The 288,358-nt window shown below is 44.2% G+C and overlaps 2 protein-coding genes across 2 annotated transcripts in view; one reads left to right on the forward strand and one right to left on the reverse strand.

Moving 5' to 3' along the window:
- Nucleotides 1-1,349: 1,349 nt before the first annotated feature.
- LOC114664076 (collagen alpha-1(VI) chain-like) lies at nt 1,350-147,634 on the reverse strand. The gene is made up of 34 exons (XM_051936114.1): nt 147,513-147,634; nt 142,658-142,787; nt 135,864-136,064; nt 120,938-121,097; nt 117,056-117,179; nt 116,943-116,956; nt 112,299-112,319; nt 108,176-108,220; nt 101,561-101,605; nt 99,749-99,775; nt 98,100-98,126; nt 96,896-96,940; nt 96,024-96,077; nt 93,445-93,507; nt 86,137-86,199; nt 74,004-74,057; nt 72,896-72,931; nt 71,049-71,111; nt 70,117-70,179; nt 69,955-70,017; nt 57,923-57,985; nt 55,659-55,709; nt 54,254-54,289; nt 50,627-50,689; nt 47,340-47,405; nt 47,209-47,244; nt 39,889-39,925; nt 39,674-39,705; nt 37,576-37,773; nt 33,637-33,740; nt 30,648-30,831; nt 24,319-24,490; nt 14,501-14,530; nt 1,350-3,259 (listed from the first exon to the last, which is right to left on the reverse strand). The coding sequence occupies exons 1-34, from the start codon at nt 147,580-147,582 to the stop codon at nt 2,649-2,651; spliced, it is 3,051 nt and encodes a 1,016-aa protein (XP_051792074.1). The 5' UTR covers nt 147,583-147,634; the 3' UTR covers nt 1,350-2,648.
- Nucleotides 147,635-238,548: 90,914 nt separating this feature from the next.
- LOC114664078 (collagen alpha-6(VI) chain-like) overlaps nt 238,549-288,358 on the forward strand; it is a 353,886-nt gene continuing 304,076 nt past the window's right edge. The window contains exon 1 of the mRNA XM_051936115.1: nt 238,549-238,688. The gene's annotated coding sequence lies outside the window, so the exon portion shown is untranslated. The remainder of the gene's footprint in view (nt 238,689-288,358) is intronic.

Below are 288,358 nucleotides of genomic sequence, written 5' to 3' on the forward strand. Positions count from 1 at the left end.
CCAACCCGTACACTGCTGTACAATTACTCATTTAATTTTGCAGCAAGGAATCAATATATACGGGTGGCCGCCCCAACCCTTTTTGTGGCTTTTGTCGAGTTTGTGACAGCTGTCTTCAGAGAATAGTCTGGTGAATGAAAATGACCTGTGCTCAAACGTGAACGAGCATTTGAGTTGTAGACTCGTCCTGAACTGTGGAGAGCAGAGACAAACGATTTGGGAGGCAGTCGGCTTACCCAGGTAAACCAGGTAAAAAATGGCCATTAAACCAGTGCTGCTGCTGCTACTGATGATCATCATCATGTATATAAACTTACATGTTTTATATTGTCATTCCATGCTGTCACTCACGTCCCATCTTGCGAACACGCTTCACTGTAGCCTACTGTATTAACATCTGTGTGAACGGGCAGTGGTTTAAAACAAAAGGGAGCCCATTACACAAAGATACATCAAAACAGTAACAGCAATTTGAAAATTACACAGAAACCCCAACGGGTAGAGCAATGGTTTATGGGTAGTCTGAACACACACAGCGTGCAGTGGTCTGCCGCTAGTCTAGTCGAAGCCAAGGTCAGATGAACATGGACGCTGTGCTGGGGAGGTGAACAATGTGCTGTAGTGAGATCTCTTTGGGCCGAGGGAGTGAAACCTGACGAATTTCATCAAATGGTGTTGGCTTGTGTGCCAATCTTGTGTACCTCTATCTTGTGCACCCCAAGTCATCATGCACTGTAGCGCGTGCAGATCCACAGCTGATATCCAAATGAGTGGCAATAGGGGACAATGCGCCGTATTGAGAGTTCAAGAGCAGAGGCAGTGAAACCTGCTTAAACTCACCAAAGGATGCTGGCTCAGGTGTAGAAGTGAGGACAGCAGGACTTGACGAAACGTTTATGAGCGGGACAAACAAGTTCAACTGAGGAAACTCGATCTGGTTGACATCACGTACACAAGTCCACGGCAAACACCTTCATCAGGGAAGAGCAACAGATGATGCTGCTGCACAGTTGGATATCAGCTATGGATCTGCACGTGCTACAGTGCACGATGACTTGGGGTGGTACCCTAACAGCGGACTCATCTGCACACAAGCCAACGTACTTCGGTGAATTTCAGCAGGGTGCACTCCCTCCTGTCCCGACTCGGCAGGAAAACAGACAACTAATTTCAGGAGTAAACTGGGAGAAGTGGGGAAAAGAAAAGAAAATGAAAATAAACCAAAGCGACCGAAACCCAGACGAGGGGCAAAAGTCAAGGTGGAAAACCAGGCAAGACAAGAAGAGTAATCATATAATAAGTCAAAATGAATATTTATAAAGTTATTATTTAGTAAAATTTACTGGTGGAGAAAGAGGAGCAAACTCGGAGAGACTGAGGAAGAGGGGCCATCACACTGAAGGAGCTGCCCGCCAGGGTGGAGACTCTGGTGTGTGGGACAGTAAGGAGACCCAAGATAGCGACGAGGAGTGTAAGGAGCGGAGTGACGTAGAGGCGGGCAAAGGTCATATAAGGCTGTGATGAGGGAGAAGCAGACTCTTGAATTTGGATGGAAGTGGTAACCAGTGCAGTTGGGAGAGAACATGGGAGACGTGAGCAGAATGCTTTGTGTGGCTGCGGAAAATTACGATTATATCTGCAGATTGGATAAAGCTCAGAGCAAAAGGTGGACCTTTTATGCTGTCTGCAAGATCACGACCCCTGAGACCACACCCCTAGAAACGTGACCTTGACAACAGTACACAATATGGCTTCTCTAAACTACAAAGCTTCAATATTCAAACTAAACCATGAACATCCTGCACAGGGAAATCTCACAACGGGATATTGTTCAACGATAGTGCAGTTCCGCAGTGGAGCATCCATGTTCATTTGAGCTTTGCTTCAACTATGCTAACGGCAGACCGCTGCATGCCGTGCATGTTCAGACTACCCATAAGGCATTGCAAACGTGTTGTATTGTGTCAGCTCCTATGTGTTGAGGTGGCCGCGTAATTTTCAAATCGCCTGTACTTTTTGATAATTACAACTAAAATATGTCATCCAGGCATTGAAATGCTGACGACTGATCTACGTTACTGCCACAGGAGATAAGTTACATCCCGCTGGTGACGCGTTTATCAACTCCGCAATAGAAATTATTCACTCAGTGATGAATGCTGGGGACTCCAACCAGGGGAACGTTAGCAGGAGCCAACGTCTGTGAGCGAGTTCTGTTTGTGGACGTAACCAGGTGGCTCTGCCCTGTCCCAATGTCACAAGTGGGTAGGGCTGAGCCCATCTTACTGTCACCTACAGACCTGTTAGCAGCTCTCTTATTGTCCAAGGCAGGCGTTCTCGGGTACGTTTATTGAGTTTTGGTTTGTTATCATATTTCTGTTTTTCTCAAGCTTCTGGTAAAGTGTTAATCTAAGTTCTACCTGTCTATAGCGCCTTTCATATAAATCTAGTATTGATCAATTCTCTAATTTCTCTTATTAACATGAACTGTACACCTGTGTAAAGCACTTCATATTGGTGTACATGGTGAAGGGAACTATAGAAGAAATTTCGAATCATTTTTTTTTTTTCCATCCTACAGCTCACTGCAGAGGATGAGACAGAAGGCTGTGACAGTGAAGGACTGGCAGGACAGAGGTGGGTACACGTTAGGCCTCTGCCAGCCTTTTAATGAAGTTCTCCATCACTACAGCTTTAGTCAAATCAGGGTATTGTGAAAGTCGAAACACCCGTTCCTCGACTTTCGTATAGTTGAAGTTACCGGCTTGTCCCGTAACCAGCTGGCTGATTCCCCTTTCTTCAAAATCGCTACCAAAGGTCACGGCAAAGAATTCAAGGTTCTCCTTTAAGGCAGCGGCTGCTCTCTCAGGGATCTGAGCTTGGACCGCAGAGGTAGACCGGCCATCCGAGAAGAACACCACCTTCTTCCTCGCATTGGGCCGACCCTCCCTTCTCATCAGTTCCTGCAGGAAAGTCAAGGCAGCAGGGAGATCGGTGGCTTGGTCAAGATACCCCATTGCCTTTACCCCAAGGTGCACATCTCTGAGCTGGCTGGTAAACGGCACTTCCACCTTTTGCTGTTGTGTGCCACTGAACTGGACAACAGATAGTCTGAGGAACCAACCCTGGCCGGAGTGCTCAGGAAGAACTTTTTCTGCTACCTTCTCCACGAAGTGTCTTGTCATTTCAAAGTTCTTCTTTCCCACACTGGCTGACCCATCCATCACCATTATGATGTCCGTCGGCTCCTTAAATCGAGCTGAGATAAGAATAAAGAAGAGGCTTTTAACGTTTGCATTCAGGACAACGAGCACACTGAGTCGCTTTGTAGATGTGAGTGCGCCGTCATTTCCACCAACACAACTTCAAGCTGAATTTGAGTTGGGCCACCAGATGGCACCATACGGTTGGGTATTTGACATTTACAGTGGATTCAGAAAGTACTGAGACCCCCTTTGCATCAGAGCGAGGTGAAGCAACTCACGGACTTTATACTTTTGATTGACTACTGCAATGCGGTTTTCACTGGATATTCAAACTGTTCTTTATACAGCCTCCAGTTAATCCACAATGCCGCTGCAAGAACTATTACAAGAACAAGAAAATACGTTACACTGGCTCCCGGTTAAGTTTAGGGCAGATTTCAAAATCCTTCTTTTAACATATAAAGCCTTAAATGGCCGAGGTCCGGCTTACTTGTCTGAACTTATCGTGACTTACAAACCTGAGCACACAACAAGATCTCAAGATGGTGGTCTGCTTATGATTCCAAGGAATAAAATAGCAGTGGGAGGTTGAGCTTTTAGTTCCAGGACCCCCCTAAACTGTGGAGTGGTCTGCCTGCTACTATAAGAGATGTCCCTTTGGTCTCAGTTTTAAAATTCCAGCTGAAGACTCACAACTTCAGTTTAGCACACCGACTAGAGCTGCTGATTAACTGTGCAGACTGCATCTCTGTTGTTAGTCATTGGCACTAAAACATAAGTTACATGATCGTTAGAATTTGTTACTAACCCTCACCTATTCTGTTTCTCTTCTCGGTACTCAAATGTGGCACTTGGTGCCACGGCCCACCTGCCAAGTTGTTCTGCCTGCCTAAGGTAAAGTCATCCCTGATGGAGGATTGCAGGAATCATTGGGTAGAGGGGTCTTTTCATTGGATTGGCTGGCCCAGCGCTGTCTCAGCTGTGGCCAATAGGGGGAGGCAGCTTGATGGCTGAGGTCTCCAGGACTCTGAACAAATCCAAATCCTATTATGGGATATCATCTACTGTTGAATTCTGCTCTGTATTTGTAATATTTCTATTGTATTGAGGATTACTTGTGTTCTGTTCTGTGTATTGTGTTGTATTGACCCCCTTTTTGACACCCACTGCATGCCCAACAAACCTGGAAAGGGGTCTCTCTTTCAACTGTCTTTCCCAAGGATTCTTCCATTTTTTTCCTGCAAGGATTTTTTTTTCTTGCCTTCTTAGAGAGTCAAGGCTGGGGGGCTGTGAAGAGGCAGGGTCTGTTAAAGCCCATTGCAGCACTTCTTGTGTGATTTTGGGCTACAGTATATAAAAATAAACTGTATTTTATTGTATTGTATTGTCAGGTTTGTGTTTAGACTGCCCGATTAAACAGCAGCATTTGGCCTCCACACCCAGCTTTAAATGTCAAGTGGATTCATAAAGTCTTTGGACCCCTTCGGTTTCTGCACACATTACTGTGTTGTTGTTTAAATTTAAAACTGATAAACACTCAATAACACTTAATATAGTGTGAATTTCCCCTTGGGATTAATAAATTATCTATCTATCTATCTATCTATCTATCTATCTATCTATCTATCTATCTATCTATCTATCTATCTATCTATCTATCTATCTATCTATCTATCTATCTATCTATCTATCTATCTAGATAGATAGATAGATAGATAGATAGATAGATAGATAGATAGATAGATAGATAGATAGATAGATAGATAGATAGATAGATAGATAGATACTTTATTAATCCCAATGGGAAATTCACATTCTTCAGCAGCAGCATACTGATACAATAAATAATATTAAATTAAAGAATGATAACAATGCAGGTGAAAAACAGACAATAACTATGTATAATGTTAAATATTAACGTTTACCCCCCCTGGTGGAATTAAAGAGTCGCATAGTTTGGGGGAGGAACAATCTCCTCAATCTGTCTGTGGAGCAGGACAGTGACAGCAGTCTGTCGCTGAAGCTGCTCTTCTGTCTGGAGATGACATTATTTAGTGGATGCAGTGGATTCTCCATAATTGATAGGAGCCTGCTGAGCGCCCTTCGCTCTGCCACAGATGTTAAACTGTCCAGCTCCATGCCAACAATAGAGCCTGCCTTCCTCACCAGTTTGTCCAGGCGTGAGGCGTCTTTTCCTCTTAATGCTGCCTCCCCAGCACACCACTGCGTAGAAGAGGGCACTCGCCACAACTGTTTGATAGAACATCTGCAGCATCTTATTGCAGATGTTGAAGGAAGCCAGCCTTCTAAGGAAGTATAACCGGCTTTGTCCTTTCTTGCACAACGCATCAGTATTGGCAGTCCAGTCTAATTTATCATCCAGCTGCACTCCCAGATATTTATAGGTCTGCACCATCTGCACACAGTCACCTTTGATGATCACTGGGTCTATGAGGGGTCTGGGCCTCCTAAAATCCACCACCAGCTCCTTGGTTTTGCTGGTGTTCAGGTGTAGGTGGTTTGAGTCGGACCATTTAACAAAGTCATTGATTAGGTCCCTATACTCCTCCTCCAGCCCATTCCTGATACAGCCCACGATAGCAGTGTCATCAGCGAACTTTTGCACATGGCAGGACTCCGAGTTGTATTGGAAGTCCGATGTATATAGGCTGAACAGGACCGGAGAAAGTACAGTCCCTATCTATCTATCTATCTATCTATCTATCTATCTATCTATCTATCTATCTATCTATCTATCTATCTATCTATCTATCTATCTATCTATCTATCTATCTATCTATCTATCTATCTATCTATCTATCTAATAACCCGTAATGACAAAGTGAGAACCTGTCTTCAGATAGGTCTGCCAATTTATTTAAAACCAAAACCTGAAAATTTCTCATTCCTAGAAGTATTGAGACCCTTAATTCAGTACTTTCCAGAAGCTCCTTTGGCAGCCACTCCAGCTTTAAATCTTCTTGGTAAAACTTGACAAGCTTGGCACACCCGGATTTGGTAAGATGATCCCATTCTTCCTGGGAGAGCCTCTCAAGCTCCGTTAAATTTGGATGGGAAGCGTCTGTGAACAGCCATCTTCAGGTCTCTCTACAACCCAGACTTGTCCCGAAGCCACTTCAGTGTTGTCTTGGGACATATACTTCGGGTCATTGATCTGTCAGCCCCAGTTTGAGGTGGCATGCAATCTGGAGCAGGTCTTCTTCAAGGTTCTCTCTGGGTTTGGCTGTATTCATCCTTTACTCAGTTCTGACCAGTCTCCTTGTTCCTGCACTCCCACAGCATGATGCTGTCACCACTGTGCTTCACCATAGGGTTGGTATTAAGCAGATGAAGAGTAGTGCCTGGTCTTCATCAAACATATTGCTTGGAGTTCTGCTCAAACAGTTCAATTGTTGACCATCAGATCAGAGGACCTTTATCGTGATGCTCTCAGACTCCTTTAAACTGTCATCTGCCTTTTACTCAAGAGTGGCTTCCATCTAGCCACCCCACCATAAACATGGACTGCTGCTGAGGTGGACGTCCTTCTGACAGGTTCTCCCATCTCAGCTGAGGACTTCTGAAGTCAGCTCTGTTAGAGTGACCATTAGATTCTTGGTCACCTCCCTGACCCTTCTTGCCCAGTTATTCAGTTTGGCTCTAGGAAGACTACCGGTGGTCACGGTGATCCTGAGACCACTCAAAGCTTTACAGATGGTTTGATCCCTTTGTCCTGATCTCTTTGCCTTACCACAATTTGATCTCTGAGGTCTACAGAGAGTTCCTTGGACTTCATGGCTTGGCTTTTCTCCTGCCGTGCAGTGCGAATTGTGGGGCCTTCCCTACACAGGTCCACGTGTGCCGTTCTCACTGATGTCCAGTCAATTCAGTTTGCCACAGGTGGACTCCAATCAAGTTCTAGAAACATTTCAAGGAGAATGAAAGCAAACAGAAGGCACCTGAGCACAATTTGGAGTCCCACAGCAAAGGGTCTGAAAACATCTAGGAAGGAGAAATCTTGATTTCTAATCAATTTGAAAATACAGGGCGAGTCAAAATGATGTGAACATTTGAAGGGCGGAAACGATTTATTCACAACCTTTTCGCCATCAGGTTCAACACACAAAAACCAACGAGCAACAGTACCATTTAAAGGCCAGACACACATTTTGAGGAAAATAGATGATACCACAGTCCATATTCTGTCCTCCAGGTCATTAATATCACAAACTTTCCTGCTATACACCCGCTCCTTCACCATACCCCCTAAACAGAAATCACAGGGTGTCAAATCATGGCAATGGTCCACCACGGCCTATCCATCGACCTGGAAAGGTGTGGTCGAGATAAGTACGAACAGTACGGGCAAAATGCAGCTGTGCGCCATCACGTTGGAAATACCCCACCAATCGGATTTCTCACGGGAGTTCACTAATGGCATACTGCTTCACCATCTGTAAGTAGACATCTGACATCACTGTTGGGGTGTCAAAAGAGTAGGGCCCAATAACGCCAGCAGTGGTCACGTTTACCTTTGGGGAATCACATTCAGGCTCCCAAATGACGCATGGATTTTCAGTACCCCAGAAGATGGTGTTATGTCAGTTAACATAAAAATAATCCATTAGTGTTAACATAATTTTGACTCACCCTGTATGTTGTCACTTTGTCATTATGGGTTATTGGGTGTAGATTGATGGGTGCAAATGGCAAATTTCTCCATTTAAAATTAAATCTATAGCGCAATAAATTGTGCAGAAAGTGAAAGGGTCTGAATTTTCACTAAATTCACCGTATAAGACTAGCTGGCCCAATCCACTGTAAATCATGGACTCTTGATCCAGTGTGTTAATCTCAGTGCTGAAGCTTCTTCTAATTCAAATGAATTCAACAGAGTGGACCTGCAGTCCAAAAGACCAACGGCATCCCCGACCATGCACTCGCTCAGGGGTCTCATTCTTAACAAGGCCCATTCCATGGCATTTGTCACATGCGCTATTATTACAATGATTTGCATTTTTAATTCCAACACATGGTGTACGCAACCAGCAGTATAACCTAAAAAGAGAAATTTACATATAAAAAAGTTATAGGAATTTAAAAAGCGCTAATCCTATTGAAACCCATTGGACTAAAGAATATAGTTGAGGGTCTGTCCATGGGGGTCTCAAACTCCTGGGAGACCAGAGTGCCCTCTTTATACCTGTTCATTGAATTTGTTATTTATTTAAATGACTCTCATTTTGCTACATTAATGAGTACCAATCACAAGACCTTGAATTGGACTCAAATGACATTAGTGCCCCCCTCTGTCATTCTTGTTTTATTTCCTATTTAAATGTGTCTTTATTATAATGTCATTTTGTCTGATGTCTCATTTATACAGAATTCGCTCTAGGATTCTCAATAACAGTGCCAATATTTGTGATCCACCACCTGTTAGAATTAATTTTATTACCTTATGCGTTACAAAGTGCATTCCAACAGATGGTGCATCGCAAATGTTAGCACTAAATATGCCCACTAGAGTGGAACCGCTAGATGGATAATATGAGCCACATGCTTATATACATTTGTGGTGCGGGTTTACTGTAGTTCAGTCAGGGAGGTTATTAAATGAAATGGAGTTCTGAATTTTAATATGTTCTTATTATCATGGCTCCAGTGAGTGGCAATGTGTTTCTTGTTGGTTGAACATCCAGGTAAGAATTTAACTGAACTCTGTACATGTAACAATATGGCTACAACCCCTAATACAACACTGTTAAGGCTAGTGGCAGAGCAAGGCATTTGAACTTTCGGGGGGCAAGTGCTTTAGTGGGCCCACTCAGAGACCAGCACCCTATCCCAGCGTACAACACACATAATTCCAAGGATTCAGCACATCATCAATATGATTTATTCCAACGTCAAGTTGAGCACCATGGAGTTGCTGAATGTGGGCGCTAAGTTAGCAGGTCAGCACTTTGACAGTGGTGATGGGCCTCTGTCGTTTCATCGCTTGCTGCAGGCCTGCTCCTCTTTTGTTATTATAGTTGTCAACTGTGACATTTTCTGTGTTGTTTGTGCAGTCAATTTCTTCATTGGGTGATTCATCTCTCCTCCCCCTCATCACTTTGCTCTTCATTGGATCATGCATTGCTCCTCCCCCTTGTCAATTTGCTCTTTATTGGATGATTCATTGCTCCTCTCCCTCATGACTTTGCTCTTCATCGAACAATCCATTGCTCCTCCCTATTTGTCACTTTGCTCTTCATTGGGCAATGCATTGCTCCTCCCCTCATCAATTTGCTCTTCATTGGATGATGCATTGCTCCTCCCTATCATGACTTTGATCCCCATTGGACAATCCATTGCTCCTCCCCTCATCAATTTGCTCTTCATTGGATGATCCATCACTCCTCCCCCTCATCACTTTGCTCTTCTTCATGCATTCTGTCATTGCATATTTGACCAGGTACAAATGTCGATTGTCTTGAAGGAACTAAGAGTCTGAGTTTAATTAAAGGTGACGTACAGAGAGCTCCCTCTGGTGGTTTTTGACGTGTGCTTATTATGCATTTTCTAACAGGGTACGGTTGCATTCAACCCCCATTGCAATTTAGGTTTATTGGCAAAATGCACAGACACTTATCTGTTTGCAATAAACCAATCAAGAACAATTTAAATAGCTCAACACAGCTAATATTAAAAGTAGTTTCTCCACACTCAACACAAAAAGCCACTTTTAATGACTACTGCAGTCTCCAAATCATTCAACCCCTGTATGACAATCACCTTTAGTCCTTAGTGGAGCACCCTTCGGCTGTTCTCACCTGCTGATAACGTGTTGCACAGCCAGACCCCAGCTTCTGACCGTGGCCTTGAGGAATCTTAGCCCATTCCCCATCATTAATGGCCTCCAGCTCACTAACATTCTTGGGTTTTCATGCCTTCTCCAACTCCCACCAGAGATTTTCTATCGGGTTCAAGTCAGGCAACTCTGATGGCCACTCTAGAATCTTCCAGGCCTTTTTTTCAGAAACCAAGCCTTGGTGGACTTTAAGGTTTGCTTAGAATCAACTGACTTGTTGGAAGGTCCAGTGACGCTCGAGCTTCAGCTTCCTCACAGACGGTATGACAGTTTCTCCTAGGATTTCTCGATACTCCAGTGAATCCATCTTGCCCTCCACACGCTTCAGGTTACCAGTGCCAGAAGAACTAAAGCAGCCCCACAGCATCGCCGAGCTACTGCCGTGCTCCACTGTAGGCAGGGTGTTCTTTTCAGCTTATGTTTCATTCTTCCTCCTCCAGACATACTGCTGATCCAGAGGCCTGAAAAGTTCCAGTTTTGTTTCATCGCTCCACAGAATGGAATCCCAGCACCTCTGTGGCTTATTTATATGGTTTTGAGCAGGTTGGAGATGGCTGTTCCTGTGCTGTTGGGTCAGTAGTGGTGTACATCTTGGAATTCTGGCATGGAGACCTTCTGTGTTTAGCATGTGCCTTACTGTGGAAGTTGAATCTTCAGTGCAGGTCTGCTGCAAGTCTTTGGCAGTCACTCGAGGGTCTTTGGCCACCTCAGAAGTCTGGTAGTATCTATTGATAGCTTCCTCTTTCTGCCACGTCCGGGTAGCGTAGCCAGTGTTCCTTTAACTCTGAACTTGCAAACTGTGCCTCCAATGGTCTCTCGAGGAACAATCAATGCCTTTGTTATCTTTTTGTATCCTTTTCCTTGTGTGTGCAAGGCAGTAATCTCTCTGAACGTTTTGGACACCTCTCTTGACTTGTCCATATTTGTGACGTGATCAAACGGCACAGTGAACACAACACCCCTGGCCAGTCCGGGTATTCGATGTCTTCGATCTCCAGCACACCTGATGAGGCAACTAATGAGACCCTTCAGACACCCCCTGATTTGCAAATGTGTGCTCTTATGGAGGCTTCTATTCAGGGGGTTGAATAATTTTGAGACTGCAGTGGTCATTAAAAGGGGCATTTTGTGTCGATTGTGGAGAAACCCCTTGTAGTATTAATTGTGTTGAGCTATTTCAGTTGTTCATGTTTGATTTGTTTCTTGAAAACAGCTGAAATGTTGTAAATGTTGTCAATAAACCTGATTTGAATAATTCTGAGTGCAGCTGTAGCATGTGGGGTGTTGGAGTCTCACGGCGACGCACTCAGCACATGTCCTTTATAAACTCAAGAGCTGCCTTCTGCAGTATTTACGCGGGTGCTGCTGAAAGTAATGCCCTTATGCCATTTCCTCGGAAACTGTTTACTCAAATGTAAGGCGTTTACAACACCAGTTAGTGGAGAAACTCTTAATGCATGACTGACATCATCATTTCTGTAGTTCTAGGTGTCGCAGAACCATGGAGATGAAGCAGAAAGAAAGAGCAAAGGAGGATGTGCTGCTGCTGACATCCACTAGACACTCAGAAATGTGAGGCGACAACTGATGAGAGCAACGAGTGAAGATGGGAAAAAACGTTTAAAGAAGGAGAAACCAGCGCTTAAGATAAACCACATAGTGGGTGAGCGCTGACCCATGTACCACTGTCCGAGAGATTGTTGAGGTACCCAGTGCTGTGGACACAGTGCTGTTGAGCAGATTATCCACAGCCTTGGGTACAGGAAAGGGTCTGCCAAATGGGTTCTTCACAAATTAAGAGCTAATTTGAAAGAGAAGAGAAGCCCACCAGGACACCTTTTTACGAGAATGTTTGCACTGGTGACGAAACCTGGGCATACCAGTATGACCCAGAGACCAAATGGGGTAGTCAGAGTTTCCACATCTGCCTTACGGCCCTGATCTGACAACCTGAGACTTCCACTTGTTGGGTCAGATGAAGTGTGGCGTTTCGATGATACAGGGACGTCTATCAGATGCCGAACCTGGGGAACCCAAAAGAGCTTTTCCAAAGTGGATTTGGCAAGTGGGCTCAAAGGTGGTGCAAATGCATCGCCACTGATGAGACGACTTTGAACAACAGCGTGTTGTAAACAAGGAGTTCCTCTACACGTGGATGTAGTTATAAATACATAAAGGAGTTACGACCTGACTGTCATTACAACTGTTTATATAGGCCTTTATGTTAGGATGTACCAGAATGTTGCTAAACAGACTTGCTTGTGTCACATTTGGGGGGCCAGCAGAATGCCCCTCTAAGCTGGTTTGGCCACTGCTTAAGGCCAATTCATAGTCTCTGTGACTGCGTATTCATTTACTCCCTTTTGTAATATCTTCTTCTTCTTCTGCATCATCACAAATTACATTTGGTCTGCTCGGTGTTTTCTCCCAAAATGCAGTGACCTGCCCTAAGACTGGCACTTGAGAAGAATTCAGAAAACTGGGCACTATGAAAAATCCAGCACTGTTGAACTGCAGCAGGAATATGACCTGGAATTGCAGCAAGTGGGAATTAGGTACAAGCTGTGCTACCCACCTAAGACGCGTTGAAATCTAAACAGTCAATGGACACCTCAGCGTTAATGTTTGCAGTGCACCACGCAGTGCCTCTGTCTCTGTTATAAGCACATTGGTAAAAGCGGAGTTAATATTTGTGATGTGCCATCTGTTGGAATGACAAATGCAATGCACTGCTACAAAGGTTTGTGATGTGCCATCTGTTGGAACATAGTAACCAGACAGATACAGACACTTATGCTGTTATCAAGGTGGAGAGCAGCAAGAAATAATGAAAAGGTTGAAGTTATTATGACAATGACAGAATACAGTGAAGTTCTTACATGCAACATGTCATCAGAAATGTCATTCGTGGGGAGGACGGCCTGGCTTCGAAATGTTCAGCTTACCTGAAAAATCTCAGAACTGATTCAGTATCTACTGTGTATTTATAGAAACTGTGCAAAAAGTTAATTTTTCTTTATTCTTTTCCCTACATTTACCATAGGAATGCATCAAACAAGTATATGATGGGATCCCAATGTTGGCCACTTTCTCTGGGCGTGCGTGTGGTTCAGCGTCTCACGGGCAATGAAGTTGCTCAGGACATTTGCGTCTACTGAAATGATTTTGTGTTTGCTTGCACATATTTGTGAATCCACTGCAGCACAACAGAGAACAAGATGTGATGACTAATTAAATACGAGGCTGTGTGGTGTGCAGCAAATACTAATCAATACTTTTATTGGTTTTGCAAATGTATTGATTATTTTTTTGCCATTTCTCCACATTGAAAAACTGACTCTGTGTGTGTTTGGAGATGCCATTTTAATGCTACTGTGAAAGTCAAGTATGATTTTCACAAATTGATCATATATTGATTATATTGAATGACTTCTGTCCTTGTTAACTGTTAGCTTTTGCCTCTAGCGTTCTAAGAAAGCATTTCAATTAAAGCCTCTTGATCTGTGACCCAGTCCTGCTGCTACTTTAGCACAAGGACAAGTCTGGATAAGAGGCCAAGTATAATCGAGTGGGGCAGAATTCTGACTCCGAGGGTCCAATTTATCAGTAACTAGCAAGGACATGAGAAATGAAACTAATCACGCACTTGTGTAACTGACAAGCGTATTGAAGAAGTGTTACCACCATCTGTAGGTCAGTCATATCTTTCCATAATAATAATAATAATAATAATTCTTTGCATTTATATAGCGCTTTTTTCACTACTCAAAACGCTCAGCAATTGCAGGTTAAGGGCCTTCCTTGCTCAAGGGCCCAACAGAGCAGAGTCCCTTTTGGCATTTACGGGATTCAAACCGGCAACCTTTCCGATTGCCAGTGCAGATCCCTAACCTCAGAGCCACCACTCTGCCATGTGCAGAGTGACTCCATGTATGTATCAATAAAGAGATTCTTCTCATCCTGAACTGGCTTAGTGATTTAACTTTGACATTACCTTCTGCTCAGGACCCCACATTTTCTGATGGTTTTCAGGGACACATCATTTTGCAGATCCATGACCCCAGAGAAGCAACCCACCAGGAAAGCAATCCCTACACAAAAGTGTAATAAAACAAGTTGCTGTGTACGACCTCTGAGGCTGGACAGCCCCAGCTATGTTCATAACAATGCATCCTCACCTGCAGAATGTGTAGTGATAAAGGGAAAGTAGCAGAAGATTTGTAAAATGAAGAATCAGAAAAACATCAGATAGCAGTTAGTGTAAAGAAAGAATAGTAATAATAATAATAATACATTTTATTTATATAGCGCCTTTCCCATGCTCAAGACGCTTAAGAAAGAAACATAAACCCGTCATCAGCCCTAACATGTCAGGGAAGCCATGCTGGGAGTACAGCTTAAGCAAAACTGAGCTTTAATGTCAAGTAATTACATTACTTACCTGGACAGGAATATGTTGGACACGTCAGCTCTGAAATTAAATCACAAAAAAATAGAAAATGAATGTAACAATGGAGATTACAGGAAAGCAATAATCTCACATCTCTGTGTTATATTTCACCTTTCCTATTTAAGTATTACAGTATATAACATCATTCATATCTACTGTAGATAGCATGTTGAATCGTCTTAAAAGTCTTCCTAATTTTCTGCATGACGAAAGATTTGGACACATATTTATCCATCCATCCATTATCCAACCCGCTATATCCTAACTACAGACTAATGGGGGTCTGCTGCAGCCAATCCCAGCCAACACAGGGTGCAAGGCAGGAAACAAACCCCGGGCAGGGCACACACACACACAAACTTGGGACAATTTAGGATCGCCAATGCATCTAACCTGTGTGTCTTTGGACTGTGGGAGGAAACCCACGCAGACACGGGGAGAACATGCAAGCTCCAGGCAGGGAGGACCCGGGAAGCGAACCCAGGTCTCCTAACTGCGAGGCAACAGCGCTACCCACTGCGCCACCGTGCCGCCCCACATATTTATTTATTCAGTACATTTTTTTTTATATAACTTTATTGATTTTATTGAAATCACACAACATTCCATACAAATGGATCAATTTTACAAGAATAGGATTGAATGTGAATGTGTAACTATTCATTTCCATTTTCTGTAGATATTTAACTGAAGAGGAAAAACTCCAAAGTGCTTTGGAAGCTCCAGGTTTACACAAATGACACAAAAGGGATGGTCAATTGACAGTAATAATTACTGTAAGCATAATGAGGTACTACTTGGGAGTCCTTTCTGTCTCTCTGGATGTAAAAAGCCCAACTTTTGTAAGGCCACAGTCTTTGTGGGACAATCACTGCAACAATGAAGACAAAGGAGCATCTGCTGATGTGAGAAACAAAGTCGTTGAAATGCACAAGGCAGGAAATGACGAAAGAAAATATCAAAGACTTTGAATGTCCCATCAAGCACTGCTGGATCCATCATCAGAAAGTGGAGGATCATCACAGCATCCGGACTCTAACTAGACGTTCCTCCAAACTAAACATCAGAACAGGATGTCAAGTAAAAATCCCACTATCACTCTCCATAGTCTGCAGTTCTTTTTTGCTGAAATTGGAGTGAAGGTGCAGGGGTCCACAATTTCAAGAGCTCTGCATAAAACAGGCCTCTAAGGGAGGGGAGGCAAAAAAGAAGCCATTCCTTAAGAAGGTCCACATAAAAGCACAAATGGCATTTGCTACAAAGCATGAGAGAGACCCAAGTAAGATGTCGGAGAAGGTCAGATGAGACCAAAACAGAACTTTTTGGCCCGACTTCAAAGAAGTTTGTATGGCGTAAAACTAACACTGGGCAGGCCTCAAGAAACACTAGACCTTCAATGACATATCGTGGTGGTGCCATCATACTGTGGGGTTGCTGTGCATGTGCCAGGAATGGGAATCTTGTCAGAGTTAAAGGGACAATGGATGGACTCAAACACCACACAATACTGCAGGAGGACTTGTACCAGTCGACCAGTGTCAATGACACTAAGCAGAAGGCCAAAGTGACACTGGAGTGGCTCAGAAACAGAAAGGTGAGCGTTTTGGAATGGCTGAGTCAAAGCCCTGATCTTCACCTGACTGAGAATCTGCAACACTCTTTGAAAACTGCTGTCCAGAGGTGCCAGGCCACCAACCAGGAGGGTCTTGATAAATTCTGACAAGAAGAATGGGGAAGAATCACAATGTGCAGAACTGGGACAAACTCACATACCCAACAGAATGGAGGCTGTCAGTGCAGCAAAAGGGGTCTGGAATGTGGTGGGCTTGAACACTTAGGGAAAACGCCAACTTTGGAGTTTTTGTTCTTCAGTTCAATACCAACAGACAATGGTTGATTTGGACTTTGGAAATGTGTTGTTACAGCACAATAAAATACTGAATGGATCGATATGAGGACAAATCTTTTGTCGTGCAGAAAATTGGGATGACTTTCAAGGGGATTGAATACTTTTGCACTCCACTGTAGCTCCTTTCACATCCACAGTGGATTCAGAAAGTCTTCAGACCCCCTCACTTTCTGCACACTGTGGTGGGTGTGAGTCTGTTTTTAGATCAGAAGAAAAGCTTTGACTGTCATGATTTTGGGTTAAGGTTTGGAAAATTTTCCATTGTGGAATATTGGGGAATACAGCCCCTTAAACCCGAGACACAAGTCCAAAGGCACATGCTTTACTTTCCTTTTCCTTGCACAACACAACACTCTATAGATCACAACTACTGCTCAGTCCCTTCCCTTCTTCTCTCTTTTCTTTTCCCCTCTCTCTCTCTTTCTTTTTTCCTTCTTTCTCCTCTGCCTCCTCTACTCCTCTCCCAGCAAGCGGCCTCTTTTATACTGCGCCCAGAAGTGCTCCAGGTGATCCAACAGCACTTCCTGGTGTGGTGGAAGTGCTACAGTCCATGGCTCCGGGACTGGCCGGGCGCACTCTGGTGGCGGCCACAGGCACCAGCAGGGTTGAGCTTCCAAGCCCCGATGCAATCCAGGAGGGCTGCCCTCTCTTGTTCCGGGAGAGGTATTGTGCCTCTCCTGGTCCTTACATAGTGAAGGCGTTCTGGCCGGGCATGGGCCTTAGCCGTCCACCACACCATGCATTATTTTTACACTGGCTTTGCTTTATAATTATGAAAATGTTTACTGTTATGTTTATGACGTTACCACGCAGCCATTTTGTTTGTCAGAGCTGGTCAATCCATTAGGTGACATAGGCACAGACTAAGGGGAGCCTTTTATGAAAGTTAAGAGGAACTCCCCCATTGTGATATGGACATTGAGGGGTGCTGTTTTGGTACACCCACTCTGGACACCAAGGGGGAACACCTAGAGCTCCTAATGGGCTTCGACCGGCACTGCATGCAATTCAGGCATTTTATATTTCTCCTTGCAGACACGCAGTCATTTCGTGCTACCACATGATCACTGGATGCCAAGAGGAACAACATCACGATGGTGTGACAATTCAAAATGGCAGAGAACTATAAGACCCAAAAATTGCCCTGAATCGATCAATAGTGCGCAAGTAGGGTGTAGTTATCAGATGTGCCACAAGGAGTCGCATGCCCACTGTCTTTTTAATCAGTCTGCCAAGTGGCACTGCGCGGGGCTGATTGAGATGCATATCTCTGATATTTACTCTTCAATCAAGCAGGTGATTTTAATGATTTTTTTTTGTATTCCAAAAAGAACCAACAGGTCAGGTCATATCGAAAATCGAAACAACGATGACAGCACTTTTCGACATTAATGGATTTGTTAGCAAACAGTTGACTGCTGAAGCGTCTGCAGGTAAACATCAAGAAAAAAAAAACATTGGCACAAGCAAAACTGCACACCAGCACACACCGCTGCACCATGATGGCGCACTCACCGCGTTACCAAAGAATTAATTTTTTTTACCAAAAAAAATGTGGTTGTTACTTCGCACCTCCCGTATTTGCCATTTTTTGTCTCCACAATTAACATTGAGACTGAAGGGAAGACCATTTGCTACCATAGAGGAAATTGAGGAAAAGAAAAATGCAGAAGGCTTCAGACACGGAAACAGAAGAGGAGTATGGGAAGTTGAAGAAGTGCTCGGACAAGCGGATTGCATCCCGGGGGAGAATTTTAACGATGACTAAAAAGGAATTGCTGTAAGTTGTATAACAACATTGTTTTTTTTTAACAATTCTAGGAATTGTTGGGTTCCGCCTCATACAGCTTGTCCAAGACAGTGGCAACATTAGGGGGTGACTTCCATTCCGTGCTGAGTTCTGATATCCATGGACAATTGCACGAAAACTTCACACGTGGGATCCTCTTCCAGTTTTGAAACTAACACATACAGTTAGGTCCATAAATATTTGGACAGAGACAACTTTTTTCTCATTTTGGTTCTGTACATTACCACAATGAATTTTAAATGAAACAACTCCGATGCAGTTGAAGTGCAGACTTTCAGCTTTAATTCAGTGGGGTGAACAAAACGATTGCATAAAAATGTGAGGCAACTAAAGCATTTTTTGAACACAATCCCTACCTGTATGTAACATATACAATAAGAGCAACATCAGAGTGGGCAGCGGCTAAGCCCCTAATAAGTGCTAAAGCTAACAAAGCCCCAGTCTGAGATTCTGGATACCGTAGCACTTGTGCTTTCCGAAAATCCTTTGCCTTTTGACCTCCCAGTTTCAGAATTCTTGCTCTGTTTTCTGATTTTCAAGTTCTGGTCAGTGTTTTTAATTTTGTTGAAAGATCTGTCTGATTTATGGTTCTCACTTTGACTTTTTGCTTAGTATGTGTATCTCCTAGTCAACTCTCTCTAACTTTCTGTCTCCTTCGAGTCTGTAGTGGTTGATTTTGCTGTTTATTAGTGTTTTTTGAATTATCTGCCCTGTCTCCTGTATGTAGAGCCCAAGGAGGTAGGGCCACCAATGAAGCAGCTGACGGCCCCAGTAAGGGTTTAAGGAGAAGCAGAAGCTCTCCCTGCAGTTTGGGCTTTGTTTCTTTTTGATTCCCGACTTCAACTTGCAATTCTTACATCTTCTGGATTTACTGGCTTCCACTCCTACTTTTTCATATTAGATTCTGTTTTTGGACTTCTACTTTGCCTTCATGTTATATTATTCTTTTTTTTTTCTTTAAATATATTTTTAGAAATATTCAGAGAACTTTTTTGTTTGTTTGACCATTGGCTTTTATAGGTTTTTCCTCTCTAATCTTGACTTTTTGAAATTCTTAACCCCAATTTGGGCCTGTTCAGGGGCTGGGCCTTTCCTGTAGGCTCAGCACAGACTTAAGAGGCAGGTCTGGCCTTTTGGAGGTTCGCTTCACTTTTTGAGCCTTTGTGTGACAAGAGCACAAACGCAAGGATAAATATAAGAAATATATTTGTGACCGGTGTCGCCACAGTGATGTCACCCTTGTGCGCTTCAGTAGTTCCCCTGCTCCGTTTCTCCTCCCGCATAGCACCGCCAGCAGCACGCTCTTACGCTCATAACTGTGAGCTGTCTCTCTCTGTTAAACAGTAAAGCTATGGCAGAGAAACACAGCTGCCCTTCAGAAACTCCCTCTTAAACAGGATTTCAATGAGAAATAAAAGCACTCTTATGTGTCCCCTTTGCAGGATCATCTGCTGGCTTGAAGGTTTATGGCACAACATGCTTCTTGCATGAGGTTTAGAACATTTAGAATGCCAAGCGCTGGCCTACCTAACAGACCCCTCTCATGTCCCCTCTCCCTCAGACTCCGTCTGCTCCAGTCGCTGTTTCCGAGCCACTGAACCTGCTTCATGAAGAAGAAGACTTTTGAAGTGTTCTTTTGACCTGGAGAGGGGACCTGGACCACCACATTTGACAGCTGCAACCTGTGTGCTATTTCTGCTGTTGGCAAACCCCTTGAATAAGGTCTTATGTTTGCACCTGCTGGGTCAGCAGTAAAGGTTTTGCGCCTGATCCCTTTTCCAGTCTCCATTGCAACTCTGTGATCCAAGTTTGACAATATACGAGGGAGTACCCAAAAATAACCGGAATTGAAAAAAAAATCGTTTCAATAATAATAATTTAATCTACTCTCTCTCTATACAAAATCCTACGCTTAAAAAAAAGTACAATGATTTTATGTGATGTTTTTATGTCACTTTTTTGTCACGCTTTAAATTGGACTTATTTTAAAACCTACATATATATGTTTGGTATCATTCTTTGCAGAATTTACCGAACTTTAATGTGATGTTGTTAGATTTTCAGATTCTTATTCTGTTTTAAAATTATAAACTAAAAAAATATCAAGAACTCACGTCCCGCGAGACGAGACTTTGTGCCAAGAGATTTAACCACACCCGGGGCCGGAAATAAAAGACAAAGGGTAGGACGGCTGCTGTACAGGAATTTAAATGTTTGAAGTGCCGCACGAGATGCAGATCACGTGGCATGGCAGCAGCAGCAAGCCAGCAGCTGATCGAGCAAAGAGGAGGTAAAAAAAAAAATATTTGTTTCCCAATGTATCATCATTTAAGAGGGGGTTTTGGAGGAGCCAACGCATCTCCTTGGGGTGTGTTCAGCCTCCCTGTTCACAATATGAGCAGCAGAGCGCAGGCCGGGGTGTTGGCGAGTGAAGCGAGCAGGGGACGAACCCCCTAGTAATAATAATAATAATAATTTAATGCAGACCTGTTGTTCTTTGTGACGGGTGATCATAAAGAACAGTGAATCTGTGTTAAATTTTGTTTCCTCATAGGGAAAACAGTTGCTGAAACTGCAGTTATGCTTGAAACTGCTTTAAAAGAGGAAGCTTTAAGTAAAACTCAGGTCTACTAGCAATTTTCACATTTCAAATGAGGGGAAATTTCACTTGAAGACCAACCGAGATCTGGCCGACCTTCCACAATTAGGAATGACAAAAATCTTGAAAATGTTAGCAATGCAATTTACGAAGTTCATCGTTATTGGACTATTGAACAGATTTCTGAATTGACTTGTGTGTATTGGACTTCTTGCCACCTTCCCTACTCGCCTGATCTTTGCTCCGTGTGACTATTTCTTGTTCCTGCATATGAAAAAAGAACTCAAAGAAAAGCATTTTTGTACCGTGGAGGAAGTCAAAGAAAAATCACTGCAGGCCTTGGACAACACTCCTCTTCAACGCTTCCAAAAATGTTTCCACCAGTGGGTAAACCATCGGGACAAGTGCATTCCTTCACATGGTGAGGACTTTGAAGAAGACTAAATTTTCAATAAGTAAAAATTATTACATTTTTTTTTATAATTCTGGTTATTTTGGGGTATCCTCTTGTATATACACACACACACACATATATATATATATATATATATATATATATATATATATATATATATATATATATATGTATATATATATATATATATATATACACATATACATACAGTGCACCCGGAAAGTATTCCCAGTGCATCACTTTTTCCACATTTTGTTATGTTACAGCCTTATTCCAAAATGGATTAAATTCATTTTTTTCCTCAGAATTCTACACACAACACCCCATAATGACAACGTGAAAAAAAGTTTACTTGAGATTTTTGCAAATTTATTAAAAATAAAAAAATTGAGAAATCCCATGTACATAAGTATTCACAGCTTTGCCATGAACCTCGAAATTGAGCTCAGGTTCATCCTGTTTCCCCTGATCATCCTTGAGATGTTTCTGCAGCTTCATTGGAGTCCACCTGTGGTAAATTCAGTTGACTGGACATGATTTGGAAAGGCACACACCTGTCTATAGAAGGTCCCACAGCTGACAGTTCATGTCAGAGCACAAACCAAGCATGAAGTCAAAGGAATTGTCTGTAGACCTCCGAGACAGGATTGTCTCGAGGCACAAATCTGGGGAAGGTTACAGAAAAATTTCTGCTGCTTTGAAGGTCCCAATGAGCACAGTGGCCTCCATCATCTATAAGTGGAAGAAGTTCAAAACCACCAGGACTCTTTCTAGAGCTGGCCGGCCATCTAAACTGAGCGATCAGGAGAGAAGGGCCTTAGTCAGGGAGGTGACCAAGAACCCGATGGTCACTCTGTCAGAGCTCCAGAGGTCCTCTGTGGAGAGAAGAGAACCTTCAAGAAGGACAACCATCTCTGCAGCAATCCACCAATCAGGCCTGTATGGTAGAGTGGCCAGACGGAAGCCACTCCTTAGTAAAAGGCACATGGCAGCCCGCCTGGAGTTTGCCAAAAGGCACCTGAAGGACTCTCAGACCATGAGAAACAAAATTCTCTGGTCTGATGAGACAAAGATTGAACTCTTTGGTGTGAATGCCAGACGTCACGTTTGGAGGAAACCAGGCACCGCTCATCACCAGGCCAATACCATCCCTACAGTGAAGCATGGTGGTGGCAGCATCATGCTGTGGGGAACTGGGAGACTAGTCAGGATAAAGGGAAAGATGACTGCAGCAATGTACAGAGACATCCTGGATGAAAACCTGCTCCAGAGCGCTCTTGACCTCAGACTGGGGCGAAGGTTCATCTTTCAGCAGGACAACGACCCTAAGCACACAGCCAAGATATCAAAGGAGTGGCTTCAGGACAACTCTGTGAATGTCCTTGAGTGGCCCAGCCAGACTTGAATCCGATTGATTGATCTCTGGAGAGATCTTAAAATGGCTCTGCACCGACGCTTCCCATCCAACCTGATGGAGCTTGAGAGGTGCTGCAAAGAGGAATGGGCCAAACTGGCCAAGGATAGGTGTGCCAAGCTTGTGGCATCATATTCAACAAGACTTGAGGCTGGAATTGCTGCCAAAGGTGCATCGACAAAGTATTGAGCAAAGGCTGTGAATACTTATGGACATGGGATTTCTCAGCTTCTTTATTTTTAATAAATTTGCAAAAATCTCAAGTAAACTTTTTTCACGTTGTCATTATGGGGTGTTTTGTGTAGAATTCTGAGGAAAAAAATGAATTTAATCCATTTTGGAATAAGGCTGTAACATAACAAAATGTGGAAAAAGTGATGTGCTGTGAATACTTTCCGGATGTACTGTATATACATATATACAAATACAGATATATATATATATATACAAGTTCTCATAGTAGGAAAAATCAAGGAATGATCAAGGAGCGACACAGGAACTAAGCAGTGAAGGAGGAGAATGGGCATCCTGTATGAGACAGAGAAGAACCCATTACCTTTATGAGGCCTTTATGACAATGCAGACAGATTGGTTGGCAGAATAAATAAATAACTTTGTACCCGGCAGGTGTAAGTTAATGGAGGGACCAGCAGAAGCCACGAGTCGGGAGTGGTTCCATCCTCCAAAAGCCAGGTGGCAGTGGTCCTCGTATGGGAACCCAGACTGGACACCCGCTGGGGTGCTTGGGAGATGGAGTCTGTACTGTAAGTGCAGATCTGTCAGGGTCCCTGGGGAATGAGAGAGGGCACTTTTGGAGGGAGGATCAGAGGTGCCACCCGGAAGATATGACATGGCACTGGAAGCATTCCTGGGTCTGGCAAAAAAAGGAGCCCGCTGCCTAATGTAGTGGACTCAGAGTTGGGAGGCAGCAGGCAACCCTCAACTGGAGGACAGAAGGAGGACGCATTGTCAGTTTATTGTATTTTGTGGCACATTGCTGGAAGGAGGTCTGTAAAGGTGCATTCTGGAATAAAAATCCTTTATTTTATTCTGTTAACGTCTGGTGTATTTCTGGGTCTGTGGTTTGGGACTCTCTGGTGCCCCCTTGTGGTCACTACAGTCTTTCATGTCTGCCTTTAGAACAGATGAACACAAAAAGACCTGCTGACATCACATCCAAGCAGAACAACCACAACTTTGCCTCTTCTGGCCACACAGCCATGTAAACCTGAACTTGACTGGACGTCGGTGTTCAGTTGTAGAAAAGCTAAAACTGAACCCAGCAAAGATCAGCCTGCATTGCTTTTCTGTGGTGCTTTGCACTTCTATTTTTTTTCCTGGATAATCAACAGGGCTACCTTCAGGACCCCAACTCTTTATCATCTCTCTTTCGATTTTCTTTACACTTCTTAAGTAGTTTTTTTGACATTTTCTTTGAATGGCATTTTAAAAATGAATTACAGTTACCTAACTTTGATTTTATACAGCACCTTTCTATCAGAACAGCCCTTCAAGGTCCTTTACAAGTAAAGTTCTTAAGCTTTTATTTTTTTAGGTGATGCACTCCTTATTACCCAGCGATTCAGTGACTTTGTTACCTTAACACTAGCGGGCCACACAATTGCAGGCCAAAACAAGATGAAGGGAGCTTTCCTTACTTACCCTGACAGACAAACCTCGTGACATTCTGTAGTAAGGCTTCCTCCAGAAGTTCGGCGTAGTCGGCGACATTCACGTACATCCCAGGGCTTGCAGTGGTTTTGCAGCTGATTTCCTGGAGTGCACGATGATCTGACGTTTTTCTAAATATGTCCTCTACTCCAATGGCAAACACCTAAAGGGAAGAAAGTGCTTGAAATGATTACAATGTCATTTTAGTGATTTTTACAAAAAGATGTCACGGCTGAACATTTCTATTCCGATTTCTTAATTTAATATGACTGCTGTATACTGTACTAAAGTAAAAAATGGTTCTGCAACCCGATCTGCCCAGCTCAGAAAGGTGTAAAACTAGGCCACAAGGCTCCAATGAGACCGAGAATCAAGAATCAGCCTGACCCCAAACTCAAGAGGCAGGCTTGACAATCTGTATGATTAGCAAGCAGCGGGGCAACGTCCCACTGGATAATGGAGAGTTTAATGAATGCTGGCAGATTCAGAACGCGTTGCCAAAGAAAATTCGAAAGGAACAAGCAGGAAGTCGAAAGCCAGAGAGACAGAGGAAAGCTGTGCAGCTGGAACAAAAAAAAAAGGGAAACCGAGAGCCGTAATCCGATAAACAAAAAGGGAGTCAAGAAACCAACCTAACTGCCTGATTGTTGAAACTAAAGGTTTGTTTTATGCATTGAGGGATAACACACATCGCCAGCACGGTAATATTTAATCCAGGGGTCACTTGCTTAACCCCCCCCGTCAAGCAACAGATTCCACCAGCTGGAGAGAATGAAGCACGAAGGCACCAATGTAACCACAAGTTAAAGATGGATCATGTGATGCATTGGTTGTGGTTCTGTGCATTTCATGGTCACATGCTTCAAAAAACAAAAATTACATGACAAAACCTTGCGAATCATAAAACCTGATAAGGTTACATAGGCTGAGGGGACAAATCTGGTGAGTCTTCGTTCTGCTCGTTGCCCCAACATTGTGCAGAGATTTCGAGTACATGCAGAATTTATTCAGATGCTGGAGGTGAAGGCTACATTTGGAGGACCCCACTCATTAGGCTTCCAAGTTTTCAATGTTGCTGTGACAATGGAGGCTGTGATGCGCCATTTCTAGCGGGAAGCTCATTGCTTTTAAATGACAGCCGCTACCTCAGGAGAAGGAGAATCGCAGGGAGGCAGAACAAGAAGGCAAATTAGCCAAACTGAGACGAACTTCATCCAGGGACATCCGCTATTTGAGGTGGCCACCCAGGAGATGGTTGAGTGGACGGATGCTCATAGATTAAACCAGCTGGGCTTCTACACAAGCCTCGGTTTTTCATGGGATGACCCCATTTGGTGAGTTGAACTGGTTTTTATGTGTATTGGGACAGCAGTATATTTGCAGGCCATTGTCCAATTTCAAAACCTCTGAATTGGACAATCCACCCTCTTATCAGCAAATGGCAGTCAGTAGAATTGTTCATGTCCACCTAAACATTAGAATATTAGAACAATCTGGACGAGAACAGACCATTCAGCCCAACTCCAATCCCATCCACTTAATTCTTCCAAAATAACATCAAGTTGAGTTTTGAAGGTCCCTAAAGTCTTACTGTCCACCACACTACTTGGTCACTCATTCACGCAGCGTGTCTGTGGTTCTCTGAGTGAAGAAAAAGTTTGTAATGTTTGTGCAAAATTTCCCCCTCACTAGTTTCCAACTGTGTCCCCGTGTTCTTGATGAACTCATTCTAAAATAACAGTCTTGATCCACTGGACTAATTCCCTTCATCATTTTAAACACTTCAGTCAGGTCTCCTCTTCATCTCCTGTAAAGGCTCAGCTCTTTTAATCTTTCCTCATCACTCATCCCCTGTAGCCCCCTGTAATCAGCCTAGTTGCTCTTCTCTGGACTTTCTCTAGTACTGCTATGTCTGGTGGGCCCAGAACTTCACCCAGGACTCCAGATGAGGCCTCACCAGTGTGTTATAAAGCTTGAGCAGAACCTCCTGTGACTTGTACTCCACACATCAAGGCGCTATATAACCTGACATTCTGTTAGCCTTCTTAATGGCTTCTGGACACTGTCTGGAAGTCGATAGCTTAGAGTCCTCTATGACTCCTAAATCTTTCTCATAAGGTGGACTCTCAATTTCCCGACCACCCATTGTGTTCAAACCTCACATTGTTACTTCGTATGTGTAATTCTTTATATTTACTGACACTAAATTTAATCTGCCACAAATCTGCCCAAGCCTGTATGCTATCCACGTCCTTATGTAATGATATAATGGATTTCAAATTATCTGCCAATCCACCTATCTTGGTATCATCTCCAAACTTAACCAGATGGTTACTTAGATTCCTATCTAAACCATTTATATATATTAAAAATATCAGCTGCCTCACACTGCCCCCTGCTGAGATAGACAGAGATATAGATAGATAGAGAGATAGATACTTTATTAATCCCCAAGGGGAAATTCACATACTCCAGCAGCAGCATACTGATAAGAAACAATACTAAATTAAAGAGTGATAACAATGCAGGTATAACAGACAGACAATAACTTTGTATAATGTTAACGTTTACCCCCCCCGGGTGGAATTGAAGAGTCGCATAGTTTGGGGGAGGAACGATCTCCTCAGTCTGTCAGTGAAGCAGGATGGTGACAGCAGTCTGTCGCTGAAGCTGCTCCTCTGTCTGGAGATGATCCTGTTCAGTGGATGCAGTGGATTCTCCATGATTGACAGGAGTCTGCTCAGTGCCCATCGCTCTGCCACAGATGTCAAACTGTCCAGCTCCATGCCAACAATAGAGCCTGCCTTCCTCACCAGTTTGTCCAGGCGTGAGGCGTCACTCTTCTTTATGCTGCCTCCCCAGCACACCACTGCGTAAAAGGGGGCGCTCGCCACAACCATCTGATAGAACATCTGCAGCATCTTATTGCAGATGCTGAAGGACGCCAGCCTTCTAAGAAAGTATAGTCGGCTGTGTACTTATTTGCAGATAGCACCAGTATTGGCAGTCCAGTCCAATTTATCATCCAGCTGCACTCCCAGGTATTTATAGGTCTGCACCCTCTGCACACAGTCACCTCTGATGACCATGAAGTCCATGAGGGGCCTGGGCCTCCTAAAATCCACCACAAGTTCCTTGGTTTGCTGGTGTTCAGTTGTAGGTGGAGTCGCACCATTTAACAAAGTCCGTGATGAGGTTCCTATGCTCCTCCTCCTGCCCACTCCTGATGCAGCCCACGATAGCAGTGTCGTCAGCGAACTTTTGCACGTGGCAGGACTCCGAGTTGTGTTGGAAATCCGATGTATATAGGCTGAACAGGACCGGAGAAAGCACAGTCCCCTGTGGCGCTCCTGACCACAATGTTAGACCTGCAGTTCCCGAGACGCACATACTGAGGTCTGTCTGTAAGATAGTCCCGGTCACCACTCTTAACATCACCCAGTTCTGATGAGGTTCCTCACAACATCACCCTCTGCTTCCCAAATCTGAGCCAATTCTGCACCCACTTACACACCACACACTGAACTGACACTTCTTTTAGTTTGATGCCCATCCTCTCATGTGGCACCTTATCAAATGCTTTCTGAAAGTCCAAGATAAATAATCTCATTTGCTCCACTATGATTGTATCCTTTTGTTGCTTCCTCATAGAATTCCAGCCTGTTAGTAAAACGCGACCTTCCTCTTCTGACCTCATGCTGACTGTTCCTAATAACTTCTGTCCTTGCCAGGTGCTGCTCTGTCTTAACCCTAATAATTCCTTCCATTCATTTTCCTGTGATACATGTTAAGCTTACTGGGCTGTAGTTGCTCAGATCTTCCTGGTCCTTCTTTTAATATAATGGGATGACATTTGTTATTTTCCAGTCCTTCAGAATCTCCCCAGTGCCCAGTGACTTCCTATAAATATGTGTCAAGGGTTTATTTCTGTACTCGCTAGCCTCCTTAAGAACTTGAGGGTAAATATTAGCTGGTCCTGGTGATTTGTTTGATTTCATCTTATTTAATCTCAACAGCTCTTCTCTCTTTCGCTACAATTTCTAAATCCCTCAGTACTTCCTTAGTAGTCCCTGTTACTACCAGGGGTTACCCACTTACTCACATGTGAAGACCTCAGAAAAATGCAAGTTTAGAGCATCTCTAGCTGACCTCGAAGCTTCTGTCCTCCTTATGTGAAAAATCTCAGAGCAGACTTTTCAGATCAGTCGCTATCTGCCATTGGAAGGCATTCCTCAATCTAATGTTTACTTGTCTTGAACCTTAGGGGGTCTCAAAAGTGAAAGCCTTTTTGAAAATTCCATTTCCAGGTAACTACATAAACTGGAATGTGGGAATTCCTATTTATGTGCCTAGACTTTGTTTGAGGAAATGAATTGGTTTTGGCAAAGCCTCCCAGTGTTGCAGTTTCCTCCCAGAGCTTGTGCACATTGGGTTAAACTATGAGTGAGCGGGCTCTGCCATGGACTGTTGGTACACACCTTGTGTCTTCTGAATTGGGTTGGTCGGCTTTGAGAATTACGGATTTTGTTACTTAAAGTCATTAATCGGTTTGCTGGCTCCAACATCAGACGTCGTCATTAATTAGTATCATATAATGACTGAGAGTGCTAACCAGCGCCCCCTGCAGTGTAAGTCCCTGCCTTACACCTGTTACAGATGGCTCTGTCTCAAACATTTGATTAGATTAACTTGTTCACAAAGACATACTAAGAAAACCATGGAGAATGCACAACAAGCAGTGGCACCTTCTGGCCACAAGGAGGCACCAAATCAGCAGGTTTAGACATTCCTGCCATGTGAGCACATAATACACTTGAGCTGCAGTGTTGAACTTTATGGTAGATTGAGCTGTCAACTCCATCTGGTTGAAGAGAATTTGAGACTTGACTGCATAAAACAGTCCTTCTGAAAATAACGCTGTGGCAGTTCTGTCCAGGGTGACATACCAGGCAACACAAAAACGCTTCCTGGTGCGCAGATCTCAAGCTGGGTCAGTATGAACTTTTAGAAGCAGCTGCCCATCTGTCCTTCAGGGTATATGAAATGAAAAGTTTTATCTTCTTCTTCTTCTTTCGGCTGCTCCTGTTAGGGGTTGCCACAGCGGATCATCTTGTTCCATCTCTTCCTGTCCTCGTCATCTTGCTTTGTCACCCCCATCACCTGCATGTCCTCTCTCACCACATCCATAAATCTTCTCTTAGTCCTTCCTCTTTTTCTCTTGCCTGGCAGCTCTATCCTTAGCATCCTTCTCCCAATACACTTAGCATCTTTCCTCTGCACATGTCCAAACCAACGCAATCTCACCTCTCTGACTTTGTCTCCCAACCGTCCAACTTGAGCTGACCCTCTAATGTCCTCATTTCTAATCCTGTCCATCCTCGTCACACCCAATGCAAATCTTAACATCTTTAACTCTGCCACCTCCAGCTCTGTCTCCTGTGCCACCGACTCCAGCTCATATAACATAGCTGGTCTCACTACCGTCCTGTAGACCTTCCCTTTCACTCTTGCTGATACCCGTCTGTTACAAATCACTCCTGACACTCTTCTCCACCCTTTCCACTCTGCCTGCACTCTCTTTTTCACTTCTCATCTGCAATCCCCATTACTCTGTATTGTTGATCCCAAGTATTTACACTCCTCCACCTTCTTCAACTTTACTCCCTTCATCCTCACCATTCCACTGACCTCCATCTCATTTACACACATGCATTCTGTCTTAGTGGTCCTACTGACCTTCATTCCTCTCCTCTCCAGAGCAAACCTCCAACTCTCCAGGGTCTCCTCAACCTGCTCCCTACTATCGCTACAGATCACAATGTCATCAGCAAACATCACAGTCAACGGGGACTCCTGTCTAATCTCGTCTCGTTTTATCTAACCTTCCATTTTCTCTGACTATTTTCTCCTCTTCAGGGTCTCAGTAGAACAAGAATACAAGTCAGAAACCAACCATGAATGGGGTACCAGTGCATTACTGGGCACACTGACGTGCATAGAAATACTCAATCATATAATGCTGGTTTAGCGTGAGCAGTTAATGTAACCAGCAAGTCTTAATGGGAGAAAAGGACATGCAGACATGGAGAGAACATGTGGACTCCATACAGACAATGCCCGGGCTGGAACTTAAATCGAGTCCACTGGAGCTGTGTTGGCAGCAGTGGCAACCACTGTGCCAGTGGAAATTAACATTTACAGCACTTAAACTGGGAGAGCAACAAAAAATTAAATAGATATGAAAGGCACTATATAGATAGATAGATAGATAGAATGTCGTAAGTGTTGAACATGGACTCCTAATTGAATACTTTACTTACTCTCATGCCGGCCACCTTGCAGAGGGCTGAGATCGGTTTGGGGTCTCTGGAGTCGGACCTGCCGTCAGTGAGGACTACAGCCACTTTGTTCGATGAGGACGATTTGGCAAAGGATTGGGCAGCGAAATCCAGGGCTTCACCAGTGAAGGTCCCTCCAGCAATCCAAGGCATGTTCTTGATGGCTCTAAATGTTAATGATAATGAAAGCCATAATTCACTGAGTTTTTGTGGACTTGTGTCACATTCTCAAGTGCTCATCTCCGGCCCTGCAGATAGGGGGCGCCCATTCGTTTGTTTCATGCAGTAGCCCAGCACAGGAGTTGCTTGTCATATTTATGTAAAAGAACATTCAAACCTAAACACAAAGTGTACAAACCCGTCTTGTTATCACACTATGACATCGAGACCCCGCTCTCTGACACTGAGCCACTGCAGCTATTGCTGAGGACACAGAGTATGGTGCCTTTCCGTTGTCTGCCATATGGCGCGCATTATTGGGTAGGGATAACAAAAAAGAATGAAGATCTGGAGCACCTCACCTACAGGCGGAGGTCTCAAAGCAGGGTCCGCTCACTCGTTGTGGCATTGCCTTCTCTATACGCAGATCCATATGGTTTATTTGGGAGGGCTCTCTCAGTGAATTGCACTGTCTGATACGAGGTCACCCATCACTGTCTACTCTTGTTGCAGGTCTTCAGAGTGCCCTTGCCTCACACCCCCAGTGCCCTGGGTCCGACACCTGACTGTGCACCGTGGCCTTTCTCATGTCCCTCCCCCATGTCTCTTTGGGTTTTCTCATATTATAAAGATGGGTACTTCGGTTTAATCTAAGGCGATCCCAGTGTTGGTGTGTGAGTCACTGACGATTGGAATGATGTGCGTTACATCAAAGGCTGGTCCTAATGTCACCAGAATAGACCCCCATCCTGATATTGGGCTATGAGTTCAGCCTTAGAATTAGGATTAGAAAATGGCGTCACTGCTACACTGAGAAAAAAGACAGGAGCAGGGAGCCACTCTCCTATAAAAATACATTGTATTATTATTACTGTTATTAATATTATTACCAGCTGGGTACCCAAAGTCTACAGGCACAAAGTCTAAATTGTCTGGCGTCTGATGGGCTGCCACATCCCAAAAGTCTTTCAGGCACCCACTTTATTTTCATCTGGATTATGACTCCCTGACCAAGGGGTAGCAGATTGACAGAGCACAACATAAAATTCCAAAATCCGCTTCATCCAGATGAGGGTTGCAGGGGGCTGCAGCCTCTCCCTGCAGCACTGGACATGAGGCAGGAACTGACCCCATATTGATTAGCACATCAAGTAGGAATTTTGCTGGACTCCACGCCTGACAATAAGGAACCGATAAACTGATAAACTCTGGACAGCCTGGCCAGAGTTCAATTCTACCACCAGGGGGGGCTTGTTCAAAGAACTTACTCAAATTCAAACTAATTAACTATGGAGGACTAAGTCCATGCTAAAATTAATTTTTGCACAATCTTTTCATGTCATTGCAATGGAGGGCAAAACATTGGTAATATGTAGCATACAGTATATAGTGATGTCATGTCAATTTCTAGCTCGCTTCACACAGACCAGGGTCTCTTTGGCGGGCTGGTGCCTATCCCAGCTAGCACAGGGTACAAGGCAGGAACAAACCCTGGACAGGGTGCAATACCATTGCAGGGTGAACACACACACATACACACCAAACGCACACAGGGGCCAATTCAGCATCACCAGTTCACTTAACATGCATGACTTTGAAACTGGAACAACTCTGAGGACACAGAGAGAACATGCAAACTGCACAAAGGGAGGACTCAGGTCTCCTTAGTGCGAGGCAGCACGCAGTCCACTTGTATATATAGTGTGTCACATGCGTGCACATGGGGGGCAGCTTAAGGACTCAGGTAATGGTAATAACCTGCCGACCCAGGGATTGGCAGTGTGGTTTTATGCCCTCTCTCTTCCTCCCGCTGCAGAATGTTAGCCTAACTGTCACTCCAGTGCTGATGTCACTTCCGTTGTCCATCCTCCTGGACCCTCCCCTTCCTGTCCAAGATCTACATACATAATGATGATGGCTACCAACCTACTTCAGTTCTGACTTGAACTGGCGTCTAAAAACACGTCCGTGCATGTTGCATGCTGTCCAGTTATATATGGGGGTTCACCCGGGGTGCTGCTCCCCAACTCTTTAACTTGGTCTTGTCTCCTGATTACAATTGATAAATCATTAGTCATTGGGAACTACACACCCACTGGTGCAAGAGGTGTTAACTGGCCCATTTGAAATTGGTATAAATGAGGCCTGCAGACGCACGTGGGATCACTCTGTCTGTCTGTCTTGCTGCTGCCCTACACAGAGGCCATGCTGTCTGTTTCTACTATTCCATCCAAAAGCCGTTCTAGACCACAGACCAATCAGACAGGCAGCCTCCTGGTAGTCTGTTATCACTGAAACATAACACTCTCAGGCCAATTTGTCCGAGTTTGGGGCCCCAGGAGGCTGACGCCTGTTCAGGCAGCACTGAGCACAAGGCAGGAAGAAACCCAATGGAGGGCCCACTCAAAATGAGCAACCAATCTGGGCTGAAAACCGGAGTGTCCAGAGGAAAAGCCATGGGATCACAGGCAGACGCCACACAGACAAGTGTGTGATTTGCACCCAGGACACTGGAGCCACGACATTTACATTTATTTACTTTGCCCTTTAGAACATCTGAGATACAGTTTGCTGCATTTCATTTTACCAGTCGGAGCACAGGCAGCTGAAGTGACCTGCTCAGGGTCACACAGTGTCAGTAGCAGAATGTGAACCCACAACATCAGGGTTTGAGGTCCAAAGCCTTTACTATGCCACACTGACAATATGTGCCAAGAAGCAGCACCCTCAAAACAATTCCTCCCGGCAAATTTTGGAAACCCACTGAACGTTGCTTATTTCCGATATGTCACTTTGGCTGAAGGAGCCTCACCTTTTCAGCTCGGCCACAGATTTCCGGGGGCCGCTCAGGTCAACGAGTTGCCGAGTGCCATGATGGCTGTACTGGATCACTTGAAAAGTGGACTTTTGTGAAATCTGGAAAGAAGAAACAAAATGATTTGTTGAGCACCACAGTTTTTAAATATTAATATCTACTCGACCTCATCTCATTTTTGGAAACCACTTTTGCCAGTGAAGGGTTGCGGCGGCAGCAGACCAAGCGGGTGGGTCAGCTCAGAGTTCTCTATCTCTGACTACACATCCCAGGCATTCCCAAGCTGGCCCAGAGATATAACCCCCTCCAGCGTGTCCCAAGTATGGTGCAAGAGGGGTCTGCCCAGTGGGATGTGCCAGGGGGGAGCCGCATGCCCAATCCACCTCAGCTGGCTCTTCTTGATCCAGTGGACTCTACTCTGAGGCTCTCCTGAACCGCTGGGCTTGTCAACAATCCTCAGAGTCGATGCTCTCATCATTTTGCTTTCAAATCTGCTAAACGCTGTGCTGATGGCCACTCTGCTGTCTTGCTCTTTGGTGCCCCCTACTGGCAGATTCTTTTCTAGCTCTGTGTATCATTATTATTAGTAGTAGTATTGTCAAGTAAACATTAAAATTCTTCCTTGTCTGTTCAAATAACACACAACATGTGGCCACATTCTAGCTCCTTGATAAACAAGAATATTACAAACCCCATCATTAAAATTAAACACAAATGAGCTTACGTGACGGAATCTTTCGCCCTTATTATTCTTACCAGTTACATCTACAGATGTCTGACCAATATGCAACACATGTCATCATAGACTAAAGTGCTCCACCCAACATTCATTTATGACACCCTTTGAATTCCTTATATTAATTACAGAGCTGTGTTAGCACTGCACCAAGGATGACTCTGCTATGATGTCGTGTGGCGCCCTCTATCTGCAACTGTATCTCTCTGTCAAGTTCCCATTTTTAGACGTGACGCCTTTCTCCTTTTCTCTTGCATTTTTAATCAACTAGATTACTCTTTTCATTCCTTCTATTGCACTTTGTAGTGTGCTCTGCTGCTCTCTGTCTCCCCCTACTGGTTGTGTTTGTGACGCTTAAGCCATCCCCACTCATCCCCCCATTTCCTTGTACAGCCTTACATTAAGTAAGTAATATTGCACTCTTCCATGTCATGTGTTGGTAATGTCTGCTGTGCTGCCTGCCCACTTCAGTATACATTAGGTGGTTAAGTTAATTGATGTAGTGCCTTTCATATCTTTCTATGTATCTTATAATGCCTTTCATATCCATCTCGCTCCCTCTGTTTCACATGGCACATTCCATACCTGTCTGGCTAATTCACGTAATGCCACTCACATCTCCAACTGTCTATCCCTTCATATCTCCATGATTGCTGTATATCCCATATTGATTTTGTGACTTGTGACATCTATTAATTATGTACTGCCATTCATAGCTATCTACAGTGCATCCAAAAAGTATTCACAGCGCGTCACTTTTTCCACATTTTGTTATGTTACAGCCTTATTCCAAAATGGATTAAATTCATTTTTTCCCCAGAATTCTATACACAACACCCCATAATGACAACGTGAAAAAAGTTTACTTGAGATTTTTGCAAATTTATTAAACATAAAAAAATTGAGAAAGCACATGTAGATAAATATTCACAGCCTTTGCCATGAAGGTCAAAATTGAGCTCAGGTGCCTCCTGTCTCCCCTGATCATCCTTGAGATGTTTCTGCAGCTTCATTGGTGTCCACCTGTGGTAAATTCAGTTGACTGGACCTGATTTGGAAAGGCACACACCTGTCTATATAAGGTCCCACAGTTAACAGTTCATGTCAGAGCACAAACCAAGCATGAAGTCAAAGGAATTGTCTGTAGACCTCCGAGACAGGATTGTCTTGAGGCACAAATCTGGAGAAGGTTACAGAAAAATTTCTGCTGCTTTGAAGGTCCCAATCAGCACATCATCCGTAAGTGGAAGAAGTTCGAAACCACCAGGACTCTTCCTAGAGCTGGCCGGCCATCTAAACTGAGCGACATGGGGAGAAGGGCCTTAGTCAGGGAGGTGACCAAGAACCCTATGGTCACTCTGTCAGAGCTCCAGAGGTCCTCTGTGGAGAGAGGAGAACCTTCCAGAAGGACAACCATCTCTGCAGCAATCCACCAATCAGGCCTGTATGGTAGAGTGGCCAGACGGAAGCCACTCCTTAGTAAAAGGCACATGGCAGCCCACCTGGAGTTTGCCAAAAGGCACCTGAAGGACTCTCAGACCATGAGAAACAAAATTCTCTGGTCTGATGAAACAAAGATTGAACTCTTTGGTGTGAATGCCAGGCGTCATGTTTGGAGGAAACCTGGCACCGTCCCTACAGTGAAGCATGGTGGTGGCAGCATCATGCTGTGGGGATGTTTTTCAGCGGCAGGGACTGGGAGACTAGTCCGGATAAAGGGAAAGATGACTGCAGCAATGTACAGAGACATCCTGGATGAAAACCTGCTTCAGAGCGCTCTTGACCTCAGACTGGGGCGACGGTTCATCTTTCAGCAGGACAACGACCCTAAGCACACAGCCAAGATATCAAAGGAGTGGCTTCAGGACAACTCTGTGAATGTCCTTGAGTGGCCCAGCCAGAGCCCAGACTTGAATCTGATTGAACATCTCTGGAGAGATCTTAAAATGGCTGTACACCGACGCTTCCCATCCAACCTGATGGAGCTTGAGAGGTGCTGCAAAGAGGAATGGGCCAAACTGGCCAAGGATAGGTGTGCCAAGCTTGTGGCATCATATTCAACAAGACTTGAGGGTGGAATTGCTGCCAAAGGTGCATCGACAAAGTATTGAGCAAAGGCTGTGAATACTTATGGACATGGGATTTCTCTGTTTTTTTATTTTTAATAAATTTGCAAAAACCTCAAGTAAACTTTTTTCACATTGTCATTATGGGGTGTTGTGTGTAGAATTCTGAGGAAAAAAATGAATTTAATCCATTTTGGAATAAGGCTGGAACATAACAAAATGTGGCAAAAGTGATGCGCTGGGAATACTTTCCGGATACACTGTATATTTTCATATCCATTTTACTCTCTTTATTTCATATGGCACATTCCATACCTGTCTAGCTAATTTTTATAGTGCCCCCTATCTATCTATTCATTACAATCTGCCTTTCATATCTATCTGTCTATCATATAGAGCCTTTCATATCCATATTCTATGTTCATTTCATATGGCACATTCCATAGCTGTCTAGCTAATTTATATAGTGCCTGCATATCTATCTATCTATCTATCTATCTATCTATCTATCTATCTATCTATCTATCTATCTATCTATCTATCTATCTATCTATCTATCTATCTATCTATCTATCTATCTATCTATCTATCTATCTATCTATCTATCTAGGTATTCATTATATTCTGCCTGTCATATCTATCTATCTGTCCATCATATAGAGCCTTTCATATCCCTTTTCTCTGTCCATTTCATTAGGCATATTCCATAGCTGTCTAGCTAATTCATGAAGTGCCTTTCACATCTCCATTTCACTGTCTATCCCCTCATATCTTCACCATTGCTGTGTATCCCATATGAAGTGTGAGACATCTTCTGACTGCACAGCATTGCACTGCACTCTTTTCCATGTCCTATGCTGGTCCTGTCTCTGCTGTGCTGCCTGCCCACTCCAGTGCACATCAAGTGGTCACAAGTGGGCATCAGATGCCCTTATTAAGTTATGGCATTTGGCTTAAAGGCAGTGAGTCAGCAGGACCATGGAGCCCTCAGCTATGGTACATGTATTCAGGTCCCATAAACCCACTTGGCTTTTGGGTGCTTGTCATTTTTCTCCTTATTTGCCAGCTTTGTTACTATAATAACATATAAAAGTTATGAGATGATGGATGAAGGCTCAAAATGTCAGCAACCACCTTGCTCTTCCCGTTCTGTGTGATCTTACTGATGACCCGGATGACAAACTCCTTCTCCAAGGTGAAGTTCTGCAGGCCGATGCTCTCGGAGCTGTCCAGCACAAACAGCAGGTCCACCGGGCCGCAGTCACACTCTGCAGGAATCAGAGGGACAGCACAAGTGTCAGGCGTTAACCGACTGAAGGGATCACACTGCGGCTATTTAGGGAAATGACACTCACCGCAGCAGGCTGGTCACATAAAAGAGAAAAGGGGAAAGAAGAATCATTAGACAATCCAACACGCTGCCCGTCTCCTTTCATTTTCTGTATTATTTTGTTCTAGTTATTGTTTTTAATTGCCATGTATGCTTTTCTGTGAAAGCCGCTATACAACATAAAGGCTGACTTGGACTTGTTGTTTTACACTGTGGGTTGTCCACCTCAGTGTGTCTCCATAGAGAGATGCCCAGCCAGAAGGCTGGCATTCACCCGAGTTAGGGAGGTGTGTGTCAGTCCAGGCAGGAAATGGTGACCCCCGTGATCCCAGGCAGTGACATGCACTCATCTTTTGGTGGGCAGTGGCTCAACAGGCTTTGTTACATTTTAATCATTTCACACAAATCAGTGTCCACTAATGATGAGTGAGAATTTCCAAAACAGTTGTGCAAAACTGACCGTAAAAATTAATTTTGCAGGCTATTGTTCCAGTTGTGAAATGCAAAACTCAAGAAAATGCAGTTTTTGGGGAGTTATAATGTTTTTGGGGTGGAAAACTAGGAATACTACCCCCTAAAGCTTTGTTCCCATTTCAGCGTTTTACTGTATTCTGCTCTGCAGGTGCATAACGCAGGTCATCGCCCGCACACCAACAAAGATCACTTTAATTTATGCCTCCCATTCAAAATTCAACAGAGACTGAAAAACGTGATAGGAAGGCAAACGAAAATACACAATTGAGCGCAATACAGTAAAACTCGCTATATTCAAAGCCCCCCACCACATATCCCCTGCTGTTACATAGCAACTGCAATTTTCTGTTTCGTGCTTCCTGCAGATGACGGCTCACACATTCCATGTACCGATGCATGTTTAGGACAGTCAGATTGGCATCATAACTGGCAAAGCAGGCATCCAATGACCAGGACAAACACAACATACCAGTGCTTAAAGTGGAAGCAAATTTCTCTTTTTATCACGATACAGTGACATTCAAACTCTGGGATACGTCAACACTCAATACATTCAGTGCTCAACAGTATGCTAACAACGGATGCTGGGATTTTTCGATTGACCGTGAAAGTCGATTAAAGAGGGGTGTCCCCCTTAATGATTCTCAAAGAGGTGCTGGTGCTCACCAGTATGTGAAAAACAGATATCAGTACAGTGAAAATTTGATTGATCGTTGTGCGATAGTGAAAGTCATTTGAAGAGGAGGGGACCCCTTTGAAGATTCTTCAAAACATGCCAGTATTCACCATTATGCTAAAAACAGGTGCCAGTACAGTGAAATGTCAATAGACGGTAAAAGCCGAATGAAGATGCCCCTTGAAGATTCATGAAAAGGTACCCTGTATTAAAACTGGAAAAGGTGCTGGTGGGCACTGGTCCACTTCAAGCACCACAATATACAATGTCTACAGGAGATCTGCAATTTTTCTTTTTTATTGATTGTGGGAGGACCAACTTGTTTGATTGGATTAGGGTGGGCACATGGTCCTCCCACACTTGGCTCTTAAATGGGCAGCAGTGAGTCCACATTGCCCAATGTGCTTTATAGAATGAGCAGCTGAATGGCTACAATGGAGACTATAAAACTGCAGGGATACCAGGGTCCACTAGAGGGCACTCATTCTAATCTGGTGTCACTTTCAGGACGTGTATTGTGAGCAAACGCACAACCAGGATATGATCCAGGAAACAAATGATGTAGTCAGAAATGGGCAAATGTCACCAATGGGCAAAGCAAAAATCAAAGATTAGGAAACAGAGGAGAAGTCAAAAAACTGAAATGAAACTGAATGCTACGGCCTGCTTGGAAAACAAAAATGAACAAAGTTGATAGGAATAACCAATGAGGAATCCCAAAGATGCCAAGTGCTGCTATATTTACTGGGTACCAGAACTACTGGTGACACCACAAATTCAACATCTGGTGATAATATGAAAGGGAACACAACAAGGTGTTAACAGCGTGGTGTCAAATAAATAATGGCAAAGGAAAACGACCCTCGGAAAACGAAAACGTGAAACCAAGGAGATGAGGTGCCACAAGGGCGCCCTCTACTGTTACAATGTATGACTTAAACAGCAAAGAGAAGAGGGCTTTACTTACAACAGAGATTCTTGATGATTTCCAGCATTTCACATTCCTGATAAAAAGAACATGAACTGTCATCAGGACTTGTTCTTCAGAATTCTTTCTAAATTCTGCCCCAATGCCACATAACGTTAAGCTCAAGAAAGGCAATAAAAGGAGGGAGAAACTGAGAAGTGGTCTGACACACTAGCACCCCTCATGGTCAGACTTGGTAGCTGTGGTGTGGCTCTCATACTAGCAGGGTGGCCACCGAACCATACAGGAAAAAGTCAAAATCCTGATGTGTGGACACCAAGTGGGACGTGGGATGGCCCCTCATACTGCTGCTCTTTAAACCTGTTGTGCTGTCTACTGTGTGATTTTCTTGACATTGAGGTTGGAGTCCTCTGTAGCTCACAATGTAGCTCACTGCTGTTGACTGTGGCCTTTTTGACTCACATCTACAGTGATCCCTCACTATATCGCGCTTCGTCTTTCACGGCTTCACTCCATCGCGGATTTTAAATGTAAGCATATGTGAATATATATCGCGGATTTTTCACTGCTTCGCGGATGTCTGCGGTCTACAGTACGTGTGCTTCCTCAGTTGATTTGCCCATTTGAATTCAAACAAGGGACACATTTGAATTAAAACAAGGGACGCTATTGGCGGATGGCTGAGAAGCTACCCAATCAGAGCACGCAGTTAAGTTCCTGTGTGCTGCTGATTGGCTCAGCAACGGAGTGCTGCATTAACCAGGAAGTCTCATCTCACTCATTCAGCATTAACGCACGTTACTGCTAATGCTTCAGGATTGCAGAAAAGGTAAAAGTTTTGGATATGTTGAAGGAAGGAAACAGCTACACCGCTGCAGGACACAATTACAGCATCAATGAGTCCACGATTCTTTTTATTTAAAAAGGAGGAAAAGCATATAAGATCTACGGCCGCAGTGTCCTTTAATCAGGGCGCAAAACGAGTTGCAAGTGGACGTGATAAGGCAGTAGTCTGGATGGAATCTGCTTTAGGGATTTGGATTGAAGAGTGCTAGAAGAAGAACAACGGCAGTGCTAAACAGTCACCTGAAGAGGCTCCTTTAGAAGAGCTGTAACGCTATCCTTTGTTGTGCAGTAAAATTAAACTCATCGTTTTCGGACAAGTCGTCGCGTCATTGTTGGTGAGTAACCATAATTAATTATTTACGTACAGTACTTATTACATGTACATAGTTTAGTGTCGCTGTACACACATTTTACTGTATACAATTTTTCTTGCATTGTACGTATTTATTGCTGGTGGCCTGTCTGTTGTAATGGCTGTAACGTATGTGATATCGGAGACGCTTGATATCTTTAAAATAATATTTAGGTTTTACTGTATGTAAACTGTGTTTACATACATAATTTCAACGAATCTTACCTAATATCTAAGAGAATACAAAGGGTTTATTCTGTATAACTGTGCGTGAAATGTTTATAATAGTGTGGGAGAGTTTATAAGGGCTTAAAATATATAAAAATAACCATATAAACATATGGTTTCTACTTCGCGGATTTTCTTATTTCGCGGGTGGCTCTGGAACGCAACCCCCGCGATGGAGGAGGGATTACTGTATTTACTTTGCACACGGTCATAAATGTAATGAGTGGACTGGCATTCCAACTAGGGATGGAGGGTACTCACTTACCCGGCCAGGAGGCCATTATGGAAGGACAGCCTGGATGGTTCTGGCATCGATTTGCCAGCAGGGGGATTTACAAAGAGTCATCAAATGGACTGCATGGAAATCCAGTGGAAAAGTGGAAAAGTTCTTAGATTTTAGGAGCTCCTACGGTCACCGTCATGTCTGTCTGTCTGTTTGTCTGTCTACATGAAACAACTTGATTTCCAAGCGCACTATTTTTGTGGAGATTTGGAATACTTATTCTTTAAGGAAATTTGTCCAAAAATTTAAATATTTGTTGAAATGTCTTGAATAGAGAATGCCGTACAATGTTTTGATTTTTTTAAATCTTGAATTAACATCGTTGGTGTTAACCCCAAGACTGAATCGTGTTTTCGCATTCTATTTTCTGTCTAAGTGACAGCTGTTAGGTATTTGTAAATCTGAGAATTGTTATTCACTTAAATTTAGTTTTGAGCTCTTCACTTATGGAAATCAATTCTGTTCCCTTGTTCCATAACACCATAACTTTACACCGGGTATTACAGACTCAAGTCAAATTTTTGTTTCTTACATATAAACGTCTACACATGGAACTGTGTCTGTTTGTCTGTCTGGCCCGGAAGTGCGAAGCTACAGCGTGAAGCACAAAGAAAGCGACCCTGTCACCAAAGCGAAACCGCCACCGCTGATACACAAGCAAGTCAAGCACATCGGCAAAACGAAAGCTCCGAGGGGAGAAAAACTCGCTTAGCTGATGATAGACAATGGAGGTGAGCATGTTGGCAAAATGAAACCGACAAGGAGCCGCAAATACACAACCGATGCAACTGAGTGATTAAAGTGCCAGAAGCCATGATTTCAAGGAGCCTGAAAGCACAGGCTTTTACAGCTAGTTATTATATAATAGTAATAATAATAATAATAGCAGCTCACTACTCAAAGATGTAAATGCGGGGAGGATCCAGGATTGAACCTACAACCTCTGATTATGTGACAGCAGTTCTTACTTCTGCACAAGCCAAGCAGACATGTCTGCTTCCTATTGACTGATATTTGGGCTTTGGTTTTTACACATTGATCACAACATGTAAATTGTACAATTTCTTATTCTTCGGTTATATTCTTGAATAAAAGCACATTTGTTTTGTTATACCTTTTGTTAAAGTGTTATTGTGGGGTACAAAATCTATAAATTTTGTTCAGTATTTTCATTATATTTTGCTCAAAACAACAACAGATGAACTACATTCAGGACAAATCAAAGCATATCCTCTTCCTATTTGTACCACACTTTTAAAACAGCTGTTCCAACAAAGAAAGGAAGACATGCTGGTGCCTAAGGCTATCGATTAGTTTATAACCTGGGCATCTGGGGCAAAAGTAGCTAAATTATTTTACAGCCTGGGAAAGGAAGACATGCCGATACTTCAGGCAACATCAAAAAAGTTTTATTGTTTGGGAAAACGGACAGTATTGACAGCCAGCCAATCAGAATATCTAAAACTCTTGCAAATAGCCCCCTAAGGTAGAATTTCATAATAAACCAATAACGGCACACTGCACGATACAATAGAATAAAATAAAAATAAAAAGAGGAATAACCTTGGAGGTCAATCATCACCCCGAAAAGCGAATAGTAGACATCACGTAGTATATGTGTACCAAACTTCAGGCCAATAAGTCAAATGGTTTGCAAGCTACAGGTGATTTAAAATCCTGGACGGACAAATTGACAGCCACGGTAGCGTATTATATATAAAGATATGCCTCATCTGAAGAGCGATATAGGAGGGCGGAAGAAGAAGGGATGAAAACGTCAGGAGAAGGGAACAGAGCAACGTCAGAAGAGTGCACCAGAAAACGTGCGGCTGTTTCCATCTGATCATCAGAAAAGCATCTCCTGAACAACTATGAGTGCGAGATCACAAGCCGCCTACGACATTCATCCTTGTAATCTTTACTTTTACGTAAGCTTTTTCTAAAGACTATATATCCAGACTTTACTATCAGTACTATTTTCTATTATTCTTTGTTCTACTGGTATTATTATTCCTGTAATAATTGCCTTGCTGCTTTCAACTTTCAATCCTTTGTCTTAATATCTAGAGTGATTGAAGTACGGTATATACTCAAGGATAAGTCGGGAGTTGATTTTAATGTATAATTTCTAGTATTTTAGAATGTCGGTCGTATAAGTTGAATGCAGAAAACTCACGCTATTGGTCCAGGAGATTCTGATATGCTAACGCCCACCTGAGAGAGTAACCATGAAGCCTTTTTTTGTATGTGGGTGTGGCAATGCGATGTATCAGCATGTGCTCCTAACCTCACTCTCTTTCTCTATTGTGCCTAGGTGACCACACGGTAATACCCAAACTATTACGAAGTGACTTTTGCCCTGTTTTGTGTTTTTTGTATCTCACACCCTTATACAACTTTATTGTAAGAGTATCCCTTATCTACATTGGAGCGTTCGATCAGAAGAAAATATGAAGCTGATTTTAAATTAAATGTCACTGCAGTAGCAAAAGAAATTGGTATCTGAGCTGCTGCAACAAACTTTGATGCGCTTGAGGAACTGATGCAAGACTGGAGGAGGCAAGAAGATTTAGGAAAATCAAGGGTCACATTTTTGAATGGGTGCATAAGTTGGGGTCTGATTTTATGATCGATTTTTTGGGTTTCAAGACCTGACTTATATGTGAGTATATACGGTAATAAGGTAGATTTCTTTGAGCACCTGGTGCAGCTGGAGGTTTGCCATATGCTCTGTGCTGCAAGGTTTATTAAGGCTGATGGTGAGAGCTCCACCTAATAGTAGGGAACAGGACGTCAAGTAAGGCATTCTCGGCTGATAAATGGCCGATAGTCAAGGATGCCGAGCCTTTGTATGTTTAAGTGTATTCCTGGAGACCAAACGTAATTTAGATCTGAGATATCTTTAACATTAGAATTACCAGAGCCAACGAAAAAACTCGTAAATCCGGCCCACCTTAAATCCCTTCACACCTCTCCATCAGTGTCTTTTGTCTTCTAAATGTGTTGATAAGCCCAAGCAGCAAGCAGCCTGCTATACCATCGCCCCCACCACCACAGAACGGGCAAGAAGTTCTCCCAGTTCCTGCCTTGATTGATTACCCGGGAGTGAGCCACCCAGAATTGTAAGGGGAAATAATTTGATGTGTGTTTTGTGTCTACAACAATCTATATAAGCAAATCGTTAAAACAGAAACGTTTCCCATGTTTTAGCAATAAATAACAAAATGTAGGCATGAACTGTATAATATGTGAAAGCTGATGGCCAAATATCAAATAAACACTTTCACAAAAGTTGTAAGTACAATATGACAGCTTCCGTGTCGTTAGAACTGCTGACTTATAATCTGGAGGTCGTGAGTTTGAAACCAGCTCCCGGGCAAATTGTTTGTTAATTTTATACAATAAAAACATACATTTGATTTGTGTCTGTAACAGTCAGTGTAAATTTATAGTACCTGTAAAAATTAGCGTTTTTTTTCACTTTTTTAGTCACAATCACGATACAACAAACCCCCAAAGATCTGACACGGTTACTTTTTATCTGAAACTGAGAATAACTGTAGATGTGAGTGGTGTTTTGAGACAATGGAACTGGAAATTCTCTGATCTGGAGAGATAAAAGCTGACACACAAATGCTGGTGAATCTGCCTTCTTCGTATCTCACCGTCATTTGAAATTTTTTTTATTCAGTTTTATTGAGTGTTCCTGCTCATGCTGAATTAGTATGCACCTTATTGTCCATGATGTCAAAGCCGTACTGACAAAAAATCAGACACATAGGTATATATGATATTTGGAATAACTGATTTTATGACCTGTATAGTACATTTCGGATAACATTATGGCACTGATGGAACATTATTCATATTCATTTGCATAACGTCTTGCGCTTGTAATCAGTGACCGCGTTTTTTTTTTTTCGATCTTGCCAGTGTCCACTTTTGGGTGCATGCCGTTGTTTCTTTTGCACTCCAGGACATGAAGAGGAAAGAATAGTACAGAAAGGTCAGTTCCGCGCTAAGCAATCATCAGATTCAAATGTTAACAGTTCCCACGCACAACCAAGGGCCGTCCTTTCTACGTTTACAACATATGTACCTGTTACAATGTACACACTTCTCTCTGTGCTGTGGTTACTATTACACTGGGGAGCGGCGGTCTTGGAACAGAAGCTTGTCAATGTTTTCAAAAGGGGGGGGCGAGGGACAGCGTGAACGTGACTGAGAGAATAAAACCGAAAAAAAGTTAACTTTTAGAAATGCCATACATTTACAGCTGATCTGACGCTGTTCATTTTCAGATAAAATTGCATTAGTGCAATGATGTTTTCTGATTGGTACAATTCAAGTCATAAAATGATTTCTTGAAAATGTCCCATATATTTGTCTGTTTCTTTTTTGTCCGGTGCATCAGAAGGCGTGAGCTTATTCAGTGCAGCAGGAGCACGCTGGTGGCCATTTGCTTGTGCTATAACATGCTTGACTTGGCGGCGATCAACGCACATGTACTATGCAAGGCATGCATGGGGGCCACTGAGAAAAGAAGAGAGTCCATGGCTCACCTTGCAGAGCAGCTTCGTCGTCACTTCTTACAAGAAAAGACGATGGAAAAAGCAAAAGAGGATGCAACATTGACAAACTACTTTTCCAAGACCGCCGCTTCCCTAGCCCCTTCAGTGTAATAGTAACCACAGCACAGAGAGAAGTGTGTACATTGCAAATGGTACACATGTCACAAACGTAGAAAGGACAGTCCTTGGGTGTGTGGGATCTGTTAACATTTGAATATGATGATTGCCTATTGCGCGGAAATGACCTCTCTGTACTATTCTTTCCTCTGCATGTCCTGGAGTACAAAGGAAACAACCCAGTGCACCGAAAAGTGGACACTGGCAAGATCGAAAAAAAAAAAAAAAACGCAGTCACTGATTACAAGCGCAAGATGTTATGAGAATGAATATGAATAATATGAATAATGCTGCATCAGTGCCACAATGTTTTACGAAATGTACTACACAGGTCATAAAATGAATTATTCCAAATATCATATATACCTATGTATCTGATTTTTTGTCAGTGCGGCTTTGACATCATGGACCATAAGGCGCATACTAATTCAGCGTGAGCAGGAACACTCAATAAAACTGAATAAAAAAAAATTCAAGTGACAATGAGATACGGTGAGATATGGGTGGCTGCCCCAAACCTTTTTTCATGTGTTTTACAATATTTAGGTGTGTACTTGTGGAGTGGTTAGGGTTAGAGTTTGGAGTGGAGGTTGGAATATGTAAAAGGGTAAATGTGTGCGTCTTTATATTTGTTTTTTCTTCCTTTCATTCATTCTTCAATACATTTCTAGAGATTTATGCATTAACTAGTGAGACTAAGAGCTTTTGTTTGTGGAATGGGTGGAATTAGAAAGGTTTAATAGCAGGGCTTGAGATTGGCTCTCTAAACCTGATTCAAATAAAATAAACCACCACTTGCCTTATTAAAGGATGTTACATGAATCTTAGCTCTACAGTCCATGTTAGGGTTACAACGTAACTACCCCACAATGCCCTTAATTTGTCAAGTTCTCCACCCCACTCTCTTCTATTTTTTCTGCAGGTGAACAGAATGAGGAGTCCATGGTTTTCATTTTACTTACATTTGGCCCTGAAGGTCCGGTCATTCCTGTTAACCCCTTTAAAAATGTAAAAAGATAAGCTCTAAAATGTATTCATTTTGTTTACAGTGAATACAAAACAAACGTAAAACAAGCAAGCAGAGGAGACGTACATTTTCACCTTGATGTCCTGGGTAACCCTTTGGCCCTGCTGGGCCTTCTTTTCCGGGAAGGTAATTCTGAAAAATAATAAAATGAAGTCAGTAAGGACTGCAGATTCAAAATGACTGATTGGGGAGTGAGGCATTAAAAAATAAAATCAAAAACGCCCCCTGAAAGATCTATATACAGTGGAACCTCGGGTCACGACCATAATTCATTCCAAAAACTCTGGTCGCAACCTGATTTGGTCGTGACCCGAACTAATTTCCCCCGTAGGACTGTATGGAAATACAATTAATCCGTTCCGGACCGTATGAACTGTATGTAAATATATATATTTTTAAAGATTTTTAAGCACAAAAATAGTTAATTATACCATACAATGCACAGAGTAATAGTAAATTACAGTAAATGTAAAAACATTGAATAACACTGAGAAAACCTTGAACAGAGAAAACTAACACTGCAGGAGTTCACGCTACCGCCTTACGAACTGCTCACTGTAAACACTTGTTTTTAATGAGTTTTAAGCACAGGGAAAATAATGAAAATTTGAAAAATCCGTAATTTATACAAAAACTAACCATAAACAACCAAGAAAACTATCCTTGCATGAGTCGAGTTCTGGCATGAAGGAAGTGAGGAGGAAGAACTAGCCACTTGTAGTAGGATAGTTTTGCAGTAAATCACCATGAATCTTCCTGGCTTTCTCGCATAACATCGCCTCGCTTACGCTATCCCCTGCAAGTTGCTTCTTGTTCAACCACACTAACAACAGTTTTTCCACCTCTTCCAGCACTTGAGGCCTCTGCTTGATTAACACTGTAACTGCTTTTGCAACATCAGCTGCTTTAATGGCCTCTTTCTGCTTTAGAATAGTCAAAATCGTAGATTTTGACTTCTTGTACTCGGCGGCAAGATCAGTAACACGAACGCCACGCTCATACTTTTCAATAATTTCTTTCTTTAATTGATTTCAATTTTCTTCGAACCTTTCGTCTCACCAACTCTACCACTCTTCACTTGTTTAGAGGCCATGGTTAATTGCAAAATTGATGCAAAAGCACACAAAATAGAGCACAAAGAGTTCACAGCGAATGCACGCACTTCTGACCGAAAACAATGTACAGGGAGAGACTGAACACATGCGGAAATCATTGACGCGTATGAACCGGAAGGGAAACTGGCTTGTTTGTCACCTGAGCGTGTGGTCATGAACAGATGCAAAAGTTTGGCGAACTTTTTGGTCGTGAACTGATTTGTACATGTTCCGAGACATTCATAACCCGAGGTTCCTCTGTATATGTGTGTGTGTGTGTGTTTGTTTTTGGTACTGTATTGCATAGAATTTGTAAAATAATCAATTGTATGTTATTGTATGTTAACAGTACAGTATTAGGAGATGAGGTGGGGGGCCCAAAATGTATTTGCAGATTTTCACATTTCTGAGGCTCCTGTGCCCTTAACCCCCACAAATGACAAGGAATGACAGTACTTCAAAACAACAAAAATAACAATAAACCACACACAAAGACACACACACATATTTTAATAGATTAAACACACAAGGAGAACTAGTAAGTAAAGTAAAATTTTCTACTAATTAATTAGAAAATCCCCCAAATAAAGCAAAAAGTTCTACAAGGAAGAGAATGACTGTAAACCCCTGGCTTGTGCACAAAAGGAAAAACAAAGAATACTTTTAAATGAGGATTTATTTAACAAAAGGGAAAAAGTTCAACAAAATTCTCAAAAGAGCAAACAGTAAAAAAAACACAAAATATAAAAAGAAGAGCAGAAAGTCAGACAAAACAGTAAATCCATAAGAAAAACAATCCCTACAATCCTCCAAATACAACTCGGTAATCTCCCACTGGATCCCTTCTATTCTCTGCCCTTTATAGTGAGGGGGAGGGGCCAGTAGCAGTGATGTCAGGGAGTCCCCGCCTCCTGGGGGCTCCACCCACAAAGCGACAGAACAGAGACAGGATGTTATGTTTTTGCCAGGGTTCCCCCTCTGGCTGGGGTTCAAAAGCTCTTTTTTAAGCTTACTTTGCTCTTATTCCATGTTAACTGTATTGACTATTTCATTTGTTTGTGTCCGCGTGTATTCTGCTGTGTTTTGTGTGTTTTGTCCTCAACCCTATAAAGTCCCTGGGGGTTGGTTCATTGTGAATGTGCTCGTGGTGTGGTGAGTTTCTCTGGTGGTTTTGGTTATTGTGCTTTTTGTGAATTTCTTTTTGGATTTTTTGACCCCTGTGCTCTATTTTGACTACTCTTTGGATTTGTGATTGGGACTTTGTTTGCTTTTGGAATTTCCTTTTCTCAAAGCATTACCTTCAGTGCCTTTGTGCTCCTTGGAGCTTATTTTTGTTTCACAGAGCTTTTGAGAATAAAGATACTACATTGCCATTTGAGTAACTACCCAGGGTTTTGATGGTGTTTTCCCCCTCTAGTGGATGTTTTTGAGTATTCTTCCAGACTTGTGTGCTTAGGAACTCTTGAGCTCATAATGCAGTGTATAATGAAAAATATCAGGAATAAAAATATGAAAAATAAGAATTCAAAATTGACAATAAAACTTAAAATACACAGAAATACAGAGCCATGGATAACAGCTGGCTTTTACAACACCTTTGGTGTGACGAGTTGTGCAATTTCTGAGGCCCCATCTCTACCAACTGACCCAATGAAAAATAAAATGAAGCCGAAGTAAACACCAAGACGTGCTGAAAATAAAAATAACTGTTAAATAGTCCAGATATGGGAAAATCAGGAATCGCATGTCCTTGTGTTATAAAGCAACCATCAAAAACAAGAAGAAATAAATGTGAACGTCTCACAAATCACAGCTCTAAAGTTCTAAGGTGTCATCAGAGGAACACCTGACTGCAAACAGCTCCCTGAAATTCCATCCGTCCCTTTGACTTTTCTCTGCCTTACTTGATATACTTGAGGGGCAGCCTTCAAAGAGAGGTGGCATGGTGCCCCCACACTGGCACTGGAATGGGATCTGCTATGCCTAGTTAAAGTACTGAGTCTGCAGGACCCACCCGCTGTCATGTATCAGCCCTGTGTCCCCCAGCACCGCCCCAGGCACCCTCACCACCTGGACAGTCGGTCGCTAAGTGTATTTATCGATTGATTTTCAATTTCACTCAGCTTCACTCTGAAAGGAGGATCACAGGGTGATTCAGTGGGTTACAACAGTCACCCAGTTATTCTTTCTCATTAAGTGCTCCTGTCATTTAATTACATTTAAGAAACTGTATGATGATAAGCAACACAAAGAACTTACATCTTCTCCTCTGTCTCCAGGTGGTCCTGGCTCACCCTTCAGTCCAGTGAAACCTTTAGTACCCTAAAAATGCAGAATAAAACCTGTGATTACTGTGCTTCAAAATCAGTTTCAGTGTCCAACCAAACCATAATGTTAAAATGCATTAGATATCGAGGAAGACTGAGGCAGCGTCTAACAAGACAGAACCAAATTTAACAGTCCAGACATGGAGGCTCCCGCTTGGCAGATCTCATCCCTTGGCCAGGGCTCTGTTTTTGGGAAGGTGCTGTGAAGAGCTTTTCTAAACACCTGTCACACACGTGTGAGTAGGAGTCAACTAAAGGGCCTGAATAATGGCAATTCCACATCCGACCAGGGGGCGGCAGGGTACACTAACTGTCTTTCTCAATCCCTTGCAGACCATTCTTGGGAAATCCCACAGGGTTCCAGTGCCTGTGATGACATCACTTCCGGTTCTGGCTCCTTCGACGATGCCACTTCTGGCCACGCCTCTGATAACATAACTTCTGGTCCAGCCTATGAGGACGTCACTTCCTACACTGGCCTTTAAAGTGGCCATCTTGTCTCTGTACCTGCAGTTCAGTTGTGGACTCCGATCTGGAAAGATCATTTCTTAAATCTTTTTTGCAGCCAGGACATATTATACAGGTGGCTGCCCCAAACTTTCTTAATGTCTCATCGGGGGTTTTCGTGACACACCATTCAAACTGAATTTACACTTTCCATCTTTGATGATATCCCACAGGATGCACTGTAGATTTTTTTCTTCCCAGAGGTCATCACCAGCACAAAGGCAACAGCATAAACAGCAACAACGATGAAATCAAAATCAAAGCACACGCAGTGGAACCTCACCAGAAAGTCAGCAACATGAAGTTCGAAGAAGAAACACACACTTGAGACTCTGAGAGAGATCCGTAAACTTGGACAACTGAAAGCTGCCGTGGTGCAACTTGGAAACAGAGCATGCAACAGTGTGTGTCATAAAAGAGAAGACGCAATGTTTCAGTAAGGAAGTCTGGAAGCTTTACCTGAGGTGTAGTGTTGTGTTGTGTAATCAGCTCAAAGGAGGCTTTATCTGTTGTGATTGGGAGTCACAGACATAGCAAAAATTGGTGTGAAGCCTCCAGAGATATAGCGACACATCAGGGCAGGATCTTCACTGGATAGCCCTGAAGATGCACACACCAATGCAGCTACTACTCAGTGCTAACTGCTGGCTTCTAGTCTATCAGGCCACAACCAAGCAGAGCTGGCAAAATAACTAGAAAAGTCCCAAAATAAAGCAAAAAGCCCCACAAGGAGAAGGATGACCATAAACCTCTGGCTTGTGCACTAAAGGGAAAACTGGAAGAGTCCTGTCGAAGAGGTCATGGAGAAGGAAAGTGAGCAGAAGAAACGCAGAGTCAGAAACAGACAGAGGTCAAAAATCGGGAGTCTGAGCCAACCAAATCATCAAAATAAGGAGCACAAGATGGGAATCAGAAACCAGGAACCGAAAACACAAAGTCAACTTACTGGCAGATAAACTTTCTGAGCACAACTGGAAGACACACATAGGAAAACAGAAAAGGGATTGAGAAGGAAGGAAACTGAAGCCAAAATGAGAGACAAGATTCACAGCTGAGAAAACAAGCAAGAGGTTAAAACTGAAAGTAACGCACGAGAAGAGCGCTGAACAGGCTTCCTGAGAGCTCTTGTATCCACAGATCAGATAAGGAAATGACTTCCCAGCTGTCTCGTGTCAATAAAGCACAGGTCATGACTTCAGTGACCGGGCCTCTAAACACGTGGGAAGTGGACCTAATGACAGGATTACAAAATGGTGGCAGTTGAGGACCTAAAATGGCATCCAAGTCATTGTAAACCAAAACACAACATATGAACCATTACAAAATTCAAGCAAATAATAAAAGCAATAGAACTCTCAGCCTCAATTACGCCCAATCAGGTCAGGTCAAGTTGGGGAGCCTGCACTGGTACAGACATGACAAAAACAGCTTGGGGTCCCTGATGGCAACCCACCCAGACAGACACGCGGTCCAATCCCACCCTCTGGAAATGACCATCTATCTGCTGCAGCCAGGTGTTATGTGGGTGTTCCTTTGGCCCAGTCCAGCCACTCGGGTCCTCAACAATGCGGATACCTGTGAACCGGATCACCCTCGGGTAAATCACACCACATGGCCGTAGTGCCGTACCTGACGCTCCCTCACAATGTAGGTAATGTGCCTCATTCGGGACTCTGTGAGCAATACAGCGTCAAACCAGCAGTACCCAAGGAGAGACACACATGAAGGAGTCAAGTCTTCATCTCAGGTCACTGGATAGCATCCATGTCTCACAAACAGGAAGCGGCAGGACTCTAAAGACTTGGACCTTCATCCTTTGCAGAGATATCGGAAGCACCACACACCCCTTTCCAGTGACCTCATGACCCCCCCGTGCCTCTCCCAATCCGTCTACTGACTTCATAGGAAGAGTCACCAGAGACATGAATGTCACCGCCGAGGTAAGTAAACCCCTCGACGAGGTCGACACTCTCCACAGACAAACACACTGCTGATGGCCGTGCCCAAGACGTCATTAAAGTCCTGGATCTTGGTTTTTGTCAGGACCCTCGCAAGCCCAGACACTCAGACTCCTCACTCAGTCTCTCGAGAGCCCCGATCAGAGCCTCCATTGATTCCACGAAGATCACAGCATCGTCAGCAAAGTCAATGTCAGTGGCCCAATACAAGTACAAAATTACAGTACACTAAATAATAGCATACGTAAAACCCTATCATGACATCTGGGAGATCAAAAACAAATAAAAGAGTTTTGGTATTCTAAAGTTGGATGCCATGGCATAGTTTTGGATGATCTTTAAACCCATCGCCAATAAGATGTCATTAGCGCTGCGTCTCCCATTGAATACTGGGATGCACTCATGGGTACGGGAGATGTGAGTAACACAAAATAGTGGTGCTCACCAGATTATAAAGCCCTTTTTGTGTCTGGCCAGGGTTTTTGCCAAAGCTCCCCACCACACCATTACTGGACATTTTTGGAACTGGCAGGAATTACGTGCTTTGGGACGCCAAGTCCCTAACATTTTTTTGGCTGGCATCTTTAACCAAGGTGGCTTACAACATTTGAGATACAATAGAATCACCAATTCACCACCTAACCTGCATGTCTTTGGACATGAGAGAGGAAAGCACCCCATCCAAATCCCCCCACCCCATATCTGTGTGGGTTTCCTCCAGGTTCTGCAGTTTCTTCCGACAGTCCAAAGACAGGTTAGGTGAACTAGCGATTCTAATTTGGCCCTGTTGTATGACTGGTTTGTGTGTGTATGTGTGTGTTAGTGTTGCGATGGACTGGCACCCTGTCCGGGGTTTGTTCCTTCCTTGCACCCTATGCTAGCTGGCATAGACTCCAGCAGACCCCCTGTTAGGATTAAAAGGGTTAGAAAATGACTGACTGGTTCCATTTCGTCACTTTTTCCAATTGGAACATCAGTAGGTGAAGTGACTTGCTCAGGGTCACACACACTGGTGTAAGTAGAGGGATTTGAAGTTCAAAGCCTTTGGTTTAGAGAAGCTCAGCTGTCCTAATCAGAGATATAAAGCGCCTTACCTTTAGTCCAACTTGGCCTCGGGGTCCTGGGAATCCCTGCAGCAGAACAAACAGCAGATAAGACAATAAAATGGCAGTCGGGCACTGGATCTGTCTGCACTGCTGAGCAATGTGACAACACAAAAAACGTGAAGCAGAAGAAAGAGTAACAATTATAAAGCAATAAATACAAATAGAAAATCATACAAGTAATAAAAATACAAAAACGGTGGAGTGTCTAATGGAAGTAAGCATTAATTACAGACACTTTTTGGAGTCTTTACTCGTTTAAATGGTTCACTTATTTTCTAATTGGCTCTCTGTATCCACTCTACTCATTTCCAGACCACCATCATCTCCTGCCCCCTCCCTTTTTCCTTTTCTTTGCCCCATGTCACCTCCTGAGTCCTGACCCAACAGATAAGTCCCTTTACAAGGCCTCTCTGGCCTGCCTTTGGGGGCCACGTCGGGGTCCAGAGTTGGGGATGCCTCGTGTGTTTGGTGGATTCGCTGGGGCGAGTGTAACAGGTGGGCTGAGTGTGGTGATTCTGAGAGAGTCTGCTGCTCTGAGAGAGGCTACTTCACAGGAGGTCCTGATCGGCCACCATCTCCTTTGGCTCCAATGACTGAAAGGGTCTTCTGTAATCCTAAAGTCCCCGAGTTCAGCCGTGCAGCCTGGAAGATGGCAACAGCCAGAGCAAATTCCTTAGCACAGACCTCTCATCAGAACCTAAGGGCTGCCAGGTAGAACCATTGAACCACTGCACATCATGGGGTTACAGGGTGAGAAGCTATGAAGCTATGAAGTCATTTGGTACCACATGCAGGTCTTTAGCAGCACCAGGGGTGCCCTCTTTGTAAACCCCCACCCTCCATTACCCAGAATGACCTGATTCTGAGCTGCCATGTTCATGTTCCCACAAACCAGCGTTCTGATGTGCCAAATGTCTCCTCACCACCAGATATCCACCTGTTGCCCATTACAGTATTCCACTGCCTGCCACTCTAACAGACCTGCCCACTATCTGTTATGTTTGTATATGTGTTTACATATTTTATTTAGTATCCTGGCACAGTGGTTGGCACTTCCTGCTGTGGACCAGAGCTTGGTTTTCTCCCTTTCAAGCTGCCTTGGTTTTCACTCAGTTGACCGGCTTTCATCCCCTCTGGGTAACTGGTGGGCCCTGTCCACACCTGGTTCCCCTAATCCCCGATGCATCTGCCAGGGGATCTGATTGTGGTTAAAAGCAGCATGGATGGGTGACCACTTGAAGGAGCAAAGGCCCTGGTTGTTTATTATTTGAAAAAGACACACAGTGAACGTACAGTATATAAAGAGACTTATCAACAAACTGTATGCTGAAAATTATAGCGCCACCCCCCACGGAGCAACAAAAATTCAAACAAAAAGCAGAGGGCTTCTTACCTGAAATCCAGGATAGCCAGTTACTCCTTGGCCAAGTGACCCTTCATCCCCCTGAAGAGGAAAAGACACAAAACAGAGCAGTGTCCAGTGTTACAGTTTGACCAATATGCCCACCTCGTGGTTTCATTTGCAATTCTCATCACCCTGCCTTGTCATCAGGATTCTATTGGCCCAGAGCAAAGGGGGTGGAGTCTCATGCATCAGGATAGACTGGATCTGGACTTCCTGGGGCGTCCTCATATGAGGAGTCTCTAATACGCCACTCCCATTGGACACCACTGTTTATTTGGATGGACATGCTGGATGAATTGTCATCTCTGCTAGCTTGGCCGGGTCTGGGAATTCAATGAGGAGGAGAAGGATTTGGGGGTCTCTTCTGTCTGCCATAAAAAGCATGCAGTGAGGTGAAAACAGACTGAAAGATCAGAAAATCTGAACCTTCAGAATTTCCCAGATGCCACTAGCAACGGGACTTTTGGCTCATGAAGAAGTCCATAAGGTCAGCAGCCATTAGCACTGTAAGCAAACTAGCGCTGGCAGGCCAGCAATGTGGTACCACCATGGCGATTATAAAGAGGAGGACTGAAAGAGGTTCTTGCAGCTGGGAGATATGGCATGGGTTTAGGATCCAGAGAAATGAAAAGAATGTAAAATAGAGAGAGGACAGAAGGAGGGGTCTGACACCGAAAATACTCAACTTAAGAATTTAATAGGCGCCCACCCAACTTTGTAGGGGGTGAGCTCAGTCTGAAGGGATTTTGAGTGTACTAGTCTTAGAAATACTGGGCATGGGTATGAAAAAAGTAATACATTTTAAAAGAAGATCTATCTGTTATGTACTGCCTTTCCCATCTATTTATCATATAGTGCCTTTCACATCTCTGTCTGCTTATCCATTCTGTACAGGACCTGTCATTATCTGCCTCTTATATAGTGCCTTTCATTATCTAGCTAGTTTTCTTTCTATCTATCTATCCTGTATCAAGCCTTTCATAATTGATCTCTAATATAGTGCCTTTCCTTATCTCTCTCTCCACATCCTTTATATAGCACCTTCCCTATCTATCTCTTATACATTGCTTTTAATTATCTGTCTATCTATTGTATTGTGCCTTTTATTATCCAGCTATTTTTCTCTCTTGTCTATTTACCTATCTATACTATATCAGGCCTTTCATAATCTACCTCTTATATAGTGCCTTTCATTACTTATCTCTCCATCTTTTATATAATAGTTTTCCTTTCTAGTTATCATATGGTGCCTTTCATTATTAGTCAATTTTTCCATCTATCTATACAGTAAAGGGGCTTTAATAATCTAAAATCTACCTCTTATACAGTGTCCTTCCTAACTATTATATAGTCCCTTTCATTATCTATTGCTCTCTATCTGTTATATTGCACCTTTCCTATCAATCTATCATATAGTGCCTTTAATGATCTATTTATCCACAGTATCCACCTTTTTTTTTTGTTCTTTATTTCGCCTTATACAATTTCTTGTATTAGGAATTTGTTAGTTTTCGCATACCCCTTGGGGTCAGAGTGCAGGGTCAGCCATTGTGCAGCGCCCCTGGAGCAATTACAGGTTAAGGGTCTTGCTGAAGTGCCCAGCAGAGTAGGATCTCTTTTGGTAGTGATGGGGATTCGAAACAGCAACCTTCGAGATACCAGCGCAGATCCTTTAGCCTCAGAGCCACCACTCCGATCTTATGTCCTTCATTATCCATCTGTCCACTTACTATTACTAATGCCTTTCATTATCTATCAAATATATCTGTTATATGGCACCTCCCCTATATGTCTCTCTTTCTATAATATAGCTCTTTTTCTCTCTATCATTTAATTATATAGTGCCTTTCAACCTCTATCTGTCTACAGCACCTGAGTGCCTGTGCCCTTTGGGCGTCACATTGAGGTTGACCGCTCTCGACTGCAGCTCCCCAGTAATGGACATATGTTAGCAGTTCTCTCAGTACTTCCACACTGTAGATTAGTTAGACAGTCAGTCTTTACTTTATATAGCGCCTCTCACAGAAACATGTAACACAGTTCACTTGCTAGGCACATTTGCACACTGCCTCTCTTTCTGTGTCCCATCCAATGTTGGTTGCAGCCTTGTGCCCAACGCTGCTGGGATTGGCTCTGACACTCATGACTGACTAAAGATTTGGATTCAGCAGGTGTAATAATGGATGTATGCTTTGGGGTGTTTGCTGTGAAAGGCACTATATAAAGGACTACATGAGATGCTCTCCACTTACCCTTTCTCCAGTTGGCCCCACCTCTCCTGGTGGTCCGAGGGCTCCTTTTAAGCCTTTAACTCCCTGTTTTGATGAAGAAAAAAAAAATGAAGAAACAGGCCGATTTGAATTTCGTACTTCATTTTCAATTAGGCACCTGGGCTCTTTGTGGCATCTAAAACAAATCGGATGATGTGTGCCAGTCGTGGCATGCCTGCCTTGTGGAATGCCAGCTATGTGTGATATGTGAGGACCTAATGAAGTTCATAAATCAGCCTGTCACGCCCCAAGAGCCTCGCTACACATGAGGAGCTGAACAAACCTGTGTTGGTGTGTAAAGGGGGAGAGTGGCGCACGCTGCAAAAGATGCTATATTGAAGAAGCACAAAGGACAGAGGTTTATGATTCTGCTCTGTTGCCCCACTGCCCTCTCCCTGATCTCCTCCGTTTTTCCACATTTTACACGATAAACAGCATGAGGCCCTTAGCTAAAGTGCAACATTAGAGAACGGAGCCTTAGGAGACACAGTGGATGGTTTGTAAGTCGAGTTAGACAACACCCCATCAGCCACGTGTAAAAGTAATTGCCCCTAGTTTCAATAGCTGGTTGCAGCACCTTTAGTAGCAATAATCATAACTAAACACTTCCAATCATTCGACACATCAGACAAACCAGTAGGCTGTCAACTACTCATCTCAGGTCCTGCCAGAGCAACGCTTCCCAATTCATTTTACCCTCACACCCCCTGTGACGGACGAGGCCGATTTCACACCCCCTTGATTTGAGAAGAAGTATGAAAAAATATGAGGTTAACGCAGAAAAACAGATCACCAGTTGAAGCTTTATGAATAATGGATACTTTATTCACAGCTAACAAGAGGGTGGAAAGAGCAGCCTTCCACACTTCAACCACACAAAATACAAGTATGAAACGATTTAATTATTTAGGAATGGATAGATAAATTAAGATTTTGTACAAATAATGTTTTTCATTTTTCTTCCTCGATGGATTCTGGCACCCCCAGCAAGAGTTGCTCTCACAGCACTCCCAATCGGGAAGCGCTGTGCCAGAGCATCTCTACTGGGTTTAAGTTGGCACTTTGACTTGGCCACTTCCAGTCTTCTTGCTTTTGTGTTTTCGCTCAATGTGCTGCTGCCTAACCCAGTGAAACTTCAGCTTCAGGTCACAGACAGATGAGCAGACACCCTCCATTAGAACACTCTGGTCAAGTGCCCTATTGATGCCTGCTTCCAAAGTATCTCCCTTTCATATTTTTTTGCACGCCTAATGCTCTTACGGTCCAACGGCAGACACGGTAGGCCGCTGGGTCATTGAAAGAGTTCAACATTTGCCATCACTCCAAAAGACTTTCTTTCCACTGATGTTCCTGTTGTAGAGCAGATGTTTCCTTCTTGCTGCTCTCCTCAAGAATCCCATTTCTTCTCAGCTTCTTTTTTATCAAGGAGCCCTGAACGCTAGCCTTATCTGAGGCCAGCACTGCAGTATTTTGGATGTTCTTCTGGGTTCCTCTGTGACTTCTTGAACGAGTTTCTGCTGTGCACCCTTAATGCAATTTTGGTAGGCAGGTCTTTTCTGAGAAGATTACCTATTGTTCCAGATGTCTCCATTGTCATGAAATGGAATTTCACATATGCCAAAAACAGACAATTGGGAGGGCTCAGGATTGATGGCGTGAGGGCAGACTTGGGGGTCCCACAAAGAACACAGTACATAACTACATTTCAAGTGACCGGGCACAGGAGATAAGCTACTACAGCAGGTCAGGACTCTTACTAGCCCGGCCAAAAGAGGCTCACCCAGTCCAGCTTATTGCAACTGCTAGTTGCAGGCTTTGGCCAAAATAGGCCCTAAAATGAAGAAAGCTGGTTTAAAGTTCAAAAGTAATCTTAAATGTTCCAAAACAAAAAGGGGGAACTGTAGAAAAAAAAAAAAACTCTGGCTAGTGACCCATTGAAAATCTTTACTCAAATAAAAAGAGAATTACAAAAAGTGCTTAAAGGAGCAGAAAGGAGGCAATCCTAGAGCAGAACAGTCCCAATATACAAATCTAGAAAGAGAATTCAAAGACAGGTGAGGTCAGGTCAGGGGGCATACACTGGTACAGCGCGTTGTCACACCCTCCAATGACAAAACAGCTCAGGATCTTGGATGGCAACCACCCCCAATGACATACATGTGGCCCAGTCCCACTCTCTATCTGCCACAGCCAGGTGTTACGTGGGCGTCCCCTTGGCTTGGTTCAGCCACTTGGGTCCTCAACAATGAGGATCCTGTGAGCTGGACCACCCTTGGAGAATGGCACCACATGGGTGTAGTGCCATAACTGACGGTCCCTTACAATACAGGCCATGTACCTCATTCGGGACTCCGTGAGCAACACAAAGTCAAACCAGCAGTACCTAAGTATTCTCTGAAGAGAACGAGTCCAGTCTTCATCTCAGGTCACTGGATAGCGTCCATGTCTCACAAACAGGGAGCACCAGGACTCTAAAGACTTGGACCTTCGTGGTGAGGGGGTGAAGTGGTGAGGTGGCTTTCTGCTGTTATGCACCTACAATCTGGAATACTAGTTTACTGATAGAAACTTGCCAGGCTAATACAGTGGAGCACTTTAAAAAATGGCTAATAACGCATTACTTTAACATGGCGTTCTCATAGCTTCATTTTAGTATAACCCTGACATTCTGCATATGCATTGAATTATCATTTTTTTTATTTTATCTCCACAATCCGTACTAACCCCTACTATCTCTGCTGTTCTTTTTCCGGTTTTCTGTGCTGGTGATCTGCACCACCACCACCACCTGATCAGGGCACCATGCAGTCCCTACATCGATGGATTGAAGGCCAGAGGTCCACATGACCAGCATCGTCCAATTCTTCCACGTGAAGACTGAAAACCATGAGGACTGATGGAGATTAGTGGTTCCCAAACTCGATCCTAGGGACTCCCTGTGGCTGCAGGTTTTTGTTCCACCAGATTCACAATCGGTGATAATACTCGATAACAACTGATCTCATTTAATTTGCTGGTCTTTTTATATCTCTTTCCTTATTCTGCATTCAGAAAAACACAACAGTATGGTTTTTACATTTATAAGACATTTAGAAATATCTATTTTTTTCTAAAGCTTGTAATAGGGACGCTGTATAGCGCCTGACCCGACATAGACTCGCACTGAGGCACGTGTAAAAACACTAAGAACTTTTATTTTTCTTCACCTGTGGGACACGTCTTCCCCGTTAACCCCACAGGCAATACACAGTCCCACAAGCACTTAAGCCAACACAAAAACACTTTTCTGGCACCACCACTCTTCCCGTCTAGCTTTGTCCTCCACCTCCTGACTCTGGCCACTGAGTGGTGGTGGCTGGCCCCTTTTATAGCCCACCTGGAAGTGTTCCAGGTGCCTGAGCACTTGGTTCCAATTGCACTTCCGGGTGGGGCTGAAGATTTGTCCAGCCGGGATGGAATCCACGCAGCACCCCCTGGCGGCCACCCCAGCTCCCAACCGGGCTATGGAGGACTCCATCTCCTATGGAGCCCTGCGGGAGGATGGGGAATCACCGTCGGCCAGGTGTCCCACCAAGTGTCCCAGGGGAGGTATTGAGCTGCCCATGGTTGCTCCCCCAGAACATATGCAGCAGGGGCGTCTCGTCACAAGCTATAAATGCCTAACTCTCTTTTGTTGTTTTCCTATTATTTCCCCCTTTTCCTGTGCAGTTTGCTCCCTTCATTAAACCCCAATAGTGACAATTAACAACCAGCAGAGCAGACACCCAGGATGATGAAAGCTGCAACGACTCACTAATTAGAAAAAAATCAATTAAATAACCAGAACACCTGGAAAAGCAGAATGAAAATTACCGTATATACTCGCGTATAATCGATCATAAAATCAGATCCCAACTTATACACTCATTCAAAAATGCAACACTTCATTTTTTTCTTTACATCTTCTTGCCTCCTCCAATCTCACATCAGTTTCTCAGACACATTGAATTTGTTGCAGCAGCACAGTTACCAATTTCTTTCCCCACTTCAATTTAAAACCAGCTTCACATTTTATTTTGATGAAACACTCCATCGTAGTTAAGGGATGCTCTTACGATAAAAGTGTATGAGGGTGTGAGATACAAAAAACACAAAAAGTGCAAACGTCATTTCGAAATAGTTCGGGTATTACCATGTAGTCACGTAGGCACAATACATAGAAAGAAAAAGGCCGTGTGCTCCGTGGTGACTCTCTCAGGTGGGCGTTAGCATATTGAAATCTCTTGGACCAATAGTGTGAGTTTTCCGCATTTGACTTATACAACCGACATTATAAATTATACGGTAAAATCCAGCCCCGACTTATCCGCGGGAGAACTTAAACATGAGTATATACAGTAGGTTGAAAATACTATTTATGACTTAAAAAAAAAACAATATATTCCCCATATAACTGCTTATTACATTTTAATACAAATCTACCAAACTTAGTTTGTAATTTGTACGTTGACTCGAAAACACAGAAGCATGGAAATAAGGACTCACTTAATTAGGCTATGAGTCCAGTGAAAAAAAGAAGTTGGTTGGAACAAAAACCAGCCAAGGTGGTCCCCAGGAATGAGTTTAGGAACCACTGATTGAGGTCATTAATATTGGGGGAGGGGGGGGGAGGGAGGGGGTTGGTTGGTCTCATGGCCTTGGACCCCCTGCAGATTTTGTTTTTTTGTTGTTTTTTTTCTGTCCTCCCTGGCCATCGGACCTTACTGTATTTTTTGATAAGTAGTATTGCCTAATATTTATATATTTTTTCTTTTTTCTTTCTTCATCTTGTTAAGCACTTTGAGCCACGCCATTTGTATGAAAACATGTGACACAAATAAACAGTGTTGTTGTTGTCCTTTTGCAGAGATATCAGGACAACCACACACCCCTTTCCAGCAACCTCATGACCCCCCACCCCATTTTCTCACAATCCACCTACTGACTTCATAGAAAGAGTCACCAGAGTCACATGAATGTCACTGCCGAGGTCAGTAAACTTCTCGACGAGGTCGACTCTCTCTCCGCAGACAGACACACTGGCACAGCCATCATTCAAAGACAATATGGACAGGACAACTCCAAAGAGACGGCAAAGAAGATGCTGCCTGAGGTTCCCCTTTTCTGGGCTAAACTTGAGCACATTTGAAAGGGACTCAACACAATTACAAAATTACAACTGAAACCAGCAGAAATATCATAACGATATGATAAATAATCATTCTAAGCTCACAAAAAATACACATAAATTCACACTGATACATAACATCTATGTGTGTCAAATCTCAGCCATGGCTGGGGTTTAAATTCTTGGTTTCTGTTGTACAGACTGCTGTCACCGTCCTGCTCCACTGACAGACTGAGGAGATTGTTCCTCCCCCATACTATGTGACTCTTCAATTCCACCCGGGGGGTAAACGTTAAAATTATTGTCTGTCTGTATACCTGCATTGTTATCACTCTTTAATCTAATATTGTTCTTTATCAGTATGCTGCTGCTGGAGTATGTAAATTTCCCCTAGGGATTAATAAAGTATCTATCTATCTATCTATCTATCTATCTATCTATCTATCTATCTATCTATCTATCTATCTATCTATCTATCTATCTATCTATCTATCTATCTATCTACATTTTTATATTATTTGATGTCGCTATTATTTGTTTCCCTTATTTTTGCAGTACTTTTTACGGTTTTATGTATCTGTATCTGCCCATGTGTTTTGTGTGTGGTCCCCCAAGAGGTGGGGCCACCTTCCAGTCACCACCAGGAACTGCCCTACACCCTATAAATCCAGAGGGTCACCCACAGTTCCTGGTGATTCACTATGAATGCGCTCTGGAGTTGTTGAGATCTTGGACCTTTTTTCTGGATTTTGACCATTTTGCCCTCTTTTCCTGATTTCACCTCTAAGTATTGTGAAGAAGGGGGCTCTGCACACTCCTGGAAAATGGGGTCGCTCCTCCGAGGCCCCCTCTTGAATGCTGTTGCAATGGGAACACATACAGTTTGCCTCCTCTGTGCTCCGTTAGATGCTGGGCGGCTGCTGCTGCTGCTGTGTCGCGTGATCTGCTTCATATATTTAAAAGCCTGTACAGCACCTGTCTTTTTTGCTTATTGCCTTGTCTCACTTCTCCACCAGATATCCTCTGCTTTATGCTTTATTATGCTGTTTACGAATAAAGTTTATGTTTCTTGAAAACCTTCAATGGATCTGTGCAATCGTGTAACCCAAGGGTGACAGTATGTCTAACAGGACTTGTTTCCTTTGGATTGTCTTTGCATCACAGGCAACTCCACTTTGTCTTTTGTACTCCACAGAGCTTTCTTTTCTGCCTCCACACAGTTTGTAGAAATAAATCTTTTTTTATTTTACAAAGATTCTACTGTCACACACGTGCACTTGGGAGTCAACCAAAGGGACCAGAAAACACCAATTCCACGCCAGGCCAGGGGGCGGAAAGTTGCGCTAAACCTCTCTCTTTTCTCCCCGCAGACCAAATATGAGAAATCCTGCCTGTTCCGGCCCCGAGAACATCACCTCCTGGACACTGACTATATAAACCCCTCATCCTCCATACTTGAGCAGTTCTACTTTGGACTTAAATCAGTACACATTGTACTAAAACTTAAACCATTTTGCAGCCAGGGAAACTATACGGGTGGCTGCCCCAAACTTTCATTGTGTGTCCAGTCATTTATTTCACACTATAGATAGATAGATAGATAGATAGATAGATAGATAGATAGATAGATAGATAGATAGATAGATAGATAGATAGATAGATAGATAGATAGATAGATAGATAGATAGATAGATAGATAGATAGATAGATAGATAGATAGATACTTTATTAATCCCAATGGGAAATTCACATTCTTCAGCAGCAGCATACTGATACAATAAATAATATTAAAGAATGATAATAATGCAGGTGAAAAACAGACAATAACTATGTATAATGTTAAATGTTAACGTTTACCCCCCCCCCCCCCCCCCGGGTGGAATTAAAGAGTCGCATAGTTTGGGGAAGGAACGATCTCCTCAATCTGTCAGTGGAGCAGGACAGTGACAGCAGTCTGTCGCTGAAGCTGCTCTTCTGTCTGGAGATGATACTATTAAGTGGATGCAGTGGATTCTCCATAATTGATAGGAGCCTGCTGAGCACCCTTCGCTCTGCCACAGATGTTAAACTGTCCAGCTCCATGCCAACAATAGAGCTTGCCTTCCTCACCAGTTTGTCCAGGGGTGAGGCATGTAACTGTCTTTGTATCGAGCTGGGGTTTTTGATGATATTTTCCCCACCAGCGGGCATTTTCAGAAGTACTTTTGTAACTTATTGGGACTTGTCTGCTTTGGGACTTCTAGTTCATTACAACGTGGAGATACCGGCTCTCACTAGAGGATGACTTAGAAATGACTTTGTCACCCTTTCCTTCCCTAACTGGTAAGTTTAAACAACTTTCTTGCTCCTCTTATCTGAAATGTCATTTGATTGAGATGGCATGTTCTGGTGATGACCACTTGACTGTTGAGGGTCAGCATGTGGGGAGGTTTACATGAACACGGCTGGCTGTGGTCCAATTACAAATGAACTTTAGTCAGCTGAGGGGCAATTAGCTTTTCATAATGTGTTGGAGACCTTTAGCAGTAAAATTTTCCAAAAGCCAATTTAAAAAACGGTTTCCTTTCTTTACTCAAGTTCCCTTTACCTAATACTATAGATGGCACAGAAGACGTGCCCTGCTGGCCATGCCTCCTGCTTCACTGATGTGTGTGAAGACAGTGACCAGGGACTCTGTGACTTCAGCTGATAATTTTTGGGAGTGTAAGCTGACTTTCTGAATTCACATTAAGTGAAACCTTTCTTTCATGTGAATACTGGGGAGGGACACGATATACAGTGCATCCGGAAAGTATTCCCAGTGCATCACATTTTCCACATTTTGTTATGTTACAGCCTTATTCCAAAATGGATTAAATTCATTTTTTTCCTCAGAATTCTACGCACAACACCCCATAATGACAACGTGAAAAAAGTTTACTTGAGATTTTTGCAAATTTATTAAAAATAAGTGCACAGGTGGGGAGTCGTAAAAAAAAAAATTGACAAAGCACATGTACATAAGTATTCACAGCCTTTGCCATGAAGCTCAAAATTGAGCTCAGGTTCATCCTGTTTCCCCTGATCATCCTTGAGATGTTTCTGCAGCTTCATTGGAGTCCACCGGTGGTAAATACAGTTGATTGGACATGATTTGGAAAGGCACACACCTGTGTATATAAGGTCCCACAGTTGACAGTTCATGTCAGAGCACAAACCAAGCATGAAGTCAAAGGAATTGTCTGTAGACCTCCGAGACAGGAATGTCTTGAGGCACAAATCTGGGGAAGGTTACAGAAAAATTTCTGTTGCTTTGAAGGTCCCAATGAGCACAGTGGCCTCCATCATCTGTAAGTGGAAGAAGTTCGAAACCACCAGGACTCTTCCTAGAGCTGGCCAGCCATCTAAACTGAGCAATCGGGGGAGAAGGGCCTTAGTCAGGGAGGTGACCAAGAACCCGATGGTCACTCTGTCAGAGCTTCAGAGGTCCTCTGGGGAGAGAGGAGAACCTTCCAGAAGGACAACCATCTCTGCAGCAATCCACCAATCAGGCCTGTATGGTACAGTGGCCAGACGGAAGCCACTCCTTAGTAAAAGGCACATGGCAGCCCATCTGGAATTTGCCAAAAGGCACCTGAAGGACTCTCAGACCATGAGAAAGAAAATTCTCTGGTCTGATGAGACAAAGATTAAACTCTTTAGTGTGAATGCCAGGCATCATGTTTGGAGGAAACCTGGCACCATCCCTACAGTGAAGCATGGTGGTGGCAGCATCATGCTGTGGGGATGTTTTTCAGCGGCAGGGACTGGGAGACTAGTCAGGATAAAGGGAAAGATGACTGCAGCAATGTACAGAGACATCCTGGATGAAAACCTGCTTCAGAGCGCTCTTGACCTCAGACTGGGGCGACGGTTCATCTTTCAGCAGGACAACGACCCTAAGCACACAGCCAAGATATCAAAGGAGTGGCTTCAGGACAACTCTGTGAATGTCCCTGATTGGCCCAGCCAGAGCCCAGACTTGAATCCGATTGAACATCTCTGGAGAGATCTTAAAATGGCTGTGCACCGACACTTCCCATCCAACCTGATGGAGCTTGAGAGGTGCTGCAAAGAGGAATGGGCCAAACTGGCCAAGGATAGGTGTGCCAAGCTTGTGGCATCATATTCAAAAAGACTTGAGGCTGTAATTGCTGCCAAAGGTGCATCGACAAAGTATTGAGCAAAGGCTGTGAATACTTATGTACATGTGCTTTCTCAGTTTTTTTATTTTTAATACATTTGCAAAAACCTCAAGTAAACTTTTTTCACGTTGTCATTATGGGGTGTTGTGTGCAGAATTCTGAGGAAAAAAATGAATTTAATCCATTTTGGAATAAGGCTGTAACATAACAAAATGTGGATAAAGTGATGCGCTGTGAATACTTTCTGGATACACTGTAACAACCCCATGGAAAATGTATGGAATGTGCGGAAAATGCTAATAAAGATAAAATAGAGTGATTTGTAAACTGACCCTGACCCAATGTCTCACCTGTGTTTCTGAGTGGATGAGTCGTCATTTTTTTAAAACTAAATAAGAAGAAAACAGAAAAAATGGATACAGTGAGGGTATTAGAAATCAACTTGATCTTTAAAGTCAAGATGGAGGTAAAGAATTTAGGGGTAATTATTGACTCTGACCTAAGTTTTAAAACACATATTAATCAGATTGCCAGGAAAGCAATTTTTCACTTAAGAAATAAGCAAAAGTTAGATCTTTTAAAACTTTGCAAAAATGATGACAATTTTTTTTTTTAGTCGACTAGATTAGTGTAACGCACTCCTCTCAGGACCACCCAAAAAAAGACATCTATCGATTACAACGAGTGTAGAATGCAGCTGCCAGACTCTTAACTAGGAAAAGAAAATCCAAGCCCATCACCCCAGTCTTAGCGTCACTACACTGGTTACCTGTGCCATTTAGAACTGACTTCAAAATCCTGTTTATGGTTTACAAAGCCTTAAGTCATCTGCTCCATTGTATATCTCAGAAGGCCTGTCACTTTACCCTCCAAATTGCAATCTTAGATCTTCAAATGAGGGTCAGCTTAGAATTCCAACAGCTAAACTGAAAAGAAGTGATGAGGCGGCCTTCTGCTGTTATGCACCTAAACTCCGAAATACGAGTTTACCGATAGAAATTCACCAGGCTCATATGGAGGAGCACTTTAAAAAACTGCTAAACACCCGTTATTGTAAAATGGCTTTCTCAGAGCTTCATTTTAGTGTAACCCTGTTAAGCTATATGTGCACTGAACTATCATTTACATCAAGGCTCCACAATCCATACTAACTCCTACTTTTCTCTACTGTTCTTTTTCCGGTTTTTGGTGGTGGTGATCTGTGCCACCACCACCTGATCAAAGCACCGTGATGTCCCTACATTATTGGATTGAAGGCCAGAGGTCCATATGACCAGCATCATCTAATTCTTTCACCTGACACCTGAAAGCCATGGAACCCCTGCAGATTTTATTTTTTTCTCCAGCCGTCTGGAGTTTTTTTTTTTGTTTTTTCTGTCCCCCCTGGCCATCGGACCTTACTCGTTTTCTATGTTAACTAATGTTGTCTTATTTTAATCTTTATTTTGCCTTTTATTTTTCTTTTCTTCATTATTTAAAGCACTTTGAGCTACTTTTTTGTATGAAAATGTGCATAAATGTTGTTGTTGTTGTTGTTAATTGAGATCATTAAAGTTAGGGGGGCTGGGTGGTCTCGATGGCCTGGGAACCCCTGCAGATTTTGTTTTATTTCTCCAGCCCTCTGGAGTTTTTTTTTCTGTTTTTTTTTTCCTCCCAGCCATTGGTCCTTGCTTTATTCTTTGATATTTAGTATTGCCAAATCTTATTTTTATTTTAATAAATGTTTCTTTCTTCATCTTGTAAAGCACTTTGAGCTACACCAGTTGTATGAAAATATGCTCTAGAAATAAGTGTGGCTGTTGTATTCAAACACAAACAGTCTGAAGACAAAGCATTTTATGTGTGACCTCATCATTTGCTTCATGTTTAGAAAATACACATTTATTCTGAAACTGATGCCCCAAAGGGCCTGGGACAGGCAAAGTTTAGGACTAATAAGGATGTGATAAATTGAATAAGAAGGTGATGTGGACTGGGTGAGGCGAGCACGTTCTCGTATATATAAAAGGCTTAGTCCTTCAAGAGCAAGGATGGCTCGAGTCTCGCCAATTTGCAAAGAGATGCATCAGCGAATAATCCAGTGCCTCTCATTTTTATAATTTGCTGCTATACTAGGGTCTTACACAATGTTAGCCATTATGGATGTAATGAGAAGTCAAGCAAAATGACCCATTTTATTTGCTACCTGAACAGATTACAATATGCAAGCTATTGAGGCAGCTCAGGCCCCTTCGTCAGGCAACTTTTTGCTTGACCTCTCATTATTTGCTGCCATATTTAACACCATATCCTCAGTGCTTTTTAATCCCACAAATTTCCGAGTTATTTGTGACTATTGGGGTCTGTTTGTTTGACCTCAGTGGTCTCTTCTTGGGTTGGTGGGCCCCTGCACATCGACATTTGATTATTTGCTATATGGGTCCACCATATGGCTGAGATGCAACGTCCAATGAGATTTTTCTGAGTGAAGTGCTGATGGCGGCGGACATCTGCCACCATCTTTATTCAACATCAATACTTTATTATTTCTAATAAAGCGCCCCCTACAGATGATGGGCTCATTGCACTATAAAGGCCACCAAATGAAAAACAGCCATTAAGAAATTAGGAAGTATTATCTGAGTAGTTGAAGGTTAGAGCATTAACATGGAAAAGGTGCTATATAAATATGGTTGATTATTATTATTAATATTAAATATACTGACCTGAGGCCCCGGGACTCCAGGCTCTCCTTTATATCCTTTTAACCCTCTGGTCCCTGCCGAGCCCTGACAGGAGGAGAAGGGGACAGAGAGAGATGTTAGGCCACAGATGCATGGCGTGCCATTAGACACACACAGCTTCAGTTAAGAAAAGGAGAAAATTACCGGAGATCCGGGATCGCCAGTGAGCCCTTCATGTCCTTGGGACCCCGGAGGACCAGCAGTTCCCTGAAACAGAAGCCCAGAAGGTGTCACACCAGTCATGAATTCTCACACATTCAAGAAAACACAGAACTCGGAGGTCAGAAGGAGCAGCGGGCCGAGCAGAAACCCCAGACTGAACACTTCAATGAACCAATAAACAAAATATGGGAATGAGTTAATGACCCACTTTAATTGACTGGCTGCTTAATCAATGAATGACTAATTAATGAGCTGTCCAACTAATTCAGGAAAAATCAATCAATCAAAAAGTAACAACAATTAAAATTGAATTTTCAAACCAGGAGATGGAGCCAAAGTCAGAAAACATGTCAGGATTGGTGGCAGGGATAAATCTTTTAAATTAGTTTCAAATATTCAACCAAACTCAGGAGAAATAAACCAAGCGAAAAAGGTCAGGAGCCAGTAAAGTCCACGAGCAAGTGCTGTCAGAATGAGAGAAGAAATGAAAGATGAAAACAGTAGGGAAGTTGTAGCCAGAATATCAAGAAAGACAAATCAATGAACACCAGAGAACATCCGTAAACTCGGACAATCAGTAGGTGTGAGATGCTGACCTTTATAACTTTGATCAGGTGACATCATACACCACATTTCCTGTTTACCCTGCCTAGCAACATCTTGGTAATCAGGCCAAACAAAAAGCACATCTGGCTGAGTAGAATGACAAAGGCCAATGCTGCACTGCACTCCAAATTTGACCACTCAAAGCCATTTCTCTTACTACACTGCCAAATCGACTGAAATCACTGAATATTTCAGCCATTGTAAATTTGCCCTTTTTATGAAATTTGATCTTTAAGTAAACAGCTTTTGTCCTGCATGGAGCTGTAAAATGCAAACCAAGAGAGAGTGTTGTCGTCGTCGTTCTTTACCTTGTCGCCTTGTGACCCTCGAGGTCCGGGTGGACCCTGCAGTCCTGGCTCTCCTTTTTCACCCTTGAAGGACACATTTACAGTTCATGTTACACATTTTACACGTCACTTCAAATCACTTTATTCTAATAAAAACTACAAAGGAGGTACTGAGTGATTTGGAAATTGTAGAGAGAGAAGTGCAGCACAGATTAAACAGGCTGAAAAGGCCATCTATGTAAATGTGTGTACAGTGGATTCGCAAGGCATTCAGACCCCTTCAGTCTAATTTAGAATGGATGAAATTGCCATTCTTGCCCATTAGTGTGACACTCAATAACCCACAACAACAAAAAAATCCTTAGTGAATTTTGTTATTTTGCAAGTTTTCACAGTTTTGCTAAACTGTATGAAAATTGAAACTTGGCTGCTTTCACTCATCACTGGTAGTTACTGAGTTGTGTCCAGGATTAAAATGTAACAAAGTCCGTCACACACAGTGACCCTGCTCCCTTTTGACCCACCAAAGGATCTGTGTATGTCACTGCCTAAGAGCGTGGGGTCACCATCTGCTGATGTGCACCACCGCTGTGACCCTCCATAATTCAGGTAAGCACCAGGCTGTTGGCAGGGCATCTCTTTATGATGTGTGGGCTCCACCAAAGTGGGAAGCCCATAATGTAAAACAGCAAGGAATCAGTACTGAGAATTGAACTTGGGAAAAGCACCATATAAATGCAATGTATTATTATTATTATTATTAATCATTTTATGAGTAATCGGCCTTTATGTTGTATTGTGCCTTTCACAGAAAAGTGTATACTAATTAAGAGCAAAATATGGTAGATTCACTTCACTTTCTGCACATTTTATTGTGTTGTAGATTTAATATTTAATGGATAAATTTGCCATTTTGCCAATTTTTTCTCTGCTCAGTAACTCATAATGACAAAGTGAAAATGTGTTTCAGAGATATTTACAAATTTATTAAAAATCAGAAACTGAAATTTATCATTCACTTAGAAAGCACTTCATAATGTATCAATAGAAATGAAAGGCACTACAGATAGATAGATAGATAGATAGATAGATAGATAGATAGATAGATAGATAGATAGATAGATAGATAGATAGATAGATAGATAGATAGATAGATAGATAGATAGATAGACATAAGAATAGAAGGGACACCTGCCAGTAGGGAGTTATAATAATCAATGCAGGATATGATAAAAGCAGAAATAAGTTTCTCTGCATTAGAAAAGGAGAACAATGAGCAAACACAGGGATATGTGACGCGGAGAGGGAGGGGAGTAAGAAAGTTTCTTAATGTGGTTTATGTGGGCGGAATGAGAAAGGGAGGAATCAAAGATGACACCAGGATTCCTTGCATCAGAAGGTCTGATGAGATCACCACCAAGACTGACTGAGCAGGAGCTCATATTCTTAAGTTGCCCTTTACAGTAGTGCCAATTTGCAGGAGTTCGGTTTGGTTGCAGTTTAATTTTAAAGAGTTCTGCTCCATCCAGGTTTCAATTTCACTGAGGCAAGTGTTGTGAGCTGAGGAAGCCCTGAAGCAGTTTCACTTTTAACATTGAAATAGAGTTGAGTATCATCTGCATAAAAAATGATAAGCCAGTCCATAGCTACAAATAATACAGCCAAGAACGCTCAAGAACATTTGACAGAAAAGGTAAGTGAGAGATAAGTGGGCGAAAATTGTTAAGATAGAAAGATGGGAAAGGCACTATATAATAGATAGATATAAATAGAAATGTGCTATAAAACAGATTTAGATAGATGTGAGAGGCACTATATAACAGATAGGTCTTTTTTTAGTAAAAACAAGTATTTTTTCACCAACTGACCTTTGCCCCAGCAGGTCCTGCAGGTCCTAAGTCGCCCTGTGAAGTGACAGAGGTACAGACAGGTCACCACGGATTCTTTTTCACTTTTTGCCCCCATTTTTATGCTCGCTGCCAGGCTGGTGTCCTTCTTTTGCTCCTTTTAATTTTTATCTGATCAGATCCCCCTTTGCCCCCCTGTGTCCCCCTCTTGCTGTCTTGTCCCCATCCTGTCCTGTCACCCTGTCCTCTTGTCCTCCTATGCCCTGCTGTGTGCCTCATGTCAGTTTTCTTCTCACTTCCCTCTCATTTCTGGCCCTCCCGTTTCTGAGGGACTCCCTTAACAACTCAGTGAAGGCTCAAAGCCCATCGCCATGCTGATGCTGTTTTCTTAATTAGCGTTTTGTAACTGAACTCTGCTACCATTTTTACATTCATTTTTGATGAACTCGCCGATTTCTCTGGTGTCCCAGGCAGCTTGCTGAATGCAGCGCACCAACCCTGTGGCCCCCTTGTGGTGAAGGATCAGACTGCACATTCTTTCTAGCAGCCCCTGACCAAGTGACCTTGCCAGCCTGCCTCCGCATTGTCGGAAACCTCCAAACAGCTTTGTGTGTCACTCTGGGCAGAAGCCTCAGCTCATTAAAGTAACATGAATTTGGCAGAGGGAACTTCTCAAATTGACACAAACTGATGCTTTACTTGGCAGAGGATGAAGTGGCCACAAGCTCGTCCACGCTTCCTGCCGTTGTAGGAGTGAAGCACAAAGGCCATTCTGTTCTCTAATCTGATCATCTTCCTGCAGTTCCTGAGCTCTCGTTCATTGTGTGCTCCTCCACTCCCACCTTCACATCCCAGATCTGCTCCTTCACAGATGGCTGCTTTGGTTTCAGGGAGGCCAAACCACAGGCGCCACATACAGGAGACGCTCCACTTTACTCCAGTTTCTGTTATTTTGATGAACCTCTCATTAATAAAAGGAACCCACTGGGCACCCGCATAGCGTGAGCCCCAAAGTGATAAGTGATGACAACCTGACAGTCCAGGCAAGGACCAGCTGCTCAACACAAACACACAACATGATGGCTCCAGTCACACCATCCCCCTCAGGTGTTGGCCCGCCGGGGCTTACATCATCTCCGTGGTCACCGGGGGCTCCTTTGACGCCTCTCAGCCCGGGATCTCCCTGTTAGAAAAAAAGTTAAGAAAAATTTAAAGGGTTTAAATTAGGGTTAAAGAAAATCAAAATGAATCACTGCATTAAAACACAAATAAACAGCAGAGAGATAAGTAGAGAAATAAATGACCAGCTAGCTAGAGAACAAAATAAATAAATGCAGGAGTACGTACAGACCATAATAAACACTGAATAAATATGTTGTGGTCATGCGGGGTATGACACGGGATCCAAATTAAATGTTGGAGTACCAGACGAGTCGCCATGTTTAATTAACTGAATAGACTTTTTACAAAAATGGCACGTGATGGCGCAAAAAAAGCAAAATACAGCAAGATAATCGCTTCTTGGGGTTCTCAGTTTGGGTCTAGAGTTCCGTCTCTGCCAAGTGTCGGCCCACAATGAGACGTTATCTTCTGGGAGCACCTCAAAATATATAGTCCCCTGACCAGAGGGGGCGGAGTCAGATATGCCCTCATTGGGCGTCTTCTCTGTGCTGTAGGAATAGAAAAAGACGATGCCATTAGTGACAGTGCCCTTCCCGCCTCGCGGTGGTTTGGTTTACCAAGTAATAAGCCAGGAAGAAGGTGATCCTCAGATGGGCATATGTGACAATGTGCAGGTACACATGCACACACACACACACACGCACACACACACACACACACACACACACACACACACACACACAAGAGAAATAATGAAACAATTCAGTAGAAATAAATCATACGAGTCAGCATCAAAAGAAATGAACCAGCAAACAGAAAAGTAGAAAAAAACAAAACCAAGAAATAAAATACAAAATACACACAGAGATACTGTAGAGTTCAGAGAAGAGGGAGAGAAGTGAAAGGCACTATATAATGAGCTATTACAAAATAAATAACCTGTCAAATTAATATGGTAGTAAAGAAAAATAATCATTAATGCAAAAGTGTAAAAAAATAAAATAAAATACAAACGGACATGAACAGGTACTGTGCAACTCCAAATAGACAGAAAGACACTATACACTCTATAAAATAAATAGACAGATGGGAAAGGCTAGGAATGAATGTTACTATAAAATAAACAAGATAGATAGATAGATAGATAGATAGATAGATAGATAGATAGATAGATAGATAGATAGATAGATAGATAGATAGATAGATAGATAGATAGATAGATAGATAGATAGATAGATAGATAGATAGATAGATAGATGTGAATGGCACTATATAATAGACAAACAGATAATAGATATAAACAAACAAACAAACAAATAAATAAATAAATTGTCACACACATGCACATGAGAGGTAGTTAAAGGGCTTGAAGGAAGGTAATTCCACACCAGACCTGGGGGTGGCAAGGTCCTTTCTCTTTTTCCACTGCAGACCCATTATGGGAAATTGTGCCAGGCTTCCATGACATCACTTCCAGTCACGAGCCCTGATGATGTCACTTCCGGTTCCAGTCATAATCACCTAACTTCCTCTGCCACATTTTAGAAATCCACCATCTCAATCTCACCAGTTAGTTCTGTTTTAGACTCAAACCTGTACATATTTGTACTAAAAATTCTTCCATTTGCAGCCAGGAAAAATTATATGGGTGGATGCCCCAAATCTTTTCGTGGCTGTTGTCTCATCTTTGACAAAATAAATAAATATATATATATATATATATATATATATATATATATATATATATACAGTGGTGTGAAAAACTATTTGTCCCCTTCCTGATTTCTTATTCTTTTGCATGTTTGTCACACAAAATGTTTCTGATCATCAAACACATTTAACCATTAGTCAAATATAACACAAGTAAACACAAAATGCAGTTTTTAAATGATGGTGTTTATTATTTAGGGAGAAAAAAAATCCAAACCTACATGGCCCTGTGTGAAAAAGTAATTGCCCCCTTGTTAAAAAATAACCTAACTGTGGTGTATCACACCTGAGTTCAATTTCCGTAGCCACCCCCAGGCCTGATTACTGCCACACCTGTTTCAATCAAGAAATCACTTAAATAGGAGCTGCCTGACACAGAGAAGTAGACCAAAAGCACCTCAAAAGCTAGACATCATGCCAAGATCCAAAGAAATTCAGGAACAAATGAGAACAGAAGTAATTGAGATCTATCAGTCTGGTAAAGGTTATAAAGCCATTTCTAAAGCTTTGGGACTCCAGCGAACCACAGTGAGAGCCATTATCCACAAATGGCAAAAACATGGAACAGTGGTGAACCTTCCCAGGAGTGGCCGGCCGACCAAAATTACCCCAAGAGCGCAGAGACGACTCATCCGAGAGGTCACAAAAGACCCCAGGACAACGTCTAAAGAACTGCAGGCCTCACTTGCCTCAATTAAGGTCACTGTTCACGACTCCACCATAAGAAAGAGACTGGGCAAAAACAGCCTGCATGGCAGATTTCCAAGACGCAAACCACTGTTAAGCAAAAAGAACATTAGGGCTCGTCTCAATTTTGCTAAGAAACATCTCAATGATTGCCAAGACTTTTGGGAAAATACCTTGTGGACTGATGAGTCAAAAGTTGAACTTTTTGGAAGGCAAATGTCCCGTTACATCTGGCGTAAAAGGAACACAGCATTTCAGAAAAAGAACATCATACCAACAGTAAAATATGGTGGTGGTAGTGTGATGGTCTGGGGTTGTTTTGCTGCTTCAGGACCTGGAAGGCTTGCTGTGATAGATGGAACCATGAATTCTACTGTCTACCAAAAAATCCTGAAGGAGAATGTCCGGCCATCTGTTCGTCAACTCAAGCTAAAGCGATCTTGGGTGCTGCAACAGGACAATGACCCAAAACACACCAGCAAATCCACCTCTGAATGGCTGAAGAAAAACAAAATGAAGACTTTGGAGTGGCCTAGTCAAAGTCCTGACCTGAATCCAATTGAGATGCTATGGCATGACCTTAAAAAGGCGGTTCATGCTAGAAAACCCTCAAATAAAGCTGAATTACAACAATTTTGCAAAGATGAGTGGGCCAAAATTCCTCCAGAGCACTGTAAAAGACTCATTGCAAGTTATCGCAAACGCTTGATTGCAGTTATTGCTGCTAAGGGTGGCCCAACCAGTTATTAGGTTCAGGGGGCAATTACTTTTTCACACAGGGCCATGTAGGTTTGGATTTTTTTTTCTCCCTAAATAATAAAAACCACCATTTACAAACTGCATTTTGTGTTTACTTGTGTTATATTTGACTAATGGTTAAATGTGTTTGATGATCAGAAACATTTTGTGTGACAAACATGCAAAAGAATAAGAAATCAGGAAGGGAGCAAATAGTTTTTCACACCAGTATATATATATAAATATATACCAGTAACGGCACACATCACGATAACGTGCAGTGAATCCACTTGACTTGATCATTCCTAGTTTTCATCTTCTTTCTCTGTACGTTTAGCATTCATTTGCTCAGAGGTTGCTACGCTTGCTACTTCCTGAGCAGCTCTTCTTTTTTCCACCCTAGAGGCCCGCTGCTTCTTTTCTGTCGTCGGCATCTTTTTGCATTAAAACTGATTAAGTAAGATGCTATAAAGTCACTTCAGAATGGGAAAGCAGCAGGCCCCAATGGCTACCCTGATGAATTTTATAAGAAACTAGCCAACCTGCGGCGTAACATATGCCGCATAATTATGTATTGATGGGTGAACACTTGCTGAACGACACAGTTGTCCAAATGGGGTGGGTTTGTGGATACCACTATGAGTGAATGAAAAGATGGACCTCTGGAGAGAGCAACATACAATTGTCCGTGACTAAAAGCGGGATCGTCTGTGACGATGGAGGCCACACTGGTGAAAGTTATTTCGTTGGTAGGGATAAGTTTCAGCACTTGTTCATTAAGGTGCAGCGAGTCTTCGTTGTTGACGCTTAATATAGCTTGCGTACTGAGTTGTTCTGGAGTCACAGTTAAGAAACACTTTTTTAATGTCTTTTAAGCACAGGGAAAAAAATTAACATGTGAAACATCCGTAATGTAATAAGCCACCAAGAAAAGTAACATTGCAACAATGCACGCTACGATCCGATCGCTGTAAACAGAAGTGAAAACTAAATCGAGGCCGGTGCATTCTTTAACTGCCTTGTAGCGCAATGGTAGTGCTGCTGTTTTGCAGTAAGGAGACCGTGGAAGATTTTGGGTTCGCTTCCCGGTTTCTCACTGTGTGGATAGCGCTTTGAATACTGAAAACACCGGTATATCAATGTAATAAAGTATTATTATTCTTATGCGTCCAGCGCTCTCTCTCTCCCGCGCCTGTATGCGTGTGTGTGTCGCTCGCTCTCTCTCGCTCGCTGCACGTGTTCCTGCAGGCATACCTGTAAGTGAATGAAAAGATGGAACTCTGGAGAGAGCAACATACAACTGTCCGTGACTGAAAACTGGTTTTGGCAGATACATGCACATCTTTTTGAAAGTTTGGCCCTGTGCCTTATCAATTGTCATCGCAAAGGCAAATCTAACAGGAAATTGTCTTCGTGTTAAAGTAAAAGGCAAATTATCCGCGACAAACTGTTTTACATGCTGCATACCAACCCGCGGCATAGTATACGCCGCATAATCACGCCGCTTTTTTAATGTTTTTTAAGCAGAGGGAAAAAATGAACATTTGCAAAATCCAGTAATTCAGTAAGTACAATGCACACGCGTTTAATTTGTCAGCCACTTTTTGCCAGCAGTCTTTTCTGTTTTGGGCTGCTTTTGCAGTGTTACCGCTTGTGCATATTAAATATTGAAATCCTTCAAGTAACTAATTAACTAACTAACACCCACCCAGCTTGTGAGAAAAAAATGTGCCCGTTCTTTCATCATTTTGTTGCAACCTTTCAAAGACTTGAATTTTCTAGACTCAATATACAGTGGAACCTCGGTTCACAACCATAATTCGTTCCAAACCTCTGATCGTAAACCGATTTGGTCATGAACCGAAGCAATTTCCCCCATAGGATTGCATGTAAATACAATTAATCCATTCCAGACCATACGAACTGTATGTAAATATATTTTTTTAAAGATTTTTAAGCACAAATATAGTTAATTATTACACCATAGAATGCACAGTGTAATAGTAAAAACATTGAATAACACTGACATAAACACCCAGGCTCCCTGCTCAGCTGCATGGCATGTGCAGTGCATGCGCAGGCTCTCTCTCTCAGCAGCACGCGAGCCTCCCCAGCCATACCCTCTCTCTCTCTCTCTCTCTCAGCAGCACGCGAGCCCCCTCCCCCTCTCTCAGCAGCACGCGAGCCTCCCCAGCCCCCCCTCTCTCTCTCAGCAGCACGTGAGCCTCCTCAGCCCCCCCCCCCCCTCTCTCTCTCTCTCTCAGCAGCAGGCAAGCCTCCCCAGCACCCCCCCTCTCTCTCTCTCTCTCAGCAGCACACCAGTCCCCTCCCACTCTGTCTCTCAGCAGCACGGGAGCCCCCACCCCCTCTGTCTCTCTGCTTCGGGCATTTCTCCCCTGTGTAGTGTGTGAGCGAGTGAGGAGAGAGAGAGAGAGAGAGAGCAAGCCAGTACGTTACAGTGAGCGAGAGCAGGCTCGAAGGCAATGTGTTCCTGTGGTATAGCAGATCCATGGCTCCCCTTCAAAAAGCCATTTTTAATCAAGCGACTGACAGTAGTGGAGTCAGGCACAGAGAAGGTCAGCTGCAGAGAGAGCGTCTCGACTGTTGCAGGGCCTGAAGCAGGTGAGACGCTAATGAAAAAGAGGCACAGAGCTTATTGGTTTTTAAAGACTGCTTCCTTCATTGTGTTTTAACTTCAGTTTTAAAGGATTGAGCGGCTTTCTCTTGCGCTGCCTGTGTGTGCCTCTGTCTCTCTCTCTGGTGTTGCCTCTCTGTGTGTGTGTGTGTGTACGCGCCCCTCTGTCTCTCTGGCGCGGCCTGTGTGTGCGCAGCTCTCTCTATCGCGCTGCCTGTGTGTGCCTCTGTCTTTCTCTGGCGCTGCCTCTGTGTGAACCAAGGTTGAGGTTGACTAATGAAAAGTCAACGTGGCTCAGAGCTGCAAGTGTACTGTGGCACAGACAAACAGAAATGACGGCATGTTTCCCTTGGTGTCGCATCCCAGTTAGTGGGTGTGGCTCTGCGAGTTGTCGTCGTATCCAATGGTCATAGAGTTGGTGGGCGAGGCTCTTTCCTACTTGTCGCCGGCTTAGTGAATCCACGCCTCTTCCTGCGTGCTTTCATGGGTGTCTTGTTTTCGTGTGCGTGCTTTCATGGGTGTCTTCCCCTTCTGGCGTCGACTTTGTGAATTATATATATAGATTCTCCGCTCAGCTAGCTCCCCTTTTATTAGCAACATTCACAGAAGCTAGAGACAATAAAATTCTACCTCAAACTTTTCGCCAAGCATTAATCACCGTCTTTCCTAAACAAAATAAGGAGTTATTACAATGAGCATCATACAGACCAATTTCACTTCTGAATAACAATGTTAAGATACTCTCCAAAGTCCTAGCTAGAAGGATGGAGAAAGTGCTGCCTTCGGTAATATCACAAGATCAAACTGGATTTATTAAAAGCAGACACTTAGCTTCCAATCTCCGATGCCTGTTTATTGTAATATATTCACCCGCAAAGTCAAACACCCCAGAGATATTATTATCGTTGAATGCAGAAAAGGCATTTGATATGATTGAATGGAACTACTGTTTCATTACATTGGATAAATTTGGGTTTGGCCCGGACATTTGTGCATGGATCAAACTACTGTATACCAATCCAGAAGCTTGTTTGTATCAACATTAATTCAGACTACTTTAAACTACAGTGTGGTACCAGACAAGTATGCCCCTTGTCACCACTGCTTTTTGCAATCACCACTGAGCCACTGGCAGTTCACTGTCGAAATGCTTATGAGATAAAGGGTATTATGAGAGAAGGACTGGAACAGAAAGTTTCTCTATATGCAGATGATATGGTACTGTATATATCAGACCCACAAAATTCTGTGTCTGCAGTCCTAACAGCACTAACAGAATTTCAAAAGATCTCTGGTCTCAGAGTTAATTTGACTAAAAGTGTGCTCTTTCCAGTGAATTCTCAAGCACACGATATTAGATTGGACACCTTCCCTTTTATCATCGCAGATCAGTTTAAATACCTAGGGGTAAACATCACAAGTAAATATAAAGCTGTTTATCAACAAAATTTCGCCGTCTGTATGGAAAAAATTAAGCAAAACTTGCATAGATGGTCAACCCTTCATCTCACTTTAGCTGGAAGAATTAACATTATCAAGATGAATATTCTTCCTAAGCTTCTTCTTCTATTTCAAAACATTCCACTACACATCAATAAATCGTTTTTTAAGAAATTGGATTCAACCATAACCTCATTTATTTGGAATTCAAAACATCCATGTATCCAAAGAGCGACCCTACAAAGACCTAAGGCAGAAGGTGGCATGGCTCTACCTAACTTTCAGTTTTATTACTGAGCAGCAAACATACAAACTATAAAAACCTGGACATGGACACAAATAGATGAACCTACACATGCTTGGTCCGCAATACAAATAAAATCCTGCAGTACTTCTTTATATTCTCTGTTTTGTGCCCCTATAAATGCAAGTTATTGCCAAAATACTAACAATCCAATTGTGCTTCACTCACTCAGAATATGAAACCAATGTAGGAAGCATTTTAAGATAGAGAATCTTTTATCTGTGTCACCTCTGCACGAGAACCACCTTTTCCCACCCTCTCAAACATACGCAGTTTTTAATATCTGGAAAACATTTGGGATTAAAACACTTAGAGATCTGTACATAGACAACATCTTTGCATCCTACAAACAATTACATTCCAAATTTAACTTTCCAACAACACATTTCTTTCATTATCTTCAAATCATAAACTTTTTTAAACAGAACCTGCCTGATTTTCCTCACCTCCCTCCTCCCTCTATGCTGGAAAAAGTATTCATCAGTCTTGAGGACTCAGACAGCATTTCTGTAATATATAAAACTATTTTACAGTCCCTCCTTTTCAAAGATCCCAGAGGACAGTGGAAAAAGGATCTCTTACTCAATAACTCAGAAAAGGAGTGGAAGGTAGCAATGCAGAGAATCCACTCGAGCTCCATATGCGCAAAGCATACAATTATTCAACTCAAAATTATATATCGAGCACATCTGTCATTGCTTAAAATTGTCCAAAATGTTTCCAGGGCAAGATCCAACCTGCGAACACTGCAATCAAGTTCCAGCCTCATTGGGCCACATGTTTTGGGTGGGGTGTATCAAGTTAACATCATTCTGGACTAAAATCTTTAAATGCCTATCAAACAGCCTTGGTGTCCCAATCCCTCCTAACCCACTAACAGCCGTGTCTGGTGGGCTCACAGAGGGGCTTAAAGTAGAGAAGGACTAACAAACAGTCATGGCCTTTACTTCACTATTGGCACGTAGACTTGTCTGTTCAACTGCAAGAATTCTAACTCACTTCTGTTAAGTCAGTGGGTAACTGATGTTTTATACTATTTGAAACTGGAAAAAATCAAACTCACACTTAGAGGATTGGTGCAGAACTTTTTTCAAAACCTGGCAGGATCTGATCAATAACATTTTAGAATAAGCTCTTAAAGCACAGAGGAAGCAGATTCTCTCCCCTTTTCTTTTTCTTCTCCATTTATCTTTATTTACTTATTTTTAATAGCTTTACGTTTTACTCTGCTGGCCATGCTCTCTTTCTCAGGGGTGGGGGTTGATTTGTTTTCGATCCTATTTTTGTAAAAATTGATCTATTTGTATGGAATGATTACAATAAAATCAATAAAATTAAAAAAAAAAAGTCTGTGTTTGTGTTGCGATTTCTTTTTATGTTTTCTTTAATTTTTCACTTAAGCTGGCACTTAAATCTTCAATCTGCCTCAAGAATGATTTAAGATACGAAGAGGTAGAAGAAGTGATGGCGAAGGTGGTAGGGATGAGAACGGCACCCGTATACATGCGCCACTCGGCCGCCCTGCTGGCCACGGTCCAGAGTTGATTCTACAGTAAAATAAAATAAAAATAAAAAGAGGAATAACCTTGGAGGTCAACCATCATTGCATTCTCCATATGACTCTCCCTCAGCAAGGCTGTGTGTGATTTTGGCCAGAAATCTTAAGATCAATATTTTATGTGGAATGAAGAGGTACGATTTTGCAGAAAAATGTGATAATTTTCTCCAGCAACTGTACTTCAATTGGAGCCTAGTAAAATAATATTTGTAATGAATGAAAAGAAGTTGATCTGCGTTTCTAGTTCTAATGCTAGTAGAGCAGTTTTAGAAACAAAAAGAAAAACAAGGAGAACTTGGAGTTTCTGCACAGTGGCCGCTGCTTACACGGCTGTAGTAATCACACATTTTAGATGGGGGCTTTGGGTCTTTTTTAGTTATTTTTTTTTAATCAGGTGAAACTGATTTATACAACACAAGAGGTGTGTCATGTGACCGAGATTAGCACATTTGTGACATAAGTGCTGGTTACACCGTAAATATGAAAATCCATCATGTTTTGGTATTCCTTGGTTGGATAAACTTCAACAATCTTGAGCTTTAGTTTGTTTGCAGTTCATTTAGGCCAAGTGCTACGTTTTGTCTCAGTTCTCCTTTCTGACTTTGCCCCTTTTAGATCTTTTAGATCTTCTGGTTTTGACCTGTCCTGGCCCTAACTACAATTCTCATCTTCTGGTATTTTCTCATCTCTGACAATAATTCCTGGAGACGCCGTTTCATAACACCAGCTACTGGCTGCCATTTTTTATCCTCTGGCCACATGGGGACGCTGCCATTTCTGCCTTCCTTTGCAGCAACTCCTTGAAGGGGTGTATTCTTAACCACCTGGAATCCTGACGACTATGCTACAAATAGTGGGAATCTACAGATACTGTACCTCTCAATTGTCTGAATATCGTATATAATACGCTACCGTGGCTGTCCGTTTGTCTGTCCAGGATTTTAAATCACCTGTAGCTTGTAAACCGTTACTACTATTGACCTGAAATTTAGTACACATATACTATGTGATGTCTGCTATCTGCTTTCGGGGTGATGATTTTTATTCCTCTTTTTATTTTTATTTTATTGTAGAATCAACTCTCAGCAGCGGCCAGCAGGGTGGTTGGCAGATTGAAGACTTAAGTGCCAGCTTAAGTGAAAAATTAAGTAAAACGTACTAAGTAATTGCAACACAAACATTGACTTAATAAGTTTTAACGCAAAAAGATACCAATGGAAGAAGAGAAGAAGCGGGCTGCTAGGGTGGAGAAAAGAAGAGCTGCTCAGGAAGCAGCAAGCACATCAACCTCTGAGCAAACGAATGATAAATGAACAGAGAAAGAAAGAGGATGAAAACTAGAAATGCTCAAGTCAAGCATATTCACTGCATGTTATCATAACAGCAGTGTGCCGTTACTGTTTTTTTAATAAAAATGCATTGCATTCTCCATATGACTCTCCCTCAGCAAGACTGTGATTTTGGCCAAAAATCTGAAGATCAATATTTTATGTGGAATGAAGAGTAACGATTTTGCCGAAAAATGTGATATTCTTCTTCAGCAACTGTGCTGCAATCGGAGCATAGTAAAATAATATTTGTAATGAATGAAAAGAAGTTGATCTGTGCTTCTAGTTCTAATGCTGGTGCCAAGTTTCATTTGGATTGAGTGATTCATTATTGAGTTATTGTATCCAAGGACTTGCACCCTGAGATGCTGACAGGGCCAAATTATATTCCGGGATGGCTATGATGAGAAACTCCTAAGGCACATAAAGGAAAAGTAAAAATCGGATGTGTCCAGCCCATGATCTCCGCTTCACTCAACCTGTGACTTTAGCAGAAAAGAACTGCAGGCCAATTTGTAAAAAAAAAAAACAGCTGCCATGTTCTCCATGCGAGAGAGGTCCTAAAGCCACCATCTGTCACAGTATGGCCATGTCTCAGTGCCAGCAATGCGGAACAATATGAATAAATTTTAGGAGATACATATGCTCCCTTCCAGATGCCTTTCCAGGGACATCCTTGCATTTTCCCGCAGGACAACACCAAACCACATTGTGCCAAGATTACAAGAGATTGGCTGTGCAAGCAGAGCGTGTGGGCATGTGAGATTGGCAAGCCTGACCTGTGTGGGGCGTTATGAAGGCCCCAGACCACTGAAGACCTGCATAGTGGATGAATGGGTGAAAATTCCACTTGTTAAACTTAACTAACTTGTGTCTTGAGGGCCCAAATGCTTAATAAGTGTTGGCAAAAGAAATACAGATGTGACACGGTGACAAACACTCAACTGACTCAGTTTTATTACATGAGTGTGTTACATAAGTCGGTTAAGACATGAGTGGATATTTAAATAAGGACAATGAAATTCACAAAGTAAAATATCAAAGAATGTGTTGTCACAGTGTTTTTCAATAGAATTAAATTCACAAACTGCTCCTTTTGGTTTTAGACACATTTTTTATCCTGTCACAAAAGTTTGTGGAATTGGGGTTGTAATTTGACCGTTTTTCTAAAGATCTGAAGCCATTCATTGTGACAAATATACAAAAACAAAGGACATCGGGTGGGGGTAAATACTTTTTCACAGCCCATTATATAGCAATATTAACATAACAACAGTGTAAAAAACAAAAGAAAATAAAAAAAGACACTTAAGCCATTGGCTCCAGCAGACCCCTGTGACCCTGTAGTTAGGATATAGCGGGTTGGATAATGGCTGGATGGAAGGACACTTAAGCCAGGGATGACAGTGCCCAGAACACATGCCTACTCAACATGGCGTGATGCCCTTTTAATGTGGGTGCATATTTATCCATATCTGTCAGTGGCCTGATAACACTGGGGGTCCCTATTTTCTGCACTGCCATCAATCCTTTTGCGTTTTTTCATTTCATGCCATCTGCACACCTGGCGTTGCCCAGCTCTTCAGTGTCCTTTCCAACCTAACATTGGGATTATACAAGTGATCTGATTAAGGGGCAGCATACTGGCCCCTCTAAGACCCGCCACACTGACCTGTACATTAAGTGTGTCTATCATTCACTACTAAATACACACATTATGGGATGCTTCATCTTTCTTACCTTGGGTCCAGCTGATCCTGATACACCAGGCCATCCTGCAGAGCCAGGCAGACCTCCATCACCCTTAAAAAGAGAAGAATTAGTACTGCTGATAGTGACTCACACTCAGTCTAGACGGTCACAATGCAGCAGATCTTAGCAGAACTCAGCACTGGGCCAATGTTGGGCAGTCAGGGTCTCCCGTTAGTGTTGGCTCAGCACTGCAGCCTTACTGTGATGTTATAGAATATGACATTGTGTAGCCATGGAGAAGGCCACACATATCTTAAATGGGACAGTTTAGCAGAAAGACCATCTTCATGTGAGAGCTTTGAGGAAACCATAGTCTGAAACATCGTAAAAATCGTTAGGGAAAAGTTTGACCAGCAATGTCATTAATGTAGGGCATAAAGCCCAAGTGGTGAATGTCAGCACTGCCACCTCACTGATAGACAGATGTGAAAGGTACTACATAATACACTGATAAACAGATACGAGAGGCACTACAGAAAACACAGATGTCAAACACACTACATAGCAGATACATATAAAATGTGCCATATTGAACTTAAGAAAAATAAATGTAAAAAGGTACTATACAACAGTTATCTAGACAGAGAGATGAGAAAGGTGACTTACAAAACTTAAGATTTAAAGATACTGTAGATATGAAATGCACTATATAACAGATAAATTACATTACTAGACATACATAAAAGGCAGTATATAGACAGACAGAAATAGATAGATAGATGGATAGACAAGATATGAAAGGCACTATATAATAAATATATAGAGGCACTATATGATAGATAGATAGATAGATAGATAGATAGATAGAAAGATAGATAGATAGATAGATAGATAGATAGATAGATAGATAGATAGATAGATAGATAGATAGATAGATAGATAGATAGATAGATAGATAGATAGATAGATAGATAGATAGATAGATAGATAGAAATGAAAGGTGCTATAGAAAACTTAACAGAGATGGTTGTGAAAGGCACAATTTAATAGGTAAGTCAATAAGTCGAGAAGGCGCTATATAATAAATACATAGTGTGATATATAGCCGGCATTTTATCCTGGCCAATACTCCCACGGCGCCAGATGGAGTCCTCCCTGCCACATGGAGGTGGTCCAAATTACCGCAGGGCATTCTGGTCAATGGAGTTCAACGTCACAGTCCGGCTGGATACCATGGGGGCCACCAGGGGACGCTGCAGGGAGGCACAAGGATTTATATTTTCAAAAAAGAAGAGTTTTTGCTCTGACCCGGAAGTGCTAGGAAGTCACGTGGACTGAGGGACAGAGGCATTTCTGGGTCAAGGACTTTAAAAGGACTATGGAAAATCCCAGCAGACTGAGCCGGAGTTGGGAGGAAGTGCAACAGAGCTGCTGGGTGGTGTGGAGGAATTGTTTATTGTGGATTATTGATTTATTGTGTATAGTGGAGGTGGAAGTGCTTTGTGCACATTGTTATAATAATAAATTTAATATTGGACTTTTACCTGGTGTCAGAACGTGTTGTCTGCGGGTTCAGGGGTCGACAGGAACCCTAATTTCCCACAATAGACAGTGTAACTTACTGCTGTTCTTGACTATAAAACATCTAGACCTCTCCTGCTTAGCTTTCTCTTTCAATGCATTCTAAACAAGTTGTCTCGGGGTCCCTGCAGGCCCAAATATTTCTTAATTAAAAGCTACTTCTTGCTGTTCATCATTTCCGACATCCCCATCCCATAGCTGAGTGGCCCAATGCACTGATATTTGCAGACCCTCCTCTCTGTTCTTTCTCTTTACATGTTTTATTGATACAGATGTTGATGCCTGATGAACACGGTGATGCAGATGGCCTTGAGTCATCTGTTGTCTTACTTTATTCTGTTGCGATGTTTTTAGATCTAAAAAAAAATATTTCACTAATTAAGAAAACAGCTAAACAAAAACCAGCAGCTGCTGAGGCTTTCCAGGATGGGACTTTGACACCTGACCTGTCAGCCCCTCACTGGTTTGCTCCTCCAGTCCAGCCAACGGCATGCAGCAGCAGCAGCGACACTTGAGGTTGGCGCTCCTGTCTGTTGGTGTAGTGTGGCTGATTGACAGCTTAAGCCACGCCCATCATCAAGTGACTGTAGCGAGGTCCGGGTCCACTGCAGTCACACAGCCATTAACAGGCACACACAGACCAAACAAGATAATCAAGCATCAAAACGTTCAAGAACACTGCAAATGTCTGTGCCATCTGGCCGAGTTGAGACAGCTTGTTGAAGGTGTCAACACAAAGATTAATCCTTAATGAGTGTACAAACATTTCCAGTAGTCATGTCTCTTCATATTTCACACACAGCTCGTCTGTTTTGATTTGGCATTCGCTGTCTCAGCTGTCAGGAGATTATGGCGCTCCGAGGAAACACCTGGGCTTTGTCTGTCACTTTTGATTATCACATGCAATAAGATTCACACACATGTCAAAGAGTCAGTGATGTCAGAGAGACACACCTGATGCCGTCCTGTCACTCATAAATGTCTTACCCATCGAAGAGTAAGTACAGTAGCCGGTCAGCGGCAGGCCACGGGGTTAATGCATTGGTGACTACATGGCTAAGGAATGATGATGGGACTTGGAATGATTCAGGGGCTTCACATGCCAAGAAGTTGATTGTTCACTCTTTCTGGTTATGTCTGTTAGATACTCCTCTTTCTTTCTTTAACAAAAACAGATTTGAGTCAGCAGCTGAAGTGAACTAATTTTTAAAAGTCCAAACCAAAATGTGGTGGGATATTGATGGCAACAAGACATCTTTATAATGACTTCTAGTTGCATGAATCAGCAGAGCAGAAGACATAGTGGGCGTGGCTTTATGATAATTACAGAGAGGGAGTGGTCTTACGGTAATTACAGATGGGGTGTGGTCTTACAGTGATTCAGAATGGGGTGTGACTTTGTCATAGTTGAGTACAGGGCATGACTTTATGATAATAACAGATGGGGCAGGGTTTTATGGTAGGTGGGCGGGACATTAAGGTAATTACAGGGGGAGTAGCCTTACAATAATTAAGAGAAGGTTGTAACTTTATGATTATTGAGAATGGGTCACAACTCTATGAAAAAATGTCATATGGGGATATGACATTACAATACAATAATTGAGACTGGGGTGTGACTTTGTCTTAGCTCACTATGGTGTGTAACTTTATGATAATTACAGATGGGGTGTGGACTTACAGTAATTACAGATGGGGAGTGGGGCTACAATATTTGAAGACGCAATATAACTTTATTATAACTGAGATATGATAAGAGAGTATTGTGATATGAATGTATGGTAATTGAAGATGGGGCATCATCTTACAATAATTGAGAATGGGGAGTGACTTTGTAACAGTTGAGTATGGGGCATGATGTGGGATATGAATTTATGATAATTAAAGATTGGGCGTGACTTTATAGTAATTAAAGATGGGTTGTGATTTATTGTATATAAAAATGGGGTGTGACCTTATGGTACTTACAGATATGATGTGGCTTTATGGCAATTAAAGATGGAGGGTGGCCTAACACTATTTGAAGATGGAGTGTAACTTTATGGTAACTGAGAATGGGTCACAACTCTATGATCAGAGAAGATGGGGACGTGATTTAATGACATCTAAGGATTAGGATTGGCCTTATTATAATTAAGGATGTTACATGACACTATAATATAGAAAATGGCGTTGAACTTTATGATAATTGAGGATGAAGTGTGACATTATGGTCATTAAAGATGGGGTGTGGCCTTGCAATAATTGAAAATGGGGTATAACTGTCATAGATGAGTATGAGGTGTGATATTATAGTAATTAAAGATGGTATATAACTTCATCACTTTATGATAACTGAACATGTTATATAAGTTTATAATAAGAGAAGATGGCCTGTGGCTTTATGATGATGACGATGGTGCATGGCTTAATGATAAGTGCAGGGCCTTATGATAATTGAGGATGGGGTGTAACTTTACCATAGTTGAGTACGGAGTGTGACATTATGATTGATGCAGATGCAGTGTAACTTAATGGTAAAGATGATTACATGACTTTATGATAACTGAAGATGAGGTGTGAATTAATTATAATTGCAGATGGAGGCATGACTATGATAATTGAAGGTAGGAAGAGACTCTCTGATCATTAAAAAAAGAGGCACATCTGTGATCTGAGAGGATGGGGATGCGTCTTTATGACAACTGAGGATGGACCTTATGAAAACTGCAGGTGTTAAATTACTTGATAATAATAGGGGGTGGGCTGTGACTTTACGAGGATGGTCCTGCGTGACTTAATGAGAATTCGGACGTGATATGATTTTACAATATCTGAAGATGGGAGATGACATTATGATAGATGAAGACAGGATGTGACTTTGATAACTTCAGATTGGGACCTGATTACAATAATTGAAGGTGGGGTGTGATTTTATGATAAATGGGGCACATTTTTATGATAAGATAGGGCAAAAGTGTGACTTCATGAGATTGTGACTTTGTGGATGTAATTATGATAAGTGAAGTTGAGGTGTGAACACTTGTTTGTTGAAAACCTGGACACCTAGTTTATCCATCCATCCATCCATTTTCCAACCCGCCGAATCTGAATACAGGGTCACGGGGGTCTGCTGGAGCCAATCCCAGCTAACACAGGGCACAAGGCAGGGAACCAATCCTGGGCAGGGTGCCAACCCACCGCAGGACACACACACACACACACACACCAAGCACACACTAGGGCCAATTTAGAATCACCAATCCACCTAACCTGCATGTCTTTGGACTGTGGGAGGAAACCGGAGCGCCCGGAGGAAACCCACGCAGACACGGGGAGAACATGCAAACTCCACGCAGGGAGGACCCGGGAAGCGAACCCGGGTCTCCTAACTGTGAGGCAGCAGCGCTACCACTGCGCCACCGTGCCGCCCCACCTGGTTTATGCTCAGTGTAAATCCAGCATGGCACATCATTGTAATAATAATAATAATAATAATAATAAATTCCTGGGGCGGCTCTGGTGATGCAGTGATCACTCATCCCTAAAGACAGGTTGTTAGGTTTGCTGGACACTCTCTGGATCTCTGTTTGTGTGCTTTGGCCCTGCTGAGTACTGCTGTTCTTTCCTTCTTTGCATCTAGTGCTGCCAGGATCGACTCCAGCACTACCATGACCCTGAACTATTATAAAGTAAATTACATTAAAACGTGACAGAACATCACATTCGGACTTAGTGTAACTGAGGTCCTGAGCTTTTCTTAGCACAAAGCAGTACACTGGACAGGGTACCAGTTCATCACAGGGTCCATTCCCAGGCCAGTACATCCTTACGGATTCTACTAGCAGGGGTATTGGGAGGGGGGATCAAACTACAAATGCAGTCACTAACTAAATTAATCAGGGGGAAAAATATTGGTCCCAAATCAAGTCCCCAAAAATGCTTCCTAGGGGCACTTCTCACAATAAAGTGCAGGTGCGATCAAATTTTGGAATGAAACAAAGCCCGTGGCTATCCCCTGGTGCAAATGGGAAATCTGTGCACAATTTGGCAGAGATAACAGTGTGGTTTGGCCTACACTGGCGCTGCCCAGGGTGGTGGCACTGACTAAATGTTGGAATGAAATGCAACCTACGGTTTTCCACATGTAGAAATGGGAAAGCTGTGCACAATTTGGTGAAGTCCACCATTATTAATCTGCACTCCAGACAACAGCTTAATATATTACATTTTGTTATATGCTACTATCATGTTCTGTTCAGGGTCATGGGGAGCTGGACCCTTTTCTGGCTGCACATTAGACACCAACCCTGGATGGAGAGCCAGTTCATGGGTCCCCACACACACACCTACACACACACAGAGTTTGGAATGACCAATTCACATAACCTGCATGTCTCTGGGGGTGCGGGACAAAACTGCAGTGCCAGACAACAAGCCGGCACAGGGTTCAAACCCAGAATGCTGGATCTGTGAGGCAGCAGCACCGCCGCAACCACCCTCTACAAAACCAAACTTTCTTTTTATTAAAGACAGCTGCTTCATGTGATCTGAGTGATTAAAACAAACTGAAAGATTGACAGGAGAACATGTCAGTGGCAAATGGAGTGTGGATAACTGCATTACAAAGCTGTGAGCAGTGCGTAGCAATCCAAAAAAAAACTGGGGGAACTGGAAGCTTTCAGGCTGCATTCTCCAGATGAGAGGAAACGCTGCACCCTCGCCAGCCAGCCAGATGTCTTCTCTTAATAAATTACAGATGAGATTTCAGAAGCTGGTAACCGTCCACTCCTCCATCCATCAATCCATCCATCCATCTACTTAACACACATTTCTCTGCATAGGGAGATGAAGTCCTTGCCAGCAGCATTTGGTACACGGCAGAATCGCTGACAATCATTCAAACAATTGCTCTGCAGTTCAACAGCACAAACCAGAAAACTGCCTGCCCGCCACGTTTGTTCAGAATCACAAATGAGCTGCGCCCAGTCACTAAAAGCCATGGTGGCGCAGTGGTAGTGCTGCTGTCTTGCAGTAAGGAGACCTGGGTTCGCTTCCTGGGTCCTCCCTGTGTGGAGTTTGCATGTTCTCCCCATGTCTGCATGGGTTTCCTCCCACAGTCCAAAGACATGCAGGTTAGGTGCATTGGCGATCCTAAAATTGTCCCTAGTGTGTGCTTGGTATATGGGTGTGTGGGTGCCCTACGGTGGGCTGGCGCCCTGCCCGGGGATTTGTTCCTGCCTTGCGCCCTGTGCTGGCTGCGATTGGCTCCAGCAGACCCCCGTAACCCTGTGTTACGATATAGCAGGTTGGGTAATGACTGACTGACTGACAATCACTAAAAGCAACTGTTGTTACACCAGCAGAAATTCCATTTCTTCATTTTAAACTTGAAAAAATGTAGCTAATCCTTTTTGCCCTTATTTTGTCTTTTCCCATTGTTGTTCTACCTTTTTAATCTTCTTCATGCATTAAGATTCTTTATTGACCTTGTTTTTACACTTTTCTTTAAGGACATTGTTGTAGATTTGAGACATTTAAAGTCAATATGCTAAACTTGGAAATGCTGACCCCCATTAGGGCCTGTTCAGGTGTTAAAACCTGCCTGTTGACCTTGGGGTCAGGCTGCCTAGGGTGTGAAGCCTGCTTTTGGGTTCCATACCAAGTGAGTGCTGGTTTGGCGAAGGATATTTTGAGATCCTCTCCCCTATTTTTGCCCTTTTTTGCCACAAGTGTGTTAATTATGATAGACTGATGTGTGTTAGAGGATAATGGATTTGAACAGGAAGCACTTACCTTCTGTCCTTTCTGTCCAAATGACCCTTGGTCTCCTTTTTGACCCGCAGTGCCAGGATCTCCCTAAAGACAACAAAATCAGATTAACCTCCTTAGCTTCAAAAAATAATCCGGAATATTTCTATGCGTTTTGACACATTAAGGCAGGGGGGTTGAACTCCAGGCCTAGAGGGCCACAATGGATGCAGGTTTTCATTCTAACCGTTTCCCTAATCAGTGACCCATTTTTCCCCTTATCTTAATAGCCCTGTTTTTAATTATCCAGTCCTCTGAATTGGTTCTTTTCTTCATTAAATTGCAGCCAAAGAGAAATGAGACGCAAAACGAGACAACAGACGACCATCTAAATTCCAACCAATTTCTTAATGAGAAGCCGATTCTTACTGTTAATTAAACCCATCATTTAATTCCATGGCATGTTGCTGCTCTCATTCTGCCACAGCAGCCAGTTCCAAAACTGTTGATTTTCTGTATTTTCTAAGAACACCAGTAAAATGTTTTGGTGACCTGAGAGATCAGCCTTACTGAGACCTTCCTTTGTTTTCAGATGATTGTGTGATGGGCACAGGTAAGATGGTCATGTGGTGGCTTGTTGTGTGTCTCATTATTGTTTGGCTTCTAATTAAGGAAAACAGACAACTAAGGGGCCTGAGTCAAGTTAATTTAGAAGAAGTTAATTAGCAGCAAAAACTGGTCATTAAATAAGAAGATGGTTAGAATGAAATCCTGCAGCTGCTGTGGCCATCCAGGAATAGAGTTCGACAGCCCGGGCACTAAGGTAACTCATTAGTATTCATGAATGTGGCAGAGCCTTCAACCAAAAAATACAAAGCCACGTTAATGAGAAGCTGTAAAGACAATTTTAGAACTGAGTAAAATAGAACCATTCGTGGAATCAAGATTTAGTGATAGTGGAAGCTAGGTTAAGAAGGGAGGTGATGATTAGTGAGGAGCAGTCTGGTTTCATGCCAAGAAAGAACACCACAGATGCATTGTTTGCTCTGAGGATGTTGATGGAGAAGTAGAGAGAAGGCCAGAAGGAGTTGCATTGTGTCTTTGTGAACCTGGAGAAACCATATGACAGGGTGACTGAGAGGAGCTGTGGTATTGTATGAGGAAGTCAGGAGTGGCAGAGAAGTACGTAAGAGTTGTACAGGATATGTATGAGGGAAGTGTGACAGTGGTGAAGTCTGCAGTAGGAGTGACGGAGGTGGGATTACATCAGGGATCGGCTCTGAGCTCTTTCTTATTTTCAATGGTGATGGAGAGGTTGACAGACGAGATTAGACAGGAGTCTCCGTGGACTGTGATGTTTGCTGATGACATTGTGATCTGTAGCGATAGTAGGGAGCTGGTTGAGGAGACCCTGAAGAGGTGGAGATATGCTCTGGACAGGAGAGGAATGAAGGTCAGTAGGACTACCAAGACAGAATACATGTGTGTGAATGAGAGGGAGGTCAGTGGAATGTTGAGGATGAAGGGAGTAGAGTTGGTGAAGGTGGAGGAGTTTAAATACTTGGGATCAACAGTACAGAGCAATGGGGATTGTGGAAGAGAAGTGAAGAAGAGAGTGCAGGCAGAGTGGAGTGGGTGGAGAAGAGTGTCAGGAGTAATTTGTGACAGACAGGTATCAGCAAGAGTGAAAGGGAAGGTCTACAGGATGGTAGTGAGACCAGCTATGTCATCATATGAGCTGGAGATGGTGGCACAGGAGACAGAACTGGAGGTGGCAGAGTTAAAGATGTTAAGATTTGCATTGGGTGTGACGAGGATGGATAGGACTAGAAATGAGGACATTAGAGGGTCAGCTCAAGTTGGATGGGTAAGATACAAAGTCAGAGAGGCGAGATTGCGTTGACATGTGCAGAGGAGAGATGCTGAGTAAATTGGGAGAAGGATTTTAAAGATAGAGCTGCCAGGTAAGAGGAAAAGAGGAAGGCCTATGGATGTGCTGAGACAGGACATGCAGGTGATGGGTGTAAAAGAGCAAGATGGAGAGGAAAGAAAGAGATGGAAGAAGATGATCCGCTGTGGCAGCCCCTAATGGGAGCAGCGGAAAGAAGAAGAAGAGTTGAATCAAGTGATAGTGATGACAATATGAATGAATTGGCCATCACATGTTGACATTGATAATGAAATTGATACTAATATATGGTACTATACAACCGCTAAGATATGCTTGCTGAATTTGTTCATGTGAAGCTTCAGCAGGGTGCAGGTAGTTGTGTGGCCAAAAGGCTGTGATCAAGTGGAAGGTCAAGAAAGCTGTTCACCTCCTAAGCACAGTTCAAAAAGCAGCAACTGCTGTTTGTGTCAGGGAAATGTGGAAGCCACTAGCAACAAGGGATGTGTTATTTACGCAGCAAGCAGCAAAAGAAATACTGTAGGAAAATACTGGCTAGAAAGAAAGGTGGAAGCTGGGAGGCCAAAACAAAACCTCTGTGAGGAGTTCATCAAGGCCTGGAGACCATCCCTAAGTCAGGAAAGCTAAGCAAGACGCTGCCTAAGCCCAAGGGCAATTTACACAAAGATGTAGGGTCCATGAGAACTTTAGCAACGACTACTTTCTGTAAACTTACGTCTGGTCCTTCATCTCCTTTACAGCCTGGTAAGCCCCTCACTCCTGGTTCGCCCTAAAAAAAAAAAAAATGAAACACACAGTAAGAGAGTTTAAAGGAGTTTCTAAAATAACAAGAGAGTGTTTCTGTAAAGCACAGAGATTAAAGTAACACTTAAGTTTCTAGCTTGAATTTGAAGTCAGGTTAAAACATGTACAACTTATAAATGTGAAAAGTAATAACAAACCCCCATGTCACTGGGACACTGATACAAACTTGTTAAGGGCAGATTTTGGACAACTGTTACAAAATTTATCTTCATGCAAAGAGCCACAGACACATAGAATAAGTGACCAACTAGTGTGGTGGATAGCAGGACTTCCAGGACCTTCAGATCTCAACTTGATGCTATTTTAGATAATGAACAGGCTTGTGTTGGGCTGCATGACCTCTTCTCATTGTGATTGTTCTAATGTCATTCCACATCACTAAATTGGCCTACGCAAATGCAAAAGTAAGCATGAGAAGGCTGGGATCTGTTATGAAATTAAATCAGACTCTATTAGCCGACGACACAGCAGGTAATTTGGAGGTTCTTTTTTCTGGACCTTCACAGTACAGAGCATGAGAGTGAACCAATCATGAGGAATAGTGTGGGATCAGTGGGCACCTACTTGGCAGAGTGGGAGAGCCTGCCCATTGGATGAGGAGACATGAAGTCTTTTCCTTCCAAGGGGCTGCCTCAGAGTTTGGGGATGCTGTCTGAAGGAGAGATGTATATATGGGCAAAGAGATGAGGGGACAGGATCATCAAGGTATTCAATTTTTGATGTCAAGCTTTAAAAACAACTATGCCTGCTTATTAATTAGAGTGTCAGATATGCTATATGTACCATGGCTCCAGGTCTGCCGTCAATCCCAGCGACTCCTTTATCTCCCTGAAAAAGACAAAAAAAAGTGAAACAACTCAGATAGGAATCAAATTTCTTGGATGCTTCTTCACATCTGACAACATAAACATTAGAAGAGCACATTATGCACTTAGGACAAAGTCATTTTGGTTAAGACAGACAGACAGACAGACAGACAGACAGACAGACAGACAGACAGACAGACAGACAGACAGACAGACAGACAGATAGATAGATAGATAGATAGATAGATAGATAGATAGATAGATAGATAGATAGATAGATAGATCTAAAAAACTTCTCCTAACTTGACTTCTGTCTCATCCCCTTATCTGTGCACCCCATAAGTGCAGAATCATCTGAGACTTTCAGAGAGTGACATGACCTGCTGTTCAATGTCTAGTTTGAGGTGTACAGAATGAAGCAAAAAGGTGACAGGCCTGTCCCTTGTGGTGCTACAATGTTACTCACAAGGAAAAAATGAGACTAATACAAATTAAAATTAACCAAGCTACCAAATCCTAAAGAGAGACAAGAATCGAAAGACAAAAAAACAGACAAAGAGGCCAAAACAAACGAAACTCGTGAAAAGCACAATAACAAAAGGTTTATTTAGGGGGTTGGTATCCACTGATCAGATAACTAAAAAAAACCCCAGCAGCCTTTCATCCCGTTGTGCCAGTTACCTACGGATCACGACCCTAGAAGCCACACCCCTAGCAACATGGAAAGTGGTGCCAACAATGGTTTTCAAAATAGTGATGACAGAAAGACCAAAAAAATAGCATTGACAATGTAGAAAATACCAAATGAATTCACACAAAACGTGATCATGACAATATGGGGCAAGAAGATAACTGTGGGTCTACGGGAAAACAGTGTGCGTAACTACCCTGACGGATTTTATGTTTTAAGAGAGGTCGTCACAAAACCTTCACATGGCAAAGCATCTGGTAAACAAGTGCAGGCTGACCTTGTGGGTGGGCAAAAGCAGAAAGAACCCAAAATTTGAAAACTGTACCACAATGCATGTCATTATTGAGACAACTCAACGTTTCTGTTTGCAGTTGTATGTAGTTACTTCTAAGCTAAACAAACAGTATATGGCACATGAAATATAACGCCACACGACCTAGAAGGAATAAAATAAGTGTTATAACATTGAAGGGTCTATAGCTGCACTAACCTTTTGTCCAGGTGCTCCCCTTGAACCCTATGAGGAAAAAAGGAAGATTAATATGGACATCTTCAAATAACAAAACTAAAGGACTACACATAGTTGTGTACTGTGGCACTGGTTATGGTGGCTGCCTCATACAGTAACTCCAGGTGACACTGGCTTCAGTGCCCAGTCTGGTTACTTTACTGTGTGAAGGTTACATGTACTCCGCATGCCCATATTTGTTTTCCCCACGGTCAGGGGTTCACAAGTCCAGTCCTGGGGTACCACCTTGGCTGCAGGCTTTCATTCCAGCCAGTTTCACAAATACTGGGTCACTCTTCTGTCCCCTCAATCTCACTGTTTAAATGCCTTTATTCTTTTCTTATTATGCATGGCATGAAATTTGCATTTAGAAGAAGTCCAGTTTTCTTTGTCATAGCTTTAATTTCTTTTACCATTTTTACTGCATTTCACCTTATTGATGTGTTTTTTTGTTCCTTAAAGTCAGTCTGTGAGGAGCAGTGCAGACACGGGTACAAGTAAGACTGCATGTTATAGCAGAGCTGCCACTTCAATTTTCTGTTTGCTTGTGTGCTAATTAGTAATAAAAGACCTAACTAAGTGGTCCCCAAGTTCTGTCTCACGGACCACTTTAACTGCAGGTGTTCATCCTGACCACCTTCTGCTTTCAGCTGGACCCCTGCCTTTATTACACAAGCTCTTATTTCCTAGTTTCTGCCTTTATTGTGTCAATCCAGAAATTACAAAATGCGTTCAGGTGTGACATGAATTTTTGTTCTTTTTCTTGCTTTATAAGATTTTGCTGTTTTCATCATTTATGCCTTTTCTAATTAATTAGCTCACAAGTGAATTTTATGCAGAAGTAGCAGCTTCTCTTTAGTACTCAGTGTCATTTTCACCCGTGTCTGTACTGCTCATCACTAATCATCAGCACTTGAATACAAGCACAGATACTGGATACCTGCTGGGCAGTAGTGGATCTACCAGTAGGGTGTTCTGGGCACGTTCTGTGATGGCAAAAAGCCTTTTCACTAATACTCCCCCATCCCGACGATAGAGTAACTGAGAGTCGAAATGGCCCTCTGACTCTTGGGGGGATGATGATGATGTGATCAAGAATCCTGCTGAAATCAAGAGTGAGAAATTTCACGCTGCTTTAAATGAGCCAGTGTCCACACACTACATTGTTAAACATATGATCAACTTTCTGAGTCACCCAGGGGCCTATGAGGGTCTTAAATCGGCTTCACTACAGGGCATTGCTGCTTGATGTACCTCCGATGGTGCATGGTCGTCTGCTGGGGGCCACCCTTCACTGATGTAACACTCCATTATTCCCGGGACATCTCAAGGTGGTAGAGCAGCAGCAGGGATGTCTCCCTACTGCCCCTTGTGGCTGACCTTAGGACTCCTGGCTGACCCACACCTAGCCCTTCTATCTAGAAGCTCCGTTGTTTCTCCACCTCTTCCAATTCCCTGATTGCCTTCCTTAGCTTTTTATTCCGATAATTCCCTGGGACATCTGCAGACACTGGGTGTGGATTTTGAAGAAGCTACTGCAAAATGACCTTCTTCTTATTTTGTGGTATGGAAACATTCTGTTTCAAAGTTTTCCAAATGGAGATTATACATCAAATAATAAAAATGCGTACCCGGATGCCAGGAGACCCTTTGTTACCCTATAAGAAAAACAAAAACACACAATTATGTAGAATGACTATAAAACAATCTCTGCTGTTCCACTGTCCCATCCTCCCACCCCTGCCAGAGGTATGACTGGTGTGCAAGTGATGAAAGACCACCCAAATAAAAATAAATATTACACTTTTCAGGCAATTTGTGTTAACGCAAGTTGGTTTACGTCAGAACAGACGTATCATGAGATGCTTAAATCCTCAACAGCATTATATAAAATTCACCGATATTAGCACCAGCGACCATGCAATGAGGTATGGCAACCAGGAGGAATATTTAGAACAAAGTTAAAGAAACAAATAGGCAAATAAATAAATGTATAGTATTGTGAAATGTGATGATAATAATAAGAAAATTACACGTATGGATAAATACATAAATGCATTATGATAAACAGTATATGTATTGTATTTCTTTTTTATTTATTTCAGGCATATGTCGCACACAACATGAAACCTGCCTGGAAATGCAGAGGTCATTTTCACCCATTAAAGCTGAGAGGCGGGCTCTAGCAAGTACTGTATTTTGATTGGTGAATTGTCAGCAGAGTGACAGCAGACACATCAGATGCAGACTGCTGATGATGAATTCTGAACTTGTTGAACTGAAGCGGACACTTTGCGCAGTAATTGTGGGCAACTCATTTCCACCACGGACGAGCACAGACACAGCCTTCAGCGTATGCCTTGCTTGTAGATAGATAGATAGATAGATAGATAGATAGATAGATAGATAGATAGATAGATAGATAGATAGATAGATAGATAGATAGATAGATAGATAGATAGATAGATAGATAGATAGATAGATAGATAGATAGATAGATACTTTATTAATCCCAAGGGGAAATTCATACTCCAACAGCAGCATACTGATACAAAAAAACCAATATTAAACAGTAATAAAAATGTAGGTAAAAACAGACAATAACTTTGAATAATGTTAACGTTTACCCCCCCCGGGTGGAATTGAACAGTTGCATAGTTTGGTGGAGGAACGATCTCCTCAGTCTGTCAGTGGAGCAGGACAGTGACAGCAGTCTGTCGCTGAAGCTGCTCCTCTGTCTGGAGATGACACTGTTTAGTGGATGCAGTGGATTCTCCATAATTGATAGGAGCCTGCTGAGTGCCCGTCACTCTGCCACGGATGTCAAACTGTCCAGCTCCATGCCAACAATAGAGCCTGCCTTCCTCACCAGTTTGTCCAGGCGTGAGGTGTCCTTCTTCTTTATGCTGCCTCCCCAGCACACCACTGCGTAGAAGAGGGCGCTCGCCACAACCATCTGATAGAACATCTACGGGATCTTATTGCAGATGTTGAAGAATGCCAGTCTTCTAAGGAAGTATAGTCAGCTATGTCCCCTCTTGCACATAGAATCGGTATTGGCAGTCCAGTCCAATTTATCATCCAGCTGCACTCCCAGGTATTTATAGGTCTGTACCCTCTGTCTCAGTCTGTACTGTTGCTCTTAGCCTTCAGAATTAGTCAGTCAGTCACTACGCCCTCGTATGTTCCAGGATCTCCTTCTCTCCTTGATTCTGTTCAATCCTGGGATGGTCCTATTTGAACATTATCTACTTACGAAGATGGAACAAGTAAATCCTGCGACAGATTGGTTTCCAGGTAAAGTCTGAGTTTCTCTGTGAGAAGGTTGGTCATTTTGTGTTGGACAGTGACATTTTTAATACAGTATTGTATATTTAAACATATATCGGTGACTCTGCAGTGAGGATAGGTCATTCAGATGTATGGGATGTGGAAGGGCTTACCTTTTCTCCTTGATGTCCAGGTGGGCCATGATCACCTTTCTTCCCCTGTAAATAAAAGAGAAAAAAGGAGATGACTTACTACCCATCACAGGGCTAAATTGCCCTCCACTGCCTAGTCATTGTGCCCCCCTAATCATCCTGTGTCTCTAATTGTCTCTCTTACCACTTCACCACCTAATAGCTAATGTGTGGTGAGTGTACTGACATAAAAATGGCTGCCGTTGCAACATTCAGGTGGGTGCTGAAGTGGCTCCCCACTCAGTATGTAAAGTGCTTTGAGTGGTGAGAAAAGCTCTATATACAGTAAATGTGAAGAATGACTATTATTATAATGAGGAGCTCTGAGGAACTGCAGAACTCTTCTGTCCATGTACTTGCAAGTGCTGTCACCTCAGGTGCTTTGTATTGTCACTTTGGATTGCACTGAGATATTCTTTTCTTCTTTTCTTTCATTTGTGGCCTTGGGCTCTGTCCTTTATTCCTCCATTTATTCCCGCTTGTATTTTCAGTACCACTCTCATCATGTGACTGCAGGCACAGACAAGATGGACAGGGGAAAAGGAGGGGCTAAGGGTGGAGCTCAATATAAGCAGTGGGAAGAGTAAAAGGGAGTCCAAAGCAGACAAATAGAGCTTTACTGGCAGAGTCCAATGCAGGAGAAAGCAGGGCGTAGGGACGAACCTGATGCAGATAGTGGGAGAGGTAAGCAGGAAGAACATTGAAGGAGAAGGAACTAAAGGTGGAGCCTACAGTGGGAGGGGCTCAGATTCACTGGACTAATTCCCTTCATAATTTTAAACTCTTCAATCAGGTCACCTCTTGACCTTCTTTTGCTTAAACTGTAAAGGTTTTTAATCTTTCCTCATAACTCATCCCCTGTAGCCCTGGAATCAGCCTAGTTGCTCTTCTCTGGACCTTTTCTTGTGCTGCTATGACCTTTTTGTAGCCTGAAGACCAAAACTGCACACAGGACTCCAGATGAGGCCTCACCAGTGTGTTATAAAGGTTGAGCAGAACCTCTTGTGACTTGTACTCCACACATCAAGTCAATATATAACCTGACATTCAGTCAGCCTTCTTAATGGCTTCTGAATACTGACGGGAAGCTGATAGCTTAGAGTCCACTACGACTCCTAAATCCTTCTCACAAGGTGTACTCTCGATTTTCCGACCGCCCATTGTGTATTCAGACCTCACATTTTTAATTCCTATGTGTAATCTTTACATTTACTGACATTACATTTCATCGTCCACAAATCTGCCCAAGCCTGCATGCTATCCAAGTCCTTCTGTGATGATATAATGGATTCCAAATTATCTGCTAATGCACCTATCTTGGTATCATCTGCAAACTTAACCAGCTTGTTACTTATACTCCTATCTAAATCATTTCTATATATTAAAAACAGCAGCGGCCCCAGCACTGACCCCTGCTGGACACCACTCTTAACATCAGCCAATCCTGATGAGGTTCCTCTCACCATCACCCTCTGCTTCCTGTGTCTGAACCAATTCTGTACCCATCTAAAAACATCACCCTGAACTCCCACTTCTTTTAGTTTGATGCCCAACCTCTCATGTGGCACCTTATCAAACGTTTTCCGAAAGTCCAGATAAATAATCTCATCTGCTCCACTCTGGTCATATCCTTTTGTTGCCTCCTCATAGAATTCCAGCATGTTAGTAAAACACAACCTCTCCCTCTTCTGAACCCATGCTGACTGTTCCTAATAACTTCTGTCCTTGCCAGGTGTTGCTCAATCTTATCCTTAGTAATTCCTTCCATTAATTTTCCTGTGATGCATGTTAAGCTTACTAGCCTATAGTTGCTTGGATCTGCCCTGTCACCCTTTTTATATAATGGGATGTTTTTGCCATTTTCCAGTCCTTCGGAATCTCTCCAGTGTGCAGTGACTTCCTAAAAATATGTGTCAAGGCTTTATATCTGTACTCACTAGCCTCCTTAAGAACTCGAGGATAAATATTATCTGGTCCTGGTGATTTGTTTGATTTCATCTTATTTAATCTGAGCAGCTCTCCTTCCTCTACAATTTCTAAATCACTCAGAACCTCCTTAGTAATCCCTGTTATCACTGGGAGGGTATCTACTTCCTCACTTCTGAAGACCTCAGAAAAATGCAAGTTTAGAGTGCCTGCTATTTCACTGTCAGTATCTTTTAATTACCCTTTACTATTCCAGATGCACTTAAGACTGTTCTTTTACCACTAAAATACTGAAAGAATCTCTTAGGGTCTTCTTCCGCCTTATCTGCTATATTCCTCTCCAGATGTCTTTTAGCCTCCCAGATATCCTTCTTAATGGTTGCCCTCATGTTCTCCTACGCTCTACGATTCACATTAGAGTTATTAGTCTTATACCTCTCATTCGTCTGTTTTTTCCTTTGCTGCTTTTTGTTTTTTAAACTCTTTATTAACCCGCTGTGGAGTATTATTTTAATTTCCTAATACTTCCAAATTTAGTTATATATCTGTTCTGCATTACATGTAAAATATTTTAAAACCTGTTCCATTGTTCCTCGACTGTCTCCAAAGCTTGTTCCAGTCTATTCTGCTTAGACTTGGCCACATCTGCTCGAAATTTGCCTTACCAAAGTTAAAAGTAACAATTTTAGTCTTTGCATCTGCACTTTTACAAAACACTGAGAATTGTACTGCATTATGGTCACATGACCCTAGTGGTTCAATCACCTCTACACCCTCAATTCTATCCTGATTATTATAAAATACTAAATGCAGACAGGCTTCACCCCGTGTTGGTACTTTAACATGCTGTGTTAAAAAACAGTCACTGATTACTTCTAAAAACTCCTGCTCTTGTGCTCCTCCTTCTGCAAAGTTATCCCAGTTAACATTTGGATAATTAAAGTCCCCCATGACTATAATACGCCCCTCTACAATGGGGTGCGCTACTCTAAACTAATACTCGTCCTAAGGCCATCCTCAGGAGAAGATCTGAGGATTACTGATAATTGCGGTGGTAAATATGAAATTGTGGGTGAGGTCATATGTTCTATAATTTCCCTATTTTAGGGTGGGACATAGGGCTCAAAAGCCTGTGTCATTTTAAACAAAGGGAGGAAGATGTTTCACGCTTACCATAGGACCGATGCCACCCGGGTGTCCTGCAGGCCCTCCTCTTCCTGGAGTTCCCTAGGGGAATATGCAAGAAATGGGCTTGGTTATTCAGAATCCTACAGTACATCTTGCTTGCTGATTCTATTCACCAATTGCAGTTTAACAGTTAAGGGTGTTTATTTTGTTTTGAGGAGTTTCTTTTCAAGTTAATAATTTATAATCACTTAATCTTTAAATGACATTGTGCAAAATACTGATGGTGGGGAAAGACAAAGTTTGCAAAGATCTTAATGTTTAGTGCACGGGCACAAAGTTTGGTATTTCTGGATGCAGGATGCAACAAGCTGTTAAACTCTACAAAACAGAAATAAATCAGTGAATCACAAATAAATAAAAAAAGAATTGTAAGGGGGTGTATTTTGGTCCAAATCCAAAGCCCGTTTCTTTCCAAATCAAGCATGGTCTAGACCTGGGTGATTCTGGAGAAGATCCAGATTATGAGATGAACAACCAGGATTTGGAGTGTAAAGCTCACGCTCAGATCAGATAGCGACGCTCTGCATCATCTTTGGGCAGTCACAGTGGCGTTAGACATGATGGACAAAACAGTAATATAGAGAATTCTGAAACACTATGACACACCCAGAAGACTGTAAGTGCAATCCAGAGCCTGTATCATCAATACAAATAGCTTATGTGTCAAGACCACCCAACCAGCTGCTATTAACATTGACAGACAGGCTATAGAAGATGTCAAACCTTGGTGGAATAGAGTGCAAGATGGGGGTGGGGTGGGGGGGGGGGAGGGGTTGTGGATGGGGAGCAAATGAAGATGTACTGTCCAGAATGACCAAAACGTGACAAACCTTCACTGCTCTGATATCAGTACGGTCAAACAGGAATCTAAGCTACTACACTAAACTGAGGGTGTTCAGCACCAAGATAAAGTCCATGCTACTGTGTAAAAGTAAGCTATGGAGATAGACCAAGAACCTGGAACACAAGCTACAGACCTTTATCAGCACCTGTCTTCACCAGATCCTACACATCCAGTGGCCAGAATGGGTTTCAAACTGGACAGTAATCTATCATAAGTGTCGTTCAGAACAAAAAGTGGAGGTGGATTGAGTACACCCTTCACTAGTTGCAGGCCAGCATGACAAGTCATGCCTTGGATTGGAAGTCCCCCAAGGAAAATGAAAAAGAGTGAGTGAGACCATTCCTTATGTTGAGAAGAACCCTAGAGTCAGAGCTGAAGACAACTGGGATGACCTGGGAGAGGCAAGATGGTCAGCCCAAGAGAAACAATGACGGAGACATGTAGTCCAGGCTCTATGCTCCATTGGGAACAAAACAAATTTATGAGTGAACTAGCCGTCCCCCGCAGTTCCGCCCTCATAGTAGTGAAACAGGACAGCGAGGAGGGTCCCGCTCAGCTCCCCACTCCTGAAGTCACGCTTCGCCCTCCGCTCAGCCCACAGCCTCTGCCTCGGATTAGCACGAGTATATCATTCCTGCAAGCGCACTATGATTCTTAGTGCAATGAGAGAAGTCGCAAAATCAACCGGAATGTTCATTCAAATTAATGGAAAAAAAAACAATCTAAATCCTTTAAGTATTTCTCTCATTCGCTAGCTTAGCGAAGGCAAGATACACCCCAAGGCTGACGCGTGAGTGAGCGAACTATGATACTTAGCACGATGAGAGAAGACGCAGAATCAACTGGAATGTTCAAGCAAATTATAGAAAAAAACCCAAACTAAATCCAATAAGTAGTTCTCTGGTGAAAAGTGGACAGACAGACAGACAGACAGACAGGCATTGGATTTTTTTATATATATTATGGCGAGCGGCTGGGGGTGGTACCCAGCCGGGACGCCCAGGAGGTCCGGAGGAGGGCTTACGCCTCCTCCAGACCACGAGGGGGTGACCGCCCTGGTGGCTTTGGGGACCACAGGAACTGAGCTTTGGAAGCTCAACCCTATAGGGGCCCGTGGTCCCCAATGCCTACGGATCCCTGGCCCTCAGCACTTCCATCACACCAAGAAGTGCTGGGGGGAAGAAGACCAGGGACACCCGGAGTGCTTCTAGGTGCACAGCCGGTACTTCCGCCACACTGGGGAGTGCTGACGAAAGATTATCGGGAGGCACCTGGAGCACGTCTGGGTTATTAGAAAAGGGGCTGCCTCCCTCCATTCAGTGGCTGGAGTCGGAAGGACGAGAGACAAGGTCTTGGAGGAGAGGAGTGGAGGCGGACTTGAGAGAGAGGCATCATTGAGAAGGCCTGGACTTTGGGGGAGTTTTGGGGTTGTGTGCACTTGCTGTAAATAATAGAAAATATGAATAAACGTGTGTTGGGTGAACCATCGCTGTCCACCTGTCTGTGTCCGGGCCAGCCTCCACTATATATATATATATATATATATATATATAGAGAGAGAGAGAGAGAGAGAGAGAGAGAGAGAGAGAGAGATGAATGAATGTACATTTTTCATTGGCAATAACATCATTGCTGGTCTCATGGCTGATGTCGGTGCTGCTTATAGTGGCATCTCCCAGGTGTATTTCCATACACTCACACCACAACCCATCTCATTTTGTAGATTTGCGCCATGGTAACTGCCAATCCACAATGTCTGAATAACAACGGCCCCTAAAGGAGCTTGCCTTTAATCATCTTGATCTAAAGAACAACTTTCTCAGGTGTTTTTGTAGGGAATGGGTGCATATTGGCACAGTGAAGTATCTCCAGGTGACATCATCTGAGCTATCCACTCAACCTCACTAGTGTGCACAGCACCACAGCACACTTCACCTCATCCACAATGCAAATCCTGCCGACTACACCAAACGCATTGCTGTGGGCTAGCATAACCCAACTGAGTTTGCATAGTGCTAACTGCCTGTGGCCAGCCGTAAATCCACAATCTGTGGATTACAACTATCATCAGAAACAGTCTTCTATCAACCTGAGCTAAGGGTGAACTCCCACCTTCACCAAGGAGACACTGTTTCAGAACACCGTGAGCGCAGCTCCTCCTGGTGAGCTGAGCGCTGTCTCACACTCAACCACTTAACTGTGCGGCTCAGCCACATTACACCCTGTAACTTATTGAAGGGTCTCCACAGTCTTGTTAGCATCCGTTACAAAAAACAATAAAAAACAAATCTTGCCATTCTTCTTATTTATTTCTGGAAATGCTATTTAGATAAGAAGGGATCTTGTACAATGTTTTTTCCAACTTTAAGTTTACAGCAAGAAAATAATGCTACCCCTGGAATCCCTGATGTTTAAAACATAAATCCATCATAAGGAGATTAATCAGAAAAAGTTATTAAGATCAGAAAAATTTTAATGCAACAAAACGTAACACAACAGAGTGTCAGATTATCAGATTAGGAGTCACAGGGGGTGACAAATTACATGACTCCACACAAAATAATTTACATTTCCAGGCCTTTTTTCCACTGTTTTCACTTTTTTCTCTGCCTGAAAATATAACAGAGCTTATACTTTACCGGGGCACCAGGTTCTCCAGTTGGTCCCATAATTCCAGACTCAGCCTTTTGAAATAAAAGAAATACAAGTCATAGTCATGGCCATCTACAGATGATTTATTTTTTGATTAGACAATGGAATACCGAACATATCTAATGGGATACAAATCAAAAATCATATAAAGAACCCACACAATCCCCAACCTCTTCAACCCACTCAGAGACAAGAGAGAAAGAAAACAGGAGAAAAAAAACGAGAGAGAAGATTCACCGGACCACAACCATCAAGTCCCCTGGAAACTGAGCCATAGCTCGGTGGTGGCACTCGATAGCTTGATAATCTGGGCCACTGAAAGTTTCATTAGCATTAAATTGTAAAAGTAGGATCTCCACCTAAAGGTTAAACCTAGTTTGTTGCTATGGTGCCTAAAAAGAAAATGTTACGTCATATAAGCGAACGAGATGGTGCAGACAAATCCTAGGCTGGTAAACATGAGACAGAAGAGGAAATATCGAGACAGAAGTATTCAAAACATGAGAAGGGTGCCAAGTACATGTGGATGAAGTTGGCACTGTTACAATTCGCATTACCTTTGTTGTTGATTGTGTAAAGGAAAACTTTCTAACATTTGTGAAAATTCTTCCATAACAAGTTTCCAACTATGTTTAAGGGTCCTTGATGAACACATTTTAAAGTCACAGTCTCGATCCACTGTACAAATTCCTTTCATAATTTTAAACCCTTCAGTGGTGCCACCTCTTAATCCTCATTTGCTTAAACAGAAACATTTCAGCTCCTTCAAACTCTCCTCACTGCTCAGACCTCTTAGTCCTGAAATCAGCCCAGTTGCTCTTCTCTGGTGCTGCTTGGTCTTTTTATTCAATATAGAGACCAACATTGAGCACAGTACCACAGAGGAGAGCTCACTTGTGTGTTATATAACTTAAGCATGACTTCCCTTGACTTGTACTCTACCCATTGTGATATATAACCTAACATCCTATAGCCTTCTTGATTCCTTCTGTCTATTGTTTGACTGTAGATAATGGCTTGCAGGTCCTTCTCATAATATGCACTTTCAAGTTTCTCACCTCCTGTTGTGTATTCAGATCTAACATGTTCACTTCTCTCTATTATAATAAAAAAATATTGGGACGAGACATGACTAATCCTGCAACAAGACGTGACTTTTTTAAGAGACTTTTTGGAAGGAAGTCTCGCGAGAACGGAGACTTTTACCATGAGATTCTTTCAAGTCACACCCTACTTACAACTATTTTCAAACAAGACCACGGTCATCAGGTGCATTCCAGCATTTAACCTGGACAGACACCAATCCATTAAAGGCCTTACTTATGAACACACACAGACACACACACACTTACGAAGATCCAGTTTAGAATCACCCATTCATCTAAATATGGCAGCGAGAAACAATAAAGTCAAATGAATTAACGTGAAAATTGTCGTCCGGTTATATGGCAAATTGATTACATGCGTATCAATAGACTATGCTGAAACAGTTGGTGGTGATTGTGCGAAAGATAAAAACATCAACTTAAAATATCCCATAGAATATCTACAAGCGTTAACACCGTCTGGTCTTCCACTGGCTGAATTACTGTTGAAAGAAGGATGTATTGTAATGTTATTGTGTAATTTATGTATGAGTGATGGGCTACATCTGCTCTTCCCTCCCTGACACGCTGGATTCTCTCCAATTTGCTTACAGAGCAAACAGATCTACAGAGGATGCCATTGCGCTAACAATAAACACTGCCCTCACCCACCTGGAAAGAGGAAATACATATGTAAGAATGCTGTTCATAGATTACAACTCGGCATTCAACACCATCATCCCCTCAAAACTTGTCTTGAAGCTTGACGACCTTGGGTTGGGAACGACCATCTGCAGATGGATTTTCTCTTTCCTGACAAACAGGCCCCAGGTGGTGAGAGCCGGCAAACACACGTCCTCATCACTCATTTTAAACACAGGAGCGCCGCAGGGCTGTGTGCTTAGCCCCCTCTTGTATTCCTTGTTCACCCACGACTGTGTTGCAAAACACGGCACAAACACCATCATCGACTTTGCAGATGACACAACCATCATAGGCCTTATCACTGACAACGATGAGACGGCCTACAGAGAGGAGATGCTGGCATTGAGTAATTGGTGCCTGGATAACAACTTGTCTCTTAACGTCAGCAAAACCAAGGAGATGATCGTGGACTATCGGAAACAACAAGGCAGAGAACACCAGGCCATCTACATAAGCGGCGTAGAAGTTGAAAGGGTTAACAGCTTCAAGTTCCTCAGAGTAAACATCACCGAGGATCTCTCGTGGACCCTTCACATAGACACTGTGGTTAAGAAAGCTTGCCAGCGGCTCTACTTCCTGAGGAGGCTGAGGTTGTTTGGCATAAATGCCATCACCTCAAACTTTTACAGGAGTGTGGTCGAGAGTCTGCTGACGGGCTGCATTACCGTCTGGTATGGGAGCTGCTCTGCCAGCAGCCGGAAATCACTACAGAGAGTGGTGAAGGCAGCAGAGCACATCACGGGCAAGAGTCTTCCTGCCATTAAAGACATTTACCTCCATTGGTGCCTTGCGTAAGACAAGCAGCATCATAAAGGACCACAGCCATCCAGCACGCCAGCTGTTCTCCTTGTTACCGTCTGGCAGACGATACAGGAGTCTGGCTGCTCGGACTACAAGACTTAAGAACAGTTTTTACCACCAGGCCATTCGACTCCTCAACAGCAACACCTGAACCCTTACATACACTTACATTACATCTACATTGCACTACTCACACACAAACTGTACCTGCACACACTCTGAATACTGACTGGAACATGCATCTGCACTTTATGGAATATGCACCTGTACTTATAAAACATTATCTGTGCAATAACTGTCATTTGTACTTGCTGCTCATCCAACTCATATTGCTCTATAACTTCTTTTATACGTACACATTTTATTTTATATGGCTTGTCAATTTTTAACTTGTAGATTTTTTTTTTTTTTTTAATTATTTTTTTAGCTTTATTGGATCTAGGCTGAGTGACTTGTTTTTCTCGTCATACACATTTCATTGTATGTTGACCCTGTGTTAACCTATATATGACAAATAAACCTAAACCTAAACCTAACCTAACCTATGCAATGGAACAAGATTAGTTGTATTCAAAATTGGTCGAACAATTCTAACATGTAATGGTAATGTAGTAAATATTCCGTGGAAAACATTAGACAGCAAAGGAGATCTTGATATGCCATTCATATTAAAATGTTTACAGTTTCCCGCTAGAAGAGCTTTTGCTATGACAATTAACAAATCACAGGGACAAACATTCGAAAAAGTCAGTTTATTTATTAGAAAGAAAGAAACGATATTCACTCACGGGCAGTTATACGTTGCGTTGTCACGATGTAAATCCAAACACAGAATCAAAATTCAATGCAATCTTGTCGAAAAGTGAATTCCAAATATTGTTTTAAATGAAGTTTTAAAGTAAAAGTGAAAATATGGCATGAAAATAACAATCTCTTTAAAATGTATATCCAGTTAACCAAACCCGGAGGTTGGTAAGCGGAGCCCCCTAGTCTTACATATAATATTTTACATTTGCTTGCGTTAAATTTCACCATCCACATATTTGCCCCAAGTCTGCATGACGTCCAAGTCCTTCAGGACTTACCTGCCCTTTGCAACTAGTTCCATAACCTCTTCAGATATACAAAGCCTTGGAGCAAGTCCCACGTTGCAATGCTTCAGTGGCGAGTATGTTGATAGGTATAATTTTGGTACACCAGAGAGATATTTTTACAAATGGAGAAAGGACAATAGGAAGTTTTTTAAGAACAGGATACAGTGTGGTAACTGGTTTCTTGGAGGTAGTTGAGGAACTAAATCTTTAATGAAAAAGGCGAGGAGCAAGAGAGGAAGTCTACCATACACCACATGTCCTTAGGACGATCTCAACTGATGGTAGAAAATGAACAGAACAGAGGGATGGAAAAGGTTAAAAGTAATGAGTAGAAGAGAAAGGGCCCATCTAGTGAAAATGTACTGATGTTAACATTTTTGGGCTCATAAGTACTCAATATCGAGACCATTACAAAGTCGACTTACCTTACATTCGAAGGAGCAGCACTGTAAAACATAAAAAGACACAAGACAAGGATGCTGATCCATTATATTATGTATTTCTTTCAAATCAACAAATGACCCAGCATGGCTACACTTCCTCTACCTATGGACGATTATTTGTGCCAAAATTAAACACAATCCAATGTATTAACAACATTGCAATGCAATACATACATATGTGGTTGTGCGTTTAGTTTTGTCACATTTTTATCATGTCATACTATAACACACATCAACCAAATGTTCAATTGCTTTTCACTGCAGTACACACTTTGTATCAGTTTAAAATCCAACAGTACAGAGTTTTGCATTTTAAGTCATGTCCATAGATCACGCATCATACCTAAAAGCAACGCAAACATATTGCTTTTCACTTAGCGGCTGCTCTGTGCGGATTTCACTTTGTTTCAAGACCACACATTGATCAGGCCAAAACTGAACATAATCAAAAGGTGTGGTAAAAGGCATCAACAAATGAACTCTAAACTTTAACGAGATTATTTTGCATGATAATTGATGTGATGGCTTTTATATGTGTTGTGTTTATTTGTTTTTTCAACATACTGTACGTCAGCTGGCATATTTTGATGTATGGTCTATTTAACCGCATTGCTGTCAACAGGCTAGGAATGCGATGTAATTACGGTCAAAACCGAGTCACACTCTTCGTTGATATGTAATTATACGCTTTACTGTGTTAAGAGGACAGTATTCTACTACCATCTAGTGGATGAAATAACTTCTTCTTCTTCTTTTGGCTGCTCCCGTTAGGGGTTGCCACAGCGGATCATCTTCTTTCATATCTTTCTGTCCTCTGTATCTTGTTCTGTCACCCCCATCACCTGCATGTCCCCTCTCACCACATCCATAAACCTTCGCTTAGGCCTTCCTCTTTTCCTCTTCCCTGGCAGCTCTATCCTTAGCATCCTTCTCCCAATATACCCAGCATCTCTCCTCTGTACATGTCCAAACCAACGCAATCTCGCCTCTCTGACTTTGTCTCCCAACCGTCCAACTTGAGCTGATCCTCTAATGTCCTCATTTCTAATCCTGTCCATCCTCGTCACACCCAATGCAAATCTTAACATCTTTAACTCTGCCACCTCCAGCTCCGTCTCCTGTGCCACCGTCTCCAACCCATATAACATAGCTGGTCTCAATACCGTCCTGTAGACCTTCCCTTTCACTCTTGCTGATACCCGTCTGTCACAAATTACTCCTGACACACTTCTCCACCCATTCCACCCTGCCTGCACTCTCTTCTTCAACTCTCTTCCACAATCCCTATTACTCTGTACTGTTGATCCCAAGTATTTAAACTCATCCACCTTCGCTAACTCTACTCCCTGCATCCTCACCATTCCACTGACCTCCCTCCCATTCACACACATGTATTCTGTTGTGGTGGTCCTACTGACCTTCATTCTTCTCCTCTCATATCTCCACCTCTCCAGGGTCTCCTCAACCTGCTCCCTATTATCGCTACAGATCACAATGTCATCAGCAAACATCATAGTCCACGGGGACTCCTGTCTAATCTCATCTGTCAACCTGTCCATCACCACTGCAAATAAGAAAGGGCTCAGAGCTGATCCCTGATGTAATCTCACCTCCGTCACTGCTACTGCAGACCTCACCACTGTCACACTTCCCTCGTACATATCCTGTACAACTCTTACGTACTTCTCTGCCACTCCTGACGTCCTCATACAATACCACAGCTCCTCTCTAGTCACCCTGTCATATGCTTTCTCCAAGTCCACAAAGACGCAATGCAACTCCTTCTGGGCTTCTCTCTACTTCTCCATCAACATCCTCAGAGCAAACATCACATTTGTGGTGCTTTTTCTTGGCATGAAAACACACTGCTGCTCACTAATCATCACCTCACTTCTTAACCTAGCTTCCACTACTCTTTCCCATAACTTCATGCTGTGGCTCATCAATTTTATCCCCCTGTAGTTACTGCAGTCCTGCACACCTCCCTTTTTCTTAAATATCGGCACCAGTACACTTCTTCTCCACTCCTCAGGCATCCTCTCACTTTCCAAGATTCCATTAAACAATCTGGTTACAAACTCCACTGCCATCTCTCCTAAACACCTCCATGCTTTCACAAGTATGTCATCTGGACCAACAGCCTTTACATTTTTCATCCTCTTCATCGCTGTCCTTATTTCCTCCTTGCTAATCTGTTGCACTTCCTGATTCACTATCTCCACATCATCCAACCTCTTCTCTCTCTCGTTCTCTTAATTCATCAGCCTCTCAAAGTACTCTTTCCATCTGCTCAACACACTCTCCTCGCTTGCATGATGTTACACATCTTTCCCAGCTCAGTCCCTCTGTCTAGCCATTCGGTCTTTTTCTCCCTCCTTAGTGTCCAACCTCTCATACAACTCATCATACTCCTTTTCTTTAGCCTTCGCCATCTCTCTCGTCACATTGCGCCTTATCTCCTTGTACTCTTGCCTACTTTCTGCATCTCTCTGTCTATCCCACTTTTTCTTCGCCATCCTCTTCCACTGTATACTCTCCTGTATTTCCTTATTCCACCACCAGATTTCCTTTTCCTCCTTTCTCTTTCCAGATGTCACGCCAAGCACCCTTCTTGCTGTCATCCTTACTACATCTGCTGTAGTTTCCCAGCTGTCTGGTAATTCTTCACTGTCATCCAGTGCCTGTCTCACCTCCTCCCTAAACTCAACCTTGTAGTCTTCCTTTTTCAACTTCCACCATTTGATCCTTGGCTCTGCCCTCACTCTCTTCCTCTTCTTGATCTCCAACGTCATCCTACAGACCACCATCCTATGCTGCTTAACTACACTTTCCCCTGTCACCACTTTGCAGTCTTCAATCTCCTTCAGATTGACTCTTCTGCATAGGATGTAATCTACCTGTGTGCATCTTCCTCCACTCTTGTACGTCACCCTATGTTCCTCCCTCTTCTTAAAAATACATATTCACCACAGCCATGTCCATCCTTTTGGCAAAATCCACTATCCTCTGACCTTCTTCATTCCTCTCCTTGACACCATAGCTACCCATCACCCCCTCATCTCCACTGTTCCCTTCACCAACATGTCCATTGAAATCCGCTCCAATCACCACTTTCTGTCCCTTGGGTACACAGTTCATCACTTCTAAATCTTCTTTCTCACCCATTGCACACCCAACTTACAGTGCATAAGCACTAACAACATTCATCATCACATCTTCAATTTCCAGCTTCATAATCATTACTCTGTCTGACACTCTTTCACCTCTTGACATGCTGCTCCTTTAGAATAACTCCTACCCCATTTCTCCTCTCATCCACACCATGATAGAACAATTTGAATCCCCCTCTGATCCACCTGGCCTTACTCCCCTTCCATTTAGTCTCTTCACACACAATATATCAACCTTCCTTCTCTCCATCATGTCTGCTAACTCTCTCCCCTTACCAGTCATACTGCCAACATTCAAAGTTCCTACCCTCAGTTCCACTCTCTTTACTTTCCTCCTCTCCTCCTGCCTCCGGACACATCTCCCCCCTCTTCTTCTCCTTCTTCTTCTTTGGCCAACAGTAGCCCAATTTCCGCCAGCACCCTATTGGCTAACAGTACTAGTGGCGGTCATTGTTAACCCGGGGCTCGACCGATCTGGTATGGAAATCTGTATTGTTGTCCGCATATTGATTTGGCAAAAATTTACACCAGATGAAATAACATCATGCTGCAAAACAATAGGAACATTTCTACGCTTTCTGCCAATTTATGGTAATGCTAAGATAACTCATCAATATTCATGATTGGGGTGGAGCCTTCAATGACAAACACTATGGTGTGTAAACGAGAAGCTGTAAATGGCAGCTTTAAAACAAACTGAAACTGAGCCATTAGTTGAATCAAGCGATGGTGATGACGATGTGAATTGATTATCACAATTGGTCATCAATCAGATACGACCAAACCGCTGTGATATGCCTGGTGAATTCAGTCAAGTGAAGCTTCAGTGTGGCGCAGGTAGATGTATGGCAAAACGGTTACGATGAAGTGCAAGGACCAGAAAGCCCTCTAAGCACTGCTCACAATGCAGAAGTTGTCAATGTTCATGTCAGGGGAAATGTGGCCACTATGTCACTAAGCCTGGCACTGTGGTAGCCTACAATGACACAAGGGGTGCATCTATCATGTAGATCAGGGACTGACATTCTACCCTCTCATGTACAAGCAACAATAAAAATAGAAGAAAAGTGCACAAAAAAAAAAACACGCGTCTACTGTCCCGATTGTGATATCAGGCTGGACGCTGGTGACAGCTTTCCAAACATGTCACCAGGACGCATACTAAATCTGCATCAGTACAGAAGAGGACACTCAAAAGACCCTTACTACTGTATTTATGTTAAACATAATAATACTTTTTCTTTTTGAAAAAAATTCAGTTGTTCTTTAAGGAGCTTAAATGAGATAAATATGAACCAAGTATAACTGAGAGAGCTTGAGATGATATAATTATTTTGACCACTTATATATTTAGGTCAGTTTAGTAAGCTGCTTTGTATATTTAGGAAGTAATTACAATATGATTCTGGTAAAGTTCATTGTTTTAAAGTCCAATAAAGATAAGAATAAAACTTACCGATGACTCATTGTCTTTATACTTGAAGGAGAAAAAATAAAAAGAAGAAAGCAGGTTCAGATACATGAAGATGGCTGGAATTTTGGGCTATGAATTTCAGCCATTTATTATACAAAGGCTTACAATGGTGGAAATGATGCTGTTGATGGTGCCCCTCATGACCGCCGGGTCTTCGCTCGTTGCTGACAGATTGTACCTGTAGCGAGTGTCTGTGGCTATGACGCCCATTCTCTCCTCCTGTAAAATAGAGTAGTGTGCGTGATCAGGATTTAGAAACCTCCTGAGTGACAATCCTAATAAAATGACAGAAGTGCTCACAGGAAGCCATCCATTCATCATTACACCTCTAGTTATGGAAAATGGGACATCTGGCAGAGGGCAGGAACCAACCCTGGGTGGGACACCTTTGTGTCACAGGTCACATTCATGGCCAGGAGATGAACAGGAGTATAAACCCACACAAATGCAGGGAGAACATGCAGACTTCACACAAACGGGTCTGAATCCAGGACTCTGGTGTCGCCATTCTCAAACTTAGACACTGGTGCTATGCAACGTCATCTGCTTTAACTCTGTGCGTCTTCTGACAGTCCCCTCACTGTCGCAACCTGGAGCCACAAGTGGATGACATTGCCCTCTTCTACTGCTCATTCCCTCCAATTTTAGAAACTCCTCCTAACTCACTGAATAAATGTCTCATACATGTGGCTACTAAGTTATGCAAGCCAAGGCCATGTTGCACTTTAGGACAAATAAATGTAAATATTTCCTAAGTGATACATTTATTGAATATATGAAACTAGCTGTCCCCCGCAGCTCCGCCCGCGTAGTAGTGAAACAGGACAGTACGGAAGGTCCCACCCAGCTCCCCACTCCTGACATCATGCCTCCCACTCCCCTTGGCCCGCAGCCTCTGTCTGGGATTAGCACGAATATATCATTCATGTAAGGAAACTATGATACTTAGCACGAGGATCAAAGTCGCAAAATCATTCGGAATGTTCAAGCAAGTTTTACAAAAAAACCTGATCTAAATCCATTAAGTAGTTCTCCCATGAAAAGCGGACAGACATACAGACAGACATTGGATTTTATATATACAGGGATCATGCACTGAAAATCTAAGTAATCAACATAGACCTCAGTGTTAAAGTTTGTAGTGCTGCATCTATTGGAATGTATTTTGTAATGCATGCAGTAATAAAATCCATTGTATTTGCCATTCCAACAGATGGCACATTACAAACATTTGTAGTAATAAAATTCATTACTAAAAATGTTTGTGATGCACCATCCATTGGAATGACATGACCGGCACGCAGATACACAGACACTTAGCCTTTTATTAAGGTGGATATTCAGTGTATGTTAGGCATGAGACAAAATAGTGCTGCATTAAATTTTGTGCAAAATATGACATTTTCTTCAGTATTGGATGACATTACCATGTGACTGAAATAAAACACAAAGGAAATCGAAAACGTCACAGCAGATTTCAAAATCTCATTGGAAGACTAGGATATAAATGGAGTGCAATTTGTGAGAACCGCTACTCGCGGCCTGCAAAATGATTTGAAGGTGAAAATCGTCACCACACACCATAGACGTCACCGTACGTGGAAGTGGGCTTGGATTGTAGGATAAGTGTTCCACACATGCCCTTAATTGAGTGAGTCGCATCCTCAGACAAGTATGGCAAAACATCATTTAATGAATGCAACACGACATCCACAGGCTTGCTTTTAAATTGAACTATGTTGGAATTGGTGAAGCACAAACTTATCACTGTACTGGAACAGTCCTCGTGATGTCCTCAGACTCAACTGGGACCAGCCAGCTGTGCTTACTGCAGCTCTCACGAATCACAGATATGAGAACGAGTGCTCGAGAAGTCAATACGTTGACATTTCACTCGTACAGATTCAGAAACAGGGTAAGATGACAGCAAAGGAGGAGCTCTAACAGCAGTGGACCATGCACTGCTCTCAGTCCTCCAGCACAGCGAAGAAAGAAGGCAGCCACATGTAGAACACTTGCTTTTCTGGCCAGACGATATTCTGACGCTGCTATGTCTGCAGCCAGAGAGTGCGGAGGGCACTGTCATAGTAGAGAGGTCTCAGTTTCATTCAGGGTGTTGACATGCTCATTTTTCTCCATCACAAAAGTTCTTTGCAGATTATAGAAAATTTACATTTACGGATCAATGCATTCGCATCCAAGTTAAAGCAAAATGTGTTTTATTAGGTAGCTGGAGGTCACGTAAGAGTTAATTACTAAAAGCATATGCCTGCATTTTTATTTCTTTAAGTAACTGAAAAACCACCAATGCCTGTCAGCATAAGGCTGCTTGCTTTTACATGCAGTGGCCTGGCCTTGTTTTTACCCGCTTCCTTAAAATTAAACAGTATGAGGTCATGAAAAGTCAAGGATAGTATGTACTGTGAGAAGACTAAGCAAGCCATAGTTTCAGAAATGCAGCTTCTAAAACGTCACTCTTGAGAGATGCGTATACACCAAGTAACCATTCATTTGAGCAGCCCAGTATCTCATAGGTGGGCCCTCCTGTTTTTCAGCTTAAATGGTGACAACTGATCATTGAATATAGTTCGGACACCTGCACAAGGTATGAAGTAATGATGGCTAAATTTGGTCAAGTGATGGACATTAGGTAATGGTGGGAAGAGCCAGAACAGGGGTGTCCAGCTCTGGTCCTGGTGGGCCGCAGTGGCTGCAGGGTTTCATTCTAACCTTCTTCTTAATTAGTGAGCCGTATTTGCTGCTGATTAACTTGTCCTGCCTTAGTTTTAAATGACATGACTCAGACCCCCGAGTTGTTTCTTTTACCTTAATGAGCAGCCAAACAATAATGAGACACAAAACAAGCTGCCACATGACCTGTCTCACCTGAAAATAAAGAAAGGTGACGGTCTCGGTCATGGTGGTCAGCTCAGGTCACCAACACATCTTGACGGTGGTCTTACAGGAAATCAACAGTCTGCTGTGGCAGAAGGAGAGCAGCAACAAGTCCTGATATTCAATAACGGCTTTAATTAACAGCAAAAATCGGCTTCTCATTAAGAAACTGGTTGGCATGAAATTGGCTGGAGTTTGACGTTCCAGTTTAGCTGGTCATCTGTCGGCTCGTTTCACGTCTCATTTCTGTTTGGCTGCCATTTAATGAAGAAACGAATCAATTCAGAGGACTGAAGAATGAGGGCTATTAAAATGAAGGGAAAAGGAGTGAATTAGCAGTGAAAAGGGTTAGAATGAAAAGATGTAGCCACTGTGGCCCACCAGGACCAGAGTTGGGGACCCCTGAGCTAGAAGGTGGAGAGTATTTTGCATAGATGATAAAGAATGTAATACAGTATAAATCAAGGCACTACCTTTCATTTCTTTTGTTTTTCCAATTAGAGCACAGACAGGTGAAGTGACTTGCTCAAGATCACATAATGTCAGTAGCAGGATTTAAACCCACAATCTCATGGTTTGAAGACCAAACCCTTAACCGCTACACCATACTTTGTACTTTTCTATGTTAATCTCCATTTCCAAAGCGTTTGCCCAGTTCTCAAGCATTTCCAGGTCTTTCTGGATTGTTTTTGCTGCCTCCTCAATGCCATTGCTCCAAAAAATATATACCGCCTCCCGTGATGACCATCCTGGCCTTTAGTCTCTTTTTCACTTTAGTGTCCACAGAATATTTACTTCCAGGGCACACTTTAAGTCTGTAAACACACTGCCCCCTGGTGGTTGCTTAGAGTGGCTCGCTGGTTACCAATATGGGCTCCTCTTTTTAAGACCATCTCCATCCCATACCCCCTTTTGCCCCTGTCATCTCTTTGCTAGGCCGACAAGTTGTCAGAGTAAGTACAGAAAAGGTAAAATTTATAATGTTTTGTGCTGAAAGTAAATGACATTTTTTAATACAAGGTTCATTACAATGCTTGAAAAAAATATAAAAAAATTAAAGTAAATGAGAAAAAAGTCCATACCAGGTGATCTGGAGTGATGGCCACTGCAAATATTTTAATGTCCAGTCCCTTGGCTTCGGTGACGGCGTGGCTGACTCCTCCGCAGGGCTCTTTGTAGCCATCGATAGGATATCCGTCTGTCACAACCACCATGTACTTGTTTCCATCGAAGGGAACGCTTCTGTGTGAGAAAATGGAGATTGGACTTGACTGAGAGGACAGCCAGACAGTAGATGAACTAAGATGGACTCGTCAAGGGGGGTGCTGCCCGAATTTTCATAAGTGGCACTGGGAGCTGTGGGGTCTAGCTTGCACATAAAAGCCTGGTTTTGAGTTTTTATGAGCCAGCAGTCAGCACCAGGACTTGAACTCAAGGGCTCTGCATGACAGAACAAGCCAGTGGCTTGACCAATCAGCTTTCTCTTTGTCTCTTTCAGTTCCTTGTTTACAATATAAACCCTCCGGACTCCTTGCTTACTGCAACTTACTGCAGCTCTGTCTTGTGCCTGTTGTGAGATGCAGTCTTCAACATGGGCGAGAAGTGTGTGAGACTACTGTGATGAGACTCATTGGGGTCTGTGGCAGTATGTTGTTTTTAAATGAAGCTCAGTGGGTGTGGGTGGCGCGGTAGCGTAGTCGTGTGTCCCTAAGGTGTTCAATGGTGAAACTGGATAACTGCGTTTACATGCAGATATGATTAGTTTGGGCACATTCCCCATTGCCTCTCCATGAGGTTAGATCAGGAGGTTGGAGAAAGCATTGTGAATACAAAACAACATGATGGAAGGAAGGCAGAGCGGTCAGTGGCACCATGGTGGAGCAAGAGGTACTGCACTTCAGGGATGTGTCGCTCCCGCTGCACATTCCGGAAGAACGGGAGTGATCAAATGTGTAATGGATGGCACGCATGCGTGGAACAAGAACCCTTATTCATCCAGGAGGCCAGTAGAATGGAAGGATGGGGGCAGACTACGAGTTGTGAATGCTTTCTCCCCGGATACACTAGATGGCAGTGTCACCAGACTTATGAACCCATTCAAATAACCACAGGGCATGCTGGGAAATGGAGTCCAGGGATGCAGCCCTTTTTGGTTTCATGGGTGCTGCCAGGGGCTGTTGTGAGGACTTCAGCATGATCTGGAAGTACGTCCAATGGACGATGTCCTAATACCAGAAGTACTCCTGAGTCGCCAGGCAAGCTGGAGTCGGGTGGAAGAAGGACGAAGATCGGCTGGTAGGAGTGGAGGAAGAAAGAGAGAGGAAGAGACTGAAGAGAAGGTTACTGAGATTGTGCATTCATTACAAAGAAGTCTTTGTTAAAATAAAGAATTATAATAACACCTGACATTTGAACCCAGCTTGAAAAGGATGCACAGAAGCTTGTGGGTTTAATGAATGGATCCTGTCTGTGATGTTACCCTTGACATTTTTAACCTTTAACCTTGGAACCAGTTTTTAATAATGACTATTTTCAGCTTTCTTTATTATGAGGAAGACTTGCACTGCACTTTCTTATTTGAACCCCTTGTTTGAATTTGAAAATAAAAGCACATGTGCACTTTTCACCCATCTCTTGCTTGTTATATGTCCTCATCACCCGGCTCATCTCGGACATGACATTGATGGTCTCGGGTTCAAGGGAGTATGGCAGACTGTCACACCTACAAAAAGACCCCTTCACTGACCAGCCCAGATAAGGACTTATCTGATGATTGTCAGCCTAGGTGGGGTTCAAATTCTGTTTTTTTGTATTTCCTGCTTAACCGTGTTTCCTTTGTTTATTTCAATATTATTTTTGTTTATGTTTTGCACTATTCTTTGCTTTTTATGTATCCACATTCATGTCCTTGTTATATGCCTCATGTTTTCTGGGTGGCCTCTCAAGATACAGGTCCACTTGGTAATCACCGCAACACACAGTCCCCTACGGTTCATTCTAAGGCACTTGGGAGTGCCGAGTTCTTGGATTTGTGATTATTTCTTCCGCATTACTGGATTTTTGACGCCCATCCCCAACTCTGCATTTTCAACTATTCTTTGGATTTGTGATTTGGACTTGGTCACCTGGGGACTGCCTTTGCCTTTCCAGGCAATCACTTTTTTCCTTTTGTGCTCCATGGAGTTTCATGTCTCTTATACATCCTGTGAGAAAGAGACTTAACCACGCCCGGGGCCGGAAATAAAGGACAAAGAGTAGATGACAAAGTAGAACGTCGTAAAGAATTCAAAAACGTTGGCGCGATACACATGCACAGCAGGTTAGAGATAATGGATGTAAGAAAATTCCAAAGTTTCTAAAAAAGGATAGGAAAGATCGCATGAGCGCAAACAGAAATTATTACTTGGTGAAATAATGGAACAGTGAAAAAAGATCGAATATATTGTTCGGATTTAAATTTTAAGTCGGAGACTTGTAGATCATCTAATTCATGTTGCCAGCGAGAATTAAAAGATTTCAAAAACGTTGAAGCAGTATGAAGTCCCGTGAGACGGAGACGTTAACATGAGATTCTTTCAAGTCACGCCCTACTTACAACTATTTTCAAACAAGACCACCATCATCTAACCTCTCAGTCGTGTGAATGCTTTTGGCAGACACACTTCCTGTGCTCTCAGCTCTTATAAATTTTATCAGGACAATAATTTTATATGATCTAGATGACGCATCAACGACTAAGCGAAGAAGAAAGAGCATGGACAAACATTTGAAAAAGTCGGTTTATTTATTAGAAAGAAAGAAACGATATTCACTCACAGGCAGCTATATGTTGCATTGTCACAATGTATATCCAAACACGGAATCAAAATTCAATGCGATCTTGACGAAAAGTTAATTCCAAATATTGTTTTTTACTAAAGTTTGAAAGTAAAAGTGAAAATAATGCATATGTAACAATTCACATGAAAATAACAATCTCTTTAAATTGTATATCCGGTTAACCAAACCTTGGGGTGGGTGAGCGAAGTGCACAGGGGGCAGAGCCCCTTAGCTGTTAGAGAACATTTTTGGAAAAATACAGTGCATCCGGAAAGTATTCACAGCGCTTCATCACTTTTTCCACATTTTGTTATGTTACAGCTTTATTCCAAAATGGATTAAATTAATTTTTTTCCTCAGAATTCTACGCACAACACCCCATAATGACAACATGAAAAAAGTTTACTTGAGGTTTTTGCAAATTTATTAAAAATAAAAAAACTGAGAAAGCACATGTACATAAGTATTCACAGCCTGGTAGACACGATGTTATCACCCAACACACGTTTACTAATCATATTTACACTATGTACAATGTACAGTGCACAGTCCCAGTGCCTCGGCACCAATCACCCCTTAAGTCCTGGCCACAACACAATGCCTTCTCCAAGTCTCTGGTCAGCCTCCACTCCTCTCCACCAAGCTTCGTCCTTCTTCCTCCTGACTCTTGCCCCTGACTGGAGGGAGGCGGCCCCTTTTATACACACCCGGATGTACTCCAGGTACTCTCCGGCAATCTTCCACCGGCACTCCCCAGTGTGGCGGAAGTGTCGGCTGTGTACCCGGAAGCACTCCGGGTGTCCCTTCTTCTCTTCCCCCCAGCACTTCCGGGTGTGGCGGAAGCACTGTGGTCCAGGGTCCCCAAGGCATCAGGGCACCCCCTGGTGGTGGCCACGGGCCCCTACAGGGTAGAGCTTCCAAGCTCTGTACCCGTGGCCCCCAATACAACCAGAGCAGACGCCCCCTTGCATTCTGGAGGAGGAATGAGCCCTCCTCCTGTCCTCCTGGGCGTCCTGGCCGGGCGTGGATGCCCGCCGGGCACCACACAGCCCCAGAAATGTGAAGCTGGATATAAACGCTAAACACACTTCAATAGTTTCAAAAACATATGACAGTCCTATCAAGAGAGGGGATTACTGTTAACCTCTGGCTTGAATAGACAAGTCCAAAAAAAGAATTCTTATAAAATTAGAGTTTATTACAGCAAAAAGAATCCAGGTACCAAGAATCCATCTTACTGCCACATCAGTTCCTGTTCTGGCTGCCCTGATTCCACCTCTTCCTGTTTTCCACCATATTTAAGACCAGTATAACCCTGTTAGTCAGTTCTGTTGTGAACTCCACTTATGTTAACCGTATTTCTTTTACTTCTGCTGACTTTTCATTATACAGAGTGGCCATCCCCAAACCTTTCTCTGTCTGCTGATTATTTTTTACCACAACATCTATTATGACCACGAGGTTACTTGTGCCAATCAAAGCACTCTGTTACCACTTAATCGTTCAGCGGACTCTCCTGGCCATTTGGTCCAATCTCCATGATGGCTTTCTCACTGCCCTCTAGTGGTTCCTTGCCCACACCAACACTAATGTGGAATTCATGCTGAGAAATGACCACTGGCCAGAAGTGGTCCACCATCTCTTTGACTTTGACAAAGTGGTCCTTGGTCTGAGAAGCTCTGTCTTATAGGCAATCCATCATGTCAAATATCCCACAATCCTAGTTTTATTTCCCTATAATTCATTGTGTTTATCACCAAGCAGCTGTTCCTCCAAAAGAATCTTAATGCGCTGTTTATACATTGAGCTGGAGGACATCCATACCTGTGGGGGTTTAAAGGGTCTGATTGCTAAGGCTGTAAACGTCGAGCTGCGTGAAACCGAGAGTGGCCGTTCATCGTTTTGTTACTTTTGCTAATATTGTCAGGCTGCCATCATTTATTCTGATATATTGCAGACTGTACTGTTTTCTTGATTGCATGATTTTGACGACGTTGCCAGGCTCGGGAGGGGCCCCGCTGTCCTGAAGTGGATTGGGTGGGCTGGAGAAAAATTTGTGATTGTAAGTAAAAAGAGAGGTTGATGTGGAGGTTAGTGCAGCTCTAAGGACTCGAGTTCAATGTATGACCCATTGACTGTTCCAGTTACATCCTAAACGCAGGCTTGTTAATTTAATGGGTCACCTTATTGACTTTCTGGTCACTGGGGGGCATCACAGAGCCATAAACCCCAGATACAACTGACCACAAGTCAAGTTCTGGGTTTAAAAGACCTGTCATTTTAACAAAACATATTATGACAACCAGGTTTCTTCCACAAAAGCACAATTCTTTTTACTTTCCTTATTGAGAGATAGATATATGATAAGTAGATTGATGAAAGCCACTATGTGATAGATAGATAGATAGATAGATAGATAGATAGATAGATAGATAGATAGATAGATAGATAGATAGATAGATAGATAGATAGATAGATAGATAGATAGATAGATAGATAGATAGATAGATAGATAGATAGATAGATAGATAGATAGATAGATAGATAGATAGATAGATAGATAGATAGACAGTGTAATAAGGCGCTATATAGCGCCTGACCCGGCACAGACTGATGCAGAGGCACGTGTAAAATCAGCAGACGTTTTAATTTTTTCTTCAGCCATGGGGCACGCCTTCCTCGTGTCCCACAGGCCCAACACAGTCCCAAAAGCACTTAGCCAACACACAAACACTTTTTCTCTCCACCTTGGCACCACCACTCCTCCCAGGCAACCTTGTCATCTTCCTCCCAATTCTGGCTGTCGAGTGGTGGAAGCTGACCCCTTTTATAGCCCACCAGTGGGTGCTCCAGGTGCTTGATCACCTGTTGCTAATTGCACTTCCGGGCGGAGCTGTAGAGGTGTCCAGGCTGACTCCGGGATCCATGTAGCACCCCCTGGCGGCCACCCCAGATCCCCACAGGGTTGTGGAGAACTCCATCTCCCATGGAGCCCTGCGGGAAACTGAGGCACCATCGTCACCCAGGGAGGCTGCCACCAAGCGTCCCGGGGAAGGTAGTGAGGGGCCCATGGTTGCTCCCCCGGAACATATACAGCAGGGGCATCCCGGCCAGGTATGGGACCTGGCCGCCCATCACAATAGATAGATAGATAGATAGATAGATAGATAGATAGATAGATAGATAGATAGATAGATAGATAGATAGATAGATAGATAGATAGATAGATAGATAGATAGATAGATAGATAGATAGATAGATGAAAGGCACTCTATAATGGATAGATAGATCTTTATTTGGGCCCATGGGGAAATCTATCAATCCTCCTATATCAGGGGTGGGCAATGTCGGTCCTGGAGAGCCACAGTGGCTACAGGATTTGATTCCAACCCAATTGCTTAATTAGTAACCAATCCTTGCCGATCTCAGACCTTATTTTATTTTATGGCCTGTCACACTGTCCATGTGCCATGAAAGGTTCGTATATCATAGATTTTTTTTCCTTGCCAAGGATCTCATCCAAATGATTTGAAGCCTAAAACGGGTCATTTTCAGTCTGTCCCAATTTTCAATTAAATGTTTTAATTAAATCAAACAATGTATGACGAACACACACAGATGGAAATGGAAACATCTTATTGCTAATAAGGAGCCATTAAAATGGTGAATGCAGCTGATTAAGATAGATAGATAGATAGATTAAGACAGAAATAAGCAATTAAGGGAAGGGAACTTTAACAAGTGAGACCACTACAATGAAGCATCAAAATGTCACTTGAGCAGTAAGTGCTTCATCAACAATAATTGACTTCTCATTAAGAAAATGGGTTGGAACAAAAACCTGCAGCCACTGCGGCCCGACATTGCCCACCCCTGCCCTATATTATAGGTTAATGGGCATCTCAAGTGTGCCTTCTAATGGACTGGCGCCACCTGTCCAGGGTTGTTTCTTCTCTTGTCCCTAATGCTGTCAGGATATACTGTGGCACCTGTAGTCCCAAATTACATTAAGAGACTTAAGAGATTACTTGGCTAAGAGAAAGGTCGATGTGGTGGCACAATAGTTAGGGGTTGCTGTCTCATACACTTACAGACTAGAATTCAATATGCAGTCCATTCACTATCCAGGTTGTGTCATAAACACGTCTATTACGTTAATGGGTGACTCCATATTATAAATGAGCGTGTCCTCTGGCTCATTCCTCTTGATGCTGTTTGGAGAGGCTCCAGTTCCTCCAATCCTGAGCTGGATGTAGTGTGTCACCGAATGCTGGGCTATGTTAATTACGGTGGTAAGGAATACTTCCTCACAGCTCTGAGAACCCGAGTTCAATTTGTGCGTCATTCACTATTTCAGAGACGTTCTAAAGACATGAATTTCAAGTTAATGGGAGACCTCATATAATAACCTTATTAACTATCTATATATATAATTCACTAAGTCCATGGCAAGCAAGACGCACGCAAGAACGAGCCCCGCCCACCAACAATTCACTAAGCAGCCGACCATGGCACCTGCACTACAGAGCCAACAATTCGCAAGAGAGCGAAAGCATTTGCCAAGAATGCTTTCATTAATCAAGAACGAAAGTCGGAGGTTCGAAGAAGATCACATACCATCATAGTTCTGACCATAAACGATGCCGACTGGCGATCCGGCGGCGTTATTCCCATGACCCGCCGGGCAGCCATTACTCCCACTGGCATTCTTCCGCATAAAGTCAAACTTAAAATTGGTTCAGTCATCATGCTTCTCAGAAACCTCATGCCAGGAAGAAGTCTCTGTAAAGGCACTAGACTGACTGTTACCAGCATTCACCGCAATGTACTGGAGTGTAAAACAATCGCAGCTGCTACCTCACAAACTGTCCTTATTCCCTGGATTTCCCTGACCCCATCAGATTCAAATTTGCCTTTTACTTTTACACGCAGACAATTTCCTGTTAGATTGGCCTTTGCAATGACAATTAATAAGGCGCAGGGACAAACTTTCAAAAAGATATGCCTGTATCTGCCAAAACCAGTTTTCAGTCACGGACAATTGCATGTTGCTCTCTCCAGAGTTCCATCTTTTCATTCACTTACAGCACACAGGCGCGCACGCAAGAGAGACACACACATACAGGCGCGCACGAGAGACACACACAGGCGCAAGCGCGAGAGAGAGGCACACATACAAACAGGCGCGAGAGAGAGAGAGAATCCCTGACCCCATCAGATTCAAATTTGCCTTTTACGTTTACACGCAGACAATTTCCTGTTAGATTGGCCTTTGCAATGACAATTAATAAGGCACAGGGACAAACTTTCAAAACGATATGCCTGTATCTGCCAAACCCAGTTTTCAGTCACGGACAATTGTATGTTGCTCTCTCCAGAGTTCCATCTTTTCATTCAATTATAGTCGTATCCTTAAACCCACCCACTTTTGGACAACTGTGTCTTTCAGGAAGTGTTCACCCATCAATACATAATTATTAGGCGTATGCTACGCCGCGGGTACTAGTCCTCTATATTACAGGTTAGTGGACACTCTGTATTATAAGTAAGTAAGCCCTATGATGGACTGGCATCCCATCCAGGATTGGTTCCTCTCTTACTCCCGATGCTGGTGGGATAGAGTTCGGCCCCCCAACAAAGAATTTGGTTAAACAGGCTAATAGAAAGGGTGGAATGGTGGCATGCCGTGAAGATCAATCTGCGAGATGACAGCTTCATGTGAATAGATTATCAGAAGAAAGATCTGCCATTGCCGTAACGGAAACAGAAATGAGTTAAGCGAGCTGCAGTCCACATCAGGGGCCTCATGTATAAACAGTGCGTATGCACAAAAATGTCGCGTACGAACTTTTTCTACACTCAAACCGCAATGTATAAAACCTAAACTTGGTTTCCACGGTAGCTCATACCCTGGCGTACACAAGTTCTCCGCTCGGTTTTGCAGACTGGCGGCACCCAGCATCAAAGCAGTGCTACTGTTCCTGTGTGGTTACCCTTTCATTTTTAGATCCACATCCCTGACGCAGCTTTATAAATACACTGAAATTGAACCGCATATTGCTTATTAGTTTAATGCATCTGATTGTATTTAACCTGTAACAATATAATGGTCCACAGAATGGTCAAACTATTCCAAATACCATAGCTGCTTTAGCGTTGTTACTCTCACTGCACCTTCTTCTTCTTTCAGCTGCTCCCGTTAGGGGTTGCCACAGCGGATCATCTTTTTCCATATTACTCTCACTGCACCACTCCGAGTATTTATATCACTACTAGTCACTAAGCCCGTTACAATAACGGGCGCTAGAACAGTAGTGCATAAACATTAGTAGGAACAGTCTATATTAAATGGCAAGGGACTTTGACCTCATTCTTTTTGCTGGCCGTATTTTTCTTTCTTTCAGCCTTTCTTTTGTTGCTGTTTACTTGCTGAGCTGACTGTTCTTCGTGGGCTGCCGCCGTGTATTGTGTGTCTTTAATTTTCTGTGACAGAAATACCGTCTTGTACGTCAGCTGGCTTGTACGTCTGTAATATACCTTTAATTTTCTCTGGCGGTAATACAGGCTTGTATGTGGCTGTAATATGAGTCACTGTATTGTTGACCTTTAATTACCTCTCGCAGTAATACTGGTTTGTATTTCCGTAAAACGGCTGTAACTTTCTCTGACAGTAATATCGCGCATCGCACCGTGCCCCGCGCATGCACACTTCACCAGAAGACACACACACACGGACACCTGGACGCACACAGGGATTTTATTAAAGAGGATATCTGAGTGGGGAATCACAGCTCTACAGCAGCTGATCGAAAAGAGATTATCGATATACAGCATCAAGCACACGCTGCCTCAGCCATGCTACCTAATTGAACTGCTTTCATACGGCAAATGCTTCAGAGCCTTTCCTGTACGGATTTCATGGTTCAGAAACAGTTTCATCCCCAGAACTCTAAACACACTCTATCAGTCCATCAAGTGCTCCTTGTAGAACTGTTTGTACTTATAAGTACAATTACCTCACTGTAAACTTGCGATACAGTTATAATGTTACACAACCTGAGCCACTTTATAAAGCACGTATTTACATATGATGATGATATCATTTTTAAGATGAAATGCAGCAAAATATGTTTATTATATTATACAGATAAAACTTTAACTTCATTTAAATAATCTATATTGTTAATAATTAAACATGCGAGGACGCGATGGCACAGTGCAAGCGAGGAGCTGGCGCTCCATTCACGGATTGTTCCTGCCTCGCGCTGTATTCTTGCTGGGACTGGCACAACACTGGATGGATAGATGGATAGAATAATTAAATACATACTACGAACATATTTCAATGTTCCTTAAAAGTTTTGAAGAATCGGCGTTCTAAGCTTACAGATAGCTTAACGTCTATTACAGAGCTGATTGTGTGGCGATTGGGTATTTGGAGAAAGAAAAGTAAGGACAGGAATTGGAGGTTAGTACATTTTAAAGAGACAGTACTGCTACAATAAAGTATTTCATCGAAGGTCGCATGTGCTGCAGCAAGCATTTTGCATGAGACATGAACAATCACTGCGCCACCGTGCTCCCATGTTTAATAAGATGCTTTAACTCCTATCATCATGAAAATTATATCAAGTATACATCTCAGTATTTTAATTATTCAGAGAGCTGTAATATCACGAATGCAATGGATTCTGTGTGCTGTCGGAGAAAGAGAAAGCCCGTTTAAGAAGCATGTAGTGATTCACACACATAGAGCACATACAAAACAAAGCATTTAACGTGCTACTTTAGTTACAATGGGATTTGAGAAACTAGTAAATTAAAAGATTTAAAAATGAAGTTTATGATGTTCTACTTTAATGACAAAATAAACTACGTGATTAAAGTGGAAATTTCGAGATTAAAGTTGACATTTCGTGCTTTTTTCCCACTGTGTGCATATTTTTTTTCTCTGTACCCTAATAAGCTTTCATATGACACTCAGACGGTGGGCTACGACTCGCCTTTTCACGCTGACTTTGATATGTGACAACTTCTTTTTTATTTCGGCACTCTGCAACTTTGTGAACTTGAGCTTTCGAGTTTCTCCGACACGCTATGTCACTCGATCAACTTCCTTTTGTTATTTATACCAAGGTTATTATAGTTAATGAAAACTAAAATCAAAACTGAAACTATTATAAAAAAAACATTTTTGTAAACTGAAATAAAATAATTAACAAAACTGAATTGAAAAACTAAAACTAAACGAAACTATTAAAGCAGCTGGAAAGACTAACTGAAATAAAATAATCATTTACTAAACATAATTTTAGTTTTCGTTTTTGAATTAATTTTCTTGCTGTTTGTTTTTAACCCTTATAACTTTTGCTTGGCTTTTCTCTAAACTTTAAAACTGAAAGCCATCCACCATGAGCCGCCTGCACGTATTCATCCAGTGAACAGAGGCTGGTGATGGAGGCCGGGTGTTCACACAGCATTTGCTGTGACAGAGCGAGCTGAATACGCGTGTAAAGCATGTGGAATAGAAAGCGATTTACGTGTTGCCTTTCTTTGCACTTCTTGTATATCAAGATGTCATTCAAACGCCTGAAATTGGAATGTGCTGCTCAACAAAAACTATACCGTATGGACAGAAAAATCACGAGTGAGTAACGTTTCAATTTATTTCTCAGGTGCCTGCTTTTTGTTGACCGTAATTCACCTGCCACTTCGCACTCGAAGTATACAAAGTATGGAGAACGTATACTAATCATGAAAAAAATTTGACCTTGACATTTTGATGAATCTTGACATTTTAGAACTCCCCGAGTCCGAAAATACTGTTTTTTGGAATTATGTCTGTGTGTGTGTGTGTGTGTGTATAAACATGAGATCTTAAAAACGCAACTAGATAGATAAAATTTGCCATGAGGTTGTTACACCAGAATTGTAGATTTGTATTAACTTTTGGGCAAATTCATTAACCGGAAGTGATACTTTACCTAAACAAATATTCAATTTTTTTTATTCATGCAGCTGAGAGTCCGATTTATTCAACTTTACTTTTATAATAATTGTTCAATATATTATTAATTTGATGTGATTTGTTGTTGGTGGTTCTTTATTGTACATAATATAATCATTGTCTTGCAGTTTACTCCTCAAATATCCATCCCCATATCTGAGTACACGAGAAAGTCTAGGGGAGACCACTCCCAATTTTTGAAAATAAAACGGCCTGATCGAGAGACTGACAATGTCTGACCAATCACTTTTGCTTTAAAAACATCGTTTAACAATGAAGCAATGCAAACGTTGTAAAATCCCTGAGCTGACAATGTCTCTACTGAACTACAGGTAGGTGGGGGAAACAAATCTGCCAAGTGGTGAAAAGCTAAACATACTAATTTGTTTTTGTATTTATTCTATATTTATTAATTTATCTTTTTTAGTTCATATTCACAGCTCAAAATACCTGATATTGTGACAATAATCCAGTAGCAGAATTATGCTTTAAAATATGTTTTTTCAATGTTTCTCTTTCTCTCTCTCTCAAAACAGACAGTTGAAATATCATATTCTTTTTGTTCTTAACATCAGCCATATCATACGTATTGCATACCAGGGAGTTTTCCTGCCTTGCATCCAAACCTGCTGGGTTAGGCCCCAGGTTCCTATGATCCTGCTCTAGATAAACAGGTTTAGATAATGTATATATTGTTCTTAATCTCAGATGCTGTCTTTGTCATTTTGTGCCTGTCCATACTCCTATTACCTGCTCTTGCTCTGCTCATTATGGGTTTACTGTTCTTACGGTGGGCTTTTCAAGTCTCATTGCCCCTAACCTTCACACTACAGTACATGCTTATTTTTCTTTGTTTCCCTCAATACAGCTAGGTGGGGTCTGCACGCTCATTCAAGCCTAAGAGTCCTGTTCTTCCTTAACCCCTGTGATTTTCATGGACACACCTGTCTGAACACAGTAGAAACTCTTTTCTTATTTTTTTATGTTTTTCCAGGCCTGCAGGTTCAAAATTCTGTCTATAAATTGTTTGTGCCCGAGATGGAATCATAGATCAATATGGCTGATAGAAAATAACAAGTCCAGTGTTTGAGATTTTTGAATGAAATATTGAAGGCATTCATTATAAACACATTGTTGTTGGAGCGGGATATGTTGTGTGCTGTAGACATTCAGAGTAAAAAACTCTCAAACCTTAAAATTCAACTAAAGTTCATTATAAATTGGCCCATTCTGGGCAATTAAAGGAAAAGAAAAAAGTGCCAACAGTCAGCTCAGATTTGTTCAACACAAATGACATAAAAATATTTTAAAAATTATAAAATTGTGTAAAATTGTTCACATTCAGTACCTGGTTTCGATTATGCTTGTTTTTATAAGACAAAAACAAAACCAAATAGTAAAGTTTGTTGTGTAGCGTAGCAAGCTTCCACTAACATTAAATTCATATTTTATCCAAACCCGTTAAGTATACAGTTCTGTCTCATTGTGATACAAAAACTAAATTCCATAGTAGCTCTTTAACCATACTACAATTACTAAAACTAAAACTGAAACTAACATATATGAAAATAAAATAGAAAAGTCTTTGTAAAATAAAAACTAAACTAAAACTAAAAATACACGATGTAGGAAAACTAAAACTAAACTGAATTTCCAAGTAAGGTCAGAAAAAATATAGAAATACAAACTAATATAAAAAGGCAAAACTATAATAACCTCGGTGCACATAATCAGCATAAATAAAAGAATCAGGAATAAACAAAAGAGACATAAATCATGAATTTTAACCCCAGCCAGCGAAGTAACTTTGGCTGAGACATGATGCTGGCGTCCTGTCCGGGGTTGCTTCCTGTCTTGCACCTGATGGCCGTGACTCTGAACTGGATTAAACAGGCTGGAGAATGTTACGATATGTGGTATTAATAGAAAGGCTGGCATGATGGCACAGTGGTTGGGGTTGCTAGCTCACCATCAAGGACCAGGGTTTGACTGGGAGGCTGTGTAAACATCATGGGCAAACAAGGCCTAAAGGAATTGCAGTTCTTATTTTTCAGGGGAAAAGTCTACTTTAAAAAAACAAAACAAAAAAAAAACTTTTTTTTTTGTGAGTTTGGAGTTTCACAATTGCAAAATCAAATGTGAAATGAATTCTAACATCAACTTCTCAAAACTGAATACAAAACAAAGCTTGACTGCTCAACTCATCATTAGTAGTATGGATTTTGGCATTTTGTACTTGTTCTATTTTGTGTGGTGGATGGCTGGTGGTCCTGCCCAGCCAGGACGCCTGGAGAAACCGGGAGAGGAGCCATACCTTCCCTGGGCCATAAGAGGGCAGCATCCCTGGTCTGTGTGGGGACCACAGGAGCAGAGCTTGGAAGCTCATCCCTGTTGGGGCCCATGGTCACCGCCAGGGGGCGCTCGGACACTTATGGAGCCCTGGAAGGCAGCACTTCTGCCACACCAGGAAATTCTGCTGGAAGAAGATCAGGAAGCACCTGGAGTACATCCAAGTGACGTATAAAAGAGGCCACCTCACTCCATTCGGGAGCCGGAGTCGGGTAGGAGAGGACGGAGCTTGCGAGTGAGGAGTTGGAGGCGGCAGAGAGAAGAAGGAAGTCTAAAGGACTGTGTTATTAGTGATTGATGCACTGGGTTTGTGTTGTGCAGAAGAGAAGAGAATAAACGTGTGTGTTTTGGGACATTCTGTGTCAGTCTGTCTGTGTCCGGGTCCGAAATCTCCACATTTGATATTCCTCTATTATGATTTTTATTTTTTAATTATTTTGGATTATTTTCAATTTTGGACTTTTTTTTTAGAAATTAGTTTTAAATAAATTCCATAAAATTATTCCTTTCATGTTTCTGAAATTTTAGATCAGGAGTTTTCACAGTTTCCCTTTGGCTTTTCGAGAGTTCCATAGTCGTCAGGCCTCTTTCTGTGTAATTAGGCTGAACACTGACGGTTTTGTGTTTGTGGTGTGCGCCCCAGTCCTCCCAGGTGTGCTAACTCACTGCCATCTGGGTTATTTATGAGGGTCAGCAGCTGTGAAGGGGCTTTGTAAACAGGAAGCTCAGGAATAGGAGATTTGTGTGGCCTGACTTACGGTCATTGCTGTCACAACTCTGGGGGCTCTTCAGATGGCTTCAAGAAAACACATCAGAACAGACGAATCACTCACCCCATTGTCAGCTGCTCTGCTGCCGTTGCAATCGCACAGTCGGTGTAGGTGCCTTTGCCGATGTATGCCACACTGTTAATAATGCGACTCATGTGTGACTTCTTGTGTTCCACACTGGTGAGCTCGCTCATGACAATCACCTCATCACTGTAGTGGAGGAGGCCAGCGTTCCAAGTCAGCCGTCGATCACACCGGTAGTACCTGCAATGAAACAGACCGACACTTGGAGATTACAAAGGGGTCTCTCTTTGAACTGCCTTTCCCAAGGTTTCTCCCATTTTTCCCTACAAGGTTTTTTTGGGAGTTTTTCCCTGACTTCTTAGAGAGTCAAGGCTGGGGGGCTGTGAAGAGGCAGGGCCTGTTAAAGCCCATTGCGGCACTTCTTGTGTGATTTTGGGCTATACAAAAATAAATTGTATTGTATTGTATTGTAAAGCACTGGCAGCCTTGCTTGGGGGCTCTTGGCATTATGCAGATTGGATTTCAAAGTCATTTGGAAGAAAATAAATAAATACTAGGGAGCTTTACCTCCTGCTCGCTTTGCTTGCCAACCCCCAGGCCTGCGTTACACGCTAGCTTCTTTGCGGTTCTCCCGTTCATGTATGGGGATGCAGATGTACAATTTAAACAGATTTTTATTTTCATGGGAATTGTTACATATGCCCCTCCTTTAACCGTCACCTTATCGTGGTGGAGGGGTTTGCATGTCCCAATGATCCTAGGAGCTCTGTTGTCCGGGGCTTTATGCCCCTGGTAGGGCCACCCAAGGCAAACTGGTCCTAGGTGAGGGATGAGACAAAGAGCGGTTAAACAAACCTCCTATGAAGAAAAACAATTTTGGACGGCGTTTTCCTTTGCCCGGATGCGGGTCACCGGGGCCCCACTCTGGAGCCAGGCCTGGAGGTGGGGCTCGATGGCGAGCGCCTGGTGGCCGGGCCTGCACCCATGGGGCTCGGCCGGGCACAGCCCGAAGAGGCAACGTGGGTCCCCCTTCCCATGGGCTCACCACCTATGGGAGGGGCCAAGGAGGTCGGGTGCAGTGTGAGTTGGGTGGTGGCCGAAGGCGGGGACCTTGGCGGTCCGATCCTCGGCTACAGAAACTGGCTCTTGGGACGTGGAATGTCACCTCTCTGAAGGGGAAGGAGCCTGAGCTAGTGCGCGAAGTTGAGAGGTTCCGGCTAGATATAGTCGGACTCACCTCGACGCACAGCTTGGACTCTGGAGCCAATCTCCTTGAGAGGGGCTGGACTCTCTACCACTCTGGAGTTGCCCCCGGTGAGAGGCGCCGAGCAGGTGTGGGTATACTTATTGCCCCCCAACTTGGAGCCTGTACATTGGGGTTTACCCCGGTGGACGAGAGGGTAGCCTCCCTTCGCCTTCGGGTGGGGGGGACGGGTCCTAACTGTTGTTTGTGCGTATGCACCGAACAGCAGTTTGGAGTACCCACCCTTTTTGGAGTCCCTGGAGGGGGTGCTAGAGGGCATACCTTCTGGGGACTCCCTCGTTCTGCTGGGAGACTTCAATGTTCACGTGGGCAATGACAGTGAGACCTGGAAAGGCGTGATTGGGAGGAATGGCCCCCCCTGATCTGAACCCGAGCAGTGTTTTGTTATTGGACTTCTGTGCTCGTCACGGATTGTCCATAACGAACACCATGTTCAAGCATAGGGGTGTTCATATGTGCACTTGGCACCAGGACACCCTAGGCCTCAGTTCGATGATCGACTTTGTGGTCGTGTCATCGGACTTGCGGCCACATGTCTTGGACACTCGGGTGAAGAGAGGGGCAGAGCTGTCAACTGATCACCACCTGGTGGTGAGTTGGCTTCGATGGTGGGGGAGGATGCCGGTCAGGCGTGGTAGGCCCAAACGTGTTGTGAGGGTCTGCTGGGAACGTCTGGCAGAGCCCCCTGTCAGAAGTAGCTTCAACTCCCACCTCCGGCAGAACTTCGACCACATCCCGAGGGAGGTGGGGGACATTGAGTCCGAATGGGTCTTGTTCCGTGCCTCTATTGTTGAGGCAGCTGACCGGAGCTGTGGCCGTAAGGTGGTTGGTGCCTGTCGTGGCGGCAATCCCCGAACCCGCTGGTGGACACCGGCGGTGAAGGATGCCGTCAAGCTGAAGGAGTCCTACAGGACCCTTTTGTCCTGTGGGACCCCAGAGGCAGCTGATAGGCACCGGCAGGCCAAGCGGAATGCTGCTTTGGTGGTTGCTGAGGCAAAAACTCGGGCGTGGGAGGAGTTTGGGGAGGCCATGGAGAATGACTTTCGGACGGCTTCGAGGAGATTCTGGTCCACCATCCGGCGTCTCAGGGAGGGGAAGCAGTGCAGTGTCAACACTGTATATGGTGGGGATGGTGTGCTGCTGACCTCGACTCGGGACGTTGTGGGTTGGTGGGGGGAATACTTCGAAGACCTCCTCAATCCCATTAACATGCCTTCTAATGAGGAAGCAAAGCCTGGGGACTCAGAGGTGGGCTCCCCCATCTCTGGGACTGAGGTCACCAAGGTGGTCAAAAAACTCCTTGGTGGCAGGGCCCCGGGGGTGGATGAGATACGCCCGGAGTTCCTCAAGGCTCTGGATGTTGTAGGACTGTCTTGGCTGACACGCCTCTGCAACATCGCATGGACATCAGGGACAGTGCCTCTGGATTGGCAGACCGGGGTGGTGGTCCCCCTCTTTAAGAAGGGGGATCGGAGGGTGTGTTCCAACTACAGAGGGATCACACTCCTCAGCCTCCCTGGAAAAGTCTATTCAGGGGTCCTGGAGAGGAGGGTCCGTCGGATAGTCGAGCCTCGGATTCAGGAGGAACAGTGTGGTTTTCGTCCTGGTCGCGGAACAGTGGACCAGCTCTATACCCTTAGCAGGGTCCTGGAGGGTGCATGGGAGTTTGCCCAACCAGTCTACATGTGTTTTGTGGACTTAGAAAAGGCATTCGACCGTGTCCCTCGGGGAATCCTGTGGGGGGTACTCCGAGAGTATGGGGTACCGGCCCCCCTGATAAGGGCTGTTCAGTCCCTGTACGATCGGTGCCAGAGCTTGGTCCGCATTGCCGGCAGTAAGTCGAACCCGTTTCCAGTGAGAGTTGGACTCCGCCAGGGCTGCCCTTTGTCACCGATTCTGTTCATAACTTTTATGGACAGAATTTCTAGGCGCAGCCAGGGTGTTGAGGGGGTCCGGTTTGGTGGGCTCAGGATTGGGTCACTGCTTTTTGCAGATGATGTTGTCCTGTTTGCTTCATCAGGCCGTGATCTTCAGCTCTCTCTGGATCGGTTCGCACCCGAGTGTGAAGCGGCTGGGATGGGAATCAGCACCTCCAAATCCGAGACCATGGTCCTCAGCCGGAAAAGGGTGGAGTGCCCTCTCAGGGTTGGTAGCGAGATCCTGCCCCAAGTGGAGGAGTTCAAGTATCTCGGGGTCTTGTTCACGAGTGAGGGAAGAATGGAGCGTGAGATCGACAGGCGGATCGGTGCGGCATCCGCAGTAATGCGGGCATTGCATCGGTCTATCGTGGTGAAAAAGGAGCTCAGCCGCAAGGCGAAGCTCTCAATTTACCAGTCTATCTATGTTCCTACCCTCACCTATGGTCATGAGCTATGGGTAGTGACCGAAAGAACGAGATCGCGAATACAAGCGGCTGAAATGAGTTTCCTCCGCAGAGTGTCTGGGCTCTACCTTAAAGATAGGGTGTGAAGCTCAGTCATCCGGGAGGGGCTCAGAGTAGAGCCGCTGCTCCTCCGCATCGAGAGGAGTCAGATGAGGTGGCTCGGGCATCTGATCAGGATGCCTCCTGGACGCCTCCCTGGTGAGGTGTTCCGGGCACGTCCAACCGGGAGGAGGCCCCGGGGAAGACTCAGGACACGCTGGAGGGACTATGTCTCTCGACTGGCCTGGGAACGCCTTGGGATTCTCCCGGAAGAGCTAGAAGAAGTGGCCGGGGAGAGGGAAGTCTGGGCATCTCTGCTCAAGCTGCTGCCCCCGCGACCCGACCTCGGATAAGCGGGAGACAATGGATGGATGGATGGATGGATGGATTGTTACATATGCATCAACGCAATGCATAACTGCCCATGATTGAATTTCGTTTCTTTCTTAAATAAAACGACTTTTTCGAATGTTTGGCTCTGAGATTTGTTAATTGTCTTTGCAACAGTTAACCCTAACCCTAACCGGAAACTGTAAACGTTTTAATACGAATGGCATATCAAGATCTCCTTTGGTGTCTAATGTTATCCCCTGAAGATGGATTACATTACCTTTCTTGGATGCATTCTTCCTTCTACAGTAATCTGGCCGGTAGAAGACCAGATGGTGTTAATGGTTGAAGATATTCTTTATGATATTGTAAGCTGTTGTTTTCATCTTCTGCGCCATCACCACCAACTGTTTTAACATAGTCTATTGATACGCATTTAACCAATTTGCCGTGTAACCGTTCAACATTTTTGGCATTAATTTGTTTGACTTCATCGTTTCTCTGTGCTAGGATTGCCCGTGTACTCATTTTTTATGTTGATAACCCTTCATGTTGAAATTCTTCAATAAGATTTGGACGTAATACGTCTTCTTTAATTGGGAACTTAAAAGTGAGGAAAACGTTAAAATGTATAAGAGCTGAGAGCGCAGGAAGTTTGTCTGACAAAAGCAATCATGTGACTGAGAGGTGAGAGGATCATGGGCCTGGCTGAATATGGTTGAGAGGAGGGCGGGACTTGAAAAAATCTCAAGGCCAAAGTCTCGTCTCACGGGACTTGAAAAATATCTCTCTTCCAGTAAGTCTTGTCGCTTTGAAGGCTTTTTTTTTATATAATAGAGAGAAATAAATAAATAAATATGCTATAATCAGCAACCCAAACAGTCAAGGCCAAAACTGATAAAGCACGCAATACCTTATTTAATTTATTGTAGACTTTATGAATTTAAAATACCAACTACTTAAAAACAAATAGATAAATAGACAGAAAAGGCACTATATAATAGATAGTGTCAGGCATCCGTGCCAGAGGGTCACCTTCCAGGCTCATCCAAAGTATGCAGTACCACCTCGGATCAAGAGGGAGCGCTATTGATAATAGTCTTGTCCCCCTCACAGTGCTGAGAAGGGCAACGAAGCCAGAGAGGCCACCGACATTCCAGTCCAGACAATATAAAAGCCGATATCCCCCAGAAGGTGGCATCAAATTTTAGACCTGCGCGCCCAACAGATTAGAGCTCTCCAAAGCCTGACGTATTTTTATTTAAAGCAGCTAGAGGATGATTGCGAGGTGATTGCCTACTTTCTTTATGTCTGAGCACCTATTTCTGTGTTTTCTGTTCTGATTAAACAAGGTTGGTCCAGTTGGCACCCCAACTTTCTGGGACTCATTCTGCCTTTATCACTTGCTCCCCCAGAATAGAGAGATAGGAAAGGCACTGTATGAAATGCAGACAGATAATTAGATGGATAAACAGATGTGAAAGGCACTATAAAATACATAGATGGATAGATCTGAAAGGACTATATAATAGATAAACAGTTAAGTAGCTATGAATGGCACTATAAATTGCTAGATATAATATAGATGTGAAAGGCACTATATAAGAGACAGACAGATAAAACATCCTCTGAAAAGACTGTTTAATTTCAAATTTGAGTGACATTAAAATGTAATCCAAACTAAAGTAAATGCAAGAATGGAATCTACAACCCCCAAAAGTTGTAATTATGTGTAAAGCAGCAAGCTGAAATCAAAGAAAACAAATTCCTAACCTTCACGTGTTGCATCTTTCTGCCATCCTGAACTTACACTGGTGAACCACAGTGCTCCAAATTCAAAAACAAAATGGCCGCATGGAAAAATGAAGATATAAAATCGACAAAATTTAAACAAATTAATAGAAGTGTGCAGATATGAGCGCTTTGAGTAGTGAGAAAAGCGCTATATAAATGCAAAGAATTACTATAAAGAATTATTATATGTGCTTAGTATGTATTAGAAACCCAGAATTTCTAACACTCACCTTCATTTTACTATGAATCTGACAAAAACTTTTCTGGGTTAGTGGATTATGGAAGAGCCTACATGGGGACAACGCCAGCCATGACCCGCTGCCCACTCTTAACCCCGCCCTTTTCATGCCTTTTCTCAACAATCCTGCCAATTGTCTTGTGTTGCTTGGCAACTTGCTACTTGCTACAGGAGGAGTGGTGCATATTAAAGAATGGCACCCCCTTCAGTCTGTAACTGCTCTGATTGGTTTCGCTAGTTCCATGTTGTTCCCCAAGCCTTCACAATCCTTCCCTTTCTTTCTGTGTTTGGGTATTTTCCTCATTTCAAGTCTAATGTCACTCCATGTTGACAACTGGTAGGCCTGTTTCTAGCACATACCTGTCTTTAACTTAAAGGTTGAGGTCACCATAAGATCTTTTGTCAGCCAACTCCTGTTGTAAGCAGGGGAGCTCCACTCAACTCTGCCATATGTAGAGATCTGATCTTTTGCCAGCTCTCTGGTGGCACTCTTTTCAACCCAGTGACATGGAGAATCTCCAAGAGATCCTCATTTATCTCATGTGCTCCCCCCCCCCAACACACACACCTTGTGCCACCTTATTGCTGCTTCTAATGCAGAACCTCCTCAGCAGATGGTACCACCAATTAATGAACAGGGTAACAAGGTCCTCCGGTGGATAACCACTGCTCCCTGCCTGGTAACTTGGAACACATGAGTACCTTAAATTAAGGGACACACCTACCATTGCAGAACCATCTCCCTCTTACCTGGTATCAGATGACTGCACACTCAGCACTCTTACCTGCTGCTCATCTGCTCCACTAAGTCAAGTGCAAACCTCTTGATCTTTTCAACAAAGAAGCCATACGGTTTTTCTCGGAGTGCCACACTCTCTGACGTGTCCAGAACAATGAAGACATCCAAAGGGCATTCTACAAAATAAAAAAGAACCCATTGGCTCCAAGAAGGACGACATGATACTAGCAGGCCTTCATCTCGTTTGCTATTTGGTGCCAAGCTGTAGAATGAACTGAGGAGACTTCACCCTCTAAACACCTTCCTTGTGTGTTGTAGGTTTTTTCCTCGTGTCAAATTATGGACTATTATTGACCTTTGGATTCCTGTTTGGTTTTATTTTTTTTGAGATGTTGTGTTGAAGCTTTCCATTAGTTTTTTGTTGTGACTTCTTTTTTAAAATGATAAAACATTTCACGCCTTCCTGCAACTCCACAGGAGCCACCTTTTTATGGGTATATTGTTGTCAGTTCCATTCTGTTCAGACATGGAGAAGATGACAACAAATGTTTAAATTAAAGACCAGAAGAAGAGATGAGAGTCAGAGAAACAAGCAAAGAACTCCACTGAGGAAGTCACTGAAGCCCACAACACTGCAGTGGAAAAATAAGTCATTACTTAAAGAATCAGCAAAATGAACCCATGTGATTCTTTTATTTTTCCACAAACTTTGATACAAAATGGCTGTTGAGACAACCTGTTAACCCGACACCAACTGGCCCTTGACATTGTGGCCAGTGTTTTTCTAGCTTTTAAGTTTCAGCTTATGATTTTATTTTTGATTTTTATTTAGTTTTTTATCATTTTCGAATTTTAGTTTGATTTAGAGTTTTGTTTAATTAATTTTGTTTTTTGACATTTTCTGCTGCCTCACAGTTAGGAGACCCGTCCGAGTTTGCTTCCCGGGTCCTCCCTGCATGGAGTTTGCATGTTCTCCCCGTGTCTGCGTGGGTTTCCTCCCACAGTCCAAAGACATGCAGGTTAGGTGCATTGGTGATCCTAAATTGTCCCTAATGCGTGCTTGGTGTGTGAGTGTGCCCTGTGGTGGGCTATCGCCCTGCCCAGGGTTTGTTTCCTGCCTTGCACCCTGTGTTGGCTGGGATTGGCTCCAGCAGACCCCCATGACCCTGTGTTAGGATATAGTGGGTTGGATAATGGATGGATGGACATTTTCTAATTTTAGTTTTATTTACTGTTTTGTTTAGTTGTTTTTTTTGCCATTTTCTATTTTGTTCTTTTTTGTTTTACTTTTTCACCATTTTCTAATTTTAGTTTTTATTTACTTTTTTGTTCTTTTTGTTTTTTCACCATTTTCTAATTTTAGTCTTTGTTTTCTTTTCTGTTTTAGTTTTTCACCATTTCACCATTTTCTAATTTTAGTTTTTGTTTTAGTTTTTTGTTCCTTTTTCTTTTGTCACCATTTTCTAATTTGTTTTTTGTTCTTTTTTTGTTTTTTCACCATTTTCTAATTATAGTTTTTATTTAGTTTTTTCCTTTGTCACCATTTTCTAATTTTAGTTTTTTGTTCTTTTTTTGGTTTTTCACCATTTTCTAATTATAGTTTTTATTTAGTTTTTTCCTTTGTCACCATTTTCTAATTTTAGTCTTTGTTTTCTTGTTTTTTCTGTTTTAGTTTTTCACCATTTCACCTTTTTCTAATTTTAGTTTTTATTTTAGTTTTTTGTTCTTTTTTCTTTTGTCACCATTTTTTAATTTTAGTTTTTTGTTCTTTTTTGTTTTAGTTTTTCACCATTTTCTAATTTTAGCTTTTGTTCTTTCATTAAAACTTAGTTTTAGTTTTTCATGAATTAACTTTTAGTTATTGTTACTTTGTATAATTTCTGCATTACTTACCAAAGATATCCACACTGACAGAGTCTGGCAAGTGTAACCACACAGTTTTCTTTATAGTTGTTAAATTGTACACCATTTGTTTTTTGTACCTGTCAAATTAATTCATACAATTTCACTGTCTGTGACAGAACTTCGTTTCCTTCTGATAATGGCTCAGTTTAAGGCTTCCATAGAACAAAAAAAACATAAGAATGAAACAACAAGTCTGCGCCGATGTCATTTGCTGCCTTAACCTGGTTTAAGCAAACAGTTATTTCATTTCAAAATCGCTTTCTTTTTCATTTTTGAGACTCCCTTTTTGAGCAGTAAAATCACAGCGCATATATACTCTTTTTTTATATCATTTTTGATGTTTCCTGATGCTGCCAACGTGTCATCTCTCCATTTCCAAATCTGAAAGTGTATTTTATTTGGGGAACTCTTACTTTGCTTATTTTTTGAAATACTGCTGAAGTCACTATATGAACTGTGTTACTAACAACAATAGAAATGAAAGTATTTTCATGCATATACTGCATTTGTACATTCATACCATTTACATGCAAAAACTGAACATCAGCTATAATGACATCTCAGACCATTCACTTAATTAGCAACACGCAAACCCCGGGGAGGTCCGGGCTGTGAGCCCAAACGGAGGACGTCGTTTCACACCACATGTTGGGATAAACAGATTTTGGCAAGTGAGAGACCTTAATGACACACTTTGAATATCCAGCTATTAAAATAATATCTGAAGTTAATCACACTCTGTCCACGTGCACAAGGGGAGAACATGCAGACTCCATACACAGACCCAGACCAGGCTGTAATCAAACCTGAACTCATGACATTAGGTAATAATAATAATAATAATGAAAAATGGTATTCATGTCGTGATTTTTGAATGGTCAAAGTGCTTCCCAAAGAGTGAAAGGAATAAAACTGAAATAAAAGCAAGGATGACATTAATAACACAGGATACAAACTACTGTAATATCACACAGGAATACATATCTGAAAGTCAAGGTTTTGAATTTGATTAAGAAGCAAGCAGGGGAAAATAGAAGAAAGCTGTGAATAAATAACACAATTTCTGGGCGTTTATTAAGAATATAAATGTTGAAGTCACAATCACCCACGACAATAAAGTAAGAACAATAAACGGAATCTAAGAGTGGATTTCATTTTCAAGTTTTCGGGCCCATGCTGGACGGACTTCGACCACTCAGGCGGAGACCCCCAGGCTATTAAACACTTTTCGTCATATGAACGATGTTACGATTACTGCAGTCCGTCCATTTGTTATCAATGAAGCTTTTCACATTCAGAAGTCCATCACGATAGCGTGACAGGAATGCGCTCCGCCGCACCGCACCGTACAAATCAATAAAACATCAGCACTAAAACACAATTAGAACCACACGTATAGGCGAAATGTCGCCTCCGTTGTTTAATGACACTGACTGCACGTTATACACCCGCTTAATTTGTCACTGCAAAGGTGTCGTCAGCAAAACGAGTCTTATTTATGGTCATTTTAAACAGTTGAAATATCTACCGTCTTTGGCATATAAAGAATGTTTTCCACCCTGAATGCTCACTGAATTCGACGCGTGAGGAGCGTATTCGAACCTGACAAATCTTCCATGTCTTTAATTTTCAAACTGTTGCGCTGCTCCTTCCAAAACTAGCAGTGGTGTGTTTTAACTTAAGCGCCTTTTCACTTGAAGTCTAGTGGACGTTCCCTGCTATTCACTCTTGGCGGGGCTTCTGTGACTGACGTTCAATTTTGACCAATGAAATGCAGAGAATAAGTCACTGACAAGTGATGAGGCTTTGGTATTCGCTCTCGGCTTTAGAAGAGAACGCTGACTGATGAATGAAAAGACCAATGAAATCGACAGATTCAGACGCTAGCCGCGAATTGTACTTGCACATGCGCACGAATCAATGCTCGTTCCTGACCAATAAATATACCGGCAACTGCACGTTCGCATGTAAATTATGCAGGACTAGTGTGGTGTAAATCAAAAGTAAATTAGATAAACTTTATTAATCCTATGTGGAAATTCATATGCATACAGCAGCAGAAACATAAAAAACAAAGATGCAGACTCGATCGATAAATAAATAAATAAATAAATAAATGTTGTACAGATATTTCCAGATGAACTTAATGACTACATCGGGAAGAAGCATTGAATTTCCTGATGGCAATGGACAGAAAAGACCCCCAGAGGTGCTTCTTAGCACACCATCATGGAATAGATAGATAGATAGATAGATAGATAGATAGATAGATAGATAGATAGATAGATAGATAGATAGATAGATAGATAGATACTAAAACGAATGAGCCTGTCGCTAAAAGTGCTCCAAAAGAGAGCGCCACCTGGAGGTGATGGAGGTTTTTTTTTGTGATAACATCCAATTTTGCCATCCTTAGGATTACCAGATGTCCGGCTAAAGGAAGACATTTCCTCCTTATAATTTATCAACATATAAAATGTATCATTTATTATATGTAATAATGTATTAATTATTAAATAATATGTTTACAATGCAATCAGAAAGTAAGATCCTTCCCACTGTCTTAGGCTTCTCCGACCCTGAGTCCCACTAATAAATCGAATAAAACAAATGAATCAAAAGAATTGATTCACTTAAAGGGTGATTTTGAAAAAATTATAGCAGTAAAGTGAAACAAAATGCCCCCCACCTACAGGGGGCACCCACTGAAGTGAGTTTTGCACATTTTCTGCACTGCAGAAGTATGGAAACTGTTGTAGTTTAATTCTAAGGGTGTTATGAAAGGCACTATATTGTATGTAATCAGAAAATTAACCAATTCAGTCCCTAGCATTGACTCACCATGTGGAAGTCACTTCCCGTGTTATCAGTCAGGCTGCACAAAAAGCAAAGCACTTGTAGCCTGGGCTGGATAAGCAGGTTGAAAAACAAAGAGATGGAGGCGCTATATAAACGGGGAGCCTGAGGAGCAGCCCGTTGAGTTTGTCGGACCTTACCGTTGCTGTTCCTTTTGCAGCTGGCGTTCACTGCAGTTAATAAAAGCGACACAATTATTAAGCGGAACATGATGGATGGTCAGTGGTGTCTGCGGTCAGAGGCTGGACGCTTTAGGGCATCTAGTGAAAAAAAATAAAAGGATTTCACGTAAGAACTCTGACAGCATGAGCAATGAATATAACATGCTAGAACAAGACACCGATACCAAATACCAAGAAAACTGAAGCAACAGACAAACTGACACGATAAGTTACTAAAGGAAATGTAAATAAAAAACTGTGGGAAATGAAAAGAATGATGGAGGGGATGCCCTCATTAAAGCAGACAAATGAAAGCAGAAAGGAATTGTATAAATAAACAATAAAATTCCAACAACAGCTACAAAGAGGACACGTTAGCCAACCAAGACCAAAAGTGAAACCATCAGTGTGGCAGTAGGTGAGCGGCAATGGGATTACTACGTCTTCTATCAGCCTTTTAAAATTCTGTCATTTTTTTTCTATTTAGAATTTCCTGCATTGGGTTATTGTGTTGGTTGTATGTGCCATCTGTTAGAATGAAAAATACAATGCATTGGACTAGTACAGGTGATGGGCATGTCAAGAATGGCACCCTCTAGTGAATGTGCTACAAGTGATGTTGTGGGTAGTGGGGGGGACTGTACTTCTACCCTGTTAAATTCATTTCAATGAACTTAGGCTTCTGCACTTTGGTTTAAGTGTTAGACCACCAGCCCGTGATTTACTGGGGACGGGGCCCACTAGTGTAAATAAAGAGGGATGAGTTTCATTAAAGAAAATCTGTGCAACTTTCACTGTCTCACCTCTCACGGATTTAGTAAAAAAAAACCTGACAACAGCAAGAGGCCCTGCTCTCATTTTATATGGCGCTTGGTGGGCTGCAAACTACTTACACTATTCTTTTTGGTTTAGTGTTGAAGGAGAAAATACACAAAAAATAAATAAGACATTTACATTCTTGTGATGTAAAACACGTGAGCTGTGCCCCAAGATACTGGCGCCAATAGAATAAACTACAAAACATGTCATACAGTACAGGTACATCCAGGTGTTGGATCTATTATAGCACACCTTTACTTGCTATTTGTTATATAGCGCCTTTACACATTACGTTATCTGTTATGCAACAAATGTCCTATTATATTCTGCCTATCTGTTTACATTATGTTTTATATAGTGCCTTTCATATGTATTTATATATTATATAGTGCCTTGGTATGTTATTCAAACCTATTTTTATATTATACAGTGTCCTTCATATCTATCTATCTATCTATCTATCTATCTATCTATCTATCTATCTATCTATCTATCTATCTATCTATCTATCTATCTATCTATCTATCTATCTATCTATTATATTGTGCCATTCACATTATCTATCTATCTATCTATCTATCTATCTATCTATCTATCTATCTATCTATCTATCTATCTATCTATCTATCTATCTATCTATGCTATATAAATGTAATGAATTATCTATCTATCTATCTATCTATCTATCTATCTATCTATCTATCTATCTATCTATCTATCTATCTATCTATCTATCTATCTATCTATCTATCTATCTATGTAAATGTAATGAATTATTATTATTATTATCTATCTATCTATTGATACATTATGAAGTGCTTTCTAAATGAATGATAAATTTCAGTTTCTGATTTTTAATAAATTTATAAATATCTCTGAAAACACGTTTTCACTTTGTCATTATAAATTACAGAGCATAGAGAAAGTTGGGCAAGAATGGTAAATTTATCCGTTAAACATTAAATGTACAACACAATAAATTGTGCAGTAATTGAAGGGGTCTGAAGACTTTCTGAATCTACCATATTTTGCTCTTAATTGTAATGTGTACACTTTTCTGTGAAAGGCACAATACAACATAAACATCAAATTATTATATAGTGCCTATCATATCTGTCTAGTAATATATTATATAGTGCCTTTCACATCCATTTATACTTTATATTTAACCATTCATCTCTTGTCTATTAAACAGTGCTTTTCCAATCTATTTATATACAGTATTATATATAGTGCTTCACATGTATCTATCTATTATATAAAGCCTTAGATCTATTATATGGTGATTTCCGTATCTATTTCTCAATTAATGAGCACTTTTTAAATCTATTTCTATATGATACAGTACGCTTCACCTCTGTCTATCTATCTAATGTAGTTACTAGACAGTGCCTGCCCGATCACTCCATCTTATAGTGCCTTTCACATCTTTCTCTGTCTATCATGCAGCACTTTTCTGATCACAAGAAACTTCGTTAAACAAACACCCAATCTAAGACAAGTGCAGGTAATGACAGAGGGTACCCGTCAAGCTGATGCCCTGCTCGCTCATGTCCTCGCTCTTTACTGTCACATTGTCCCCTGCTCTCCATTTGCTCAGCTGTTTGATTTATTTTTTTGTTCTCTCTGCTCTCTCTAACCCCTCATCAGTCAAAGGCACTTCATGATTTTCTAAATGATCAAACTCCTCATTTTGAGTTGATGCCAGTGTTTGTACCGCTGGGTCTTTCAGCATAAATGAAGTGCATTTCAGCTGTTGCACTTACTACACAGCAAACAATGACAAATAAGACACAATAACAATACTAACGGTAATAGTAATAATACTAGTACAGCTAATAACAATAGTCAGATCAGCAGCGAGTTGCTAGCTACTGGTGATTCCAACACACACTAAAGAACACAAAATACGGAGGCACGAGACACGAGACGCCGCTGCTGTGTGTGCGCGTGTCAGACAGCCTTACCTCTTTAGCCTGCTGTGCCAGAGGGAGATCTCTGCCTCCTTAGTGACTCACCTTAAGGTTAGGTAAGGGGCGGGGTTTGTGACTCCTCCCTCTTCCATTCATTTCATTAGCTAAGGGGTGAGGATTTCAGTCCCTCCCTCTTCTCCCTTCATTTGTTAAGGGGCGGGGTTTTGCCTTCCATTCCATGTGCAGCTCACGAAGGCCGTCAGTCATTTCTTCTCCGTCTCTTCCTCAGTCTGTCCCATCACAGCGGGCTCTTAAGGCTCTCAGTGCTGTGTGATTGGAGTGACAGTAAGAAGCCGAGACCACACATTAATAACATCACAAGTATAGAATTGTCCAAAAAGAGACACGACTTATCAATAAGACTTTTGTCTCCCAAACTCCAAGCTAGCTAAACACTCAGTGCTCATGAGCCCCTCTGGCACCGACTGAGCGCTCTGTTCCCATTGTCCAGGGTCAGAGTCTTCCTCCTATTGCTTGTTGATGCTAAAGTAAAGTCCATTCATTTCTTTGTATTGAGTCAGCAATGAAGTGCCTCCATTCTGCCCTTGCCCTCCTGTACCCTTGCTGCAGGTTCACCACCTCTGGATGGACCTTATGGGGTGGACATCCTTGTAGGTTGCTTCCGGTGACCTTACTGAGCAGCTCTTGGACCAGAGGATTTCTGGTTTTTACCTCTGATTGAAAGTAGAATGATGTTCGAGGCATGTGGAGTTCCTCACAGGTCCCCCAGAGGTTCTACCTGTGCACTTGTATGGCGAGTCCTGAGCAGATGACGATAGCTGGCACTTGCAGCCCTTAGTGGATTATGTTCAATAAGGTACTGGTGGATGTGGCTGCTCTTCTCCTCTCGCAGGTTTGTGATTTAACCCTTTCAGGGAGTGCGCTCCAAGTGCTAAGCATTACAGATTTATGGGGTCATTACTGTTCCATGTGCAGAGCCCAGTGAAATGCTTACTCTTAATCAACATACAACACATCGCCACTCTCTGCCATCATGATGACCTTAGAAAATCTGAAGAATCTCAACATATTTGTCAAGTGTGACCTCGTTAAGATTGTTCTTATGTAACAATGTCTGAGCCACTGGCTCTTAACTTGGGGACACATGGCCTCCCTTGCCATTCTTGAAGTACCAAATACTTTTCTTCCAAAACAAATCAGCCAGGTCTCATTTTGTGATCAGATTTTTATTATATGAATATATGGGCCACCATAGAGCAGTGCAAATCAACACCAAACCAGTAACACACTAAAAAGGAAGAACACCCATCCCGCGGCGCCCACCCAAAAGCTGAAGTAAACACATTGTGTGGGGTCCTCATTCACAGGACAGGCCTGTCAATATGAAGACCTGGGGGGGCCGGCTGCACTGTGGGGTCTTACAGCAAGCGATTGAAGGAACTGGGAGGTTGAAGAAAGGGGATTTCCAAAGCCTGAGTGATAAAGGATCCACACCAATGTGGGAGGAAGAAAGCGCTGAGCCAGAAATGTCACTGAGGAGTTGAAAAGATGTCCCAGGAGAGGACTCGACAATCTGACTGTACCAGAGCATGCTCCCCAACCTGACCTGACCTGACTATATGTCTCTGTGAGGACCTGTGGGTCACGCAAAAAGGCACCCAGAGATTTCGGAAGACCAAAAAAATAGCTGAGGGCCCATCAGCAGTGGACAGAAAGTCCTGTTAGTGCTCTGTTGGGGGTCGTGCTTGGTATTATGCAGTTAGCTACAGTATCTAGAGCACTCTCATTGAGGACATGAATGCTTGAGGGCGACGACACACAGCAGTACATCGCACTTGTCAGCAGCGTCACGCAGGAAGGCCACTTTTCATGAGGACCGAGCAGAAGCCGCCAAGCCGCCCCAACGCGCAGCACCCTGTCACATTTCAGGCCAAGCGGGATGGCCAAGTCCGGCGCCCCCATTACTTGTGCCTAATTTCTTGAAACAACTGTATTACATGAAATAATAATAGAATAAAGAAAAATGTCTGAAAAGTGTCTTTCTTTAGAAAAAATTATAAATCTAAAGCTTCACTCATTTAAGGAAAAACTAGGGCTACACACTCACTGAGGTTATACTAGAAATTAATATTAAACCTACTACACACTCCTTAAAATGATATGATAAAAAATAGCAGGCAATTAAAATTGTGTAATAAAAATATTAGACCACCACAACCATTTCAATTATATTATAAAAGGCACAACATATACACATTCATTAGATAATAAAAAACACTCAAGCTACACGCTCATTAAAATCATGCTACAGCTAGACTATTAACTTATGGAAATGGAAATATTAGACCTTCAAACTCGTTGCAATTATGCCATAAAGATTTTATATCCTTAAAATATAATACAATGGCAAACATTAAAAGAAAATTGTAAAAAACAAAGAATAACCAACGTACTGACTTACACACTTATTAAAAGCACGAGCTGTGCTACCTGCCTAAATCAGGGTAAAATCTGAAAAATCCACACAGTCCTCGGTATTAACATTTGCAGTGCACCATCTGGTAGAATGTCTTTTGTAATGCATAGAGCAGTAAAATGCATTGCATTTGTCATTCCAACAGATGGTGCATTGCAAACATTTTGAGTAATAAAATGCATTGCTACTATAGTTTGTGATGTGCCATCTGTTGGAATGATGAAAGCAATGCATACGTCTCTGTTATGTACTATTTGGTATGGGATTTGTAAAAGCAGGGTTAATGTTTGTGATGTGTCGTCTGCTGAAATGACAAATGTGCTAGACTTTATGTATTACATGTTTGTGATGCACCTTCTGTTGGAAAGAAAATTAAACTGCCTATGTCTGTTATATGTAATTTGGTATGGGATTCATGAAATCAGTGTTAATGTTTGTGAAGCACCATCTGTTGAAAATATAAACATAGTGCTTATGTCACTGTTATATGACATTTGCTATGGGATTCATAAAAGCAGTGTTAAAATGTTTGTGATGTGCCATCTGCTGGAATGACAAATGTGCTAGACTTCATTACTACACGTCTGTGATGTGCCTTCTGTTGGAAAGAAAATTGCACTGCATGTCCCTGTTATATGCCATTTAGTTTGGGATTCATGAAATCAGAGTTAATGTTATGAAGCACCATCTGTTGGAAATACAAACATGGTGCTTATGTCACTGTTATATGACATTTGGTATGGGATTTGTAAAAGCAGTGTTAATGTTTGTGACGTGCCATCTGTTGGAATGACAGATGTGCTAGATTTTATTACTACACGTTTGTGATGTGCCATCTGTTGCAATGAAGTATGCACTGCACAAGTCTCTGGTCGCTATGGTTGTGGGACATGGACACTATCTAGTGACCCGAGACAAAGTCTGGACTCCTTCAGTACTGTGTCTCTTTGGAGAATCCTTGGGTACTGCTGGTTTGACTTTGTGTGGGTTGCTCACGGAGTCCCGAATGATACACATTACCTGCATTGTGAAGGAGTGTCACTTACAGCCATGTGTGCACAATTCCCTGAGGATGATCTGGTTCTCAGGATTATCATTGCTGAGGACCCGAGAGGCTGGACCAGGTCAAGGGAATGCCCACATTAATTCCTGGCTGCGGCAGATAGATGGTCATTTCTGGAGGGTGGGTCTGGTCTGCGTGTCAGCCTCTTGTCAACTGGCATCTTGTGCTGTTACGTTGTGTGGTGGGTGTGGCAATGCACTGTACCAGAGCATGCTCCCCAACCTGACCTGACTATACAGGTATGTCTCTGTTACATGCTATTTTGTATGGGGATCATGAAGGCAGTGTTAACGTTGGTGAAACACCATCTGTTGGAATGACAAATGTAGTACTACATGTCTCTTATATATATATCATTTAGTATGGGATTTGTAAAAGCATTGTTAATGTTTGTGATGTGCCATCTGCTGGAATAACAAATGTGCTAGATTTCTTTACTACATGTTTGTGATCGGCCAGCTGTTGGAATGAAAAATGCACTGCATATGTCTCTTATATGCCATTTGGAATGGGATTAATGAAAGCAGTGTTAATGTCTGTGAAGCAGCACCTGTTGATATGACAAATGTAATGCATATGTCTGCTATATGCCATTTGGTATGGGAATCGCAAAGGCAATATTAATGTTTTTGGTGCACCATCTGTTTGAATGAGAACTTTGTTAGATTTTATTATTACAGTACATGTTTATGATGCACCATCTGTTTGAAGGACACATGCAATGTATTTTATTACTATATGCATTACAAAAGACATTCCAACAGATGGTGCACTGAAACCATACCGAGGTCTACGTCGATTACTTAGATTTCAACACATCTTAGACGGGTAGCACAGATAGTCATCAATAATATTTTAGCAGGTTTCTCCTTTTGTGCTGAGTGGGGTGTTGGCTGCCCCCCTAACCCTTTACTCTCTCCCTCTTGCTTATTCATTTGTGTGTATATTACCGAGACAAACAGAATCGGCATCTCCACCTCCATGATGTTTTAAGGAGGATGTAGGGTGTCAAAGGAGAAAGTGACACACAGGCAGGCAGTATGGTGCAGTAGCTAAGGGTTTAGATGTCAAACCCTGCGGTTGTGGGCTCAAATCCTGAGAGTGTGTGACCCTGAGCAAGTCACTTCACTCACCTGTGCTCCGATTAGAAAAGCAAAAGAAATGTAACCAATCGTATCTCAAATGTTTTAAGTCACTTTGAATAAAAGTGTCGGCCAAATAAATGTACTGAACATACTCATGGAATTTAACTGACTGATATTTCATTTTAAAAAGTGATAGAGAAGAAGCGTTAACTACGTCTGCTACATTTTCGTGTACACGAAGTAATAAAGCACGGTGTGGTTTTGCTAATTTTCAGTTACTGACAGGTTTGCTGCAAGTTCTGAACGCACCCAGGGAATGACACTCGTTTGTGACCCCAGATCCAAGCAAAAGTCCATTTTTGTCAAGCTGAACAAAGAAAAGTGCGTTCATTTTATATATAACGGTACATCTCAGTTTCAAAGAATTTTGGTGAAGACCACCATCTTATCTTTCACATCGGTTAAGGCTAAAACAACGTGGCAGTGATGAGTTCCCAAGATTTAAAACACAGTATGTAATGCAGGCCTCTCATTTTCAAAGACGTTTTGTGAAGACCCCCCCCGGGGGTCCTCATCCGCCCCACCTTAATAGAGGTGAATTTTATGCTCAATTGCCTTGCGACAAATAGGACAGTCACTCAGGCGGTCCCCACACTGCTGGCAGGTGCTGTGGCCGCACATGAACACCGTATTCTTGATGTGATCCAGGCAGACCGGGCACAGCACCTTCTCCTTCATGTCCTCCAGCTGCTGCTGCATTTTCTCCATGTCCGCATTTGCGTTTGTACTGCCGTCATCTCTCGGCTGCGTGCCGGTAGCAGTTGGCCTCCTTCCTCCTCCTCCTCCTCGTTTTTGAGGATCTTTGGCGCACGAGGTCCCGTTGTCCCTGCCAGGACGCATACAGGTGTGACAGGTGCCTCCACCATGCCCGCCAGCCCCCTTCGATGTGGCTTTGACTTGGCCTTCGCTGGCCCCTCCGGCTCCCCGTGCCCCCATGCCTCCGTTCTCAGTCCCGGTGCCATTCTCCTTTTCTGCGGCAGGAGCGACTCTCTCGTCTTTGTTGAAATGCAAGATGTCCGGGTGGAGCTGGGAGCAGATTCGACATTTCAGTTTGTCTTCGCAGTTCTTGCTAAGGTGCCCCTGTCTGAGACACTTGAAGCACAAGCCTTTCGACTTCAAAAACTCGATCCTGACTTTGTTGGTCAGTTCCTTGATCCTCCTGCATTCGGCCAGAGCGTGGCCACCGCTGCAAAATGCACAAGGCTTCTTGAACGAGCAAACGGCCGCCTTGGACTTCTTGACGGCGCTGTCTTGGGTGGTCTCCTTTTCGGGGGCCGTGGCGAGACGGCATTCCCCCCGGGTGCCTCTGCAGATGGGCTTATCTTCCGGGGTCTGGTCTTTGCTCTCTGGAGATGGGAGACCCCTGGAGTCCTTCCCAAACGCGGGGTGCACGTCCTTCTCAGCCTGACAATTTAGGAACTCCACCAGGTCGGGAAATGTTGCCCGTCGCCCACGTCCCCAGTCTTCGATCCTGTAGGCCGTCCGCTGCCAACTCTGCTGAAGCTTGTGGGGAAGCTTTGAGACAAAGGCTCTCATGCTTGCCGTGAAGTTCATTTCTTCAATGCAGTTCAGTTGACTCATGGCGTTTCTGCACGTGAGGAGAAAGAACAAGTAGGAGTGCAATGCTTCGGTGTCGTCCTCCGTGATCGGGGGCCACTCCATCGCCTTGTCCAGAAACGCCTTCGATATCATGTACTTGTGCCCATAAAATTTATACAGCTTGTTTCGGGCTTCTCTGTAACCCATATCTGACGCTTTGTGCAAGAAGCTCCGGACAATGACGTGTGGCGTCCCGCTGGTAAACTGGTGCAGGTAGAAGTATTTGTCTTCATCGCTTTCACACCGACTGTCCACCAAATGGTCAAAAGAGCTAAAGAACAGTAAGAAGTCCAGAGGATCGCCGTCAAACACAGGGACGTGCAGGGGTGGCAGGGACATCATCCTCTGTGGTTCAGTCAAGCGCTCTGCCATTGCGCTCCGCTGATCTGACATCTCCGGCACCTCCGAGTCGTCTGAAGCTTTGATTGGACCCGAGCGGACCTCCTTGTCATTCTCCTCCCTGTTCCCTCTACACTTGCACGTCTTGCCCATGTAGTAACTGTTCATTCTGTCCGCCTCCACATCGAGGCCTTTCCATTTTGCACTGGACTCTTTCTGGGGTTTCTGCTGACCAGCCGACCGGGCCCCGTGGACCTCAAGAGCTGGCGTCCATTTCAAAGCTGCTGACTTTGTGTGTAGGGACGGGCGGGGGGAGTGTCGCGAGGTCACAGAGTCGCCGTTACTTCCAGGTGACCCCCCAAATGCTGTGACGTCCGTGGTCTTCCTGAGCAGCACCCGGGAAGCTCTGTCATCTGCTTGAGCGTCATCTCCCCTCATCAGACCCCTGAATTTGTCCCCAAGCGGTCCCGTCGCTGTGCCCGTCGACACTTTGCCCCCTTTTTTGATCCGTCGCTGCTGCACCCTTTGAAGCCAACTCATCGTAGCTCCAAGGAACTCGTTGCACAGCTTTACATTCGACGAGAACTCTTTGCGGTGCTTCCTCTTCTCCTCCTCCTTGGTCAGCAACAGTAAGATCTCCTTATTCAGGCTTTCATAGTCTTGCTGGAGTTTATGAAACTTTGTGTCGATCAGGCTGCTTATTTTATTGCAGTTCACTTCATTCCCTTTCAGTCGTTCAATTTCCTTCATAATGTCGTGAAGCTGGTCGCATTTCTGTCCCGCCGTGTCTTGAAGCTCGAGCAGCAGCAGCGGGCGGCTCTCTGTTGGGCCCGGCATGACGTAACGAAGCTCAATTCTCATTGTGGCAGCGTGGGACGTTCCACTCCAAATTGTAACCTGTTTAAGACACAAACGGAATTTGACAATAAAAAGCTCAGAACCATAAGATTTAAATTTACTGAAGTTTAAACCCAAAATGTACCTGTTTAGGTGCACACAAAACTGAGAAAAATACAATAAGAGACAAACGGGATAAACGTTACACAGTGTGATGGTCACCAGGCATGCTTTAGCGTAAGGACCCCTAGCCGGCTGGGAGGCCAGTTTAATGGAGGCACAGTTGGAGGCCAGTCGTACAAACCGTTACCTCCCCTGACACAAGAGGACTATGATGCCTTCATGGATACCTGCAGGGCAGGCTGGGAAGTGTAGTCCAGTACCACAGCCCTGCAGTGCTCCATGGGTGCCACCAGGGGGAGCTGCAGGGGCAAATCATCCCCTCCTACTTGTGGTAGGGTCACACTTGAAGTGCTGCTGGGTACGACATAAAAGAAGCTGCCCAACCTCATCCAGGTCAGCCAGCATCGGGCGGAGGTGGACAAAGCGTGCCTGGAGGAGTAAAAGGAGAAGAGTCGGAGAATGTGAGAGAAGTTGTGCTTGTGTGATATCTGTGTGTCATCTGTGAGGCGTTTGTGAACAACAACATTTATTTCTAGAGCACATTTTCATACAAGGGTGGCACGGTGGCGCAGTGGGTAGCGCTGCTGCCTCGCAGTTGGGAGACCTGGGGAACTGGGTTCGCTTCCCGGGTCCTCCCTGCGTGGAGTTTGCATGTTCTCCCCGTGTATGCGTGGGTTTCCTCCCACAGTCCAAAGACATGCAGGTTAGGTGGATTGGCGATTCTAAATTGGCCCTAGTGTGTGCTTGGTGTGTGGGTGTGTCCTGCGGTGGGTTGGCACCCTGCCCGGGATTGGTTCTTGCCTTGGGCCCTGTGTTGGCTGGGATTGGCTCCAGCAGACCCCCGTGACCCTGTGTTCGGATTCAGCGGATTGGAAAAAAGATGGATGGATTTTCATACAAAAATTGTAGCTCAAAGTGCTCTTTACATGATAAAGAAACAGAAAAAAGACAAAATAAATAAAAATTAAAATAAGGGAACAATAATTAACATAGAATAAAAGTAAGGTCTGATGGCCAGGGAGGACAGAAAAAACAAAAAAAAAAACTCCAGATGGCTGAAGAAAAAATAAAATCTGCAGGGGGCCACGAGACCACCCTGACCAGCCCCCTCTAGGCATTGTACCTCACATAAATGACCTCAATCAGTCCTCATTATAGTCAGGATTCTCATGGAAGAACTTGATGATGACAGTCATGGGGACTTCTGACCTTTAATCCATTACTGTAAGGACATCATGGTGCTTTGATCAGGTGGTGGTGGCGCAGGTCACCAACACAGAAAACAGGAAAAAGAACAGAAGAGAAAGTAGGGGTTAGTAAGAATTTTGGAGCCACCATGAATAATAATGAGAATTAATTGAATATACAGAGCATCAGGATTAAACTAAGATGAGGCTATGAGAAAGCCATGTTAAAGTAAAGAGTTATTAAGGAGTTTTTTAAAGTGCTCCACCGTATCAGTCTGGTGAATTCCTACTGGCAGGCTATTCCAGATTTGAGGTGCATAACAGCAGAAGGACGCCCGCCTCACCACTTCTTTTAAGTTTAGCTCTTGGAATTCTAAGCAGACACTCATTTGAAGATCTAAGGTTACGATTTGGAGTGTAAGGTGTAAGACATTCTGAGATATATGACCGAGCAGATGATTGAAGGCTTTATAAACCATCAGCAGTATTTTAAAGTCAATTCTGAATGACACAGGTAACCAGTGTAGTGACATCAAAACTGGAGAGATCTGCTCGGATTTTCTTTTTCTAGATAGGATTCTAGCAGCTGCATTCTGCACTCGTTGTAATCGATTGATGTCTTTTTTGGGTGGTCCTGAGAGGAGTGCGTTACAGTAATCTAGTCGACTGAAAACAAAAGCGTGGATTAATTTCTTAGCATCTTGCAAAGTTATAAGAGGTCTAACTTTTGTTATATTTCTTAAGTGAAAAAATGCTGTCCTAGTAATCTGATTAATATGCAATTTAAAATTCAGGTTAGAGTCAATAGTTACCCCTAAATTCTTTACCTCCATCTTGACTTTTAATCCTAATGCATCAAGTTTATTTCTAATAACCTCATTATATCCATTATTGCCAATCACTAAAATTTCTATTTTCTCTTTATTTAGTTTGAGAAAATTACTACTCATCCATTCAGAAACACAAGTAAGACATTGGGGGTCAGTGAACCAAGAGAGTCGGGGTCATCAGGCGCTTTTGATAAGTACAGTTGTGTGTCATCAGCATAGCTGTGGTAGCTCACGTTATGCAGTGAACATTAATCACTGCTTGAACCGACATTGGTGTTGGTGTGTTACTACAATAGTGAGAATAATATAAATAGTAAGGTGGAAAATGTGAATACTAAGGTGAGAGCTGCTGTTGACATAGTCGCACCTGAAAAGACAGTTAAAAAATCTTCTAGTACTGTTATATCATGGAAGACCCAAAGAGGGTCTGATTTAAAGAGAACATGCCGTAGAGCTGAGCGTAAATGGAGGAAGACTAAACTAACTATCCACTATGAGATATTGAAGGCTAAAATAACAGAATACAACAACAACAGTCCATCTTGAGAGGCGCTGCTACTCCTCTAGAATTATAAATCACAATGCTAGTAATCCCAGAGTCTTATTCTCTACGATTGATCGTTTGCTAAACCCACGTCACTCAATGGAATGCCTCCAAAAAACTTCCAGTGAAACTTGTGAGGCTTTTTCTGTATTTTTTAATCAAAACATTATCGATATTAGAAATAATATAATACATCTCCCCAACACTGATCCCTCTTGAACCCTGGTACTCCATTATAAACAAATTAAATTCTTTCACCAGGATAGATTTACCTGATTTATATAAAATAATTTCTCAACTGAGACCCTCCACCTGCATCCTTGACCCAATACCAACAAGTTTTTTCAAAGAAATATCGGGCGTACTAATTGATAATATTCTTGATATAGTAAACTCGTCATTAGAAACGGGGGTCTTCCCAGACTGTCTTAAGACTGCTGTAGTTAAACCGCTGCTCAAGAAAAATAATCTCGACTCCTCTGTTTTTGACAATTTTAGACCCATCTCTAACCTGCCTTTCTTAAGTAAAATCCTAGAGAAGACCGTCATTACACAGCTAAATGACCACCTTAATAAAACTGCCATTCTTGAGAAGTTTCAGTCGGGTTTCAGAACAAATCACAGCACAGAAACTGCACTCGTTAAAGTAGTCAATGACTTGCGGGTAAATGCAGACAGAGGCCGTCTATCTGTTCTCATCCTCCTAGATCTGAGTGCCGCATTTGACACCATTGATCACAATATTCTTACAAATCGTCATAGTCAGTGGATGGGCCTCTCTGGCAGGGTCTTAAATTGGTTTGAGTCCTACCTGGCAGGTACAAAATTCTTTGTTAGTTGTGGTAATTATACTTCGCAGAACCCTGATATTCTATATGGTGGTCCACAAGGATCTATCCTGGGTCCGCTGCTCTTTTCGATTTACATGCTTCCATTAAGTCAGATTATCTTGGGGTTTAACAGGAACTACCACAGCTATGCAGATGACATACAGCTGTATTTATCAACAGCGCCTGACTACCCCGACTCTCTTGATTCACTGACCCCAATGTCTTACTTGTGTTTCTGAATGGATGAGTAGTAATTTTCTCAAACAAAATAGAGAGAAAATAGAAATTTTAGTGATTGGCAATAATGGATATAATGAGGTTATTAGAAATAAACTTGATGCATTAGGATTAAAAGTTAAGACGGAGGTAAAAAGCTTAGGGGTAACTGTTGACTGTGACCTGATTTTAAATCACATATTAATCAGATCACTAGGACAGCATTTTTTCACTTAAGAAATATAACAAAAGTTAGACCCCTTATATCATTGAAAGATGCTGAGAAATTAGTTCACGCTTTTGTCGACTAGATTACTATAACGTACTCCTCTCAGGACCATCCAAAAAAGACATTGATCGATTACAACGAGTGCAGAATGCAGCTGCTAGAATCTTAACTATGAAAAGAAAATCTGAGCACATCACCCCAGTCTGAGCGTCACTACATTGGTTACCTGTGTCATTCAGAATTGACTTTAAAATACTGCTTATAGTTTACAAAGCCTTCAATTATCTCACTCCATCTTATATTTCCGGAATGTCTTACACTTCAAATTGTAACCTTAAATCTTCAAATGAGGGTCTGCTTAGAATTCCAACAGCTAAACTTAAAACAAGTGGTGAGGCAGGCGGCCTTCTGCTGTTATGCACCTCAAATCTGAAATATGAGTTTACTAAGAGAAATTCACCAGGCTGATACGGTGGAGCACTTTATAAAACTGCTGAAAACACTTTACCTTAACATGGCTTTCTCAGAGCTTCATTTTAGTATTATCCTGATGCTCTGTATATTCAATTAATTATCATTATCTTTCATGGTGGCTCCACACTCCATACTAACCCCTACTTTCTCTTCTGTTCTTTTTCCGGTTTTCTATTGTGCCAATCTGTGCCACCACCACCTGATCAAAACTCCATGATGTCCCTACATTGATGGACTAAAGGCCAGAAGTCCACATGACCGTCATCATCAAGTTCTTCCATGAGAACCCTGAATACCATCAGGACTGATTGAGGTCATTTATGTGAGGTAGAATGCCTAGAGGGGGCTGGTCAGGTGGTCTCGTGGCCTTGGACCCCCTGCAGATTTTATTTTTTTCTCCAGCCGTCTGGAGTTTTTTTTTTGTTTTGTTTTTTCTGTCCTCCATGGCCATCGGACCTTACTTTTATTCTATGTTACTTAGTGTTCCCTAATTGTAATTCTTATTTATTTGGTCTTTTTTCTCTTTCTTCATCATGTAAAGCACTTATGCTACAGTATTTGTAGGAAAATGTGCTATAGAAATAAATGTTGTTGTTGTTGGAGTGTTTGGGAGATCATTGGTGCCCCCTATAGGTCACATCAAAAATTTAGAAACATTTGCATTCCTAAGAAAACCACACTTTATATAATGACCTCTTATGGTTTTACAGCAGAACTAAAACTGTAATGGACTGGCATCCCAACCGGGATTGAACAAGGGTCCTTACTCAGCCAGGAGGCCAGTAAAATAGATGGATTAGAGGGGTGGGGGTGGGATGAGCACTGATAAATATTGTCTCCCCCAATACACTAGGTGGCAGACTCCCTAGCTTAGGATCCCCACATAGACACACACAGAGCATGTTGGGAGTTGTAGTCCCATGAGGTAGCCCTGTTGGGTTCCATTGGGGCCACCAGGGGAGATGAATGGATTCTCAATCCCTACTTATTGTGACTTCCTGGAAATGCTTCCATCAGGCTGTACCCTTGCAGTGGAAGTATTCCCAGGTCTGACATCAAAGAAGCCGCTTGACCTCATCAAGGGGGAGTTGGGAATCTGGAGGAAGGATGACAAAGCTTGGCTGGATGAGGTGTGGAGGAGAGAAAGAAGAGAGAAGAGCTGTGGTGTGGCTAGTTGATGCCTTGTTTAAAGCCTTTGTGTGACGTATTTCGCCAGAACTTGTGTCTGTGAAGTTGTACCATGGGTTTGGGGTGCTACAACCGCCCTGGTAGTCACAAAGTATCGAAGTATTAACCTTAGTTAATGTAAATGTAATGTAAATCGGTAAAAATGTTGTAACTGTGAATCCACTCTAAATTCTACTTGTTGGCCGATTCTGTAGAAGCAGGTACAGCACAGCACAGCACAGGCATTGCCCTTTGAGATGGCAGTTGATAAAAAGCTGCACAGACCAGTAATACAGGAGAGGGCAATTCAGCAGATCCTGCTAACCTGCTCTTCCAACCTGTAATGGACGTGCCACTGTGGCATCATGGGATGGTAAAGCATATAAAAGATGCTCTAATGAGAAGTTGGGCACATTGGCATTACACCAGAATTCTGTCCAGTGTCCCAATTATAAATAAATGTCTGGTTCTGTGAGTCGTTATTATTATTTTTTTCCAATGTTTTGGAATTCCCTCTGGAGTCAATTTCTATCCAAGTGGTCACATTGAAGGTAAGGAGATTTATTTGTGCGAATCCAAGAGAGAGGCTGAGGGGACCTCAGGAGTAGGGAGCTGTGTGGGGTCCTCCTCACTCACACACCAGTCTCCATTCGAGTCGCTCTACCTCTCGCCACGTGTTGGAGTTCTCTTGGCCTCTGCTTAGCTAGCGATACCCATTTGTTCAGCAGACATTATTATCTACAGATTGTTAAGGAGTAACGTTTGACATTTTTGAGAGAGAGATCACAGCTACATGTGTTTTAGAGCAGTGGTTCTCAGGCCCAGTTTATGCAAGGCCCACATTAACAATTCAAACATTTTTGTGGCCCACATGTTAGCCTTCGCTGGCATATCATTTATTGCTCATGCGTTTAGGAATTGGGGATAAATATTTCTAATATACAGTATTATGTAATTTTTTCTTTACATGTTTAGTTGCTCATTGCTTGCTACACAAATCTTAATACATAATTCACCAGCCTCCTCACTCACTCACTCACTCACTCACGTCCGTCCGAAGCCGAAAGCGCAGTTGTCTTCTGCGCAGCTGCCCGAAAAACCTTACGAGACCGACATCGCAGCAGGCGGCGGATTTATGGCCGCAAAAATTCAAAGAGAAAGGCGACTTCGATTAAAGCTCTAGAGGCCTGAAAGGCGATTTCGACTACAGCTCGAGGCCTAATTACGCATTCTGATTAAATTACGCATTCATTCAATACACCTATATCAGGTTTGTGGTACTTATACTTATTACTATTCCACTTGTGCCCATTTCATCTTACGTTGTCTAAACGGGCTCTTTGTCTAGTACAATAATAAATAGAGAGACAACGATAATCATTATCTGGTTTATTTTATTTTCATTTACGTTAGTAAAGTTGTCAAAGACGATGCTGTTTGGGCTTACATAGCATGTCAATTCTGTCTGAAATTTTTGATAAACACACTCGAAGATCATCCTCCACGTTCATTCTTGACCGATATTTTATTTTCATGGCAGTCAATGCAGAAAATGAAACCTCGCACAAATAAGTTGTTGAAAAAGGTATAAGAACTTTCATCGCTAGTGCTGACAACAACGGATATTCAAGCGAAACTATGCACCAAAAGGAAGAGATATCCGTAGCAGGATCGTCAAATTTGGTTTGTAATGTGCGATCACTGGACAGCTCCGCTAATTCATCTTGTGCACGACCAGTTAATTCAGAACTAAAGTACTAAAATAACTAAATTAAACAAAGAGTCTCTAAGCCCTAAAATCCTGCAGCTTGCATCCGTACGTACGGCCTGCCGCTAACAATGCGTAAAAATATGCGGATTATTTTCTTGTTTCCTCTGACTTTTTGTCTAATTTTGGTACTGATTTAAGACGTTAGCACGGCCCACCATATTCCCTGTCACGTCCCACCTTTGGTCCACGGCCCACGGGCTGAGCACCACTGTTTTAGAAGGTACCTGCTCATTGTAAAGAGGTATCATGACCACATGCTCTTCTCCCCACGTGGGGGATACTCTCCCATTAAGATCTGAACGTGATCAGATACAGTGACGTTGGAGCGCACCTACTTTCTGCTTGACCAGAATTATTTTTTTTTACCTGCTCACTTCCCTCACCAACCCCTCAGCCTGCGCTACGCACCAGCCAATTCACGTCTCTGCCGCTCGCATATGTGGATTTCACTTTAACCAAACAACAAATCTTTTAATTCTCACAGATAGGCCTCTTCATTGGGAGGCAACACTACTTTTCCCTGAGGGCAACACGAATTAGATGATCTACAAATCTCCAACTTAAAGTTTAAATCTGAACAATATATTCAATCTCTTTTCGCTGTTCCGTTATTTCACCAAATATTCATTTCCGTTTGTTTGCGCTCATGTGATCTTCACTATCATTTTTTGGAGACTTTCGAATTTTCCTACTTCCATTGTCTCTAACCTGCTCTGCATGTGTATCGTGCCAATGTTTTTGAATTCTTTCGGATGTTCTACTTTGTCATCTACTCTTTGTCTTTTATTTCCAGACCCGGTCGTTGGTTAAATCTCTTGGCACAAAGTCTCATCTCGCGAGACGTGAAATGTCTCTCTGAGAAAATCACGTCTTGTCTCTCTTCCCAGGATTTTTTTATTTTAATAGAGAGATTGATTTTTAAAGTTTGTCCTGTTTCGCTACTACGTGGGCGGAGCCGCGGGGGACAGCCAGTAAAATATAAAACAAAGAGGTGATAAAATCAAATAGCAATAAGGATACAGAGGTGATAGCAAACATCAAAGATAACAGGCAGTAACAGTGGTAAACTCATAATTGGTACTCCAGTCTGAAGAGATGCGTTTTGAGGGCAGTTTTAAACTCTCATTCAGTCAAGTTGACAAATATGAGAATTCCCAAGTTGAGGGGTACTATGACAGAATGCTCGAGCTCCCACAGAACAGAGTTAGACGTGTGGTACAGAAAGTCGAGCTGCAGATGAGGGTCTGAGTGAGTTTGGAGGAGATCAGTGAGGTAGGGAGGAGCAACGTTATGGAGACCTTTAAATGTTAATAGTGGTATCTCGTATCGTATTCGGTAGTAAACAGGGAGCCAGTGAAGTTGGGAGAGAATCGGTGTGATATCGGTGTGAATCTGACTGGCAGAACTGAGCATGTCGCCCTTGGCAGCACAAAGTCCCACACCCACAACGTCACCTGTGGTGTTCCACAGGGCTCTGTGCTGGGCCCTATCCTTTTTACCATCTACATGCTCCCCCTTGGAATTGTCATTGGCAGACATGGTTTATCTTTCCATTGCTATGCCGATGACACTCAGCTTTATCTCAGGACTACTCCCACCTCCTCTACTGCTCCTCTGCCAACATCTACATTGACCACCTGCCTGGAGGAGATAGAGGCATGGATGAGGCTCAATTTTCTTCAGTTGAATAGGTCCAAAACAGAAGCCATCTTAGTTGGTACATCACATCATCTCCGCTCTTCTACCATCACCAGTATTACTTTCTCTGGCCAAAATATTCCTCTTTCCACATCTGTTACTAATTTGGGTGTTAGAATGGACTCCCAACTTACTTTTGACACCCACATCAAATATCTCTGTAAGTCATCTTTTTACCATCTCAAGAACATCGCCAAACTCCGTCCATTACTCACCCTGGCAGATGCAGAGAAGCTCGTCCATGCCTTTGTCTCTTCCAGGCTGGATTACTGTAATGCGCTCCTCATCGGGATTCCTGGCAAGAGTATCCAAAGACTCCAGTATATTCAGAACAGCGCTGCCAGGATCCTGATGAGGGTGCGAAAGCATGATCACATCACCCCAATCCTGAAAACCCTTCACTGGCTCCCTGTTTCATCCAGAATAGAGTATAAGGTCTCCCTTCTTACCCATCAGTGCATTTATGGACATGCCCCTCTTTATCTACAGGAACTCCTTACCCCTCATACCTCCTTACGCTCCCTCCGCTCTGTACTCACTAACACTCTTCAAGTCCCCAGAACTAAGCTCAGCAGCATGGGTGACAGGGCGTTCTCATCTGTGGCGCTGAGGCTGTGGAATGCCCTCCCTGATTACCTGAGAGCCCCACAGTCGACCGAGGCCTTTAAGCGAAACCTAAAAACTCATCTTTTTAGAAAGATATTTTGTTAAATTATTTTATAGATTCTTCTATTTTTATTATTCTGTTTTTACTCTGTAGCACTTTGGGATTGCTAAAATATAAAGTGCAATATAAATAAAATGTATTATTATTCAGTGGATTTAGAACAGCAGGACGGACGGACGGACGGACGGACGGACAGACAGACAGACAGACAGACAGACAGACAGACAGACAGACAGACAGACAGACAGACAGACAGACAGACAGACAGATAGATAGATAGATAGATAGATAGATAGATAGATAGATAGATAGATAGATAGATAGATAGATAGATACTTTATTAATCCCAAGGGGAAATTCACAAGGTTATTATCCTAGCAGCAGAATTCTTACTTTTTACAAGATGCCACAAAGAAGAGCATTACAGTAATCTATACGTGAGGTGACTAAGGGCATTAACCCATACTTCAGTAATGTGTTCCGTAAGAACAGGACAACATCTAGAAATATTTTGGAGATGGAAGAAGGCCATCCGAGGAGCATTACTTATATGGGAAGAAATAGAGAGGGCACTGCCTAGACTGCCAGGGTGTTGAGGGGGTCCGGTTTGGTGGACTCAGGATTGGGTCACTGCTTTTTGCAGATGATGTTGTCCTGTTTGCTTCATCAGGCCGTGATCTTCTGCTCTCTCTGGATCAGTTCACAGCTGAGTGTGAAGCGGCTGGGATGAGAATCAGCACCTCCAAATCCGAGACCATGGTCCTCAGCTGGAAAAGGGTGGAGTGCCCTCTCAGGGTTGGGAGCGAGATCCTGCCCCAAGTGGAGGAGTTCAAGTATCTCGGGATCTTGTTCACGAGTGAGGGAAGAATGGAGCATGAGATCGACAGGCAGATTGGTGCGGCGTCTGCAGTGATGAGGGCTCTACATTAGTCTGTCGTGGTGAAAAAGGAGCTGAGCTGTAAGGCAAAGCTCTCAATTTACCAGTCGATCTACGCTCCTACCCTCACCTATGGTCATGAACTATGGGTAGTGACCGAAAGAATGAGATCACAAATACAAGCGGCTGAAATGAGTTTCCTTCGCAGGGTGTCTGGGCTCTCCCTTAAAGATAGGGTGAGAAGCTCAGTTATCCGGGAGGGGTTCAGAGTAGAGCCGCTGCTCCTCCGCATCGAGAGGAGTCAGATGAGGAGGCTCGGGCATCTGATCAGGATGCCTCCTGGACGCCTCCCTGGTGAGGTGTTCCGGGCACGTCTAACCGGGAGGTGGCCCCAGGGAAGACCCAGGACACACTGGAGGGACTATGTCACCCAGCTGGCCTGGGAACGCCTCGCGATTCTTCCCAGACGAGCTAGAAGAAGTGGCCGGGGAGAGGGAAGTCTGGGCATCTCTGTTCAAGCTGCTGCCCCCGCGACCTGACCTCGGATAAGCGGGAGACAATGGATGGACTGCCTAGAATGACGCCCGGGCTCTTAACCTGGGAAGAGACGTTTCTGTTAATGTTATTAATTAAAGGGCGGCATGGGTGTAAGGAGACCTGGGTTCGCTTCCCGGGTCCTCCCTGCGTGGAGTTTGCATGTTCTCCCTGTGTCTGTGTGGGTTTCCTCCGGGCGCTCTGGTTTCCTCCCACAGTCCAAAGACATGCAGGTTAAGTGCATTGGCAATTCTAAATTGTCCCTAGTGTGTGCTTGGTGTGTGGGTGTATGTGTGTATGTGTGCGGTGTGCTGGCGCCCTGCTCGGGGTTTGCTCCAGCCTTGTGCCCTGTGTTGTCTGGGATTGGCTCCAGCAGACCCCAGTGACCCGGTAGTTAGGATATAGCGAGTCAGATAATAGATGGATGGATTGTTAATTAAAATGGAAGAAGAACAGTTAACCTTAGCGAGTGTAGATTTAGAACCAACGAGGAGCAAAATATTTAACTGGAGAAAATTGTGAGTCATCCATGACTTTATATGTTGGAGACGTGACATAAGAGTATTTGGAGGATTTAGTGGGTAGATAAAGCTGCATGTCATCAGCGAAACAATGAAATTTAATATCATGGCATCAAGAGACATTACCAATTGGGGAGATGGAGATGAGAAAACAGAACCCAACCGCGCTCTCATTTTTAAAGCCCATTACTTGAACAAATCGCGTCCTATCAGTGAGGTAGGAAGAAAACCACTGAAGGACGAGGCCACAGACTCCAAAACTAGCGGGTCGTTTCAAAAGTATTTGATGGGATAAGGTGTCAAATGTGGAGCTGGGGTCAAGAAGTACAAGAACCGATAAAAGTCCCATGTCAGCTACCCAGGAGAAGATCATTGGTAATGTTTTGTCATCACCAGCCGTGGTTTGATGGTGATATCCCTCTTTAGTGTTTGGGACTCCAAGGTCAAGACACTTGCATGTCGCCTGTCCTTAAAACAAACCCAGAAACATTGTGTGCTATGCAAAATGGTGGATTACTCTACTGTCTGCTTTGAGACAACTGAGAAGAGACGCAGTGAGAAAAACAGAAAGACCTGCATGTGGTGTTACTGATTTGGAGAAGGTGCCACGTCAAGAGGTCTGGAGGTGCATGAGAGACAATGGAGGACCAGAGAAGTGTGTGAGGAGGGTCCAAGATATGTAGGAGGGAGTGACAATTCAGGTTACAAGCAGTGTTGGGGTAACAGACAAGACCCGAGTTAGAGGAGGTCTGCACCTGGGGTCTTCTTGAAGTCCATACCTCTTTGATCTGCTTATGGACATGTTGCGTGCTGAAGTAAAAATCCAATCCCCCCAGTGCAGGATTTGTGCTGATGACATAAAAAAGGAGGAAGTGTAGAGGAAGTTGGAAGAATGAAGAGGAAGGTAGAGGACTGATGATAAATAGGAAGAAGAAGAAGAAGAAGAAGAAGAAGAAGAAGAAGAAGAAGACAGAATATCTGGGATTTAATGGTGATTGGGATTTGGATGTAGGGAGCGCCTTTGAAAAGACAGAACTTTAAATATTGAGGATCAGTGGTAGCCCAAGATGGACAATTGAATGCAGAGTGGAGTGGGCATGGAACAATTGGAAGAAGGTATCAGGAGTGTCATGTAATCAAAGAATTAAGGCCAAGATTAAAGGTAAGGCAGAGCAGCCATGATGGATGGAGCTGAGCCACAGGCAGTAAAGGGGGCACAGCATGAGACAATCGGTGAGACAACAGAAGTGGGAGAGAAATCTAAGAAAGTCCAGGAACGTAGGGTGAAATGGTATGGACATGTGATGAGGAGAGACAAGGAATCAATGAAGATGTGGTCAAAAAAGTGGTGGGAATGGAAGTGCAGGGGAAGAGAAAGTGAGGAAGGCCAAAGTGAAGGTGAATGGATGAGGTAGAAGAGGATCTGAAGAAAAGAAAGGGCTTGACTGGCGAGGAGGTGGAGGACTGAGCTGTATAGAGATGGGCAATCAAGCATATCAATCCCCCATAGAAGAGGAGGAAGAAGAAGAAGAAGAAAAGGTAGAAGAAGAGGTAGTAGAAGAAGAAGACATAAACTTTTTAAATTTTTGGACGTTAGCCTGTCGCATCATCATGTTAATTTCAAAGCTCTCCCAAGTTTGACTTGGTTCGGCTCATGCAGGAAGCTAAAGCAAGCAGGCAGGCAAACATGGCACTGTACCTTATCAGGATGGAACACTTCAGTCTTTCTGTCCTTTCTTCTTTTCTCCTTCTGGAGAGGATTGTTTGCTTTCTTTGTCTTGCGAGTAGGGAGTTCACCGACCAAAGTGTAGTCGGGTTGCCTCCATTTATTCTCCAAATGTCAAGATGTTCAGCAGTCAGAGAATCAAGTCTGGCAATGAGCTCCAAAAAATAACCCCAGAATTCCACAGTCCAAGTCAGTTTGTTTACAATCTTCAGCGATATTCAAAAAGCTTAGAGACAAGGTGAAGAGAAAAATGCCCCACGTAAATAAAGAGCCAAGTTCCAGTTCTGAAGGCCGATGTCTCCCATGCCTTGCACTCATAGAATGTTAAATTTAATGTTAAGCTGCAAACAGAAAGCCACCAGGCCTCCAGGCCTCCCATCTCAAAGACAGCCTGAGTCACTGAGAATGACAAGATAACAGCCGGGAGAGTCCATCGACAGGGCTGCTCGTTGGGGGAGAAGGTGGAGCCCTCCATATATACTCAGAGTGTCCACTTTATTAGGGACACCTGCTCATGAAGACAAGTGGCCTACTCCATCAAGGAGCCAATCATGTCGCTGCATACGTACATGCATACATAAACAGATGAGTGCGTCTGTGCTGCTTCTGTCATATTGTCACTGCTCTGAGGACATTCATGCAAGTAGGATTTCATTGGCTGAGGACTTCTGACCAGAAAGTTCAACTAAATGCCCATAACTACTGTAAATATTGAAACACACATATAGCGCCTTCACAAAGTCTTCAGTTTTTGTAGCATTTTGTTGTGTTGCAGCCTTGTGCTAAAATCATTTCAATTCATTTTGTCCCCCAACGTCAAGCAACACTCAATAACCCAGAATGACAAAGCGAAAACAGGACTTTAAAAGCTGAAATGTCTCCTTGACGCGAGCACTCCGGGCCTTTGCTGTGACACTTGAAATGTGGCTCATGGGCGTCCCATCCCATTCTGTGGATCGTCAAGGGCGGACAGTGCTTGGGGTTCACCTGTGGTCAGTTTAGCTGATTGGACACAACTAGTAAAGACACACACAACTGTCTATGGAAGGGCCACAGGTGACAATGCCCAGGCCTTGAGGTTTGAGGGAATGGCCTGCAGAGCTTAGAGAGGAGGGGATTGCGTTGAGGCTCAGATCTGGCGAAGACAGCAGTGTTGAAGGTTCCAAAGTGTAAAGTGGACTGTCTTAACACCATTATAGACCCCTGGGCAGAGCAGTGTACTGGGACCCCTACCTACACGGCCACTCAGCAAGTCACAACATACAGAGATTAGCATGGGGCCCCTATGCTTGTGGGGCCCCCGGGCAACTGCCCAGCCTGCCCATGCGTTAAGACGGCCCTGAGTGGCCTCCATCATTCTGTAATGGAAGACGCTTGCAACAACCAGTAGTCTTTCTGGAGCTGGTCAACTGGCAATTGGGGTCTTATGTTACAGCTGGGACCCCAAGGTTGGAGGTCAAATTGTACAGTTTAAGTCAGACGTTTCCATCCACTTGTGGTGAATTCTTTTAGACTCACATTCTAACCCCTGCACAGGTTTTATACGAACACACTATAAATTTGACACATCGTGTAAGACGTCTACTATGTGCGGGTCAAATGTCTTTATTTTTCCACCAATGTTTCACAGACATCAGAGTATTTCACCGTTTCTTGACCATTTACAATACAATACAATACAATTTAAATTCACTAAGGCAAGACAACCATGGAAAGCACGCCGGAAGGGGGCGTGGATTCACTAAGCCGCTGACAAGTAAGACACCCATGGCGCACGCAGGAAGGAGCCACGCCCACCAACTCTAAGACCATTGGATACGACGACAACTCGCAGAGCCACGCCCACCAACTGGGACGCAACAACACAGAAAAAACAGCGTCATTTATATTCGTCTGTCGTAGAGGCCACATGCACCTCCGAGCCACGTTGACTGTTCATAGAGGCATGTTTCTCGCAGACGTGAATCACCATGTGCAACGTGTAAAACGGTTTGTGAGGGGTATCCCATGGGATCCTTAAAACAGTCCTTTACAACTGAGGTTAAAACACAATGAAGTAAGCAGTCTTTAAAACCGAGTTTTCGGTTACGACACACAACCGCGTGCACCATAGCAAACTGTTTTACACACTACATACAGCAATTCGCATCCGCGACAAACATGCGTCTTCTTAGATGGTCCTGCAGGAACACAGAAGACGTTTCCCTGCCCACCAACCCTCCTTTTTCACCGGCCCGCGTCTACCCTCGCTCTCTAGGCATTCACACTGCCTGCCCATTTGCCCGGACGCAAAAACTCACCGACCACCCAGTTAGTCCCTTTCGTCTGTGCTAGGAGTCCACATGCACGTCTGAGCCACGTTGACTTTTAATTATTTTTTTCGGTTTCGACACCCGACCGCGTCCACCATGAAAAACCATGCGAAAGGAACAACGAAGCCCCGCCTAGAAACTCTGCCCCTCCTCCCACGTGCTCAGGAACGCACCTCAGACCACTGCCCGCCAACTCAAACAGCTTATCAAACACATACTCACTCGCTTTGGTCTGTGCTGCGGTCCAAATCCAGCTGTGAGCCACGTTGACTATTCTTTTGCCCTCCATGGCTACCGCTTCAAAAGTATTTCATGGAAACAACACTTCTTTCAACGTTATAGTAATTCCTGCTTCAGGTAACTGTTTGTTTCTGTCAGTCGGGTTTTTTTGGAAAAATGTCATTGACGAAACTGTTGCTCTCAAACTTCGTAACATGGCTGTTAGCTTTGTTTGCCAACATTGGGATAACTTCGGTGACGTGGTGTCTGTTGTTGTTAGTCACAGAGGCATTGTTATACAGTCTGCTCAACAATACGCTGACTACATGAATACGTCCGGAGTCTATGGTGGCGAGGCAGAAATTGTGGCAATGTCCCAAATCCTTCCAGCTACTATCAGCATTTACTTCCAAGAACGTCCTCATGCCTCCCCTCGAGTTTACAATCCGGCCCAGCATCTCTTCATATCCCTGTTCTTTAGCGGTCCTTTGGATCATGGACATTATGAGGTTCTCATGCCTCTCAAATACCCATGTGATAACCTTCTGTTGACATCTTTTGACTCTGTCGGTATGTGCACACAGGGTGCACACCCACTTGCTCGCCACACTAATGTGACGTCACCTGCCCACTCTCCTCTTCCTGAAAAACATTTAAAGACACACTCCCCTGAACACAGGTGGGCACATGACCAGGCAGTGCATACTGAACAAAAAATCAGCACACTAGCATGACGGAGAGAGCGGAATGGGTGTACTTCTCCTCTCCTCCCGTTCCTTTCTCCGCGCCTGAGCGCCGTCCACCCCTATCCTTCCGTCTGGGAGTAGAAGGCGCGATGTCGGTACGCCAGTTTTCAATCACGGACGATTGTGTGTTGGTTTGTTCCGTGCATTGTTACAATGTTGCTTTTCTTGCTGATTTATTACATTACCGATTTTTCAAATGTTCATTTTCTCCCTGTGCTTAAAAATCATTAAAAAAACTGGCCTGATTATGCGGCGTATGGTACGCCACGGGTTGGCTAGTACAATTTATTTTTGTATAGCCCAAAACCACACAAGAAGTGCCGCAATGGGCTCTAACAGGCCCTGCCTCTTGACAGCACCCCAGCCTTGACTTTCTAAGAAGATAAGGAAAAACTCCCAAAAAAACCCTTGTAGGGAAAAAATGGAAGAAACCTCGGGAAAGGCTGTTCAAAGAGAAACCACTTTCCAGGTAGGGTGGGCGTTCAGTGGGTGTCAAAAAAAGGGGGTCAATACAATACAATAGAATACACAGAACAGAACAAATTCTTAATACAATATAAAAATAAATATTTTAGAAGTACGGAGCAGAATTTAACAGTAGATGATATCTCATAATATGATTTGGATTTGTTTAGAGTCCTGGAGACCTCAGCTATCAAGCTGCCTCCCCTATTGGCCATCCCACAGCTGAGTCAGCACTGGGCCAGCCAATGTGATTTAAGGACCCCTCTTTCCCATGATTCCTGCGATCCTCCATCAGAGATGACTTTATCTTAGGCAGGCAAAACAACTTGGCAGGTGGGCCGTGGGCACCAAGTGCCACATTTGAGTACCAAGAAGAGAAACAGAATAGGTGAGGGTTAGTATCCAATTCTAACTATCATGTTACTTATGTTTTAGTGCTAATGGCTAAAAACAGAGACGCAGTCTGTTCAGTTAATCAGCAGCTCTAGTCAGGGTGTGCTAAACTGAAGTTGTGAGGATTTGAAAGCTGAGACTGAAGGGGCATCTCTTATAGTAGCAGGCAGACCAGTCCACAGTTTAGGGGATCCTGGAACTAAAAGCTCGACCTCCCACTGTTATTTTATTAATTGTTGGAATCATAAGCAGACCGGTATCTTGAGATCTTAATGTATGTTCAGGTTTGTAAGTCATGATAAGTTCAGACAAGTAAGCCGGACCTCGGCCATTTAATGCTTTATATGTTAAAAGCAGGATTTTGAAATCCGCCCTAAACTTAACCGGGAGCCAGTGTAAGGATTTAAGAACTGGAGTTATGTGGTCGTATTTTCTTGTTCTTGTAATAATTCTTGTAGCAGCATTTTGGATTAACTGAAGGCTGCATACAGTAAAGAACAAACATATCACAATTCAAAAGTTTCCATCCACTTTGTTAATATTTGGTCGCATTGCCATTAAATTGCTTAAATTGAGACAAACATTCTGGTCGCCCACCACATACTTCTTGCACATGTTTCTGATTTTTTTGTCCCACTCCTCCAGACAGGACTGGCGTAACTGGGATAAGTCAGTAGGCCTCCTCTGCTTACACGCGCTGTGTCAGTTCAATCGAATTGAGGCCAACGCTTTGTGATGGCCACTCCAATGCCTTGACCTTGTTGTCCTTAAGCCATTTTGCCCCAGTGCTGGCGTTCTGCTGGGGGTCCTTGTCCATTTGGAAGACCCATTTGCGACCTTGCTGAGCTCTTGAGATGTTGCTGCAGTGTCTCTCCATCATTGTCCTTTCTCGTGATGCCATCTGTTTTGTGATGCCATCTGTTTTGTGAAGATTGCCAGCCCCCCCCCACAAGATGACACTCCCATCCCTATGCTTGACAGTTGGCTTGCAGGCCTCACCCTTTTTCCTCCAAATGTAAAGATGGTCATTATGGCCATACATTTGGATCTTGGATTCATCAGGCCAGAGGACATTTCTTTGTACCCATGTCATTGTAAACTGCTTTTTGATGGTGGCTTTGCAGCGGTGGCTTCTTCCTTGCTGCAGAGCCTTTCAGGTGATGTCGACGTCGGACTCGTTTCACTGTGGATATCAAGACTTGACTAACGGTGTCCTCCACCATCTTCCCAAGGTCCTTTGCTGTTGTTCTGGGACTGACTTGCACTTTTTTCATGTCAAAGTCTGTTGACTTTGGTGGGTGGTCCCGTGGAGTATAATTGTTTGGACAGATGAACGTGGAACCTTGAGGCCTTTGGAAATTGTTAACAAGAATGAACAGATTTGTGGGGGTCCACAAATCAGCTTCAGGCTGATTTCTTTTGATTTTCCCATCATGTCAAGCAAAGAGGCCTTGAGTTGGATGGTCGGCCTTAACATCCATCCTCATGTTGACTCCAGTGAAGCTAATCGCCTATCAGAACCTAATTGTCGAATTGCCTGAAGGCTTGACGCCATTTTCTGGAATTTTCCAAACTGTTCAAAGGCTCAGTTAACAAAAGTGTCTGTAAACTGGAATTGTGATATGGTCAATAAAAAGTGAAATACTCGGAGGGTCTGTGAACATTGGTGGAAAAAATGACTTCTGATCTGCACAAAGTTCACGTCTTAAATAATCTGCCAAATGTATAGTCTGTTAGTATAAAATCTGTGGAGGGCTTATAAAGAGAGAAGTCACACAAAGTGAATGGAAATGTCTGACTTCAACTGCATGTCTGTTTTGTCCATTTTTGATTAATTGATTTCTATTAATGTCATGTCATGTCATTTTCTAACTAGACCAGGGGTCACAGGGGGTGCTGGAGCCTATCACAGCTAGCAGAGGACACAAGGCAGGAACAAACCTTGGAGAGGACGCCAGTCCATCACCGGACGACCACACACACCACACACACACACACACTATGGCCCATTTAATGTCACTAATTCACTGAACCTGCATGTCTTTGGAAGGTGGGAGGAAACCCATGGGGAGAACACGCAGACTCCACGCAGAGAGGACCTGGAATGGTCTTCTCCCAACAAGCCTATGAATGTTACTTTTGTTCATTTGTTGCATTACCTTTTTGTTTTTCATTTTGTCTCTCAGCCTTTGTGATGTGCCTTGTGTTTTGCAGGAGCCCATCACTGCCAATGGCCCGCCTCGTCCCTATAAAGGGTTTGTCACAGCTCATCTGAGGGTCTCAAGTGGACTCGGTGAGTGTTTGTTGTGTTTTTTTTCTTGTGCTTATCGCCATTTTTCATCTTCTGCTCCGTTTGTCTTTCCTCTGTCATTGGTTTGAGACTTTGTGTTCTGTCGGCAAATTGGCAGATAAACTTTTGAGTGAAAATCGGGAGATGTGATAAAAAAGCAAAACAACAAAAAAAAAAAAAAACGATATAAAGCGAAGCCCAATAGAAGAGGCCATAATTGTGGTCAAGAGAACCAGAAGGTCAAAACCAAAGGTACACACGAGAAAAGAGGACAATGATAAACTCCTTAGAGTTTTGGCATCCACAGTGTGGCTTAGGGGTACCGGAATGACAACGTCAGAATCAGCGAGGACATTTCAAGGTGCCAATCAGGTCGTCCCGTTTATTGTCTGGAGACAGAAATGTAAATGAAAGAAAACAGAAAAGAACTTACAAGTATTTGTCACTTCAGTGGGATCGTCAGAGCAGTGCAACAGGCTGCTAGCGGAGCTCTGTTGGGTGGGCCGCTCTGGCCAGTAAATGACACCTTCCTCCGGGACACCTAAGGTTTTATGGCGGCTGAACCAGAAGTCACGGGGCTAAGTGTCTTTAAGGAAAATGACTGAATGTAACAAAAGGGTTAACTAAATGTTGTTTTAAGCTTAGACACACGAGGCCTCATCTTGGAGGAGCCACCGATATAATCACTGAGGTTAAAATGAAGTAAGTGAGTAATGAAGACCTTCTTAAAAAGCCTAAACACCCCTATTATGAAACAGTGGTAAGATCAATGGGGAATCCTCTTGTGGATTCACGGCATTGTGGGGAAAGGAGGGGGACAACATCATTTGTGGCAGCGCCCCCTCTCGTCCTGAGCCTGCAATGAGACCCTCCAACACAAATTGAATGAAGATGTGAACTCATAACGGTCCTTTTATTCCATTACTTTGATTACACCTGGGGTCATGACCTCAGAGGCCACACCCCTAACAATGGTGGAAGTGGACCTAATGATGCAAATAAACACTGGTGGTCTTTGAGGACCCAAAATCCCACCAAATCATGATTGGATTGCCTTTGTTGCAAGTGACTCCTTCTGCCTTTTGTGCTCTCCGGAGTTTTCTTTTGTTAGAGAGAATTTTTATATTAATACATCCATCCATCCATCCATTATCCAACCCGCTATATCCTAACTGCAGGGTCATGGGGGTCTGCTGGAGCCAATCCCAGCCAACACAGGATACAAGGCAGGAAACAAACCCCGGGCAGGGCGCCAGCCCACCACTGTATATTAATACATTTTTTTTTTAATTTATAAAGATTCTATCTGGCCACCCTCTGCGTTACAAGTGTGATGGATGGCCAGGGCCATTACCCAGCCAGAGTGCCAGCTGGATTGAAGGACAAGGGAGAGAGCACGTAGGGACATTATCTTCCCTGGGTGTGACGGTGCAGGTTCTGCTCCATGTTCCCTTTTCCGGTTTTGGGAACCCGCCACCATCGATAACGTAACCAAATGAGCTGGCAGGTGGGGACAAAACACTCCAGACAAAGTGTCCAAGTGATTTTATTAAAACAAATCAAAAGAAAGTGCAGTGCTTCAACTGTCAAATAAATAATCCATTAAAACGGGTGAACGTGGAGGTTAAAAACCCACGAAATGATTCCATTAAAAGCGAGGTGAAAATACTGGGGGGAGTAGCCCAATCAGCAGACGCGACTGACCTTCTTCAGGAACACAGTGTGTAGTGTGGTAGACAGGAGGACTTTAGGAACTCTCAAAGCTTGACTTGATGTTTTTTTGTAAGAAATAAGTGGATAGGACTGGTGAGCTTTGTTGGGCTGAATGGCCTGTTCTCGTCTAGAATGTTCTAAAGATGTTCTAATATTCTATCTATCTATCTATCTATCTATCTATCTATCTATCTATCTATCTATCTATCTATCTATCTATCTATCTATCTATCTATCTATCTATCTATCTATCTATCTACTGTACCTACCTATCTACCTACCTACCTACAAAAACCAGGATGAGACATCAAGAAGGTTTGGGGCAGCCACCCGTATAATATGTCCTGGCTGCAAAATGGATTTAAGAATCGATATACAGATCTTTCCAGATCAGGGTCCACAACTGAACTGCTGGTTACAGAGTAAAGACGGCCACTTTAAAGGCCAGTGTAGGAAGTGGAGTCATCATAGGCTGAACTGGACATGACATCCTCAGAGGTGGGCCTGGAAGTGACATCATCGACTGCCCCGGAAGTGATGTCATCACAGGTCCCGGAACCCTACGGGATTTCCAGAGAATGGTCTGCAAAGGATTGAGAAAGACAGCACACACTGCCGCCCCCTGGTCAGACATGGAATTGCCATTATTCAGGCCCTTTAGTTGACTCCTATTCGCACTTGTGTGACACTTTCTATTTATCTATGTCATTCTGTCAATTGGCGATTCTAAATTGGCCCTAGTGTGTGCTTGGTGTTCGGGTGTTTGTTTGTGTGTCCTGCGGTGGGTTGGCACCCTGCCCGGGATTGGTTCCCAGCCTTGCTCCCTGTGTTGGCCCTGATTGGCTCCAGCAGACCCCCGTGACCCTTTGTTCGGATTCAGTGGATTGGGAAATGGATGGATGGATTCTGTCAACTATACCAAATACTGTGTATCTGATGTAGAGTATCTGTCTATGTAATCCTGCCAACTATTCCAAATTCTATCTATCTATCTATCTATCTATCTATCTATCTATCTATCTATCTATCTATCTATCTATCTATCTATCTATCTATCTATCTATCTATCTATCTATCTATCTATCTATCTATCTATCTATCTATCTATCTATCTATCTATCTATCTATCTATCTATCTATCTATCTATCTATCTATCTATGTAATCCTGCCGACTATTCCAAATTCTATCTATCTATCTATCTATCTATCTATCTATCTATCTATCTATCTATCTATCTATCTATCTATCTATCTATCTATCTATCTGTCTGTCTGTCTGTCTGTCTGTCTGTCTGTCTGTCTGTCTGTCTGTCTGTCTGTCTGTCTGTCTGTCTGTCTGTCTGTGTAATCCTGCCGACTATTCCAAATTCTGTCTATCTATTGATAGCTGATCCAGCAGAATTCTTTCAGCTTAACAAAGCACCACATACTCGAGGACATTTGTGGAAGTTCATTTAGGACTGAAGCCATGTAGCACTTCTTTATTTAAAGAATTGTGGGAGCCTGAAACAAACTACCAAGACATGGAGTTGAAGCAGAAAGCTCAACAACCTTGGAGGAGGATCTGACGTACGAGATCCGCTTAGCAGTTAGCTAAACTAACAAGCTTGACAGACTGAATGGTCTCCTCTTGTTTGTCAAATGTCCACTACATTATACATTTTTCAGCTCTAATTCTGTTGCCAGTACCTTCCATTTTTCTTCAGTACAGATGTTCCCAGCCCTGCTGAACTGCTCTTCTGTGTCTTTTCAGATCCTGCAGACTTCGTTTTTTTTTTTAAACAACAGCTGGCTGTTACCTACATGAGTGCCCAGGGCTCCCTGGCTAATGAATTGATAATAATAATAATAATAATAAATTTTATTTATATTGCACTTTATATGATGGCTGGCTGGTTGGCTGCCTGGCTGATCGGAGAGACTTTTCCTGTAAACGCAGGGACCTCCTCAGCCTCACAAATGTTTCCTTATGTAAGCAATTGACTTGGAGATAAATACCTCAAATCCCAGGATCAGCAGCATCAGTGCAGGCGCAGACCAACAGAGGAGTGGCGACCCTGCAGAGGTTTGAGTGATGGGGCCGAACGCCAAAGCTGCCAATTGGAATTTGACAAGCCGCTGCTGGTAGAAGGACCCGCAGCCCACCTCGAGGGCCAGTCCTTCCCTTGAACAGGAATGCTGCCTACGCTCTGTGAGCTTTCTCAGTTTCTACGCTGAACATTTCAGATGAATGGCTGTTAAAGTATCTTTTGATTCACGGCGGAGGGTGGGATCAGGGAGGACCGCGTTTCCTTCACAAACATTGGAGACATGGAGGGCGAGGTGCTGTTAAGTGTTTTCTAGGGCACGGTACACTTTTTTATTTTCTTAGATACAGCGCCTTCAGAACGTGTTCGGACCCCCCAGTCGCTTTTCTCACATTTTGTTGTATTGAAGTTGTGTGCTAAAGTCCCTTCAGTTCATTTTTTCTCGTCAAGCAACACTCACTGCCCCCAGAATGAAAAAGTGAAAACAGGAGCTTAGAAATTTCTGAAAGCTTATCACTCTATTATTTAAAAACATACTGCGATGAGACGAGACTTCGGCCTTGAGATTTTTTAAAGTCCCGCCCTCCTCTCAACCGTATTCAGCCACGCCCACAGTCCTCTCACCTCTCATTGGTATGAATGTTTTTGTCAGACACACTTCCTGCGCTCTCAGCTCTTATATATTTTAATGTTTTCCTCACTTTAAGTTCACAATTAAAGAAGACGTATCATGTCCAAATCTTATTGAAAAATTTCATCATGCAGGGTTATCAACAGAAGAAATGAGTACACAGGCAATCCTAGCACCGAGAAACGATGAAATCAAACAAACTAACGGCAAAAATGTCGAACGGTTACACGGCAAATTGGTTAAATGCGTATCAATAGACTTTGCTGAAACAGTTGGTGATGATGGTGCGGAAGATGAAAACATCAAGTTACAATATCATGAAGAATATCGACAAGCGTTATCACCGTCTGGTCTTCCTCCGCATGAATTACTGTAGCAGAAGGATGTATCCAAGAAAGGTAATGTAGGCCATCTTCAGGGGATAGCATTACACACCACAGGAGATCTCGATATGCCATTTGTATTAAAACGTTAACTATTTCTCGTTAGAAAAGCTTTTGCAAAGACAATTAACAAATCAGAGAGACAAACATTCGAAAAGTTGTTTTATTTAATAGAGAGAAAGAAACGAAATTCAATCACAGACAGTTATACGTTGCGTTGTCACAATGAAAGTCCAAACACGGAATCAAAATTCAATGAGATATTGACGAAAATTTTATTTAAAAAACCGCCACCTTATCGTGGTGGAGGGGTTTGCGTGTCCCAATGATCCTAGGAGCTCTGTTGTCCGGAGCTTTATGCCCCTGGTAGGGCCACCCAAGGCAAACTGGTCCTAGGTGAGGGATGAGACAAAGAGCGGTTCAAACCTTCTATGATGAATGAAAACTTTGGACGCCGTTTTCCCTTGCCCGGATGCGGGTCACCGGGGCCCCACTCTGGAGCCAGGCCTGGAGGTGGGGCTCGATGGCGAGCGCCTGGTGGCCGGGCCTGCACCCATGGGGCTCGGCCGGGCACAGCCCGAAGAGGCAACGTGGGTCCCCCTTCCCATGGGCTCACCACCTATGGGAGGGGCCAAGGAGGTCGGGTGCAGTGTGAGTTGGGTGGTGGCCGAAGGCGGGGACCTTGGCGGTCCGATCCTCGGTTACAGAAGCTGGCTCTTGGGACGTGGAATGTCACCTCTCTGAAGGGGAAGGAGCCTGAGCTAGTGCGCGAAGTTGAGAGGTTCCGGCTAGATATAGTCGGACTCACCTCGACGCACAGCTTGGACTCTGGAACCAATCTCCTTGAGAGGGGCTGGACTCTGTACCACTCTGGAGTTGCCCCCGGTGAGAGGCGCCGAGCGGGTGTGGGTATACTTATTGCCCCCCGACTTGGAGCCTGTACATTGGGGTTTACCCCGGTGGACGAGAGGGTAGCCTCCCTTCACCTTCGGGTGGGGGGACGGGTCCTAACTGTTGTTTGTGCGTATGCACCGAACAGCAGTTCGGAGTACCCACCCTTTTTGGAGTCCCTGGAGGGGGTGCTAGAGGGCATACCTTCTGGGGACTCCCTCGTTCTGCTGGGAGACTTCAATGCTCACGTGGGCAATGACAGTGAGACCTGGAAGGGCGTGATTGGGAGGAATGGCCCCCCCGATCTGAACCCGAGTGGTGTTTTGTTATTGGACTTCTGTGCTCGTCACGGATTGTCCATAACGAACACCATGTTCAAGCATAGGGGTGTTCATATGTGCACTTGGCACCAGGACACCCTAGGCCTCGATGATCGACTTTGTGGTTGTGTCGTCGGACTTGCGGCCACATGTCTTGGACACTCGGGTGAAGAGAGGGGCGGAGCTGTCAACTGATCACCACCTGGTGGTGGAGGTCGGCTTCGATGGTGGGGGAGGATGCCGGTCAGGCGTGGTAGGCCCAAACGTGTTGTGAGGGTCTGCTGGGAACGTCTGGCAGAGCCCCCTGTCAGAAGTAGCTTCAACTCCCACCTCCGGCAGAACTTCGACCACGTCCCGAGGGAGGTGGGGGACATTGAGTCCGAATGGGCCATGTTCCGTGCCTCTATTGTTGAGGCGGCTGACCGGAGCTGTGGCCGTAAGGTGGTCGGTGCCTGTCGTGGCGGCAATCCCCGAACCCGTTGGTGGACACCGGTGGTGAAGGATGCCGTCAAGCTGAAGAAGGAGTCCTACAGGACCCTTTTGTCCTGTAGGACCCTGGAGGCAGCTGATAGGTACCGGCAGGCCAAGTGGAATGCGGCTTTGGTGGTTGTTGAGGCAAAAACTCGGGCGTGGGAGGAGTTTGGGGAGGCCATGGAGAACGACTTTCGGACGGCTTCGAGGAGATTCTGGTCCACCATCCGGCGTCTCAGGAAGGGGAAGCAGTGCAGTGTCAACACTGTATATGGTGGTGATGGTGCACTGCTGACCTCGACTCGGGACGTTGTGGGTCAGTGGGGGGAGTACTTCGAAGACCTCCTCAATCCCATTAACATGCCTTCCAATGAGGAAGCAGAGCCTGGGGACTCAGAGGTGGGCTCCCCCATCTCTGGGACTGAGGTCACCGAGGTGGTCAAAAAACTCCTTGGTGGCAGGGCCCCGGGGGTGGATGAGATACGCCCGGAGTTCCTCAAGGCTCTGGATGTTGTAGGACTGTCTTGGTTGACACGCCTCTGCAACATCGCATGGACATCAGGGACAGTGCCTCTGGATTGGCAGACCGGGGTGGTGATCCCCCTCTTTAAGAAGGGGGATCGGAGGGTGTGTTCCAACTACAGAAGGATCACACTCCTCAGCCTCCCTGGAAAAGTCTATTCAGGGGTCCTGGAGAGGAGGGTCCGTCGGATAGTCGAGCCTCGGATTCAGGAGGAACAGTGTGGTTTTCGTCCTGGTCGCGGAACAGTGGACCAGCTCTATACCCTTAGCAGGGTCCTGGAGGGTGCATGGGAGTTTGCCCAACCAGTCTACATGTGTTTTGTGGACTTGGAAAAGGCATTCGACCGTGTCCCTCGGGGAATCCTGTGGGGGGTACTCCGAGAGTATGGGGTACCGGCCCCCCTGATAAGGGCTGTTCGGTCCCTGTACGATCGGTGCCAGAGCTTGGTCCGCATTGCCGGCAGTAAGTCGAACCCGTTTCCAGTGAGAGTTGGACTCCGCCAGGGCTGCCCTTTGTCACCAATTCTGTTCATATCTTTTATGGACAGAATTTCTAGGCGCAGCCAGGGTGTTGAGGGGGTCCAGTTTGGTGGACTCAGGATTGGGTCACTGCTTTTTGCAGATGATGTTGTCCTGTTTGCTTCATCAGGCCGTGATCTTCAGCTCTCTCTGGATCGGTTCGCAGCCGAGTGTGAAGCGGCTGGGATGAGAATCAGCACCTCCAAATCCGAGACCATGGTCCTCAGCCGGAAAAGGGTGGAGTGCCCTCTCAGGGTTGGTAGAGAGATCCTGCCCCAAGTGGAGGAGTTCAAGTATCTCGGGGTCTTGTTCACGAGTGAGGGAAGAATGGAGCGTGAGATCGACAGGCGGATCGGTGCGGCCTCCGCAGTAATGCGGGCGCTGCATCGGTCTGTCGTGGTGAAAAAGGAGCTGAGCCGTAAGGCAAAGCTCTCAATTTACCAGTCGATCTATGTTCCTACCCTCACCTATGGTCATGAGCTATGGGTAGTGACCGAAAGAACGAGATCGCGAATACAAGCGGCTGAAATGAGTTTCCTCCGCAGGGTGTCCGGGCTTTCCCTTAAAGATAGGGTGAGAAGCTCAGTCATCCGGGAGGGGCTCAGAGTAGAGCCGCTGCTCCTCCGCATCGAGAGGAGTCAGATGAGGTGGCTCGGGCATCTGATCAGGATGCCTCCTGGACGCCTCCCTGGTGAGGTGTTTCGGGCACGTCTAACTGGGAGGAGGCCCCAGGGAAGACCCAGGACACGTTGGAGGGACTATGTCTCTCGACTGGCCTGGGAACGCCTTGGGATTCTCCCGGAAGAGCTAGAAGAAGTGGCCGGGGAGAGGGAAGTCTGGGCATCTCTGCTCAAGCTGCTGTCCCCGCGACCCGACCTCGGATAAGCGGGAGACAATGGATGGATGGATGGATGTTTTTAAATGAAGTTTTACAATAAAAGTGTAAGTTTAAAAAGTATTTGCATGTTAATTTCAAAGCCAAACAGAATGAAATCGTATTACGCAATGAAAAACTCGAACACAACATGAAACATAATTTCCATTCATCCATCCATTATCCAACCCACTATATCCTAATCACAGGATATATATGCCAACTCTCAGGCGGGCGCTACGCACTGGCCACTTCGAGGCTCTGCCACCCACTCATGCAGAAGTACAATTTAAACAGATTGTTATTTTCATGGGAATTGTTACATATCAGTCAGTCAATATCCAACCGCAGATAATATCATAACACAGGGTCACGGGGGTCTGCTGGAGCCAATCCCAGCCAGCACAGGGCGCAAGGTAGGAAACAAACCCCGGGCATGGTGCCAGCCCACTGCAAGAAATATAATTTCTCTCTATTATAAAAAAAAAACATTTGCGACGAGACGTGATCTTTTGAAGAGAGACAGAGAGACACTTTCACGTCCCGCGAGACGGTCAAGTCACGTCATACTTACAACCTTTGGAAGCAAGACCCGTGATACACAATCAGAGCAGGTTAGAGATAATGGAAGTAGGAAAATTCAAAAGTCTCAAAAAAGGGAGAGTAAAGATCGCATTAGTGCAAACAAACAGAAAATATTACTCGGTGAAGTAACAGAACAGCGAAAAGAGATCAAATAGTGTTTGAGGATGTCTGAGGGAGAAGAGAGACGAGATGAAGATCACGTGGCATGGCAGCAGCAGCAGCTGATCGAGCAAAGAGGAGGTAAAAAAACAACTGTTATTTGTTTCCCATTGTATCACAGTTTAAGAGGGGGTTTCGGAGGAGCGATGGTGTCTCCTTGGGGTGCGTTCAGCCACCCTCTTCAAAATGGTGTATAACACTGGCGAGGGGGGAGGGGTAGGCAAGCAAAGCGAGCAGGGGGCAAGCCCCCTAGTACTTTCAAATTATTACGTTTTATTATTTTTTACTATGGTTAATTAATCACTGTCATGTAAAATAGTTCATTCCATTATGCATATGTAACAATGGGTGGCACGGTGGTAGCGCTGCTGCCTCGCAGTAAGGAGACCCGGGTTCACTTCCCGGGTCCTCCCTGTGTGGAGTTTGCATGTTCTCCCCGTGTCTGCGTGGGTTTCCTCCTGGTGCTCCGGTTTTCTCCCACAGTACAAGGACATGCAGGTTAGGTGCATTGGCGATCCTAAATTGTCCCTAGTGTGTGCCCTGTGGTGGGCTGGCACCCTGCCTGGAGTTTGTTTCCTGCCTTGCACCCTGTGCTGGCTGGGATTGGATCCAGCAGACCCCCGTGACCCTGTGTTACGATATTATCTGCAGTTGGATAATGACTGACTGATATGTAACAATTCCCATGAAAATAACAATCTGTTTAAATTGTACTTCCGCATACGTGGGTGGCAGAGCCTCGAAGTGGCCAGTGCGTAGCGCCCGCCTGGGGGTTGGCAAGCGAAGAGAAGCTAGTTAAATATAAACAAATGACCTATCCCATTGACGCCAGAATCTCATTTATTAAGTTGAAGCTGAAGCCCCTTTGAAGTCTCCTCGGGTTTGATGCCACAAGCTTCACACACTTGGATTTAGTGGATTTTCGGTCAAAATTCTCTCAAAGTCTGTGAGGTTGGACGGAGACCACCGGTGGACATCTATTTTCAGGGCTCTCCAAAGATGTTGTGGAAGACCAGGGGACACTACAGTTTCTCAAAACCCCAGACACAACCTCTCAGACACAAGTCCTGTTTCAAATCCACATTTTATCATATAAACTACAAACAGCATCACAACACAATTCTTTTTCTCTCTTTTTCTTTCTTCTCCTTCCACTCCTCCAGCTGAGCTCCGTCCGTCGCTCACCCGACTCCCACTCGCCTGGATGGATTCGAGCAGCTTCTTTTATTCTGGACCCGGGATAAAAGGGGCATAGCTGGTTGGAAGTCCCACAAAATAGAGTTAATGGATCCTTGCAGCACCCACAGAACCCGACAAGGCTGCCCTATGGGACTACAGCTCCCAGCATGCCTTGTGGGTATCTGTACAGGTTGTGTTGCCCAGGGATGATGCCACTTAGCTTACTGAGGGAGAAAGTAGTCCTGACAGGCTATCTCCCCCTCTCCATGCATCACACTGGACTCCATGCTGAGTACGGGTCTCCGGTTCATACCTGCCTAGAAGCCAATGTACCCACCTGTATTCTGGCTTTCTTTATCAGTCTTCTGGGATGGGCAGGGAACATCTTGCCCTTCCTTGTGCCCCATCACTGCCATGGCCTCATGGCCAGATAAGGGACTGGAACTCATCCTGATAGGGAGGCCAGTGCATGTGTGCCGTCCATTACAGTGTTCTGGCTGGGCGACTCAAGAATAATCACAGAGTTGTCCCACACCACTTCTGTGGTGTTTTTGTTTTGTCCTGCTAGAAGATGAACCTTCAGCCCAGTCAGGGGTCTGGAGTGATCTGAAGCAGATTTTCATTATGCATATCTCTGCTCTTTGCTTTGTTTAGCTTTCCCTCAACCCTCTCTAGTCTCCCAGTCCCTGACGCTGCCACCTCCATCCTTAACTGTGTGTAAAGAGTTGCGTGGGTGATGACTGGTGCCTTGTTTCCTGATGACGTGACACTAAGAATTAGGACACAACGTTCAATCTCGGTTCCATCAGAATGCAGAATCTTGTTCCTCACAGTCTGAGAGTGTTTTAAGTGCTCCAAGTGTGTCCTTTGGTCACTCTTCTATAAAGCCCAGATCAGTGGAGCGTTGCAGTCGTGGTTGTCTATCTGGAAGTTTCTCCCATCTCCTAAGTAGCACTTTAGAGCTCAGCCAGAGGGACCTTCTTGGTCATCTCTCTCACCAATTCCCATTTTGCCCTGCATGTAAGTCCTGAACAGTTCAAAAATTACACACTAGAGGGGGAAAGAGCTTTAAAAAACCCTGGCTAGTGTGGACCACTAGGGGGCGTACAGCTCCCCAAACCTTGGACACAACAGACACAGAGCTGAAGTTCAGCACTCCATATACGTTTATTTCAGTGGGGAAGTGCTTTTGTCCTTGCCCCCCACCACAGCAGCACAGTACAAAGCACCAAGCACAATTCAACACCAGTCTTCTCTCCTCTCTCTTTCTCTTTTTCCCGTCTCCACTCATCCTGGCAAGTTTTGTCCACCTCCTCCCGACTCTGGCACATCTTTGCTCTGGTTCTGGCCTCATTCATAGCACCCCTGGAAGTGCTCTAGGCGTTTACTGACTTTCTTCCGGGTCTGGCAGAAACGCTGCCACAAAGCGCTCTGTGGTTTCTGCAGCACCCCCTGACGGCGCCCATGGATTTCAACAGGGCTGCACCAAACTCCAATCCCCAGCATGCCCTATGGGAATCGATGGTGCTACAGTAACTCAGGGGGGCTGCCCCCAAGTGCCCCGGTGTGGTAAATTGAGGTCCGCAGCCGATTTCCATTTTAAATAAATAATCGCCACACTAGCAGCTTTAAGGACGGGGGGCTTGTGGCAGCATGGCAAGAGTGGTTCCTGTGCGTAACGCGGGTGGTCCCACACTTAAGTGCACAGGAGAAGTTACATGAGAGGTTGGGCATCAAACTAAAAGAAGCTGGAGTTCAGGGTGTGGTGTGTTGATGGGTGCAGAATTGGCTCAGACACAGGAAGCAGAGGATGATGGTGTGAGGAACCTCATCAGAACTGGCTGATGTTAAGAGTGGTGACCAGCAGGGGGCAGTGCTGGGGCCGCTGTTATCCATATTACTAACCGAGAATAAACCAGATATGGACGCAGGTACATGGCATGCCCATGGGCGCAGGAGACATAGTGCGCAGGCGCCGACAGCTCAACTAACGGAAATACGAAATAAAGCAACGAGCACAGACAATACGGAACCCTAACCGTCCACACTACACAGCATAGTCAAACCCGACATAGTACGGAAGGTGCGTGCGCCTACAACGCGTGTCTAACACACCGCAGGCAGACCCCCGAGATGGTACAGAAGCCCCAGAGATACGGACTCCACAGCATATGTGAATCACATTATAGTAATACAATAATATGAGTACTCACAGACAAAACAAACACAACAGGCTTCGGCGTCCCGCCCCACAATCAAACCGGAGAGAGTACGGCGTCCCCAAACGTCCACAAAACACAGCATGGTCAAACCCGAGATAGTACGGAGGGCGCATGCGCGTACAACGACTACCACATGAAACACACACACAGCACCGGAGGTATAATATTAGCTCAACTAATGTAAATAAGCGCCTACAACGCGTCATGGCTCAAAAACAAAGGAGCTCAACTAATGTAAATAAGAAATGAGACAACGCGTCCATAGGTAACGACACAGCCACACAAAAAAGAGGATTCAGCCCCCCGCCCCAGAGTGAAACGGGAAAAAGTACGGAGTCCACAAAGGTCCACCATACACAGCATCATAATACGGAAGGCGCGAGTTAGTACGAAAGCCGAAGGCGCCTACAACGCGTAATAAGAATAAACGAACGCTCTGTTTTAAACGTACGCCATCCTCACATGTCCAAACTATACAGCATAAGTGAATCACATTACAGTGATGCATTATTAACAGTACAACCACAGAAACTGCTCCGTATTAACAGTAAGTGCAATTATTCATATTACTAACGGTAAACAACAGAGAACTAATGGAGTCACGATCACGGCTCCAACACTATACAGCTCGACTAACGGAGCTACAAACACGAGCCCGCATGGACAAAAACAATAGACGTCGGCGCCTACAACGCACGTCTGAAACCGCGGAAGCAAAACTGTCTCGGCTCCAAAACCAAACAGCTCGACTAATGGAGCAACAAACATATCTCATACATTCATCAATGTATTTCGGGTTACCCAACACCAGGGGTAGGCGAGCGAAGCGAGCAGGGGGTGGAGCCCCCTTGTTATTTATATATAGAAATGATTTGAATAGGATTATAACTAACAAGCTGGTTAAGTTTACAGATGATACCAAGATAGGTGGAATAGCAGATAATTTGGAATCTGTTATATCATCACAGAAGGACTTGGACAGCAGACAGGCTTGGGCAGATTTGTGGCAGATAAAATTTAATGTCAGTAAATGTAAAGAATTACACATAGGAAGTAAAAATGTGAGGTTTGAATACACAATGGGTGGTCTGAAAATCGAAAGTCCATCTAATAAGAAGGATTTAGGAGTCATAGTGGCCTCTAAGCTATCGACTCCTAGACAGTGTTCAGAAGCCATTAAGAAGGCTGACTGAATGTCAGGTTATATAGCGCCTTGATGTGTGGAGTACAAGTCACAGGAGGGTCTGCTCAAGCTTTATAACACACTGGTGAGGCCTCATCTGGAGTCCTGAGTGCAGTTTTGGTCTCCAGGCTACAAAAAGAACATAGCAGCACTAGAGAAGGTCCAGAGAAGAGCAACTAGGCTGATTCAGGGCTATAGGGGTTGAGTTATGAAGAAAGATTAAAAGATTTAGGAGTTGTAGTGGACTCAACACCATCAGCTTCCAGATAGAAGCCATTAAGAAGGCTAACAGACGACTGTCAGGTTATATAGCGCCTTGATGTGTGGAGGATAAGTCACAGGAGGTTCTGCTCAAGCTTTATAACACACTGGTGAGGCCCCATTTTGAGTACTGGGTGCAGTTTTGGTCTTCAGGCTACAAAAAGGACATACCAGCACAAGAAAAGGTTCAGAGAAGAGCAGCCAGGCTGATTCCAGGGCTACAGGGGTTGAGTGATGAGGAAAGATTAAAAGAGCTGAGCCTTTACATAGATGAAGAGGAGACCTGACTGAAGTGTTTAAAATGATGAAGTGAATTAGTCCAGTGGGTCGAGACGGTGACTTCAAAATGAGTTAATCAAGAACACGGGGACGACGCTTTTTCATGGTAAATTTCACACAAACATGAAGATTTTTGTCTTCACACAGGGAACCACAGACACTTAGAATAAATGACCAAGTATTGTGGTGGACAGGAGGACTTTATGGACCTTCAGAACTCAACTTGATGTTTTTTTTAAAAGAAATAAGTGAATAAGACTGGCAAGCTTTCCTGGGCTGGATGGCCTGTTCTCATCCAGATTGTTCTAATGTTGTAATGTAGTTGAGGTTTTGTCCCACACGTGCGCATGGGAGGCAGCTAAAGGGCTTAAAGGAAGGTAATTCCACACCAGACCAGGGGGTGGCGAGGTGCACTGATCCTTTCTCATTTTCCACTGCAGATCTGCCAGGCCTCCATGATGTCACTTCTGGTCCAGAAGACGCCCCTTCCGTTCACGAGCCTGATGACGTCACTTCCGGTCCAGGTCATAATCAGCTCACTTCCTCTGCCGCACTTTAAAAATCCACCACCATCTCAACCTCACCTGTTAGTTTGGTTTTGGACTCACATCTGTACTAAAACGTCTTCCATTTTCAGCCAGGAATAATTATATGGATGACTGCCCCAAATCTTTTTATGATTCTTGTCTCATCTTTGACATTATTAAAATGTTATATAAAATGGTATAAAATTTGCATTGTATTTCTTCAAAGAAGTCTTTAATTAAGTTGTTTTAAAAAATCTTTTGGCCCACCTGTGGACTGGTGTTGCCGCAGCTCATCGGTTCAAAATCGCTGCATTAGATGAATCATCCTGGAGCTTCTGCATCCCAATTAAAACCCATAAGCACGTTATGATCCTCACTACCAGCCTACAAAGGTTTACATTCCCAGGAATTTTTTGAATGGAGCGCCTTCCAGGCCTGCCTACAAAGATGGAGGGTCTGCCTTCTTCTCCCCAGTGGCTTCGTTGTTTTGTTTTTTTTTTTTTTTCACCATCCACAAGATGGTATCCATGTTTGCTTCACAATAAAAGTCCTTCCTGTCTTCATATTATGCAAGGCAGTCATTTCAAAATAAAAACTTTAACAAGGAGTTCAGGATTGTTCCACCCCCCAAAAAAATCTTCCAATAGAACAAATAATTAGGGTTAGGGTTAGGGTTTATTTGTGTCTTGTTACATGCTCTAGGAGCTAGGGGGCGCTCTCAACCTCTCTTTGAATCCAGAATGATTTAGAATGCCAAAGTGCTCAGATTGCTTGTTTATGTTTTTATTATTTTGATGACAAATCATAAAAAAAAAAAAAAAAAAAAAAAAAAACAGACGGTCAGGTTTAGCAAAAATGAACTACAGAAATAAACAGAACTCAATAACACTCAAGTCTCTCTGGGCCGTCCTATAACCTTTTGTCAGCTACTGACAGAATTAGGAGGTGAGTGACTGACATTTTGAAGACGTCAGATAGATTCCAAACCCCCCCCTGCCACAGCCTTCTCTGCTCAGGTCTAAAGAGCTTTAACCCCCTGAGCAGGGCAGGCTCTTAGGCTCCTTAGGCCCTTTAGGCCTGGGCTGCCATTGTTTGCACCGTAAAGTTAGGAGCCGTGCTTGCTGGATAGCAGCCGCCTCTCTCAGGTCCCTGTAGATGGCAGCAGTGAGTCCACAGGTAAGAGGCTGACAATCACAAGGGTCCCCTCCATATATAATGTCACTTCGGATTGCTCGTGCTCAGCTGTGTGAGCGCTATATAACCCAGCCTCCTATTGGCCGCCTTAATCCCGGCTACACAGCACGCCATGCAGACGCTCGCCAGAACTCTCGTGTCTTTCTTATAAGAGCAGATTAATGTCTGACAGCAAGCACAGCAGCATTTATTTCCACTGTAGATGTTCATACAAGGGCGGCACGGTGGTGCAGTGGGTAGCGCTGCTGCCTCACAGTTGGGAGACCTGGGGACCTGGGTTCGCTTCCCGGGTCCTCTCTGCGTGGAGTTTGCATGTTCTCCCAGTGTCTGCGTGGGTTTCCTCCAGGCGCTCCGGTTTCTTCCCACAGTCCAAAGACATGCAGGTTAGATGGATTGGCGATTCTAAATTGGCCCTGGTGTGTTTGTGTGTGTCCTGCAGTGGGTTGGCACCCTGCCCGGGATTGGTTCCTGCCCTGTGTTGGCTGGGATTGGCTCCAGCAGACCCCCGTGACCCTGTGTTCGGATTCAGCGGGTTGGAAAATGGATGGATGGATGTTCATACAAAGCATGTAACTCCAAGAGCTTCTCAACATGTCACAGACCGGTTAATCGAAGGACTGGCATTCTATGGGGCAACAAGGAAGTGCAGAATTTTTGTTTCCTGTTCATTAAAAGGGAGTTTTGTCTTTTAATCCGTTCTTGGTTTCATAGTGCTGGTGATGAGTTGTGTGTTGGTCAGATGAGCAGATAAGAATTTCATTGTGTCAACAGAACAATATTAGTACCACTCCTATGACTGCTACTTCCATGTCACTTCCTGCCCCTTCGCTCTCAAACCTCTTTACTTCCTGCCAGTTGAACCCTCGCCCAACTCAACTCCCGACTGCATTTTGAAAGCCTAAGAAGCTTTAATTTACCATCCTGGGATTTCTTCTGCTGATGACCCTCCATCACCAATGACTTCAGTGGTTGTAAATCACTGTGGCCGTCCACTTAGAGCTCCCCCTACTGACCAGAGGTGGCACTGCACCACACATCTCCATCTTCTCCAATGTACTGCAGGGGTTCCACTTAGTGCCCTACAATAGCCTGGATGCCCCCCAATCTAGTCACTTATCCTGAGGTGCCCCATTCAGCATGCACTGCCCATCCCGATTGGCCCCTCCTCTTTAAATGGGTGATGTGAAGCTCTAATGCTGCTCACTTATTCAGAATGCAAAGAACATGCCGAACAGATCAAGATCTGACATGGCACTGGATTCAGGTTCCTTTTGACCTTCAATGTGTCCCTGTAGGTGGCAGCAGCGAGTCCTGAGAGGCCGACAGTCACCAGCGTCTCCTGCAGTTTTTAATTGTAATGAGCCTGGAGGTGGCGCTATATAACTCAGCCTCCTATTGGCTGTTATAATCAATGCTATACACCATCCAGATGCTCACTGGAACCTCAATGTCTTTTTCGTAAGAGCAGATTTGTCTTAACTGGTTATACTCTGGGGGAGGCACAGAATCCCGTGAGCTGATTTTTGTTTCCTATTCATTAAAATGAAGTTTTATTCCACTCTTGGTCTTCATAGCACTGTTGATGAGCTGCATGGCGGTCAGACATGCAGGTAAAAATTTCATCGTGTCGACAGAACAATGTTAGTTCGGCTATAACGATTACGACCCATGTCACTTCATGCACCTCGCTCTCAAATCCTTTCATCTCTTTTCTTCCTGCCAGTTGAACCCTTGCCCAACTCATCTCCTGACTCCATTTTTAAAGACAAAGACGTTTTTAAATGAACTTTCCAGCCCGGGTCTACTTCTGGTGGTGGCAACACAATAACCTCCTCCATCCAGATCACCTCTGTGGTCACAAATCACTGCAGCTGCCCGCCTAGAATGCCCCCAAGTGAGCAGAGGCGCTACTGCAGCAATGAACCCCACCTCAACCCTCTCACAACCCCATATAAACTATTTGCCCCGTCACTTACCCCACAGTGCCCCATTCGGCCTGCACCCTTTAAATGGGTGTTGTGAGTGAAATGTGCATTTAAATGAGCCCCAATGCCGCCCAAGCATTCAGAAAGTGAAGAACCCGCCGAACAAAACAAGATCAGACGTTGTACTGAATTCAATTTCCTTTTGACCTTTTGGGTCGCACACCAAATTTCTGGTTTACTTCTTTTTCCGAATTTATCCCATTAAAGGCAACGTTTGTTGAACTACTGGATGATTCAGACAAATGTTTTGCCCCTCGGAATTGCTTAGTCTCTCATTTTTCTCCTTTGCTGGAGTTAAAGCCGAGGCTGAGTCTCAACATGATGGATGTCCTCCATCCCGAAGTGTGTTTACACAGACGCAGCTGTGATTACGAAGTCCTAGCAGACAGCTGAGAGCCGTCTGGGCCGGAAAGGCCACTCAGGTCTGCTTTATATAGCGCCTTGCCACCACGAACAAGATGCTTTACAGTTGTCCATGTGCCTGTCCAGGTGGGTGAAGTGACCTGCTCAGGGGGTCACAATTGGAGTTCATGGCATCTCTCTGTGACTCCTAGTCCAACATTGTGACCAGTGAGCCACGCAGTGAGCCTACAGCAGAGGCAGCTTTTGAAAGTTAACGTGAAGAGTGTGAGAGGCTTAAAGATTTATCCATCCATCCATCCATTGTCTCCCGCTTATCCGAGGTCGGGTCGCGGGGGCAGCAGCTTGAGCAGAGATGCCCAGACTTCCCTCTCCCCGGCCACTTCTTCTAGCTCTTCCGGGAGAATCCCAAGGCGTTCCCAGGCCAGTCGAGAGACATAGTCCCTCCAGCGTGTCCTGGGTCTTCCCTGGGGCCTCCTCCCGGTTGGACGTGCCCGGAACACCTCACCAGGGAGGCGTCCAGGAGGAATCCTGATCAGATGCCCGAGCCACCTCATCTGACTCCTCTCAATGCGGAGGAGCAGCGGCTCTACTCTGAGCCCCTCCCGGATGACTGAGCTTCTCACCCTATCTTTAAGGGAAAGCCCAGACACCCTGCGGAGGAAACTCATTTCAGCCGCTTGTATTCGCGATCTCGTTCTTTCGGTCACTACCCATAGCTCATGACCATAGGTGAGGGTAGGAACATAGATCGACTGGTAAATTGAGAGCTTCGCTTTGCGGCTCAGCTCCTTTTTCACCACGACAGACCGATGCAACGCCCGCATTACTGCGGATGCCGCACCGATCCGCCTGTCGATCTCACGCTCCATTCTTCCCTCACTCGTGAACAAGACCCCGAGATACTTGAACTCCTCCACTTGGGGCAGGATCTCGCCACCAACCCTGAGAGGGCACTCCACCCTTTTCCGGTTGAGGACCATAAATCAAAAGAAACACCTGAAGGTGAAGGCCGGGGCACCATGGCCAGTGGGCTCTGGAAAGGTCTGGAAAGCCCCCTGATCAGACTGAGCAACAAACACCCAGATAATCCTCACTTCTGAAATATTATCCATCCATCCACATTTAAATATTACATGGCTGTAAGTCCAAGGTGAGATGATCCAGCCATAAAGGTGCAGTGACATTCGTGTCTACCCATTCCTTAACTGGACACAATGCTGGTGCCCAGGGGCTCCTCTCAATGCCCTGCTGCTGACTCCATTTTGTGGTTCAGCTCAGCTTGTTGAGTCCCCTCTAATACTCCCTTAGTGCAGGTCTGAGTGTTCAGAAAGAAAGAAAGTCTGGGCTGGACAAAAATGAGCTGACCGCTCTGCCAGGACTGCATGGCTGCTGCACACCTCTGAACGCCCGTCCTGCTGAAACACTTGCTGTGTGGCCAGTCAGGAGAAAAAGGGAGAGAAATGGCGGACAGCTGAGAGACGACGGGCCAGTCCTGCAAAAAGAGGGCAGAATGGAGCCAGCGGTGGCCAGAAGAAGGAAAACGTTAGGGAGTGAAGGGAAGACAAAAATGACAGGCACTATATAAATGTACGGTAGAGGGAGAGAAGGGAATGGATGGATATAAAAGACCTGATATAAGAGAAAGTTGTGAAAAACACTAGAGAATAGACAGAGGTAAAAGAAGCACTATGAGGATAGATTTGAAAGGCACTATATAAGAAACTGATGGGTAGGAATGGCACTATATAATAGACAGACAGACAGACAGACAGACAGACAGACAGACAGACAGACAGACAGACAGACAGACAGATAGATAGATAGATAGATAGATAGATAGATAGATAGATAGATAAGACAGACAGACAGACAGACAGACAGACAGACAGACAGACAGACAGATAGATAGATAGATAGATAGATAGATAGATAGATAGATAGATAGATAGATAGATAGATAGATAGATAGATAGATAGATAGATAGATCTTAAAGGCACCATATAATAGATAGATACATATATATATTTACATAGTGTGATGAGTGGCCTTGGCCATTACCCGGCCAGACTCAGAGAATCTTTGAGGCACTACCTCCCCTGGGACACTAGAGGGCAGCCCTCCTGGGTGGCTGTGGCACCACGGTTTTACACAGGGCATGCTGGGACTTGGAGTTTGGTACAGCCCTAGTGGGTTCCATGGGGGTGACCAGGGGGAGCTGCAGAGCCCTACAATGGACTTCCACCACACCTGTGAGTGATTCCAGGTAATACTGGTAAGCCACCTGGAGCACTCCCAAGAAAGAAAGAAAGAAAGAAAGAAAGAAAGAAAGAAAGAAAGAAAGAAAGAAAGAAAGAAAGAAAGAAAGAAAGAAAGAAAGAAAGAAAGAAAAGAAGAAATGAAAGAAGGAAAGGACTGTGCTTTTGTCTTGAGGACATTGTGCTCTTGTGTGAAGTGAAGACAGTGTTTCCCCACCTATAAATAAAGGTGTGCTGTGTGGCGATTTGTGTCCTGCCTGTCTGTGTCAGGGTTAGGGTGGCTGTATGTGCCCGGTGGTCCACTATATATATATATACAGAGAGAGAGAAGGGGGAGACAAACGTCACTCTATGACAGACAGACAGATGCCTTATGTCAGGCACTATCACTGATACCCCAGCTGCTGTCACCCCCCCCCCCACCCCCCTTGTTTGAGTCCCTCGCCGTCTTTTCTTTCCTTTTCTTTCTTTCTCTGCTGACACGTTGCTCCCCCCATCTTTCACTTTCTGCTTTGCTCCCTCTTTTCTCCTTTTGCCCTCTCGTTTCTTCTTATTTATCAAGCTCTGTTTATTCAGCTGCATCTTTTTATTTTATAACAAATGGAAAAAAATAAGACTTACGTCGCTTGTTCAAGGCCCTAAACGTTTGTAGAGGAACGTCTGAGTTCAGTTGAAGGAAACCATCTGTGAAACATAAAGAGAAGGTCAATAGGAAGGCCACCCCACTGCCAAGTCACAGGTTGGCCATCCTCAGGTGCCACGGTCCTCAGTATGCGCCTGTCACTTTTTTTCTCTGCACTTGATGGTCCACCAATAAAAACAGACACTGGTGGAAATCTGTCAACCAGGAGAATTTCATTTAATTTCATTATTACAGCAGTGCAACTGTGGATATGGAAAAAAGAGGGTGAAGAGTGCAGAGCGGGCTTTCCGTGTGAACAGAACGCACTCCGCCTGCATCACTTAGATGTATGGGAACTGAACAGACAAGATGGCACACTGTGGATGAGTGGAGAGCACAGCGCCAGGTGAAGCTCCACTCACACTGCATCTACAGACATGGCATACAAACATGAGACTGAACTGTGGGCTTTCTTTGTGAAAACGGAAGGACTGGTGGAGCGTCCCACTTGGCCATGAATGAGGCTCTTTTAAAAAATACAAAAACTACTACAGCACCCCTCGGTCCGGACATGAGAGAGACGTGTTCTCCGGGAAGACTCCGATTGCAGAGAGGGTGCGGATGCCCAGAGAAGTCACCGATACAAGCGGCCCGTGAACAGTACGGTTCTTTGCAGATCTGTTGTTGTAAGAAGCACTTAATTATGGGCCTCCCTGCTGCTGGCGACCACTGAGCCTTGTATGGACCCTGGCCTTGGATCGGCTCACTGATAGTGAGGGTTAGCGTTGACTCTGAAATGAAGGGATTGTGTTAATAAAATGCTTTAGTTGCCTCACATTTTTATGCAATCATTTTGTTCACCCCACTGAATTAAAGCTGAAAGTTTGCACTTCAACTGCATCGGAGTTGTTTCATTTCAAATTCATTGTGGTAATGTACAGAACCAAAATGAGAAAAAAGTTGTCTCTGTCCAAATATTTATGGACCTAACTGTAAATATATTACATAGGGCGGCATGGTTTCACAGTGGGTAGCGCTGCTACCTCGCAGATAGGAGACCCGTCTGAGTTCGCTTCCCGTGTTCTCCCTGTGTGAAGTTTGCATGTTCTCCCCGTGTCTGCGTGGGTTTCCTCCCACAGTCCAAAGACATGCAGGTTAGGTGGATTGGCGATTCTAAATTGTCTTTGGTGTGTGTGGGTGTGTGTGCCCTGTGGTGGGCTGCCGCCCTGCCCCAGGGTTTGTTTCCTGCCTTGCACCCTGTTGGCTGGGATTGGCTCCAGCAGACCCCCGTGACCCTGTAGTTAGGATATAGTGGGTTGGATGGATGGATATAAATATATATACTAGGGGGCTCTGCCCCCTGCTTTCTTTGCTCGCCAACCCCCTAAATGCTCGTCATTTCCCAAATCGTGCTGTGCTTTTGGATAAACACGAATATCAACTCTGTCTTTGATATCTCCGTCTTTCAAACTATTGTCGCTGACATGTTGGTTTATTATATATGCGACTGTGATCTTTCGGATTCATATAGAAATCCAAGAAAACCTCTTTGTCCATTTTTTTCAGATAAATTTCGTGTAAAGTGCGATACTTTTAGACGTAAGTTTTTTTCTCCATTATTGGCTATAGAATTTCTAATACTTCTGATTGTTACCTACTCTTTCGATTCTATGTTGCATCGCTTCTCCGTGATCATAAATATAAACCTGACCGAATTGTGGTTTGTTTGAAATCAAACTTGTCGTAGTTTTAATTGTTGCGGGACCACAGATTCTCATAGCGTGTGGTCCTGAATCGTGTGAATCTCCGTTTTGAGCATTATTATTGTAGAGTCGGATATTTTGCCTGTAGCGTTTGTGGATTTCATTTTCACTTTCAATAACAAATCTTTTAATTCTCGCAGATACGCCTCTTCATTGTGAAGAAACACGACTTTTCCCTGATGGCAACACGAATTAGACGATCTACAGGTCACCGACTTAAAGTTTAAAGCCTTACAATATCTACATACTTCTGTCCTATCACCTACAGTATATCCATATATTTGATCTCTTTTTGCTGTTCTGTTATTTCACTGAGTTATATTTTCCATTTGTTATCGCTAATGTCATCTTTACTATCAGTTTTCTGAGACTTTTGAATTTTAGTACTTTCATCATCTCTAACCTGCTCTGCATGTGTATGGTGCCAACGTTTTTGGATTTCTTTGCGACATTCTACTTTGTCTTCTACTCTTTGTCTTTTATTTCCGCCCCCACTTGGACCTGTTAGGTTTTCAGTGTATCTCTTGGTTCAAAGTCTCATCTCACGGGACTTGAAATTACCTCTCTGAAAAAGTCTTGCCCCGTCCCAAGATTTTTTTATATATATATACATATACTGCTCAAAATAATTAAAGAACCCCTTTTGAATGAGAGTATAGCATCAAGTCAATGACCCTTGTGGGCTGTTGATCTGCTCAGTGAAGTAGCAGAGGGGCTTGTTTATCAGTTCCAGCTGCTTTGGTGCACAAGAAGGGCAACAATGAGAAGACCCCCCAAACAGGAATGCATGGTTTAACAGGTGGAGGGAGGCCACTGACATTTTTCCTTCCTCATCTGTTTTGTCACTCGTTTTGCATTTGTCTACAGTCAGTGTCACTACTGGTAGCATGAGGCCATACCTGGACCCTACAGAGGTGGCACAGGTAGTCCAACTTCTCCAGGATGGCACATCAATACCACGAGCCATTGCCAGGTTTGCTGTGTCTCCCAGCACAGTCTCAAGGGCATGGAGGAGATTCCAGGAGACAGGCAGACAGTTCCTCTAGGAGAGCTGGACTGGGCCCCAACCCATCAGCAGGACCCACCGGTATCTGCTCCTTTGGGCAAAGAGGAACAGGATGAGCACTGGCAGAGCCTACAAAATGACCTCCAGAAGGCAGGCAGGCCACTGGTGTGAATGTCTCTGACCAAACAATCAGAAACAGACTTCATGAGGGGGGCCTGAGGACACGACATCCTCTAGTGGGCCCCGTGGAGCTCGAATGGCATTTGCCATAGAATACCAGAATTGGCAGGTCCACCACTGGCGTTTTCACAGATGAGAGCAGGTTCACCCTGAACACACGTGACAGACGTGAAAGGGTTTGGAGAAGCCATGGAGAATGTTATGCTGCCTGTGATATCGTTCAGCATGACCAGTTTGGTGGGGGGTCAGTAATGGTCAATCTGGGGAGGAATATCCATGGAGGGACGCACAGACATCTACAGGCTAGACAACGGAACTGCGGGACTGCCATCCTTGGACCCATTGTCAGACCCTATGCTGGTTCCTCCTGGTGCATGACAATGCCCAACCTCATGTGGCGAGAGAATGAAGGCATTGATACCATTGACTGCTCGCCCCAATGCTCACTCACCTGACCTCAATCCAATAGAACACCTCTGGGTGGGACGTTATGTTTCGGTCCATCCAACGCCTCAGCCTGTCCAGGAGCTCAGTGATGCCCTGGCCCAGATCTAGGAGGAGATCCTCCAGGACACCATCCATCACCTCATTAGGACGTTTACAGGCATTGGGTTACAAACTACTGAGGAAGATTTGGAGTTGCTGCGATGACATTTCAGTAAAATGGACTCACCCTGCCTGCCTACCTGCCACTGCATCATTTTTTCCACTTTGATTTTCGGGGTGTCCCTCTCTCTGTCGGTTGACCATTTTCATTTCCATCCTCACACATCACCATATCAGTCCATAGCAGTAGGGAGAGCCAGCAGGATGTTTTCCCCATTGAGATCTGATGTGTTTCAAAGTGTGCCTTTCATTTTTTTTTGAACAGTTTATATCTACTCGGGGGAGTAAAGCTAAAGTTAGAAAAAGGGATTTATCAGAAGATGGAACGAACCTTCACAAAACTGATGATGTAATTTGTCATCTCCACCCTTCTTCTCAATGCACTTGCGCCAACTGCCTGACAGTGCCTGCAGATTCCAGCAGAATCAAAGGTTTCCACTTGTGCACCCGAGTTATTGTTGAACACTCCATGCCAAGGGGCACTCCAGTCACTGGTGCAAGTTATTGTGACTTACTGGAGATCAATGTGAAGCCTGCTATCCGATCCAAGTGGTGGGGACTTCTGTCTCAGTAGGGTCCTTTTGTGGGCTGCAAGACAATGACACAAATGACACACTGCTAAGAACACCAAGGCTTGTCTGGAGAAACTGAAGTTGGAGGTTTAGCCACATCCTCTGATTTGGCACCGTGTGATTTCCAACTCTTTGGACCGCTAAAAAAACATCTGGGTGGTCGTCGATTCAAGACAGATGATGATGTGAAGAAAGCGGTGCCCAAGTGGCTGGTGAGGACAAGACAAAACCTTTTATTCTGCTGGCACTGCCAGGCAGGAGGCACAAGTGCATTGAGAATGGTGAAGACTCCATTGAGAAACCAACGACATGATCAGTTTTGTGAAGGTTCGTTCCATTTTCTGATAAATGACATTTTCTAAGTTTTGCTCGACTCCCCCTCGTGTATATATAATTAACTGAAATCACATTGACCCTTCGCATACGAAGTACAACACCAAAATCCATTTCACACGGGGACGGTCAAACTACGGATGGAGCGAGCTGCTTGTGAACGGAGACTCGCTCTTAATGTTTCCACTGACACGGCAGACCCGACAATGTATGCAAATGCAAGAATGAACAATGGGCTTGGGAACATCATACTTGGCCATGAATGAGAAATTCATAAATTTCATTTGAGTATAGTTACAGTCATGTGAAAAAGTAAATACACCCCATGGAAAGCATTGACTTTTTTTTTACTGTATTTTATTCGACATTCAGTAGATCTTCATGACAACAGAGCCTTCAGGTAAAGATGATAAACATGAAATATAAAAAGACAAGGAAAATTTGCTTTCACAATCATTTATTCAATCAAAAAATATCAATAGATGTAATAGTCTACTGGGGAAAAGTAAAATCCACCCTTGGCTTGAGAAGTTGGTGTTGGCCCTTTCAGCAGAAATGACCCCTTGTTGGCATTTTGCATAACTGCCCCCAGTCCCTGACATGAGCTCAGTGAAATTTTAGATCATTCGTTCATCTACAAGATGTTTGTTGGGTGAATGTCCTGCCTGTTTCAGCATTTCCATGGCATTCCAATCAGCGCTGAGGTCTTTGACCAGGCCAGTCCATAACACTCCACTTCTACTTTTTGAGCCATTTGGTGGATTTCCTGGTGTACTTTGGATCATTAGTGTGTTGAAAAAAGTCAATTTCCAGCTCAACTTCAACTTTTGGACATGATGGCCTCACATTCGTTCGCCCCAAACATTTGGATATGATGAAGAATTAAGAACTAATTAGATTTGAGTGCCGCTTTTGATATCATTGATCACAATATTCTTAAAATTGCTTTAGTCAGTGGGTGGCCCTCTCCGAAAGGGTCTTAAATTGGCTTGTGTCTTATGTAACAGGTTAGTTGTGGCAATTATACCTCGACGACACGTAATATTCTATACCACTGTCGGGGCGCATTGGTGCACCGTGGAATTTTCTAGGGGCGCCGCGAAAACTCTTGTAAAATATTTAAAATTGCTAGTGTTTTTGAACTTTTGGTTGATTAAAACGATAATGTTTAAAAAAAATATATTTTATGTTGGAAAAACAGATAACGGTTAATCAGATTGTTGAATAAACGAATGTATTTATTTTGAATGCAAGTTAAAATTTTCACTGTTCACCATCTCGTGAGACTTAAAAAGTCTCGTTGTTAGAAGATCTCGCTCACTGTACGGATAGAAGAAGGAGGAGTAATTATAGAATGAGAAAATACGAACGCTATATTTCGGCTCTTGCCGACGAGAATCACTGTAGCTGCAGCTCTCACCACTTAATTGTCTGAGTATTACTATGGAAAAATTAACCTTATTTTCGCTCTGACACCGCTGATCAACACAGTAAACTTTGTAAACTCAGTGACCTTTTCCAGTTCTTTGTGGTGAAAAACATTTTGTTGTGAGGCAAGCATTCGATACTTCCTTGTAATTTAATTTGCAACGATTATCACTCGCTTTTTATTATGTGCTGAAAAACAATGTCAACGTTCACATCAATTAAATTTAAGATTTATCCTTTGATTCCTTTATTAATAAAATGTCTTTTGCCGATTGTCCATAGATTGTGTCATCACGACTTTATTTATGGGCAGTCCCTCAGGTGCGCCACGAAAGAAAATTTTTGGAATTAGTGAGCCGCAGCTCGAAAAAGGTTGCCTTTCGCTGTTCTATACGGTGGTCTACAAGGGTATATTTGAGGTTCGCTGCTCTTTTCGATCTCCGTGCTTCCATGAGGTCTGATTGTTTCAAGGCATAACGTGAGCCACCACAGCTCTGCTGACGACACTCAACTGTATTTATCAATAGCACCTGATGACCCCGACTTTCTTGTGTTACTGACCCCCAATGTCTTACTTGTGTTTCTGAATGGATGAGTTATAATTTCCTCAAATTAAATATGGAAAAAACAGATCTCTTAGTGATTGGCAAAAATGGATATAATGAGGATATTAGAAATAAACTTGATCCATTAGGATTAAAAGTCAAGACGGAGGTAAAGAATTTAGGAGTCATTATTGACTTGGACCTAAATTTTAAATCAGATATTAACCAGATTACCAGGACAGCATTTTTTCACTTAAGAAATATAGCTAAAGTTAGACCTCTGATGACATTGCAAGATGCTGAAAAATGAGTTCACACTTTTGTTTTTAGTTGACTAGATTAGTGTAATGCACTCCTCTCAGGACCACCCAAAAAAGACATCAATCAACTGCAACGAGTGCAAAATGGAGCTGCTAGAATCTTAACTAGGAAAAGAAAATCCAATTACATCACTCCAGTCTTAGCGTCACTACACTGGTTACCTGTGCCGTTTAGAATTGACTTTAAAATACTGTTTATGGTTTACAACAACAACATTTATTTCTATAGCACATTTTCATACAAACAATGTAGCTCAAAGTGCTTTACATGACGAAGAAAGAGAAAAAAGACAGAATCCATCCATCCATCCATTGTCTCCTGCTTATCCGAGGTCGGGTCGCGGGGGCAGCAGCTTGAGCAGAGATGCCCAGACTTCCCTCTCCCCGGCCACTTCTTCTAGCTCTTCCGGGAGAATCCCAAGGCGTTCCCAGGCCAGTCGAGAGACATAGTCCCTCCAGCGTGTCCTGGGTCTTCCCCGGGGCCTCCTCCCGGTTGGACGTGCCCGGAACACCTCACCAGGGAGGCGTCCAGGAGGCATCCTGATCAGATGCCCGAGCCACCTCATCTGACTCCTCTCGATGCGGAGCAGCGGCTCTACTCTGAGCCCCTCCCGGATGACTGAGCTTCTCACCCTATCTTTAAGGGAAAGCCTAGACACCCTGCGGAGGAAACTCATTTCAGCCGCTTGTATTCGCGATCTCGTTCTTTCGGTCACTACCCATAGCTCATGACCATAGGTGAGGGTAGGAACATAGATCGACTGGTAAATTGAGAGCTTCGCCTTGCGGCTCAGCTCCTTTTTCACCACGACAGACCGATGCAGAGCCCTCATTACTGCGGATGCCGCACCGATCCGCCTGTCGATCTCACGCTCCATTCTTCCCTCACTCGTGAACAAGACCCCGAGATACTTGAACTCCTCCACTTGGGGCAGGATCTCGCTACCAACCCTGAGAGGGCACTCCACCCTTTTCCGGCTGAGGACCATGGTCTCGGATTTGGAGGTGCTGATTCTCATCCCAGCCGCTTCACACTCGGCTGCGAACCGATCCAGAGAGAGCTGAAGATCACGGCCTGATGAAGCAAACAGGACAACATCATCTGCAAAAAGCAGTGACCCAATCCTGAGTCCACAAAACTGGACCCCCTCAACACCCTGGCTGCGCCTAGAAATTCTGTCCATAAAAGATATGAACAGAATCGGTGACAAAGGGCAGCCCTGGCGGAGTCCAACTCTCACTGGAAACAGGTTCGACTTACTGCCGGCAATGCGGACCAAGCTCTGGCAGAATAAATAATTAAAATTAGGAAACACTAATTAACATAGAATAAAAGTAATTACAAAGCCTTCAATCATCTGCTCCATCCTATATCTCAGAAGTCCTGTCACCTTACACCCCAAATCGTAACCTTAGATCTTCAAATGAGGGTCTGCTTAGAATTCCAAGAGCTAAACTTAAAAGAAGTGGTGAGGCGGGCGGCCTTCTGCTGATATGCACCTCACATCTGGAATACGAGTTTACTGATAGAAGTTCACCAGGCTGATATGGTGGAGCACTTTATAAAACTGCTGAAGACTCGGTTATTGTAACATGGCTTTCTCGTTGCTTCATTTTAGTGTAATCCTGATATTCTGTATATGCATTGAATGATCATTTCTTTCACGGCTCCACACTCCATACTAACCCCTACTTTATCTGCTGTTCTTTTTCCGGTTTTCTGTGGTGATAATCTGCATCACCACCACCTGATCAGAGGCACCATGCAGTCCTTACATTGATGGATTGAACACCAGAGGTCCACATGACCAGCATCATCGAATTCTTCCAAGTGAAGCCTGAAAATCCTGAGGACTGATTGAGATCATTAATGTTAGGGGGGCTGGGTGGTCTCATGGCCTTGGAACCCCTGCAGATTTTGTTTTTTTTTTTATTCTCCAGACCTCTGGAGTTTTTTTTTTGTTTTTCTGTCCTCCCTGGCCATCGGCCCTCACTTTATTCTTTGTTAATTTGCATTGCCTAATTTTGTTTTTATTTATTTTTTTCTTTCTTCATCTTATAAAGCATTTTGAGATCCATCATTTGTATGAAAACGTACGATAGAAATAAATGGTGTTGTTGATTAGACAATAGTAAACTGCCCAACGCAACCTCAAACCAGAACCTTTCCATCCCTTTACTTCACGGTTTCTTCTCCTGAAATGCTGTCATGTCTACTCTTACTGAGGCCAAACAACTCGATGTTTCATTCCCCCGCCTAGAGCACACTGCTCTTTGTCTAGATGTTTAATGGCAAGCTGTTCTGTTTCTCCGATAGCAAAGACTTTTTACCTGACACCCCTCATGTGCAGGTGCAATTTCTACCATCTCTTTCTGATTGTAGTTACCCGCACTTTCACCCCAGCTTTTACAAGAGTTGCCTACAGATCCCATGGTGAGATTTTGGAGTTCTTGGAGACATCTTGTAGTACGAGCTCTTGGGCTGAGTTTGCTGGGCTGGTCGGTCTTGGATAAACTAGCAGTCATTTGAAATCTACACCACTTAACATGGTTAGATTGGTTTCAGACAATTTGGTGGTCTTTTTAAACCTATCGCCAGACTCCTAGGCACCGACATCCTTCTTCCTGAGGGCTTTAGAGAGCCCTTTTGATAACTGGTATGATGGCACCAGACACGTCAATAGCAAAGAGAACACCAGACCTTAGATACAGTAAATCAGATAGTCAGGTCCACCTGCAGACTCCCTCAGGAGGTCCTGATCATTGGCACACTCATCTGGGACTCCTCATTCTAAACTTGATGGATGGGAAGTAACAATAAATGGATGGAAGGACTGTAGTTTTGTTCATTTAGATGATGAAAAGGCGTACACCGTGACACTTTGATGTGTTGTTTGCCTGCCAACACTACTGGGCACAGCCTCATGGAGGATGGTGCAAGTGGCCAGTGCTGGAGTGACATCCTTGGTGTGTGAAGTCAGAGTGACAGAATTAGAGTGAGCCTCACTTGGTCACCCAGAGACGTCTCGTCTAGACGTGTAGACATAAACAAGGAGTAAACACTGCCCGGGGGTCCATTTAGGAGTGTGTCATGAGACCAGTGAATTCAAGCTCCTTTCAGACGTCATCCCAACTGACTGGAAAATGGGACTCTATCTGGAAAGGGAAGGGGTATCGCCTGGATTGTGGCAACTACAGGGGGATAACACTGCTCTCGGTGCCAGGTAAGGTCCTCATTAGGGTTGTCCTCACTTGCTCACCTACCAGTGACCGGAACAGTCTGGTTTTACGCCTAAGAAGTTGACCATCGACCACATCCTGGTACTGAGGGTTCTCATGGAGCGCAAACACGAATATCGGCAGAGTTTCTTTGCAGCCTTTGTCGATTTTCGTAAAGCGTTTTACTCAGTTGATTGAGCTGGCCTGTGGGACATCCTGAGGGTTTGTGGGATCCCCTCGAGGTTTCTGGAGATCCTGGCCGGCCTGTACACTGGTACAGTGAGTGCTGTGCAGAGTGGAGGCAGAACCTCTGCGTTTTTCCCAGTTGATTCTGGGGTTCGTCAGCGGTGTGTTCTGCTCCTACTCTGTTCAATGCTTGTATGGACTGGGTGTTGGGTAGGGTGATGGGGTCCAGTGGCTGTGGGGCATCTGTTGGTGAAGAAAGATTCACGGATCTTGACCTTATTGACGATGCTGTGATCTTCTTGGAGTCAATGGAGGTTCTGATCAGGGCGCTCGAGAGACTGAGTGAGGGGTCTGAGTGTTTGGGCTTGCGAGGGTCCTGATGAAAACCAACAGCCAGGGCTTTAATGACCTCTTGGACACGGCCATCAGCAGTGTGTGTGTCTGCGTAGAGAGTGTCGACCTCGTTGAGAGGTTTACTGACCTCGGCAATGACATTCATGTCTCTGGTGACTCTTCCTATGAAGTCAGTAAACGGATTGGGAGACCATGGGGGTCATGAGGTCACTGGAAAGGGGTGTGTGGAGCTCCTGATATTTCAACAAAAGGACGAAGGTCCAAGTCTTTAGAGTCCTGGCGCTCCCTGTTTGTGAGACATGGATGCTGTCCACTGACCTGAGATGAAGACTGGACTCCTTCATGTGTGTCTCACCAGAAAATACTTGGGTACCGTTGGTTTGACTTTGTGTTGCTCATGGAGTCCTGAATGAGGCACATGACCTGCATTGTGAGGGAGCGTCGGTACGGCACTACGGCCATGTGGCACGTATCCCTGAGTAGCTGGACCAGGCCAAGGAGGTCGTTCCATGTAACACCTGGCTGCGGTAGATAGAGGATCATTTCCGGAGGGTGGGACAGGACCGCATGTCTGCCTAGGGGGTTGCCAACCGGGATCCTGAGTTGTTTTGTCGTGTGGTGGGTGCGACGGCGCGCTGTACTTGTGCAGGCTCCCCAACTTGACTTGATGTGACTCAGATGTCCCTTCGCTGTCCCCCTCTCTCTCTCTGTCTCTTTCTCTTTTCTTCTACTCTGATTAAGACAACTTAAGGATTACACTGAACATGAGGTATTGGTGCCTCATCTGGGACTCTTCACTCTAACTTTATGGATGTAAAGTGACATTAAATAGATGGCTGGACTGCATTTTTGTTCGCTTAGATGATGAGAAGGAGTACACCGTGACACTTTGATGTGTCTCACCTTTATCTAAAGGTGCTGTTTACCTGATCAAATACGTTGAAAAATTCGATAATTTTTATACGGTGCACTTACTTTTTCACATGATTGAACATAATGTTATCATCCACAGTTTTCCAAATGTCATGCTATATAATTTTGCTCATGTCGCCCACCCCACTCTCCACCTATGACTGTCCCAGCCTATGTCCCTCCTTCTGCCATGGCTGTTCCCACTTTCTCCTCTCAACGTGTCACGCAGACAGAAGCAGACCGGGACACAAGTTGAAGTTTTCAAAGCCATCACTCAGCTTTGTTCTTAAGCAGTTAGGGAGAACAAAGAAGCCACAGCTGATGATCTCCAGACAAAGCAATAAAAAGCCAAGCAGACAGAAAGGCAAGAAGAACCACCATAAAGTGGGATGATACGTGACTTGTGGCAAATGAGGGTCTTCACTGCTCTCCCTTCTGCCCACAAGATCTTTCTTCCTAACTGACTACAGTGATGCACCACTCAGTGTCTGCAGGCTTTTTGACTTTCATTGGCTCTTCCTCTCCCTCCCTCTGGGCAATCAGTGTCTCATTAGCTATCCAGTGTCACCTGACCACACCCAAATGACCCACCTTCCCTTAAGCCCCACCCCTCCACCCTTTAGCAAAGCCCAGCTAGAGTTGCTGTCTTTGGTCTGAGACAGAGGGTCTCAACAAGTCGACTGCAGCGCTCCTTGGTTTCCATCTTGAAATCTTTACTTTTATTTCCCACAATGCATCTCTGATCAGTGAAGTTGTGCTGCAAAAACCAGCTCTTTCATATGGGTCTGCAGTGAAGTTCTAACTGGCCTGTGCTCATCAGTAGACTGTAGAATGTGAGGAGCTGAGGTCACAACTGGGAATGAGAGGGGACAGGAGGAGTGAGAAGATCAGGAGCACTACACACCATGAAGAAGATATTAAAATCAGTTCGAAGGGGCACTGGGAACCAGCATCACAATAACAAGACCAGTGGGACCTGTTCACTTTGTCTTTTGCTGGTTAAGAATCCTGCTGTGTCATTCTAAACTCACGACAGCTGATTAATGTCCTTCTTAGGTAGTCCAGTTAGGAGTCCACTGCTGTCATCTGGACGACTACAGAGAAGAGCGTCAGCTGATTGGTCAGCTTCTTTACAAGCTAGATGAGGTCAACGGCTAAGGAGCAATGTGAAGGTCAGGTCTGAGTTCAGCTCAATGCTGAGGTGATTTACTGTGGACTTGATCTGCAAAGCCAGGTGACCGAGTGTATAAAAGATTGACTGATAGGAAAGGCGCTATATAATTGACAGATGTACACTACATAAGAGAGAGAGAGAGAAGGCAGTATATAATAGGTAGATGTGAAAGGCACAAGATAGATAGATAGATAGATAGATAGATAGATAGATAGATAGATAGATAGATAGATAGATAGATAGATAGATAGATAGATAGATAGATAGATTTTTAAATAACCTTTATTGTGAACAATAACAAAGAAAATATCAACATAAACAATCAATGACAAGAAACACATTTCAGAACAAATAGAGAGGCAAAGATACATCCACCACTACTCCCCCATTACACTCCTCCTGCTCTGCACATTAATAAATTCATGTTATTGACACCCACCAATGCTTTCTCTTTCTCTTGACCACCACAGTGAATCAGAAATTCATTTTCAGCTCCCCTTCATCAACAGAGCACAGCACTACTTTGATGCCCCCCCACACACATTTTCGAACACCCCCATCCTATTCATCTGTTTATAATAAGCAAATTCCATTCTTATTCTTGAATAAACATTTAACTTAAAAATCAAACAAATGTCTGTAGGTTCTAATCCACATTGCTTATTATTTCGACTTTTTAAAAAGGCCAGCTTTGCTTCACCTAATAGAAAGTTGAACAGTTGCATCCTGCATCTTGTTTTTTTTATTATATTTTATTCCAAAAATAAACAGGAGTTTATTAAAGTTTCCAATCAAATTTGTACACAAAACGTCAAAGAATCTGAAAAGTATCCTCAGTTTATTGCAATACAAAAAACAAATGAAAAATTGTTTCTTTTTGTCCACAGAAAATGCAAGAATCATCTTCTGCTTCTTTAATAATTTTTAAAAAGGAATTGGTGGCAATAATCCCATGCCTAATTCTCCACTGCAAGTCTGCAGTTCTTTTGTTGCTCGGTGGCTTGTTGAGCTCTCTCCACGCAGGACCCCTGTCCCTTTCCACTCCCAGCTTCTCCCTCCTTAGATAGATAGATAGATAGATAGATAGATAGATAGATAGATAGATAGATAGATAGATAGATAGATAGATAGATAGATAGATAGATAGATAGATAGATAGATAGATAGCGTAGTTGGCAGGATTAGATAGATAGATAGATAGATAGATAGATAGATAGATAGATAGATAGATAGATAGATAGATAGCGTAGTTGGCAGGATTAGATAGATAGATAGATAGATAGATAGATAGATAGATAGATAGATAGATAGATAGATAGATAGATAGATAGATAGATAGATAGCGTAGTTGGCAGGATTAGATAGATAGATAGATAGATAGATAGATAGATAGATAGATAGATAGATAGATAGATAGATAGATAGATAGATAGATAGATAGATAGATAGCGTAGTTGGCAGGATTAGATAGATAGATAGATAGATAGATAGATAGATAGATAGATAGATAGATAGATAGATAAATAGATAGATAGATAGATAGATAGATAGATAGATAGATAGATAGATAGCGTAGTTGGCAGGATTAGATAGATAGATAGATAGATAGATAGATAGATAGATAGATAGATAGATAGATAGATAGATAGATAGATAGATAGATAGCGTAGTTGGCAGGATTAGATAGATAGATAGATAGATAGATAGATAGATAGATAGATAGATAGATAGATAGATAGATAGATAGATAGATAGATAGATAGCGTAGTTGGCAGGAATAGATAGATAGATAGATAGATAGATAGATAGATAGATAGATAGATAGATAGATAGATAGATAGATAGATAGATAGATAGATAGATAGAGAAGCAGCTCAGATACAGACAGACAGACATTGTAAGTTCTCCCAACACACGTTTATTTACACTATTTACAGTTATTGCAGTCACACAAACCCAGTGCCTCCAGCACCAATCCCCCAAAGTCCAGGCCTCTCCTTCCAGTGCCTGCTTCCTTCAGGCCACCGCCACTCTTCACCACCAAGACTTCATCCACTCCTCGCCCGACTCCAGTCACTGTCTGAAGGGAGGCGGCCCCAACTTCTATTTTTACATTAAATATATTATACTGTAGTTTAAGTTATATAGTGCCTTGCAAATTGTCCGAGATCAAAAGGTGTTGTTAACTGCAGATCACACTGGATTAGCCAGACATTTACAGAAACCCACTGATAAGGCAGTTTCCACACTAAATACTGACAATTCATGTTCTGTTAGATGATACATTATATATATTTAACATCAGAAGACCTCATTCAAGGGGTTGCCATTGCAGTTTCAGCTTAGTGTTGGTATGAGACACATTAAGGTTATTAAAAGATCTTCTCGTTCCAAAGATGTGACATAAACTGACCAGTGACCAGACGGTTTGCTCTATGGGCCCGCCTTCTAATTCTTTTTGCCCACATTGCACTTCATTTTTTAGTATTTTGATTTTCTCTTTAACTGATTAAATGAACAAGAAAAGGTGTGACTGGAGGGAGAATTATTAAAGTCTGTGTCCCATCTCTCTGTGTTCTCGCCTTCCTTTGTCATCCTGATGATTTGCAGGTAGTGTTACATCTGCACACTTGAGTTAGACACTCATGTCCAGATGCAGGACCCCCCTGTGCAGTTCTTTAGCGGGAGCTCATTTCCCAGTTTATTCCCACAGGACGCCACAGCTTATGCTGTCAGCCATAAAGGAAACCATCCTGACAAAGTGCCAGCGTGATACAACACACAGCTGTTAAAGTGGGACACATGTGTGAACCTCCAGCCAGGCCAATGAAAGTTCATGAATGAGCTTCGAGAGTCCATGGAGCAAGTCTTTAATGCCACAGTCACCTGGTCATCCCATCTCGGCTGGGGTGCAAGAGCTCTCCCTCTTTTCATCATTGGGCACAAGGTGAGACTAAACCCTGGATGGGATGCAAGTCTGCTATGGGATCCACTCACTCACACATAGCCAGTGGAGGGTCAATGAGCCCCAGAGTGGGAGGAATGTGGAGAAAACCCACACAGGGAGAGCTGAGTCCAGTAATCAGGCCAGCAGTGGAAGCCAAATCTCAGACATGTGAGGCAGCACCACAACCACCGTGCCATCTGCTAATGAAGCCTTTGGTCTAAACTGAAGTGGCCCACTGAGTAATCGATAAAGGGTGCTTGACAGCAGGGGCTTGCAGGGCTCATGGGGTTGGGCTTGTGTTAATGTATGTAATGGCTCAGGGTCTGGAAACTAACTGGTCACCTTCAGGAAACTTACCAGCCTGGGTAGCATGTGTTCTCTGCAGGCATCACAAGTGCAGCTGGCTATATCAGCAGAACCAGTGTGGCACTTTTGGCATCAAAATTCTTGTGGAGCCACATGGACCAGGAAGAGAGAGAAGGGGCGGGGCTAGAAATAGAGAGAGAGACAAAGAGAGAGAGAGACAGAGGCAATGTCCAAAAGGGGTGGAGTCTGGGCAAGAGTCAAACATTGTCAAAAGGGGTGGGGCCTGGCAGAGAGACACAGTAAGAAGGGGCAGAGCCTGAGAGAGAAAGAGTTGCTTTCAGAAGGGGTGGAGCCATTCTGAGCAAGTGGACATATAAGGAGCTTAGGAGGAGGGGCATGTAGGGTGTATGTGTGTGAGTTAGAGAGACAGAGAGAGAGAGAGATGATGTACAGAAGGGATGGAGCCTGACAAAGGGGGAAGTTAGGGATGCTGTCAGAAGGGGCGGAGCCTGGGAGAGAGAGAGAAAGAGAGGGAGAGAGAAGGGGAAAGAGAGAGATAGAATGAGAGACAGAGGCAATGTCCAAAAGGGGTGGAGTCTGGGAAAGAGTCAAACATTGTCAAAGGGGTGGGGCCTGGGAGAGAGAGAGAGAGAGAGAGAGATGCTGTCCAGAAGCAGTGAAGTCTCAGAAAGAGACAGAGAGAGAGACACCTCTCAGAAGGGGTGGGATCTAGGAAAACGACACACTGTTATATGGGGTGGAGCCTGAAAGAGAGATGCTCTCAGAAGGGGTGGAGCCATCCTGAGGAGTTGGCTATAAAAGGAGCCCATGCAGAATCAGAGTAAGGGAGAAAGATGATGATGATGACACACTGTGATTTCGTCATTTGGTCATTTCTCCTGACACTTTTTTGTCTTGAATGACCGTTTTGTCCTCCTGGTTTAGACCCTCGGCTTGTGGCAGACCACCTTTTCTGTGTTGTTTGATTCATCTTCTAGTTTGTTCCAGCTCCTGATTGTTTTGGGTATTACTAGCGAGTCCATAACATTAACGATCAGCACTTACGAGACCCAGTCCTCCACTCGAGTCCATTGGTGTGTGGCTGCACTGTGTAACATCTTGTCGACAGGTTCTCATTTTGTGTGATTGTTTTATCTTATTTTCCAGCTGATGTTTTATCCTACCTGGTTCTGGTAACCCGATTCATTGTCAAACGTGGTATCTCTGCTCACTCCCTCACATGAGGTTTACTGTATAGCTATCTGGTGCCACTCAGATTCATACCGTCAAAGGGACGGTGATTTATTTTTTTGGTGGGGATCCCAGGGACGCACCCAGCCCTGGCCCGACTCGCACCACTCACACACACGCACGGTCGCCCTAACCCAACACAGACTGGCAGACGCAGCACACCTTTTTACTTACAATTGGGGGGCGTTTCACCCGGCTGCCCACAGCACAGTACATAAGCCCCAGCACACAACACTCAGCCCCTTCTTCCTCTTTCTTTGTTTCTTACCTTCCTCCACTCCTCTCCCAGCAAGCTCAGTCTTCCTTCCTCCCGTCTCAGGCTCCTGAGTTGTGGCAGCCGTCCCCTCTTATAGAGCACCCCGAAGAGGTCTAGCTGTTCCACGATCACCTCCTGGGTGTGACGGCAGCCATGCACAGGAGGGCTCAGCTGTTCTCCACACGCCCCCTGGTGGTTGAGCTTCCCTGCTTCGTGGCACTATAGCAAGCCAGGGGGACTGCCCTCTGTTGTCCCGGGGGAGGTATTGTCCCGTGCAAGCTCCTTCCCTTATGGAGGTGTCCCAGCTGGGTAAGAATCCCGGTTGCTCGTTACAACGGCTAATCCTCCCTTTTCCCCACAATGATATTAAATACTAACACAACCATAAACACGAACGACCCAGTCCGTAAACAGTCCAAATGCAATGGTAGAGGATGAAGTGGAATGGAGGAAAAGAAGATGATGCAGGGCACAGCTTTCTGTAAGTAATGTTTCAGACAGTCCTACCAGTAGTCCTGATTTGGTGAAGGGTGATGAGGTTTGGGGAGCGCTCCCTCTGATGAAGTACAATGACCAAACCAACACTCTACTCACATGACAGGCAGGCACGAGACTCTCCATACATCCCTGCAGGTCCGATGATCCAGGATAGACACGACATTCCACAGGAGGTACTGCAGACGAGACAGACGGGTGAACACAAACACAAAACAATGGGACTCCTTTGTTGCTTAGCCAGCTCCCTTTTAAGACTCCCGCCGGCCCCTCTTGTCCACAGGAGCCCCTGTGTTCTCCTGAAACGTCCAATCAGGGCAATACCCATGGGGCAGCTGGGAAATGGAGTCCTTTAAGTAGTAGCTCTGCTACAACTGGAGGCCATCTCCATCCTTGGTTGTCCTCCAATGTGGCTGATGCCTCTTTAATTTTTATCAGCAGCTCCCCTGATCTTTTCTTCCACCACATCCACTGCCTGCACATTCACACTGCCAGTTCCACATACAGAGGACTGTGAGCACAGAAAAAAAACAGGAGAAACAAAAGATTTGTGCTATAAAATCTTGTGAGGGTCACAATAAACAAGGAGCCAAACAAGAATGACTAGTTAGATTTCATGGCGCAAAATACATCAAAAGTCTGAATCAGAAGAAGCGTTCAAAACTGAACATAAAATCCCACCACTAGAGTCTACTTGAAAGAAAGTTAACTATCGCTGCAAAAATCAAGAGTTATGAATCCACTCAGGGATAAAGATTGCTGGCTATGTGTGTGGTCACCACCACCGTTACATTATTACAAACAGTGACGTCACTAGTGGGATGGACATGGTCATGTGACCAACTCCAAAGTGCCACAGAAACAAAAGAAAATATGACAGCAACAAAAATCAACTTTATAACTGAAGGAAAAAATGTGAAAAAAATGGCAGAAATGGATTCCCCCTGTGTCAAAATCTCAAAATAGAATAAAATGACACACAAAACAAAAGTTAATACCACACATCTGTACTCCGCAAAGCCAGCGTCCTTACTGAGACTCGCTGGTGGACATGTAACCAGAGCAATGGATTTAAGGCTCTGATAAGTGCTGATCTTTAACTGCTTCATCACTTGCTCTCGTTCTCACACACACACATTTCAGTAAGGCTCCGCCCCCTCTGACAGCATCCCTCCGCCCTTGTGAGAACATCTTTGTATCTTTTTCCCTCGATATTTCTATTTCAGGCTACATCCACATTTGGTTGACATCTCTCATTCTCTTTCTCTCTCAAGCTCCGCCCCTTATGACTGCATCTCTCTTTCTCTCTCAGGTGCCACCCCTTCTGACACAATCCCTCTCTTTCTTTCTCTCTCTCTCTCTCTCTCTCTCTCTCTCTCAAGCTCCACCTCTTATGACTGCATCTCTCTTTCTCTCTCAGGCTCCACCCCATCTGGCACAATCTCTCTCTCTCTTTCTCTCTCTCAAGCTCCGCCCCTTATGACTGCATTTCTCTTTCCTCTCAGGCTCCACCCCATCTGACACAATCCCTCTCTCTCTCTCTCTCTCTCTCACTCTCTCTCTTTCTCTCTCTCTCTCTCTCTCTCTCTCTCTCTCTCAAGCTCCACCCCTTATGACTGCATCTCTCTTTCTCTCTCAAGCTCCACCCCATCTGACACAATCCCTCTCTCTCTTTCTCTCTCTCTCAAGCTCCGCCTCTTATGACTGCATCTCTCTTTCTCTCTCAGGCTCCACCCCTTCTGACACAATCCCTCTCTCTCTCTCTCTCTCTTTCTCTTTCTCTCTCAAGCTCCACTCCTTATGACTGCATCTCTCTTTCTCTCTCTCTCTTTCTCTTTCTCTCTCAAGCTCCGCCCCTTATGACTGCATCTCTCTTTCTCTCTCAGGCTCCACCCCATCTGACACAATCCCTCTCTCTCTTTCTCTCTCTCTCTTTCTCTTTCTCTCTCAAGCTCCGCCCCTTATGACTGCATTTCTCTTTCTCTCTCAGGCTCCACCCCATCTGACACAATCCCTCTCTCTCTTTCTCTCTCAAGCTCCACCCCTTATGACTGCATCTCTCTTTCTCTCTCAGGTTCCACCCCATCTGACACAATCCCTCTCTCTCTATCTCTCTCTCTCTCTCTCTCTCTTTCTCTTTCTCTCTCAAGCTCCGCCCCTTATGACTGCATCTCTCTTTCTCTCTCAGGCTCCACCCCATCTGACACAATCCCTCTCTCTCTTTCTCTCTCTCACTTTCTCTCTCAAGCTCCACCCCTTATGACTGCATCTCTCTTTCTCTCTCAGGCTCCACCCCATTTGACACAATCCCTCTCTCTCTTTCTCTCTCTCTCTTTCTCTTTCTCTCTCAAGCTCCGCCCCTTATGACTGCATTTCTCTTTCTCTCTCAGGCTCCACCCCATCTGACACAATCCCTCTCTCTCTCTCTCTCTCTCTCACTCTCTCTCTTTCTCTCTCTCTCTCTCTCTCTCTCTCTCTCTCTCAAGCTCCACCCCTTATGACTGCATCTCTCTTTCTCTCTCAAGCTCCACCCCATCTGACACAATCCCTCTCTCTTTTTCTCTCTCTCACTTTCTCTCTCAAGCTCCGCCCCTTATGACTGCATTTCTCTTTCTCTCTCAGGCTCCACCCCATCTGACACAATCCCTCTCTCTTTTTCTCTCTCTCACTTTCTCTCTCAAGCTCCACCCCTTATGACTGCATCTCTCTTTCTCTCTCAGGCTCCACCCCATCTGACACAATCCCTCTCTCTCTTTCTCTCTCTCTCTTTCTCTTTCTCTCTCAAGCTCCGCCCCTTATGACTGCATTTCTCTTTCTCTCTCAGGCTCCACCCCATCTGACACAATCCCTCTCTCTCTTTCTCTCTCTCTCTTTCTCTTTCTCTCTCAAGCTCCGCCCCTTATGACTGCATTTCTCTTTCTCTCTCAGGCTCCACCCCATCTGACACAATCCCTCTCTCTGTCTCTCTCTCTCTCTCTCTCTCTTTCTCTTTCTCTCTCAAGCTCCGCCCCTTTTGACTGCATCTCTCTCTCTCTCTCTCTGTCTCTCTTTGGCTCCACCCCTTCTGATAGCGTTCCTCTCCCTCTCCCCCTGATCCATGTGTTCCCATTAGGACTTTCATGCCACAGCTCATTGATAAAAAGTGTGGAGGCCAGTTTATTGGAAGAACAGGGGTAGACTAATTACACAAACTATTTGCTCCCCCATCACAATAGGCGCAATCCTCCTGGAATATGGTGCTTGCATGGATACCTGTGGGGCAGGTTTGGAATCACAGTCCAGTAGCACAGCCCTGCGGTGTTCCATCACGTGCCGCCAGGTAGGCTTCAGGGACAAATCGTCCCCACTTGAAGGAAGCACCTCCAGCTGGTAGTCTCATAACTTCACAAGAGCTCCCAGGTCTGACATTAAAGAAGCTGTTCGATGTCATCCAGGTGAGTCAGAGTCAGGATAGAAGCAGATCAAAGAGGAGGAGTGGAGAAAGAGAGAGAGAGAGAGAGAGAGAAACGAAGGAAGGAAAGAAAGAAAGGTGGAGAATAAGTGGAATTGAGCCTGTGTGGTGTTTGTACATCACCATGAAAGATATTTGTTTGAAACAAAAATCATTATTTGAAGTTATTCTTGTATTGGTGTTGGTGTGTCGGAGGGTTTGGGGGCTCGGTGGCGCCCCCTACTGCTCACAGTTTATAAACAAATATGTGATATGTTTGTGTTTGACGAATGGAATGTGGGGAACAGCCCGGACACAGACAGGTAGACAAGATGGCTTTACCACACACACGTTTATTATTCATATTTACAGTGCACAAACCCAGTGCCACAGCACCAATCACCCCTTAAGTCCTTGGCCACACAACACAAGGCCTTCAGTCTCTGGTCCGCCTCCGCTCCTCTCCTCTGAGCTCCGTCCTTCTTCCACCCGACTCTTGCCATTGACTGGAGGGAGGCGGCCCCTTTTATACACCCCGGGTGGACTCCACGTGCATCCTGAAGAGCTCCTGTAGCCACGCCCCCGTGTGGCGGAAGTTCTGGCGGTGTATCCAGAAGTCCTCCGGGTGTCCACAATCCTCTTCCCCCCAGCACTTCCGGGTGTGGCAGAAGTGCTGAGGTCCAGGGCTCCCAAGGCATCGAGGCGCCCCCTGGCGGTGACCACGGGCCCCTATAGGGTTGAGCTTCCAAGCTCTGTACCCGTGGCCCCCAAAGCAACCAGGGCGGACGCCCCCTCATGTTCTGGACAAGGCACAAGCCCTCCTCCGGTCCTCCTGGGCACAGGAAACAGACAAAAATTCAAACTGCTTCAACCGATCCCTGGACGCCATCGTTTCTTAGCTCGTTCATTCAAACCAGATAAGGCGGCCATTGCACCTGTGACCGCTCGGCCGGCTGATGTTTTTTTCTTGCAGTGTGACCTGTAAAGATGGTGACCAGCCTCCATTATTTTAAATCTTTTTGAAATGCAGGCTTATCTTTGTCTGCTGTCTCTGAAATATTTTTGGATTGAGTAAAGAGAACACATAAAGTGGAGGAAGAAGAAAACCAAACAGTCTGCAGATCAAAAACTTCACAGAGATCAAAGACAAGATGGCTGTCAGCCAAGGCGTGGGAGGGGACACTCGTGACGTGACAGGGCTAGAAGTGAACAGTGTGTGTGTGTGCTTAGTGTGTGACACTCAGACATGTCCACGTTTTCCCTTTTTTTGATTTAGACACACAGGGGACTCTTTACAGGCGGGCGCTCTCGATGCTGGTGGTCCCATTCCCATGTTGTACTCCTCCCAGTCTCCTCACCATTGCCAGCCAACACTACTGGACACAGCCTGATGGAGGTTTGGTGCAAGTGACGTCCAGTTGGGGGCCTTCACCTGACACCCTTAACTAGACAGTGTGTCAGAGTCAGAGTGAGCCTCCTTTGGTCACCCAGACACATCTCGTCTAGACGTGTAGACATAAACAATGAGTGAACACTGCACGGAGGTCCATAGAGCACTGTGTCTCAAGACCAGTGTATTCAAGCGCCTTTCAGATGTCCCTTCACTGTCCCCCCCTCTCTCTCTCTCTCTCTCTGTCTCTCTCTGACTGTTTAGAACAACTTAAGGATTCCACCAAACATGAGGTATGCTGGGAAAAAGTGACAATGACAAGAAGAAGGGGCAGTAAAGATATTGCAGAATAAAAAAGGTGAAGCGTCACTTTGGGGCAGCCTCGCTCATGATGCCAGGCCAGCTGATATATACTGAACGTATACTGGCCAGGAGTGTGCCCTGTGATGAATGGGCACACACTGTGTAACTGCTATTGTCCTATTGACTGAAGTTGACAAGACATCTCATTGTCACCTTATGCTGATTTCCTTTTGTCACACATGGGTAAATAGGAGGTAAGCAATACCAGCGCCGGGGCCAGAGGGGGCGCTCTTGCTGATGCAACATTTTTTTTTCCACAGTTCAGAGGCTGGAAGTCAAATCACCTCACGTCCAGCCATTGCGCTGGCATTGGAAGGATGCAGCCAGTCTTGGACTCCTCAGCGATTGAGTTTTACTCTCTTTGGTGTTTATGTGATGTTTATTTTCAACATTTTGCTGTTTACCAGTTGCTGGTAATAAATGGGAGGGGGGGGGGTTACTGGTTCCCCAACACTTTGTTTGACTCCTGCTTACTTAGTTATAGCCCCAGCATCACATGATTATGACTAGAAGGAAGCTTTTATGTTTTGGCCCGGCTTTGATCCTTCTTATTGTCGTCTCTCGTAATCTTTGATTGTTATTTTTCATGTTTTTTCTCAACTAATGCACATTTTGTTGTTTTTAAGGAACCATCCATCCATCCTGGCCAGAGAGCTGTAATAACAGAATGATATGGATGGGCGGGCATCCTGACCGGATCGGTTAGTGGTAGATGGGCATCCCAATCAGGTTGATTAGTTGTAGACAGATGGGCATCCTGACCAGGTTGGTTTGTGGTAGACGGGCATCCTGACCAGGTTGGTTAGTGGTAGATGGGCATCCCAATCAGGTTGATTAGTTGTAGACAGATGGGCATCCTGACCAGGTTGGTTTGTGGTAGACGGGCATCCTGACCAGGTTGGTTAGTGGTAGATGGGCATCCCAATCAGGTTGATTAGTTGTAGACAGATGGGCATCCTGACCAGGTTGGTTAGTGGTAGACGGGCATCCTGACCAGGTTGGTTAGTGGTAGACGGGCATCCTGACTGGGTCGGTTAGTGGTAGATGGGCATCCCAATCAGGTTGATTAGTGGTAGACAGATGGGCATCCTGACCAGGTTGGTTTGTGGTAGACGGGCATCCTGACTGGGTCGGTTAGTGGTAGATGGGCATCCCAATCAGGTTGATTAGTGGTAGACAGATGGGCATCCTGACCAGGTTGGTTTGTGGTAGACGGGCATCCTGACTGGGTCGGTTAGTGGTAGATGGGCATCCCAACCAGGTTGATTAGTGGTAGACGGGCATCCTGACCAGGTTGGTTAGTGGTAGACAGATGGGCATCCTGACCGGGTTGGTTAGTGGTAGACAGATGGGAATCCTGACTGGGTCGGTTAGTGGTAGATGGGCATCCTGACCGGGTTGGTTAGTGGTAGATGGGCGTCCTGACCGGATTGGTTAGTGGTAGACAGATGGGCATCCTGACCGGGTTGGTTAGTGGTAGATAGACGGGCATCCCAATAGGGTTGGTTAGTGGTAGATAGGCAGGCATCCTCACTGGATTGATTAGTGGTAGATAGATGGACATCCTGACTGGGTTGGTTAGTGGTAGATAGATGAGCATCCCAATGGGGTTGGTTAGTGGTAGATACAGTAGATGGGCATCTCGACCAGGTTGGTTAGTGGTAGACAGACGGGAATCCCAATCAGGTTGGCTAGTGGTAGATAGGCGGGCATCCTGACTGGGTTGATTAGTGGTAGATAGATGGGCATCTCAGTCAGGTTGGTTAGTGGTACCTTTCCCAATCAGGAGGCCTTTAGGAGGGGAGGACAGAAGGTGACTGCCTCACAGGGCTATGTGTCCCCCCACTACACCAGGTGGCAGTATTGATCTTTCATGGCACCCATTTGGACACCCACAGGGCAACACAGGAGTTGTAGTTTTGCTGGGCAGCCCTGTTGGGGTTCCTGTTTGCCACTAGGGGGAGCTGCTGGGAGTGTGGTCCCCTGGTACTGAAAGGGTCCGCCGGACCCAAAACTCCTTTCAGGTGGCAATCCTGTTGCATCAGAAGTACTTCAGGGTTCTGGTTGAAAAGCGGCTGCTCTGCCCTATCCGGGGGTCCGAGTCGGCAGGCGGGTGACAAGTGTCTGCTTGGATGAAACTGGAGGTGAGAAAGGAAAATAAAAAAGGAATTATGATTGATTGATTGATTGATTGATTGATTTAGCAGGTGATAACAACCTTTTTCTTCCTCTTGTGTTAGTGTCTGCACCGACCCGTTTTAAATTTTAAATGCATACAAGAATCACAAATTTATTTATTGCATCAAGGCTTTTTGACTTTGTCAGGAACCTCTATTTCAACAAAATAAAGCAAAAAAAAATATTTTTACTAAATTATAAAATGCTCTGGTTGAAATTATGACCTTTGTGTTGTTAGGGTCGGTTTCGACCCAGTTATGATAATACGATGATAAAGCAATAATCAGAGCCAAACCTGAAATCCTAAGTGCACTGTCAGCTGACACACTGACCACCAGCTCCTCTCCTAATCATGTGACCTTTCTCATTTTGCGTGGCTTTCCAGTAGACCTGCACAAAAACAAAACAAACAAAGACGGGCATGTCCTCCAGACATGTGAGGTGAATTCACTCATTTGAGTGGCCATTTGACTTGCAGAGTGCACATTTACAATTTGCAGCATGCAAAAATGAGAAGAAGATTTACAGTGAGCCAAGTTCTGGATCATATTTTTGGTGAAAATGAAGGAGAGGACACAGAGCAGCATAGCCATTCAGATGAGCAGGTTTCTGAGGAGGAAGACAATGTGGAGTATCATCCAGAAGACACAGACACATCTGATGAGCCGGATGAGGAGGTCACTGGTGCTGAAGCTGCTCCTGCTGAAAGATTCAAGTCCAAAAATGGTAAGATCTTTTGGAGCTCAGTACCTCATGATGTACATGGCAGGGCAGCTGCTGCAAATGTCATCAAAATGACCCCTGGAATCACAAGGTTTGCTCTGACCAGAGTCAGTGACATCAAAACATGTTTTGAGCTATTTATGCCATTGTCACTAAAAAGAATCATCATTACTATGACGAACCTTGAAGGAAAAAAAGTCCATGGCGACATGTGGAAAGACATTGATGAGGAATACCTGGATGCTTTCATTGGTGTTCTTCTTCTTGCTGGAGTGTACAGATCCTGCAATGAGGCCACTGATAGTCTATGGGACGCATCAACAGGCAGAAATATTTTCTGGGCAACAATGTCACTTCAGACATTTCAAATGATATCAAGAGTCCTCAGATTTGACAACAGAGAGACCAGAGTGAGATCTGACAAGCTTGGTCCCATCAGGGATGTCTGGGAGAGATGGGTGCAGCTCCTTCCGCTGATGTTCAACCCAGGGCCAGAGGTGACAGTGGATGAACGTCTTGTCCCTTTTCGAGGAAAATGCCCCTTCCGGCAATACATACCCAGTAAGCCATGGAAATACGGCATAAAAATCCGGGCAGCCTGTGACGCAAGAACCAGCTAAGCCTGGAATCTACAGATTTACACAGGCAAAGCTGCGAGTGGCATCCCTGAGAAAAACCAAGGAAAACGTGTGGTCCTCGATATGACCACTGGACTGCAGGGTCACAATATCACTTGGGGCAATTTTTTACCAGCTATGACCTCGGACAAGAACTTCTCAAGAGGAATCTTACCATGGTGGGAACAGTGAAGAAAAATAAACCTGAGTTGCCTGCTGAAATCTTGCAGGTGAAGGGCAGGGCTCCACTTTCCTCAAAGTTTGCTTTTACAGACACCACCACTGTTGTCTCATATTGTCCAAAACGAAACTGGAATGTGATACTCATGTCTACTCTTCACAAAGACGCAGCTGTATCATCAGGAAGTGACAAAAAGCTGACAATTATCCACGACTATAACAAAAACAAAGGAGGAGTGGACAACCTGGACAAGCTGACAGCCACATACACATGCCAGCGAATGACCAGAAGATGGCCAATGGTTGTGTTTTACAACATCCTTGATGTGTCTGCATATAATGCATTTGTGTTGTGGAGTCACATCCACCAAGGGTGGAACTCAACCAAAAAAAAAAACAAGCGGAGACTGTTTCTTGAGGAGTTGGGAAATTCCCTCGTCAAGCCACACATTAGGCGAAGGGAACGGGTGCTCCGAGACCCAGACGCTGCAGAGCTCACCCAGCACTCCATCCTCACCATCAGCAACACAGAGAGAATCTGCATCAGCATCCTCCTCAGCCAGCCCTGCCTCAACACCAACCGAAACAGCAACAACCCCAGTCAGGCCGCCTGATTCGAAAAGAAAGAGGTGTCAGTAAGGACAGAAAGACAAATGCATTGTGTTTCAACTGCAAGAAATATCTCCGCAAAGAACACTCAAAAAGTGTCACTTTTTGCCACACATGTCACTAAACACACACATACACAAGCATGTTCTTGCACACAGAGGTTTTTACTCTGATTTAGCTTTGTATTAGTTTTGGAACTTGTAATTGATTTCTATTTGTTTGATTTTCTTGATTGGTTTTTGTTTATTTGACCATGCAAATATATATTTTGTGTCATGACCTGTTCTGCTTTTCATTTTTTTCAGTTTATATTAAAGTTCTATTGCTGAAAAAAATATTTTTTTTGCCTTTTCTTGATGTAAATATCTATGGGTCGAAATTGACCCGTAACACCATAGATGTCACTTTAGTTATTAATATTAAAATGAAAAAATAAATAAAACAAATTTATTTAAGAGATGTGTTCTATACCCCTCAGTATTAGTCAGGTAACACAAGAACCTTTTATTTATTAATATGATTCTCTTGAGGTTCATTTTACCATTTTTTTAAATTGAAATCAAGGGTTATACTGACAAAAAAAGGCCCAGAGGCCCACACCAAAAGTATTAAAACCAACATTTTCATGGACAAGGTAACCAAGAGATGAGAAACAAATTGGATGATAGCTTATTGTTTTTAGTGTATGTTATAGCTGATTTAATACACGGGTCAAAACCGACCCGTTAACATAAGAGATGATAACAGAAAGCTAACACAAGAGGAAGGTTAAATAAAAGGATCCTTCCTTGAACCTGTGACTGTGTGGTTTGGTTGTGTCGGGGTGTTTGGGGTGCAGCTGTACCCCCTACAGGTCACACACATGAATGGTGACGCATGTAGTCGAGGACACCAATGGAAATGGAGGGGTCGTGCATCGAGGGCTGAAGCCAGGAAGAAGGTCTCTTGTGTTTAGTCTGGACAAACGGCCGAGTCATGGAAATCTCGACAACGTTTAAGAAGGTTCTGGACGAGATACGGGGACAGCTCAGCCTGCCTGCCGTCATATTCAGACAACTTCAGTACACAATACGTGCTGTTCATACTAAACCATAAATAAACATAACAAAATTAAGAAAAATATACATAATAACAAGACAAATGAGAATTAAATAATAACAGAAATAAAGGAAACATACTCTACTCCAGCCAAGGATTAAGCCCTGGTTGAAACATAACACTTGGCCTGCTGGTGACATACCAAGGGCGGTGCCACCACTCAAGTAAAATGTCACCAAATTTGTACATCCATTCCACAAGTGCATCATGTAAACAGTAGCGCAACGCAATGAAATTAAAATGCTTTTATGAAGTAAGAATAACAAACGGGCCCGGCCAGCTTCAGCGCATCCATCTGTGCTGTAAACAAGGCCGTTTCCTGGTGGGGTTTTAGGACGACATGACACGGAACAGCTGCCCAAAACTGGAGGCTGTGCTGTAGACGCAGATGTGTGAGGCAGCTGCATGCTCAGTAAGTCCAGTCTCCTCTGGATGGGTCTACACTGGCAGCAATGCAGAGTGGAAGTGCCATATGGGGTGGACGGGCATCCCTACCAGTTCCCAGGTGGATGGATGGATCCCAGTCAAGAGACAAGAAGGTTCCTTGACTGGATGGGAAGCCCCAGGTGGATGGACAGGCGTCCTGACTGAATGTACTTACAGTACCATTCCTGGCCGGGACAAAAAGGGGGGGACTGTCTCTAGGGGCTCTTTATCCCCCCAGTACGCTAGACTGCAGCAGCCCTGGTTATCGATACCCACTGGGACATCAGCAGGGAAATGCTGGGAATTGTAGTCTGGTAGAGGTGAGATTGCGCTGGTCTGGACATGTGCAGCGGAGAGATGTTGGGTATAATGACAGAAGGATGCTAAGGATAGAGCTGTCAGGCAAGAGGAAAAGAGGAAGGATGAAGAGAAGGTTTATGGAGGTGATGAGAGAGGACATGCAGGTGATGGGGGTGACAGAACAAGATGACGAGGACAGGAAGAGATGGAAGAAGATGATCCACTGTGGCAACCCCCAACGGGAGCAGCCGAAAGAAGAAGAAGAAGACGAAGAAGCCCAGCCATGCTGGGATCTGTGGGTGCCATAAGAGGGTGCTGTAGGGAGTCCTTACTATTTGGGACTTCTGTACGACCCGAAGTGCTTCCAATGGGCAAAGCCCTGGCACCGAAAGTACTCCTGGGTCCTCAATAAAAAGGACCACACTGCCCTGACCAGGTGAGTCGGAGCTGGGAGGAAGGATGGCAACACTCGAGTGGAGGAGTAGCAGTGTGGTGTGGTGGACGGCCGGGTCCCATGCCAAGGCCGGGATGCCCCTTCGATGTATGTTCTGGGGGAGCATCCATGGGCTGCTCAATACCTCCCGCGGGACGCTTGGTGGCAGCCTCCCTGGCTGACGGTGGTGCCTCAGCTTCCCGCAGGGCTCCATGGGAAATTGAATTCTGCACAGCCCTGTTGGGATCTGGGGTGGCCGCCAGGGGGCGCTGCATGGGTACCTGAGCCCAGCTGGACTAATCTTCAGCCCCACCCGGGAGTGCAACTGGAAACAGGTGATCAAGCACATGGAGCACTTCTGGGTGGGCCATAAAAGGAGCCAGCAACCACCACTCAGAGGCCAGAGTCGGGAGGAGGAGGAGGACGAAGCTTGACGGGAGGAGTGGTGGTGGTGCCAAAAGGGAGTGTTGTGTGGAATTGTGCTTGTTTTGGACTGTGTTGTGCCTGTGGGGATTACGGGGAAGACGTGCCCCACAGGTGAAGAAAAATAAAAGTTTATTTATTTTTATACGTGCCTCCGTGTGAGTCTGTGTCGGGACGGGCACAATATAGTGCCTTGGTTACAGTGGACAGAGAGAAAGAAGAAGAGACACCTGCTTAACTGTTTGTACAAGGCATTTTGTAATAAACACCCCATTGTGGGGCTTGTGGTGCCCCCTAGAACTCACAATGGTCTGTCCTGAAGGAGGCTCCCTCGGGCCAATTCAGAGACGATGAGGGGAATTATGTGCACACTGAGAGAACACGTAATGGCAGCACCCAGAATGAAACTGAACTGGAGACCGCGAGTCAGCAGTGCCACACCGCCATGCCAACCGTCACTTCAACCTGCCCATCCATTCGTTGATTTTTCTGCTCTACTGGGGGCATTTAAAAGAGGGGTGTGAATGTCCATTTGGGCAAGTGCCTGGCTGGGATGGTCTCTCACATACCCCTACTGACTACCAGGCTGGCCTGTTTGCTGCTTGAGGTGAAAGTGAAAATATGGCATCTAAACTGTGGAGTCTTGAAGGCAAAATAGAAAAGAGTATTCTTAAAACTGGTAATCGACACGTACTCCAAAAGTATTATAAGCACGTGAGAAAGGAAGTACTGTATTAGTTAGGTTAGGGTTAGAATTAAAAAGGCTTACGCCAACATATTTTTATTATTCTGTATAAGCTAGAAACCGCCAAAGGCTAGACATGCAGCAGAACTGGTAAGGGTGGGCCTCCTTCTGTGAACTTTCCATCTATAAGTATTGGTGACTGCTGAGCTAGTAAGGAGTAAAGAGAGGCCTCGTCAGACAGACATGATGGACAGAGCGGGGTTTGACACAAAGCTGAGAAATAATGGTGGAATCAATTAGGGGCAGAACTAGAGCAGGGGGCTGTTAGAAGTCAGATGAGGATGAATGAATGACTTGTGTGATAAGAATTGTAATAAATGTAAGATGGCTGGGCGCTCATTCAATGTCTGTATGTGTGCCGTACAATAAATCTTCATTCTGCTGCCCGTCCTGAGACTCCGAGTGCCTTCTTTGGGGCTGAGGGTGCCCGTGCCAACCTGCTTCTACAGCAACTGCTACACAAGAGCACAGAGAGAGAGGCTGGGAACAGGCGCTGATGATACAGAGCACTGCCGCACCCACCACATGACAAATCAACTCAGATTAGGACCCGAGTGCAGCCCTACAACGGGTGACACCTCAGCACCACACGAGTTCAGAGGGAGTGCAACAGTGGGGTTTTTTTATGGTGGCTGGAGTGCCAATTCTGCCACCAACCTCCCTACAGGTTGGAGGGCATACATGCAGGGCTGGATGCAGAGTAACGTCATACCCAGGTTAAGGGCCTTGCTCAAGGGTCCAACAGAGCAGAGTCCCTTTTGGCGTTTACGGGATTCGAACCGACAGCCTTCCGATTGCCAGTGCAGATCCCTACCTCAGAGCCCTATGGAAGAGCAAGTTGGGGTTTCATATCATGTCGCCTCCTTCCAATGCCCACACCATTCCTACTACCTCAACAACCCCTACTGCAGTCTCCACCTCTGACCATCACTATGGGCCATTCAAAGGCGTTCTTAACAGAGGAGGCTACACAGAACAAAAGCCAAGGGGACCTGTCAGTCCTCGAGCTCTTAAGGCCTGCCGTGACCATCTTTGTGATGTCCTCTGTCACCTGCAAAAAGTGCCACACGGCTGTGAAGAAACCTCCTGCATTGTTCGCGTTCCAAAGAAGGCAAAGAATGTTTTGCTCCCATTTTCTTCTTCCAAAGAATGGCTACAGATCAGTGGCCGTTACGTCCCACGTCGTGAAGACCTTAGAGAGGTTGGTCCTGGACTGTATGAGTCCTCTTGTGGTAGACCACTTGGACCCACCACAGTTTGCTAGCAAAGACAGGAGTGGAGGATGCAATCGTCTGTCACCTCCACAAGGCTGGACAAAGCTGGCAGCCCCATGTGCGTGATGATATTTGATTTCTCCAGTGACGTCAGCAGCATCCTGCATCAGTTTCACTCTCCGTGCCCCATAGCCTCCATTGTGTGGACTAGATATATACTTTTAATTTATAGAAAACGCTCAACTCTAGAACACAGTTTTGCACGACACATGCATACATGCCATGTTTGTGAAGAAATAACTTCACCTTATTCTTAAAGGGCAGGTGGCGCAGTGTCCCAGTTCCCCCAGCAGATGGCCCTGTTGTGTAAAACCTGAATAAGGAGTAAAGCTGCCTCGCTCATTTTTATCGTTAAATTGTTTGTAGCAAACTCGGCTTAGTCCGGTGGTGGGAGTTTCAATTCACTTTACTGATCTGAGTCTCTCTAACTACCTGATTAGGTGGAAGGTCCTTGCTTGATCCTCCGCTTGATCACAGTGACTGAATTCACCAGACATGTTGTATCACGGCGGTCATCAGTTTCATTGTCAGCGTCTGACGACCCACTCATGTCGTCATCACTATCACTCGATTCGAGCAATGGTTCACTTTTAGATGGTCCCCAAATTGAAAACATCTCTTAGGGTGGTCTTTCGCCTTACCTTCTATGCTTTTCAGCTTCCCTAACATCCTTTGTAATGGTTGCCCTCCTGCTCTCCTACGCCCCACGACTCACAATGGAGTTATCAGTTTTATACGCCGTTTCCTTTGCAACTTCTTTTTCATTTCCTTATTAACCCACTGCTGAGTTTTCTTCATGTCATACTAATCTTAAATTTTGGGATGAACTAGTAGTGTCACTAGAGGTGGTCTTGGGGGGGCTTTTCGCTTTTTCCCTGATCCCACACATCCAGTCCCTGATCTTCGACAGCCCAGCACTGCGTCTCTCTCGTTATGCATTCTGACATGCATGGGCGACTCGCACGAAGCTCCACAGGGGACCCCCCTTCGGCTTTTCAGTATAACAGACTTTTTTGATTTGATTTTTAGCTTTGATATACTGTACTCTGTTAATCCCAGAGGGGAAACTGTCTTGTCGCATGACCTTTCGGGGTCAGAGCACAGAGTCAGCCATTGTACAGCGAGCGCCCCAGAGCAATTTTTCAGTTTAAGGCCCATACTTGTAGGACTTGTGGAAACATGGGGGGGGCTGGGGGGGGGGCTAAGCCCTAAATAAGTGCTAAGCTAGTGACACCCTGGGATGAGAATGACCTGCACCATTTTTATTGATATTCCACTACTGCACTGCTCTGGTGACATATGGCACCAGACATGGTGGTCCCAATGATCTTTTTTCTCCTGTGTCTTCTGCCCGCTCTGCTTCACTCCACTCACTTGTGGTCAGAGGCAACTGACCAGCTCCAGGAGATGAACCAAGTTGGAATCCTAATGAAGACTTGCTGGTGGCCACATAATCAGGCCCAGGGATTTAAGCAGAGGAGTGGATCTCATAAGTGCTGCTCTTTAAACGTTCAACTGTCTGTCTCTGCCTGCCTTTGTGGCTGTTTGCTCTGATGGGCTCCGCCCCTTCTGATATCGTCTGCTTCTACTAGGCCCCGCCCCTTTGGGAAGTGTTTGCCTCTCCCAGGTTCCTCCCCTTCTGACAGATCCTGCCTCTACCAGGCCCTGCCTCTTTTGACAGCCACTGCCTGTACCAGGCCCCACCCCTTTTGACAGTGTCTGCCTCTACCAGGCCCTGCCCCTTCTTACAGTGTCTGTCTCTACCAGGTCCTGCCCCTTTTGACAGCATCAGCCTCTACCAGGCCCCACCCCTTTTGACAGTGTCTGTCTCTACCAGGACCCACCCTTATTTTGTGTCTGCCTCTACCAGGCCCTGCCCCTATTTACAGTGTCTGTCTCTACCAGGCCACACCCCTTCTGACAGCATCTGCCCTGCCATGCCCCATCCCTTTTGACAGCATCAGCCTCTACCAGGCCCCACCCCTTTTGACAGTGTGTGTCTGTACCAGGCCCCACCCCTATTTTGTGTCTGCCTCTACCAGGCCCCGCCCCTTCTTACAGTGTCTGTCTCTACCAGGCCACACCCCTTCTGACAGCATCTGCCCTGCCATGCCCCACCCCTTTTTACAGCATCTGCCTCTACCAGGCCCCACCCCTTTTGACAGTGTCTGTCTCTACCAGACCCCACCCCTTTTGACAGTGTCTGTCTCTACCAGGCCCCATCCCTACATACAGCATCTCCCTCTACCAGGCCCCACCCCTATTTTGTGTCTGCCTCTACCAGGCCCCACCCCTACTTACAGTGTCTGTCTCTACCAGGTCCCGCCCCTTCTGACAGCATCTGCCCTGCCATGCCCCACCCCTTTTGACAGCATCTCCCTCTACCAGGCCCCACCCCTATTTTGTGTCTGCTTCTACCAGGCCCCGCCCTTTCTGACAGCATCTGCCTCTCTCAAGCCACGCCCCTTCTGACAGCCTGTCTGTCTCTCTCTCTCTCTCTTTCGCAGGTCTGGGTGGCCTCGTTCAGAATTTTCATTTCAAAAATGTCACTGAGAGGTCAAGTTGCTGAGGACAGCTTACTACTTTTCTTATTTTCTCAACATCTGGTGGGCAGTGCCTCACTGTCCCATAATGCCCAAATGCCGCTGCTCCATCGTTTTCAATTAGATAACTTATTCTCTGCCAACCATACTACAGTGTAGAGAGCAAAGAACAAAGACGATTTAACACAAAAGTGATCCAGTATTCCAATAGCAGAGCCTGCAGGTTTGGATAACCCACAGCCTCAAGTGGGCACATCATGATAAGAATGGGGTCCTGTCCTGGGTGGGCTCCTGAGTGGCTAGTTGCTTGTCACCCCACTCCCTCCACCCTCAAACTGTCCCAGGACGAGCAGAAGCGGAGGGGCTGCAGTTTCGGGTGTTAAGATGAGCTTTTAAAGTCGTTGTGGAGAGTGTAAATACGCACAGAGTGCTTCCATGTGTCCACTTTACGTGTTCAATAAACAGCAGCGTTTTTAGCTCTGATCGAGTCAATTTGCAGGGTCCGGGAATGACTGAGTGTCCCAAATATAAGTGCCTGGCCCTCTTCCTTGAAATATGAAGCGGCATTCGTTACTCATTGGCTCGCCAGCTCATTGGGAACAAACAAGTACTTGAACAATAAAAATAGTTTGCAGTAAATTTAAAAGTTGTTGGCTATTTGTTAAGTTTGTCTGATTTATGTTTTTATGGGGTTCGCTTCCCGGGTCCTCCCTGCGTGGAGTTTGCATGTTCTCCCCGTGTCTGCGTGGGTTTCCTCCCACAGTCCAAAGACATGTAGGTCAGGTGGATTGGCGATTCTAAATTGGCCCCGGGGTGTGCTTGGTGTGTTTGTGTGTGCCCTGCGGTGGGTTGGCACCCTACCCGGGATTGGTTCCTGCCTTGTGCCCTGTGTTGGCTGGGATTGGCTCCAGCAGACCCCCATGACCCTGTGTTTGGATTCAGCGGGTTGGAAAATGGATGGATGGATGTTTTTATGGATCTTGTAAGTTGTTGATTACATTTTGGAAATTATCTCATTACAGGGACAAAAAGAATTTTAGAAATTAACAGACGATGATAGAAGTCACATCTCGCTGCCTTTATTGTAAAGATATTGAACTTTGAGTACCAAATGAACCACTTGGGCTGTGGGATGGGGGACTCTGTTCATCGGAGCAAGAAAGACTAATTCGGGTCATCGCACACCCAATCTTCATTTATATTCTGTTATTATGAAGTTATTGTTTTCTTTATGTTTTATTGTCCTCTTAACAGCACTAAGTGTAGCAATTATGGCTTTGAGGAGTGCACTATAGAAATAAAACTTATTATCTGTTCATTTTCTCATTTTCTCAAAAACGTTTTTCCCAGTTGATTCTGGGGTCCGTCAGCGGTGTGTTCTGCTCCCATTCTGTTCAATGCTTGTTCGGACCGGGCAGTGGTCAGGGTCGTGGGGTCCAGCGGCTGTGTGGCGTCTGTTAGTGAAGAGAGATTGACTTTACTGCCGATGCTGTGATCTTCATGGAGTCAATGGAGGTTCTGATTGGGGGTCTTGAGAGACTGAGTGAGGAGTCTGAGGGTCTGGGCTTGTGAGGGTCCTGATAAAAACCAAAGAGCCAGGCCTTTAATGAGCTCCTGGGCCACGGCCATCAGCAGTGTGTCTGTCTGCGGAGAGAGTGTCGACATCGTCATCGAGAGGTTTACTTACCTCGGCAGTGGCATTCATGTGACTCTGGTGACTCTTCATATGAAGTCAGTAGACGGATTGGGAGAGCACTGGGGGGGTCATGAGGTCGCTGGAAAAGGGTGCGTGGCGCTCCTGATATCTCAGCAAAAGGACGAAGGTCCAAGTCTTTAGAGTCCTGTTTGTGAGACATGGAGACTATCCAGTGACCTGAGATGAAGACTCGACTCCTTCATGTGTGTCTCTTCAGAGAATCCTTGGGCGCCGCTGGTTTGACTTTGTGTGCTCACAGAGTCCCTTCATTGATCACTAAGGCCATGTGGCGTGATTACTGTGATCAGCAGTGTTGTGGACCCGAGTGGCTGGACCAGGCCAAGGGGATGCCCACATAACACCTGACTGTGGCAGATGGAGGGTCATTTCCAGAGGGTGGGACTGGACTACGTGTCTGCCTTGGGGGTTGCCAACCAGGATCCCATTTTATCATGTGATGGATGCGGCAATGAGCTGTACCAGTGCCTGCTCCCCAAACTCACCTATTTTCTCAACCCACTTATCCAGGAAAACAATCACAGGAGGACACCCACTCATACACCAGAAGAACATGCAGACTCCACATAAGGGACACCCAAACGTCAATCGCCTTGATATGAGGCACCAGAGCTGCCCCTGCATCACCATGCCACCCATTGTCACTGTTTTTTTTTTTTATTTCTTTATTTACTTATTCTTTAAGAGTCTTGGGGGTCTGTGGGGCTCAAGACAGAAGCCAAAACCCAGATGGGGAGACAGTCTACACAATGACAGAGGACAATGAAACACAAACTGGCTCATGCATCCTCAAGATTAAGAGAGGAAAACTGGGGTGAAAGAAAGAAAGAAAGAAAGAAAGAAAGAAAGAAAGAAAGAAAGAAAGAAAGAAAGAAAGAAAGAAAGAAAGAAAGAAAGAAAGCTCTCTGTAGTTGTGTCCCTTATGAAAGGTGCTGTATGAATAATATATATATATATACTGTGGATGCTAGGGGCCGTGAAACCCAACAGACTGACGTCCAAGACACACGTATAAAAGCACTAAGAAGAATTTTTAATTATTTTTCTTAAATGCAGTGCACAAAGCACCACACACGCCACAATCCACCAATAACAATAATCCTCCACTCCCAGCAGCTTTGTCATCCAACCTCTCAACTCCAGCTCTCTTTGCTGGGTCTCCGACAGTTCTTTATATATTCCATGACCCGGAAGTGCTTCTCCTCTTCTTCCAGGTCAAACGCCACATCATTCTTCCTCAAGCCTCCCGGAACTACTGTGGGTTTCCGTCCTCGTGACTCCGAAGTGCTTCCAGGTTGTAGGAGAAGTAGAAGTCCCCAGGTCCTTTATGAGCTCCCCCTGGAGACACCCATGGCACCCAAAAGGGCTGAGAAAATGGTCTCCATGTCCCATGATGTCCTGCGGGAATCTGGGGTACATTTACCATCCAGGGGAGCTGCCACCTAGCGTCCTGGGGGAGGCAGTGTCCTGGAAAGGCTGCCCTTCTCCACTCTTCCCGTTCTGGGACATCCCAGCCGGACTGAGCTGCCGACTGTCTATCACAATACATATACATAATATATACATAATAAATACAGAAATAACTAACTAAATAAAGAGCATTCAGTGAGAATGATGTTATTTGAAAGGCACTATATGAAAGAAAGAAAGAAAGAAAGAAAGAAAGAAAGAAAGAAAGAAAGAAAGAAAGAACATTCTCTGTAATGGGATCCACTATGAAAGGTACTATATTAAAGAATTAAATTAATCAATCAATCAATCAATCAATTAAATAAATAAATAAATAAAGAGCTCTATAACAGTTCCATTATGAAATACATCATATGAAAGGCACTATAAGAAAGAAAGAAAGAAAGAAAGAAAGAGTTTTGAATTGAACTTTATTAATCAGTAGGCAACAAATCATTTACAATGTCATAAGTTAAGAAAACAAAGAAAATCACAACTCAAACAAAAAAAACCTAAAACTAATTCATATTTCAAATTAGAAAAATCAACTCATTATCTTCAAGTTGTCTCCTGAACACACCACCTTTGTGCAAAAGAATCTTTTATTATTGATCTTTTATTTGTGATCATTTTGTAGAAAGAAAGAAAGAAAGAAAGAAAGTTTTCTATAATTGTGTCAGTTATGAAAAGTGCAATATGAAACAGTTAAATAAATAAATAACGAACTGTATGATAGTGTCCAGTATGAAAGACGTTATATGAAAGGCACTATAAGAAAGAACAAAAGAAAGAAAAGCCATTAAGGGCTGTATATAATATTGTCCAGTACAAAGGGTGCTGTAAGAAAGAAAGAAAGAAAGAAAGAAAGAAAGAAAGAAAGAAAGAAAGAAAGAAAGAATGTTCTCTGTAATCATGTCCATCACGAAAGTTTCCATATGTAATAAATAAATAAATAAATAAATAAATAAATAAATAGCTCTATAATAGTGTCCAGTGTATAAGATGTTACATGAAAGGCACTTTAAGAAATAAATAAAGGAAGTTCTCTATAATTGTGTCCATTGTGAAAGATGCTGTATGAAAGAATGACATAAATAATGAAATAAAAATAATCATCGAGCTTTCTAATAATGTCCAGAGTGAAAGACACTTTAAGAAAGACCAAAAGACAGACAGCGAGCCCTTAGTGGCTGTATCATTGTGCCAGTCCAGAGTGCCATCTAAAAGTGCTCTTACGTTAATTCTCCTTGTGGTAAAAGCGCCCTTAAAGTCCCTCAGCGCTAGAACAGTTCATTTTAGCCCCGGTGCCATTGCCGTTTATGAACAGTAATAAGTAGGACGTGTTATGTTTATAGCGCCTTTCCGTGATAAACTCCGAACGTGATTTTCTCCGCACAGCGAAACAGCTCCGCTCCACACACATTATTGCAGTTGAGCTGATTTGATATTCAAACTTTTTACTTTGAATTTGACGATCATTACCTCGCATTTTGTTGAAACGAGTAGAAATGGACCCCATACTGTATTCTGAAACTAGCGGCGTAATTGAGGGGGCCTTTTAATATGCGGGTATAAAGGCAGTTCGTATCCAAGTCTGGGCGTAGTTTAGTATTTGAGCTGAATTGCCGCCGCTGGCTTACTGGACATGTAATTCATTTCTAAGATGGCGCTGTTAAATGTTGCCCCGCTCTTAGTGTGAACCCTTAAAAGTGAATTGAAGGGAGCGCCGACTTCATTGCTGTGCTGTACTTTCAAGCTGCGCAGTTTTAACCCGATCTTTTGCTAATTTCTTCCGATTGATATTCATACTTGCCCTGCGGTGGGCTGGCGCCCTGCCCGGGGTTTGTTTCCTGCCTTCCGCACTGTGTTGGCTGGGATTGGCTCCAGCAGACCCCCGTGACCCTGTAGTTAGGATATAGCGGGGTGGATAATGGATGGATAGATGGATCATATTCATACATTTCATTGACTTTTGCAATCGCAGAGGACGAAATACAAGTGTTTAATTAGGGGAGGAGGCAAAGGAGCCAGAAAAGGCGACTGAGGGAGGGGCGAGCGGGAGAAGGGCGCTCGGAGCCCCGGCACGTGCGCGTCTACGTCCTCATTAGCCACTCAGCCCCTCGCCTCTCAAGTTGAGTTTATAGCGCCGCCGGAGTCGGGACACAGGTGGGCGCTGCGGCCGGAACAGGACAGCATCGTGTCTCGGCAGGTAAGCTCCCGAATTTGCCTGAAGGCAATTGCAGCACCTGGTGCCACCGGGGGCGGCTTTCTTAAGAATATTTAAGTTATCCTGCACGGATAGCAAGGAAAAGAAGCCAGAACTTTTACGGACCAGCGTAATCTAGTTCGGGTGTGCTTTATCTTAATATGACGTATTCTTTGTGTTTGTTCTGTAGATTTTGTTTATTGCAATGTACTGCTTGATGAAATGCATTCTTTATTAGACGTCCGCACGTTACACAAATTACAGGTCGTTTTTATTAGTGAACTTCCTCGACGGATTGTTGTGGGGGACATTTACCAACCCACAATGAGCTTTACGTACCCGGCTCATTTGATGCGGCGCTCGAACTGCACGCGCTGTACGGAGTTGGCTTGTTCTGCTGGCGTCTGCATCATCGGGGGCTCCCGTTTTCATCCCATGTCTTAGTGTGACTGTGAGGAGTGTGAAATGACACCGGCCGGGGTGGGAGCCTGCCTTGTGCCTCCAGGGTGGGCGCCCATCTGCTGTTCCTCACCGCCCTGACTGAGCCCGTCATGCATTTAAAACGAGTTGAATGTGTAAAAAAAAAAAAAAAAAAACTTTGCTGTTTGAGTCGATTTTAATCTCCGATATCTCTTACTAAAATGACGGAGATAGGAAATTCTGCAGGGGCTTGTGTGTGTCCTCCCCTGAGTTTACAGAAGCGAAGTCCTGTATGCTGAATGGGTGGGCGCCTGTCATACAGGGTGCCGATTTCCAGTTTTCTGTGGACTCGCACTACCGCATCTCCTCCGTCTGCCCCGATGGCTTCAGCTAAAGGTCCGGTCGTCTGCTGGAGCTTTTTGAACTGTTGGCTTGTCAGACCACCGAACCAGACCTGGAATCTGAAAGAGATGAGCGACAGGCGACTTGATCAGACGGCGATAAACGGACCACAGGAGGTCCTCGACCACTTTAAACAGTCGGAGTTTACGAAGGATGCTTACCGTTAAGAGTCGATATTTGTGTATTAATATTCCATTTAAGAAGATTATTTCCGCTCTTAAAAGTAGATGGTTCTTGACTGGCTAGTGTGGTCCTCGTTGCACTTTTACATGACAAAGAGCCATTTCATTCTGGCATATGAAGTTGGTTCTTTGGACTTTGATGAGGTTAGGGATCTGCACTGGCAATTGGTAGGGTTGCTGGTTCGAATCCCGTAAATGCCAATATGGACTCTGCTCTGTTGGGCCCTTAAGCAAGGCCCTTAACCTGCAATTGCTGAGCGCTTTGAGTAGTGAGAAATGCGCTATATAAATGCAAAGAATTATTATTATTATTATTATGAGGTTCCTAATATTTGTGACAAGCCAGAAACTTGAATCCATGGCAGAATACTCGGGGGTGAAGGAGACCTGAACTTAGCGGTGTGATTGTATGCAGCAAGAGTCCTTTTTAATATCGGGAACTCGTTTGTATTTCACAAATAGAGAGACGTGAAAGGCGCTGTCGATCTTATAGCACCTTTCACATCCATTGATCTGTCCTAGTGCTGTCATTTTTTTTGCATCTACCTATTCAGTGGTGCCTTTATCTCTTATATAGCGACTTTCATTCGGATCTAAAAATGTTTGCATCTGCCTCTTTGTGCCTTTTTGTCTATTATATAGTGCCTTTCATATCTAACAGTTTTTGTATCTGCCATTTATATAGTGCCTTTCTATCTAAGAGTTAAAAGCTGTTGGGAGAGAAATGAAAGGCACTATACAAGGGAAAGAAAGAGAGGCAATATTGAAATGGTACACTGTAAAAAATGTCAGTACAGTTAGCGGTAAAAATACTGTAAATGGTGAAAGTAAAAGACCTTTTCTGAAAAAAAGGAAAGTTACCTTATGTTCTACTGAAAATTACCTGTATATCTTAAACAATACATTTCATTATTTTTTACAGCCAAGTTCCGTAAAATCGATATTTTTCTACCTTCAAAATATGCAAAACACCGTTTATTGATGCATTACAGTCACACTGAAAAAATCTGTTAATTTTACAGTGTAAATACTGTTAAATAGCGGAGGTAAACAACCGTAAAATGTAAAACAGTAAATCGCTTTTTCAGTAAAATCGGTTACGATATTTGCATAAGGACACGCCCCCTTTTACCATATTGTTCCTGGTGAACCGCATACCTTTGAATAGTCGGGGGGGAAAAAACTTAAACTATGATAGCAGATTTATTATTCCCTGCGTGCTGAAGGTTTTTTGAGGTTATGGAAACTGATTTATGGTGGGTTGTATTCGATAAGTAGGACACCATACACCACAAAAGCAAACTTTACTTCCCCACCAGACAACGTGCCATAACTTCTTTTAAACACTGAATTGTTTTCAATGTGTATAATTTAAATGGTACATGTTTGCTATTGATTGCTGTTACTTTACTGATGCAAGCTGTGTACTGGGGTTTGACCCTGACAATATATATTGTTTATTGATTGGCATATTTATTACACAACATGAATTTTTGGTTATGGTTAAACATTCCCTTCTATTGGAATTGTTGCAAAGAACAAATAGTTTTTACTACAAAATTATACTGTGGATCTAAAAATACTGTCACTTTATTTATTACAGTAAAATTTTGGCAATGCAGCTGCCAGTATTTTACCGTAAATAACATTTTTTAAAGTGTACAGTAGACCAAAAAATATTGTTACGTACTTTTTTACGGTAAAATTCTGGCGACCCCAGCTGCCAGTATTTTACAGTAAATGTAACATTATTATTATTTTTTTACAGTGTAGATAAGCAAGGCACCCTGTAATTGATTGATGTGAAAGGCACTATATAATGGATAGGTAGTACCTTTTTGATTAATTTATCTAAGAGATAGATGCAAAAGCTGTTAAATATGTCTGAAAGTCACTCTATAGACCGGTACTGTTGAATAGGCAGATGTAAAAAAAAAAGTTAGATATAAGAAAGGCACTATATAATAGAGGGGTAGCACTGCTGCCTTGCAGTAAGGTGATCAGGGTTTGCGTCTCTGGTACTCCCTGTGTGGAGTTTGCATGTTCTTCCTGTGGCTGTGTGGGTTTCCTCCCACAATCCAAAGACAAGCAAGTTTGGTGAATCGGAGACACTACGTTGTGTGTGTTTGCCCTGTGATGCACTGGCACCCTGTTCAGGGTTTGTTCCTGCCTTGCACCCAATGCTAGCTGGGATTGGCTCCAGCAGACAGGAATAAGCTGGTTAGAATAAGACTGACTGACTATATAATAGATACATAGATGGATGTGAAAGGCACCATAGGGCAGATGGAGAGATCTTTATTTGTTCCCAGGGGTAAATTTTGGCTTTTTACAGAAGCTCTTTAATTAAAGAGATTAATAACTATAGGGCCTGCGGTGGGTTGGCACCCTGCCCGGGATTGGTTCCTGCCTTGTGCCCTGTGTTAGCTGGGATTGGCTCCGGCAGACCCCCGTGACCCTGTGTTCGGATTCAGCGGGTTGGAAAATGGATGGATGAATAACTATAGGGTGGTCCGGATCTAACTATGCAACTTTTAATGCAATGCAATAATTGCATAATTAGATCTGGGTGGTGTAGCTGCGCATTTGGTAGATGAAAAATATGAGAGCTCTATAAGAAAGGCACTATATTAGAGATAGGCACACGTTGTCTGAACACACACCAGAACGGCTAAAAAGGAAAATCTGTTATATTCAAAGTTTTTTGTTGTGTCCGTGTTGTTCAGCCTTGACCCCGCCCCTCTACGCCTCTCGCCCAATCATCACTCCTGCGGCGCACGTCCGCTCACCGTCACACCACGTGCCACTCGCAGTGCTGCTAACTCGCCCTTCAACGGCAGTCGGTTATATACAGTATGTTAGATCTATCTATCTATCTATCTATCTATCTATCTATCTATCTATCTATCTATCTATCTATCTATCTATCTGTTATAATGGCAAACCCGAAAAGCAAATGATTTGTTCATGAACGTCAGATTTTACATTGCGATAGAAAGAGAGCGGCAAGAGTGAATGTCGAAAAAAAGAAAATGAACAAAAAAGAGCTGCGCATGATAAAAATCAAGAACAAAGAGATAAATAAACGAGAAAGGGAAAAATATCCCGAACAGAAATGCGAAAAAAGGAACGATTATAGAATGCAAGTTAGAGGATAAAGGAATTTATAATATTTTTGACGAGGCGTTAATGTAATTAATTAATTATTCACCTTTACTACGCTTTATTATTTATTCATTGGTTTTTACAATAGACAGTTTTAGTGAAATGCTCAAGTAACTGATTTTCTGTCTGTAATAACTAAACACCAAACCGTCTTGCGCCGGCGCCCCGCATGCTCCTCTATGTACCAACTCGCTTTCTCTAACGGAGGGGCGCCCTGACGTCCTTTGAGTGGCTCAGCCGCCCCAGGGGATTGGCTAGTGACACGAGCAGGGGGCGGAGCCACCCTGTCATTTTGTAAAGAAAGGTCAAACTGTTGTTCTCTCTTCATGGTTACTTTCGGAGCCTGTTACAGATCTAAAGCAATGAAGGCTCTTTCTGGAACATTTACGTGGATGCCTTTTTTGGGAACATTTTTAATGGCATTGCTCTGAAAAACCACTTTTTGGCACCTGTCATTTTTAACTGTGTGGGGTCGATCCTAAACTTGATATTTCTTCATTGTTTCGACCTCCTCTCCTCCCTCAGAATAATGTTGGCTAAACATGAAGATCGCTGCCTCTTAACCCACACGATGTCTTCAAGTGCTGACTCCATGCTGTGCTTTCCAGGTCTTTTTTTTTTTTTAACCTAAATCCTAAAATCCATTTTTAGCCATGTTGGATGTCGGATTTGTCACCTCTGTCCTCTTTCATTTATATACAATACAAACAATTTATTTCTGTAAAGCCCAAATTCACACAAGAAGGCCCTGCCTCTTGACAGCCCCCCAGCCTTGACAAGGAAAAACTTCCAAAATAACCCGTGTAGGGGGAAAAAATGGAAGAAACCTTGGGAAAGGCAGTTCAAAGAGAGACCCCCATTCCAGGCAGGGTGGGCGTGCAGTGAGTGTCAAAAAGAAGGGGGTCAATACAATAAAATACACAGAACAGAACAAATCCTCAATACAGTATAAACATATGACAAGTACAGAGCAGAATTCAACAGTAGATGATATCCCATAATATGATTTGGATTTGTTCAGAATCCTGGAGACCTCAGCCATCAAGCTGCCTCCCCCTATTGGCTGTTCCACAGCTGAGACAGTACTGGGCCAGCCAATCCGATGACAGGACCCCCTCTAACCCGACGTGATTCCCCCATCAGAGATGACTTTACCTTAGGCAGGGTCTTGATTTCCAGGTTTTCCATGGATTCTTTACACCAACTCTGAATTTTCTTTGTATTTTGTACACCGTATTACTGTCTGTGGTTTTTATATAACGGCAAACAAACAAACTTGAACTACAACCTCTAATAATCCCAATGGATGGATGAACGGATGGATGGAAGATGATCAGTAATGGACACCCACAGCAGCAGCCATTCCAACAACAGCAACATGAATGGCCTCTTCAGCTGCTCTGTAGTCCTGGCCGGGCCTACCATCAGGGTGACTTGGGCACACGTCCCAGGGTCCTGCTCACGGAGGGGTCTTTGCATATGGGAGAGAATCATGCCAAATAAGAGTCCCCAACAGGAGCCCATGGCCATCTGCTCACCCCGTCAAACCCACTTTGATCCTCACGGTTATAAATCTGTCCAATCAGACCTACAGTAAATAAAAAGAGAAATATGAAGGGGGGGGGGATCGGAACGGGGGTCTCGTAGGTCATTTTATGAGACTGTACATTTGCCGTGTTTCTGTGCCACGAGTAAATGGATAATCACTGAATGCGAGAACCCAGTAGTGCAGCAAAAGGAAACAATTAATGATGGAGAAGCAAAAGGCGCTATTTTGACGAGAACGATATCCGACATTTACAGCTTAAACGATAATTTGTACAATCCGTAAATCCCACCACTGAGACTAACGAGACTGACCTTACAGGTAACACTGATGGTTCGAGCAGCCAAGTGCAGTCTGATTACACAGACCTGAGAAACAATGTGGACGGCCACAGGACCACTGCAGGACACACCAAGCAACGCCAAACCCAAACAAAGGATTGTCTCTGTATGATCTTTAATTTTATGTGGTGCGAATAAGGACCCCAAGACACTCCATTACACAACCCCTTCTTTGCCACAAAGTGGGCACAAGACTAAAAAAAAAGTTAAGTAATGCCTGCTGAGTGTGAAGTTCGAAGAAAGTTGATTTCCCACAGATGTGATGTGTAAATTGGGAGAAGAGTTTGGGCATTACAGGGGTCTCGTATACTTGTCCAAGGTTATTTGGTTGATGTCAGTTTGGCCTCCGTGTAAGTGGGGTCCTCTTGGCAGGAGTCTGTCGTCTGGTCTGAAATGGGTTCTGATGATCAGGTGACTTTATAATAGAGGGGTGGAGTGTTGGTTGGCTCGGGTGGGAGTGACATCATGGCTCCTCCCTTCTAGTGTAAATGGATGTTGGGTGAGTGGTAGTGTTACATCCAAATCCTTCCCTGTAAGATACCCCAAATCGGCCTGTTTGACTGATGTTTCACCCATCAATTTGTTTATCCATCCATCCATTTTCCAACCCGCTGAATCCGAACACAGGGTCACGGGGGTCTGCTGGAGCCAATCCCAGCCAACACAGGGCACAAGGCAGGGAACCGCCCGTTGGTTAAAATACATAAAGGAACAACAAAAAAAAAAAGTGAAGTTTCCCTGACAAAGTTTTGGAGTGCTTTCCCCAAATGCCAGTTGTTGTTAATAAATTACTGTTTAATTGAACTTGGAACTGTCTGAGGTCAGGACCCTGTGGCGCCCCCTGTGGTCATATGAGATATAAAAAAAAAAAGAACTTTTATTATGTTTTTGTTATAATGGTAGGGCGGGGTCTGCACAGACATTGGAAGCTGCTCGTTTTTGATAAGTAGGGTGTCGTGTGATTTGTGTTTGCATGCTATTGGATTTTCCAGAGTTCCTAGTTATGACGTCTGCGCGTTCATGTGAATTTCTAGTGGGATTTTTGGGAGAAATGTGAGGTCAGTTATGATTTTTTTTAACTTTGTCAGCAAAAAAGAAAAAATAAGTAGTTAAGATTTATTTTTTTATGCATTAAAAAATTGCTGTGGGTGCAACCATGAAAGTAAGGCCATTCATTACTGGAAATATGTAAAAGAGATTAGGAGGGGGGCAAATACTTTTTCACAGCTCTGTATTCATGGTCCACCTGCTTCTGAGGGTTGTCCCTCTTGGGTGAAAAACCCCAAAAGCAGTGGGGAAACAGGACCCTAACTGGAGCAAGAATCAGTAGGGACACGGGTTCAAGTGTTAAGAGACAGAGGAGGGAGAGACTGGGGTTTGTTTGCCATTATGGAGCTGGACCACCAGTCCGATGAAAACCTGGTGCTTGGCTTCAGCTTTAACTTTCCTTCTTTCTTTCTCCCTTTTTCTCGTTGTTTCTTTCTCTTTCTGTCTGTCTCTCTCTTTTGTATTTTTCTTTCTTTCTCTCTTTTTGTATCTTTCTTTCTCTTTCTGTCTGTCTCTCTTTTTGTATTTTTATTTCTTTCCCTTTTTCCTTCCTTCTTTCTTTCTCCCTCTTTTTGTATCTTTTTCTTTTTTTCTTTTCTTTCTCCCTTTTTCTCTTTGTATCTTTGTCTGCCTCTTTCTGTCTCTTTTTGTATTTTTATTTCTTTCCTTCCTTCCTCCTTTCTTTCTTTCTTTCTTTCCTTCTTTCTTTCTCACTCTGTCTCTTTGTATTTTTATTTCTTTCTCCCTCTTTTTTGTATCTTTCTTTCCTTCTTCGTTTCTTTTTTTCCTTTGTCTCTTTGTATTTTTATTTCTTTCTCTCTCTTTTTTTGTATCTTTCTTTCTCTTTCTGTCTCTTTTTGTATTTTTTTCTTTCTTTCCTTCTTTCTTTCTCCCTCTTTTTGTATCTTTTTCTTTCTTTCCTTCTTTCTTTCTCCCTCTTTTTGTATTTTTATTTCTTTCCTTTTTTCCTTCCTCCTTTCTTTCTTTCCTTCTTTCCTTCTCCCTCTCTTTTTGTATCTTTCTTTCCTTCTTTGGCATTTTGACTGTTTTGTAATCGGGCCAGTAGGTGGTCCAGTTTGTGGTACGACCCCATAAAATGTAATTTCTACCAGACTGGGTTATACTTTTTTTGCACAATGATGGAGGTTAAAGATGAGTGTTGTGTCACAACTCCCAGAATTGTGGTAGGTTGGTTTCCTCTGAATTCCTCTGATTTCCCGTCTGTCACCCGAACGCAGAGCACATCTTAAGAGACGCACTTTACGTGTTGGTCAAACATGCAAATGTGAGATTTCCGTACACGTGACGATACGTCTGACCTGATTACACCGCGTGGCCATTTTCATCAAATCGAAACTGTAGATTATTTTTTTCTGGAAAGGGCCCACACCATTGGCCTCCAACATGTGGTCACTAATTAATTCACAATCCCAAATAGCGCTTGGCTTCAGGGTCTTTCTGTCGCATGGCCTGGCGTGGCATGTGAGCACATGATAAGAAAAATACACAGGAAATAATTTAAACTCTGATTATGTGATAGAGCTCAGCCACGAAGAAACAGAAGGACGAGGCTCAGAACAGTCCGCCGTTTATTTTCCTTTCTGAGAGTACAGCGTCACTTTTTTGTCGAGCAAGAATGAGGATGGCGTGTTTTTGAGCGAGCAAATTAGAAACCTCTACTGTTTTGTAGGGTTCCTCATGGAGCCATCGCTTGATAAAGAGCCTCTTCAGTCTGGGAAGGTCTCTTTGTCTACAAAGTTGGTGCTTTGGGCTTTGAAACAGTTGCTAATATGTTGACGAAACAGAAGTGTTGAAGGTGTAGTAGGCAGGATACCTGCAGATCAAGAACAGCTGAATGGCGCCTGTGGGATCGATAGAGCAAGAGTCCTGTGGAATTTCACAAATCCATCACCTTCAATTCATGGAGCCTGTCACAGGTCTACATAGATGAGCGTCTTTTCTGACACTTTCTCATGTGGACGGTTCCTTTGCAGACTTTGGTTCCCCTATGGCACTGCTCTGAAGGACCACTTTTTTCCCCACTAGATCTTCAAGAGTACAGTACTTTGTAGTAACTTTAAATGAATTTTAGTTTTTTCTTCTTTTTTTGGCTTCTCCATTAGGAGTTGACTCCACATCTTCTTGTCCTCGTCATCTTGCTCTCACACCATCACCTTCATGTCCTCTCTCACCAAATCCATAAACCTTCTCTTAGGCCTTCCTCTTTTCCTCTTACCTGGCAGCTCTGTCCTTCACATCCTTCTCCCAATATACTTAGCATCTCTCCTCTGTACATGTCCAAACCAACACCATCTCGCCTCACTGACTTTGTCACCCAACCGTCCAACCTGAGCTGACCCTCTAATGTCCTCATTTCTAATCCTATCCATCCTCGTCACACCCAATGCAAATCTTAGCATCTTTAACTCTGACACCTGTGCCACCATCTCCAGCCCATATAACATAGCTGGTCTTGCTACTGTCCTGTAGAGTGGATAGACTTCTGGGTTACGAGAGATTATGTTGGTGCATTGTGGCTGCCGCTTCTCCCCTGTGGATGATAAACCGAATCCCCAGATTTATTGCCTGTATGGTCTGCCGCTTGCCTCTCTGTCTGCTTTTTTGAATCCTGTGGGTTTTCTCTTGGATTGTGGCTCTAAAGTTCTCTCTTTTTTGGAACTTTATGCTTTTCTACATACTGAGCACCATACTCTGACATCGCTCCTTCTGTTCAGGCATTTGGGAATCCTCCGCTGCCCCAAGTGCTCTCGCAGAAGCTTGACTATTATCACACGGAAAATAACGTTGACCTGATCTGGACGCCATATTTACGTCACAACTGGATAGTCCACTGCTGTGAATTTTGAGTACTTGCAGTCCGTTTCATTAAAATGTCTAATACCAGAATCTTCCAGCTTATATGCAAAATGCAAAAATTGCCCTTTTCATCGTTCGCTCTCTAAATAGTAAATCGGCTTTTATTGCGGACTTTAAGAGTGATATTTGATGTTTTGTGCTTGACAGAAACCTTGTAACGGCTGACCCCTTACCCGGCCGGCTACTACACTTCCAAGACCTGTGGCCTGCATAAACTACTGAGCTGAATCTAAATAACAAGCCGTACCTCTAACAAATGAAAATTTTCCCCACAATCAACGGTTTAAACAAGTAAGCAAAAACAGATGATATGTAAAAATAGGTGATTAATTATATTAAATGAAACAATAACAAGAAAAAATGCAAAATAAATTAATAGAACAAATATATATATATATATCTATCTCCAACAAAGCAACAACGTGACAACACCATATATATATATATCTATATACAGTACATCCATAGTACTAGGGTGTTGTACCGTGTTAGCCATTATGAATGTAGAGAAAAGCCAAGCAAAATGACACCTTTTATTGGCTAACTAGAAAGATTACAATATGCAAGCTTTCGAGGCAACTCAGGCCCCTTCTTCAGGCAAGATGTTAGCCAATAAAAGGTGTCATTTTGCTTGGCTTTTCTCTACAGTACATCCAGAAAGTATTCCCAGCGCTTCATCACATTTTCCACATTTTGTTATGTTACAGTCTTATCCCAAAATGGATTAAATTCATTTTTTTCCTCAGAATTCTACACACAACACCCCATAATGACAACGTGAAAAAAAGTTTACTTGAGGTTTTTGCAAATTTATTAAAAATAAAAAAACTGAGAAAGCACATGTGTATATAAGTATTCACAGCCTTTGCCATGAAGCTCAAAATCCTGTTTCTCCTGATCATCCTTGAGATGTTTCTGCAGCTTCATTGGAGTCCACCTGTGGTAAATTCAGTTGACTGGACCTGATTTGGAAAGGCACACACCTGTCTATAGAAGGTCCCACAGTTGACAGTTCATGTCAGAGCACAAACCAAGCATGAAGTCAAAGGAATTGTCTGTAGACCTCTGAGACAGGATTGTCTCGAGGCAGAAATCTGGGGAAGGTTACAGAAAAAATTCTGCTGCTTTGAAGGTCCCAATGAGCACAGTGGCCTCCATCATCCGTAAGTGGAAGAAGTTCGAAACCACTAGGACTCTTCCTAGAGATGGCAGGCCATCTAAACTGAGCGATCGGAGGAGAAGGGCCTTAGTCAGGGAGGTGACCAAGAACCTGATGGTCACTCTGTCAGAGCTCCAGAGGTCCTCTGTGGAGAGAGGAGAACCTTCCAGAAGGACAACCATCTCTGTGGCAATCCACCAATCAGGCCTGTATGGTAGAGTGGCCAGACGGAAGCCACTCCTTAGTAAAAGGCACATGGCAGCCCACCTGGAGTTTGCCAAAAGGCACCTGAAGGGCTCTCAGACCCTCTGGTCTGATGAGACAAAGATCTTTGGTGTGAATGCCAGACGTCACGTTTGGAGGAAACCAGGCACCACTCATCACCAGGCCAATACCATCCCTACAGTGAAGCATGGTGGTGGCAGCATCATGCTATGGGGAACTGGGAGACTAGTCAGGATAAAGGGAAAGATGACTGCAGCAATGTACAGAGACATCCTGGATGAAAACCTGCTCCAGAGCGCTCTTGACCTCAGACTGGGGCGACGGTTCATCTTTCAGCAGGACAACGACCCTAAGCACACAGCCAAGATATCAAAGGAGTGGCTTCAGGACAACTCTGTGAATGTCCTTGAGTGGCCCAGCTAGAGCCCAGACTTGAATCCGATTGAACATCTCCGGAGAGATCTTAAAATGGCTGTGCACCGACGCTTCCTATCCAACCTGATGGAGCTTGAGAGGTGCTGCAAAGAGGAATGGGCCAAACTGGCCAAGGATAGGTGTGCCAAGCTTGTGGCATCATATTCAACAAGACTTGAGGCTGGAATTGCTGCCAAAGGTGCATCGACAAAGTATTGAGCAAAGGCTGTGAATACTTGTGTACATGGGATTTTTTAATTTTATTATTTGTAATAAATTTGCAAAAACCTCAAGTAAACTTTTTTTCATGTTGTCATTATGGGGTGTTGTGTGTAGAATTCTGAGGAAAAAAATGAATTTAATCCATTTTGGAATAAGGCTGTAAGATAACAAAATGTGGAAAAAGTGATGAAGCGCTGGGAATACTTTCCGGCTGCACTGTATGTGGAGTGTTTTGTATTTCCCGGAACAAAATGGAGCAGCCTCACCGTGAATCCTCGGCGCATGGTGGATGTTGAAGTCCGACCCCAGGGTCTCTCGTGATGAGGGTATTGAAGTGAGTCTGGCGGAATGAAAAACAAACTGGATGCAAAAGCGCGATGTGGTAAACAGCAGGTACGTTGATGCGTTGTTGTGAATTGTGATCATCATCATTATCCTTCTCCTCCTCCTCCTCCTCCTTCTCTCTCCGTTTCCTCCTGATTGTTTAAATAGTACTGGCGGATGTAATTGATCGTTAACAGGTGCTTTCCAATTTGGGGCTGCGGTCTCTTTCCATCATTCGTCCCCCTTGTAATTTACAGGGACGACATTCACTGACGCACACACACAAATGGCAAACGGGACGATGGAAACAAAACGCACTTGGTACTAACATTTGACAACACTATTACTACTGTGTGGCCCCGCTACAACCTGGTAACAACCTTGTGACTATTTTGGACTAAATATGGCTGTCCCACCCTGCTAATGTTCTCTCATAAAGCCACATACTACCGGCCGTGTCAGTTGTATATTCGTCGAAGTTTACAATCAAGCCAGTTTCTGCTCACATGGTTTTCTCATTTGAGTATCTGGCATACTGGTTACTTGTTTCTCGTCCTCAAACAGTTGCCTGGCTTCTCGGCAGAACTCGTGGAGTTGCTCACCTCTCTGTGTTTTGTATCCTGCTGTGCTATTGCTTGGTGATTTTTAACTTGCGTGTAGATTGTGACATTCATGTCTCCGGTGACTCTTCCTATTGTGGACGCTAGGGGTCGCTGTTGCCCCGTTGAACCCACCAGACAGACATCCAAGACACACGTTTAAAACACCAAGAATAATTTCTTTAATTTCTTTACTGTTAGTGCACAAAGCACCGCGCACTCCACAATTCTTCCAATAATAAATCAATAATCAATAATACAAATCCTCCACTCCCAGCAGCTCTGTTCCTCTACCACCCAACTCCGGCTTGCCATGCTGGGATTCCCAAAGTCCCTTAAATAGTCCATAACCCAGAAGTGTTCCTTCTCCTGGTCAAATGCCACATCCTCCTCCTTCAAGTCTCCCAGAAGTACTGCAGCTTCTGTCCTCGTGACTCTTAAGTACTTCCGGGTTGTTGTACCAATAACAGTCCCCAGGTTCTTGGTGAGCTCCCCCTGGCGGCACCCACGGCATCCAACAGGGCTGATGAAATGGACTCCATGTCCCATGACGCCCTGAGGGAATCCAGGGAACCATTTCCATCCAGGGAAGCAGCCATCTAGCGTCCTGGGGGATGCAGTGCCGTGAAAAGGCTACTTTTCCTCCTTTTCTTTGTTGAGGGACGTCCCGGCCAGACTGAAATGCCAGCCGTCCATCACACTATGAAGTCAGTAGATGGTTTGGGAGACCACTGGAAGTATGGGGGGTGTCATGGGATCGCTGGAAAGGGGTGCGTGGCGCTCCTGATATCTCTGCAAAAGGACAAAGGTCCAAGTCTTTAGAGTCCTGGTGCTTCCTGTTTGTGAGACTTGGACGCCATCCAGTGACCTGAGATGAACACTGGACTCCTTCTTCATGTGTGTCTCTTCAGAGGGTCCTTGGGCACCACTGGTTTGACTTTGTGTTGCTCACAGAGTCCAGAATGAGGCACATGACTTGCATTGTGAGGGAGCGTCAGTTACGACACTACAGCCATGTGGTGCGATTACCCGAGGGCGATCATCATTGGTGAGGATCCGACCAGGCCAAGGGGACCCACATCTAACACCTGGCTGCGGCAGATAGATGGGTGGGACTGGACCGCGTGTCTGCCATTGCCATCATGTGGTGGGTGCTGCTGTACCAGTGTATGCTCCCCGTCCTGACCTGACCTGTAGACTCTGTAAATTCCTTACATGTGGCTGATTTTCTTAATGTACTTCCGTGCTTTGATTTTACTCTGCATGTTTCATTTTCCTACTCCTGCCCGAGGGCACACACTTGGCCTTGTCGGTACCTTTGGTATTTCTCCTGCTAATTTGTATGGTATTCATTCATCTGCCTCTGACCATAAGGCTGTTTTTTGCTTGATTTGCTTATTATCCCTGGTCAGCCGCGTGGGCAACAGTCACTTTGTAATTAGGAACACAAATTATTTTGCAAGTACGTTGAAGCCGTGTCCTCCTCCGGCTGGTGTCTCTTTATCGCCTGCTACCTTATTTCATCACTATGGCTCTATACTTTGAACTCGTGCAGGTTGTCTTGCTCCTCTTAATACTTGTAGTGTCACGTTTAAGCCCTCTGCTCCTTGGTTGTCTCCTGAGCTGCGTCACTTGAAAGTTTGTGGGCGAAGGCTTCAGCACCTTAGTAGGAAAACAAGTTTAGCTGTCCATGCGACTGCCGTTAAGGAACGTGCTACCGTCTATAAGCGGGCACCACAGAGAGCTAAGACTGCATACTGTACTAACAGCATTCAGTGGGGTCCGCATTACACCTGAATGCTTTTTGCTCCTGTGGATCAACTACTTAAGCCAGCAAATTACTTTCCATTGGTTGCCTCTTCTGACTTTTGTCAGAAATTTTGTTTTGCTTTTTTAATAACAAGGTTGATGTTCTGATTTTCAAAAAGAACCACTTGTTCAGTCAAAACTTTGTCCATCCCCAGTCCTGTCTAGCAGCTCTTTATCTAGTCTCCCATTGTTGGATGATCTTGTAGTCCATAAGCTTGTCGTGACCGCCAGGCCAACTGCCTGTATTCTTCAATTCTTCACCCCATTGCCTTCATTTTTCGTTAAGGTTGTTCTTGTTCTTCTGTCACACCTGTCACCTGCATCTCCTCACTCACCTCATTCATAAACCTTCTCTTAGGCCTTCCTCTGTTCCCCTTACCTGGCAGCTCTATCCTTAGCACCCTTCTCTCATTATACCCAGCATCTCTTCTCTGCACATGTCCAAACCAACTCAATCTCGCCTCTCTGACTTCGTCTGCCAACCGTCCAACTTGAGCTGACCCTCTAATGTCCACATTTCTAATCCTGTCCATCCTCGTCACACCCAATGCAAATCTTAGCATCTTTAACTCTGCCACCTCCAGCTCTGCCTCCTGTGCCACCGTCTCCAACCCATATAACATAGCTGGTCTTACTACCATCCTGTAGACCTTCCCTGTCATTCCTACTGATATCCGTCTATCACAAATCACTCCTGACATTCTTCTCCACCCATTCCACCCTGCCTGCACTCTCTTCTTCACCTCTCTTCCACAATCCCCATTACTCTGTACTGTTGATCCCAAGTATTTAAACTCATCCACCTTCACCAACTCTACTCCCTCATCCTCGCCATTCCACTGACCTCCCTCTCATTCTCACACATGTATTCTGTTGTGGTGATCCTACTGACCTTCATTCCTCTCCTCTCATATCTCCACCTCTCCAGGGTCTCCTCGACCAGCTCCCTACTATCGCTACAGATCACAATGTCATCAGCAAACATCACAGTCCACGGGGACTCCTGTCTAATCTCGACTGTCTACCTGTCCATCACCACTGCAAATAAGAAAGGCCTCAGAGCCGATCCCTGATGTAATCCCACCTCCGTCACTCCTACTGCAGACCTCACCACGGTCACACTTCCCTCATACATATCCTGTACAACTCTTACGTACTTCTCTGCCACTCCCGACTTCCTCATACAATACCACAGCTCCTCTCCGTCACCCTGTCATTTACTTTCTCCAGGTCCTCAAAGACACCATGCAACTCCTTCTGGCCTTCTCTCTAATTCTCCATCAACACCCTCAGAGCAAACATCGTATCTTTGGTGGTCTTTCCTGGCATGAAACCATCCTGCTGCTCACCTTAACTGAGCTTCCACTTCTCTTTCCCATAACTTCAAGCTGTGGCTCATCAATTGTATCCCCCTGTAGTTACTACAGCAGTGTGGTACAATTAGACATAAACCAGCAGGTGGGTACAGAACCCAGTGCAGGGCAAGTAGGATCAGGGTGCTGGTGTTGTTTTATTTGTTAATTTTACATTACTATTCTTTGATTTTGATGTCTGGCAATGTATGTCAGCTGCCTTTGTTTTATTAGCTGTCCCCTATGGCTCTACCGACGTAGTAGATAGACAGATTGAATACTTTATTGTCATTATGCATACACATAACGATTTTTTTTGTTGGTAGGACTCAAGACAGAATACTTAAATATACAATACACTATAAGTAATAACATAATGAATATAAAAGACAGCAGCAATAAAACCTCATCACGTCCAGACTTTTCCTGAAGTAGTACGCCTGCAGAGACCAGTGATCTGTGTGTGTGGGTCTGTAGGGGAGGAATACGAGTGTGTGTGTGTTTGATTACGAGGGGAAGTGCATGTGTGTGTGTCTACAGGGGGGCAGGTTAGGGGTAGATGTGTGTGTGTGTGTGTGTGTGTGTCAGCAGGGGCAGATGGACTTCACAGCTCTGGGGAAAATGCTGTCTTTCAGTCTGCTGGTACATGTTTTTATGTTTCTGTACCGCTTTCCCGAAGGCAGTGGTACAAACAGTCCATTTCCCAGATGGGTGAGACCCGCAGCTACATATTTGGCCCTCTTCTGCACCCTTCCAGCATATACAGAGTCCAGGTCTAGGAGAGGACTTCCCATGATCCCCTGTGCTGTTCTCACCACCCATGCCAAGTCCTTCCTGTCCTGTCCTGTCCTGTGCAGTGCAGCTGCCATACCACACTGTCATACTGTGACTTTTTAGTAGTGAAACAGAACAAACTTTAAAAATCAATGAAAAAATAAAATGTAATTCTGGTCAAGCAGTAGGCAGGTACGCTCCATCGTCAAACGTTGGCACTGTATCTGATCATGTTCAGTTCTGACGGGAGAGTGTCCGCCATGTAGGGAGAAAAACACATGGCCATGATATCTCTGGCAATGAGCAGCTACCCTCTAAAACACACGGAGCTCTGATCTCACTCTCTCAAAAACGTCAAACGTTACTCCTTAACAATCTGTGGATGAGGATGTCTGTTGAACAAACGAGTATTGGTAGCTAAGCGGAAGCAAGGTGCATTCCAACACGTGGCGAGACGTCGAGCGACTCGAATGGAGGCTGGCGTGTGAGTGTGCGGGGCCCCGCCCACCTCCCCTCGGCCCGCAGCCTCTCTATTGGATTCGAACAAATAATTTTGTACCACAAGCGAACTTCGATACCTGGCACAATGAGAGAAAAAATCAACTAGAATGTTCTAGCAGATTATAGGAGAAAACCCGATCTAAATTAAATTCAATTAAATTAAATTCCACCCGGAGGGGTAAACGTTAACATTATACAAAGTTGTTGTCTGTTTTACCTGCATTGTTATCACTCTTTAATTTAATATTGTTTTTTTATCAGTATGCTGCTGCTGCTGGAGTATGGGAATTTCCCCTTGGGATTAATTAATTATCTATCTATCTATCTATCTATCTATCTATCTATCTATCTATCTGTCTGTCTGTCTGTCTGTCTGTCTGTCTGTCTGTCTGTCTGTCTGTCTGTCTGTCTGTCTGTCTGTCTGTCTGTCTAATCCTGCCGACTATTCCAAATTCTGTCTATCTATTGATAGCTGATCCAGCAGAATTCTTTCACCTTAACAAAGGACCACATACTCGAGGACATTTGTGGACATTCATTTAGGACTGAAGCCATGTAGCACTTCTTTATTTAAAGAATTGTGGGAGCCTGAAACAAACTACCAAGACATGGAGTTGAAGCAGAAAGCTCGACAACCTTGGAGGAGGATCTGACGTACGAGATCCGCTTAGCAGTTAGCTAAACTAACAAGCTTGACAGACTGAATGGTCTCCTCTTGTTTGTCAAATGTCCACTACATTATACATTTTTCAGCTCTAATTCTGTTGCCAGTACCTTCCATTTTTCTTCAGTACAGATGTTCCCAGCCCTGCTGAGCTGCTCTTCTGTGTCTTCTCAGATCATGCAGACTTCGTCTATCATCTGTTAAGTAGTTCTCTCGTAAAAAGCGGACAGACGTAAAGACAGAGAGATGTTGGATACTGTATATCTATATATATCTAGCTATATTAATATAACTTGAGGGCCTCCCACAGTTCCCAGCGGTTCATTTCAATTGTGCTTGGGAGTTTCTCTTTGTATAGTTGTGTGGTTTTGTGGTTCTTTGGACTTGATTGCACCGTTTTTGACCATTGAGACTTGCCTTTTGTGTTACAGGCAACTCGTTTTTGCCTTTTGTTCTACTGCAGAGCTTCACTCTTGTGGATGACCATTTTTTGTGAAGAATTACTCTTTTTATTTATAAAGACTCTGTGTTTGGCCTTGACACTGACACTAGCTGGGGTTTGATGATGGATTTCCCCCTCTAGTGGGTATTTCCTAGAAGTGATTTTGGGATGATGTGTTTTAGGGCTCCTACTTAACAACAGCTAGGAGTTTGTGGATCTTATGGCCTGGGAGAAAAAGCTGTCATGGAAGTGGGTGGAGTGAGTGGTGAGGCTCTGGTTGCACTCTCAAGAAGACAAATGGGGGGGAAATGGTGGAGGACAGTGTTGGGTGGAGCAGAAACAAAGCCCTGCCAGTCCATCACCGGCCACACACACGCACACTGATTTAGAGGTACCAACTCAATGAAGACCTGTGCCTTTCAGTGCCTTCCCAGAATACCCAGAAAAAAAAATGGGGGTCCTGATGTGCAATCTCTACCTTGACAGTGCCCGGGTCCACTCTGTTAATCTGTTGCTACTAAAAGAGAAAACACACAACTGGCCCAAACCCACTTAATGCATTTCAGGTTTGCATGGTGGGTCGAGTCCATGCTGGCAGCACTGGGTGCAAGTTGGTTCATGCCCGATGATGGACTGGTGCCCTAGTCTAAGTGCCTGCCTGCCTGGCACTGCATGAACATGAAACTGGAGTAAGTGGGGCATAGTGATTGATGGTCTCCTAGGTGCAAGGCACTATATGATATGAAAGGCACTATAAAGCAGAGTGATGGATAAGACTGTATATCTCCATTTGATAGATTTTTATTAATCAGTAGATCTAAGGCACTGTTTAAATTGTAGATGGGTTCAATATGATTCACAGATAGTGTGGCTGGGTGCAGGAATGACAGCATCACCCAGCAAGAAAACTGGGGCTGCCAACTGGGTCGTCCTGTTTTAATGTCAGAGGAGACAGATAGATACTTTATTAATCCCAGAGGGAAATTCACATTCTCCAGCAGCAGCATACTGATACAATAAATACTATTAAATTAAAGATTGATAATAATGCAGGTGAAAAACGGACAATAACTTTGTATAATGTTAAATGTTAACGTTTACCCCCCAGTGGAATTGAAGAGTCGCATAGTGTGGTGTCTCCTCAGTGTGTCAGTGGAGCAGGACGGTGACAGCAGTCTGTCACTGAAGCTGCTCCTCTGTCTGGAGATGATCCTGTTTAGTGGATTCTCCATAATTGATAGGAGCCTGCTGAGCGCCCATCGCTCTGCCACAGATGTCAAACTGTCCAGCTCCATGCCAACAATAGAGCCTGCCTTCCACACCAGTTTGTCCAGGCGTGAGGCGTCTTTCTTCTTAATGCTGCATCCCCAGCACACCACCGCGTAGAAGAGGGCGCTCGCCACAACTGTCTGATAGAACATCTGCAGCATCTTATTGCAGATGTTGAAAGACGCCAGTCTTCTAAGGAAGTATAGTCGGCTCTGTCGTTTCTTGCACAGCGCATCAGTATTGGCAGTCCAGTCTAATTTATCATCCAGCTGCACTCCCAGATGAGACAAATGGTAACAAACCATAGCAACGCTCTTTGGTGTGAAAATTCCTGCAGCACAAGTGATCAACTCAAAAGTAAACGTGTCACGCTGGTTAGCCGAGCTGTAAGCCTGTTTAGCAGACCTGCGGTTCACTTAAGCCAAAAATCGACTCCTCCTTCTGGGGGTCCTGGGGCTTTATAGCCACTGCTCTGGAAGTCCGTCACCTCTACCAGGCAGTACTGTGGGGGGAAAAAAGGAGATGAGAGTGTTGGGTGATAGCACCCCAATATAACTGAGATATACAATATTTTATAATGGATAGATGTAAGGCACTATATGATTGATTGATATGAAAGGACTTTTGTTATAGAAAGGCACTATATAAGGCGGAACCCAGGACAGTGTCGGCCCCCACAGTGCAGAAATTTGGAGACTTGTACTGTATGAGAATGGAGAAGCACGACCTAAAAAGCAGAACCAATAACAGGGCCGGAACACCAAATGGTGCCAGAAAATATGGAAAGAAGTAGACCACACCTGACAGACTCTGGCATAGAAAGGCACTATATAAAGGAAGAACACAGGACAGTGCCAGTACCCACAGAGTGATGATATGGGCAGAAGTAGGGTGTAACTTGAGGAAATGCCTTTCCATGCCAAAGTCTGCTTCTTCCCATATCTTCACAATGTGGGCACTGGCACCACCCCGTGTTCTTCTTTTTATATAGTGCCTTTCCATGCCAAAGTCTATATCAAGGCTCAAGGGCACTCTTAGCAATTCAGCACTCCAGCCAGTGTGCAAAGTGGAAGACTTTTCAAGTTAAATTGCATGTCCAGGAGAAAATCCCATGAGGACAAGGAGGGTGTGCCCACTTGACGTAGGTTGTGCCTGAACCAGGATTTGAACCCAGGACCGACAGGCTTGTGGCAGCAGCACTACTGTATGTGCTCTGAGGTTTCATTCATTAGAGCCATGGGGGGGTGTGGCCTGGAGCGAGGTCCAAAATGGGCGTGGCCACACTCTGTTCATTCTCTGATTGTCCGTCCAGCACTGTAGCTGTGTGCTCTGGGCTGGCATCCCATCCAGGACCGCGTCCCCCTTGAACCGAACTCTGATGATACTCTGATGCAGTTCTGAAGAAGCCTTCGGTCCATGACTGGCCAGTTACATTTTTTTTTTTTTAATTCACCTAAAGGACGACTTCACAGTTTTTCCATTTTCACCCCTTCAGTCTGAATGTCGACCGTCCAGATTTCAGATAACAAACTCTGCTCATCTCCAAACAAAAGCGCCGCGCGTAGAAGTTTTGCCTCGTCTGCTTCATTTCATTTGTCTTCCCAGAAATTCCTTGCTACCGCTTTGACTTTCTTACAATAACATGTGGCTCTCATTCCTGATCTCCGCCTGAAGAACTAAATTAGAAAGTCCAATACAGTGAAGCCTCCGAAGCGAGAATGCATGAAATAAATCACCGGGGGGATCTACACTCCTTCAGCTCTGGGGTAGCTGATTTTTGGCCTTAGTTGTTAATGGACTCTTTAAACACAAGTTGTGTGATGTGGTGGCACAGTGCTTAGTGCTGCCCCCTCCCAGACGCTGCACCCTGATGTCAAAAATCTGAATACCTAAGATTTTCCTCCTGTGTCCCTCAAGATGTGAGTGTCCCATGTGACCTGGGGGGTGGTGGGGAGCGACTACCAATCCAGAATGATGCCCACCAAAGCACAAACTATGTTGTAGGTAGTTATTAGCAGAAACTGAAGGCTCCAGTGAGGATAAAACAGAAGGTCAAGACCTCTGGTCACTCCTTCCTCCTTGTCAGGTTAGCCGTTGCCTGCTCTTCTTGCCCAACTCCAAGCTCACCTGGCTAAGGAAAGAGAAGACCCTAGTAGACATTTGAGGCACAGGCCATCTGGGTTGCTGGAAAGTCCTTTGGACATTTGTAGCTGCCCCCTTAAAGGGCCAGGCGCTCATAAGGGTGGCCTCCTGCTGCTTTCATCCGGTCCAAAGGACTAAGCTCTGACTTTATGACCAATCTTCAAGGTCCTTTTAGTTTGTAGTGTGGCCTCCTTCAAGTTCATCAAGGCCATAACTGAGAGCAATGCCAGGATATGTCTCTGGCATCCCATCTGCGGATTGGTATGGTGGGTTCGGAGACTCTCTCTTGCAGAGCAAATCACTGCCCGGCTGTCCTTCACACCAGTTAACTGGTAAATCCAATTAGGAATGGGCCCTGTGGTGCAGGGGTGGCCAACTCTGAGCTGCTTCCTGCCTCATGCCCAATGCTGCACGGGTAAGCCCCCCCCTGAATTGGACTGAGAATGTTGACCATCACATCTGGTTTAAATTTGGAGTCCACTTTACTGCTCCACATTCATCTGCTTGTCCTGATGAGAGCTATGGTGCTGGGCTGGGCAGACTGGGCCAGACGCTCCCAGGCCAGTCCAGAGATGGAATCCCTGCAGAGTGTCATGGGCTTGGGGGGCATCACTACATGCTCAGACCACCTTAACTGGTTCCTACTGAGAGGTGCTGCATACGTCAACATACATCCGTTCTCCAATCCATTTCTGGGTTAAACCCTAACCCAACAGCCATGGGCACAAGGCAGGAGACTACGTTGGAGAGGGTGCCAGCCCACCATGGGGCACCAACACTGTGCTAACCTAACCAGTATGTAGTGTTAAGTAGTAATGCTCTGTTTACTGTACGCGAGTATCATATTTTCTGTCTTACTGATGGGTGTCACCCCGGCTGGGGTTCAAATTTCTTATTTTACAATTTTTATTTATTTGTTGTTAGTTTTTTTACACGTCTATCTTTTTCTGTGTATTATGGGTGGTCCCTCATGGGACGGCCCTCAGCCCCCTGTAAAGGCTGAGGAAAACCCCCAGTCATTGAATGCGCTGACATTGAGGTCTCTGGTGTTTGTTTGTTTGTTTATTTATTTATTTATTTTCCTGTGATCTGTCTTGGGACCATTCTTGGAATTTGTGTTTTGGGATTTGTTTACCTCTGGATTGCAGAAATAAGGGAAAAGGAGTGGCCTGGAACAACAGGTGACATTTTCTTGCAAAAAGTAAATCCAGTTCAGAATATTCTATGCCTGTTTATTTTGAATCCTTTTTGGGGCTCCCTATGTTTCGGGTCTCTATCTTGTTCAAGACAAAGGAACATACAAACTCCGTGCCAGAAGCACCTCAGACCCAAATCCCAGTCTCCTTTCTGTGCCACCCTGACAGCTTATGCCCTTCTATGTACTCCTTATACTATAGGATGTTAGAATGTAAAGTGCTTCCTCTCATTTTTTAACAAGATTCGCATGTCTCCGTTTCCAGTGGGCTTTATCAGAGTCATGTTGTGAGGAGTCCGAGCCTATCCTGACAGCCCTGAATGCAATGCAGCCTGGCACAGGGCACATGCCCAGTTCGAGTTACCAGAGTGCTTAACTTTAAATCTTTAGCGTTGTGGTAGAGAAACTGAAAAAGACCCGGGAGAACATGCAGACTTTACATAGATGGTCACTGGGTGTGGGAATTGAACCCAGGTTGGCACTAACCACTGTGCCACCCCTCAGGCATTTTCACACATTGATTAAACTGCAGAATATTATATATCTTCTTTAACAACTTTTACATGCATACAGTATGTTCTCTAATGGGCTTATCTCCTTTCTGGGTTGCAGGAGACTAGAGCCCATTCCCAGCATGCCCTGGGGGCCAGTTCAAACAAGGTGCCAGCCCATCATGGGGCACAGAGCCAATTGGAGTCACCAGTTGGTGGAGAAAAACACAGAGTGACAGGGGGACATGCAGACTTAACACCAGCAGTGCCTGAGCTCAGGAACGAAACTCTGGGCGGTGGATCCTGCAGGCAGCGGCACTAACAGCTGTGCCACCCCTCGCACATTCGCACACATCTGGGGATGCTTTTTCCTTTTATTAATAATATTTACATTTTATTAAAATGCACTGGTAGAGGTCCTGGTGGAGGGGAAGGGGCAGCTCCGCATTCCTGCTCGAGTTTCTCTGGATGTTTGAAGCGCAGCGCCTGAGCTCTTTATACAACGTAATTTATTATATACATTAAACATGACCTGCTATACAACGGGGCAGCGAGGCGCACAAATTGTTACCATCGTGCGGCTGGAATTTCGGACTGGACGTCCCATTCATCACGATACAAGTCAAGATAGAGGCTACAGTGCCATGATGGACTCCTTCCTGCTTGGCGGTCGGCTGGACCTCCGTCTACCTTTTTTTCATATTCATTTATAACTGAGGGGCCATGGTGCAAACGAGTCACATAGTGGCACGAGGGTGTGTGTTGCCAACATGCGCTCTCTGGACCCTATTTCAGTCCTCTTCATGGTCATCCAGGCCTGTTATGGGGGGGGGCACACCTAAAAACTTTTATTCAGGAATATCTGGGGGTCACCAGCTGTTCCTGATTGCTACTAAGTGGCAGGCTGGGCGAGCAGGTCATGGAACGACTTGTGGTTGAGGTATGGGGGGTACGGGAGACTGGCATAATGCTTTTAGATGGCAAGTGCAGGGGTGAGCCACCTTATCTGGTAGCCCGGGAGCAGAACCTATGAAACCAGACCCACCCTGGACAGCCAAGGCTGCTTTAGTCGTCTTCCTCCCTTTGCTCATCCCTCCCTTGTATATTTTGCATAATATTTTTTTTAAACAAAGATTTCTCATTGTTGTTTCTTGTGACTGCACAGAGTGGCACACTCAGGTTTCCTAATCATAGCATACTGTGCAAAAGTTTTAGCCCCCCCCCACCCAACCCTGTCTTAGATGCTTATTTTTAAGCCAAATAATACCACTGCTGGGCAGAAGGGGGCACTGCTGCTAACTGTGTCCTCCTAAGGTCAGAGCTGAAGCCTGGAGAAGATGCCTAAGTGGGTGTCATCAGCATTGTCCTTTCTGGGAGTGGGCCGATTATACATGGAGAGCCCAGAAATGGAGGGCATCTTTTGACTTGAGCTGCATTGAGACTGAGCTCTCAGTGATGTTAATTGCTAGATGTGTGAGGAGCGCAAGCTTCTTTGGTTTGTTTTGTGTCTTACGGTGTTTTGATTTACTTTGTTGAACTATTTATTATTTAACGGGATTGTGGCTGAGTTGGCACCCCTTTTTAGAGTACATTTTTGAGATTTTAGAAATATTTTATCTTCACTTTTTGGATGTTGCTTAGAAAAATAGGAAAGACACTATACAGTATAATACAGGGGTGTCGAACTCCGGGCCTGGAGGCCGCAGTGGCTGCAGGTTTTCATTCTAACCCTTTTCCTAATCAGTGACTAGTTTTTCACTGCTAATTAAATCCTTTTCCCTTCATTTCAATAGCCCTGTTTTAAAGGATTCAGTCCTCTGAATTGATTTGTTTCTTCATTAAACGGCAGCCAAACAAAAATGAGATGTGAAACGAGCCAACAGACAACCAGCTAAACTGGGATTTCAAACTCCAACCAGTCTCTTAATGAGAAGCTGATTCTTGCTGTTAATTAAACTCGTTATTTAATTCAATGGCTTGTTGCTGCTCTCATTCTGACACAGCAGATATTTCCAAATCTGTTGATTTTTCTGTCATATGGTGGCTTGTTTGATGTCTCATTATTGTTTGGCTACTAATTAAGGAAAAAGAGACAATTAAGGGGCCTGAGTCAAGTTAATTAAAACTAAAGCAAAAGAAGTTAATTAGCAGTAAAAACGGCTCACTAATGAAGAAGATGGTTAGAATGAAAACATGCAGCCACTGCGGCCCTCGAGGACCAGAGTTCGACACCCGTGGTATAATAGATACCAAAGGCGATAGTTAGGACTTTAAATTTCCCTTTGGGATAAATAGCTTTTACAGAAGCACAAGAAATGTTACAAAAAAAAAAAAACCCTTCATGTGCACCCAAGAATCCTAAATGATAAGAGACTTCTGACTTGGACTACTCGCTTCTCATTAGCCAAGTCAGGCGCTATAAAGACGTATTGCTGTTGGTATGAAGGAGCCCCAGTTAGGTTTCTTGACGGACTTCTGTTGGCTGAAAGTCCTCTGTGTTGGTGTGTCGGAGAGAGGATGTGCAGCATTTTTCATAATGGCATCGGTTTTGTCTTCATCCACGCCTTCCCTACAACCTCCAGCAGGACCAGAGGGCATCCAAATACTCTTATGGTACGTCTCCAAGATGTAAAGTCATAGATGACTCGCACTTTTCTCCAATTTTAATAGCAATAAAACTGAGCTGCTCCTCATTGGTTCTAAATCTACACTCGCTAAGGTTAACCGTTCTTCTTCCATTTTAATTAACAACATTAACACAAGTGTCTCTTCCCAGATGAAGAGCCTGAGTGTGCTTCTAGACCAAACCCTCTCTTTGTTTTCCCATATAAGTAATGTTCTTCGGACGGCCTTCTTCCCTCTCTGAAACATTTCTAGACTTCGTCCTGTTCTTACACAACGCAGTACTGAAGTATCGGTTGATGCCCTAGTCACTTCACGTATAGATTACTGAATGCTCATCTATCTGGCATCCACACAAAAATGCATCCATTACAACTTGTTCAGAATTCTGCTGTTCAGATAATTACCTGCTGTTCTAAATCCACTGAACATATCCCACCGATTCTCTTCTCTTCCAACTTCACCGGCTCCCTGTTTACTACCAAATACGATAAACAATCCCGCTCTTAAAATCTAAAGCTCTCCACAACCTTTGCTCCTCCCTACCTTACTGATCTTCTTCAGTCTTACTCTCCCTCGTGCTCCGTCAGACCCTCATCTGCAGCTCGACTTTCTGTACCACACATCAAATTCTGTTCTATGGGAGCTCGAGCATTCTGTCGTAGTGGCCCCTCAACTCGGGAATTCATTTTCCATCTCATATTTGTCAACATGACTCTAACACCGTTTAAAACCTCCCATCAAAATGTATCTCTTCAGACTGGTGTACCAATTATGAATTTCCTATGGTTACTGCACGTTATCTTTGATGTTTGCTGTCACCTCTGTACCCTTATTGCTATTTGATTTTATCATCCTCTTTGTTTTTATATCTTACTAGCCGTCCCCCGCTGCTCCCCACTTCTGATGTCACACTTCCCCCTCCCTTCGGCCCACAGCCTCTGTCTCAGATTAGCATGAATATATCGCTCCTGCAAGTGAACTATGATTCTTAGCGCAATGAGAGAAGTCTCAAAATCAACCGGAATGTTCAAGCAAATTCTAGAAAAAAAGCCCAATCTAAATCCATTAAGTAGTCGCTAGCTAAGTGGATGTAAGGTGCGCTCTGAGAATGCGCGTGAGTGAGGAGGGCCCTGATCCCCTCGGCCTGCTGCATCTCTCTGGGATTCACACAAATAAATCACTCTTGCAAGCGCACTAAGTATTGTAGTTCAATGAGAGAAGTTGCAAAATCAACTGGAACATTCAAGCAAATTATTGGAAAAAACCCCGATCTAAATCCGTTAAGTAGTTCTCTCGTGAAAAGTGGACAGACATACAGACAGACATTGAATTTTTATATGTATACTGTATATATGAGAGATTACCATTGTTTGATTTCATTGTAAGGTGACTTTGAGACTTTGCATCATTCAAGGTGGCTGTCAGTTTTGACTTGATTCTTTGCTACCTCCAGTGGGCCCAGAGAACTCCCCATAATCAACCTTTAAACAGCTTGTTGATTTGGTGGGCCTGTCGTGAAGAGATATTTCCAGCTGAGCACATTGCAGTGCCCTTTACAGAGTTGCAGAACATGTGAAGGATGGCACTACCCCCGTTAAAGGAACGTTGCATTTTTCATAATGGCATCCATTCTGTCTTCATTGTCTCCTTCACTACAACCTCCAGCAGGTCCAGAGGGCGTCCCATAACTGCACCTGCTTTCTTGGTTAGCTTGTGGATTTGGTGGGCCTCTCAAAGTGATGTGACCAGCTGAGCACACCACATTGGCTTGTCCTGAGATATTGGACATGTTAAGGATGTCACCACCCATAAAGCATTGCTCATAATGGCCAACAGTTAATAATAATAATTCATTACATTTATATTGCACTTTTTTCAAGATATTCAAAGCACTTTATACAGTAAGTGGGGAGCCACTTCAACCACCACTAACATGCAGTACTCACCTGGGTGATGTGACGGCAGCCATTTTTGCGCCAGTACACTCGCCACACGTTAGCTGTTTAGGAGGTGAAGTGGTGAGAGAGACTGGGAATAATTAGGGGGCCAGAAACACCAGGCCGTGGTGAAAAATTGAGCCAGGACATCAGGACACACCCTACTCCTTATGAAGGATGCCTAGGGGTCTTTTATGACCACAGAGAGAGTCCGGACCTTTGGTTTTGCGTCTCTCAAAAAGGACGGTGCCATTTTTACCTCCCAGTGTCCCTGCCACTGCCCCGGTGTGGGGGGGGGGCATTGGGGTCTTCAATCAGACCGCAGGTGGTCTTCTGGCCTCACCAACACCCTTTTTCAGCAGCAACCCAAGCTTTTCCTGGTTGATCTCTTATCCAAGAACTGGCCAGGCCTGAACACAGTCGGCTACAGGTGGATGACCTGTTCTGAAGTGCAGGTGGCATGGCTGCTGGCAAGCTGGTTTTGCTGATCTTGACTTGATTCTTTGCTACCTCCGGCAGGTCCAGTGGGTGTCCCATAATTCATCTTAATTAGCTTGTTGATTTGGTGGGCCTCTCTTGAAGAGATGGTCAGTGTGGTGTCATTAGCTGGTGCCATTACAAATGTTTCAGGACATGTAAAGGATGTCCTTTAAAGGATGTCAAGAGCCTGGTTTCCTAAGAAACGTTTGCTCTGCCCGTTCTTCTGTAGCTCCTCTGTGTTATACATCCAGTCCAGCCCGTCACTGACGTGGACTCCTAAGTGCCTTGTATGTGTGCTCCACTTCCTCATCCACTCCCTGAGCAGTAATTGGCCATAAAGTCCCCTCTCACCTCTAAGACTTTTTTGCTCAGAACTGTCCATTGTTGAAGCAGTTTAGGCAGCACGGGCCCCCTCGGCCCCAAAGAAGGCATTCGGAGTCTCAGGACTCAATTCAGATGATTTGAGCAATTAGCGCATACAGCGGTCTTGTATTTATTACAGCTCTTATCACAAAATATCCCCTCTTCACTCAATTTCCCACCATCCTGCTTTGATTCTTACATAGTTTAAAACTGGTTTAGTATACTCTTCTGTAACTTTATTATTATTATTATTGCTGTTCATAAAGTGGCACAGACATATAAACTCCTTAATGCCCCTTTAACTGATATATATTGCTCAAAAAAATGAAAGGACCCCTTTTTAATGAGAGTATGGCATCAAGTCAATGACACTTGTGGGCTGTTGATCTGCTCAGTTAAGTAGCAGAGGGGCTTGTTCTTCAGGTCCAGCTGCTTTGGTGCACTAGAGGGGCAACAATGAGATGACCCCCAAAACAGGATTGAATGGTTTAACAGCTGGAGGGAGGCCACTGACATTTTTCTGTTTTGTCACTCGTTTTGTAGTTGGCTACAGTCAGTGTCACTACTGGTAGCATGAGGTGGGCAATACCTGGACTCTACAGAGCTGGCACAGGTAGTCCAAATTCTCGAGGATGGCACATCAATATGTGCCTCCCATTGCCAGAAGGTTTGCTGTGTCTCCCAGCACAGTCTCAAGGACATGGTGGAGATTGCAGGAGACGGGCAGGCAGTTACTCCAGGAGAGCTGGACAGGGCCCCTCGTAGAAGGTCCTTAACCCATCAGCAGGACCCACCGGTATCTGCTCCTTTGGGCACGGAGGAACAGGATGAGCACTGGTAGAGCCTACAAAATGACCTCCAGCAGGCAGGCAGGCCACTGGTGTGAATGTCTCTGACCAAACAATCAGAAACAGACTTCATGAGGGTGGCCTGAGGGACCGATGTCCTCTAGTGGGCACCGTGGAGCTCAATTGGCATTTGCCATAGAATACCAGAATTGGCAGATCCACCACTGGCGCCCTGTGCTTTTCACAGATGAGAGCAGGTTCACCCTGAGCACGTGTGACAGACATGAAAGGTTCTGGAGAAGCCATGGAGAACATTATGCTGCCTGTAACATCGTTCAGCATGAGCGGTTTGGTGAGGGGTCAGTGATGGTCAGTCTGGGGAGGCACATCAATGGAGTGACGCACAGACCTCTACAGGCTAGACAACGGCACCTTGACTGCCATTAGGTATCGGAATAAAATCCTTGGACCCCTTGTCAGACCCTATGCTGGTTCCTCCTGGTGCACAACAACGCCCGGCCTCATGTGGCAAGAGAATGAAGGCATTGATACCATTGACTGCTCCCCCCCCACGCCCACTCGCCTGACCTCAATCCAATAGAACACCTCTGGATGGGACATTATGTTTCAGTCCATCTGACACCTCAGCCTGTTCAGGAGCTCAGTGATGTCCTGGTCCAGATCTAGGAGGAGATCCCCAGGACACCATCCTTCATCTCATTAGGACGTTGTCAGGCCGGGTGGAGGGGGGCATACAAACTACTAAGTATGATTTGGAGTTGCTTGATATGAAATTTCTGCAAAATGGACTCGCCTGCCTGCCTCATCATTTTTTCCCTTTGATTTTCGGGGTGTCTTTGAATTCAGCCCTCTCTCTGTCTGCTGATCATTTTAATTTCCATCCTTTTGTTCCTCACACATCACCATATCAGGCCATAGCAGTAGAGAGAGCCAGCAGGATTCTTTTTCCCATTGAGATCTGATGTGTGTTCAAAGTGTGCCTTTAATTTTTTTTTTTTTGAGCAGTTTATATGCACTACTATGATTGCTTGCCTATAGTGTTCCCATAACTAAGCCTGGAATACTTCGAGAAGGGCAGCATGGTGGCGCAGTAAGGAGACCTGGGTTCTCTTAATGGGTCCTCCCTGCGTGGAGTTTGCATGTTCTCCCTGGGTTTCCTCCCACAGTCCAAAGACATGCAGGTTAGGTACTGTACATTGGCTATCCTAAATTGTCCCTAGTGTGTGCTTGGTTTGTGTGTGTCTGTGCCCCGCGGTGGGCTGGCGCCCTGCCTTGTGCCCTGTGCTCTGTGCTGACCCCCGTGACCCTGTGTTAGGATATAGCAGGTTGGATAATAACTGACTGACTGACAGCTTAGAGAAACTTGTTTAATCGGTTATATCAGGCAGAAGTCCCAGCACTTGAGTTCCTACAACAAAATCTCGCTGCTTGTTCGCTCACCTCCTTCAAAGAACACAACGTCCTCGATTTGAGAGAAATTTAAAACTTTGCAAGTAAAAGGGCAGGCAGGCCGCTCTTCTATGCTAAAATCAGTTACGGCCTTTCTTAATGAACTCCTTTGTGGTCTAAGACTAACTGTAACCCTTACTATTTTAACGTGCACCAGGATATACAGCTTATTTTCATATATGCTCATGGTTCTCTTTAAATGTGTGCAAATCATCAACTTTAAGAGTAGACGTTTCTACACCACCAGGTAGTCTGAGCCTGTCTGCCTCCACACTTGAGCTCTCACGTCACCGTCTTCCACTTCTGTGGCGTCCCATCTGTTTTTGCGATTGGTGATCTGACCGTCGTCTTGACGTTTGGACGAGGCAGGAGAGCGGATAGCCGATGTCTGGATTTGTGTAGGCGGCTTAGTCAGCATGTAAGTCTGAAACCACAGCTTCCAAGGAACGATGCTTTGGCCTATGCATATGAAATATGGAATGATACCATTGAGGCCAAACTTGAGAGATGAATTTATAGCCGTGGGATTTTTGGCATTAAAGTAGTAGCTGAGCCATCTCAGAATTTTCCTTTCTGCCTGCTGAGTTCTTTAACATTGACACGCACTTACCCAACTATAATTTCTGTCCATCTTTTTGCTAATGGCTGGCAAGACTCGCAAGTTCACACCATTTTGACGAAAAAAAATATCTGTGAAGTCCTGGGATTTTGTTGTCTGGTCCATGTCCCCAAATTGTTGTGGTACCCTCTGACATCGTCATTGCCAGACAAAATGCCCCATAGAGATGTAAACGTTAAGTGAGGGCCACAATCTGTTGGCTTTGACCTGCCTAATCCAAAATGACAACACGCGGGGTGAAACGGGTAAGCCACCATAACACGGGCAGAACACCCAGACGACACGTATGGCACGACTCAAACACAGGTCTTTGGGGGTGTCTGGTAGTAGTGGTGACCCCCGGCTGGCAAACCATTGATAAAACAGTTGTCTACATACAGACCTGTTCTTTCCGAGTCAGAAATCGTCACTCGGGTGGTTGTCCTCTTTTCTGTGATGTGGAAGGAGCACACAAGCCTACTTTGGTGACCTTTTGATATTTACCAACTTTATTTTTGAAGGCGTGTTCACTTTTTATAAGCTTTTATACGTGCTGATGACCCTTTGCTCTCTACTGTACGTCAGGTAGCCTGAGTGTGTCCTCCAAAGCAGCAGCTGAAGATCAAGAAGCTCCATCAGCTTAATGTCTTCTGCTCGACGCCATAGATGTGCACAGAGGAGTGGCCACTGTGCCTCAAGCTCCACCCCTTCCTCTCATTGGCTCCAGTGCCTTTTTTCCCCTATTTGGACCTAATTGGTCACTTCTGAGCTCACATGTGCCCCCCTTTTCATTGTAAGAAGCAGAAAAAGCAGCCATAAGCTACATGTCTTGTTAAAGCTAGGTGGGCTGGCTATCTCATATGGAAATAAAGTGTGGTCTGGGGTAATTATTGCAATTAATTCCATAACAAAAATATCTCCACAGTTTTCTGAAACTGCTTTTCTGGGTGAGGTTTGTGGTGGCAGCAGGTCAGCCCAGACTTCCTTGTCCAACTCTTCCTGGGGAATTCCCAGGTGTTCCCTAGCCAGCTGAGAGAGATTTACAAACATTTTCTGGGTCTGATGCAGGGTCTCCCCCAGACACATCCCACTAGGGGTTAACTTCAGAAGGAACTGGCCCTGAATCCTTATGACATGCTCAAACCACCACAACTGGCCCTCCTCGATTCAGAGGAGCAGCGACTCTACTCTGAGACTCTCCTGAATTGATGATCTTCTCTGCCGATCAAGTAGTGCCAGTCCAGCGGTCCTGCAAAGATACCTCATCTCTGTTGCTCATACTCACAGTCTGTCTTTCGGCCATTACTCACATCTCATAGTCCCGCTCATCCTCACCCGTGGTCATCGGTTGGTTTGTCTTCAAACCTGGCCCCCGTTTCACCACCACAGACTGGGATGGTGTCTGCAGAACCGCTGCCAGCACTCCAGCCCCCTTGTCGACCTCGCATTCCTTTTGTCCATTAAGTAGAAAGAGGTTAATGTTGGAACAGACTTGTCATGCAAGAACATCCCCTAATATTTTGCAACTGAAGGAATTTTTGTATGGAGGAGTGGTCCATAATGTCACCAAGTTGGTGACAGAGACTGGGGGGACATTTTAGAAAATGCCTATAAGAAGGGGGCATTACCAGCTTCTGAGGCCATGGATGGGCTTACCTTTTCCTCAGTAGACCATTACATCTGTTGTTCTTGTTGAATTCATGATTGAGAAGACCCATTTTCCTTGCGTTCATATTCCAGGTGATCATCTTTATCTTTAGGCAATGCTGGCATGAAGATCTACTGTTTGCCTGTTCAATTAGGGTGGCAAAGTCCACAATTTCCATGGGGTGCACTTACTTTTTCACAGGACTGTAGAGGTGTGAAGCTTAGATGGCAGCTCTATAATGGCTGAGTGTGTCAATGAGTGTGCCCTGTGATGGACCTGCTGACACCCAGTCCAAGGTTGGCCCATGTGCCCGATGCTGCCCGTCTACACTTCATCTTTCACAGTCTTAAACTGGAACAATTAAGTAGATGGGTATGAAAATGGAATTTAAGGACCAGCAGTGATCGGTCAACAAAGCTGAGCAACCTCTTCCATGACACTGTGAACAGAAAGGGGCCGTGGCAGTGCGACTTGGAGAAAGAGAGAGAGAGAAGGAGCCCCTCATGATGCCATGACGAGCGCAGGCAGGCTCTACATCGCAGCTGGTGCACATTTTCATTTTATACACACTTGGCAGTTGTGGAGGAGAGTGAAAGAAACTTGTCGGCAAAGTCATTAAACTGACTCGGCTGTTTGTGTGAAAAGGCCAAAGTGGGGGGGAAAGGGAAAACAGAAAGAGAGAAACGTGGGCGCAGGCTGAGGAGGTCCAGCACTCCTGTCAGGTGGTGTCGAAACATGAGAAACACCAGACGTCCCACGTGGGGAGGACATTCCAGTCTCGGCCCACCTTTCTTGGAACAAAGCCAAGCAAAAGATGAATTTGGGCAACGGGAAACACCGTTTAGAATTGGGTGGTTTAAACAAGAAATGAGACACAGACGGTCGGGCTGGGCGACTGCTGGGGAGCCTTTGGATTTGATGAGAGCAAGAGGACAAATGAACAGAAGGGGGGCACCGTAGTAGGACCTCTCCAAGTAGAATCCTAGCAAAGGGATGAAAATGGAGTGCCATGACTTATTATTTATATAGCTTTAAATTATAAAGCGCCTTTCTCATCAATTTATCTATTATATAGAGCCTTTCATAGCAATCAATCTGTTTTGTCTTTCTATTGGTTTATATAGTGCCTTTCATTTATCTATTTTATATAGTACTTAATATATATGTTATAAAGCATCTTTCACATATCTGTTTATATAGTGCCTTTCATATTTATCTGTTGGACTGGACAGATAACACGATCAGTCTTATAGTGCCTTTCATATCTCTCCTCTGTCATACAGTGCCTTTCTTCTCTATCTATTATATTGAGCTTTGTATTTCTCTCTGTTGTATAGTGCCTTTCGTATCTATGTACTGTTTTACAGTGTTTCATCTGTTATATAGTGGAGATGATCATTTCATTCAAATGACCAAATTTCCAGCTGGGGACAAATAAAGTTCTATCTGGTGCCTTTCACAAGTATCTACTGTATGTTATATAGGAGTACCTTTTCACATCTGTCCATTATACAGCGTCTTATCTATCTACCGGATCTATTGTATAGTGCCTTTCACATCTATCCATATGTTCGATTCATATGAAAGGCATTATATATTACATAGTGTTTTGTCAGCCATCTGTGCTTTCACATCTTTCTATTACATAGTGCCTTTTCTGTGTGTGTGCGTGTGTGTGTGTGTGTGTGGGGGGTTTGTTTGTGTATATATATATGTATAGTATAATATGTTGTGGCGGACAGCCAGCTACTCAACTTGGCCAGGACACCCAAAGAGGAGAAGGATGGGGGAAGGCAGCTACTGTGGGACACTGTCTCCCCCAAGACACCAGATGGCGAGTTCCCTGCAGCATAGTGGTGCCCCATATTCCCACAGGGCATCATGGAATTTGTAGTTCAGCATCACAGCTCTGCTGGGTACCATGGGTACCGCCAGGAGATGCTGCCAGAAGATCTGGGGATTTGTATTTCCCATATAGCCCGGAAGTATTCCCAAGTCATGTGGTCAGAATCCCCAAAGTACTTCCGAGCTGAAGAATACCTCAAATCCTCCGTTTGACCCGGAAGTGCTGGCAAGTCAAGGACTATATAAAGGACTACTGAAGACCCAGGAAGCGAGCCGGAGTTGGGAGGTAGAAGACAGAGCTTGATGGGAGATGTGGAGGAAAGATTTGTGTTTATTTATTGAGCTTATGGTGGCTGAGGTGCTTGAAAGGCACTGTGAAGAAGGAAAAGAATAAAAAGAACTTCTTCATGCGTTTAGCAATGTGTCTGCGTATCTGTCTGTTGGATTTAATGGGGCGACAGCAACCGCTGGTGTTCACAATGTGTGTGTGTGTGTAATTAATTATATATAATATATTTTTATAAATAATAATATATATATGTCATATGGAAAAGTTTGTGAGCCCCTCTCAGTCTGCATAATAATGGACTCTCCTTTCAACAATAAAGATATCAGTGGTCTGTCTTTCATTTCCTAGGAGTACTGCGGTGTTTTCCAAACAAAGATTTTTAGTGACGCAGTATTTAGTTGCATGAAATTAAATCAAATGTGAAAAACTGTCTTTGCACAAATGTGGGTCCCCTTGTCATTGTGCTGATTTGAATGCCTGTCACTGCTCAATGCTGATTGGTTGATGAGCTCATTAAGCCTTGAACTTCATAGACTGGTGTGTCCAATCATGAGATATAAAGATATTTAAGGTGGTCAATTACAAGTTGTGCTTCCTTCCCTTTGACTCTCCTGTGAAGAGGGACAGCATGGGATCCTCAAAGCAACTCTCACAAGATCTGAAAACAAAGATTGTTGAGTCTGATGGTTTAGGGGAAGGCTACAAAAAGCCATCTCAGAGGTTTAAACTGTCAGTTTCTGTAACTGTAAGGAATGGAATCAGGAAATGGAAGGCCACAGGCACAGTTGCTGTTAAACCAGCAGGTCTGGCAGGCCAAGAAAAACACAGGAGTGGCATATGAGCAGGATTGTGAGAATGGTAACAGACAACCCACAGATCACCTCCAAAGACCTGCAAGAACATCTGGCTGCAGATGGTGTATCTGTACATCGTTCTACAATTCAGCGCAATTTGCACAAAGAACATCTGTATGGCAGGGTGATGAGAAAGAAGCCCTTTCTGCACTCACGCCACAAACAGAGTCGCTTGTTGTATGCCAATGCTCATTTAGACATGTCAGATTCATTTTGGAACAAAGTGCTTTGGACTGATGAGACACAAATGGAGTTATTTGGTCAGAACAAAAAGCGCTTTGCATGGCGGAAGAAGAACACCACATTCCAAGAAAAACATCATGCTGTGGGGCTGTGTGGCTAGTTCAGGGACCGGGGCCCTTGTTAAAGTCGAGGGTCAGATGAATTCAACTCAATATCAACAAATTCTTCAGGATAATGTTCAAGCATCAGTCACAAAGTTGACAATGACCCAAAACACAGTTGGAAATCTACAAAGGCATTCATGCAGAGGGAGAAGTACAATGTTCTGGAATGGCCGTCACAGTCCCCAGACTTGAATATCATTAAAAATCTATGGGATGATTTGAAGCAGGCTGTCCATCAAATTGAACTGAACTGGAGAGATTTTGTATGAAGAATGGTCAACAATACCTCCATCCAGAATCAGACACTCATCAGAGGTTATAGGAGGACAGCGTCTAGAGGCCAAAAGGAGGCTCAACTAAGTATTGATGTCATATCTCTGTTGGGGTGCCCACATTTATGCACCTTTCTAATTTTATGATGCATATTGCATATTTTCTGTTAATCCAATAAATTTAATGTCACTGCTGAAATCCTACTGTTTCCATAAGGCATGTCAGATATTTAAAAGAAGTTGCTACTTTGAAAGATCAGCTGATGAGGAACAAAAATCCAAACAATAAAGAGGGGTTCCCAAACTTTTTCATATGACTGTGTGTGTGTGTAATATATATGTATGTGTGTATATGTGTGTGTGTATATGTATATATACAACCCCAATTCCAATGAAGTTGGGACGTTGTGTAAAACGTAAATAACCACTCCGAGTGGTGATTATATTTTCCCTTTTTCGAGTAATAATTTCCATTTGTTTGCGATCTTGTGATCTTTACTGTACTGTCAATAATGCATCACTGTAATGTGATTCACCTATGCTGTATAGTTTGGACGTGGGAGGATGACGTATGTTTAATATGGAGCGTGCGCCCGTGTCACTCTGGGGGCCCCCCACTGTTAATACGGAGCTCCTTCCGTACTATTATGCGGTGCATTGTGGACCACTGCGGACTCCGTAGTGTTTCCCGTTTCACTTTGTATCTCGGTCAGTCGAGCTCTTTCTTTTTGGAGCCGTGCCTGCCTGATTTGCGGCATTTCAGACGCGCGTTGTAGGCGCCTGCGTTCATTAATGATATCCAGGCGGGCTCGTTTTTGTATCTCGGTCACTCGAGCTCTTTCGTTTTGAACCCGTGCCTGCTTTGCCTCCACAGTTTGAGACACGCGTTGTAGGCGTCTACGTTCATTAGATCTGTCCATGCGGGCTCGTTGTTGTAGCTGTTAGTTGTTGAGCTGTTTGGTTTTGGAGCCGAGACAGTTTTGCTTCCGCGGTTTCAGACGCGTGTCCGTACCATCTCGGGTTTGATGTGTGAACCTTTGTGGACTCCATAGTGTGTCCCGTTTTACTGTGGAGCGGGGCGTTGACTCCTCTTGTTTTACTATGTCTCCTACGTCCATGGGCACGTACCTGCTTCCATATTACTTCTCTCCCGTTTCACTCTGGGGCGGTGGGCTTTGTGTGGCGCCTGCGCACTATGTCTCCTGCGTCCACAGGCATGTACCTGCTTCATATCCGGTTTACCATTCTTGGTTGGTACTATGGATAAAATGACAGGCAGACCCCTGCAGAGTGAGAGCATGAAGATGGCCCCTGTGTTAATACGCGTGACGCGGGGTAGGCAGGCAGGCTGTTCCTCCGTTTTCTCGATGTGCCACCACCATTTTGTGTTTACAAGAGCAGGCTGAGGCTTTTCATGGACCAGTGGACCGTCGCTCGTCTCCAAAGTGGGTTCTCGGCCTTGGATTGGCACCATTTAGGCCGTCTCTTAAACTGGAGCCATAAATGAATGATAAAGAAATGGTGCAGGCTTAGAAGAAACGTCTTACAGAATATGTAGGTGGCCTGGCCAGGCCGAGAGTGCAGATTATGTGCTGATCAAGGGGGGGTCGGCATGGCGCTCATGGACATCCTGAGTTTCTACTTTCTAATTTGCAGATACAAATATTTATATCTGGCAGGCCGGGGTTTGTTTAGGTGCCTGCCGCCTGTTTATATTGTATGTGCAGATTGGATACGACTGCTGAACGAGGAGGATTTACTTTTCTGGACAGCTGGAATTCAAACGTTTGGCTTTCTGTACAGTTTGAGATAAATGTTTACACGTCCACCGGGGGGTCCTGAAGCAGGGTGTGTTGGGAAATGGAGTTCACATGTCTGGTGGTCCGAGTAACAAGCTTGTTTTAATTAATAAGTCCACTCCACCACTGCCAACATGCAGTATATGGCCAGAGGCCTGTGGATGTCGGCCCACCACGCCTTGTTGGGGACATCACATTTCAAAACCCATTATTATGGAGCCTTTAATGGCCTCGACTCTTCTTCCCACACGTTTTTGGCGGGTGTCTGAGTGAATTTGTGCCCATTCCACCAAAAGAGCATCTGTGAGGTCAGGTAGAGATGTTGGAGGTGAAGAGGCGGCTCACCATCGGCGTTCTGATCCATCCCATTATGGCTGAGGTCGGCAGTCTGTGCAGGCCACTGCTGTTCCTCCATGTCTTTATGGACGAGGCTTTGTGCACAAGGGGTGACATGCTGAAACAGAAAAGGGGCTTCCACAAAGTCGGACTTGTCTCAGTTGTCTTTGTCTACTGTAACGTTAACAGCACTCTTCGCTGGAACTGAGAGGCCGAACCCAAGCCCTGCCACTATCCCCCCACCGCTAGACTTTACAGTCCACAAGGTGATGTTCTCCTGGCATCCGTCAAATCCAAAGTGGTCCATCAGACAGCCAGCTGGTGAAGTGGGGTCCGTCACTCCAGAGAACGATGACGGGTGACTTGCTGTGCGCCACTCCAGCGGATGCTTGGCATTGCACATAGTGGTCTGGAGCTCGGCCATTGAAACACAGATTCATGAAGTTCCTGACATACAGTTCTTGTGCTGCTGTTACATCCAGAGGCAGTTGGGCACTAAGTTTGGAGCAATGCCACAAAGGACAGGACATTTTTATGTGCGTCTGCACTAGCTCTGTGAGTTCGCGTGGTCTTCCCCTTCATGGCTGAGCTGTTGTTGCTCTTCAGTGACTTCACTACACAATAATAGCACTTGCAGTCGACCCTGCAGAGCAGGAATTTCGTATTGTGACTTGGGGCATCCTGTGACAGTGCCACGTTTAAAGGCACTGCGCTCATCAGTACGGTCCGTGGAAATGGCGTGGCTATGTGCTGATTTGTGCACCTGTGAACAATGAGACCCCCAAACTCAATCCTTTAGAGGGGCGTCCACATACTCGGAGAACCTAAATAAGAAGAGATGGGTGCCATACTGGGACCCAAGAAGATGATTTGTACTTAGTGCACCTCCCTTACAAATTGGGAGTCCATATAGAGTTGAAGTCAGAAGTTTACATACACACTGAATTCTTTCAAACTCGCTTTCTAACCCCTCCACAGATTTTATACTAACAGACTATGAATTTGGCACATCATTTAAGACATCTGCTTTGTGCAGTCCCAACGTCATTAGTTCCACAAGTGTTCTCAGATTTTGGTTTTCTTGACCATATCACAATTCCAGGGGGTCACAAGTTTCCATCCACTTTGTTCATACTTGGTCTCATTGCCTTTGTTTAACTTGAGCCAAATGTTTGGGTCGCCCACCACAAGCTTCTTACACACGTTGCTGAATTTTTTTGGCCCACTCCTCCAGAAAGGACTGGCCTAACTGGGACAGGTCAGTAGGCCTCCTTTGCTCGCACTCGCTTTGTTAGTTATGCCCATAAATTTTCAACCAGCGCCACTCCAGTGCTTTGACCTTCTTGTCCTTAACCCATTTTTCCACAACGCTGGAGGTCTGCTGGGGTACCTTGTCCATTTGAGAGTGAGCTTCAACTTCCTTGCTGAGCTCTTGAGATGTTGCTGCAGTTTATTTCCTTCATTGTCCTTCCTCATGATGCCATCTGTTTTGTGAAGCGTGCCAGTCCCTCCTGCAGCCCCCACAACATGACGCTCCCACCTCCATGCGTGATAGTTAGCTTGAAAGCCTCATCATTTTCCCTCCAAACATAAAGGTGGTCATTATGGCCAAACAATCGGATCTTGGATTCATCAGGCCAGAGGACATTTCTTTGTCCCCTTGTCATTATAAACTGCCGTCTGGCTTTTTGATGGTGGCTTTGCAGTGGTGGCTTCTTCCTTGCTGCGCAGCCTTTTAGGTGATGTCGATGTCGGACTCGTTTCACTGTGGATATCGAGACTTGACCACCGGTGTCGTCCAGCATCTTCCCAAGGTCCTTTGCTGTTGTTCTGGGACTGATTTGCACTTTTTGTACCAAAGTCCATTCTTCTCTAGGAGACACAATGCGCCTCCTTCCTGAACGGTATGACAACTTAGTGGTCCCGTGGTGTTTATACTTTGGACAGATGAACGTGGAACCTTCAGGCATTTGAAAAGTGTTCCCAAGGATGAAGCAGATCTGTGGGGGGTCCACAGTTTTGGCTGATTTTCTTTTGATTTTTCCCACCATGTCAAGCAAAGAGGCAGTGAGTTTGATGGTCGGCCTTAACATCTGTCCACATGTTGACACCAATTGGGCTAATCGGCTATCAGAAGCTAATTGTCGAATTGCCTGGAGGCTTGACGTCATTTTCTGGAATTTTCCAAACTGTTTAAAGACTCAGTTAACAAAAGTGTCTATAAACTTGAGACCCCCTGGAATTCTGATTATAGTCCAGAAAAAGTGGAATACTCGGAGGGTGCTGTGAACATTGGTGGAAAAAATTACTTTTGCCCTGCACAAAATAGACGTCTTAAACGATCTGCCAAATGTATAAGTCTGTTAGTATAAAATCTGTGTGGGGCTTATAAAGGGAGTATTAAAGAATTCACCACAAGTGGCTGGAAACGTCTGAATTGAGCTCTGTGTGGTAACAGCTCTCTATGGCCAGTGAAAGTACATTTAGCACACAGCATTGTCAGGGCGCTATATATACCCACACACTATTGTCTCGGTCCGTGAAACCCGTCACCCGTTATTGTCATTTTGACATTTCAGGCTAGCACAGATGACAACGCCATATGACTTCTCTTAACCTGTTGTGGCCTGCAGGGGGCGCCTCAGCTGCCCCAAACCCCACACAGGCAGACACCAGTCACAAGTTTCAAGTACAACACACGTTTGGTGGGAAAGGCTTTCCAACACCCGTTTCCCACAAGCTGAACAGGACAATAAAGCACAAATGCTTTATTTGCTTTCCACTTGGCTTTCTCTCTTTTTTCTTGGTCACCTCCAGTCCTCTTCCTCCGGCAAGTGTCATCCTCTTCCTCCCGACTCTGGCTCCCCGAGTAGTGGCACTCCAGGGGGTCCATTAGCATGTTCTGGAAGTACTCCTAGGTATGGCGGAAGCCTGACATAATAGGGCTCTACAGTCCCCCCTGGCGGCACACACACAGAACCCAACACGGCTGCAGTGAACTCCAACTCCCAGCATGCCCTGCAGGAATCCATGATGTCCCAGCAACTCAGGGGGTTGCCCTGAACATGCGCTCTCTCTCTCTGTCTCCCCAATCCTTCCATCCAGCTGGTCTGTCCGCGATCCTGTTGATCCAACGCTTTTCTGGCCAACCGTGTGACAATCTTCTATCCAAACTGAGGCGCTGGGCCTTCTTACCCACTGAATTTTCGTTGTTTCTGAGCACCCAGTCATCCCATTGTAGGTGTGCCTCTCGTATGTTCTCAATGATCGATGCCACTCCGATCGTTTTCTGCATGTCTTTGTTTGTGACCTGATCCAAACGCATCAGTCCGAGTGTCTAATGGGACACCCGCTTTTCCATGACGTGCTTTGTGTGTTTGTGTTTCACAGCTTCCAGCCAGCATTCTTCTCCATACAGGGCCTCTGGCCGCCCCACCGTCTTGTAGATGTTAGCCTTGAGCTGTACGGACCCCTGTCACTTGATGCCACTCAAGACAGGCAGCATTAACACGGGTGAAAAGGGGAAAAGTGTCGTCATCCGTGCTCAGTGTGGATCCCAGATACCTGGACTGGGAGGATTTGAGCGGGTCTTGGCCATCGACAGTGAGGGTGCCGTCCATCTGTGGGCCACGTGCCATGTTGAAAACACTTGGCTAATTTTGGAAGCAATACTTGTATATTAATGTGCTCAAATCTCTGAGGGGAAGAACTCCGCCCACTCCTTGTTATGATATGCAAATATCGGCACATTCCATAGGGGGGGACAGTGGGGCAGTCGGGTCGCCTCTGACCACCAGCGAGTGGATTGTGATAGAACAGTGTGGGCTTCCTTTGGGTGGGCTGCGGAGACAAAGTGGTTGAAACCCTGGAGAAGTGGTGATATTGGGGGGTGCTGTCCTTTATTTTCTTCAGTTTGGTTTTGCGGAGTCAATGGAGGCTCTGATCGGGGCTCTTGAGAGACTGAGCGAGAAGTCGGAGTGTCTGGGCTTGTGAGGGTCCTGATAAACCCCAAGATCCAGGCCTTTAACGACCTCTTGGGCATAGCAGTGTGTCTGTCTGCAGAGAGAGTGTCAACCTCGTCACTGAGAGGTTTACTGACCTCCGCAGTGACATTCATGTCTCTGGTGACTCTTCCTGTGAAGTCAGTAGATGGACTGGGAGAGCATGGGGGATCATGAGGTCACCAGAAAAGGGTGTGTGGTACTCCTGATATCTCTGCAAAAGGACGAAGGTCCAAGTCTTCTGGTGCTCCCCGTTTGTGAGACATGGACGCTATCCAGTGACCTGAGATGAAGACTGGACTCCTTCATGTGTCTCTCTTTGGAAAATCCTTGGGTCCCGCTGGTTTGACTTTGTGTTGCTCATGGTGTCCCGAATGAGGCACATGACCTGAATTGTGGTGCGATTCCCTGAGGGTGGTCTGGCTTACAGGGTCCCCATTGTTAAGGACCCAAGCGGCTGGACCAGGCCAAAAGGACACCACGTAACACCTGGCTGTGGCAGATAGAGGGTCATTTCTGGAGGGTTGGACTGAACCGCGTGTCTGCCTGGGGGTTTGCCAACCAGGATCCTGAGCTGTTTCATCATGTGGTGGGTGCGGCAGTGCGCTGTACCAGTGCATACTCCACAACCTAATCTGATTGTTTCGGTACTCTTACTGTGGCGTGAAAGCTGGCAGCAATAGTGAAGTCAAAATTTGAGTGTAGATGCAACTCAACACCCTCCTCTAACGCCACTATGGATGGTCCTCCAGTGCAGCACTAAGATTGCTGTCTGGAGTAAAAGGGATGGGCTGAGCCTTCATTGTGGCCACACACACCCTAGGTGACCTGCTGTGGAGGTGGAGAGCGCAGAGACCGTGCTGATCTGGTGCTTGCCATGGGTTGTAATGGAAGGAGTCGATTTTTTGTCATTTTTTTTTTCTTTAGGTGCCCATCATCCCAGCCTTTTGGTTGGCAGTTGGTTCAAAGTTTTGTCCGTCAAGGTTACCAGTTGTTGAGCGATGGCTCTTTGATAACTGACCCAGGGTTTAAATGGTACATTGTGGGGACATCTCTGAATGTCTCTTTGGCTGCTATCGATCAGTCTTACCGGGTGTAAGGAGAGAACTGACACCTGAGCTGAAGTTAAGAGGGTCTGGCAGCTGCTTCTTAGGCAAAAGTCTTTTGTGCCAAAGCAAAGTGGGTAATGCCAGTCAGTCTTCTGGCTTTTTAAGCTACTCCTTTGGGGTCTCCTTTTTTGAATTCTCGCCAGGTGCCAGTCTCTGTCTTCTATAATGACACTCGCAGAGCCTACTGCCCCCTAGTGGAGTACTCTAGTTTCTATTTCCATTATGGCTTTTCCTCCCTTTGAGTTCCTGCCAGGGCCTGACTTTTTTTTTTTTCTGCCACCTTGGTGCCACTTTTGGTCCTTTGCCAGCTGGGAATCTCTCCTCCGTGCCCATAGGATGTAAATCAAGCACAGCAGGAAAGACTTCCCTCACATCCCAGATCCCTCTTTCTTCAGTGTTGCCTGAATGGCTGCCTGGGTATAATGCTGGTTGAGGTGGCAGAACACAAGGTGGTGAGGTGCCCCTCATAATGACACGGAGTATGACTCCCCTCCTTTTAGGAGACTTCCCTCTCTTGTTTTTCTCACAGACATGTCGGCTCATCTTTGTAGCATGGCCACCAGATGTGTTGTGGTCTTTCTAACACCCAATCCCTTAATTATCATCGCTGACATTCTTGGGGGTTCTTCAGGGGCTTTGAGGTTTGGATGCCATTGGCCTGGTAGGAGGTGTCGGGGGTGGCGCTTAGAAGGAGGTGTGTGTGTATTTGTGTGACTTTGCTTAAGTGGAGTCCCGGTTTTTAAACAATATGGGCTATTGAACTCATTTGTTTACCAGGGCATCATGGGAGAGTGGGTGCCAAGTTGGCATCACAGTGAATTCTAGTAGAAGATAATGTGACCTGATTAATAGGGGGAGAAAAATCCAAGAAATCCGCTGAGGGTTACAGGTGGGGCTCCTGGTTATGTCTCCTTAAAGTGATCTTTTTGCTTTAAACAGGGAATTGAGCCTCAAGTGTGGCAGGTGAACGCTGATTAAACACCAGTGTGGCCCCCCAAGGTGGCTTTGGTTGAATCGCAATCGCACATGTCCCATACACTCATCATATGACCTGAGCGAGCCCACCCTGCAGAAGTTTAAAAAAACAAAACAACTGAAGGACCCCCGTGGAGTTCTTTGGCAGGAATGTGTAAGGTGCTATAAAAATCACGAAGCCTGGGGCATTAAAACTCGGATGAACCCGAGTCGTTCACATGGCCTTCCCTTGTCTAGATTGAGCTCAACTGTCTGATGTAAAGTAGCGCTGCTTGAAGTTGTGACGCACCAACCTGCCCACTAGACCACCCAACGATTTGATTCAAAGAGTTTCTACTTTTCACAGACAGGTTTCCAAACCAGGACCCCAAAGAAAATGCTCCAATTGATTCAATAAAAGCTCGACAGAAGAGGCCCATCATGCTTTGGTCAATATGGCAACAGGACCGTTTCCCCATGACAAAACGGATGCTGACGCCCCTTTCTGCACACAGCTTTGATTTTTGCATTGCAATGGATGGCATGGAGAGACTGACATCCCGGCTGGGATTCAACAAGGACCCTCAACCAGTGGAGAGGAGCACTGATTAAATATTTTCTCCTCCAATACACTCCCTGGATTGGGATTGCTACTAGGATGTCTGCAGGGCATGCTGGGACTCTTCGTCCCATTGGGCAGCCATAGTTGGGTTTCAGGGGGGGGATTCCTAATTCCTACATTCTAGGCCTTCCAGTTGACCCAACTGCCTTGGCACCGGAAGCACTCCTGGGTCCAAGATAAGAGAGACCGCCCAACCTCATCCAGGCAAGATGGAATCGGGTGGAAGAAGGACAAGGAGGAGACCAGAAAAAGAAGAATTGTGTTGTTTTGTGTCTCCTTTGACACCTTTGTGTAAAGTATGTGCTGTGAAGAAACCTTTTATTTACACTGGGACTGGTGTCTATGGGGTTGTGTCTGAGGTGTGGGGTGTTGCAATGCCCCCTGGTGGTCAGCAAGTGCCCCAGGATATTTGGAACATTTCACACTGTCGGACCATTCATGGATGTGGCTTCATATATGTGGGAATGTCTTCCAAAATCAACGATCATCTCTTTAGTCTTCACCAAGTTTCATTGACCACTTGATGAAGTCCTCGCTGACTGGGCCATGGCTGCTCTCGTTATCCACCGATTGACAGCAACAGAGTCCTCTGTGTACTTCAGGATGGTCCGATTATCCTACCTACGCTCAGGGGTGGATCTGCCGTGAAACTAGTGAAACTTAAACTTCAGGGCCCCTAATCACAAAGGGACCCCATAAGCAACTTTAATAACTTGAAGATTGTAAGGTATTGGAAATTTCTATTTATACCAGTGACGTTGCCATGTGAGATAATCCAGTACAATAATTTTAAATCAAAATCTTTAACAGCGGTGTGGTGATCTGTTATGGAGCAAGAAGCCCACCATGCTTACCCAGACCTTATTGCTGGTTATAAATGGGCCCCCATAACAGTTCAAACTCCAGGGCCCCAAAAAGGCAGGTCCACCATCACCTACTGTGATACATTTGTGTGGTTTAGTGTTTCATAAACTTATTTCTTGCTCCCACATGTGGCACCTTTAGTGTCTTTGAGGCCTCCGAAAGTCATCCTCCTTGGGATGAAGGGGGATTCAATTTGGAAGACTGCTGCTGAAAGTCAGGGGGGTTCCCCCATAGCCGAGCACTGTCGATTGGTTAAACTGCCTGTGGTGCCCCATCACTAGACACCCCGTAAACCGTACACGACCCTGTCCTATTGAACACCATTGTGAATCTCGACTCTGCACCACCCAAAATCGGGCCATCTGTGACCCAACATGAGGTGTGACCCCTAGTTTAGAAATGATGGTGAAGACAGAAGACGTGTCTGGCAAAAACCAAAGACAGCATCTGACCAGAAGAAGCTGATAGCGGCTGTGCAGCATGGTGGTGGCAATGTGGTGTTATGAAGCTGATTTAGGGCCCGGGCAGGACAAATGGGGACGTAGGTGAGCGTCGTGGTCCCACCTGATGTGGGACCTTTTGACTTGATGGGGTCTGAAATGTGTGCTGCTCTGGACTGAAGCCCCATGGGACCCCACGTGTGAAATGAGTCCCACACTCCAGTCTAAAATTCAATTATTTTCACATTTAATAAACAAAAATTAGGAAATCGCCTCGGCTTATAACGGAAATTAAAAAGGCTTTCCCATACTCTGTTGCCTTTGGCAGCTTCTCCACCAGTCTTTGTAACGAAGGCCGCTCTTCCGTTTTCTCATGCGTAAATCTTTTTGTTCCTCTTTACCACTTCAAACTTCAAAAGCTTTCTCAGATGTCTGAGGAGTTTATTAAAATCCAGCCGGCAGCCTCATTCGGCTTCTTATCAAGTGGGGCAAGCAAGCTTCTCATGGAAGAACAGACCTAGCGGGACATGTGTCGTGCTTCAAAAGCGGTGAGAATGCCATTGAGCCCACAATGCCAGTCCATGTACGTGAATTTCCTTGAAAGCCTTTTTTCTTCGGTGCTTGAACAAGTACAGGCGTTCCTTTCCTTTCTAGAACTGCTTGTTTCCCAGCTGGAATGCCTTCTGTTTGTGGTCTGCCTGTTGTCTTCATATGCCCAGAGCATCCTGTAGGGGGCACAGCCTTCTATCCACAGTGCCACTCCAAGTGGGCCCAGACGGAGCGTGACCGAGCCAAGAAGATAACATCGTGGAAGCAAATGGACCATAAGGTTATAACAAAGATCTTTAACAACTACTGTAAAGACCATCATCGAGGAATCCCACCAGAGGTGTCTTAGCCCCGTGGCACACCACATCTGGGCCAATGTTGGCTCTCCCACAATGTCCTCTGAAGCATCCAAGAGCCCGTTCTCTTACAGACTGTCTGTCTGTCCGTTCCAACACGCTATGATGGCTGTGTGTTTACTCCCTGAAGTCTTGTCCTATTTAGGCATTTTCTTCCCCGTGGTTGGGATTTTTGCCCATCATGCCAGCTTGTTCCCTGTACCATTGGTTGGAGCTGCTTAGGTCACGCTCCTTTTTTTGTTTTTGAAACGCAGGTTCCTGCAAAGCAATCCTGCCGACTATGCCACTTGTGAACACTAGGGACATTGCAGCACCACAAACCCCAGACACAACCACAGTGACACAAGTCCCGGGTTCAAATGCAAGGTTTTTATTACAATAAAGTCTTCTTTGTAATAATAGCACCAACACAAGCACAAACACATTTGTCTTTTTCAAATGGAAGAGAGGGGATTAATGCAAGGACAGTTGAGGGAACTTTGTCTTTTAAGGCCACCATAGGAAGGTAATTCCCGGAAGAGACAAAGTGGAGGTGTCAGAGTTTTATTTTTGACGGATGAGAGATAGCAGAGGAACGTCAAGCCATGTCTTCTTTTGTTGGATGTAAGAATTAATGAGGTGTGACCGGCGGTAGGGAACCAGCTGGGAACGGCAAGCATCCTTGGGGGGTACCAAGCCAGAAAACCCCTTTCAATTCATACAAAAGGAAACAAAAAAAAAAAAGGTTGTCAACTGAAAATGAGCCAACACAGAATTCCCAGCACTGTTTGAGGTTTCGTGATTCTCACCCCCCCAGAGTGGAGGGGTCAGTTCAGACTCGAGTGCAAGTCACAAATTAGACACCACCTTCTGGGGACGTCCCAAATGGAAGGGACATCAGTGTCGGGGCGTCTTCTCAGGTTTGTGGGGAAACAGGAACATACCGTTAGGCCGGGCACACACTGTGTGACTTTGGAGTGATCTTTACCCTGATTTGCAGTCGCCGACTGATTTTTGGGTCCAATTTCAGCTTCATCGGCCAGCTTTACATGCGAGAGGGGTCGTGATGCCTGATTGCACTGTACGATTGGGCTATCATACGATCAGAAGAATTTCTGCCCTGTTAGAAATTTCAGGCGGCTGTCTTGTAGTGTGAGCAGTTTCACGCTATCAAATTTCATTGCGCATCAGTAATAGTACATTGTTCATTGGGTATTGCTGTTGTCCTGCTCATTTTCACATTTTTCATTTAAAAAATTTAAATATCCTGTAGAACAGGGGTCCTCAGTCGCAGTCCTGGAGGGCCGCAGTGGCTACGGGTTTTCTTTCCAGCCAGTTTCCCAATGAGACCTCAGTCTTTGCTGATAATGAAACGTGGTGTTTAACTCTATGGCTTGTTAGCCCTTTCATTCATCAAAGACAAATTTATAACGGCCGACCCCTTACCCAGCTGGGAGCCACAATACCAGGACCTGTGGCCTGGATAAATTACTGACTTGAACCTACTTATACCAAGCCATACCTCTGACAAATAATATTTTCCCCTCATTCAACGGTTAAACACAAGCAAACAAAAGCAGATATGT

Source organism: Erpetoichthys calabaricus, chromosome 13 (genome assembly GCF_900747795.2).
Source record: "Erpetoichthys calabaricus chromosome 13, fErpCal1.3, whole genome shotgun sequence".
NCBI classification, from domain to species: Eukaryota; Metazoa; Chordata; class Cladistia; order Polypteriformes; family Polypteridae; genus Erpetoichthys; species Erpetoichthys calabaricus.

What these genes read in the sequence shown, in the direction of transcription:
- LOC114664076 (XM_051936114.1), bottom strand. Translation starts at nt 147,582, where the DNA reads ATGTTCCGCTTAATAATTGTGTCGCTTTTATTAACTGCAGTGAACGCC. An exon ending in CCGGTGACCACGGAGATGAT is followed by an intron (nt 72,932 to 74,003) that starts GTAAGCCCCGGC and finishes GTCACTTCACAG; the next exon opens with GGCGACTTAGGACCTGCAGG. An exon ending in CTGGCTATCCTGGATTTCAG is followed by an intron (nt 54,290 to 55,658) that starts GTAAGAAGCCCT and finishes GTTCTGCTGCAG; the next exon opens with GGATTCCCAGGACCCCGAGG.